The sequence below is a fragment of the Lissotriton vulgaris genome, chromosome 3_1, assembly GCF_964263255.1.
Source record: "Lissotriton vulgaris chromosome 3_1, aLisVul1.2, whole genome shotgun sequence".
Classification (NCBI taxonomy): domain Eukaryota; kingdom Metazoa; phylum Chordata; class Amphibia; order Caudata; family Salamandridae; genus Lissotriton; species Lissotriton vulgaris.
In genome coordinates, this window is record NC_141689.1 from 1,145,050,578 (window position 1) to 1,145,338,935 (window position 288,358).

Here is a 288,358-nt window from a genome sequence, read left to right on the forward strand (position 1 = left end):
TGGCCAGATGCCTGGCGTGGAGTGTCCATATTGCCAAACTGGCCATCTTGCTTGCCCTGGACACCAAAAAGGCATTCGACTCGGTGGAGTGGTCCAACTTAATTGCGATATAGGGTAAAATGGGGCTGGGCTTGGTGTTCACGGCCTGGGTGAAACTATTATATAAGGACCCCATAGCCAAGGTAAGAGTGAACGGGGCCTTTTCAAGGCAGTTTAGCTGAGGCAGGGGCACCCAGCAGGGTTTTAATCTGGACCCCCTTACCCTTCTTGATGGCAGTTGAGCTCCTGGCCTGCTGGCTGCAGATAGACACCCTGATACAAGGCGTATGTTGGGACCCTGATTGGATAGATGTTGTTTGTTTGTATGCAGACAACATAATTTTAAACCTAGGAGACCCTCAACACTCTGTCCCCCTGGATGCTAGAAATTCTGGAGGTATTTGGCTCCCACTCGGGGCTCAGAATTAATTTGCATAAGTTCATTGCCTTCCCACTGTCAGAGGGAGATAGTGAACAGACCTGGTGCTAACCCCAACATGACAACCTAGAGGTTCACATATTTCTGGATTTTCATTACGAAAGACCAAAACCTCTTCCTCAAGAAAAATCTTTCAAAAACCCTTGACTCCTACATAATGGATGTGGGCCACTGGAAACAAACTGCCTCTCTCTGATGGGCAAAGCTGCCTTATGTAAAATGATGTATTTGCCAAAATTCCTCTATGTCCTACAAAATATCTCATTTAAGGTCCCAGACGAGTTCTTCCACACAGTTGCAGAGGTAGCAATAGCCTGGACATTCCTCACCAAAAATACCCTAAAGGGTAGGATCGCCCTCCCTGACTTACTCCTATATTACTTGGAGACGCAGTTGCAGGTAATTAAAGAATGGGCTCTCTCCTCACAACAGGAACCCTCCGTGATGGTGGATTGACCTCAATGAATCCAGTGGGATGCATTTGAAGAATATAGAGCGAAAGGGGTTGACATCGCTACCGACTCCTACAGCTGTGGTAGTCAAGACATGGCATAGCTATAGAGCAAAATAGGCCCTGTGCTGGAAGGGTAAACTGATGCTGGAACCAATGCGATGGGACCTAGAGATCCTGAAGAGACTGCAAACCATGGAGGGCCAAGGAAAGTGTGACCTGCTGGTAATTTCCATGGTGGCAACATTTGACAGGGAAACGGGCTAATAACTTTCTCTGACCTGCAGGAGCAATACAATATGTCTGGCAGCCAATAACTTTGGTACTGGCAACTACATTATCTCTTGCAAAACCACATAAAGAATACTCCACAGAGGCAATATGATGAGGACCAGATTGTTGGAACATTGACACACACTTCTGCTTATGAGGTTGCAGACAGAAAGGCATGCTGGTGCACACCGTTTGGAGTTGCCCTATGTCATGCCTGCACGAACATCATATATGTGGTTGGCACTTCTAGCGGCAGGAATGGTTGGCAAAACATCGAGGACGCTCAACACGCATGCGCGGAGGTTAGCCCATGCGTGAATCAAGTATAAAGTCCCTCCTCGCTGTTCGGAGAACGCTTCGCGTTCCTTCCGGTTTCAAAGTTCTGATTTGCTTCCGGGTCACGGTGGTGGCATTTTCAGGTCTCGTCGGGTGCAACAATCGGCGTCTCCAGTCCATTGCGAGTCCCGTCTTCTAGCTATTTCAGGTATTCTTGTCCTGCATTCTGTGTGCAGGTTCAGGTTCTTTGAGGCTATAGCAGTTTGCCTTTGGTTCCGTTTCTCTTACTGGATATTAGTATTGGAACTTGTGTTTGGCCAGTTATTGTTTATTTAGTAGTGACGCTTTTGGCTTAGAGAGGTTAGCTCCCTTATTATTTATTGGGCTCAGTGTTTATTGAAGACCCAAGATTGTTTATCAGTTCCTGAAAACCCCCACACAGGTAATATAGGGCCGTGTATACATACATATAGAGAGACATGGCTAGTGTGGTTTAGCAACAGTAATTTGTTTTGCATATTGCTTTGTAGGGTGTACACAGTACTATTAACCTCTATTCTCTCTTGTGGAGACAACAGGAAAATATTGACAACCTTCCAACATTCCCTTACTCAGGTACCCACAGGTCCCTTCATTTATAATAACCCTTATATAGAATACACCAGGATTCATAATATATACTTACCTTACAGGGTGTTCCCAGCTTTCTTTTCCCTATTTACCTCTGTGCTGTGGAGTGAACAGGACATTGGTGATCTCTAAGAATATACACACATCCAGCATAACGAACAGGTAGTCGCATGCATCATTTTCCCTCACATAATCATAAGAGACCTATAAGGATTGATATTAATCTTCATTCTTTGTCTTTTAGGAAAAGGTTAACAGAAGCCTCCCTTTCCCTCGAGCAGACTACCTTACCTACTGTGTACGAAAACTCTGTGTTTCCCCTCCTTACCTTGTTTTGTTTCCCTGCTTTCCCCACACGGGCATCACTTCTTGCTACCAGTGTATATAAATTTTGGTGCAGAGTGACCGGTGAGGGGGAGTTGTGGACTGTGCTTCAATTCCATGGTGTTTCCGAGGCAACCTCACTTACCAGCTTGACACCCTAGGATCCTGAACTACTGGTGAAAGTAGGCGCACTGGAGCTTACCCCACAGTTGGCGATCGTGGGCATATGGGGGAATAAACTCTGAACCGTTATGCACTTCTATTTTGAAATGTTGCACTAATGGTGGCGAGACGGGACATGATCAGACTATTGGGGCAGGACTAAACCCTGATGCTTCAGGCCTGGGAGTCCAATATGGACTAGCGCATGAAGGCCTACAAATTGGTGTGCCAGGCACTAGGATGCCCCAAAAAATCGATACAATTTGGGGCCAGTGGTGAAGGCCGAAGAGACCGATCCTTAATGGAGGCAGGAGCGAGTGAGTGTCTTTGTTGGGGAAAGGAAAAGGGGCGATTTAATACCGAATGGAGAAATGTAATTGCATGGCTAGAAGTGTATGAAAGGTTTGATTTCAAGATCACTGGGACGCGTGATGAGGGTTTTGCTATTATTGTAACTGGCCAGTATGTCTCACAACTTAGTTAGCAATTGGTGGTTGCTCAGCCACCTGTTTAAATAAGAATAACATTATTAAAAAGTCCTGGTGCTAGGATCCAGCAATCTGCTGTCCACCCCCACTGTTTCAAATTCTCTAGCAGTAGCTGAGCTGATGAACCCCAGGGATGCGCCTAAACCTTGGAGTGGCATTGAACATGAGGAGATAAAAACTGCTTGCCGGGATCCGTAAACTTGAAGGACTGTTACCCACTGAAAAATTTCAAGCAACATGAAACACGAGTCCAGAGAGATCCATCCAGTGCACAAGTCGGGGGTACAGGCAGGTGGACGCCGTTCACCCACTATTATCACAGGGTGGACGCCATCCATTTTGCCAAGAAGTGTATCCCCACAGTAAAATATGTGGAACTCGTCCCGGTGACATTTTCAAACACCGGGACACATTCATCAGCGCCTGCCCGGTGTATGCTTTCCTTCTGAGCAGCACCGTGCAGGCGGGGAGGGGGCTTTGTCATTTGAGACCCCAGCTAGGCCATACCAAAGGCCAAACTTAAGAGGCCATCAGGCCTACGTTTGTTCGAGTATCCTGGCTGGTAGCTAGCTGCCTGTAGCTTCACACCTAGATGTAAATGCAGTGGAAAGGAAACAAAAGCACACAACTTGTTAGCACTTCATAGGTACTTAATAGAGGCACAATTTTGACTTTGTTGAGACCCCCATATATAATAGTGCACTGTAAGAATGTCAGATATGTTGCTCTGTTCCAGTGCAAAATAACAATCTAAATACCAGTATGTTGTATTTTTTTTAAAGCCCTATTCATCCTAATGTAGGGTGTCAGGGCACATTATATCACACATACACATATACTGACATTAAATCACACAAATTTGTAAATCATTGTTCAGGATGTGTTACATAAGACAGTGGGGGTAACTGGGTGTAGGAGTCACATCCTTCATAGCTCAATCTTCTATATTGGAAGGTTTGGCAAGTAACACAAGGATTTCTGTGTTCAAAGCAGTAACCTACTCACCTATCTACAGAAAATGAAATCTGTCATCTGCATTCTACATGATGTGCTTTGCAGGAGACGCATTAACCATGTATGCTGCTTTAAGTCAAAACGGGGACTAGACAAAACACCGATTTTTCCAGAAAATGTAATATCCGCCAGAGTTATCTTACCATTATCACTATTCCTTCAGATTTACAGAAAACACAAAGATCTCTGCAGCAGGTGCCTGAACCCCATAAGATATTTTAAAATTCAGTCTTTGCAACTAATTAAGCAAAACAGATGTACTGCTGTGCATCTCCTTGTTGCCACGTTATATGTGACAGAGTTAAAAAAAAATGTATAAGTTGAGGCCCAGATTTTGCGCTGGCGTTCCGTCACTTTTCTAGCACAACCCTGATGCAAAATCTATTTTCGGATCTACAGTGCTACACAAATCATGTTTGTGTGGCTTTGTTGAAAAAATAAATAAAACTAACACAAGGCAGCACTTTGCCCTGCTTTGCATTACCTTGTATCATGTAGGCATTACAAAAGTGGTGAGTGGGCGTTCCCGTGGTTTCACACATGAATTTTGATGCAAACCCATATTTACAAACATTTGTACACATAGGTTTGCACCAAACTGGTGAGTCTTCCTGAGGCTGGCGTAACGAGAAGAATAGCTTTATTTCTCCTCATTGTTTCCTCTTTGCATGTCTGCTGCAGCACACATGCACAGAGGAAATAGCCTCATAGGATACTTTTTGCCTGGCTTTGTAAAAAGAATAAAAACAACCAAAGCAAGGTAGCGCATTGTGCTGCCTTGTGTTACCGTGTGTCGGGTAAGGATTACATGGGTGGTACATGGGCATTTCCAAACATCCACCCATGTATTGTGTGTATAAATAATATACACGGTCTCAGTAAGGCAGCAACACTTGCTTTCTCTGGGTCAGCTCTTGAATCCCACTTCCCTTTTAAAAGATCATGGATATTCCCCATTTATGAGAAGAGACTTACCAGCTTGGCCACACTAGTAAGCTCAAGTCTTAGAAAGAAGTCTTAAAAAAGCCTGAAGCATATCATTCTGCAAAAGTTGCCCCGAAGGCCTCGCGGCCCAGTAGTCAGTGTTACCCGCTCTTGCTGAAGTGGAGGTTTGGAGCGCCCTGACATGTCTACAGCCCGGTGTTGAGCAGAAGCCTTGAGGCTACGGTAGAGGCGCTACTCCACCTACATGGAAAGCCTCCCTGAATCCGGTGGCAGGACTTGGGCCCTCCCGGTTTATTGGGTATTTGAAACGTTGCTCTTTCTCCGCGGGTAATGGCTTGCTTCTTTTTCATAGCTGCATGCGGCTCCAGGGCAATAGCCCTCTCACTTTACCATGGCCGCCTCCTGGCATATGGGATTCATTACAGCGCACCCAGGGAAACAGCACTTTCAGGTCACAGCATTGCACAAGGCAACAAACCTCTTCTTGATAGAGCAATGCTCCACGGCAACAGCCCTCAATCATCACTGCGGCCTCCGCCTGACATATGGAGGTTATGGGCAGCACACAAGTTTTCTGCACTTACTTTGTGAAATTCTCTTTATTTATTTTCTTTCACATCAAAGGTTAATGTTTTGTCTTAAATTCTTGGACCATAAGGTTAGAGTGTAGCTGGCCGGCAAAAGCCACATGAAAGTCAAGTGCATTCTATATGTGAGCCCTTACACATGGCGCAACATTACAGCCTATTAAATTAAACAGAAGACAGAGATTTGCCTAGGATCACACAATTTGGTCAAGCTGGGAATCCGGGATCAATAACAGATTTTCTGCTTTCACAATATTAATTCTAGCCGTTAGATGGACATCTCTTTCTTTCTCCTACTTTACCTCAAAGGTTAATGCTTTGTCTTTAATTCTTGGTACATGAGGTTGGAGTGTGGGTGGTAGGCAGATCCTGCAACTGCATTTTTCACTTCAAATAAGGACTGCCTTGCATAATCCTGCTTGCTCCTCCAGAAATATCTAAATCTGTCACTCCACAACAAAAAATGAATTCCAAACTATCAAAATTATGTGCTTTAGCTAATATTTCCAGTCACTAAATGTTGAAGAGCTGTGTTCCCTGAAAGGAAGACAAATTGTTTTTTTGTAGCACTGGAAATTCGATAGCGCTGGTTATGGCTGTGTTAAATTTTCTCAAGTTGTTACCCTGCTGGGGTATGGTGTTCTTGTTTTCTGCCCTTCTCACACCTACCTACTGCAGCGAATATGTAAAGTTTTGCGATGTTCTGCCTTATAAAGGGTATCTTTGCTGTGATGATGCTCTTATGTTTGGGAAACTGATATAATTCAGATTTATGCTATATATGACATGAAAGATAATGTGTGCATACTTAGGGCTTTCTCCTGCTGGATGAGTTTACAGTGAATAGGCAAGACCACAGGTTAGTGTTAATGTAAACAAGTAGGTCAAATAGGCCATCTCCAATGCAACATTTTGGCAGTGTAACATGTCAAAGATATGCCAAGTTCTTATTAATGAGCGTAGTCTAGTGCAGATTCTGATTTCTGGCCATAGTTGTGGTGTCTTTCACTGTTCCTATATCTCCACACTTGGGCAGTTTTTCTATACAAACTAGCAATGCATTCTTGTGAAAGCAAACATTTTCCTGAAAGTGCTAGTTGAAACTGGAACTGCACGTGCCTTTATCTTGTAAGTTACCTTCGTCACCATTTCCTTCTCATCTTTGGATATTGGATGGCCTACACTTATTTTGAGGTGGAACTGATACCTCTTACTGTGAAATATTATGGTCCATTCTTGGTATGGGCATTCTGGTGGTACTGATTCCAGGGTGAGCTGTCATGTTGGGCAGATGAATATGAGGGTGGTTTAAATATAGTAATGCCAACAATAAGAACATGAGAGATGTCTGCTGCTAAATGTGGAGGTGACATCTGGGGGGCAGTGTGTAATTTGTAAAAACATAAAAGGCGAGGCCAAACTTTTTCTTAGGGTCCTATTTCTGAATGGCAATGTTGCCATAACCTTTCGCGTTCACTAATATACACTTGCTTATTCTTGCTGGTTCTTTTTTCATCCTATTTTTTGCCTTCGGCATTGTTTTTATATCTCTCTTTCTTCTTTCTTCCCTTTCTGTCTTTCTATCTTGCTTTGGGTCATGGTCTGTTGTTGCAAAATGAGTCCCTTTCTCCTAAAATGAGTGCATATTAATTGGTGGGTAGGGTTGAGTAAGCATACTTTGCATAGGAGAGAGGGCTCACCTTCGGAGAGCACTGGCAGCTAAAGCAATCACATCCACCTGGAGTTGTGCTGCATATGGAATATTACGCCTGGTGAGGCAGGCTGGTGGCAGAGTTAATTTGTCAATCCTTGGGTAAAGGAAGCTTTACGCTGACAAAAGGCAACATTATTATACATGTAGCTTTCAGAATCTTGAGTCTTCTGCCTAAATCAGGAGTGTTTGTGTGTAATGCTCTCACATGTACTTATGGTATGCTGAACATGTGTGTGAGGCTTTAATATCTGATGTCACTTCTAGTGATGTCGCTTCTTATAAAGTCATGGCTGTGATGCCACTTCCTCTGGTGTCACTTCCTGTGATGCCACATGAGATACCATGTGCGGTCACGAGCAGTGATGTCATTGGCCATGATCTCATGTGCTGTGATGTTTCCTGCATACTGCCTAACTTAGTTAGTCCCCCCCGCACTTCTTTTTTTGGGACTTGTACCCTAGGTCCAGTACTGGCTGCAGTGACACTGGGTGACAAATACTTAATTGGCAGTGGTTAAAAACAACCTGGAGAACTGCTACTACCACAATGAGCTGGGAAAACTGGCGATAGACGGCAAGTAGTTTATTCCATACACACTGTGTTTAGACCTCACTTAAAAAATCCAGGTGTCCCCACCATCAGAGCATACTTTGTGTATTATGTGATTACTCTGAGCATCATCCCAACTCATCCTTTTAGAGTCTACTATGCTATTGTTATGAACCATGAAAATGATTATGGAAACCAACTATTTATTTAGTTTTTATTCGTTATAAAAATTACAACAATATACATTTTGATCTCGTTCTGTTGATTGACAGGATCGGAAGAGTTAACAACAACCCAAAAGTCTATAAAACTAGTTTTCATGTGATTCTTAGAACTTACATTCATCTGAACTCTATCAGAGCACATTCAACATTTGTCTTGTAGGTGTAGGTCATGATTGATGGAAGGCCAGGTTTTCTTTCTAATGTACAGATTAATATCGTACAATGAGTGGCAAGCACATTTGTAGCCATCAGAGAATGAAAATAGTAGTTTTCAGCATCAAATAAACACATTTGTAATATCTTTTAGAAAATATTTTGCTATAATTCTATCCTGGGTAAAACACCCTTAAAATAGAAAATATGATACTTCCTGTTGTGCTTCAAGTCTACAGACACATCTATTTGCATTTGTTTCAAGGGGATTTATGGTGCTATGTTGGTGTTCTCGTGACTTTCTGTGCTTTCGCTGCTGTCTGTGGTTGGGTCAGCAGTCGCTTGTTTCAGGCCCCGCAGCTGTACATGATGTTCAGGGCTCTCATTGCTGGTGTGGCTGTCCACTTCAATTGGGTCAGGGTGGGTTTCAGGGCTCTCATTGCTGGTGTAGCTGTCCACTTCAATTGGGTCAGGGTGGGTTTCAGGGCTCTCATTGCTGGTGTGGCTGCCCACTTCTTTAATTGGGTCAGGGCGGGTTTCAGGGCTCTCATTGCTGGTGTGACTGTCTACTTCTTCAATTGGGTCAGGGTGGATTTCAGGGCTCTCGTTGCTGGTGTGGGTGCCTACTTCCTCGCTGTGGTCAGGTTGGGGTTCAGGGCTCTCGTTGCTGGTGTGGGTGTCTGGGTGGCTGTCTTCTACGCTGTGGTCAGGCAAGGATGGCGTGCTATCCTCCTGGCTGGTGTGCTCATTGCTGCTTGCGGTGTGCTGGTGGATACTGGCATCATTTGTGTCAGTGGTTTTGTCTGCATCGTAGGGTTCATCCGCCTGCTGGACGGTGGTATCCAGAAGATCCTGCTTGACAACAACAGAGGAATCAGTTATGTCTCCAGAAATGCAAATACTAGACTTTTCAGAAATATATCTGCATTCATTAAGTAAACACTATATGGCTCAGAGTGACAAACATGTTGTGCTGGGTTTCCATTACTAAGGTGATGCCAACCAGTGCAAAATGTATTTTTTTCATTTACTTTCCATTACACAACTTGTTTTGCACTGGAAAGTTGCCTGAGTCGCTTTACATTACTCTGCATCAAGGGGGCATTCCACGGGTGGAACATGGTCGTTCCCATGCAACCACCTACGGTTTTTAACACAAAATCCATCTACTAACAATAGTAGATGGGGGTTTGTGCCAAAAAATAATACCACTTTGAAGTAGGTGTTAGATGGAGAAATACTTTTATCTCTCCTAAATTTTCTTACTTTACATGTGAGGTGCACTGTACAGCACACTTCCGAAGTGGGACATTTTTTAAAGTTTATCTGGGCATATTTTGTACTGGATGGCTACACTTCCAGTCCAAAACCTATGCTAGACATCATGCACTCACACTTGCATTAGAGCTCATGGCTCCGTAGGTGGACTAGGTAGTATGATTTTGCACCAGTGGAAGACGCGAGCAGGATAATGTAAATGTAAATGTGTTTGTATTTATATAGCGCCTTCTACCCTGAGGTCTCGTAGTGCTGTATTCATATCGCCGTGGAACCCTTCCTGGCTTTCCTGTGAAATGTCCACTCCTGGGCACCCCCAAGTTTGCATCCAGCTAGCAGCCACAAACCACGCCGGACCCGCCGAGATGTGGCATTAAAACCGAGAGGCTCTCGTCCATTACCAACACTGCGAAACGCCTAAGAAACGGACCCTAAATGATAGAACCGAGCCTCTTGGCCGGCCGAATAATAGATCGCCTAGAGTACCGTCGTTAAAGAAAGTTATTCCAACGAACAAACTATCTACAAAGACAAGCTATCAACAATAAAAGATACCCTAGGAAGCTTATACAACATAAAACAGAGCCCCATCCGGACACTAATTTTCGGGACGGCTATTTTCATATAATCCGGCGGATTCATGACATCATAGGTATTCAATCTAAGACAGAAACGTAGAAAACGCGACTATTAGCAAAGTGTGGCTATTTGAAGACCACTAAAATAGCCTCCAAAGCAATACACGGCTACCTGAGGAAGGCTATATTGGCCGAAACGCGCGTCGTGATCCACCTTGCCGTATTGCTAACACCTTTTGTTCTCTTTTCATCCACTGTCTGTTTATAACTGCTTCATGAATGAATGTATGTGATCTATCAAAGATATGATTAACTGTTATATAATAATAAGAAAAAAAGAATTTTATAAATAACAAGAACATTACAAAAAGAGATATATATTTTTGAAAATAACTTCAACATTAAATAAATGAAATAATCTGTTTCTAAATTGGTTTGCTGGGTGACTTTTTCACTTAAACACTGGAAATTTACCATAATAAATATCATATAGTTTTTATGAGATTCGAATACTTGGCTATAGACCGTTTCCAACCTGAGTTACTTCCCTATGTATAGCAAGTACATTTTTATTAATACATAGGGGTCCCCTACTTTCAAAAATCACCCCCAAGGTGAAGCCAGGCATCCAAGCACTGCTGGGGCCATTGTGGAGATTAAGCAAGCTATTGTCCAGAGTCACAGAGTCAGACCCATGATTAGACTAGGCACCGAGGCGAGAATTATCAGGTCCAGGGAATTTGTGTCCAAGAGCCACCAAGGCGGGAATTGAACCCTGGCCCCGGGCCAGACCTCTGCATTAGGGTCGGCTGCTCTAACCATTGAGCCACGCTTCTCCATATATCTGTAGCTAGGGAGCTTTACCATCCTCTTCTTGTCAAGCAGCCCAGCAGAGCAACTTTGGGTGCTGTGCTGCCGTCCTTTACATGTTTCTAAAGCTGGGCTAAAAGTCTTATTTGTTGAGGTCTTTTGGTGTTCATTTGAGTAGCTTCTATGATTTAGATTTTTGTGGCATTAGAAACAATCCTCTTGTGCACTTGAACAGCATTTTTTTACTTTCACTAAATAGTTTTATTTCTCCAGTGCCACAGTATGCTGGATCATTAGGTTAGGACTCTGAGGCCGATTAAGTATCAAACCGAAGAAATAGAGGCAAGACAGTATTGAACCTATGGAATGGAGCAAGTAAGGAGAAGAACAACTAGAAATGGCCTCTCATGGACAAGGGACGTGGCCTTTTTGGTATTTCCGCACACTGCCATGATCCACCCACTGTTCAAAAGAGCTCCTTACCTGAGCATCTCTCTTGTAGCTCCCCATAGCACTCTTCCAGTATTTTACTTTGATGGGGTGGTCTTTATCATCTGCTGCAATGATTTCAAAGGGGAAGATGTTGCTGTCTCCTCTGCCGGTGTTGTCTCCTCGAGTGAAGGCACCATCGGTGTAGGCCTCATCAGTTTGGGCTTCCGTGGAAGGAGCAGCAGTAGTGGCCACGGGGCGAGCTTCCTCTGAAGAGTCGGAGTCAGATTCATGGCTTTCATGGGACACACTTTTGGATGAGTCCTGAAAAGGGATCAGTGAGAAGCACATTGAAATATGACACTGTGGTAAATCTCATGCAATGCAACTATCTTTTTCAAAGCTGTTTTTTGCCTAATAGTTCTGTAAAGGCTGCCCTTTGAAGGGCTGCTTTGCCGTGGCCTGTGTGGGCAAACCTTTTACTGTAATTGCACTGAGATGCTGGGCAGGTGATCCCAGTGGTCCAGAAACACTGATCAAGCTGTTCCACAGATTTGTTTCTTCCCAGAAAATGAAATCAGATCATCTGGGTTCTCTCTTTCAGTTGGTCTAAAAGAATACATATGTAGTTGGGTGTCATGTGAGGCTGTCCCCTGGCACTGACATCAATAGAAAGGCAGAAAGAGGGCAGAAGCAATGGCCATCCATCCCTCTGCCATCCGCCTACCTTTCCACCAAGATGATCCTCTTCCACCCTTCGTTCAAATGTGATAATAATACTGATTCTGCTTCTCATGTGGCATTATGAAGCAGCAAGAGGAGGCAAGTGGATTCTCAATGGGGGTCTGTGTGCTGCTTGTACATGGCAGAGAAGAGTCCACCAGAGCCTATGATTGTTAGTTGAGCGCCCAGGAGGGCCCACACTCAAAAGGCGAGGATTTGTTGAGGCTCTTTCCAGCTAATGCTAACTTGGTGCACTGCAAATTCAATACAGTGACTCTTTCAGGTTTTCTGCTACACAAAGGTTCTCAAGTAAGTCACCCTCGACCTCAGATGGCGTCCATCTTGGGTGGCATTTGTAAACAACTGTGTACCTGTTGATAAATGCACACCCATTCTAGCAAGGATGGCTGAAAATTGCTATTTGTAGACATGTTTACGTACTAAAGCCTCATCCACCAATGGTGGGAAAGACGTAGGACGTGAGACAGTGTCGAAGCAATGGGGATCGGATAGAAACCAAGGCCTCTCTTTCTTGAACCTGGTCATTGTGGAAGCTTTCTCTGTGATTCGTATAGATTATATACAGCGGCCATGTCTCTTATTTTGAATTTCAATACAGTGGGAGAATTCCTTCAAGGCTTTCAGCTAATCTTAAACATAATTCATCACGTTTGACTAGTCTTACCGACCAATGCAATTGCACAGATCACTTTATGATTTGAGGGCAATAAGTCTACATGTGCCTGTGGAATTGTCAATTTCTGTACACATTTTGGTGGTTTTTAAGTTCCTCCAATCAGAGACTTTTTAAGACACGGGCAAAGTGGACTCTGGCCCAGGGCCCCAGCCTTTCAGGGGGCCCCTTGATAAAGCCACTTCTGTTCTGCAGAGTCTTTCCCTGATGACCTTGAATAATTCTTCTAAACAGATTGTTTTAAATACCCTTTCACTTTCATTTATTTTAACGTGGGTGATGTAAGAGAGTCTATTACAGACATTTTGCAGAGAAATGTGTTTGGGTTTGCAACATCTATAACAAAGTTTCTTTTTTTTGGATAAATACAGGACCTCACATACGAGAAATGGGAGGGTTCCACAAGAGATTATTGACATTAGTATTAGTGAGCTGTTGCTGAGTTACAATATTTCCTCTATTCTGAATATTAAATGTAAGCACATTTAGAATGTGAACAAGTGTGCCTGTGCACTGTCATTTACCTGGCTAAAGGGGGAATGAAAGAGCTGAAATTGGAATATAAATTGAAAGCTGTTTCGAACAGGAGGACCCCAAAGTACTTTGGACCAGGGCCCCCCAAAATCCTTAAAATGTCTATGCCTCTAATGTTCTAATGCCACTTAATGTCTCCATTTATCCTTGTAACCCCAACTTAGGCAGCATACCAATGCCGGCTTCCACGTTTGATACTATCTGCCCTAGAGTGGTGAGTACCTTCATGTAAAATGTGTTTCCATCACATTGTTCACACCCCACATACCTCAACAGCTTGTCCTAGGAACCTCATTGCAAGCATCCCTGGGAAAAAATGCTCAAACCAGCCCCGGTCCCTTGATCTCTTCTCGCTATTTCTCTCTTTCCATCCATCTACTCTCTGTCTCTTCCCTTTGGTTTCTCTGTATGTTCCTCCTCTCATCACTTTCTCTCTCCCTTCCTACACCCACCATCTCTTTCTCTCTCTCTTGACGCCTCGCTGTGCTTGCAGCAATTAACCTTTGGAGGCTGGGGATAGTGACAGAGGCACCAGGAGCGACCCTGTGCTTTCAAAGCCAGTCTCCAAGGGCCCCAGAGCATTGGGGAAATGCCCAGTGGAATAAATGACCTATCCAGCCATGCCTCCTATAAATAGCAGCACTTGACGACTTTGACGGGGTGGGGGGCATGGGCGTGAAGTGGTTTATAAATAATGGAATTGAACGACGCTCAAAAAGGGCTTTAGGCTTCACAACGTGTACGGAGAGCTCTATATAAATACCAATGCAGTGTCATATAATGTTACCATTTGAATAGGAGAAGGCGGTGCTTATTGTGTCTGGAATCTTTTTTCTTGCAAATGCCAAAGCTGGGGGCAGATCCCTATCATTGGTAAAAACTTTCCAACTAAGGAAGCTTGCAGTAGCAGTGTATGCTGATATTGCTATGTTTGGTAAATTGAATGCCAATCTGATATTTCATCAAATGAATATGCACTAAATCTACAAACACTGAATCATTTTCTGTAAGCGCTTCAAATCACTGGTACTGCTGGATGCAATCTAGCAACCCCAAATCACCCGTCAACTACATGCATCTTCAAGCTGCAAATGTTGAAATTCCGGCCACCTAATATCTATTGAAGCCTGCCCTAGAATGCCCTACCTCAAGATAACTGAAACATGGCTGCTAAGTGCTGCAATTTGCTTATAAGGTGTTTGTGGTTTAGCAAAGAGTCTGCATTTTGGTAGAAGTGCATTTAGTTTGTCAAGTGGTATGGGGCAGTGCATTCTGAAGAAACCGATTTTTAAAAAAAAATCAATCCTGATGACAATATTTTGAAGAATTTGAGGATAACAAAAACTAAAGTTGAAGAAGGCTAGACACAGCACCTTCAATACCTTTTATGAAGGGTACAGGGATTAATTTGCAACACAGACAGGCACACAAATAAAGAACTGGAGTAGCCTAAACAATTCCAAGAAAAAGATAAACAATATGTACTTGCCTTTTTTAAAACAACATGCAAAAAAAATCAAACAGTCCAGTGTAGCTTGGACAGGAGTTTCCCACTTGTTCTAGAGTAGACAGGTTGGGAAGGGGGCAGGGATGGGATGTTTAGAGACAGCAGGAGAAACATGCACTCTGTCGGCGAGGACAACAGAGAGTGATTATGAGAGATAAAAGGGGCATATGTGAAAGAGTAAAAGATCAAAAGTATTTTAAACAAATACTAATCAAACTCGGTGGAGGCAAGTCTGATTGAATTCGGGAAAGGGCTGTTTCCACACTTCTTATGTGTTTCCGTCAGATTTTAATTCCTGCAGATCTCTTAGAACCCAGAGCCACTGTCTGATTGGTCTGTTGTTAAAATAAAAGGATTTCTGTTATCCGTTATCCTAGGGCCTTACCTGGCTGTCTTCCACACTGGAGGAACGCCTCGACCGGAGCGCCTGCAAGGGGAATAAAGTCAAAGATGCTTTACAAGTTTTGTCCCTCTGCATCGTGTCCAAGTGACATCTGAATTAAATTCATATAAAGTGTAGGAGCACCTACCGGAAGAGCACAGGCCACGCCGAGGAGGCAAAGGCAAAGCACCACAATCTTCATGTTCACTGTCTGTCTAGAAACAGATGCAAAATGGATAGTCAGACACAGTGCAAAGGTATGCATTTATTTCATACTTCAGTTTTCACAAATGATGTAAATGATAAGTCTCTTAAAAGTCAGCCTTGTTTACCTCACTAGTGCTCTGACAAGTCTGTGTGTCTATGGACCAGGATGCCTGAAGTTATCACTTCCCTTAACGACTCAAGCTCCAGGCAAACCTAATACACACTTTTCCTTATCCTGTTGTCTACCAACTGTGGTCTGAAAGGATACGCCACAAACCTTCAATAATAGCATTTACTTTCTTGATATTCGAGAAAAGGAAGAAGGAACGAGATTTTAAATCAAGCATTGACAAAGCCAATACATCTGGCAAATTTTAACGGACCAATTGGTTGTTAACCAGATGGCCCTCGCGTTAAGCACAAGTGCTTTTTGCTGCAGACTGCAGTACTTCAAGCCGTTACAAGAGGTCCCAAATGATAGGTAGGTAGATGGGGTAGTTATGATTGGTAGTTCTAGTATGCTAGGTATGGCAGGTAAGTAAATATGGTAAGTAAGTAGGTACTGTACATATATTTGGTAGATATCAGAGATTGGGTATGGTAGGTTTGATAAGATCGGTTAGAAATGGTAGGTTAGATATAATAACTTAGATATGGTAGGTCAGTGTGGAAGTTATGGCAGGATGCCAGGTTATGTATGGTAATTTGGGTATTATAGGTCAGGTATGATATAGTTGGTGTGGTGTGACAGAACATAATAACATTTTTGTTAGATAAAAGAGCATTTTGTTTTAGACTTCCAGCTTAGAAATCACTCCATTGTTATTACGAAGCAAAGCCATGTAAGTGTGTCCATTTGACAAAGAAGCGTATTTTCGTTCCATCTTTAAGAAAGACTTTATACGCATACATTTTATTGTGTGAACAGAAAAAACAATGAACCCAACAAAATGTTATCATGACAGGACATTTTAAAAAACAAACGAAAGCTCAAGGCTGATTGGTGGATGGCACTGTGACCTTATATTACAATAGGCTTTGGCATCCAAAAAGAATACATTAAAGGCATACATCACTGATTAAAAGTTGCTGTACCAGCACAGTACACACACCAAAGAACACACGCTGGGTCTTAGCCCCAACCTACAGGTCAAGTTGTTTTTTACTTGATGTAACCATCCTCAAAATGGCAGTGTCTTGACAGAAAGCCCATCCAGGCAATGGCAAACCTTGAAAAACAAATGAAAACTAATGGCCAAAGAGGGCTGACCCAAGACTTACTCTCTGTCCACACTTCTTTACAATTCTATTTGATGTATTGATGACAAGAACGCTTGACACAGCTAAAGCTGTCAGAACAAGACCTAAAAGGTGGGAGGTGATGAGTTGCAATTGTTGTTTGTATACCCAACACACCAGACCTTTAACTTCAGCATACCTATTGGCCAAATCGTTGGATCTTGCGTACAAACATGGAAACCATGATGCAGAGCTACGTGAGAGCAACATGCATGCATATATATTATAAACGAACAATACACTAAATGCTGGACCTAAGTTCAAGAAAATCAAAGGCGACTGTTGAAACTGCGATAATGTTCACAACTGGCCAAGTCTAACCAATTGTTTATTAAAAGGAATTTGGCAAATTTTACAGATCTAGAGCATGGAAATATGTATGAGTGGCAGGCTTCCTGTAAGCATAATGAAAACAACGGGTCGTGGATTTCAGTTAAATTTGGCAAGAATAATTATATATGTTATATTTTGCAGTCTCTATTTAAAAGGACTCTACATTTTTTTCGTATAATTTCTCACAATTGAAAATACATGTGAGAAATAAAAGAGTTGTTTTAATTGTATGGCACTCAGTGCAAGTGCTGCCGCTTCTGGGCACCTATCTAATTTCTCACAATCATTTGACCACATGAGAGGGGTGCAGGAATGATAGTTCTCACGCCTAAACTTCTCTGTGGTGAAGCAAGCTTCCATTTGCTGTCTTGAGGCAATGGTACAAGCTGTTGCTTGGAAACTACATTATGGAGAATGAACTCCCCATGAAGTTTGATGACTCAAGGGTTCTGCGGTAGTGCTAACTTCCTCGTGCTGCCAAGGGAAGGCTTTAGTAGCATGATCCTTTACTTTAAAGCTACAAGCATAGGTCATTTTGGACCAAAAGATAGTAACAATGGAAAGGTTTGAATGTTAAAACCCGAGAATTCATAAAAGCATATGGGACTCTTGTAATAGACTTGGACTGGCAGGCCTTCTATAGGGCCACCCACCCTCCAGATGATTGAGACTTGAGATGCTTGTAATTTGGTGTTCATACTCAGTCAGTTCTTCAACTCTGTGCTGAGATTACCATTAACAGGGAATGGCCGATGCCTAACAGTAATTAGGAGGAGGCCAATCAATATTAAATCTCATGGGCCTAACCAAACCTCCATTTGTAGATTTACAATCCCCTATCGTCTTTCAGTGACATTGTGATGGCGATTGTGTCTTCGCCTTATTTACAAGGCAGTGTTAAGTCACTTAACGTGGCTTAATGCTGCATTGTAAATAAGGCACTCTTGAACGCTGTACTTAGCGTGAAAGGGGAGGGCAATGGGTGCTGCGTTGTGCGTTCCACTGTAACACCCATTGTTTTTGATGCTGGCCTCTATTTACAAGGGTGGCGTAAATAGGAGGCAGCGCCAAAATTAAGACCAGGGAAAACCATGTCTTAAACAGGTGAAATAAGGAGAAATGCTTTATTTTTCCTAGTTTTTGCTGTTTCCGTGTGTGCTGCGTTGTGCAGTACACATAAAAACAGCAACTGGCCATTGATTGTTTATGTGCAGGAAGGTGACCCTTCCTGCACATAAAAAATCAAAAAAAGAAATGACATTTGTAAATTCTATGTGTGTTGCATTAGGCAGCACAGATAAAAGTTACAAAACATCATCTAAGGATTGTTTATGTGTAGGAAGGGAGACCTTCCTGCACATAAACAATCTTCCACTCAACGCAGAGGCCTGTGTTGGTGCTAGGCAGCTAGGTATAGCGGCAACTCAGGGCTGCAACATATTCTTGTAAATATGGTGCAGCCCTGCGTTTCTGAAGTGGTCAAGTGCAGCGTTAAGACAGGAAGACTAGATTCACACTCACTCACTTCATTGTACATATACCCCTTAGTGTGATCATTAGTGATCTGGGCTTCAATTACCCAGTGATGTAGTTGAGGGCCTCTGCAAACCTCTACTACAATGCAGTCATGAGAAAATCTTCAGGCACTCAGGCATGTACGAACCTCTGAACCACCACATCTGGTTCATTGTTAAAGACTAAGCAGATCACCGACTGCTTCTGTAATCTTAAAATGAGGCGGAATTAAAACTATGATTCACTTTGTTTTCTTTTTTGTGTGCAAAACTGTGGCATGAACAGTGGTAGAATGAAGCTTCTGTTTAGGACCTGGTATGACAAGCCATAAACATACCTTGGCATTAGGCTACAGGACTTACTTAATATCTATTTACCTTTCAGAAGAAAATTTACTATTGGTCTTTATGGTTGTTTACATAGCATATTTTATAGAAATTGTAATAGCAAGAAGCCTTGTTTAACCACAGTTTTTAATTATATTAAGATTATATTTTAATCTTGTGTAAGTGTATAATGGTATGAACCTTACTCAATTGTTGGCGTGATTGTTTTTATGTTTGATTTGTAATGGATGGCCTTTAGCTAAAACAATAAAAAGTGTTGTGTTTGACTAAGTCACAAGCTTCAGTCACTGCCTCCTTGGTCTCCTCTGAAATGCGTTGCCTTTTTGTTAGTAGCCCATGTCTTAATCCTTGCATCTGCTCTTTACATTTGACTTGACATCAGAGATGTCAAGAGACTACTTATGTGATCAACAGAAACAGAGCTTTCAAACCACTGAGAGGGAGGCTTTGTCTATCAACGTGCTGATTATACTGAGTACAGCATATGTTCGAGCAGAAGCCATGTGCTTCCACTGAAAAAAAAGAGTTCTTGAATACATGCCTGATGGTTGCCTTGTTGGAAATCGTATGTGCAATACAGTAGGCCTAAGCTAGTTATGGCAACAAGCCAATGATAAAGGTTAGGGGCCTACTTCATTCAACAGGAAAAGTTACGTCACCTGCTATAGGGAGGATTTGTATTATGAAAGTTTAAACAAAGCCAGTAGGCATATCTCTGTAAAGAATATGTTAAGCCAATAGAGCTGTAAGGGTTAATTGATATTAAACTGTATTGAAGCCTGTAGACAGGTATTTTATTCACTGGAATCTCACAGATTAGCTTGGTAGGGAATATGTTTGGTGTCAATTACCCTATTTGAGATCCTTGAGAGTCGAAGATTTGCACTGTGATAACCCTGTTAGATATTCTTAGGAAGGGTATATTGTTTTGCCAAATGTACATTTATAGTGATTTTTAATTGTATGAATGTATGCCTGCTGGTTGTTTATGGGCAGGTTCACTGCTCAATACATTTCATTTGGTTATGGTGACAAAGGTTTGTCATCCTGGCACTTGTGATAAAAAACCATAACAAAATATATACATACATATGTATAGTTACATATGTACACATACATAGGAGGGCTTTAGGTCAGACCTCTTCTGCCAGTGGTTTGTTCAAGCGTCATTCTAACTCTACTTTTATCCAAGAAAGTATATAGCATAGGACAATGGGTCAGCCCGCTTCAGCCACTGACTCTGTTGACCTGTGATTAAGGGAACTTTGCCTGATCACATGTGCACATCAGCCTGAATATGAGCTTGATTTTTTGCTAGGGTTGGTGGTCCAATTCTTTAATTTTACAGTTTCTTCGATCAAAAGGCCCCTTTCATTTTTTTCCTTCTCTAATTTTTCAGTTTCTTCTATCAAAAGGCCCCTTTCATGTTTTTCCTTCTCAACTCTTTTTTAGAGCAAAGTGCATCTCCCCAGACAGTGGTACCTTGTCAATAATTTCATGTGCCATGCGCTGCGTCTTATTTCATTGGCAGTGCGGCCACTGCTTCTAAGTAGGGCAGCCACCTTGTAATGGTGTTTTTGTTAGTGTAACATTGTATTAGTATTCTAAGATGGCTAACATGTTTCATCTATTCATGGTGAACATGTTAGAACTTAAAAAGAACAATACACAGGGTACAACACCATTGCAAGATTGCCACTTCCTGCTAGGTGTAACATTTTTCAATTGCAAACATATGCCCGTCTCGTATAGGTGGCAGCAGACTTCTTTTTTCTACATTCATTATTTTATCTTGCATATACCTGTTAAATTTGTGTGTACAATTTATTGTGGATGGGTAAGTGAGTGAATGCACGAATGAGTCAGTGGCTGGATGAGAGAATGCATGAGTGTAAGTATTAGTGATAGAGTGCATATGCAATGACTTATATAGTGCCTAAACTCAGAAATGACTAATCAGGCACCTTCAGTTATAAGCCAAGCCTATTGACATTGTCAATGCTTACAAATAGAGTGGCCCTATATACTCACACAGAGCGAAACCAGTAGAACTCAGGAGCAGCACAGCGGTGATGAGGAGAGTGTTTAATTCCAGTGGAAAGTGCAAAACCCCGACATAGGCTTCATCTGCAAGGTATACCACCCAGATTGTCTGTATTGTAGCTCCTAGAGACATTCCTTAGTTTCTGGATGTACCCTAGCTGCACATAACTATTGATATCTTTTTGAGATTCTTTTACAAAACTGACACTACTGACCACTGCAACAAGTAGAGGCGTACTGGGTGCACTGGTTAGAGGCAGAGCGACCAAATGTGCCAAACTGCGAAATTTTCAACTCACATGTTTGAGATGCTAAACTTGGCTAAATATTTTACAGATAGCAGGTTTGGTTGCACAAGCAAAACTTGCATCAAGCCTAGGTAATTCAAATGCATGCATCAATCCTCTGCAATAAAGGCACATTACCTTTCTTTTCCGTACAGGTCGGGAGACTGGGCTCTCTGGCTGGTGAATCGGTAAGCTGAGCTGAAGGAGGCGCGGGTCAGGACTGTCGGAAAGGTTGCCGAGGTCTCTGTTTCTTCCCTGTCATCTCCCGCTATTTAAACCATGTCCCAGGACTCCTCGACCAATCCCCGCAGAACAGACAGCATGACGTAATATGGCTCCCTGCAATCCGCGCGCTGCCCATCTTCACCCACGCTTCCTCGTGTGGTTGTGGTTTTAGGGGGAAAAAGGCACCGTTCTATAGTGAACAATTTGTTTGTGTGCAATGTCGACTCATTAACCAGTCGCCTATCTTAACACATGCCAAATTAGTAATGCAGGGGAGGTTTAAACAGCTGGTGTTTGTGCAGCCTTTGGGTTCAGCTTTTCAAAAAGGTTTATTTCCAGAAATGTCCAATTCCAGTTGTGCCTGGACAGGACCCTCTCTCTCTCTTACAAGTTCTAATTACTGACAACAATACCTAACAAAGTAGTGGAGACGAAGGAGTAAGCTGTTTCTAATGCTTATGTATTAATGTATAAAATATTTTTAGACATTTATTTCTTGTTTATACTTTAACTTGTAGCACTGTTATCATTAGCATTTATATAGTAGATCAAAAAAACAGAAACATAGCAGCAGACTACGTAGTCACGGGAGGGGTCCCGGGGGGGGCTTCAAGGGAGTTGTGATGTCTAGTCACAACCGAAGTATATGGCTGTCTTTCCTTCTGTGTATACATTAGTGTGACCACAGCGTGTCTGGGGCAGCTTTTAACTCTGTTTTACTGCTTAGGAAGTAAAGAGAAGGCAAATGAATTGATAAGCTTTATTGTATTAATAAACAATTATTACCATAAACATGCATAGGAAATACATTTGGTCATGGTTAAAAAGAGAAAAGCTTTCACGAAAGGTTCTTTCTAAAATAACAATTGACAATTAGATCTTAAATCCATCCATCCATCATATATACCTTATATGTATCCATACATTAGGCACTCAACTGAACTGTAAGCTGCTAAGGTTTTTAAAGTATCTTGAATCAGCCTTACAAGGCGTACCAGTTTAACGGACCATATAAAAAAAACTATTTGCATTATACTGGTTGGCTATTTAAATCCTCATTTAAGGAAGTCAAATGTGTCTAAAGTGTAATGTGTTTTACTATGCTTATAAAAAAGTTTTTTTATGTAACATTGCTACGGATTTAATTAACCACACAATAAAGAGTTTCTTCTTTCTTCAAATCTTAAAAGACTGTAAGCCAGAGTCATTCCAGAATGATTGACGGGGCAGGCTGTGATCTGATCTGGTCACTTAGCAGGAGATAGTATATAAGTCAGAGTTAGATATTTCCTAATGGTTGAATTTGCTGTCAACAACAGATGTGCTCATGGGGCACTGCGGGGAGGTGGGGCAGTCCTCAGGGGCTTTTATCGTGCCATGTCTGCATGGGTGCTGGGGCACCGAGACCTAGTTCAGTAGAACAGTAGAGAGAGAGCGGCTTCCTCCTGAAAGTTGGTTTGGACCCTCCTCGACACATGGGATGGAGGGCTTGGTGCTAGCCCTGGCTTAGCCACCAGTGATGGAATTCACAGAGACTCGGTGTACCAGGAGCCCTCACTACGCAATAGATGGAGAGGTGTCATTGGAGCCTGACCCACTGATTCCTGTGTAGGGAGGAAGTAGGGGATGTGCTGCTACCAACACAGGCACTACATTTTAAGACCCTGGCGGAATTCTATTTCCTGTGCTAAGCAACTGGAATTGTACGTAACATTGGTTCATACTCAGTGACACACGTCTCATGCTTTTCATTCTGGAGTTGAATGCATATCCCAACAATAGGTGGACCCAAAGTGAAGTAGTAAGGCCTTACATCCCACTTGTTCATTTACTATTATTGCAGTGTCACCTTTTGCTGTTCTTTCAGCTCTAGAGTAAAGTTAGGACACTTATGGTTGGTCACTGCCACGGGGGATGACACGTTCTTGCTCAGAGTAGAAGGCCTCTTGTATGTACCTCATATGTACCCAGGGTCGGCTTTAGGGCAGTGCGACTGGTGCGGCCGCACTGGGTGCTGACCTGTGGAAGGGCACCAACCTCAGGGGGGATGGGCGCTGTGTTTAGCAATAGATTATGATTGGAGAGATGAGAGACACTTTTGCCCGGTGGTAGTGGGAGAGTCCGAGGAGGCGGTCATGGGATGTCGGGGCTCCAAAAAATGACTGTCGCACTGGGCACCAACAGCTCTAAAGCTGGCCCTGTTGTACCTCTAATGTGTGTATATGTCTTTGCCTGTGAGTCCCACAACCTTTTGGGTGTGATTTTCAAAGTGATTGTGTGACCCGAGTGAGGCTTTATAGTACTGCTTTCCAGAGAACCGAGGTCAGCACATAGTTATGTCTTAACCCGTTGACCGCGGCTGGAATTCCGCCGCGGTGCGGGTGATTTATGACTGGGCGTGGTCAGGACGGCCCCCGGCCGTCCTCCGCACACACACACTGTGACGTCCGACGCATGCAAAGGGTTAACCTTCTGAGACGATCCTCATGTAATAACATTTCCTGAGATCTAAACCCAACCATCTTTATTGATTATTCTACAAGAGGGGCATCACCTAGGAGAGATTCCTGCACCCCATTCATCACGCCCTTTGAATGTTTATGCATGATAATGATTACTCCTCTGTAAGTACATAATGCAGATCAGGATGTGAACCTGAGCCAGTGCAGGCCAGCACCAACACAGATGCAGACCTAGGAGAGCCTCTGAAACAGCAAAAAAGGGCTGCACATTGGAGGTCACTGCTGAGATGTGTGTATTTGGGGTACATCTCGAGCTGATGATGTGTGCAGAGAAGTGGTGTGTATTCTGATGTCCTGAGTTCAGTGTTTCGTTTGTGGAAAAATAAGTCCTGGCGGCTGGAGCTACTTAATACCAAGGCTGTTTAGTCTCAAACCACCACTAGACACTCCCTGCCCTCTTTATCTCACTCTTGCATGCTGCTTTCTCTCTTTGTCACAGTGATTGTCTTTCTCTTCCTCCTGATTTCCACTTGTATGTTTTTTACTCTTGGACTTTGGGTCAAAGTCTGAAGTGCTTCTCCTAAAAAAAAAAGTGCCAGTGGGCCGCACCAGCAACCAACGGGTCAAATTAAACACTGCAAATGATGTAAAGGAACAAGGCTTCTGCTGCAGTGATACAGATTTAGCTCAAAGTCATTGAGAATGAAGGAGTTGGACAGGATACTGTAGAAGTGTATGAGCGACCATGGCCCTTATTTATGAGGCCTTGCGTCAGTTTTGCGCCGCCGGTGCGTCACTTTTTGTGACGCACCAGCGGCGTAAAATATGCTCCTTGTTGCGCCATATTTAAAAAGTGACGCATCTAGGTAGATGCGTCACTTTTTAAACCCCGGCGCCACATTATACCTGCGCCAGGTATAATGTATGCAGAGGGGGCGTTCCCCCGCAAAAAGCCTCGTAATAGTGACGCAGTGAAATCTATGAGATTTCACTACGTCACTTTTAGGATGCTGTTGCGTCAAAAACTTGCGCCTGCCTCACAGCAGGCGTAAGACTCACGCAAGCCCTTTCACATGGGGCTTTCCCCATGTGAAAGAACGCATTGCTGGAGTTGCGTCACTTTTGTGACGCACTCTAGCAATGCGTCACTTTTGCGCTTACAGATACGTCAGAAATACTGACGTATCTGTAAGTCCTTGCGACATGATGCGTCATACATTAAATATGACGCATCATTGGTGTAGCAAGGAGTGCGCAGTGAAAAGTGACGCATCGCTGTTTTCACGCAGCGATGCGTCACTTTTCATAAATGAGGCCCCATGTGCATAGCTCAGGAGAACCTGAGAAAAGTTTCCCTAAATGTTTGGAAGGTTTTTAGTCATGGAATGTGCAGCTTGTATTTTGATCTGTTAGCCCACGGTTCTTTTTCAGTCGCTAGCGGGGCAGATGTGTATTTCTAGTTTAAAGCCCTGTTATCATGCTCTGCCTGAGACAGGCATTCACACACTGCAGCCAGTGAGACTATTGTTGCTACAGGCTGCATGCTCTCTCCATCCACTTGGCTTTTGCACTGAAGATAAGCAGGTCAGAGAGGGATGTAGAGAACTCCAGAGCCCATGAGCTGGCTAGTGACCTGTGTGTGAACATCTGGAGGTAGTTTGAGATGACTAAATAGGCAAAGTATGCACCCCGCCTATGGGCCCTACTCATGTTAGGGGCCCCGCGACAAAGGATCAAAATGATATTGATTTGCTCTTGAAAGAAATTTACAACCAAGCTTTGTTAAATATTGTTCCAAAAAGAAATAAATGTATCAACTCAAAGAAACTAAAAATGTACATTAAAGACTATAGATAAAATACTGTATTAATGTAATGTACCCATTAACAACTTAAAGTACATAAACCAGAGTCATCAGATTGGATTCACATATCAGTTTGTCTCTTAAAATCTCATCTTCTGGTAGCTGTCAGTTTGTAAACAAATCTGGTACACTGGGTATTAGGAGATAGTTTGCGAGGGCGGACCAAAATTTCGACTGCTTAGGGGCCTCCACTGGGTGTCATCCGGCACTGTCTGGAGGTGCAGAAATAGAGCCAAACAAGCTAAATGTCTCAAATAGACTCATGCCTGGTGACATTTTCCTAGTGAAACAAGAGAATCATGTGATTTCCCTACAAGTGTGTGTGCGTAGTATGTTGTTTTGGTGACCCAGAGCTTTCTCTAGAGAAGAAATGAAAAACATATGACTGAGAATGCCTGATTACATGTGGCCTGGATAGGGTCTCGATTCTACAAATAATATACTGGCGATAAGAAAGGGAGGAACTAGACTTTGACGAGGAGTCAGCTGCATGTCTATTGCTGGAGTCCATTGAGAGTGTTCCTGAGGCTGCGCTACCTGAAGAGGTGTTCGCAAGCGAGTGAAAGCCAACACAAACCCAGTTTCTGCCTGGTCGCGACCGAGATGTAGAAGGAGTGGAGGTACTCCCAGACTCTCACGCTGACAAGGGCGACAGGCACAGATAAGACCAGAAACAAAGGTGCCAGAGAGAAGGCAAACTAGTACCAATACTAGTAAAAACAGAGGTTTGTACTCCCTTCATTACATATACCCATAAGAATGGGTTTCTGGGCCATGAGCCAGTGAAGAGCAGATAAGGCTTTCATCCCAAGATACGGCTCCTAAAACACTTACAGCTAGCTTAGTAGGTGGTCATTTATTCCACAGGCCCTGCTATTATCTGAACATGCCAAGCAACTACTCTCTTTCTTGCTTCAGATTTGACTTCATCACCAGGTCTTTGTGTGTCTTTAAAATGAAGGCATCAGGATCCGAGCTAGAGAAGCTCGCAAGGCACTCTGTGAGGAAGCTGACATTACCAGACTGGGTCATCGTGCATTTTCTCAAAGCATGCAAGGGGTGACACAAACTAAACATGCTGCAATCATTGGCCTCTGCAAAAACAACAGATCTGTGACTGGGGGTGAATGTGTTGCCATTGTGCAACATTCCGTCCATCATCTTGTGTGTTTTACAATCATTGGCCTCGGCAACATTCGCTTTTCCAACATAACCACAAAATGTTTTTTTCCCACTTACAATCTGTAACCTAGAAAGAACAATAATGACTCCTTACATGCCTCCTGAACAAATTCAAGACGTGCTATGAATGTACACAGCGCAGTTTAGAGAAGTCATGTCAACTGGCATAATTTGCGATGCCTGGTAAGAACTAGGGGGCATATTAGCAAGAACCTCATTAAAAATATTGCTGTTTTAGCGACAGGAAACTGCAGTTAAAACGGCGATAATGGGCTTGCTAATATGCGTTATAGAATTCCAATAGAAGCCCAGGTTAGATGTGTCAAGACATCTAACCTGGGCTTCTATTGGAATTCCATAATGCATATTAGCAAGTCAATTATCGCCGTTTTACCTGCAGTTTCGTGCCGCTAAAACTGCGATAATTTTAACGAGGTTCTTGCTAATATGCCCCCTAGTTCTTACCAGGCATCGCAAATTATGCCAGTTGACATGACTTCTCTAAACTGCGCTGTGAGGAGGAGGAGGAGCATAACATGGAGTACAGTCAGATACATTTTCTATAGTGGTACCAGTGGTGTAAATGCTTCTTTTAATAAGTGGTGTCAAGATGAGCATAGATGATCTCAGCAACAATCCTTAGCTATTTAACCGCATCGCTGCGGCGGTTATTTTTCCGCTACGCGGCTTTTTTCTAAAAGCCGCGTTAGATGACGAGCTCAGCTCGTCATCCGCACACGCCCCCCCGTGGCTGATGACGAGCTGAGCTCGTCATCAGCATCGAAGGGGTTAAGGAGATGCTCACAGTCTTAGATTTATCCCAGACCTGTGTGTGCTTTTGAGGCTTTGAACTGTGTCTGTGTGGTTTGAACAGGAAACATAACTCCCCTTGGTATATCATTTTGCAGGCCATGCTCTTGTGAAACAGGCTTGCTTCTCACATCTCCTTCTGTTCTCAAAGTCAAACCAGGAATTGTATATATATTGCAGCCTTTCGTCACACTCTAACACGTTTTGAGTGGGTGGGCATATTTAGAGTTTGGTACATGCACTCCATAACCAGGAGAGGCGCTCAACCTAAACCCAGGATGTCTCCACGGTTCATGTAATTGATGTACACATATTTGTAGGCACAAAGTTCTATGGTCCATACTTCAGTCTCTCAACACCACCAACCAAGTCACCCACGAGAACCCTCAGGCTTCGAGGTGCACCCCTGGTATTATCAGGCACCTCAGGGCACATACATGCCCTCGGAGGTCTCACGTCACTGAGATACCATGAGTGCGGATCACCTGAGAAGACGTTGGCCATTAGCCCTGCCTTGGAAGGAAGCAAAGAAGTCTGACACCAAAGGCCAAGAACTCCATCAACCCGGTAAAAATAGATTTATTTTTATACAGTGAGCTGCAGATCCAAATTGTTTCTGGTTTAGGTAGTGCTGACGTATATCCGGCTAACAATGTAAGCTCTTTTCTAAGATCGATGATGTGGGATAGGTTGGAGGGATGGCAAAATATATTCTCGTGCAAGAAATGATGAGTTTCAGAAGTATTTAGAAACTTTTAAACCGTTAACTTTACAGATACAAATGGAGTTTAAAATCGGGATATCTGTAATTTGCAGAGGTAAATGACGCAAGAGGCTGTCAGTGGTGGGATATTGCAGAAGCCACTATGGATATATATCTTCAGTGTACTAATAAATTGTGCTTAAATTAGGATTGCTGAATGCTTATGAGTAGCTTGGTATCTTTGCTACTTTCACGCATTTGGGAACTGTTTAGTGGGAATGTGAATGATTAAAAAAATCCCAAAGCATATATTTCTATGCAGGCAGGAAATGTTGGGATTTTGACACGGGGTCGATGCAGGCTAATACCAGCAGGGGGCTCTGTGGAACCGGATGTGCTGGTCCAGTGGGCTTTAACATGTCTTCTTCAGAGGTTCTGGCATCCTGCCAAAATATGACAGGCAGGAAGCCAGCCATGACACTTCCTGCAGTGCTCTGTGATGCACCGACATTCCACTGCCTCCACAGTTCTATTTTTGTCCTTTCTGTGACCAGTATTAGCTCTCTTCACTACTGTTAAACATTATACCATGAGAATGAACTGCATTTACCAGCCCCTCTTTCATCATAGGAAACTTATGCAACATCAGGGTACAATTCCAGCTGTTGTATCATTTCGTGGTGAAGATAACAGGATATTCATACTGTGAAAAATGTCAAAACAAGCAACAACTATTTCTTTATGTGGAAAGATAGAAATACTTCGCCTACTCCTAAAAGTTTCCTGCTGTGGCAGACAAGGAAAGGCTTGGTTAGCTATGACATCCATGTACAATTTCTACAAAGAGGCTATTGCTTAATTTTTTTCTGATTTAGTATGTGACCAGCAGCAGCACCTGACTTGTCTGCTGTCCTCCTGCAGGAGGACAACAGGCAAGACAGGTGCTGGTCACATTGTAAATCGGAAACAAATGAAGCCACAATTGGGCCAAGACGACTGTAATTGAAGCAGGATAACTGATCAAGACAAATAAACCCCATCCCCACATCTAGTGAACCCCGGCTGGGGTCTGAGATGTCATGGTGCATAACTAACGGATACCGTTCGGGACACTTCATATGTGCCTTTATTTGAATACATTTATGGCTTCCCTCTGGTCTGTTTTATTCCTGAGGAAGACACGCCATATTGAACACAGGGTCAAAACGTCGAGGACATCACATTATGTTCTATGCCAGCTAAGTTTGGAAGCTGTTATGAAGCTATAAGGATACACTGAATGAAAAACTTTGGGACATTTTGATTATATATGGTTCCAAGGTCTCATGTTTGTGTATGTGATCATTGGTAGATTTTTGATTTTCACTATGTGAATATTAACTGTGATGTATTTTTCCTTATGTTTTCTGGGCACCCGTTGACAAGAGCAATATGAAAAGAGATATTAATACATGTTTCGATCCATGAAAAATAATATATTTAAAACATAATTTGATGTCTATGTTGTGTCGTGGTTTTAAGATATAATTTTCTTGAAAGATTTGTGGGGCATATTACCAACGATTAGCGATATTTATCGCTAACTAGGCTTAGCAACAATTTGTTTATCGCTAAGCATCGCCGGAAAATATCGCTGAGATAGCACGCTATTAGCTACGTTTATCTCCAAAGCGATAATTTTTCCGGCGATAGCGTGAATATCGCTGAGAATACAGCGATATTCACACATTAGCGACTAAATGCTCTTAGCCATGTTATCCACCTCCCATTGGATAGAATGGCTAAGAACTGGTCTGGGCAGGTGTTAGTTTTTGGCGATATTTGCGCTTAGCGCGAATATTGCCATCGCTAAGCCTGCCTTGCTAATAGGCGTTAGCGACGTTAGCGACTGCTTTCAGTCACTAACGGGTTGGGAACGCCCACTTTGTATGTCATTAGCGATAATTATCGCTAACATGCAAAGCGGGCCCCAAACCGCTCGCTATCGCCTCAAAGCTGTTGCTAACATCAGTTAGCGAAAAGCTTGCTAATTGGGCGATAGTATTATCGCCGCTTAGCGGCCGAAAACGGCCGCTAACGTGGCGAAAATAGCATATCACCAGCATTGATAATATGCCCCTGTGTTTTTGAGTTTGGAGATGTTTCCCACATGTTGGAGGGATAACTTATAGGCCCTTCAAGTATTTAATGTTTAATGAATAACATTATTTACAATTCCCCTTAAGGAGATTTCTTTCACCCAGCAGAACTGTTTGTAGCTCATAATCATCAAAACAGTCAACAATTACTGGCATGATATTCACAGCTGCATAAACATGCAACTCCCACAAAGAAAGCACATATGTTCTTTGAATTTTATTTGAATATACTGGCCTTCCATGTCATCATCATCATCCTTTTCTTCCTCTTCCTTAATATCCTTCTCCTGGCCCTGCTCTATTACTGGGTCATAGTATTGTCTCTTTATGTGCTTGTTCTCTCCAACCTGCCCCCTCACTGGTACTTCTCAGGGCCCTGGTCCTAAACTTTATATCTGATCCAGCACAACTTAAACCTTCTATTCCACCTCCCCCTGGTCTCCGTGACCCTGGCCCTACTCTTGAGCGGCTTCTTTCTGGTCCTTCTTCTCCTGTTCTAGTCTTTTTTTTCTTCTCCTGGTCCTCCTGCCCCCTTTCCTTCCTCTTTCTCATTCTAATCTTTTTCCTGCTCCTGATCCATCTGTGTCCGCTCCTCCTGCTCCTGACCCGGACCTCCTGGTTCTTATTCTCTTGTTCCTACTGGTCCCTAATCTACTAATACGACTTTCAATCATCTGGCAACAAGTGTCTGGCTGCAGCCATTAAGTATATCAATTGCCTAGCAAGGAACGCTTTAAAACACGAAGAATGTAAACTCCATGAATTTAGGATGACCGCCATCATTACATGTCTTGTGAGAGTCCTGTGGCATTCATGGACATGTAATGTCAATGTCTAATCGTGTGTGTCACATAATTCAGACATCACAGCCACAAAGTCTCACATCAAGCAGCAGCCTATCCCTGGCCTACTCTGATAGGGAAGACTCAAACACCAAAGAAGTTTGAAGGAGCGCCTCTTTATGCCTGTGACGCATATAAAAACTTTTGAAAACCTGGCTCTTATCATCATAGACTCCTTGATTTCTCAGCTGCTCTGCTCCTCTTGATCAGTCTGTCTCACTTCAGCGCTTTGGCAACTGCAGGTTTTAGTGTGCTTTATAAATCTCTATAATATACAGATGAGCGTGGACTGCGGATCATGACACATTAATAGCTCAGGTCCCTGATTTGAGTTTACAGAGACTCATATCAACAATGATCAAAAATGACTTTGGGGAGTGAGTTCTCGGATTTAATAGCTTTCACCTTTGAACCAGATGAGAAATCTTGACCATTAAACAGAATTTTATACCTAGTCATGCATTCTGATGGTAGGTTGCAAAATGTCGGTTATCTTTGCAAGGTGATCAGGAAACCTTATAAAACGGCAAAATAATCCCTGGGATTGGCTTCTGGAGTCTAGGAGCCAGAGGAAAGGGGAATAGATGCCAATGCATACAATTGATAGGTGAACAAATCTAAAACGTTTTTCAAATGCCCAAGCACTTTTCTAAATGTAGGTGGCAATAGATTGTCCCCTCTTAGATGGTAATTTTTGTGGGACTTAACTATAGAGATAGTTCAGATTTTGTAGATATTGGTTCAAAGGTGTCAGTTAGCCCTCTCCACAACATCGATTGTGGACTTCTCCAAGTAATAAAGGAAATTCCATGTTGCCATTTAGTGGATATTGTGCTTATCAAAACACCACACACAGTAAAGAGGTCCAGATAGATTTGATTACTCTCTGTCTCCAAAAACAACAATAAACGCAAACAGCATAAACGGGATATAAGTGATCGCTTGTCCCTATGCCAAGCAATAGGTTGTCATGGGCATCCATAGAGTACGGGGGAGGATTATAGAGCAAAATATTTTTAAATGCTGTAATCCAACCATTACATTGATTACTTTAGGGAACAACAACATGATGAGGAAACGTGCCACTGTACAGTGATTCTGGAAAGGAACCAGGTCCCTATATCCAGGGTGTAGATGTAGACCTATAGTCTCTGTACTGACTACATTGGCTTTGTGATGCAGTAGAATGACTAAGTGTGGGAAATTAGCATAAAAAAGTTTGCAGACTTCCGGATATTTTCCCCTTTTGGCTTTTTTTCCACTTCAGTTCTGGAGTAGAATGACAGTAATAAAACCTTCTAAAAGTCTCCCAATTTGCAGTTTTAGAGTTGCACACATAGACCAACCACAGGACCTTAGACGTGCCATTTTTAAATTATCACACTACTTCACTCCGTTTGAAGAATGTGTTTGGCTCTAATACTACTGAGATGGTGCACTCTACTTACCACTTCAGCTCCATAATACACCTCAGGATGGCCACGGTGTAAGCTGAAGACTATATAGGGACACTATCAATATTATATGTCAGCAATAACATAATATGTAATAATAATGATAATGATCGATATACCGGAGTAGTAATAAGACCTAGCATTGCCTGAATTCCCTATACTTTGCTGAGTGCTGGAACAGAGGATGACAGTGCATCCTTCACAAATATAATATTAGTAGACTTTGTGTTAACACCTAAGAGTGTATACCAACCCCGGTAGCGAATAATAATCAGGTATCAAGATTATGATATCAGTCCAAGGACAGCAAACGATGTTGGGGTAGATTTGTAATCCACTTCTGTTTTTCTTATAGGAAGCACTCCGTACTACTACAATAGAGTTTTTTAAAAACTAGAGCATGCATGATTTTCCTGTTAACTTTATATTTCGTGCCTACTCAAGTTCTTTCTCAGTTTCAGAGGAGATAGAATACTGCCCGTGACGCATGATGGGTGTTGCATAAAGTGGCTTCCTTCAATAGTACACACTTTGGAATTTTGACTTACTCAACCTCCTCTGATTTTTTATACTTGTGTGGTCACCTACTTAGTCCTCTTAGGAGTCCTAACTTTACTACTCCTAAACTGAGAAAAATCCTAACTTTAGGGCTTTCGGTGTTCACAGAAGGCATTTAGGAGTCCTAAAGTTAGGAGTCCTAAATTTACTACTCCTAAACTGAGAAAAATCCTAACTTTAAGACTTTCGGTATTCACTGAAGGCATTTAGGAGTCCTAAAGTTAGGAGTCCTAACTTTACTACTCCTAAACTGAAAAAAGTCCTAACTTTAAGACTTTCGGTATTCACAAAAGACATTTAGGTGTCCTAAAGTTAGGACTCCTAACTTCTGTGAATATCGAAATGAGTAAGTGCCTTCTGTGAATACCAAAATGAGTAAGTACCTTCTGTGAATACCAAAATGATAGTACGTTTAGGATTTTGTCTCAGACTCATAGTGGGCAAAAAGCTATAGAATAGAATGCAGCACAAGTAATTACAAGTAGCTAAGATTAATAATTTATTCAACCCATCATCTGTTTGTTTTCCGCAGTGCAGCAGCCTAAGTGTGGCAGGTATGCTCAATTATGGGTCCTGTGCTCACTGTGCCCTAAGAATAAAACTATACCCCGCTGATGAGGCCTCACTGATAATCCCTCACTGATGAGGCCTTTCTCAAACTGGCCAATAAATGTGAGTGTATGAAGAAATAGAGGAAAAAAGTTACCAAAGATAAATAGCTTGCAAGATAAATTTAGTCAAGACCATAGTCTTGCAGCATAGGGTGGGAGATATAACGCGACTATGTTCTACTAGAAATTGGGTATAGCTATCTCCCAACTTGAACTGTAGGGATTACAGAAGGTGTCTAGCAATTTACGTGGCACTGCTTCACACTGCCTTCAGCTTCTAAAAATGTATGTGCACTGAAGAAGAAAAACACAGTCCGATATTTCACCTGTGAGCTGTCACTTTGTCTCCTAGACCAGCTATTCACAGATGGCATGATATTTAATATTTTCAAGAAAATTATATTTAAATATGAATCTGAACTTGTAATGACGTATAATGCTGTAATGTCTTGGCATCTTCTGCCTCTTTCCATACCAGTTGCTGTCTGGTATGGAAAGAAGGTCACGGGGGCTGATTTTCAATGCTGAAGTTTGTAAAGAGAGTTTTGAGAAGTGCATTGGCTTAATACCTGCTCTGATGACTCTTCTTTCTGTCTGGTGAAAATAAACCTGCAAGAAAAAAAATGTCTCTGAAATCATTGCTGTCTTTGTTCAACAGAAAGCACGAATGATGTCAGTGCACTAAAGATGGGAACAGTGGCTCCAGACAGTGGCAGCGTCTGAAGCACAGTGCGTTTGGAACAACCTGAGCGAGTACGGCAGGTTTCTCTTTTCGATTTACTGTTTAATTTACCTGCGTTAGCACAGTGATGGGGCACACTTGCTTTATTGTTTTGTTTTCCTGCCCGTTTAGAAGAAAAAGCCTGGCTATAGGACAAGGTACTCCACAGGCACTTAGCTATTTGTTTGAATTTGAGTCAGCTAAAGCTGAGCATTCAAGACCAGAAACTTATTTTATTGACTTCTTTTACAGTGAAAACATTGATATTTAATACACCACTTTTAAAGGTAATCTTAAAAGTTAATGTAAAATAATTGGTAAATGCACAGGTATAGACAAGCATTGTAGTTAGCTTATGTACTGCCACTAGCCTGTGAGAAGTGTTTTCCTTAAAATGCTGTTGCCTCTTTTAGGTTTAGATTCAAAACAATTATAATACCTCCAAATGCAATCGACTGTGTGTACCAAAACGTTAATGGGTGCATGGTGGTGGTTGCTGAGTAATCTTGGCGGAAGATCTCGAAGTCTCAATGGTAGGCGATGGGGTAACAACTGGGGGTACGGAAGTTACTTGATATCCTTGAGTTAAAAAGTATTGTTCCATTTTTTGTAGGTATCTGTTCAACATGTCTATGAAGACCCTTGCTGTACCAAGAAGGAACATTTGTTTACTGTCATGAACATCTCGAAACGGGGAAGCATTGTTTGGCCTCAGATCATCGATCTGTCACTCGCCCCTACCAAATCGATCCGGACGCTGAACATCTCGATAGAGGTCTATCGTTAGCGACATCAATCTTTAAAGTCTCAAACTCTTGTTTCGTACAACTCAAGATGATATAATCCCTCAATACACTACTTATGGCACAGACGTCATTTTCCCTGGTGTCTAATCTCTTTGTGGGATTTTTGTGGAAAATTGAATGATTCAAAGGTCAGTCTTGTCAGGTCACAAGACACAGTATGGCAAAAGAGAAGGCAAACTTGAAAGAGATGACACCCAGAACAATGGAAATTACATTACACTGATTGCCACACAAAACGACACTTCCCAAAATCAGAGTTGCAGCTCTAGCAACTAGAGGCCCAGCAGGCAGCGACAGCTTCCAGATCAATAGTAGAAGTTAAGAGTTTTCAGGCTTGACTCACACTGTGCACACTTGTCTGGCAAACATTGGTTGTTGTGACTTCTCACTACTCGTAACAGTTTGACGTTGGCTTGACTCATTCCTTCACTTTCCCTCTGTTCAGTTTCCTCAGTTAACTTGTTTTCTCAACTGTTGTGCCTTATTATCCTCTTGCTTAACCTTTTATCAAGTTTGTATTTCCCATCCAGTTTATAACTTACTTGTGCTGCAGTGATCTTCATCTTCGGCTACTGTGGTGGTTTTCTGGTACCTCAGGGGCAAGTTACAGAATATTCCATATGAAGAACTTCTAGTAATTTGTGTTCTTTCACCCATAAGTGGGAGACCTAACCTTGATAAATCTGAATCATGACGATCTGCCTAGGAAACCAGTCATGATCTTCCAAATACCATTCTCTCTCTCACCCTCTTCCTCTCCCTCTCTCTTTCTCTCTCTCTCTCCTCACACCCTTTTCCTCTTTGACTAGGTCTACGTTACCATCAGTGACCTACAAGGAAGTGAGCGACCGCCAAGAGGAGAGGAAGGGATTGGCTTCTACACCATCTCACTCACAATATCGACTCAATGACAAGCTTACACTATGAGATGGTTCATTTGTTGATCACTTAGAAGGTGAAGGGACGGAGGTGAATCAGGCTTCTCACATCTTAATTTTCAATCGTATTTTCATAAACCTTATTTATAGCAAAATAATTGAGTCAATGAACACATGGGGGACCTTTTACGATCCCACTCCGGCTGCACAGCCATATCCATAGACTAATGAGTCCAATAAAACAATTTCAAGTTCCTTTTCAATTCATCCTCTTTTTAATTCGAATTATTTTACTCCATTTCTTCTTTTTTCATCGGTTTATTTTACACATTCTTGTCTTATCTTCAAAAATGTTCGTAAACAGGAGATGTTTCAACAAGTCACAGCTTTATTTAAAAGGTCACCCAATGCATTTCGGGATATGTGCCCTTCGTCAGGGGTATCTATAAAAAAATTCCATAAAACAACCATCAGCCTGGATGTAATGATACTAATCAGAATGTAACCAAAAGAGTTTAACAAACACCTTTTTACGAACAACAACTCTTTTTGCAGAAACCCTGCATGCTTGACAACATAGTGTTTTTTATCAACTTCCATCATCTCCCCTAATTATGTACCTCTCAGTAATGCACCCCTCCAGATCACCCTGTTTTCTAGCAAACATTATATGTCTCTTAATATAGCCCCATTAGTTTAATATTATTTTTACCTCCCTCCGCACATAACTTTTCTTTGCCTATCTCTTCTCTCACAGCGCTTCATAGCGTGCTTACCGTGACTTGGTATTAACAATACATAATGTGGATCTAAAACTCGCTCAATTCCCGCTTTCCAACACGTTCTTGTTTCATCCAGTGCCCCGATCCATCTTTACCCACAAACACTTTGTCAGCTGATTTTAATCTGTCGAAGCAGTGTTGCCTCTTCTCACTCCCTCCTAGTAAACCATCACGTGTCTGAAAATTCACACGAGTTCATACTACATTTCCCAGAATACCCTGAATATATTTATTGGGTGTGATAAACTTTCTGCATGTTCCCTCACCATAACAATCTCTCAACTTCACATACTAGACATCACTAGGTTGCAATAGCGTGATTTTTCAAACAATAGAAATGCAGATATAAACATCTCCATTAATCAGATCAAAGCGATTCTCAATTTTCGAAACTTTCAATAAGTTACATTCTTATATTATTTCCATACTGATTATAGCCGCTTATGTTCGGAAACAACACTCCTGTAATGATATTCATTGTTTAAACACAATAATTATACAGATTTCGTCTGGTTTAATATAAACATTCATTATGTCCACATTAATCCTGGGTGCAACTCAACAAAGACAACGAAAGTTGCACATCATATACATTGGTAGTGGTGAGATACACACATTTACTTCTACTTTTAGTCCTTAGTTTTATTTGCTACATTGCTTTAGACATATAAGGGCGTGCAAGACGGCATCGCGCTCCGTCCAAATGCGCTTCACATATAAAACGGACACATGGGGGACCTTTACGAACCCACTCCGGCTGCACAGCCATATCCATAGACTAATGAGTCCAATAAAACAATTTCAAGTTCCTTTCAATTCATCCTCTTTTTAATTCGAATTATTTTACTCCATTTCTTCTTTTTTCATCGGTTTATTTTACACATTCTTGTCTTATTTTCAAAAATGTTCGTAAACAGGAGATGTTTCAACAAGTCACAGCTTTATTTAAAAGGTCACCCAATGCATTTCGGGATATGTGCCCTTCGTCAGGGGTATCTATAAAAAAAATCCATAAACAACCATCAGCCTGGATGTAATGATACTAACGATAATGTTTTTTACAGAAACCCTGCATGCTTGACAACATAGTGCTTTTATCAACTTCCATCATCTCCCCTAATTATTTACCTCCCAGTAATGCTCCCCTCCAGATCACCCTGTTTCCTGGCAAACATTACATGTCTCTCAATATAGCCCCACTAGTTTGATATTATTTTTACCTCCCAGCGCACATAACTGTTCTTTGCCTATCTCTTCTCTCACAGTGCTTCATAGCGTGCTTACTGTGATTTGGTATTAACAATACATAATGTGGATCTAAAACTAGCTCAATTCCCGCTTTCCAATACGTTCTTGTTTTATCCAATGCCCCGATCAATCTTTACCACAAACATTATGGCAGCTGATTTTAAACTGTTGAAGCAGTGTTGTCTCCTCCCACTCCCTCCTAGTAAACCATCACATGTCTGAAAATTCACACAAGTTCATACTACATTTCCCAGAATACCCTGATTATATTTATTGGGTGTGATAAACTTTCTGCACGTTCCCTCACCATAATAATATCTCAACTCCACATACTAGACATCACTAGGTTGCAATAGCGTGATTTTTTAAACAATAGAAATGCAGGTATAAACATCTCCATTAATCAGGTCAAACCAATTCTCAATTTTTGAAACATTCAATAAGTTACATTCTTATATTATTTCCATACTGATTATAGCCGCTTATGTTCAGAAACAACACTCCTGTAATGATATTCATTGTTTAAACACAATAATTATACAGATTTCATCTGGTCTAATATAAACATTCATTATGTCCACATTAATCCTGGGTGCAACTCAACAAGGAGAACGGAATTTGCACATCATATACATTGGTAGTGGTGAGATGCACACCATTTACTTCTACTTTTAGTCCTTCGGTTTATTTGCTACATTGCTTCAGAAATATAGGGGTGTGCAAGACGGCATCGCCCTCCGTCCAAATGCGCTTCACATATTAAACAAACACATGGGGGACCTTTTACGATCCCACTCTGGCTGCACAGCCATATCCATAGACTAATGAGTCCAATAAACTAAAACGTTTGGACCTTTTACCAAAGCACACAATCTTCATTTTGTCCATATTTACTACTAAAAGTTTGGCCTTACAGTAGTCACTAAAACATTTAATTTTCTCTGTAGCCCTAGCTCCGTTTGATCAATTATCACTAGGTCGTCCGCATATAGCAGACTTGCTACCTTCCTACCGCTCATTCTGGGGCTAGCACTTCTTTCAACCTCCAGTACTGCTGGCAGGTCTGCTAAAAAAATTGAAAAGAGCAGAGGGGTCAGGAACCAGTCCTGTCTTAGCCCATTCCCTATGTCTATTTTCCTTGTCAGTGCCCCTTGAGTGTCTTTAATTACTTGGGCCCAGTTTCCTCTGAGCAGTTTTTAGGATTGCTTGTAGGCCTACTGGGATGTCATATTTAGTATGGCACTCCCATAGCCTTCCGCGGTCCACCAAATCAAACGCTGCCCAGAAGCAGCAGAACATTTTCCCCGTTTGTTCTATCAACTTCTGGGCAAGTGCCCAAAGGGCGTAGCAATGGTCCACTGTAGAGTGCCCTTCTTTAACCACATCGATGCTAATGACGAGCTCAGCTCGTCATAAGGCACAGTGGAGCTATGCTTATGACGAGCTGAGCTCGTCATGAACAATGGGAGTCAATGTTGTTCAGCACAGCAGGGGAATTGCTGTAGCAGCGATGTGGTTAAAACCCCCCTGTTCTACTGGTACAATTGAATTTGCTTCTACCCAAATTTGTTGTTTGCCTAACACTATTTTGCAAATATCTTCTCCCCAACATCTAACAGATTGATTAATCCGTAGTTTTTTGGGGTATGCATATCTCCTTTCTTATGTATGGGCCTTATTATTGCCCCTTTCCAGTTGTCGGGGAGCCTCCCCGTGTCTAAAATAACTCAAAACATTTTGGCAAAAAATTCAGCCCACCAATCTTTCTGGGTTTTAATTATCAGAGCCGGGAGGTTATCTGGGCCTGCTGCTCTTGTTAAATTCAGGCTCTTTATCGTGTTATTAACTTCGGAGACCTAAAAGTCAAGTTTTATATCTGCTACCAGACCGCTCCAGTCTGTGTGCTGCTTCTCTTCTCGGTTACTCCCAGGGCTATACAAGTCCTGTAAATATTCCTCCCAGGCTGCTTCTTCCACTACGTCCGGCGGACTGCTGCCGAATGAACTAGTTTCCAGAACTGGCGTAGGTTCCTTGCCTCGATTGCCTCTAGTAACTTTAGCCAACAGCCTTCTTTATATTCTCTTTTTGTCCTCCTAATTAACATATTGTATTCTATTTTTAGAGACACAAGGGCATTTCCACTACCCTGCCCCACCCTTTAGGGATTTACGGCGCGCCATTCTCCTCACTTCTCTTTTCTTTTCCCAACATTCCCTTGTGAACCATCCTCCTTGTTTCTCCGCCTTTAGGCTGTTCACTTTAGCATTTTTTTGACCGTTTCTCAGTCCCTCACTGAGGGTTTGGAACACCTCCTCAATTTTTCCCACGTACAAATCTAAACCCTGGCCACTTAGTCTAGATCTAAGTTCTGTTGTAACTTCACTAGCCTGGCCACATATTCTTCCGTTAACCTAGTTGTACGTCGCCTTGGGTATTCCATCCGTTGTTCCATGACTTGGGTGCAGGATTCTAGATATACATCAGGGATCTCCAAAACTAAAATGTTATGGTTGCTTCCTTCTCTGTTTAGGATCCTGAACCCTGTAATTAGTTGGAAGCTCCAGGGGGACGTGTAAACATAATCGACAGTTTTGGGTACCTAGCTTAAATGTTTTTTTTGCTGGGCAATCTAAGGAGGATCTTCCATTTAGGCAGAAAAGGTTTTTGGTTCCCAAAAAATGTCCCAACTGGGAGTCCTTAGCACTTGTTATACACTCTGGAAAGGTAGCTTGTGATATCTCATAGGCCTCTAATATTTCTTGAAACCAGCAGTCTACATTCTTGGGGTGTAATTTATGATTAAAATCGCCCATTATCATAATCAAATCCGTGCCATACTTTTCACAGATTGACTTCATGTCTTCTTTAAAATACCCCATTTCTTCAGCATATTCCTCTGTGGTGTCCCATTGCATGTATACATTTGTAAGCAATAGCATGTTCGTTTTTATGAATCCAGATAACATTATTCTACAAGCAAGCAACCATTTACATTTTACGATTATTTCTGTCACTTTCTTCACAATTTTTGTTGACACCAGAGTCCTAATTCCCCCAGCTGGACGGCCAAATCTATGTTTCTCTGCTAATCGATTTAGCTGGGAGAAGCCATCAAATGTAGGGGTCTTGCCACATAGCAAGTGTCCTGGATACCCATTATCTCTGTGTTTTCTCCTAATTTCCTTATGTTTTTTTGTTTAGCTTCATCTCCTAGGCCATTAACATTTCAGGAGACTAATCTTATGCTATGTGGCTTAGCTTTTACCTATTCAATGTCATCTAACCAGCCTTCCTCCCCCTGACCTTCGAAGACTCTAGATGAGGGACCTGCCTGGCCTATATCCTTGCTCCAGTTTCCCAACCAGTTTTCTGCGTTTGAATTATTTGCTACTATTTTAATATTTCCCAATGGGGCTCCTTAATCTTCTTCTGGATCTCTTATCCTTACCGGTCTCTTTCCCAGACCTGCATGACACCTTAGGAAGTTATTTCCTTGCCACCCCTTCCCTTCTACTTCTACTAGTACCTCGTCTTTGGCTAGTAGTCGAATTCCCTCTTTCTGTAGCTCATTTGCTGCTTTTTCTATTGTATTCTTTTACCAGATTTGAATACAACATAACTCTGGTGACCTCCTTCCCTTCTTTATTTTGCCTAAAGCCCACCTGTCTCAGGTCATTTGATCCTATAGCTTTCAGATTATGGCATTTGGCAAACCCTTGCAGAAGTTGTGACCAATTTAGAGGCAACCTCTTTCCTAACTTTTTACTTCTTTTCCTTAAAGAGATTGGTTCAAGGTATACCCTCTTATTCTCGCTCCCCTCTTTCATTGCCCCGTTTAGTATCGGGGGTTCTATTATATAGGCCTTATTTATCTGAATGTTAGGCTTGTTGTCTCGCACCGCCCGGATGATCCATGTCTGCAAACTTCCTCCTAACTGTCTACCAGACTTCTTGGACTGTGATGTGATTTTATTGATTACATGTTTCTTCTGAGGTGCTGGAATATTATGAGGGGACTCATTTATTTCCTGCTTTTTTGGGGTTTCCTTCTTATTGTACTCATATAGGGGTTGGGTACCTTTATTTCATTCCCCCTTTCACCAGCTACCTTCTCCACCCTTGACTCTTTCTCTATAATTGCACTCCCTTTCCTTAGTTATTTCCTTCCTACACCTCTCACTCTATTTATTTGTCCACGTCTAGTCAACTCTCCTCTTCCTATTATCCTGATTGGCCACTTTGAGATATACACCTCATGACTTTCTTTAGGTGGTTCGTCAGTTTCCACCTGTGCCTCAACCCAGGGCTGAGGGTCGGGGTCAGAGATTTGTTTTACCATATCTGGCATGTGGGATCTAATCCCCTGCAACTCCCCCTCTATTTTAGCTAAATACATTTTTTGTGATTTCAAGATAACATTATAAGACAAAGTCACTTCTAGAAGTCCTTGAAGGGTTTTTTGTAGCATTAACATTAGATCCAACATTGAGGATGCGGACATTGCCGAAAGATCCTGATTTATCACAGGAGTTAAGTTCAATTCCGCACATTGTTCTAAACTGACGTTTCGAATTTCAGGCGGACTTTTATTTTCACTTCTTCTCTGGTTTAGCTTACTACTTAGGGTATTTAATTTTTCTCTCCCTGTGTCTTCCTGTGAGATCGGGCTATCCTGGGGTCCTCTTTCCAGATCATAGGAAACAAGAGAAAGGGAAGTGCGCGCTGTGTGCTGGGGGAGGGGGGCGGGGGTTATTAGCCTGTGAGAACTCGCGGCCGGAGAAGGGAGAGAGTGAAAACTGAAAAGGGAAAATAACATGGTGAAAGATGGAGGGACAGAAAGATAAAGATAAAGACAGCTCACAGATGGACTTGGAGGGAGAACGAAAGAGAAAGAAGAGGGCAAATATGAAACAAGGAACTGGACGACAGCAAGGGACTGGGAGACAGAAGGAGGTGGGGACAGGGTGAAGGGTTAAGGGGTAGGGAGAGACGGCACAGGCTGGGCAGGCTTAAAAACATGTAATTAAAAAAATTTCGATCTAGCGCTGAGAAACCCTGGATACGTTGTAGCGCTTTAGAAATAAACATTTGTTTTCCTCAAAAGAAAAGGCCCTTTTCTGATTTGCTCACAAAGTTTACAGGTGAAATAAGATTAATCTATAGACACCCGGTTCGCAGTAAGAAAATAATGAAAAGCTATTTTTAAATGGTACATTGTTCAGCATAGTCAGTGTTTTGTATTTACAACATTAGCCTGCGGCCTTGAAAAAGCGTCTGGCCTAATGTTTAAAATTGAAGCAGAATGCCTTCACAGCAGCACACAGAAAGCATTACAACTGGCAAATCAGTGGTAAAGGAGTCACGGCCTGCGGCCTTGAAAAAGTGAAGGGGGAAGCTTGGAACTCGAGCGACCATATGGAGAGGGAGGGGGGTGGGCTGCCTGCTGGGAGAAGCTGGGCTGGGCTGCCTTGAAGGGACAGGGGCACGAAGTGTGAAGTCACTGGTGTGTTATTTTATCTGCAGCAGGGTGCTTTGCACAACTTCAGCGTGTTCTAAGAGGCAATCTGCTCTGCACACCCGTGTCGCACGGTGCACGCGCTGCACAATATCCGACTCGCTTTACCAACAAACATCAGTATTATCGACTCAGTGAGCTTAATAAAAGTGTTGGTATAATGCCACACGAGCAGCTTAGTCTCGAAAGCTTTACGCCGCTCCATATGCACAACACACACTCTTGCACTGTGTTTCACGTTCTTTCCAGCGTGAGGAACAATGAGAGTAAGAAGGAAGCGAGAGAGCGAGGAAGAAGGGAGAGAGTGAAAAGGGCGACAGGGGGAAAAGAACATGGTGAAAGATGGAGGGACAGAAAGATAAAGATAAAGACAGCTCACAGATGGACTTGGAGGGAGAACGAAAGAGAAAGAAGAGGGCAAACAAAGATGAAACAAGGAACTGGACGACAGCAAGGGACTGGGAGACAGAAGGAAGTGGGGGCAGGGTGAAGGGCTAAGGGGTCGGGAGAGACGGCACAGGCTGGGCAGGCTTAAAAACATGTAATTATAAAAATTTCGATCTAGCGCTGAGAAACCCTGGATACGTTGTAGCGCTTTAGAAATAAACATTTATTTTCCTCAAAAGAAAAGGCCCTTAACAAAAACAAGAGAAAGTGAAGTGCGCGCTGTGTGCTGGGGGAGGAGGGGGGGCTATTAGCCTGTGAGAACTCGCAGCCGGAGAAGGGAGAGAGTGAAAAGGGCGACAGGGGGAAAATAACATGGTGAAAGATGGAGGGACAGAAAGAAAAAAGATAAAGACAGCTCACAGATGGACTTGGAGGGAGAACGAAAGAGAAAGAAGAGGGCAAACAAATATGAAACAAGGAACTGGATGACGGCAAGGGACTGGGAGACAGAAGGAGGTAGGGGCAGGGTGAAGGGTTAAGGGGTAGGGAGAGATGGCATAGGCTGGGCAGGCTTAAAAACATGTCATTATAAAAATTTCGATCTAGCGCTGAGAAACCCTGGATACGTTGTAGCGCTTTAGAAATAAACATTTATTTTCCTCAAAAGAAAAGGCCCTCAACAAAAACAAGAGAAAGGGAAGTGCGCGCTGTGTGCTGGTGGAGGAGGGGGGGGCTATTAGCCTGTGAAAATGTGAACCCTTGAAAATCCACCAGATCAAACAAGGTAGCAAAAAGGCCCCCTGGTTCAACGATGACCTTAAGAAATCCAAGAAGTTATGTCGTACCCTCGAGAAAACCTGGAGAAAAAACCCAACCACTAACAACCTGACCACCTTCAAGGACGCCACCCGCAAACACCACCAATTGATACGATCCACCAAGAAATCAGCATTCAAGGATCGACTCGACAACAACGCACACAACAGCAAGGAATTATTCAACATCGTCAAAGAATTTACCAACCCCACCGCCGGCACCAACAACTTCACTCCCTCCCAAGACCTCTGCGACTCTCTATCCTCTTTCTTCCACAACAAAATCGCCGACATTCATAACAGCTTTGAAAACCTGTCCGAAGAACAATCCACTCCACCCACCTCCGAACTAAAACAGCACTCTCACAACCTTTGCGCCTGGAACCCAATCACTACTGAAGACACCATCCGTCTGATGAACTCCATCCACTCAGGTTCACCAACTGACCCATGCCCCCACCACATCTTCAACAAAGCAGACTCCATCATCGCACCCCATCTCCGCGATGTCATCAACTGCTCCTTCAACTCCGCTACCTTCCCAGAAATCTGAAAACATGCCGAACTCAGCGCCCTTCTGAAGAAACCCACAGCATACCCCTCTGAACTTAAGAACTACCGCCCCATCTCGCTCCTCACCTTCCCGGCCAAAGTCATCGAGAAAGCCGTCAATAGTCAGCTCGCCGCCTTCCTTGAATCCAACAATTCACTCGACCCCTCACAGTCCGGCTTCCGAGCCAAACACAGCACCAAAACCGCCCTCATCGCTGCTACAGACGACATCCGAACGCTACTGGACAACGGAGAAACAGTTGCCCTCATCCTACTTGACCTCTCCGCCGCCTTCAACACAGTCTGTCATGACACCCTCATACAACGCCTCAGCAACGTCGGAATACAAGGAAATGCTTTGGACTGGATCATCTCGTTCCTCGCCAGAAGAACCCAGAGAGTTCGCCTCCCCCCATTCAAATCAGAGGCCACCGAAGTCATCTGCAGCGTACCACAAGGATCATCACTCAGTCCCACCCTCTTCAACGTGTACATGAGTCCCCTCGCATCCATCACGCGACAACACAACCTCAACATCATCTCCTACGCAGATGACACCCAGCTGATCCTCTCCCTCACCAAAGACCGAAACACCGCCAAACCAATCTACACGAAGGAATGAAAGAAGTAGCCGAATGGATGAAGAACAGCCGTTTTAAACTAAACTCTGACAAAACGGAAGTCCTCATCTTAGGATCATCCCCCTCTGCATGGGATGATTCATGGTGGCCACCGGCTCTGGGTACAGCACCTATTCCTACAGATCACGCACGTAACCTGGGCTTCATCCTTGACAAGTCAACGCCGTCTCATCATCAAGCTTCAATATCCTATGCATGCTCAAAAAAACCTTCCACTGGATCCCCACCGAAACAAGAAAGACAGTCACCCACGCACTAGTCACTAGCCGACTAGATTATGGAAACACCCTTTACGCCGGAACCACAGCCGAACTACAGACAAAACTCCAACACATCCAAAACGCCTCAGCCAGACTCATACTGGACATCCCCCGTCAAGCTCACATTTCCGGTCACCTGAAAGATCTCCACTGGCTTCCCGTGAACAAGAGAATAACGTTCCGTCTCCTCACCCACGCACACAAGCCCCTCTACGACCTTGGACCCGATTGCCTCAACAAACGACTGTCCTTCTACACACCCACCCGCCAACTACGTTCATCCAACCAAGCCCTCGCCGCAATTCCGCGCATCAATAGATACACCATGGGAGGAAGATCTTTCTCCTACTTAGCGGCCAAAACCTGGAATTCTCTCCCCACTCACCTCCGCCTCACACAGAACCACCTCTCCTTCAGAAAGCAGCTAAAAACCTGGCTATTCGATAAGTAACGCACCCTCCCTCCCTCAAGCGCCTTGAGACCCTCTGGGTGAGTAGTGCGCTATACAAATTACTGAACTTGAACTTGTGAGAACTCGCGGCCGGAGAAGGGAGAGAGTGAAAAGGGCGACAGGGGGAAAATAACATGGTGAAAGATGGAGGGACAGAAAGATAAAGATAAAGACAGCTCACAGATGGACTTGGAGGGAGAACGAAAGAGAAAGAAGAGGGCAAACTAATATGAAACAAGGAACTGGATGACAGCAAGGGACTGGGAGACAGAAGGAGGTGGGGGCAGGGTGAAGGGTTAAGGGGTAGGGAGAGACGGCACATGCTGGGCAGGCTTAAAAACATGTAATTATAAAAATGTCGATCTAGCGCTGAGAAACCCTGGATACGTTGTAGCTCTTTAGAAATAAACATTTATTTTCCTCAAAAGAAAAGGCCCTTTTCTGATTTGCTCACAAAGTGTACAGGTGAAATAAGATTAATCTATAGACACCCGGTTCGCAGTAAGAAAATAATGAATAGCTATTTTTAAATGGTACATTGTTCAGCATAGTCAGTGTTTTGTATTTACAACATTATAAAGGAGTCACGGCCTGGGGCCGTGAAAAAGTGTCTGGCCTAATGTTTAAAATTGAAGCAGAATGCCTTCATAGCAGCACACAGACAGCATTACAACTGGCAAATCAGTGGTAAAGGAGTGAAGGGGGAAGCTTGGTACTCGAGCGACTATATGGAGAGGGAGGGGGGTGAGCTGCCTGTTGGGAGAAGCTGGGCTGGGCTGCCTTGAAGGGACAGGGGCACGAAGTGTTAAGTCACTGAAAGTCAAGAGAGGGAGGGGGGTGGGCTGCCTGCTGGGAGAAGCTGGGCTGGGCTGCCTTTGATGCGAGTCACGGCCTGCAGCGCTGGTTGGGAGGGGCACGAAGTGTGAAGTCACTGAAAGTCAAGAGAGGGAGGGGGGTGGGCTGCCTGCTGGGAGAAGCGGGGCTGGGCTGCCTTTGATGCGAGTCACGGCCTGCAGCGCTGGTTGGGAAGCAAATGGCTGAGGCTTTGAAGGCTCGTGCATGAGAGCCAGTCACGTGATTGGGATTCACATGAACTGTTGGAAATCCTCCTTGAGGAGAGCCAATCAGCTGCCTGAAGAGAGGCTTTGGGGAAAGAACTGGATCAGCGACATAAGGACTCACCCCTGTTTTCTATTTCTGCGAAATAGAAAAGGGGCAAGCCCTAAAAAGATCTTGTGGTGACGATCACAGCTGTGGTGACGCTAGACCCCTATGGTCCAGTAATAGCTGTAGAGGCTGATTAACCATATTTAGGGATTCTGTTTTGTGTACAGGTAGGGAGTTATACCCGTTCTCTTCCCTCTCGAGAGTCACATTTTGTGATGCTGACTCGATTGTCCCAATGTCTTGATCTTTTATGGGTGTAAAGACTTTTTAAAAATGTTTTCCCACAAATTCCTTTATTGAATTTGATGCAGAGCTACCCAGGTTTTTAATAGCTGCTATATTCCTTTTTGCTCCTTTCTTCTTTGCTTCCACAGGTGTCAGCTCTATGCTCCCTCTGCTTTCTTCCAAGGTGCCCGGGTTCCCTGCGTTTGTTGAATTTAATCTTGGCCTGAAGTTATGTTCCGCAGTGTTTTTCACTTTATTTGGGGCCATCTCTGGAGTTTCCCTCAGGGATTACAAGCTCCTCAGGTGCTCGGTTATTTTTACCCTATTAAGGGAGAGAGCAAACTGCAACAGATTGAACCGGTGCAGCAATGTGCCCAGACGCTGAATTCCCCAACCTCTTTGAGGCTCTGACTGGGGAGGTCCGGCTCCACGTTCACTATGATGACTTTGTGGAATTATGGGGGTTAAGTGAGTTTGGCCACGGTTTAGTTAACAGTCCCAAGTGGTCTGGCTCAAGAACACGAAGAGGCTTTCACTGCTCCTTCCCGCCTCTCTGCCCCCCCACTTACCTCTGTTGTGTGTGCAAGGGCTCTGCCTCTGCGCCCACGCCCCGTGCCCCTGTCCCTCCAGGTCGTGGTGTGCTATCACATTCGACAGTGCTCTTCAGCCGGTGCTCTTCAGCCGGCTCACCGATTTCGTCTCCCCCTTCTGCTTCCTCCTTTCGTCCGCATTGGCGTCGGTGCGGCACTCAGTTAGTGCTGCCGCTGCCTAGAGCTTGATGTATGGGCGTGGGGGCAGTGCTTCCACTGAGGCTGGTGCCCGGCAGTGCTTCCACTGAGGCTGGTAACGGGCGGGCGGGCGACGTTTCGCACAGCAACAACACAACACAACAGAGAGTTAGGACAGATTCAGGTTCTCAGAGATGACTCTTTGCAAACGCCCAAAGCTTCGGCCCTAGAGCAGGAAGTGCTTCGAGTGACTTTGACAGCTGATGCTTCTGTCTGAGAGGGCAAGGTACAGCTCCGCTCCTCTGATATCTGGAGATGGAAATATCTCACTGTACCCTTTGTCCAGCTCTAAGCAAACGAATGGGCAATGGCCTGGGTCTACAGAGAGTAGACATAGCTTTGATCCCTCAAGGTAGGAATGGATGGTGGGGCATTGGTTTATGTAGCTAAGCAGTGCACTGATCATTCTCCTTTGTTCCTTACCGACTTAATCCCTTTCATAGAGATCAACAATTAGTCATCAGGTGAGGGAGATCGGGTGAGCAGGAGCAATTAGGTTGCAACACTTCACCTATTGGATAATCTGCAAGATTGTATTGTGGAACCGTTCGAAATTGGGTTTATGCTTTGAAGAGGCTTGCACCATGTCCAGGCAGGAACCACAATCCTAGACAGGGAAAGACAGATACACACAAAAAGATAACTTGTGCTCACCCTGTCATAATTTGGCACAGAGCCGTTAGGCTTATCTAAAGAGGCAATGTGTAAAGTATTTGTACAACACACACAGTAACACAATGAATATACCACAGAGACTCCATACAGGTTTAAAAAAATAGACAATCATTTTATAAATAAAACAAGATCAAAACTACTAAAATCCAATAAGTAGAGGGAAAGATATGAATTTTTAAAGATAAAATACATACATAGAGTCAGCAGCCTAAAACTTCCAAGTGTTAGTGGTGTTTCGAGTATCCCCCCAGTGACGGAGAGGCATTGGTTCTGAAGAGGTGGTTTTGGATGAGATGAGGCCCTTTCAAGTACGACGCACCAATGCTAGCCCCGCAATAGGATCGATGCACTGGTTCTGCTCCAAGCAGACTGGAAATGCGTCAATTTCTCTGGTGCGAGTATCGGGGTCCACTTCCAGTGAACCAGGCTCAGGAGCCGGAGTACAGACATTTAGAGCTCTCGGTGTCAAGCAACAGTAGGCAAGCCAACAAGCCCTTGGAGATCACTTGAATTGCAAGGCAGAGTTCAGCTCTGCCTCAGCAGGGTAAGAGAGAAGCAGGACAGCACAGCAGAAAAGTAGTCCAGAAAAGTGTCAGTTCTTGATGCAGCACAGCAGTCCTTCTGACAGAGTTCAGTTACAGATCCACAAGTGTCTGATTTGGTGTAGTCAGAGACCCAATACTTATGCCCAGTTTTGCCTTTGAAGTGGGTGGTGACTTCAAAGAAGGGTCTTTGATGTGCAGAGAAGCCCTTTATTCCTAGCCCTGGCTCCAGACTAGCTATGGGGGTAATCAGCCCTTTGTATGAGGATAGAACCCTGCCTTTTGAGGTGTAAGTGTCGGTCCTCCCTTCCTTCCTTCCCATGAAAAGCCATCAGAATGCATATGAGTACTCAGGCACACACAACCATCCTGTATTTGTGGCTGTCTAGAACGAATGCAGAAGCTGTAGCTATCACCCACCCCAGACATGTATATTAGACAGGATGCAGGCATACAGAGCTGTAAGAGCAAAGAAATGTCCACTTTCTAAAAGTCGCATTTCTAAAATAGTAATGTTAAATCCAACTTTACCAGTAAAGAGGCTTTGTCATTACCATTCCAAAGATATAAAACTTGACACAGCTACTCCTTTCTAATCAGAAATTACAGCTTATAAGTGTATTGGGAATTACCAATTTTAACCTATGTGAGGATTAGGCACACAGTAGTGAAAACTGAATTCAGGTGTTTTTTATTACCAGGACATGCAAAACCTAAAAGAACATGTCCTACCTTTTAGTGACACAGCAGCCATCCTTTTGGGCTACCTAGGGCTTACATTAGTGATGAAGTATGTGTAGTACGAGGCGATTTTAAAGCTTGGCAAAGGGTTTTAAATGCCAAGTCGTGGTTGTAGTAAAACTACACACACAGGTTCTCTAGTGACAGGCCTGAGACATGTTTGCGGATTTGCGATTCGCGATCCGCAAAATTCGCGAATTTGTGCGAATTTGCGTATTTTTGTTTTTTGCGTGTTCGCGGGTTTTTTTGCGTGTTCGCGGGGCTTTTTGCGTCTTCGCGAGCCACTTGCATAGCGAAGTTACCCATGCAGTCGTTTATGGGGGAGAGAGATAGAGAGATAGATAGATAGATAGAAAGAGAGAAAAAGAGAGGGAAAGAGAGAGGGAGAGAGAGAACGAGAGAAAGAAAGAGAGGCCGGATCTCTGAAGGGCCAGATTCCTGAGTTGCCCCTACAGAACATAAAGCTTTTTATTTTTAGCAAAATGCATACGAAAATTGTGCTGTTAAGGTCTCTTTTAGTTTAACCCCTCCTGACAACTCAAAATGGGTGCATTTGCCATCCTCTCCCTTCTTCCTGTTCTTTATATCTGTAAATGCTTCCTGATGAGGTTTAATTCCTTGGACAGGTGCCTCGTTGCCTACTTGTAACTATTCTCTGACCCTGCTTCAAGGGTCAGAGCAGGGTCAGAGAATAGTTGCAAGTAGGCAACGAGGCGCCAGGAAGCAATTAGCAGCAGGTGTCCAAGTTGAAGTTAATTTGTTTGTAACCCTTTTGTAAAAGGTTACAAAGAAATTAGGTTCAACTTTTGCACCTGCTGCTGTAACCCTTGCTTGGCTGAAAATTCGTCCCCGCTGCTTCGCGGATTTTACCGCGATTTTGCGAGATTCGCGGATCGCGAAATCGCGGAAAATCCGCAAATTCGCCAGCGAAACGGATTTTACGCCCACCCTTACTAAGCACCCTTAGCGTTAATTTTCCCTGTACCTTGTTAATATGCCCCATACTGATTGAATTGTATGTTTTGGTTCACCTGCAGAATAGATGTGGGTAGGTGCATTATGCTAAAACTGTACTCTGGATTGAGGGATAGGGTACAAATTCTTTCAGTTTCCCACCGGCCTACAAACGAAAAATCGTTAATTACAGAGCCTCTTATCTCCAGGGACTACATTTATGATAAGCTGTCCTTAGGCCGAACTGAGCGCCCCTTCGAAAGCTACACCTTTGTCTGGTTTAATATGCTCACCCTAGAGGGCTCATACCAAGCATTTTCCTTTGACCCATGGATATATATATATATATATATATATATATATATACATATATATATATATATATATATATATATATATATATATATATATATATATATATATTAGATATATCACCAAGAGTTACCTCAATACAGAGCCCTCTATCAGGTATGTGTTGCTTAAGGAATTTAATAAAGGCTGCACCTTAAAAGGTCAAACACTCCACAGCATATTCGTTACAGCCTGATGCCATTCGTGACTCTTCAGTTCCTCAGAGGCTTAAGAAAACAGGATTTGCGCACCATAATTGCTCCTACATTTAATATGATCTCCTGCCGCCAGTGGGCGTTGCCGCTTGCCAACAGTGTAACTCATGTGAGTTGGTATGCAGTCCAGAAAATTGTTCATATGTTCATCCGCAGTGGGTTCCTAAGACGTGGTCCAATGACAGCGTTGTGATTGGCTGGGACGCCGACCGCACAGGCGTCTATGGGAGGCAATTTTCTCCATGTAGGCAGCATGCAGCCTACATGGAGAAAAGTGCAGAGTGCATATGACTAGTTTGATCGGTCCTGGGGCCAACCAAACAGTTAGCGCCCTTAGAGTGGGCAAGCCACTCCTCCCCTGCCCTAGAGCGGTACTGCCCACCTCCAAACAAACCCTTCTCCTTTCTCGAAGTGCAAGAAGCAGAAACATAAAATGGTATTTATAATACCATTTTATGTTTCTGCTTCTCGCACTGCAAGAAAGCAGTGGGGTGATGCTCCTCCGCCCACATGCTGGAGCCACCCCTGTCAGTTTACCTTTGTAAATCAGGCCCTTTCTGCTCAGGAATTATCATAAAATATTCTGTCAGCTCCTTCTTTGTGCCGAGTTTCCTTCGGTGAATTTCCATAGCTAAGTCATGTTATGTTAGCTGATCTGGCTTTGTGTAAAAACCTATCTATGTTTGTGCTATTCCCGTATTCTTATGAACCCTTGGCATACAGTACAGAGAAGCTGGTGCTCTGTTCCACGGCGCTCAAGTCAAACCGAGTCATTTTTAGGTCTCGCCTGGACCACTCATCCGCTACTCTTTCGAGACATTTAGTAAGCGGGTTTTAGAAGTGTTACTCATTGCGGCCACCAGCTTGCTGTTATGCGCACAAGCGCGCGCACCTCGCTCCGCCTCTCCAATGCTGCGTGTGCAGCCCTCACGTACTAAGCACAGAGCACGTCGTCATTGCGATCGCAATCACTTTCGCTTTCACCGTGATCGCGATGACCTTCGAGTTCACGGCCGCGTGGAGTTATTGGGTTATATTTCAAATAAAAGGAATTCCTATGTGCAATAAGGACAAAGGGATCGTTACGTGTCTGCACTGGATTTCTGAACATGAAGTAACATCCAGTACCCATATGGGAAGAATATATGTCATAAATAATTCCTTCTTACTTTTATAAATATGTAATTAGTTGTGCAACCATAACCAAACCATCATTCAGGCGTGCCATCTCACACGGTCCTCTGTCACACGATGTCTGCTTTCTTCACACCAACTCCAAGTGAAGAACCAACATTATTTGCAGGCACAAGGTTGGTTAGAAACCTCTGCCGACAGCAGCCTTCCAGCTTAAGTTTGCAAGCGCTGGGCAGCCACTGTTCCACAACCTAAATGGGATATTGCTACAGCCCCAAAAAGCCTTTGCAATTTGTTTTTTGTGCGAGAATAGGAGGGTTCATTTGAGCAGCGCTGAGCTCTAAATCACACACCCGTCATGGTAGGACATGTGGTGACGGTTTCAAACCAACTTCAGATCCTCCTTCTAGCCCCAGTCCCAAGACGATTCTGGTATCCAGGATTATGACATTTCGGATTCCAGACAGTATTCCATCCCCTAAAATGGGGAATTATGAGTTATTTACCATGGAAAGTGAAATAACAGTCAAATTGGTGAATAGTAAATACCAGGACTAAACAGATGAGCTTTCACAAGTCTATGGAAAATAGCAATGTGAAGTTTACATCCGTTTACCACCTGCCTCAAAATGGATGGAGGGGGATGGTGACTTTCTTTTGGCCTGTGGTGCAAATGGAAAGGGCAGATCGGAGGACAGAGCATGTAAGATGAGAATTCCCGGAAGCATTTGCTTCCCCACTACACCCCCCACCCCGTTGTGAAAGAAGAGAGCAAACAGCAGGGGCCGTACACAGCAGCTGCCCACAACCTCTGTGGCTCTCTATCTAGGATTACCAGGCGCGGTATTTCCAAAGCCATCCACACTGGGCAATTCAGAATGGCCCAGAGTGATATTACCCAGTGGATGCTTCTTAGGACCCCTCGAAATAAGGGCCTATATGTTTAAAGTCAAAATTGCCACTTCTTTCACAGGAGGAAGCTTTTACTGCTGTTTTGTCTGGCTCATGTGTTATAAATGCTTGCATTGCTTTTGTCAGTACAATAATTGCTGTGCATATGAAAAGGAAGCCCTGTTTGTTTGGTTCTATGTACCAAAGAGGTTTGGGTGGCCGCTGTCTGTTCAGTACCTTTTCTGCAAGTAAAGGAAGCTTGTACTGCTGGTATTTATGGCTCTCGTTTTCTGCTTGTAACTAGGGAAGCTGGCACTGCTGTTGCTCGTGCTGTGCCTTTGTGTAAGTGTAGTGGGCGGTGCTGCTTCCTGCGATTGTTCTGTGCATTGAAAGTATGTGTCGCTTGTGTAGCCCTTGATTTGCTTGTAAGACGAACCCACTGCTGCCATGTTGTACATGATCCATGTGTGGGCAGGTCATGAGCAAGAAAAATCCAAGCCAAACCTCGATCTTACGAAATAGGTACTCCACAGAAAGCAGCAGAGCAAGCCTGCCTTACAAAACATATATAGATAGAGCAGCAGCCCCCCAGAAATGTAGTGAAGGTATAGGTGTTCATCACTGTCAAAAGGCCCCGTGCAATTATTGAGAACTGTAAACAATAGTTGCTTCTTATCCAAAACGCTTTGTAAGATAGAATGTTTAATTCCATGCTCATTATGGTAAAAATAACACTACGAGTCCCAGAATGAAAAGTAATGTTGCCAAAAACGCTATGATTGGTTGCGTGATGAGGTGGCAAGGTAGGCAAAAAAAGGTTGGACTAGGATGCTTCCCAGAGTAACTACCAGTGGCTGACATTCATTTAAGCATTCCACCCATCACTTTTTGTATTCCTAAGTGCGATTCCCTTAGTACGCCGGGTATGCCCAGACATAGGTACCATACTCTGTGTGCCACTGGAATCAAGTTGAACCCTACATACAAGGCCCCAGTAGGCTTAAATCAGGCTTGGGTTGCTCGTGTTCCTGGTCAGAAAGGACCTGGGTTGGCTTTTCAGACTGAACTGTTCTCATTGGAACAGGTTTAAGGCTGAGTTGGAAGACCATACTTCAGGCTAGTTCCTGACTGCAGTGGCATAGTGGGCCAAAAATTAATGGACTGGAATGTAGCTCTGAGTAATTAACAGTGGCTGCAATTAATTCCTCTATATCACTATCACTGGAAATGAGATCAAATAACTTTAAGCCAAATGATGTCCATGACGTGCACACGTCATGGACATCATTTGGCACCCGACCCAGCTGCGTTTGGCTATAAAACGAGATGACATCAAGAAAACTAACAAGCATTGGCATAGCCAATAGGTCTCACCTTTGGGACCTTATAAGTGTTTAGCCATGCAACAGTTGATTATACTATACATAATAAAAAACAGGGGCAGAAGTCACATTATTTGCAATACACATTCATGTTTCCTTTTCCTTGGGTCATGGCTTCAGCTTCTTCACATTTTACTAAACTTCCGCATAGGCTCTGTTGCTGTGAGAATGTATTATTTTGGGTCTATGTGGAAGGCAAACAATTCTTATTCCAGCCATCAACGGGCGCCTCTTGTAGTCAACCAAACTATCCTTGCTATACATTCTCTATTCATCTTCATTTCTGTACAGCTGCAGACCTTGGCCTCTCTGATCTTTTACGCTCATTCATTGACCTTTACCCCCAGCCCTATGACACTAAAACTGAAGGATGCAGCGACTGCCGTCTCTGCTTCTCTCTGGTCTAATAGTGTATGTAGAGTCAGAACGGAATATCTCTCGCCTCATGGTCCTAAGAGATAGGGATTTCAGGTCACGTTCAGGTTAACCACCAATCAATAAAATTTTCGATCACCCCTGCAAAATATTTACATATGGTCCATAAACGCCTCTTTTAGTTGTATGGTCATTACAATATTCAACAGTCATGGAATGCGAGAAATAATGTATGTTGTGAATATGGGAGGGACAAACAATGAGTTTAACAGTACCCCTAATAATGTGCCACTTACGCTAGCTCAATTTGAGGACATCTACATTTGCAAAAACAGGAGCAGGCATAATATCCACTGAACCTTTCTTCCATGCTAGCGTGAAAAATGGGCTTGGGTGACATTTGCAAATGTTTACACACCCATCCCACCTCCTGTAGATTGAAATGATCATTTTCACTGGGCATCATAAGACTGTTTCAGAGGGGGCTGCAGTGCTAAATCCGCGCCAGTGGTTGTAAGTGGGTCCACACGCGCTCATTTTTGTGTACAAAAAAGTGATTGATGGAATGCTTGAATTAATCTCAGCCACTGGTAATTACTCGGAGCCGCATTCTAGTCCATTTTTTTTTTTGCACACCATACCACCACAGTTTGGACCCAGCCATATGCAAATGAGTCTTGATCCTGCTCCAATGTGAATGGTCCAGCCGAACTGCCAAGCCAACCTACTCCCTGATCCAGAACACATGTAACCTAGGACCTAGCCCTAATTAGGGCTCTTCAGCCAAATATAGTTTGGTCCCAGTGGACCAGTTGCTTGAATTGCCTTGTTTTGTGATTCTCAGTTTAGGAGTGCTCCAGTGTTTGAGATCATCTTGTGATCATGAACTGTATAGTTAAAGTATTTACACTTTGTGTCCATGGACTTCACACTGTAGTGGGCTGCATATTCTTTTTTTTTTTATTTTGCAATATGATTGGTATGCATTCTACTACTTGACGTTTGTTTATCCTATACATGAGTTTATACTTTGAGATACTATTGAAGTGCTGTGTCTCAATATCACTAGCATCTTTTGCTGGACATTCACACCTTTATTGCATTTGTGATAATTGTGTTGTACTGTGTTGTGCTGCTGCTTAGGTAACCATAACACCTTTCTTGAGATCAGTCTTTAATGTGCATATTCATGTACCCAGAAAGAGAAAAAGAATTGAGAGGCCAGCTGTCCTCTGCACACCAAGAACCTAAGGTCCAGGTTAGCAGGAACACCATCTGCCAAAGGGCCTGTGGACTCAACGGACATACACACTTGCCTTTCTATGCCCCTGGGGCTTTCTTGGTGCCAAAGTAGGGGCTGCAGGTGCTACGCAACCTCCTCTGTAATACAGATCATGTAGGTGCACATGTAGAACTGGCGCAGTCTAAATAGGGTATTCCCTCATGTGCAATGGGTGTGGCCCCTTGCAAGTTAGGGAACACTGTGTCTCTGTGCCGGTGCTGTATTATAAACAAAACAGGTGATGGACCGAATGTGGATCAATGTCACACATTCACCCCAGTCAAAAGATCTGGGCCCAAATCCATCGTTTTTTTGCACTCCGCACCACCCTGGGTTAGACAATGGCGATATGCAAATCAGCTCTGACCCTGTGCCCCATGGGAACAGTCCAGTCCGAACTACAAAAGCCATGTCCTTCCCAGAACGGAATCAAGCATCCGAGGACCGGACCAGTTTCGAGGTAACACCTCTCATCAGCCCGGCTAGCTTGACTCCAGTGGTGTGGAGTGCCTGAGACCCACGTCTGAGCATCCCCAGCGCACTTATGGCGGTATTGCAAACAAAACAGGTGATGGACCGAATGTGGATCAATGTCACACATTCACCCCAGTCAAAAGATCTGGGCCCAAATCCATCGTTTTTTTGCACTCCACACCACCCTGGGTTAGACAATGGCGATATGCAAATCAGCTCTGACCCTGTGCCCCATGGGAACAGTCCAGTCCGACCTACAAAAGCCATGTCCTTCCCAGAACGGAATCAAGCATCCGAGGACCGGACCAGTTTCGAGGTAACACCTCTCATCAGCCCGGCTAGCTTGACTCCAGTGGTGTGGAGTGCCTGGGACCCACGTCTGAGCATCCCCAGTGCACTTATGGCGGTATTGCAAACAAAACAGGTGATGGACCGAATGTGGATCAATGTCACACATTCACCCCAGTCAAAAGATCTGGGCCCAAATCCATCGTTTTTTTACACTCCACACCACCCTGGGTTAGACAATGGCGATATGCAAATCAGCCCTGACCCTGTGCCCCATGGGAACAGTCCAGTCCGAACTACAAAAGCCATGTCCTTCCCAGAACGGAATCAAGCATCCGAGGACCGGACCAGTTTCGAGGTAACACCTCTCCAGCCCGGCTAGCTTGACTCCAGTGGTGTGGAGTGCCTGGGACCCACGTCTGAGCATCCCCAGCGCACTTATGGCGGTATTGCAAACAAAACAGGTGATGGACCGAATGTGGATCAATGTCACACATTCACCCCAGTCAAAAGATCTGGGCCCAAATCCATCGTTTTTTTGCACTCCACACCACCCTGGGTTAGACAATGGCGATATGCGAATCAGCTCTGACCCTGTGCCCCATGGGAACAGTCCAGTCCGAACTACAAAAGCCATGTCCTTCCCAGAACGGAATCAAGCATCCAAGGACCGGACCAGTTTCGAGGTAACACCTCTCATCAGCCCGGCTAGCTTGACTCCAGTGGTGTGGAGTGCCTGGGACCCACGTCTGAGCATCCCCAGCGCACTTATGGCGGTATTGCAAACAAAACAGGTGATGGACCGAATGTGGATCAATGTCACACATTCACCCCAGTCAAAAGATCTGAGCCCAAATCCATCGTTTTTTTGCACTCCACACCACCCTGGGTTAGACAATGGCGATATGCAAATCAGCTCTGACCCTGTGCCCCATGGGAACAGTCCAGTCCGAACTACAAAAGCCATGTCCTTCCCAGAACGGAATCAAGCATCCGAGGACCGGACCAGTTTCGAGGTAACACCTCTCATCAGCCCGGCTAGCTTGACTCCAGTGATGTGGAGTGCCTTGGACCCACGTCTGAGCATCCCCAGCGCACTTATGGCGGTATTGCAAACAAAACAGGTGATGGACCGAATGTGGATCAATGTCACACATTCACCCCAGTCAAAAGATTGTATGTATTGCTGTATTATAGACATGGATGCAGAGGCTAAGGAGCAGTCAGGAGGCACACTGACTGTGCAGTACAAAGAGGTGGCACATAATGTGCAACACGAGGGTGCCCCTTTAAAGGTGGAAATGCATTCCATAGACCACCCAGGCATCCCTCCCCAGTCAGGGCGGGACTGGCTGTAGCAGACACCAGGGGGCAGATTTATGTCGGCCTTGCGCCACTGGTGCGTCACTTTTTCCCATGTTAAAAGTGACGCACCGGCGGCACAAGGCCTTCATAAATGAGGCCCCATGTGTTTTCCCACTGGGCCGGAAGGGTGGGGGTCAATTTTTGTCCCGTGGGTGGCGTTTTTGTTACTGAGGGCTGGTTTTGCAGCAGTGATGCAATATCGGCCCCCCCTGTAATAAAAGCGGCATTTCACTAATTCACTGCTGAAAGGGCAGGCCCACGTTTGCGGCTGCATGGGAGCAGTGCGTTAACTGCAATTAGACAATGCACCTCGAGCATAATAAGGATCCCCATACTTCTTGGTTGTCATTTCAAGTGCAAGGATTGGAGAAAAAGTCTGACAGGATAACAATTGGGGAGCCCGCACCCATTTTCACCTCCACCAGATTTGGGGTTCTTTGCTGATATTTCACTCAGAGTTTGTGCACACTGGTGGACATTGTTCAAGCAACTTTCTGAGGTGCCAAGATTCTTTCGCTAACGCACTTTCCAAGGCCTAAATATGAGGAAAAAGAAACCCATATGAATGCAGTAATTGTCAGATGTAAAATTGGATTTAAGCCAGCAAGGAGAATATGACTTGTGATAAAGTCTGGAGGAATCTTGTAAGAAAATACATTCTCCTGGAGACATCTACGATATGGAAATGGGAAGGCTAGACAGAACTAGAAGTCCTTGTATGAACTACATTTAATATATGTGTGCTTGTATGCAAGGATTTATGTACGAGTTTACATATATAGCTCTGCATGTGTATATGTATGCATCGAGTAGTGAAAACTAAATATCACAAGTTTTAGCTATAGCTAACGTGACATAGCCGTCTCTTTTTCTGTGGTTTGAAAACGTCTTTCTGTAGGGAAGAGCGGATAGCAGGTTGATTTGACATAAACCCGTTTTCCCAGCCTCCTCCTTCCAACCTCAAAATGAGAGAAGAAAAAAACAGACAAGAAAGTTAGACGAGTAAACCACAATTTGTTTCTTTAAGGGCAGCTTTTCCAGCGGTTTGTGGACATAGTGTTGAATCCTGCCGTGTCCTTCCATCTTGGTTGGGGATTTCAGGGCTCTTTCCAGTCAGTGCCCGCACAGCTACGCACTTGCCTTTTTAGTCTAGACTTCCTCTTACTCATGGTGGGTTTCATTTAGTGGTTCGGCTGTCTGAGCAAGGTTTACTGTCGCAACGCTGGTGTGGCTGACGTTTTGCAACCCGCCATGTGACAGACAGACCTCGCTTTGCTTGGACCCGTCCAATGGTTTACAGGAACATAATCAGTTCTGAAATCCTGAACCCGCACGATTATTTCTCTTTACAGACCGGAGATAGCTATTGTTATCTTTTTATTGTTGGCTTTATTCAACGTCAGGATGTTATTGTAAACGCAGCCGCACCTGGCCACAGAAGTATAAAGATGTTGCGCTGGAACTCACTGGAAATAAGATTAAACTTCACAGTTTGCACTTCGGGCATCACAGTTGTTAGGGTCTTAATCTTTGGCACATTTGAGAATACTAAACTTATTTATAAGCCCCTTGCGCCACCAGTGCGTCGCTTATTGTGACGCACCGCTGGCACAACCTCCTGGCCCATATTTACAAGGACATGTAAAGCCACCCTGCTTGGCTTTTCCTGTCCTTATAAATATGGCCACTTCTCATGCAACACTTAGCGTGAAAGGGGTGTGAAATGGGTGTTGCAGTGGGTGTTCCCACGCAGCACCCATGTATTCTGCCGCATTTCCAGATTTACGAGAATTCATAAACCTGGATATGTGTCAGAATGCTACGCCACTCCAGGGGTGGCATAGCGAGGCAGAACGAGGAGAAATGTGCATATTTCTCCTCATTTTTTTTCCTCTTTCTGGGGGTGCTGTATTCTGCAGCACAAATAGGAAGAGGAAAATACCTCTTTTTGTTTTTTTGTTACTGTTGTTGTGCAGAAAGGTACCCCTTCCTACACAGAAACAATCTCCCCACAATGCAGGCACCCTTGCAACATGGCGCAAGGGTGCGTGCATGGTGCATTGCAGTCGATTGTGCGCCACCCCAGCGGAGTGGACAGGGATATATATTGTTTTAAATATGATGCATCTCTGTGCTTTGAAAGTGCCGCAGCGTGGCGCAGGTAGAGGGCTTGCGGTGCCGCGCTGTGGCACTTTCTTGTAAATAAGGCTTGCTATGCCTTTGTGGATGTATTGAATACAATTGTGGAATTTCAGAGTTACCAATCCTGAAAGCTATGCCAGCTTTATCACCAGCATGTTGTGTGATTTTGAGTAAATCATTTAATCATTGGGATCTCATGTAGGGATGAGCTTAATGTTTATCACACAAGGACAGTTTGTGCAGATTCCTAATTTTTTTCTTATTTTTTGAGATAAGGTAGAAATACTCACAAAACTACGGAAGTCTGTACGTTTATTCATCAAATGAGCAAAAGTGTGATGTTGCTACACAAAGCAACAGCATGCATCACTCAATTTGCAAGACTTTTCGTATAGATTTTCTTCATACATCGCTTCAAACTAGAGCACACAACAGAAACCAAATCTGTAAATACCAGAGTCCCTTATGAAGTTTGCTACCAAGATTCAGATATCAGAGGAGGCCAATGTGTTCAAATAATTAAAACCATCATTATATGAAAAGGGACGAATATTCCTTAATAATGGAAGCAGAGATCTGGTTCTCACCAACGTATATAATGTGCAAAATAATAGAAAGTGCAACGTGCTTTGCCTCGAAGAGTTATCACACGATGAAGGCATAAGCTTCCTCGCCCATCCTCCTTGATGAGGAAATGACAACAAAAAGGGCCCAGTGCATAGTTGGAAACTAGTTAGGTAAAATCTAATCTGGAAATGAGGAAAAATAACTAAATAAAAGTGTGAGGGAGCAGAAGGCAAATGAAACAGTCCCAAATCACCTTGCTGTTGAAAACTACGCATATTTCCCCTGGTAAGAAACGCCTCTTTAATAATGGCCTTAGCATTTTGAAGGATTCTTTCAGGGTTTTCAAAGAAGTTCCCTAGACCTATCTCTTGAAACTTTTGCCTCACAAAGCAAAGCCAGGGGATCTTTAGAGCATTATGCATATTAAGAGCATCCCTAATCACTTGAAAACTCTAGGTCTTCAGTTATTATAGTGATTTTAAAGCAATTTGCATGCAAATCTACTTCGTTTGGTCCAGAAGTGCCTGGCTAAGCCCCTGATTCTGGATATGGCTATGTCTTTTCCTCTTGGTGCAATTCTATTTAGGTAACTTGCTAGAGTACAAACCCTGTGTACCTTTTATCTCTTGACCAGAACTGAGAGTCAAAAAGTTTCACATACCATGCATGAAATCCAAAGTTTCTGCTAGAATTACAGCTACAAAGCGAGAACAAATACATGTGACTTTGCTCGCACCTAGTTACATCAAGATAGTCGAGTCTCTAGTTTATTTTATGAAAACTGTATGAGTGAAACCATGATGATTGGATCCCTCCATAAAATGAAGAGCTGTCCTCTAGCACATAAAAATCAGTACACCAGAGTGAATTTGATAATCAATCAATCAATCAATCAATCAATCACAGCATTTGTATAGCGCGCTACTCACCCGGATGGGTCTCAAGGCGCTTGGGGGAAGGGGTCCGCTACTGCTCGAACAGCCATGTCTTGAGTTGTCTCCTGAAGGCGAGGTGGTCCTGGGTCAGCCGGAGGTGGATGGGGAGGGAGTTCCATGTCTTGGCCGCCAGGTAGGAGAAGGATCTGCCTCCGGTGGTGGCTCTTCGGATACGTGGTACGGTTGCGAGGGCGAGGCTGGTAGACCGTAGCTGGTGGGTGGGTGTGTAGAAGGTCAGGCGGTTGTTGAGGTACTTGGGGCCCAGGTCGTGGAGAGACTTGTGTGCGTGGGTGAGGAGCCTGAGCGTGATCCTCTTGTCAACGGGGAGCCAGTGCAGGTCCCTCAGGTAGCCGGAGATGTGGCTGCGTCGGGGGATGTCCAGAATGAGTCGGGCGGAGGCGTTCTGGATGCGTTAGAGTCTTTTCTGTAGCTTGGCTGTGGTTCCGGCGTAGAGGGTGTTTCCGTAGTGCAGTCAGCTGGTGAGGAGGGCCTGGGTGACCGTTTTCCTGGTTTCGGTCGGGATCCATCAGAAGATCTTGCGAAGCATGCGAAGGGTGTGAAAGCATGATGAGGATACGGCGTTGACTTGTCTGGTCATCGAGAGGGAGGAGTCCAGGATGAAGCCCAGGTTGCGTGCGTGGTCTGTTGGCTTGGGGGCGGCGCCCAGGGCTGGGGGCCACCAGGAGTCGTTCCAGGCAGAGGGTGATGGTCCCAGGATGAGGACTTCCGTCTTGTCTGAGTTCAGTTTCAGTCAACTGTTCTTTATCCACTCGGCGACGTCTTTCATCCCTTCGTGTAGGCTGGTTCTGGCGGTGTCGAGGTCTCTGGTGAGGGAGAGGATCAGCTGGGTGTCGTCGGCGTAGGAGATGATGTTGAGGTTGTGTTGGCGTGCGATGGCGGCTAGAGGTCTCATGTAGATGTTGAAGAAGGTGGGGCTGAGTGATGATCCTTGCGGGACTCCACAGATGACTTCGGTGGCCTTGGATCGAAACGGGGGGAGAGGCCTCTCTGTGTTCTTCCGGCGAGGAATGAGATTATCCACTTCAGTGCCTTCTCTTGCATGCCGGTGTTGTTGGGGCGTTGGACTAGGGTGCGGTGGCAGACAGTGTCGAATGCTGCGGAGAGGCCCAGGAAGATGAGTGCCGCTGTTTCCCCGTTGTCGAGCAGGGCTCGGATGTCGTCGGTGGCTGCGATGAGGGTGGTCTCGGTTCTGTGGTTGGCTCTGAAACCGGACTGCGAGGGGTCAAGGGATCCGTTCGTCTCGAGGAAGGTGGCAAGCTGTTTGTTGACGATCTTCTCGATGACTTTGGCGGGAAAAGGGAGGAGCGAGATGGGTCGGAAGTTTTTGAGGTCGGTGGGGTCCGCTGTTGGTTTCTTCAGTAGGGCGCTGAGCTCGGCATGCTTCCAGCTCTCCGGGAAGGTGGTGGTGTTGAAGGAGGTGTTGATGATGTCCCGGAGTTGAGGTGCGATGGTGGAGTCGGCCTTGTTGAAGACGTGGTGGGGGTAGGGGTCGGTAGGAGAGCCAGAGTGGATGGTGTTCATCGTGCGGGCTGTGTCTTCGGTGGTCACCGTGGTCCAGGTGCGGAGGGTGGCGGTGGGGTTCGTTGGTTCGGTGGCTGGGTGGGTGGATGGTGCCCCGAAACTGTTGTGGATGTCGGCAATCTTGTGGTGGAAGAACGAGGCGAGGGAGTCGCAGAGATCTTGTGAAGGGGTGATGTCGTTGTTGCCGGTGCTGGGGTTGGAGAACTCCTTGACGATGCTGAAGAGTTCCTTGCTGTCATGGGCCTTGTTGTCCAGTTGCTCCTTCAGTGATTTCTTCTTGGTGGTGTGGATGAGCTGGTGGTGCTTGCGGGTGGCATGTTTGAGGGCGGTCATGTTGTCAGTGGTCCGGTCGTGGAGCCAGGCTTTCTCGAGGGTGCGGTAGGTCTTCTTGGAGTCTTTAAGTTCATCGGTGAACCAGGGAGCTTTCTTGCTTCTGGGTCTGCTGGGAGGGTTCTTCAGTGGTGCGAGGTCATCGGCGCAGGCGGTCAGCCACTGCGTGAAGTTGCGGGCTGCTTCGTTGACGTCTGATGTGCTGGCTGGTGGGTTCTGGCTGAGGGAGGTGGTGAGCTGGTCGGCGGTGATCTTGCTCCGGTTTCTGTGAGGAACCTGTTGCGGGTGGTGGTGGGTTGTGGTTTTTCTGAATCTGAAGTGGACGCAGCTGTGGTCGGTCCAGTGGAGTTCGATGGAGTGGCTGAAGCTGATGTGCTTGCTGGATAAGAAGACGGGATCAAGCGTGTGGCCGGCGTAGTGGGTGGGGGTGTTGACCAGTTGCTTGAGGCCGAGGTTGGCGAGGTTGTCCAGCAGGGTGGCGGTGTTGCGGTCCTTGTTGTTCTCCAGGTGGAAGTTGAGGTCCCCTAGGAGGATGTAGTCGGCGGAGGGGAGGGCATGTGGGCTGATGAAGTCTGTGATGTCTTCGCTAAATTGCATGCGTGGTCCCGGGGGTCGGCAGATGAGGGTGCCTCTAAGGGTCGTCTTTGGGTCTGTGTGAATCTGGAAGTGGAGGTGTTTGGCGGTGGCGAGGGTGTCGTCGGCATCGGTCGTGATGCGGATGGTGTTCTTGTGGATGATGGCGATGCCTCCTCCGGTCTGGTTGATGCGGTCCCTCCTGATGATCTTGTATCCATCCGGGATGGCGATGGCGATGTCGGGGGCTGAGGAGGCGTTCATCCATGTTTCAGTGAGGAAGGCGATGTCTGGTGATGTTGTGTCAAGGAGGTTCCAGAGTTCTACGGCGTGTCTGTGGACGGAGCGGGTGTTGAGCAGGGTGCACTTGAGGTCGCTGCAGGCAGGAGAACTTGCAGGTTGCGCAAGTGAAGGGTCCGTGAGTGCGTCTTGGGGTGGCACGGCAGCAGGTGGGGTTTCGGCCGGCATTGAGTGCATTGAGGGCCACAGCGTCGTAGGTCTGTCAGGCCGTCTTGCATCGCTGAGGACGAGGGGTCCTGGCACTGGGCGCGGTCCAGGCGCGGACGGGCGCAGACGGGCTTGCCTTTGGCACGCCTTCGGTGTGTCAGGTCCATCAGCATTCCCTCACAGGTGAGCGACCAATTTGCGTGCACATCTACTTCTTTTTGTCAAGAAGTGCCTTACTAAGCCTCTGATTCTGAATATGGCTATGTCTAAGATACTCGAGTCTCTAGTTTATTTTATGAAAGCTGTATGAGTGAGAACATGATGATTGGATCCCTCCATAAAATTAAGAGCTGTCCTCTAGCACATAAAGATCAGTACACCAGAGTTAATTTGATCATCCCCAAGGTGTGTCAGGTCCATCAGCATTCACTCACAGGTGAGCAACCACTTTGGAATTCTTTAACTGAGTGTCTGAGACTATTACATCTCTCCTTGGCAAACTCCTACACTGTGGCCAATGGCTCCTAACAGCAGCTTTACTGACTATGGGTATCACTGCCCGCTCCACATTGTGGTTGTGACTGCCATATCACAACTGAAGAATCAAGGTCAACAACTCTCTGATCGACCGTAGGGGCATCAGAGTGCTTTATATGGGGTGTAGGAGCAAATGGTTATGCAAGTGTGAAACAACATGATAGATTATGAAACCCTTATGCACTGCATGCAGGGAGGAGAAATCTGTGTTGCATATTCAGTTTGACAGTTTTTCAATGTTAAGATTATGGAAAAGAGAAGAGTTCCGCAAGCAGTGGAGTGCGTTTGATCATGCCGTTCGCATCGATTTTCAACGCCAGGTGTTTGTCCCGTGCTGTAAAATCAGCGTGAACAGCACCATGCACAGTGCAAGATGGCACAGCTTCAGTTTCCTGCTGCTCGTGTAGCTTTCTCCACGCATAGGGAACGTTTCTTAAAGCAAGCAGTAGTGACCATCCTTGACAGCCTGCATTGAGAAATCTCGCTGGAAGGTGTATTTTACTCGCTCACACTCGTCAACTTGATTTTGGCAAACGTGGTCGAGGAAAAACTGAGGGGCATATTATAAACGGGGTTTATCTCTGCTTTTTTGGCTTCAAAAGCCAAGAAAGCGGAGATAAAATTATCTCCCTATTACCTAGCTGTCGCTAACACCAGTTAGCGACAGCTAGTAGGAGATAGCGACCATCTTGGGCCCCACTTTGCATGTCAGTGATATTTATCACTAATGACATGCAAAGTGGGCGTGCCAAGATGTTAGCGACTGAAAACAGTTGCTAACATCGCTATCTCCTATTACCAACTTTTGGAGATATTCACGCTAAGCTCGAATACCTCCAAAAGCTAACACCTGCCCTGAGCAGTTCTTAGCCATGTTATCCAATGGGAGGTGGATAACATGGCTAAGAGCATTAGCTCGATAATGCATGAATATCGCTGACTTTTCAGCGATATTCATGCTTTGCGGCGATTTTTATCGCATTTGCGTTAAACTTTGGTAATACCAAGGTTTATTTGCGGTAAAAATCGCCGCAGCTCAGCGGTAAATTTGTCTCTAACCAAGCAATAGCGATAATTATCGCTATTGCTTGGTAATATGCCCCTGAGTTTTTTTAGTACTCCATGTGCTCGACGGAGCACTGAGGTTGGAATACTCCACAAACACCCCAAAAAATGAGCTGAGTTCACCGCTCAGGCCTACTGTTTATGAGTTGATGGAAGGCAGGTGTAATTTATTGCACCGGATAAAATCCCAATATCTGGATTTAAAATTAATCTGGTGAAATACATTACACCTATTCCTTGCTCTTGGTGAATATCAAACACATTTGATGCTTAGCACAGCTACAATTTTTACGTAACAGTACATGTTGTAGACTTTTACCCTTTTAAATTCTGGTATGTTTGAAGTGCTAAAATGTAACAAAGGGTTAGCACTTATCACACGCAGTATTTACTGTGTGTGGTAAATTCCACACAACTTTTAATTCTGCCCCTTGAGCAAATTAGGGTTTGTGCAAGGCTTGAAAAACTCTGACCCACTCATAAACATGCCCTATGCAATGGAAAGTCACATATGGCCTATGGTACCTCTTGGAGAGCATTAGTCAAGACCAGTCCTGGGAGTCTGATAAGTGCCACAGACTGATAAAGGTGACTTCATGTCCTGTTGTTCCTATTGCAGCCCTAATGGTATGGCACAGTACCTGTAGAGGAAGGACTGTTCTGGGTATGTTACGCATCACTCTAATAGAGAATACAGGAGTCCAGAATTCACATGCTCTACCACCAAAAAGGTTTGGTTATACAGGATATCAATTGTCCTTGTCCCTGTTTCCTCGGGCCCTGCCTTTCCTACCCTTGGTAACAGGGACCATGAAGTTTGTAGCAGGAACAAAAATTAAGTAGGACTCTAAGAGTCATGTTTACTTTCTATAACATCTAGTAATTTCACTTTTCATAGCCTATCTGCAGCAAACAAGAGCTTTGAAAAAGGGTACAGTTTGGACAAGAGGTCAACCTGCAGACGTAATCAGGTGTGTGATGTTATCTTAGATACAACGTGGTCCCAGATATTAAGGAAAGATGACAATGGTGGCTGCAGGAGTTGTACAATTGGTTCTTGTATTTACTTGAGAGTTATGAAAGTTTGGCTGTGCATCTGCAGAATGTGCATTGTCAGGAACAGAACGCTCTGATTAGTTGAACTGTTTAAAATGTTAGGGCTGCTTTTAGGTGGGCTATTTGAAAAGGTATTAACTACTGGTTAATGTCAATGGAGGAATTAAAGGACCAGATGGCAGCAGCATTAGCTGGAGATGACTGGACCACATTTCCCTGAAGTTAACCATGGAAGTGATGTCCCAGGGGTAAACCTTAAAAGATAAAGTCATGCTGCTGGTGGAAATCAAAGAATACCTGCAAGAGGACCCACAGGCCAGATGCACTGGAGTCGGTAGAGGATCACGAGCAGCTCCCCAAAGATGAAAGCCCACGGTGCAATTGATGAGTACAGGCCTCAGCAAGGCCCGTGAGTGCAAAAGGGTTCGCCCTTCTGTACGCAAAGTCCTCAGACTACATAAGAAATTGGCACGGAAACTGGAAATACAAAAACATAGTTTATTAAACCTTTAAAGGTGGTACTACAGCCCACACAACACTCTACAGTATTGTACAAGGTAGCACCGGGAACTCGGACATGCGGTCCCCTTTTATACACAAAGAAGGGGCTCATAAGTGGACAGTTACAGCTCACAAACATGATTTACAGCCTTTTATGGACATTTCTCAAACATGATCGATACATGGGTGGAGTTAACGGTTCATGAAGCCCCTCGAATGCACATTCCAATCCCCTCTAAGCAGAAACAGATGTTACACGTACTGGGCATGCGCTAGGCAAGCTGGAACTATTTATAGCCTGTTGCTGGGCAAACTCCAGGGGTGACAGTCAGTGAGGTAGGACTTGCCTCGTGGCGAGCACATGGCGATGTGTAGCATACAAGATGGACGCCAGAAAACAAAATGGAGTCTGGACGTATTTTCGAGTATGAGCGGGAAAACTAGAACAAAGACACAATAGCATGTCTTCAGCGAATGCTTAACATTATCGCTGTTTTATTTACAACAGACGACCCTTTCAGAATTTGCTGAAGACATTCGCTTTTCTTGGATAATCTAAATACTCATCGTTTATATCGATGCTCATCATATCCGCTATCTCTCTAGTTATAGTTTTCTTGTGGGCATCATCCGCAACAGCTTGTTTATTTGGCCCACAAAGTGAGATACACAACGAGCATATCATAGGGCTACATTGAATACACACACAGCAGGTGAATAGTATGGCAACAATTATACATATTCCAGTGAGGACCTTCCAACCCCATGTAGAAATTAAGGTTCAGAACCACCCAGAGAAAGTCCAAGATCCATTTTCTTGATGTATATCAGCTGCAATTTTGTGTAATTTGTTAATGGCTTTGTACACAGAAGGAGTATGATCAGGTATAAAAACGCAGCAGCTACTTCCAATAATTCTACAAGCTCCACCTCTATCTGCTAACATGACGTCGAGAACCATCCGGTTCTGCAACGCAACAATCCTAGTAATTTGTAGCTCTTCAGTAAGATTCCCAAGAGCCGCAGCAGTTTGATTGGTGACAGCTTCCACTACTCTTGTTAATCGCCGTATCTTTCTGCTATTCAATGCAGCTCCCACAAAGAAAAACAATCCTAAATTAAAATCTATATATTGTTGCAAACTAGTGTCCGTCTGATCGACATCATCTATAGATTAAATCTGTTCACAGGTACATTATTCAACAATTTCAAATCTTTATGGTATGATGCAGGTGCCAAAAATACAGGTGGCAATAAGAACGATACATAACATACTCCAGACCATCCGGCTGATAATCGATAATAGCCCTTATTCCCACATACAAAATAGGTGTTATGTGAAGCAAGAAAAGTACTGTTATTCAGGCCATCAATGTTCAATACAACAATACAATCACTAACACCTACAGGAATGTGGCCTACACTCTGCACACATAAATCAGCTTGTGCTTGGGCCACCGAAATCACAAACTTCTCTTGCCCAACAGTGTCTCTAGTGTTCGTGAAGACATAAGGGGTCGATTCATTGTCCGGTCGATATTCTTCCCACTCCCATATAGTTCCATTGGCTTGTGGATAGCCGTCTTTATCTTGATGGCATTCCTTGTTTAATTTGAAAATCAGTCGTCCTACTGTAGGCTTTCTTGTAGCAAAAAGCAAAGTGTACCACGCTCTACAAGAGCCATTGTGAGAAAAGGGAAGTGATATGAACGGGGCCCCCCCTTTCTTTTGATGTGCTGGCATCATCCCACATATCCAGCAATCCGTGGCATTTGTAGCAACGTGGGTATGATGCAACATCTGAATGAAGGTGTTATTCAAATAGGACTGTCAATGTTTCAACTCTTGATATGGGAGTGTAAAGAAAAAGTGTTCATCCGGGACTGGAGTAGAAACAACATACAGTTCACGGGCAGGAGCCTTCTCCTCAACAAACCACATGACTGTAGCAATGACTGCTATAACGAAAATGAACCCTACAGAACCAAAAATATTTCTTTTATCCATCTCGAGCAAATGTACACAGTATCTTCCTGAAACTAGAGTGTTGTCAGAACTCTGACCCCATAGGTAGCCATTGTTTTCTTCACCGTTGGGCCAAGACGGGTGTCACTACTCTAATGCATGGCTGATCTCCCCCCTTGCCTCATTGGCTCTCCGTTTCACAAACCTAGGGACCGTTCTGACAACTTCTCATACAATTGCAGCTTCTTTCCTTGGTCGTAGATTGTATCTTCTCGATGCAGGCGTCGTCTGGTCCGGGAAGAACTCCTCAGAATCGTCAGGTACCACAGCACGGCCTCTCTCCGTAGTCAGGATATCTCGATGGTCAGTCAGTACAGCAGGTTCCACCAGATCAGGTTGCACTTTTCGGCAGTGGATGGAATGTATCCAATTCCTGCAATTTGTCACTCGTATTGCTGTTCTTGTGGCTAGGAGAACTTGTTCAGGGCCACACCATCTCGGCTCCAGACTACTCGACCTCTCCTAGGACTTCACGAGGACGAAATCACAAGGCCGAAGATTGTGGCCTTCTCCTGTGGACCGATCAGGGAGTGCTTCTCGAACCTGTTGATGAATGGAAACCAAGCTATCAGTTAATTGTGCCAAATAGTCATTCATTAAAACACAAGGTACATCATACACTGAACTTGGTTTGGGCAGCCCCCCATATATTCATGGGGCGCCCGAAAACTATTTCATAGGGCGTTAAGCCCGTCCGAGAATGTGGTACTGATCTGATAGACAACAACGCCAAAGGCAGAGCATCTGGCCAAGTCAGAGAAGTGGAAGCCTGTATTTTCGCAATCTTCAATTTTAACGTGCCATTGTATTTTTCCACCAACCCTGCTGACTGAGGGTGGAATACTGCGTGGAATTTTTGCACGATGCCTAATCCCTTCAGGACATACTTAATAATGTCCGCCACAAAATGGGGCCCGTTATCACTCCACAACAACAATCTACAAACACCGAAACGAGGAAAGAATTCCTTCAAAAGCACCTTAGCAGTAGTCATGGCAGTATTGTGTTTAGTAGGGTATGCTTCGATCCATTTACTGAACGCACAAACCACAACCAGGACATACTTCAGATTATTGCAGAGTTCCAGCTGAATATAATCCATATGCAGTACTTCAAAAGGTGCAGTGGGTGTTGCAAATCCTCCTGCCGGAGTTCATGTCCCTTTTCCTGGATTATATTTAAGGCAAATCATGCAGGTCTGTACCACTCTCTTAGCTGTGCTAGCAATTTCTGGATGCTCCCAAACTTGCGTAAGCAATTTCACAATTGCCGAAGCTCCAACATGTGCTAGCCCATGTGCCATCTGAACCATAGGTTGTACGAAGGCTGTAGGTAACTTCCACCTATCCATCTGCTTATTCTTCCAACAACCCTCATCGTCCAACTCTCCATCTTTGGACCATTGGTCTCGTTCTTTCTCAGTAGCAGTCTTTTGCATTTCTAATACCTTTTCCCTAGCATCATGCCACCGTTCAGCTTGTGACTTCACAACATACATCGAAGTGGAGCCAGGCTGCTTCGCAGTTTCACGTGCTACTCGATCTACAAAAGTGCTTCCTTGTCCCACTTTGTCTGTCACTTTCTTGTGTGCACTACATTTCACTATAGCTATCCTCTTAGAGAGCGTCAATGCAGTCAAAAGGTTTTGTACTAATTCTCCATACATTATCTGAGTTCCGTGTGATGTCAAACAGCCCCTTTCCTTCCAGAGCAGGCCGAAATCATGCGCTACTCCGAAAGCATAGCGGCTGTCTGTGTAGACATTTACACAATCCTGCACTAAGCTCACAAGCTCGTGTCAACGCTATCAGTTCTGCTGCCTGAGCTGATTTCTGTGGTATACGTGCTGTCTCCACTATCATGTGTAATGTAGTAATTGCATATGCTGCGGAAGTGGTTCCGTCTGGTAACTTTAAACAAGACCCATCCACCCACAGCTCTCCATCCACATCTGTAAAGGGCGTATCCTGCAAATCAATACAACCCTTTGTCTGTTCCTCAGTCACAAAGACACAGTAATGTGTCTCTTGCGCCTCAGGCTGAGTCGCTGGGAAGGGCAACAACATAGCTGGATTCAACGTTGCACATCTCTTCAAAGTTATATGAGGAGCCAACAATGTCATCTCGTATCCTGTCAGACAAGCGCTAGTTAAATGCTGCGTCTTAGTCTGATTCAAAAGGGCATCAACAGCATGGGGGACCAACACCAACAGCTTATGAGATAAAACTATCCCTTCACTCTGGCGTATTGACACAGCTGTCGCCGCAACTGAGCGAAAACACCCAGGCAACGCTCGAGCAACAGGATCAAGTACTGCTGAGAAGTATGCACAAGGGCGCTGTTTATCGCCGTGCATCTGCACTAACACTGATAACGCGCATCCGTCTCTCTCATGCACATACAATGTAAAGAGCTTTGTGTAATCAGGGGTGCCTAACACGGGTGCTGAACAAAGGGCCTGGCGTAATTGGTGAAAAGCATTCTCACATTCATCTGTCCATGGAAGGGGAACTGGGGTATCCTTTGTCAACAGGCCTAACAGTGGTTTAACTATGTGTGAAAACCCTAATATCCAGTGTCTACAAAAGGAGGTAAGACCCAGAAAAGCATGAACTTCTTTCTGCGTGGAGGGTACTGGTGTGTCTAAAATGGCTTGAATACGATCTGGTGTGAGTGCACGCCCCTCCTTAGGCAAAAGGTGACCTAAGTAGGTTACCTTTGGTCTACAATATTGCAGTTTCTTTTTCGATACTTTGTGGTTGTGAGATGCCAAAAAGGTAAGCAAGGACAAAGTGCACTCTTCACATTGCTCAGGGGTGTCGGCGGCCAACAAGATGTCATCGACATATTGTATAAGCGCCACACCGTCGGGTAAAACAAAAGAATCCAATTGTCGTTTCAATGCCTGACTGTAAATGCTGGGGCTCTCAGTATAGCCTTGAGGAACTCTACAGAATCTGTACGATCTATTATTCAACGTGAAACCGAAGAGATATCGGCAGTCAGGATGAATAGGGATCGAAAAGAAAGCATTTTTCAAGTCTATAACAGAGAACGTTGTTGCAGTTGGCGGGACCAAAGTAAGGAGTGTCGTAATATCAGAAACCACTGGGTATTGAGGTATCACTATCTTATTAACCTCCCTTAAATCGATAATAAATCGATAAATCCTGATGTCAGCGACCTTCTTCAAAATCGGTAGAATAGGACTGTTGCACACATTGTATGGAACTTCTTCAACCACCAAGTCCTGCACTATCTGTATAAGCGCCTCCTCCCCCACCTGTGATATCCGATACTGAGGCAGGCGCGGCAGTACAGCTCCCTCCTTTACACTGATGTGCACCGGAGGGATAATCATCTGACCCACGTCGGTATCGGACGTGGACCACAAAGATTCAGGCAAAGAGGCCAGTGCAGCCTCTACAGTAATCATGTACACCCTCTCCATTGGTGGATAATTATCATTCAGAATAACACGTACTCCCTCAGGGGAGCACTGTATCGTGGCCCGAAAATATTTGAGCATATCTAGGCCCACGATATTATCAGGAGTTTTTGGTGAGAGCAGGAATGGGCATGGTGCAGCAAACTGATCTACATAAAGTGCAAGAGGTTGTGACAGTGGGCTAACAGAAGGCGTTCCATCGAACCCTATTGACGTAATTGTTGAGCCAGACAGGGGAGCCCTCAGAACCAGTTTTTTGGACAAAGCGCTACGAGTAGCTCCTGTATCAACCAGGAACAGATCAGTAGAGCCCAAAACATGTGCTGTAACATAAGGACCCCTCTGATCTACTGGCACTTCAACTGGTTCCTTACCCCATCCTACGCAATCCTATGCATACTGGGAATCATGTTGTTCGGGAGGTGCATAATCAGACATTTGGTACTAGTTTCGTCAATCAAAAACATTGGATCCATCTCGGGGTAGCACATTAAAATCAAACCTAGCTCGATCATTCGTGTTGCCCCTAGGGCCTGAAAAATTTCCTCTACCCCTCATAGATCCCTGCCCACGCTCCTGGCGCTGTGCACGCAACAACGGACACTCATTCGCCCAATGGCCTTTCTGTCTACAATACGCACATTGATCCCTGGCCAAATCAGTACGGCCTGAAGGAGAGCTAAAAAAATTCCTGCCGCCCCGATCATTACCTCTACGAGGCGGCCCATATACTTGCGCTAACATAACCTTCGTTTTCAGATCTTTGGATTTCTTTTCCTCACTACCCTTCGCTTCTAGTTCCTGACACTCGTAATACTGAGCCATCGTCAGGAGGGATGCTGGTGCCGAAGTCGTCCAAGAATTTTCACTCGCTTTTAATCGAGCTGCTATACTTGGTAATAAATTTGAAACATATTTATCAACAAAAAGATGTCGACCCGTGTCGTTCGTGAGCGACTGACCGCTAAAATCGTGAAAAGTTTCCTCAAATCGTGTAAAGAAGTTCTTCGACTGATTCATCTACCTTCTGCTTACATGACGCTAGCATAGTCCAATCAATTTTTTTAGGGGGGATGAGCATTTTCAATTTAGCTACAATAGCAGCAGGAAGGTTTAAAATCGACTGGGGCGGCTTCTGTGCTGGTTTTCTCTCCCCGTCCTCATCCTCAAGATCCCTCCATCGAGCTTTGAATGCCTGAAGATCATCAACCTTACATATTGATCTCCACATATCTGGGGGTAATATAAGCCCGAAGAATAAGTCAATATCGGCCAGAGTCATGGTGCAAGAATTCAAAGCCCCCTCAACTTCCTCATAAAAGGCTGCAGGATTCTTACGAGGATCAGGTAATGATGCCTTCAATGCCATAACGTCTGCCCTATTCCAATGAGTATAAACCCAATTATAGATAAAATACCCCTGAGCATCCGCTGACCCTCTGTCTGAACTAGTACCCGCTCCTTTAGGAGGAACATACAAAGGCGCCGCCTCCCGCATTGGTTTAGCATGCACTGCATCTATCTTATCTGAATAAAAGATGGATGACTGCTTCCCGCCGCCAGTCGGATTCAATTGCTCCTTGGCAGCTTTCTGTTTCCGTGCTTCGTCCAGTAGCCGAAACGTCTCATCCCGCAACGCAAATAGCCGTCGAATCGCGGCGGGCACCTGAGAAGGAGAAAAGAGACCTTTACGTAATCCTTTTGCATCAGCTATTACATCGTCTGGTTCAAGAACATCGGAGTATTTTTGAAAAGCTGACACTACTTCATTAGAAACAAAGTCAGTAAAATAAAGTTTATCCCTATCTTCCCATCACTCTAGTTCTGTCAACAAGTCAGTAAGAGTAATAGAATCTTTGTTAACCCGGTGAGCAATCTTACGAAGATCAGTCATACGGCGAGTGATAACATAGACCGCGTATCCACTTTCTGTCCGGACGGTTTAGAATCTTGATCTCCTCCACTCGGTGCAGACGGACCCACGTACGGGGGCGGTGAGCGATCTAATAACGAAAAATCATCATCCGATTTATTAAGGACAGGGTAAAGAGGCTGTCGAACAGGGTACTGGCCAGATATTTGCAACCAATGTTCTTTCTCCCGTTTCTCTTCTAATTCCTTTGCTTCACGTTTTTTCGCTTCATTCGCCTTCTCACACTCACTCTTTCGCTGCTCTTTCTCAATCAGGGCTTGCTCATGCTTCTCACGCTCACGCACCTCTTTCACCCACATTCGTATACATTCAAACATATCTTGCCTCACTCGCCGCTTACACATACACTGCTCCAAATACTCAATTTTCTTCAAATCAAACGATCCATACATAGGCCTTCGCAACTCAGGATCCTTCTTTGTGTATTTCCTCCACAACGTGCTGTACATTATGGGGGAAAGACCAAATTTTACATACATGTCCCTATTCGGCGTCCCCTCTGGGGGAGCCGGCTGTGATTCTTCAAGTACCAACCGGTCATTTCCAAAACAGCAGCACCACTTACGGAGTGCGCTAAAAACAGTCATGTCTACAAATAATGCAGAATATGCAATATTATAATTAAATGGCACTTAAAACGTTGCGCCGCTCAAACTCACAGGTCAGGAGAAATATCCCCACATTGCCCGCCTATATGGGTTGCAACTCATATATACATTCATAGAACCAATAATATGACTAGTCACTTCCAAACAAACAAACAAACAATTCAGTCGGGGCAAGCGTATAAAATGCCTTGCCAAACAAGACTATCAAAGGCTCGGAGCAAGGATCGTACAATGATTCTTACCAATCAAGAGCATCCAGATTCCAACTGCCAAGTTCTGAATTCGCCCAAACGGCCACTATGCGGCAAACCGACAGAAGAGGTCTCAGTCGATGACTGGCGCCACCCAGATGGTCAGATCGGAAGGGAAGGAAGAATACCTCAGGATGCCAGGACTAAAGGCGCCGCTGGCAGTGATCACGTCCCCGGCAAGGTTCCAATCCTTCGTCACGACCAGTCCTTCGAGCATCCGAGTCGCCGATGAGCCCCACGTGATGGGCGCCAATTGATGAGTACAGGCCTCAGCAAGGCCCGTGAGTGCGAAAGGGTTCGCCCTTCTGTACGCAAAGTCCTCAGACTACATAAGAAATTGGCACGGAAACTGGAAATACAAAAACAGAGTTTATTAAACCTTTAAAGGTGGTACTACAGCCCACACAACACTCTACAGTATTGTACAAGGTAGCACCAAGAACTCGGACATGCGGTCCCCTTTTATACACAAAGAAGGGGCTCATAAGTGGGCGGTTACAGCTCAAAAACATGATTTACAGCCTTATATGGATATTTCTCAAACATGATCGATACATGGGTGGAGTTAACGGTTCATGGAGCCCCTCGAATGCACATTCCAATCCCCTCTAAGCAGAAACAGATGTTACACGTACTGGGCATGCGCTAGGCAAGCTAGAACTATTTATAGCCTGTTGCTGGGCAAACTCCAGGGGTGGCAGTCAGTGGGGTAGGACTTGCCTCGTGGCGAGCACATGGCGATGTGTAGCATACAAGATGGACGCCAGAAAACAAAATGGAGTCTGGACGTATTTTCGAGTATGAGCGGGAAAACTAGAACAAAGACACAATAGCATGTCTTCAGCGAATGCTTAACATTATCGCTGTTTTATTTACAACACAAGTGATGTGGTGAGGGCAAAGATCTTGGTGAAAGGAGATGCTTGACTTTGGGGCTACTTGGAGCCTGAAGATCTTGAAAGAAAAAAGCCAGAAAGCATTTGCAACAGCATGTTGACGCGGTGCACACAGGTTCAGTTCCTGCGGCTCCAACTAGGGATACTGGCCTCTAACTTGGTGAGAGGACAGGGCAGTCCTCAAGGGATGTGGAGAAGCACAACTGTGTTGCTAAGCCTTTTGGATTCCATGGGAGCTCAGGATCAGCAGACCAGTCAGCTTTTATGCGGTGCCTGCAGATGCAGGGAAGTGACTCCTCCACTTCAAGGGAGATTCCTTCAGGTTTCTTGGATGTTCACAGACCTTGGAAGGTTCCTGTATGGAGCACAGGCATGGACGTTGCATCAGACGAGCAGGGCAACAAGACCAGGAGCAGCAAGAGTCTTCCTAGTTGCAGTCTTGATGCCCAGAGCAAAGTCCAGTTAAGTCCAGAGTGCCCAGATAGTCAAAAAAGAAATGGTATCTTTAAATGAATCTAGGCACCCACCTACAGGTAAGCCCATAAGTACCCTAAGGAAAGGGTTGGGACGATTCAGGGTTCCCTCCCAAGGAGGGGTCAGCACAGTAGGGCGGATACTCCCATGTCCTTTGTCCAGTTTCACGCCAGAGCAGGAGCCAACAGCTCCCTGAGCTGGTTTGAACTGGACTATGCAAAGAGGGCACCAAATGTGCCCCTCAAGCAGACTGAGTGGGGCTGGCAAGTGCTTCCACCCGGCTCCAATACCCTAAATCCTGCTGGGAGGCAGTCACACTACCCTGTAATGTTTGATACCAAACATTACAGGGTTTGTGACAGCCAGTTTAGAGATGGTCATCACCCAATGAAGCATGGCCACTCTATTTATCGTAATGACTGATGCACTTACAACCTGAGAGAATGCACTTCGAAGGTTGTATGGGTGTCCTGCTCATGCTGGGGCACCCTCACACTTAGAACCAAGCACCCTGCCTTCAGGATTGAAAGGCCTGCTTTAGGGGTGACTTATACGTCTAAAGTGCAGTGACATCAGATATAGGGAAACCTATATCTGTTGTAAGTGGTGCTAGCACCAGCTTACACAGGTTGCAATGGCAGGCCTGTAGTTATAGTTTGAGTAACCCCCCCCAATGGGTGGCATAATACATGGTTCAGCCAATGGGGGACCCCTGATGTACATATGCTCTGGCTACGTGAGTACCAAATACTAGGGACTGATAAGGGTACACCAGTGTCCAATCTGGGATGTGCCTAAGTACTTTCCATACCAATTTAGGGGAGAAAGCACAGAGACTGGCATCTTGATTAGCAGGATCACAGTCAGACTAGTCAGAAACAGCATAGCACCAGGCAAATTGTGGGGGTACCATAAAAGCAGATCCTACTTTCCTACACATGCGTTGAGAAACATACCTTACTTGGGACGGAAATCTTCACAGTAGAGTACCTAAAATCTGTTCTCCTAATGTTAGTAGACCAGTCCACAAGATATATAAGGGGAGAGGGAACGTTTAATAACAAAGCAGTAGAAAGCTACTGGCGAGTACAGACAGGAGGAAGCCAGCTACAGAAAAATGAAAAATATAAAAAAATGATAATTTAGGGATAACAGAATTTAAATAGCATTAGATAGAAGAGAAGTTGCAAAAAAGGAGCCAGTATTAAAAAAAAATCAGGCAAAATTATTTTAATAGTGGGGAGAGGTAACAGTGAGGGAAATAATAATAATAAAAGGACTTACTGAAACCAGTAGAACCATCGGCGGCGGTGCTGGAGGTGATGGTAGTTCTTCCACCTACCGTGGCAGTCCCTTTACCTTCAACCATGCCCACCTTGATGATGCCCTCTACTTTTTACCCCTGGGTGCTCGGATAAAAAATAAAAAAAGATAAAAAATCAGGTTTGTGATATAGTTAATCTCTCAAAAACTATTTTAACGGGCCAAGGCAAATGCAGTAGCTTTATGCTTTTCTAAATCATATCACCTTTAGTACTAGCATTGAGTTGACCTATTCCTAATTTCCTAAACCTAAGCTCTATTCCTAATTTCCTACACCTAAATAATATTTGGAACTACTAATGCATTGCAATGAATGATCTTTGCTTCTCAATACCCTTTGATGTACCAACTCAATCTCACTTTTCAAAGCATAGATGCATACTACACTTCACTGGGAGATTGGAACTCTATGAGCTACATAACAAAATGTACAGTGAATGCTAACTCACTGATATTACTACTGCCATTATCTTTGTGACAGTGCAGGGGAGCCTGCTTGACTTCTTAAATCATCAGCCAAGTGAGCGCTGACAAGTACAATTAGGTAGTGCAGAACAACTGGCTGGCTTAAACTGGATCACATATTATTCATGAAGTAAACTTAACTTACCTCTGAGTGTGAGCAGCATGCTATTTGAAAAAAAGATAATAGCATTGTAGAACACAAAAATGAAATAATTAAACAATCCCGACACCCAGCAGGTTGTACAGGTCCAGTACCCAATTGAGTACACATGCCCAGCGGTCAGTCAGCTGCTGTATGGTGCTCTGGACTCCAGTGTTCCAGTGCAATCACCACAAAGTTGCTGATGCCCCCCCCGGGCCTGCCGCCTGCTGCCAGCCACCTCCACCTCAGAAACAAATGGGGCAGTGTGGGCGACTGCAGGGTGTGTGAGTAGCAGCTGCAATGGCAACCCCTGCTCTTCCGACATGGCACTGGATAGGAAAGGAATAGGAAAATTCGGAAGTTAGAAAAAAAAGAGAAGCAGAAAGGAAGAACTAAGAAAGTAGAAAGGGAAAACAAAAAAGTACAGAAAAAGAAATAAACACAAAATCATAAAATAAGCAAACACAAAGACACACACTGATAAAAAGGAGGATTACTAAAATGTCAGAGGGATGCAAAACATCATCCCCAGCACTAAGCAGAGAACAGAAAGCATGTAAAACATAATGGTGGCACCCAGGTGGACCGCATAGTTGAGTGTGCACTGATTTTTTAACATGGAACGTGCCACTGGCCTGACAAAGTAGCACAAACAGGAGGAAGAGCATTCTTCCTCCAGTTCACGTAGTTCCGCGGAGCAAAGCTCTTTGAGTTCCGCCCAGGCCTAGTAATTAATCACCAAGGAGATCATGTTCAGTCCCAATCCAAATAACAAGATTAATAGCCATTAAGTCAGCCATGATGAGTCTGATTGGAAGGTAGGAAGCACCATGCATATGCACAAGATTAGGAAGGCCAGTCGAACCAACAAACTCATTCCAGACAGGAAAATAGAGAAACTTCCAAATTCAGCAGGGTCTGGAGATCCACCATGGGTTATAGGGTTGTTCTTCAAAATTGGAAACTGAGTATCAGGATAATGGAGAGGAAAACTAGCATACTTGGTATTAGAAAACCTAGATTAGTTGAAAGACCAATATGTTTGAGTCAAAAAAGTTGTTAAAGTTTGTTACCTTGAATCTGATTCATTTGTCAAAGTTGAAATAGTTTTATATGCACCATTTATTGTTCATTATGTTTTTCATATTTTATTGATACTTGATTTATAAAAATATTGTTAGAAGAATGTTCTGACACTCTGGGCTGCCTGGGTTTTTCGCTTTTTGAGCACCTATTTGTTGAGCTTTTACTGTGGGAGAGCCTCAGAAGTTGGGACTCACCCACAGTGAACTCATGATGAAAGAGACTGCATGTGGATTTTACTGGTGTCCCCCTAGCTTGACTAGGCCTCTGTGCAGCAGCGGGAGTAAGGGGCCCGGACTGTTTACATGCAGAAACATGTGTTCCTGCGGGTGCACACGTGTATGGGCTGCGCAGGGGAGATTCCTAGAGTGTGCAGCCTAGGAACAGCTACAAAGTGAATGGTGTGGCAGGACTAATGCAGAATTGGGGTGTGACATGGAATAGGTTTTATACACTGGAAACAAACATACTAGGGAAAGTCAGTGTGTTTTACTGTTTTCACTTCATTATTCTCCTATGTGGAGCCCGTGGGCTAGTGACCCTTTCCTATGGCCTACAAATTCCAGACACGCACTAAAGTCCACTGTAACTTATGTGAGAAGAAGTATTCTGCAGAGTCCAAAGTCATATTTTTACTGCTTTTGGGTCATCCAGAAATGATATATTTCTCTGAGTCAGCTCATACCCAGTGCCTCGCTGGGGGCTAACTCTGACACGCTGACCTAATGACCTTCCTCTCCAAGTCATGGCCTCAGAGGCCCAGCCCAGCACAACAAGCATTACAAGGGCGAGGGCCTCCACTCCAAGAGGAGAAGATGGGTGGAGCTACAGGTTCATCCATCAGTAGCTGACACCTGGTGCCAGGCACCAAGCCGCTCTGGAGGGAAGACAGCGAGGGTGCAGGAGACCATGTGGCTGGAGACCCTAGACAACGCCATCTTGAACCAACCCAGAGACCTGGGCAGCAAGGAGGGAGCAGGGGCAGTGAAGTGATGTGTCGCTGTGTGATAGGGCAAACAGAGACTTCCTGCCAGCCCCATCCCCAAATCTTTAAAAAGAACTTGCACAGGAAGAGAAGTTCTCTCTGGGGTGTGGTCTGCTGAGGCAGAGGGTGCTGTAGCCGGGCGCAATGGGCAGTTAGAAGGAGGAACCCATTGACTGTCCCAGGATCCTGAACAGCGCCAGGAGAAGAGACCAGGACCAGTGCACAGAAGCAGGGGCCTCTGCGCAGGAAGAAGAGAGGCCCAGGATGAGAGCCAGGCAAAAGGCTGGCGAAGGGAGCCAGTGAAGACAGCTCCATGCTGAATCCACCCTCTGTGTGACCAGGAGGGTGAAGGAAAGTGCTCCCAGTGGCTGGGGTGCACCACAAGGAGCAAGAGGAGGCAAAATGGCGTAAATCAGCAGCCGGGGGACCGAGATATGCCCCCCAGAAGGTAGGCAACCTTTGACCTCCAAACTGACCAACAACGAAGCGCGTTGGGCTCCGCCGCTGTTCTTGAATGTGCCCCTGGGGTGGGTCAGGTCACGGGGGCTGCCCCCAAGTGAAGTAAATTTGTTGAGTTCCGGGGTTTTTCCCATGAAAGTGCCCTGGAAAAAGGGGCAAGGGGCCACCCTGGCCCCCGGTGTCGGCATTGAGGAGGAGGGGGGCGCAATGTCGCGCAACCCCCTCGCTCATGAAGAAATGCCAAGGAGTGCTGTCGCGCTCCCCATGAAGGCTCTTAAGGGGCCCGGGATCCAAACTCCGGGCCCTGATGTAGAAAACAAGTCAGGGAGATCTGTCGCACTCCCTGCGAAGGTGCGTGGTGCGGGCCGAGGATCCCAACTCCGGGCCCTGAAGAATGACGCCAAGCCTGGGGCGCCAATGCGCTCCCTGTGAAGACGGCCCAGGGGTCCGGGACCCCATCCCCGGGCCCCGAAGAGAAGGAGGAGTCTGTGTGAGTGCCACTACACTCCCATAAGGTCAGGCGGGTCCAGTGGGAGACTTCGAGTCTGCCCGCTGGAGCGGGCAGGCCAGAACTGCAGGTGCCGGGTCCGCAACAGCATGCACGAGTGCTGACCGGGCGGGGACAGCCAGGGGTGGGCTCCCCAGGCTTCCCTCCAATGGAAGGTCCTGCGGGGGGGTCTTGGGTGGGACCAGGACCACGCACATGAGAGGAGGGGCCCGGGTTGGCCAGGGCCCCCAAAAATTGACAGGCACAGCAGTGGGTGGACTCCCTGAGCCGTATCAATTACCTGGGGGTCTGAGTGGGACTGGACCCTCCAGCGGAAGTCATTGTGGCTCTTCCCGACACAGCTGGGAAGCCACTGCTATAATATAAGCAGGGAAGTGAGGAAGCACCCCATAATGCCTTGCAGGCCTGGACCGGCCTGCAAGAAAAAGTCAGCTTTTCTCTGCTTGTTGTCGCCGCTGAGGACGGGATCACCATCACATGTGTGCAGAGTGCAGGAGGAGCTGCTGGAAGCACGAATAGAAGTCCCTCCCTAAGTCTCATGGGGATTTGAAAAGAATAACCCCTCAAGGGCTCAGCCAGCATTTTAACTCCTCTTGGGCTGGAAATTTTGTTCTACAGCCTGAGGAGGATTGAGAAGTGTGCCAAGGGATGAAGGGCAGAGTTGGAGATGTCTGGAGAAGGGTATCCCCTGGAGGTGAAGAGGTGTAATTGCATCTGTAGTGCATTTACTAATGTTATTTCTTTTAGAGGGACTGAAGGTCACATGTGTAATGTGAAGTACCTGTGTAAGGTGATTTCATAAGTAAAATGGGGTTATGGTGTGAGACATTCCTGCTAGGGTTTCTGGCTGTATATGTGTAATCCTGTGATTTCATCTGTGATGCTTTTAGGTGCAGTAATTGCAACGCATTCTAATGTCCAACGAGTGTGATGAGTACTGTCATTCTAAAGTGATGCTTAAACGTATTTTTCTGCTTCCCTTAGGTGAAGAACCCAGACTGTTAGCCCTTATGATGTAGAGGTGTATACTTCACAATCAGTAGGAAATGATCAGTCAGGGTTGTGTGTCACCAGGGCAGGTGTACCTATTTTAAATGCTTGTTGAGGTAACGGGGTGGGTCGCAGCTGGGATGATGCCAGTGCACAGGGTCCTCGGTCCAGATTATGTTAAACTAACTGCATTTGGGGGCAAGATGATGTGCATACATGCTAGTGGTGGTACCAGACCCCACCCCCTGCGGGAGGGGTGGAGATGTTATGCAATGTCACAAAGTAATTCCAACAGCTTATGTATATTTGTAAATTGGTGCATAGTATTGAGTTGTGTGTGTGTTTAATAAATGTACTCTTACTTTTATAAAGCAAAGTACAGACTGGACAATCAATAATAGTGTGTTATTGCTGTGCACCTGTAATGGCGGTTACTAGCCCACACCACCTCCCTTGAGTAAGCCTCAGACTGCTCTGCAACGCTACCCTCTGAGAGTCAGGCGCTACAATTGGGGGCTTGGTTCCCAGTGAAGGACAAATGCAGTCATGTTATTTGTGCACGCCTCACAGATACTACCTCGTTTTCCAAAAGATTTATACCAGATGGGAAACTCCATTTGGAGGCAACAGGAGGAATGGTTTATCTTTTTGTTGTAATTCTTGTTCTGAAGTGCTAAAAGAAAATGTTATATATGAAGTGTTTGTTTTAATTTATATGTATTTCATGGTTGGTAAGCTCCACCTCCAACCTGATGTGTTTAAAGCGAAAGACAAGTAAATCAATGTTCAAATATGGTGAACCATAGTGTACAACAAGAGCCATATACCAAGTGAAAAGATGGGAGACTAAAGTCAGGAATTTTATAATGATTTGTGAAATGCTATTAATAAACTTGCTATACTTCAGATAACATTGTTAATCTAGTTTATTTAACAAAAACATATGGACACTATTTTGTTTCAGAAACAAGAAATGGCTATATCCTTCTTGGTATATACCTTCAAGTAGGTCCTCTGTTATGCAGGTCAGACCTAGATTTACTAAAGGCAATAATAGTTTTTACGCTTTCCTATTTTCATCCTTGTTGCTTTTTAGGTCAATAGTCTTCCTTGTCCTCATCCTGGAGTGGATGATGTAAAAATAGAAGTCAGACTACATTGACCATTTTGTTTTAATTATAAAACAACAAGTAATTGAACTTATCATTCCCACTGTTTTCAGACTTGTCACAACCTCTTTTTTTCTCCAAATCCAGGATCCAACACTTGGTCTGTGTGTGCATGGTAAAACCATTCTGTCATTCTACCCTTTGTTAACTTAAATTTGACTGAATCTCAACTGGACTGCTTGTTAAGATGACCATTAGTCAAAATTCACTCACCACTTATGTTTTTGTCACCTCTACATTAGTCAAGACAGTATACTACAGTTCAAGTGAAATGTGATGTTTAAATTGACGTACACTAGAAAGCCATTATGTAGTATTGAACTGCTAGATGGTTTGGAAAGTTCAGTGGCGGGGCCAAGGTCACACTAATCAAAATATTCCTGTACCAACTAATAGATGATGTTTTAAGATAGTACATGTTTGGGTAATATATATGATGTTGTATTTGTATATGCCTTAATAATTCTCAGATGTAAAAGAAAGTATGATAAATAATGTATTATGGTATTAAGCATCCAGGAGCATTATCAGGTGTTGGTGCAAATATTCCCTTGCAAGTTTACTGTCTATGATGAATCAGTGGCGTTCAGATGGGGAGTTATGAATCATATGATGTGTGTGCTTCAAATTTTGATGCACTACTTATATATTACCTCTAAGCCTTGGATGTGCTGTAATTTATATTCATCAGGCTTTATAAGTGATGAGTTGGACACTGTATGGAGGTACCTTGAAAGATTCTGAACAGGTCCTAGAAAACCAAAGTATAATAAAGTACTGTATGGCACATTGTTTATACCCTTAAGTTCAGAGCTCTAGTTAGGTTTCTCACTGGACCATGCAAGGGTCCTCTCTACAGTTCAGCCTAATGCTCTCTGGGAGAAAATTAGTTATTAATTGAGGAGGATGAAAATCCTTCCCAAGTAATAAGTCCAAATTGATGTCTGGTCAAACATATAGTCCCAATACATATGTATGAGCTCTCCTACTGGTAGCTATGACACTGAGTCGATGGATTTATTCATGGAAAATGTGTTAAGTATTTTGCAGTACCAAATTAATTAAAAAGTCAAAACATACCACAGTAAAAATCCATCCCACAAACAATTTTAAAAAGAAACAAACATATAATGAGAAAAGTGACACAAATATATTAAAATCGAAACAGGGGAACAGGAGATATGATTATTTTTAAGTTGAAAAGTTGAAAAGTGCAGAGAAGCAGCACAGCATCTATGATTGCACTAGACCAGGACATGGTCAAAGATTGTACCTTCAGATTAAGTCTTTTTATGAAAGTAGAAATCCTCCAGTGGTGCAAGGTTAAAGGCTGTATTCAACAAAGTCCTCTTGTAGTTGGATACCCACTTGACGAGGTCACACTGAAGTCATTGGTGTTGGTGAAAAAGCTTCCGGTGTGAAAAGTCAAATTTCACACCAGCTGAAGTTCTCTTGACAGCAGAATACCATTCACACCGTCACCCAGTCAAAGGTTTTTCAATGTGTCCTAGTCTGTTTTTTTGGAGCTCAAAAACTTCCAGTTTGTCAAGCCTGGAACCTTTACCTGGGAAGGCTGTCCCAAAGCCAGTCACTTTAGCCACAAAGGTATGCTGCCATTTTAATTTAGAAAGCATCAAAACCTCTGAGTGGATCAACCTATTTTCCCTGCATGCCAAAGTCACACCTTGGGTGTAAGCCTTGTGTGGCACTTGGAGTCCAGGACCTGCTCTAGCAGAAGCGACCACCAGAGACCAGTCAGGGTCAAACTGTAACTGGTAAATTAGGCACTTCCAGGAAAGCCTAATGCAGCTGTCAATATCCCTCTATCCACATAGGAGGCCATCCAACTGACCCTTGAAGATCTCTTCTTAGTCCTGGGTACAAGTGGGATCAGGTATAGGCTTGCAGGTCTCACATGAGGTTACAGGCAGCAGGTTTCTTCTTCTTCTGTTCTTCTCAGGTCCAGAAATGTGCTTATTAGCTGGGGGAGAGGTGCACTTTTCTGGAGTTCACTAGCCAGTGGTTGGGGACATCTCCTGACCATTCCCTAACCAATGGGAAAAGAAAAATCACAAGGGCACACTGTCCCCCTTTTGCAACACGTCCTGTTTGTCCTACTGCAAACTGCCCCACATTACATCATTCTCAGGGAAAATCAAAGTTGTAGAACCTTTCTCCCTCTGACAGCAGCTTTTGATCCACACAGGTGTGTGTCTATGGCAATGAGCAGTTCACTCCTAATTATCCTCCCCAAACTCGTTTTGGAACTAGCTTCCCTTCCTCTGTAAGGGATGGCAAGATAGCTGGAGTATACACTGTGATGAAAAAGTCCTTTTTCACTGGGCTGTGCATATCACTTTATTATGAATGGTCATGCATGATCCTGGTCCCTTCCAAATAAATGAACTTGCTCAACCCTCAATATTGGACATCCCTGACATAGGCTGAGTCGCATACCTCCCATCCAGGCCATCCTGTCTAAAGGCCTAAGCCATTGTTTCTGCCCTGGTGGAGGTTTTCACATCTACTCAAAGGTGAAGCACTTTCAGGGACTGCAATCCACGTAGACTAATGCTAGAAGTCCACTGGAACATTAGGCAAGAAAAGTATAATACCGTTTTTCTTTATATTTATCAAAAGACAACTAAAACAGTGTATCTGATTTTAAATCACTTCCAAAACAATGCTGAATTAACGCTACACTTTTTTCAAAGCCAAAGCACCAAACATAACATTTTATTTTAGCCCCAGCTTTTGTTTTTAAGCAAAAGGTACTATTTATATTCAGTCAAAGTATCTATTGAAGACTAGTCACTGTAGGAAGATGCCATCTTTAAATTGATATATGTTACCCGTTGATGAGTTGGAAGGGCTACTAAGGGGGTGACTTATTTAGAATTTATAAGTAGACTTTTATCTTGTCAAAAAGTGGTATTTTGACAGGTGTAAATGTATAGGCATTTATATAGCGCACTACTTACCCGTAGGGTCCCAAGGCGCTTCGACCGCTGCGAAACCCTTCCTGGCTTCCCTGAGAGATGGTCCCTTAATGGGTATCTCCAGGGTGAGACCAGGCATCCCCGGCGGTCTGGTGGGGCCGTTAGTGAAGATGAGGCAAGCTAATGCCCAGAGTTGCCGAGTGTGATCGCTGATCAGAGTGGGCACCGAGGCGAGAGAATTATCGAGTCCGCTGACCCTGGTCCAGAAACCTGCCGCGACGGGAATCAAACCCTGTTCCCGGGCCGTCCTCTGCTCTCGGGTCTGCCGCCTCTAACCAGTGAGCCACACTACTTCACACAGGCCTGCTAGTGGGATTTGAAACTGCAGCAGTCAAGCCACACATATAGACCTGAAGCTGTATTTATCTGGTCACCTTGGTCGATGGCACGATATATGCTGCAGTCCCCAAGTGGCATTTAACTTCCATGCCTTTGGCATACTTCTTGCCCTATATACTGTGGCCTCACTGGGAAGTTAAATATACCAATTAGAGTTTACCCAATTATGTTATTATTTAGAGGTCAGAGCACATATACTGTGCACTAGGCAGCAGTTATTGAGTGTGCAGAGCTGAAAACCAGCCTAAAGAATTATCTAGGGGCAACCACACAAAAAGACCAAGGTTTTTACACTACCCATACTAGAATAGTTAGATGGTAGGCTCATAGATTTTTAGTCTCTTTCCTCATTGATTGGATGGAGACTCACTCTTCAATAGGCTTAGGTAAAGAAGGTTTGTAAGTGTGTAAAATATGCGGAATTTACAATGTTTTTTGCCAAATCTTTCAAGATTTCTAAGGCTGAGCACAAACTGCCTCCTGGGAATAGTAGAACTGCATCAAAGAGACATATGAGACATATTCACCTTATGCTGGTCACCCCCAATATCTTGAGTGATTTTTGAACGCAACTGATGACGATGCGCCCGTATGCCGGTTTTCAACATTACTCAAAGAACTTCGGATGTTAAATCTTCACGTACTAACTGGTTATCAATTACAGCGCGTACTGCCTATACTTAAGTTAAGGCTCCGTGTTGGACTTCTTTGCCACACGCCTTTGCTGTGTTTTGCTGTGTTCAGCTGTCCCAGTGGCTCTGCTGTTTCCATGCACTCTTAAGACCCATTGGAAGATTCAAGGGAGTTTTTTCTGCATAGAAAAACACCGTCCTGATGATGGTCTATCTGACGACTGCTACCTAGACCGAAACGTCGACACTCCATCATCTCCTGTCACGCTACTCTGTTACCAATTCGCAACCCTTTTTTATTAATTAATTTTGGTTGTGTCTTTAAATATTTGGAGTTGATGTTTTTAGTTATGAACTGCAGTGAAAATTCAATTTATCTCTGTTCATGACTTTTCTGCCTTATTTCATTTGTATCTGTCTCCCTACTTTTGTTGCAGTATAAAGAATAGTTTTGAATACGCAATACGATCTTTGCTCTATTTGTCCAGTTTTCCTTCCACCAATATATTTGTTATAGTTGATGCAAACCGGTTATCCTGCGGATACACAAGAGTGCGTTACATAGCTACGACTCACCAATGAATGCAAATTTGTTTTAAATAAGTCCCTTGTAGCACCCTTTGACCTAAACTACTTTGTGCCCAAGCCTACAAGGGTTTATTGGGTTTCCCCTGCCTTTAACAGTTATGCGGACAGGCACATGCATGCCATTTCACCTAATTTAAAGTATTGCTTGACATTTTGTGAAAAAATATATAACCCTTCTGTTTATGTAATTCAATGTGGATACCTGTTGGTACTTGGGATTTACTTGAAAGCCTCTGATCAGTACTACAGTATGATGAGTGTAAGGAAATGGCTTTTTTTTGCATGATCACCCCCAAAGGTTTAGACTGATGCTGCTGGTTTTTCACTCTAAGAGTGTACTGAGTTCTGCTAATAAGACCTCAGTGCCAGGTTTTACCCCCTTACAAAGTATAAGTTGAATTGCCTACCCTCGATGGGCATACGCTGGCTTACCTATAAGTCCCTATTATATGGCACCAAGGATACCCAGGGCATATGAGACAGCAGGGCATATTTATAAGGAGATAACAGCACCAGAACATTACTTTTTTGCGACGTTCTAGTGATGTTAAGTCCTTTGCCTTTTTTACAAGACGGCGTTAAGCCACTTAACAAGGCTTAATGCCACCATGTAAATAATGCCCCTATTCACACAGCACTTAGCTTGAAAGGGGCATGCAATGGATGTTGCACTGGGCGTTCCTCCACAACACCAATTGCTTTTTGACGCTACCCCAAATTTGCAAGATATAGGGCTGCGCCAAAAATACTGCCATGAAATACCTGGTCTTAAGCAGACGATACAAGAAGAAATGTTTCATTTCTCCTCTTATTTTGCTCTTTCCATGTGTGCTGCAATCTGCAGCACACATAGAAACAGCAAATCGTCTGCAAAGATTGTTTATGTGCAGAAAGGTGTCCCTTCCTCCAAACAAACAATCACCCCCACAGTGCAGCTTTTTTAGCTCTAAGGGAAATTCAGGGGTGCACGTAATTTTTGTAAATAAAGCACATCCCTGCATTTTGAAACTGACGGAGTGCGGCGTTACCAATTTTGGCAAAACACTGCACTCCGGCAGTTTCTAGTAAATATGCCCCAGAGTGTCCTCCCCAGGGCTGCAGCACTGGTTGCCCTACACTGTTTGGGACAAGATCCAAATTGGCTCCCATCCTACCACTGCAGCCTAGAAGAGAAGTTTTAAACTGCTAATTTGAATTTGCCATATAAACCAATGGCAAGGCCCCCACGTCCCGTAACAATATATGTAAGTCTCCCCTAAGGAAGACCCATGGAGCCCTGAGGCAGGGAGTAATATATTATTAAGTAGGATATATGCGTTTTAATCTTTCCTGACAGCAACACTTCCAAGTTATTTTGCTGTGGAAAAATGAGTAGCCCTTTACCTAACACAGAGTTACCGGCTGACCCCTCAGCCCAGCTAACTTCTGAATGGGTCTACTAAAATAGAACCTGGAACATCTTGGTCTCAGAGCCCTAAATGGCCGCTTTCTTCCTGACAAGCCACCCGGCCTCTCAAACTTATCGAAAAATGGTGCATCTTTAATTGATTACACCTTTGTGAGCCTCTCCCTCCTGCATCAAATATTGGGTTTTGGATTTGGCAACAGAACAGAAAGCGACCACAGCCCTCAAGAAATATCGCTTAGCACCAGTCTAGTGCAACACGCAGAGACATGGGCTCAAGCTTTTGAAAGCTATACGATCAACTTGAAACGAATTAAGTGCTCAGTTAACAATCTACAGCAGGGAACAACGGAGGCAAAACTAATTTTTGGGAGTACTAATAGGACAATCAAAGATCTAATGGGTAATTGGACGACCTTTACAACAAAATTGACGGACAGATACGCTAAACCAATAACGCACGTAAAATCAAATGGGTCAAATCATTCGTCCGCTTGGAACCCAACGATAGGATCAGCAAAAAGAACCATGAACCGGCTATGGAGGGAATTAAAAATAAAGCCAATGGACCCACCAACAATAATACAATTGAGAGAAGCCCGCAAACACCTGAAGATAGCAAAAAGAGAACATCGTAGGGCTCACTGGAATTCTTTCTGGGCTAAATTACACCAAGACATTAAGTCAAATAATTTTGCAAGGTTCTTGCACACTAGAAATAGTCTTGGAGGGAATGTCCCAAAAGCCGCTTTATCAAACATACTGGAATCTGAGTGGTGTACTTTCCTGCACATCCACTTCAACGATCAACAAGATAACACAGTCGATCCGTACCCCGGAGAAGAGGGCAGGAAAACTCTAAAAGTAACAAACATGCCTCCAGAGCGAATAACTAAAACGATAACCACGGAAGAATCTCCCTACCAATGCCGACTTGTTCCGGAGGACCTAATTGTAAAACAGATTAAAAAGGGCCGAAAATAGGGAGCTCCAGGCCCCGGAGGCATCCCTCCAGCTTTGTTTAAGGAGGATTCGGCCTTTTGGGCTTCTAAGCTATCGCCACTCTTTACTTCCATCTTACAAAAGAATGTCATTCCGCCATCTTGGCAAGGTTCAATTCTCGCGCCACTATTAAAAGGAGGGGACAAGAAATCTCCAGGGAACTACAGATTGGTCACCCTGATCGACAATGAAGCAAAGTACTTGGCTGGGACACTGCTCAACTCACTCGGGCATGGGCTGACGAACATTCAGTGACTCATCCAAACCAAACCAGCTTCACAAGTGATAGAGGAACTTCAGTTAATCTCATGACTCTCTCTTGCTTGATAGACCAGGCGATAACTAGCTCTAGTTGGTTCTACATGGGATTCATAGACTATAAAGCTGCATTTGACAACGTCAACAAGGCCATGCTGTGGCAGAAGCTTTCCAGACTGAATATCCCAAATGACCTTTTGAGAGCCATACAGCTTCTGCACTGGGACACATGGGTCAGGATTAAGATCGGGGACGGCTCCAGACTTTCACACCCGATCGCAACAACTAAAAGACTAAAACAAGGATGTGTCCTGGCCCCCACACTTTTTTATCTATTCTTATCGAATTTCTCAGAAGCCCTAAACAAAGTAAACTCTCATGCTCCTAAACTAGCCAGCTTTCATCTGCCAAACCTCCCATATGCCGACGACGTAGTTCTCCTAAGCAACACAAAGACTGGCCTACAAAGACTTATGGACGCCACGGCCGAATACTCAATAAAGAACGAGCTCCAGATAAATAATAAGAAAATGAAAATTTTGGATGGTCCGTCCAAGAAGGCCCAAGAAGCTGGCATGGGTCCTAAATTCTGAAAGCATCATAGAATCCAAGTGCCACAAGTATCTAGGAGTTCTCTTCGATAACAACAATAGATTCAAAACCCACCTAGAAGTGCAAAAAAAGAAGGGAGATGCTCTATCATTCGCACTCAGTTCTATTCAAAAGAAGCTTTTTGGCCCAACATTCGCCCAAACACTGCAGACAGTACAAGGCAAGTGTTATTCCTACACTAACATACGGAAGCGAGGTCCTAAAAGGGCTTGATAGTGGCCAGTTGGATAAAATCATTGCTTAAATCTTCAGAACAGTTTTCCAACTAGCACCACACACGTCACCTGCCCAAATCAGGCTGGAACTGGGCATCTGCAACCAATCACTGGCCAGATGGATGAGCTTCTTATTGTGCTGCCACAAACTGAGGTTGTCTAAAGAAGGCAGCTTAGCGCAAGGCCAACGGTTAAATCTGCACACGAAACGATGGTGGGCAGGGTATGATTATTGGGCAAGAGGACTTAAAAGTTTAAGCCTGAATGAAGTTTGGGATTTACAAGTTAGTCATAATGAATTTAAAAAGCTAGGAAAAATAATTGTAAAAAAACTCTATTTACTAAAAGATAAGGCAAGTCTCGCAAGAAGAAGTCACGGCTGGATGACTCTTAGATCGTACGATCAGCTGAAGCCTCAGGGTTATCTAATTCTGCAATTCACCGCACACACTAAACTTTGCTTCTTAAAACTAAGAATGGGAGTGATTAACCTGTCCTGCCATCTTCCCAAATGGAACAGAGAACAAGTCCAGCACTTCTGTCGGCTTTGTGGAAACCAAAGGGAAGACATAACACATATCCTTTGCCTGGGTCCAAGTCTGTTGAAGGAAAGAAGGTCCCTTTTATGGAGAGGCTGGATCAGTAACAATGTCAGATCATGCAGGGCCGCAGCACTAGCCTGCTTTGATCCATGGAACACTAACCTAAACTGTGCTCTAGTAAGGTTTATGGTTCATGCTGCAAAAAAACTAGGGGAGGTGATTCATTAGCAGCAACCTCCATTAGAAAAACAACCGGCAGAACCTCCTTGAAGGACTAGAGGGGCGCAGTGCATAGGTCGGCACGCTCCGAGACTCGATTTCCAAATCTTGGTCATTACCATCAATGTACCAAAGGGTTAACACTAATGTGTCTGCGAAAGTGCAATTACGATTGCGTATTCTGTACAATGGGGGGCCTGGGGGCCTTTTATCAAGAACGGGGTTTTTTTTTCATTAATGTGGGACTCGATTTCCAAATCTTTGGACATTACCACCATTGCCCCAAAGGGTTACATTTAACGTGTCGGAGAAAGGGTAACTCCGTAAAACGGGGGACACAAAGGTCTTTTATAATGGACTGGGGTTTTATCTTCTTTTTAATGTGTAATAATTTTCTTATCTTTTGTAACTTGCAAAGGTTTTTTAAAATCATGCAAAAAAGTAAAAAATAAAATAGATATTGTAAGGTATCAAATTATTAATGAAATTAGATCCGACTTGATACTGAAGTCAAATCTAATGCAAGAAGAACAATTGATGGACGGAATGCTGAGCAATGTCAAAAATTCACCCCAGTACTGAGATCTAGTTCTAAATCATGCAAATCAGTCTTGACCCGCCTATTCATGGGAACGGTCCAGTCTGAACTGCCAGGCTAGTTCATCCCTGGACCAGAAACAAGCATCCACCGCCCAGCACATAGAGCATCTTTGAGCAACCTCCATCTTCTGTATTCCCAGCATCAGGGCCACTCATTTGAAGTCTATGGCGGTCATGCTGTAAAGTTCAGAACTGGACTGAAGAATTCTTTGGTAGTCAGGTAACTGGTCAAATACTTCTGAGTTGCCCACCTAACCTTTTCCCTGTTGGATTTGGTTGCCCCAGTTGGGCCGGAATAGTCGAGCATAACTCTTTCAAAATTTTCAATGGTTTACAAACTTTACCGTTACCAGTGCTTCTTTGCGGTTGACCTGAGATTGACTTACTCTTTAAAAATCTATATCTCTGGAACCCTCCGGTGGCTTTTGCACATTTTGATTTTAAAAAAAATATTTTTTTTTTAATTGGTGTTGGATATTTTTTGTGTTGTGTGAATTTCTTATTTCGTTGTTTGGTGCTCCAAAATGTTTTCTTCTAAATCCTTTGTTTAAGTCTTGCTACTTACTGTATGCCACAGCTACCCAGAGTTAAGTAAAATGTTTTTGCAAAGGAGCTTGACTGGAACCAATATGTTTTTTTGTGAGTTTCTTACAAGATACAGTAGCACAGCCATACCATGTAATACACCCAAACTCTCACAACGGCCAATTGTCAGTTCTAGCAGTCTATCACTAAGAGAACTTAGAGATGTAAAAAACATGCTGCAGTTGAGTGAAAATATGTGCCTCAACTTCATTTGTAGAAAAGATTGTTGTAGCACTGACTGAGAACATATCCATTTCCTAGGAATAAGCTTAGTTTCCTGTGTGCATGAGACTTTGTGACAATTGTCAACCATGTATAACTTGAGAGAGTGGTTGTGTGACTGTGAAGTATCAAGTTTGTGTGTGTGTATGTGTGGGTGTGTGTGCGTGCATGTGTTTGTGTGTGCATTTTCTTGGTCCTTGCTAGGTAGAGTTCGATTGGAGGTGATTTGTCAGGTTGCTATCCAGCTGCCCAGCATAACTTTTCGAAGCATGTTTGTCAGTTTTCCTGGTGGGTTGGCAAAGTGGACGATGATTCGACTGCTGGTGTGGGCGGTTTTGCTTCCTGGGGTAGGCCACGTTTCCTGCCTGCAATGCTTCAGTGCTTTAAGAGCAAACAATGCAAAACAGATGGTTTTGAAGCATCTTTCCAAACCATTTGTTTTTGGATTTGAGTTCCGGTCTCCTGCAGGGTTGCCTCGAATAGCACTGGGGCAGGGCTGTGAGGGGGACTGGTTGGGGGAGCAAGGCATTTGCTGTTGCCTGGCTCAGGGAGTCAAGTAAATAAATACTAAAGACCTTTCTATTTTCAAAACAGTGTATTTCTTTAAATATTATCTTATCACATTTTTCCGTTCAGTATATTAAATTGCACTTACAAGCATTTGTGCCCCCACCACCACTACCCTCACGGTGATGCTATTGGTGAACCAGGATGAACGCTGCCTTTTGTCCTCTATATGTGGCCTAGAGCGTTACTATAAACGAAGTAACATTATGGTGTTTTGGTTTTGTGCAGTGCACACCCCTAACTGATGTATTGTAAGGTGTTCTCAAGAAGGGAAAAAAGCACTGCGACAAAAGTAATTGGCAAGGATCACACAATGTGGTCAATTGGAAGCTGGGTTTGAGGCAGGTTTTTATGCAATTCAGCCACTACATAGCTATCTTACTGTATTTTCCGTTTTAGATCTATGCTTAAATTATTGTGCTTAATTCTTTGAAGCACTTAATTATAGCACTGTGTTAAATACATCCTGGCTGTGCATGTTTCTTTACGATTGGTGTAGTAGTCTTTGTGGAAAGTGATGTTTTAATGCAGAAGCTAAAATTGAAACCAGAGTACCCATCCTTGGTCAGTTCATTGGGACCAATTTCTTCACATAGCTAAAAGTCTTCATTATGTCATTCATTTTTGAAGCAATCCATCTACCCACTCCCCACCATCTAACTATTAGCTATGCGCCCGTCTCCAAACTCCATCCATCCACTCAATGATTAGACAAGGTTCAATAATGAAAAATCTGCTCCAAAAAGCACCATATTTGCTATATTTTTTTTGGGGGGGGGGAGAGGGGGGTCAACCTGTGCACGTATGGAAAGCTCATATACTAACACAGACTGCTGCTAAAGCCCCACTTTAATACAAAGGGAGTAAGAACATGCAGGCGGGTAGTGAAAGACAGAAATTAAATGCTTGGAACACCCTAATTATTTGCTAAATTGCACATTGAACTGGAACTTATAAACTGCTTGGTTTTGCACAGCGGTCTCTGACATCTGTAGTAAGAGTTTTAAATGCTGCTAACTTTGCACTTTGGATTTTACAGCCAACACAGAATCCTATAGCTTTACGTTCTCTTCAATTTTAACAAAACTTGAGCTACTAAAACTGTTTCTTTCTTCTGATCAATTGTTTATAGATGTCTTCACTCACAGAATGAGTTATATGCCGCTTACTTTGAACATCGGCTTATTGCCCATACTGATTTATAGTCATGTGATGCTTTGATTTTAACAATTTTAGTTACTAAACGCGATTTCAACTTTGGCAACCTATTTCTTATCGTTTTTAGCGGCATGAGTTTTTTTTGTACTGTCCTAGTTGTTCATTGGAACAACACCGACCTGTACATTTTGGAGTCCAATCATGGTTGACTACGCTGAACAAATTAATATTAACTGTTTTTACTATTGCAGTGGTTTTAATTAATCACACAAATAAAGATATTACTTACATATTATAAAAGCAATTTTCTGTGGTTGGTGGAGTTTATGAATTAGAGTACATTCACAAGAGTGTTCTAAGCTGATCGATGTGTGTGCAAATTGAACATGTGCGGTGTCAGAGAGCAGGGTGCTCTGATTAGGTGATGTAAGTAGAATAGTTTGAGAGCTATGTGGGTTAGATCATCAGAGGCCAATCTGAAACCAGGCAGCAATTGGAATGTGTAAGAAAATGCCTCTTTTTGCATGATCACCCCATTTCTTTGTACTTATGCTGTTGGTTTTGGGACTCTCTACACTGGGATCCTGCTAACCAGGCCCAGTGCATGTGCTCTGACCCCTAAAAACTAGCTGAAATGATTAACATCCCTGAGTGGTTCATTTAATGTACCTATATGTCCCTAGTATATGGTACCCTGTGTGCTCATGCCCCGTAGGTTAAATAGTACTAGTAGACTGCAACACCTATTCTGCCACCACTAAAGAAGCCATGTAAAGCATGACTATAGGCCTGCCCCTGCAGCCTAGCTGAGCAGTTTAAAAAAATAATTTACATTTGTCAATATCATCTTTTGCCTGAACTAACCTTTCCTTCTATAACAGAAGTAAGTAGCCCCTAAATAAGTCTTACCAGCGCTAAGGCAGAAAGAATAATATTTAAAAGTACGGCTATGTATTTTTCTGAAGTGTTTTTATTGGGGTTTTCATATAGAAACAAAGAGAGTGTCACATATTTGGCATGGCATTTGGAAAATGGTACAGGACCTCTGCTCACATGGTTCCTTAACGAGAACAATCATGCAGGCTACAATGGAAATAATAAAGCCATCAGAACAGTTCAATATTGGCGGAGATATGTGGGTGAATCCGGTTAACTATGGAAGTGCGACCCAACTAGGGAAGAGGAATGGCGATACAGATTATGGGGGCGGCAAGAATATTATGTACGAAGGAGGGTGGGGTAAAGTCAGGGCAAGGGGATAATTCTGCAATGGTTGGCTTAGAAGGTTTAATAAATGGCCAGGTAGGGTCATAGCCAGGCCCGGACTGGTCGTTGTGGGCACCGGGCAATCCCCCGGTGTGCCGCAAGGGTGGGGGCCGGTTTTGGTCCCCTGGGGGACCAAAACCGTAACTGTAACAAAATCGGCCGAAAACCACCCTGGCAAAGAGCGCGATCACACCCCCAACCCCCCTGGGGGGTTGGGGGGGGCGAGCACTTTGCCAGGGCCGGTTTTGTTTCCCAGTCCGGCCCTGGTCACAGCTGCCCATGGTTGAAATGAGAAGTGGCCATACAGCGGCTAGAGCCTACAGGGTGCGGCCTGGTTCAGGTGAACAACCATGGGGCTGTCAATGCAGGTTGGGCCAGGCTGACCAAGGGAAAGGGGGAGAAGACAATCAGGAGAATGGTAGCTGGAGTGTGCATAGTTTCTGCTTGTATACCGAGGTTCATGGAGGTATGTCATCATTGCAGGAAGGGGTCCAGGAGAGCACCTCAGTTTACTAAAATTGGTCTCTTATAGAGGTGACAAACCTCTTCATAGCGCAGGGCCTCCCCATGGGCCTTTCCCCATTTCGACAGTGCTCCATGCCATGCAGCCACCTTTAGGACCTGTTCCACCCTCCACTGCAGGGTGAGGACTCTTTAGCAAGTGGAGCTTCGTAGCTTGAAGATGCCTAGGGTGCAGTCCTTCCATGTGTTGATGTCAGTAAGTCAGTAAGCTCAGTGACCTCCTGTAATGTGTTACATACAGAATGTCAATAGGAGGTCAGGGCCGGACAAGACTATATCATGTGAGCAGATCGGTCGAAGCCCATCGGCAATGGGAGCAGCTAAGATGTGCACTAGAGAAGTAGTGGGTAAGTTGTTCTGGCATCAGGTAGGTATGGTGCAAAATGGAGAATAGTATACTTTTAAACAGGGCATTTTGTGAAACTATTTGGGGAAATTTCAGAACCAGTTACCACTCAGCATTGTGTATTGGTCATCCGTCATCATCTTCCCATTTGGCCCTCAGGGCCATCAGTGAGACCCCACTAGTTTCCTCTATGACTTTGTATATCCAGTAGTGGCCGGCATTGCTCGCGGGAGGGGGGCCGCGAGCAAGGTGTTGCAGGGGGATTCATGGGGGTGTCATGGGGGGGTTGAGGGGAAATAATAAAATATTTAAAAATCAATTGATTCACAAGGTCTAACAACCTCAGATACGTCAAGCTGCCACTAGAGACTACCTTCCAACAGAGAAATTTGTCCAGATGGGCACTATGGGCAAAGGATGTATTTCCTTTTTGTACACCATCATACTCGCCCTCTCACCACAACGTACTCAGCATCACAGAGTGTTTTGGGGAGACATGCTTCAGACACCACCCTCAGACAAGCAATAGGAATCCCTGTATAAAGATAAAGCTAAATGTAATAAATCCATGCATCTTAGGGAAGTCCACTCCAAGATGCCCTTTTACAGGTACCTCAACCCTCACAAATTACACTCTATCTTCCGGGGTACCTCCGACCGTTGCTGGCGAGGCTGTGGCCTACTGGGAGACTTCAAGCATATATGGTGGGACTGCCGGGTCATCCAAACCTTTTGGAAGGAGATTCTTTTCCAAATTAGGGGCATTCTAGGTTATCTAATTGGGGAGTCCATGGAACAGATACTGCTTGGTCTCTGCGACCCGCTACTCAAATACCAAACACATGCCGACTTTTATGGCTTTGCCTTGGAGCTGCGAAATTGGCTATAGCCAGGGCATGGAAGAAACCTGAGGCCCCCTCGCAATGACATCCTCGATTATGGAGGGCGCTGGCAATGGAACGACTAACTGACATTACAGAGGAGTCGAGGAGGGGATTTGACTATATCTGGGCCCCCCTAGTTAGCTACCTCTCAGAGGGTCTCCCCCTATTCACCTGCAGCCCTAGATTGAGGGCACTACACATCTTCCTGATTTGAAGTAAATCTGACCCCCTTGCGAGACACCATCATTGATATGGCGGCCATAACGAGGATAGCGTCCTGCGCTGGTCGTGGGAGGCTCCAGTTGTGGTTTGCCCCCTCCCCCCCCTCAGCCAACCGATCTGCCTCACTCATTCTCCTGGGTCTCACCGTAGTTGGATTTGGTTTTTCCTTTACTTTGTTTTCGGTTTAGCTGCCTTTTTTCTTTCTTTTTATCACCTGTGTCTCTCGGTGAAGTTGCATTTGTTATATGTTCTAACTCAATTTTAGACAATGCCTGCAGAAGGCATCCAATGGACCTGCATTGGAAGCGCATAGCTCATTTCTCAAGTGTTTGCCCATACTGGAGCTAGGTAGAAGATGGGGCCCAGTAGCTCCTAGGGAGACTGGGTTTACTTCCGCTTGTTGAGTTATGGCACTTCACTTAATGTGAGCATTGAGGCGGAGGCCTTCCAAGTTAATTAGAAACTGTCTTTTCCATTAGCTACCTACAGATTGGTACCTGAGCCTGTTACACTACTTGAAATGCATTGTGAGATGTATTCTTGATGCTCTGTCAAATGTTTCAATAAATACATTTTGACAAAAACATTTTTTAACTTACCTTTCCACCGGATCCGGTGTCTTCTTGGCTCCTGCTCTCCTGCCTCCAACAGAAACAGGGTGCAGGCAGCCAGGCTCCCTCCCCTAAGCCAATGACAACGCTGCAAGCAACGTTGTGATTGGTCAGTACGGAGAAGGGCAGAGTGCACATGACTGGTTTGGGTGGCCCGAGAGGGCTGACCAAACAGTTTTTGTGCACTCTGGAGTGGGCAAACCACTCCTCCCTTGCCCTGCTCAAAGAGCACAGCTGCCCTACCCGCAATGCGCAAAGTAAACATAGAATGCTAATTACTTTTATTTATTGCCATTTTATGTTTTGTCTTTCTCACAGTGCAAAAAAGCAGTGGGGCAACGCTCTTCTGCCCTAGTGGAGGAGCCGCCCCTGTGTATATCCATGTTATCAGGTGGTGCCCTGTCCCCATGTCTATTAGTGTCAGTCTTATGGAGTGTGTTTGGGGTTGCACATCGTGTGCGGACCAGAGGATGTAGCATGTACAATGGTATGTTCCTGGAAGAGTTGTGCGCTCCTCGCAAGCTAAACAAGTGATCGTTCCTCGCTTTAACATGGCCAGCTGGGGTGGTAGGAGCTTTCGTCACTGCGCTACAAAGGCATGGAACAGCCTGCCTTTCCATCTTAGAAGCTCAACTGAGCTCCTCCCTTTCAGGAAAGAATTGAAAACTTGCCTATTTACATGAGTATTTCCATATGATTTATTTCCAGGTAGGTAGCGCACAGCACCAGGACACCCCAGGGTAACAGAGCGCTTTAGAAGTCTCAGAAACATAACTTAACATGTATTTCACAGCTGCTGGTATGTGAGAGACTGCCCTCATGGAAGAGCATATTCAGAAAAAGTTTATTGAATGTGAGGAGCTGGCCAGCTGCAAAGATGTCACCCACAGAGATCAAGGATTGCGCATGCCAGCTCTGCAAATCAGCCACTGAATAGGGTCCAGGGAAGTGTGGCAAGCCCAGTAAGGAGAGTGCAGAATCATATAGGGGAAGGTGGGGAGTGAGGCGGGAGACCTTAACCAGATATTTGTGGGAAGTCGGGACTTGTATCGACCATGGGGCCAGAGGTGTTGCGGTGGGAAGGAGATATCGCAGGAGCACAGTCATTGTCAAGGGGCTGGACCTATTGCATGGCTCCCCATAAAGTGTCCCACTAACCACCGGAGATGCACTTAAGTTGTGCTGATAAGTTGTAAGCCTCGAACAATGAGGTCCCAAATATGCCTTTACCAACTGAAGTTGAAGTTTTTTCACCGCAATATCATGGTGCTTGCTTCTCCATATAAGCTCCCGTAACATGGATTCCAAGGTCCCTGATAAATCCTTGTGGGGGATGACAGGGACATTGACAAAATAATATAGCAGCCTGGCCAAGACTATCATTTTTGACAGGGTTATTTTCCCAGTGGCATTCAATGGCAAGTTTTTTCATAATTGCACCTGCAACTTTAGGGCCGAAAATACTCTTCTCAGTTTACCCTCATAGAAATTGGCTGGGGAGTTGAAGAGTTGAACTCCGAGGTATCCAAGGCCTGAAGTTAGCAGATGTAGAGGAGTAGATTATCCACATACTGAGACATTGTATTCAAATTACCATCCACAGGGATTTCCCAGGCCTCAACCTACAGGAGGAGCAGAGCAGCGAGGGGTTCCATAGACATCACAAGCAGAAGGGGGGAATAAGGGGTAGTCTTGTCTAGTGCCTCTACCCATGGAGAAGAGTGATGAGATAAGTCTGCCCAGGTGTACCCTGAAGTTGGGGTTGGTCTATAACAATTTCATTTATGCTTTGAGCCGTCCACCCACCCCCTCATGTGAGTGCGTCAAAAGCCTTTTCAAGATCTAGAATCAGGCACACTGAATATAGGTACTGCATGGGAAAATAAACCATCATGTGAAATGGGTGTCAACTGTTTTGCAATGCGCGATGTCCTGGGATGACACCTTTTTGATCTGGGTGAATTAGGGCACGTAATACCTGAGCATATCTCTCAGCCAAGATCTTCCCTAAAATCTTAGTCACCTCAAAGAATCGCTATCGGTCTGTATGTTGCCAAGAGGGTCATATCCCTATCAGGCTCCAATATGGATACCTAGAGGGATTCTCAGAGCAAATGGGGTAAAACTCCAGCACAAAAGGCTTTATAATTTGTAATTTGTAAAGGAATTTCATAGAGAGCCGGAATCACCCCCGAAGGGGTATCTTTGCGCTGCAGAGAAGACAAAGTACAGGTTCAGCTCAAATCAGTCCCGGAATAATTCAGTCATCAGGAGTTTCCTGAAACTGAGAAGACTGGGACATTTGCGCAGATCCTCAGGCAGAGTGTTCCAATATTTTGGCGCAAGGTGAGCGAAGGTTCTGCCTCCTGCTCAAAGTTTCCTGTAGAGGGGAACCACAAGCAACCCTTTCCTTTCCCTTTTGTCTGTCAAACAGCTGGGACACCTGCCATAAAGTGATTTATGTGCAAGGCAGAAGAGCTTGCATTTAGTTCTCTGACGAATAGACAGCCAGTGAAGCTGTCTCAGCAGATGCCTGGAAGGGGTACGCGGGGGCACTTGAGAGCCAAACGTGCTGCTACATTCTGAACTATCTGCAATCTCTTCAAAAGAGATTCGTTTGCAGGTGCTATAAGAGCATTGCAATAATCAAGTCGGCCAATGACCAAAGCCTGATTCAGAGTTCGGTGAATAGATAAGGGCAGCCACTGAAACACTCTGCGCAAGAGCCTCAGAGTGTGGTAGCAAGTCCCTGTTGTGGTCATGACTTGATCTTTCATGGCCAAAGAGTTATCCTAACGGACCTCTACAGTTTAAGCCACAAGAGATGGAATAGGAGAGGGCCTAATGCCTTGGGCCACCAGTTTGTAGACCAAATTCATTGAGCAGAGCCAAACAAAAGGATCTCAGTCTTAGATGCATTAAGTTGAAGGAAAATTTCTGTCATCCATGCCTTCCGTGAAGCGTTGATCAACTAATTCCATATCCTTATTGAAGGACAGAAGTAGTTGTGTGTCCTCCGCATATGAGTAGGGAGTGAAACCTTATTTCCATATCATCTTAGCAAGGGGGGCCACATAAACATTAAACAATGTAGGGCTCAGGCAAGAGCCCATGCGGCACCCCCTTCGTAAGCTTCAGAATATGGGAATTAAATGGACCCAAGTTAATCGTCTGGGTGCGCAGATCCAGAAAACTGGTGAGCCACTTGAGTGCCTGCCCCTGCAGACCAAATTCTCCCAGTTGGTGAATCTGTTTCTGTTGGGAAACAGTATCAAAGGCTGCTGTCATATCCAATAACACCAGCAGCACTGCCTTGCTGTTGTCCAGAGACATTCTAATATAATCTGTGACACCAATGTGAGTGGTTTCAGTAGAGTGGTGGGGTCTGAATCCAGATTGGGAGGGTGTAAAGATGAGTCCAAGGCAGTTTGTAGAAAGAAATTCACTTTACTTGGATAAGCATGCATAGGAAGACCTCCAGCTCCTTCAGCAACCTCTTCTTACTGAGCTCACTTTACAACATAACATTCTGAGCTCCTAGCAACTAGCTCAGTATTCCATTAAGCATTAATCCTAACACATCTCCCCCATTACAAATATAAACAAAAATACAAGGTAACTTATACAATATGATATAACGTGTTCAATACAGATTACATTACATGAAATGATAAACATTAGGGAGTAGGACATTTTGCAACATTACCACGGCTCCAAGCAGAACCATCACTCAAGATAAGAATGTTTCTTTTGACACACTTCACTTGTATAGTCTGTGAAAACTTACTCTCCCCTTTAATCACTATACCACCTTTCCTAGTCACAAACCAATCACCTACTTTAATGTCAATCTCACGCACCCTCATTCTCAAATTATATGACTGAGCAGAATCACTTTGCCGTTTATCAACACTACATTTCACACCCATACGATCAACCCAAACACACTTTGTTCCTCAGCCAACCCGGAACCTCCTTTATACCAGGTTCCCGCCCTTTAAGGGAAACAAAAGGCGAGACACCAGTAACTGAATGTGGCGTGACCCTATAAGACCACACCATCTTCTTGAGTTCATCTGACCATGCTAGACCGTTAGCAAGAGATAATAGAATATTTTCTATTAACAATCTGTTAATCCTTTCTACAAGACCATTAGCTTGCGGCCTGAATAATGCAACTCTCTCATGACAGATTCCCATGCCATCCAAAAACTCTTTCATCTCTCTGGAAACTAACTGCACCCTTTGTCTGATACTAGAGTTTTTGGAATCCCTTCATTCAGAAACACTCTTTACATAAAACCAATCACTCTCCTGGTATCAATATTCTCAGTAGACTCCACCACAAACCACTTCGAGTGATAATCCACCAGAATCAATAAAAACTTATTACGAGCACCCAATTTGGAAATTGGACCTAAAAAATCAATAGCCAATTTTTCCCAGGGACGTGCCGGAAAATCAACACACGAAAGAGGAGGCTGCCTAACAATTTTAGTTTTATCTCTATCAGCACAGGCATAGCAATTTTTCACTAAATCATCTATTTCTCCATCCATGCCAGGCCACCAGTATGACTGACGAATCCTCCTCTTTGTCATATTCCTTCCTAGATGACCTTCGTGCGCCAAAGTCATAATCTTAGACCTAAGATTGCATGGGGGCACCAACCTGTTTCTTCTCCACAACTTACCTTCTGAAACACTCAATTCACCCTCTACATGATGAAAACCCTTTAAGCAAATGTCAGCACAAGACTCCCTAGACCACCCTTCAGAAACATTTCTTATGACTAATGCTATCACTTGGTCTTCAGACATGGCAGATTTCCATTCTGCTCTATCAAACGTCAAGATTTCATTACAACTAGCTACAAAATCGTCGTTAACCAAATCCTCACCTAGTGACTCAACCGGCATTCTTGAAAAATAGTCTGCAACTACATTTTTCTCACCCCTGACATATTCCATCTCAAAGTTGTACTCCAACACAGACAGAATCCACTTAGATATTCTGGGAGTTACATTTCCTTCCAAACCTCTTCCCCCCTTAAACAAATGTACAAGGGGTTTATGATCCGTTCTCACCCTGAAAGGCAAACCCCAAAGGAAATATCTGAAATGCTTTATTCCCCAAGTGCAAGCAAGAGCTTCCCTCTCAATGACGGAATAAGAGACTTCAGCTCCCTGAAGTCTCCTTGATGCAAATCCTATGATTTTCTCCACACCATCAGAAATCTGAGACAGAACTGCACCAATCCCTACGGCACTAGCCTCTGTGGTAACCAAAGTCCTAGCTTTTACATCAAAATGGCCAAGAGTCGGTGCATGGACAATTCCTTCTTTAACACACTTGAATGCCTCATCACAAACCTCATTCCACTTAAATGTAACACCATTCTTCATCAGCACCCTCAAAGGTTCTACAACATCGAAAAATCCTTTTATAAACTTAGAACAATATTCAGCTAGACCCAAAAAGGATCTAAGCTGATCTTTGTTGGACGGTATAGGAGCAATGTTGATTGCAGAAATTATACTCTTCTTAGGTCTAATCCCAAGACCTGATACCTCATGCCCCAGATAAGTCACGCTGTCTCGTTTTAATTGACACTTTTCTTTCTTTATAGTCAAGCCATACGTTCCAACACTTCCGTCAATACCTCATCATGATGTTCATAACTCTTCCCAACAATCAACACATCATCTCGAAAGCATAAAACATTCTGTATTCCCACCAAAACTTGTTGCATCACTCTCTGAAATACCGCAGAGGCAGACGCCAATCCAAAGGGCATCCTACAATACCTAAACGCACCCAGCGGAGTCACAAAAGTGAGATGTAGGGATTGTTCATCCAAATCTATCTGGTGGTAGGCTGCAGACATGTCAATCACACTTAAAATTACGCCACCACCCATAGCACTTAACATCTCAGAAATGTTTGGTAATGGCTGCCTATCGACCCAAATATATTTTTTTTAAGTCTCGGAGGTCCACACAGAGCCGAATCTTAGCTCCCCCATCCTTAGGTGCGACGACAATGGGGGCGAGCCATTCAGAGGCTTCAATGGGTTCAATTATTTTCAAATCCAACAATTTATCTAATTCATCTTTGAGAGGGGCCCTCATTTAACATTCCTGACTTTATGAACCACTGGGACTGCATTCTTTTTGAGAATGATTTTGTGGGAAAACACCTTCAATTTCCCCAAATTGTCAGTGAAAACATTGGGAAATCTTCTCATAATGTCAATCTCAAAACTGTCCATATTAAGGACAGAAAGCGAAGAGACTGGGATATCAGCATTAGGATTCAACAAAATGCCCAAATCTTTCTGGTGGCGCCAACCAAGCAAATTGGAGCCCTGCTTTGTCAAGTAAACTCGTCGAGAAACTTATCACCATCCATTTGAGCCCAAGGATATCTATAGTCTTCCCACTATAACCTACTGCTTTAATATATGGTGCTCCCCAAGAAGCAACATCACAATCACTTCCCCAAACTTCAATGTACATATCTTTAGACAGCAATGTATAAAGGCTTCAAGAATCAATTAACATCTTAACATCTCTGGTCTGAGGATGTTTCTGATCCCTGCTATCAAAATTAATTAAACAGTGTGGCTTTTCTAATTTGTCAGTACTCTCGGAAGGTATATCAACAAGAGAGATATGGTCTTGGATACTTTCACTGTTAGGCAACCCATCAACACATAACATCAATTCTTGAACATTTTCGCAACAATCATCAACCTCATTAACATTTTGTGTTTTAGCATTACAAACTTTTGCTAAGTGCTCCCTTCGGCCACACGTTCTACAAATAGCATTTCTGGCCTTACACCTCGTAATTGAAGCAATATGCCCAGGAGCTCCACACCTGTACCATTTGATCTGACGAAAGTTTCCTTGTTGTCCAATACTATTTGGACGATAAGTTGGAAACTTACTAGTAGATTTAAAATCAAATTTTGCAGCAGGCTTGACAATTTTTGTCTCATCAACATTAGCCGAAACTTGAGAAGGTTTTTCACTATGATCAGACACTTTTACAATATCTTTAGATGCTATCAAATTGGTACACTTGTCCATTTCTTTAATCCATATTCGGTATTTTCAAGCCCCTTAGCAATTTGTATTGCTTCTTCCAAAGTACAGTCTTTTATAAGTCATTTTTCTCTAATTTTCTTGTTTATTGGTGAACCTAACGATTTGGTCCCTAATTAGAGAATCACCTAAATCTTTAAATTTACAATTCAAAGACAGTCCCCTCAATGCCGCAACATAACTAGAAATGTCTTCATCGCTCCTTTGCACACGACAAAAGAATTTCGTGTCTTTCTAGAACAGTGTTGATTTTAGCCACAAATCGTTTCTCTAACATCTGCATACTCATTTCATAGACATTAGTGGGTTGACCATTACCAATACCCAAGGATATTTCTGGTAAATCTTCATAAAGCCTCCTGCCTTCTACCCCCAAGTTATGGAGTAAAATTGCCTGTCTGCGAATTGGTCCAAATGTATCCGCACCAGTGGCAAGAATGTAAGTTAAAAAGAGCTTTTTCCACTCTTTCCATGGGACAGTAGGCTCACCAGGGGTAGGAAGAAAAGAAGGAGGAGCAGCAAATGATTGATCACCCATAGCTGTAGGGAAATATGATTGTAACTTCTACGCAATCTTTACTCTAGTAGTTGAAGACAATGCACCTACAATTTTTTCTAAACTAACAATGTACTTTTCTAAAATAAACAATATGCTTCAACAATTTTTCAGTAATATAGTATATATATCAAGAACAAAAATATGCCCAAAAACAACAAAGAGTCCCCACTACTTCTCTACTCTTACGCCTCATGTAAGGATTACAGCATTGTAGACAATGTTTAATGTTCTTGGTACTTGACACTTCTTGTCTTATTCTTCGTTGTTGTTGCGATCGTCGTTGTTATTGCGATCGTCGTTGTTGCTATACTGCTCGTTTTATGCCTTCCGTTTCATTTGTTATAAGCCTTTAGTTTTATCCCAACTTAAGATGGCCGCCACGTTTTTTGACGTTTTTGATGCAGCGTGATGACAATGGTACAGGTCACGAGGTCACGTGGGTGATTGCCGGAGCAGCAGGAGTGACGCGAGTAATTTCCAATGCCGCTGCTTGGCAACAGCACTTGACAACAGCGCTTGGCAACAACAGCGCGAGGAAACCTCGACGACGGCACCAGAGACAGTGCATTCAGGCAGCAATTTCAGCAGCGCGTTCAGTAACGCGTTCAGGGAACTTTTTAAAAGATGCAGATTGCAACATTGAAAGATCGCAAATGAAAGTTTGATGATTTTTGAGAACTCAGATTAAATCCACAATTACCCGAAATCATCCACAAACCTTCAATGATCCACAATGTTGATGACGCTTAGGCAGAGATAAATAGACAGTTTGAAGTGGCACAATCAACAGTTTTTTGAAAGTCCTCATAGAATTAATAAGAATCTTCTTCTTTTTCTTCTTTAAATCCTTCAAATCCACAAGTAAGCAGGAAAATAAAGGAAGAAAATCCGAATCCAGTAAATTTACAATTGAAGGAGTAAATGTATACTACCAGCTCCAGGTAGTATCCAGGGGTGGAGGTCAAAGGCAATCTGTCCCCTGCCAGAGTATTGTCCCTCGTCGCCAGTGTAAATATGAGTCCAAGGCAGTTTGTAGAAAGAAATTCACTTTACTTGGATAAGCATAGATAGGAAGACCTCCAGCTCCTTCAGCAACCTCTTCTTACTGAGCTCACTTTACAACATAACATTCTGAGCTCCTAGCAACTTGCTCAGTATTCCATTAAGCATAAATCCTAACAGAGGGGTCCAGGGTTCCTTTAGTTTCAGGGTAACGCATCAGCTGGATGTTGACATAACCTTCCACCATTGTGCTCATAATTGGCAAGAGCGAAATAGGGTGATAGTTAGAAATCACCTCAGTGGATACCTGGGCTTTTTTCTTAATGGGTAGCACCTGAGCAGCCTTTCACTCAACTGGGAGTACCCCCTCGCTCAAAGAAGTGTTAAGAATGTCACAAATAACGGAAGCCAGGAGCAGGGCAAGTAAGGCAAACACATATGCTGGCATAACATCAAGGGGAGAAACTGATTTAGCCATCCCCAAAATGGCTTCTGCCTGGGATATCTGCATTGTATTGAAATGTTGAAGGCCAGGCACAGACAGGCTTTGTTAAACATCTCCCCTAGTCTGGGTGCGAGGAGTGTGGTGAAAGTGCAGTAATTTTCTATCAGTACTGGAACAAGGCCTGGGATTTATTACAACTACGTCTTGAATTGCCTAAGTAATTCCAGGTACTGTTATATAGAGGCATCTATGCCCTCTCTGGTATCATCAGGGTTGTGGGAAAGAGTGAGTCCAATCAAGAAGTTGCTGACCACTGTAGCATCTGGTGGAGGAGAACTTTGTATATAGAGGACTAATACATGAAAAAAGCATTCAGGATGTTGCTTTGTGTGTATAGGTTGCCACCAGTGGGTGAGGATATCTCCAAGATCAGGCATGAGTTGGTGTCCTGGCGAGCCAGCCATGAATGGAGATGACCAGATATTCCCTCCCTCAATGTGTCCTGGCTATGTAGGCATTGAGATGCAGCTTAGCCACATCATAAGAATAGCATGGTGAGCTTTGGACTCAGTTAGTGCTGGCCCTTAGTGGTGTCTCAGGGAGCAGCTTTTTTTAGGACAGATATAAATTTATCAGACTCCTCTCTCTCTCTCGAATACCCTACGTACTGAAGGCACCCCCCCCCCCTTTTAACCACATTAAAGGCATCCCATTCGATTGCCCTGGTGGATGTCATGGCTCGGTTTTCCCTAAAGCATTGCCTGATAAGCGTCTCTTGGGAATCTCAGAATGTCAGGTCTTCTAAAACTTCTTAGGAGAAGCGCCATGTGTGCACTGGTGTGACCAGGATGTTCCACGCCTGGTCCATCATGTGGGCGTCATGTTCTGAAATAATATGGCCATGATAGTCCGGGTGCCGGCCCAACTCCAGAATGTAAATAGAACAAAGAATGCAGTCAAGGTGCAAATAAAGTCACTCCTGAATAGAATCAATAAACTCAGGAGTGTGGTGGGTACACCCAACCTCCTGGTGGCCGTATGGACCCACTAGTGGACCCATTCCATGAAACACTTCATTTAGGCATATAGGGGGAGCGGGGGAAGGGAGGGCGGGAATGATCCATCTTCAGGTCGAGCAAGCAGTTGTAGTTTCCACCTAGAATCCACAGCATCCCAGTTCTATCTGCCAATACCCTGGAGAGTGCGGCCCAGAAGGCCCCCTGGTCAGCCTTTGGGACATAAATACTTCGCAGGAGAATTTGTGAGCTGTCAATTCGGCCCTCCACAAGTGCACATCACCCTGCATTATCCACAGTGATGTCAGATGATGGAGCTGGGATTCGCATGTAAGGCGCCCTGCTCGTATGCAAAACCCTTGTCTAAACTGCATAATAATATTAACCTCATTATTCGTCATTTATAGAGTGTTTTTTTCCCACACGCGGGTGTCCCCAGGATGCTTGCTTGTTTGTCTTTTCTCGTACTAAACGAAGCTTGCACTAAAAATGGCTGCTTTGCCGAAATTCAGTCTGCGCATGCGTCGGTCATACCCATGTGATGTGACGCACTCGCATTCTGGAGGGATTCTGTGCTCATGCGCACTGTTGCAAACATGGCCGCTTGTCTCTCACCACGCTCTCCGCTTGCTACTGCTGCTTTAGCCTATCTATCTTTTCGCACTAAACCATAATGCTATAGTCATTATAAAGTAAGGGTTGGTTAGAATATTATCATGGTATACAGTGTGATCATTTTATATGTGATTTTAATTTGTTCTCGCTTACTCTTCATGTACCGCGTCTTTGTGGGCTGGGGCATACATGAGCGACGCCATGCTGAGGCTCCTCTGAACCCTGTCAGGTGACCAGGGAAAGTTCTAACTGCGCAGAAGCTAAATCTAGCCAGCTGGCTCCTGAAGCACAATGCGCCTGGGAACATCGCTGGGAATACGGAGTCTTACCTTGGAAAAAGCAATACTGTTGCTACCTATTGTGAACTGTCCTATACTGCTGTATTCCATGCATGGGAACGTGAACCCGGGGGGGGCGGGTGTGCAAAATTGAATATTAAGTATGAGAAAACTGAATTCTAGGAGGTGGTAATGACCGCACCACCTCTCCTGACCAATCACAATGTGGGAAACTGTCACTTGCAACATTAGTGGGTGGTCTGAGGGACCCCAAAACAGTATAACTGCCCTAGTTTAGCTTAGGAAAATTGTCCGACTTGTCCGAGTAGCAGACCTGTCACTGACCCTACGAACTCTATAGGTGCTCAATCTGAAGTGCTGCGGAGCACTCTGTCCATACTTTCCACAAACTCCTAAGGGGTGGAAATAATCCTAAGTGCTGGCGAAGCACTTTGCTGGGAAATTCGAAAACCCAAATCGGGGTTACTGGCGGATTACTTGCAGAGAGGGGTAACGCTGGCGTTGCTGCTGAAGCTGTGGGTGTTGGTCGTACCTTGGTGAGCCCAGTCCTGATCCCAAATCCTGAGGGGTATCCTGTCCTTACTGTCCGTGAACTGTACCTGCTCGCATTCTGGCATTCCTTCCTGAGGGTCCTTGTCCCCGTCCTTCCAACTGACCCGTGGCCAGGGTTAGTCTTCTCTCAGACCTAGGTAAATATCAACCTGGGGGTTTGCGTCTCTCTCTCTCTCTCCCTCTTTCTCGTCTCCACTCTCTACTTTCTAAATAAAGCTCTCTTGCCGAGATATTGCTCTATCCCATTGAGAACAAGTTATATGCTATTGTTTATTAGAATTGTTCCACTTCTCTCCCTACCTTTAGAGAATCGCCAATGGTTATATTGTGTTAATATGTGTCCAATTTTTCCCTTCCCTTTAGCCGATTGCAGTGATCTTAGCAGGAATAGCCTAGTACACATAGGTTAAGTACATGTTCTAGGTCCCATCCATGTCCTATTGTTTCTAGTATAAAGTTGCAGTGACTAGTTTTGTTCTAAAAATCCTACCTCTAGTCTTCCCATATACCCTAATGGTCTTAGCACTTATCTATAGCTACTTTATGGTTTTGATTTTGATATTAGATGCTTTATACTGCCTATCACTTATTGCCTTGTCATATTCTCTTTGAACTTTATATAAAACTTTAAACATCCTCAGGTGTCTGTGGTCATTTTACGAAATTGTGGAAAGTATTTTACTAATTATAAAGAGTATCTGATGTTAGGCCTGTCTACTATTTTCCCTGTTAGCTCCAGATCTGTCATATGAATTGTGCCTGTGGTAAGTCAGGTGCATGGTAAGCAGAGGTGAAACCAAACCTTAATTACTCATAGCAGCGTGCAGGAGGAGAAATCCTCACCCAGTTCACCCAAACTAATTAGTGTGGTAGTAAAGGTTTGCACGCCAAGGGCCCAGTGCGTGTAAAGAATTGGTAACTCAGGTGACCCGGGAGAACTGCGCGCTCTATCAGTAATTTTCTGGTAACCAGAGGATGGTTTGGACTAGTTAGATTAGGTAGACAGGATAGTTCATAAACAAACCGTGAATATAAAACGTGCTGCTGATTTTCTACTGTATTTTGTCAAATTTTTGAAATGTTTTAAAGACTTATATGTAAAATATATGATTTTTGCATTGCTGCTATAAATGTGATATTAACGCAAAGTTGTTTGTGAATGTTCAGTGTAGTCCGAATCCCCGGGGAAGTATTTTAGCTAACGGTGAGCAGAATCCGGTTAGCTGTTGAAAGTCACTAGGTTTGAGGCATTAGTGCAGGGTTAAGAATAACTGGAAGCACTAATTAGGACCTTTGTTTTCTGGAGTGAATGATAGCTACGAGTCCTTTATAAAACTTTCATTGCGATATCACCTAGTAAGGGTCGCATACGGAAGAAGTAGTAGGGTCTCCGAGGCTTGTTTGGTAAGTAAGATAGTCCGCTGGTGAAATCCTGGCTCAGTACATATCCCCGACTAAGGCGGATGAGTCAGAAGAATAACGGGTTCTATGTTACTAGTGTGAAGGGACAGGCAGAGAAGTCTATCCAGAGTGAATGAAAAGTAGACAGAAGTGGTTTACTAGTAGCGAAAGAAAAGTCTTTTCTCTCTTTAGAACACTCAGACATAGTGGCAAACGTTGTGTGTTGTTGACTAAAACGTGCACTCGCACTTTAGAGAGAGTAAAAAGTTTCCGTTACCTTGTGAAGGAGGGAGTCAGTCGGAGAGCTGCTCTGACGTCACTCCGTGCCGCGCTGGTATTGGTCAAAACAGCGGGTGGGTAGTGGAGCTGAATTTGTAAAGGAGGGGTGAGTGCTGAAGCGTGAGACTCTGTCTTGCGAAAAGGCCGCGCACCCATTGGTTAACAGTATTTGTATTTTCTGACCTGATTGGGCGGTGCGAAAAATAAGTCGCGCTAGCATTGGAAGCACAAAGGTAAACAAAATTAATCCAGCCGAGTTAGAAGCGAGTCTGGAGAGTTGTATGTGGTATCCTGATTTCATACCAAATCCAAAGTACTTAGGATTTCATACGGATCAGCTTAGACGAGGTAGACCGCACATGATGTATGGAGTAAAGAGGAAACTGTCATTCTCTGATAAAATAAAGAATTTTTTCAAAACTGACAAGCCCATTAGAACGAGGGAGGGCGTACTCATTCCCCCGCCAAATACCCCTGCTTCTTTCATGTTGTTTGATAAAGGGTATCACACTTGTGTCTGGTTAGAAAATTGGGCAAAGTATACTGCCGAGGACGGAGTCCTAGCATTCCCTGTTGAAGGTACATTTAATGGTCGGATCCTGTTTAACTTAAGGACCCGCATGAATGAATTACACCCTAGACCTAGGTTGACCCAGTACGAAGCTCTGGAGGAATGGGAGATTGAGGCTGCAGAGCGAGATAAACCCCGGATGGATAAGGGAGTGAGTAAATGGTATCCGAGGCTTCAAACGCAGACCAAAGAGCAGAAAATGAAACAGTGGAGGCAATCTATGTTGACTGAAGGATTGTTTCCCATGATGGGGGTAACAGAAGAAAAGAGAGGAAAATGTAAAGAAAAAACCCATCACCTAGTACCTATGGGGGACTTAGAAGATGAGCACCTGGAAGATTTGTTAATGAAAAATCCACCTCCCTATGTTGCAGAGTCAGAGCCTGTGCATTCTCGAAATCCCTTTTCAGATTATCCCCGATGTAGGAGGGACAGTGATACGGATGGAACAGGTACAGACAGTAATACCAGTGAAAGGGACGGGTTTTGCAGACCTAAATCCACGGTCCCGAATTATCAGCCATTCGGAGAAGATCCACCTCGATTGGTCACTCCGACGGCTCCGAATATTTATCCGTCCTTAGTACCTCAGGTATTGCATGACAATTCTGCCGGAAAGGTATTAGGGGAAAAAGAGAGAGAGGCCCTGACTAAACAGCGAGAGGATTTAGTTCGAACCATTGCCCAGATGCATCCCCATCCTGATTCCCTGACTATTCCAGTAACTATTGGTCCAGCTATTCCACTGTATAGAAATGACATGACTAGTCCCCATCCTCCTGTTATCACCCCAATACTGCCTACTCCTAGCATCCCGACCCCGAGGAAGGAAGTATTCATAGATGAGGATCAAGAGAGTGAGTGTGAATCTGTGGTTCTGATGGACCTGCCCATTAGAGAATCTAGGGTTAGTATAGCAGGGGCAAGAAGTCAGCCTAGAACAAAAGAGGTGTTGATTGAAAGTGCAACTGGGGCTAGGAGTGCCACCTTAGTTTCCCCAGAAGAATTGGACAAATGGACAAAAGAGCTGGAGAAAGAGACCACTCCCCAACCCAGAGCATTGGAAATATATAAATTGAGAATAGAAATAGAAGAAATGATGGCTGGGAACGTAGGGGTTGAGCGCCTAAGCTCGTATAATGAAGAGGAGTTACTGTTTATCAGTAAAAGTCTTACCCGAAGTGCTAGGTTGCTCCATGAAAAGATAATGGATACAGCAACAGAAATGGGAATTGATGTTAGTCGCTCCAAAATTCTTCGGAAACCCTACAGAGTGGATTTTTCAGACAAAGATTTAGAAAGCCTGAATGTGATGGGAAAACAGATCCAAGTAAAAGAATTGTTGAAACTCCTGCAGAAGTGGGGCGAGGTGGGGAAATGGAGAACCCGGTGGGCAAAGAAAAAGGAAAGCAGCAGGGCTGGGTCACTGACTTCAGAATTCGTATTAAAGGAAGTAACACCAACAGAAAAATTGTGCCCCATGAGAGAGGTCCCGGGAGGAAAATATGTCCATGTCCCTTGGACCAGACAGGACATTGTGTCATTTACAAACGACTTCCCGAAATTACGTGAGAAGCCAGTTGATTGGTACAGGCAGGTAGAACGCTTCATAAAAGTTCAGAAGTGTCTGCTGAAAGACCTGGATGGGTTTTTCGACATTGTTGTCCCTGTAGACCTATGGACTGAATGTAAAATAGAAATTGATTGGCCTAATGATGAATATCCCAGAGATGAGAAAACGGGAGCCCCTTCACCTGATGTAATGAGGAAATATGACCAGGTCATACAGTACCTTAAGAAAAAAGTGCCAGCAAAGGAGACAGATTGGACCCGAATAGATAGAACCACCCAGGAACGTGATGAAACGGTGCATTCATTTTATGAAAGGTTACTGCAGGTATTTAAAACTTACAGTGGGATCGATAATGTAGACATGAAGGACATGACCCATTTCAGTTATAGGTTTGTGCTAGGATTAAGGCCTGAAATCTCACAATGGATTCGAGACAACAAAATCAGTTGGCAGGGAAAGCCCATAGATGATGTCCTGAAATATGCTAAATACTGCGAAGATGAAATCGAAAATAAAAAGAAAGCCCTCAAGGAGAAAGTCATGTGGGCACAGGTGAAATTAGCTGAACAGCAAGAAAAACAGTTAAGTAAATTGACTTCTGATAATGATATTCAGAAAGCCACTACTGGGGGGGGAGGAAAACCCAGACCTAAAATGAGTCGGGAAGAAGCCATGAAAAAGTTTCCGTGCCATGGGTGCGGCCAGATGGGGCATTGGCGAGACGAGTGTCCACACCTACAGGCCGGTAATGCCCCTGTAAATGGTTTAAATCCACAGGTGCCGAAAGAGGGGACAAGAAAAACCCAGCAACAGGTAAAATTACCTCCAGTACCTCGCGCTCCTAGACAGAATTTTAAGAGTCAGGGTCAGCAGAATGAGAGGGCGGAAGTATGGGAGGTTGAGAGTGAAAGAAACGCAATCATTCCACAGTACTTGCTAAATGATACCTTCCTCTGTGAAGATCAAGATTGACGGGGCCTGAGAGGGGAGGATGAGGAGTGCGTGCTTGGCGCCTCCTTACCGGTAGACCAGACTGGACCATACATTGAAGGAAAGGTTGAGGGAAAAGACGTCACCTTTCTGTTGGACACTGGAGCTACCAGATCCACTGTAAGAACAGTGGATGTTCCTAACCTACCCCTCTCGGGAGAAGCGATCCAAGTAGTGGGTGTCTCCAATCAGATAATAAGTACTCCAGTAACTGAACCAATGGAAATTTCTATAGGAAAATTTAAAGAAATGCACAGATTGGTGGTCTGTGATTCCAGTCCTGTGAACCTGCTAGGACATGATTTGTTGTGCAAGATGAATTGTACCATTTATTGCACACCAAAGGGCGTCGAAGTTCAGACCCCAGATGAAGATAGTTTGTACAAGCTGATGTTAGTCAGACAAGATTCTGATATTAAGCCTTTGACGATTGAGGATTTACCTGAAGAGCTCCAAGAAAGAGTAGTTCCAGAAGTATGGGATTTCACAGGAAAAGATGTAGGCTTGATGGCAAATGTGGACCCAGTTAAAATAGCAATAAAAACTAATGCAATGTACCCAAAAACCAGGCAGTACAAAATGAGTGCAGAAGTAAAAGCAGGAGTAGCAACTGAGATTACCAGGCTGCTCGAAGCCGAAATAATAGAGGAAGTGCTGAGCAGTCCCTGTAATTTGCCAATCATTGGGATCAAAAAGCCTAGTGGAAAGTACCGGGTGGTGCAAGATTTGCGCAAGGTAAACCAAATTGTTGTGCCTTGCTGTCCTATTGTGCCCAACCCTGCAGTGATTCTATATCAGATTCCCTGGAATGCAGAATGGTTCACTGTCATTGACCTGTGCCACGCATTCTTTTCCATCCCATTACATCCAGAAAGCAAATTCCTTTTCAGTTTTGAATTTGACAGCCATATCTATGTCTGGAATCGTGTCCCCCAGGGGTACACCGAAAGTCCATCGATTTTCAACCAGATACTGAAAAAGTGCCTTGAATCCCTAGTGCTGCCAAGAGAGTCTGTTTTGGTACAGTACATAGATGACCTGTTAGTGGCATCTAAAACCCAGACTGACTGTGTCACTGACACCATTGCCTTGCTGAATCACTTAGGAAAAGGAGGACATAAAGTGTCACCTGACAAGTTGCAATTTTGTAAAAACTCCGTGAAGTATCTGGGGCACCAGATAGAAAAAGGAATCAGGAAAGTTACTACCGAAAGAATCAAAATAATTAAAGCAATGGAACTGCCCAGAACTCAGAAAGAGGTGAGAATGTTCTTGGGGGTTGTGGGTTACTGCAGACAATGGATTGTAGGATTTGCGGCTCTAGCCAGACCCCTGATAAATATGACGAAGAAAGGAGTAGAAGACCCCGTCCATTGGGACAGTGAAAGCATGAATGCTTGGGTAACTTTGAGAAACTGTCTATGTACCGCTCCTGCATTGGGTATGCCTGAGTACACTAAGCCCTTTGAGCTGTTCTGTGACACGAGAGAGAATTGTGCTCTTTCAGTCCTGACCCAGGAGCACGGATTAGTTAGAAGACCAGTAGCCTATTTTTCGGCCACCCTAGATCCGGTGGCTGCTGGATTACCTGGATGCTTGAAAGCCGTTGCTGCTACTTGCGTCAGTCTGGAACAGAGTGAGAACATTGTCATGGGACATCCCGTCACTGTATATGTTCCTCACTCTGTTGTCATCCTACTGACTAGAACTAAGACCCAGTACCTCACACCTAGTCGGCTGACTAAGTATGAGAGAATTTTGATTGGTGCTGAAAATGTAACTATTTCCCGGTGCAATGTCCTAAACCCTGCGACACTGTTACCTATCCCTCTGGATGTAGAAGCTGAAGAGGAAGGGGAACATAATTGCATCGATCTAACTGAATTTAGCACAAAACCCCGTCCAGACATCCGTGAAATAGCGCTACTTGACGGGGATAAAACAATGTTCGTGGATGGCTCGTGTTTGAGACATGAGAGTGGGAGTCTGAGTGCTGCCTATGCTGTGGTTACACTGACAGGAACTATCGAAGCATCTTACATGCGCGAGGTGAAATCTGCACAAGTGGCGGAGCTCATCGCGTTAACCAGAGCTTGTAAGAGGGGTAAGAACAAGTGAATAACTGTTTACACAGACAGCCAGTATTGTTTCGGGGTCGTTCATGACTTCGGCCAGTTGTGGCTACAAAGAGAATTCATGACTTCCTCAGGCACACCTATCAGAAATGGGAAGGTGGTGCATGACTTACTGGAAGCTATCCAATTACCCAAAGAATTGGCTGTGGTCAAGTGTGCGGCTCACAAATCTGGAAATGATGATGTGACTGCCGGTAATAGGTACGCTGACCAAATTGCACAGTTTTGTGCCCGACACCATATGTCCCTACAAATTGCACTGTGGGATGGAACCAGCTGCCAACTTATGTTGTTTGAGAATGTGTCAACGTGGGAAGAATTAAAAGAGTTGCAACAGGCCACAGACAGGAAAGAAAAAGGAAGGTGGGCAGAAAATGGATGCAAACTGAGAGATGATGGTGTGGTGATAAACTCGACTGGGGTGCCTGTACTGCCTGATAGCTTGGTCGACCCCATGATCAGAATGATACATGAGCCAACACATATGGGAAGAGACGCGATGTGTCGGGTGTTTGACAAAGTGTTCTGTAATTCAAAGTTCAGGAACCAGGCGGAAAGACTTTGCCAGAGGTGCCTAGTGTGTCAGCAATTCAATGCAGGAAAGAGGACTGTAGTGGAGCAGAGTACTATTGGAAAGGCAGTAGGTCCCTTCGTTAGAATGCAGGCAGACTTCATAACCATGCCCAAATGCAAAGGATATAGATATATCTTAGTCATAGTTTGTCTATTCTCCAGGTGGGTGGAAGCATATCCAGCTAAGAAAAATGATGCTCTCACCACAGCCAAGTTATTGCTCAGGGAGTTGATACCTAGGTACGGAATCCCAGAGACAATCGAAACGGACCAAGGTGGGCATTTTGCCAACGATGTCTTAGAAGAACTCTGTAAAGCATTCAAAATGAAGCAAAGATTGCACTGTGCCTACCATCCAGAGGCTTCTGGGGTAGTGGAACAAATAAATGGCACCCTGAAGTCCAGATTGGGAAAAATGTGTGATTCCACAAAAATGAACTGGATAGAGGCTTTACCCCTTGTGCTGATGAGTTTGAGAAGTATCCCGAACAGAAAAACTGGCCTGAGTCCCCATGAAGTGTTGATGGGAAGAGTGATGCGACAGGCATGGGTACCCGGACACAAACTGCTAAGCATTTCTGATGATATGGTATTAGAGTACTGCAAGCAGTTGGGTGACCAAGTGCGTTCTCTCTCTCAGCAGATTGGAGAGACAGAAGACGAATGGCCAAAGACTCCAACGCATAAACTGCAACCAGGAGATTGGGTGGCGTTAAAGAAACACACCCGGAGCAGTTGCCTGAAGCCAAGGTGGGGAAAGCCACGACAAGTGATCCTCGTCACTACTACTGCTGTAAAGTGTGCTGGTGTACCGAAGTGGATCCACGCCAGCCACACAAAGCGGGTATCTGGAGAAAACGCGACTGGAGCTGAAGGCAGCGCAGCTGAAGAGGCTTCCGAGGAAGAGAGTCCGGAGCTAGCTGACATCGAACTGCCGAGCACAAGTCGAGACGTTGGATGGTACCCCGCCGACGACCAGGTTCATGATCCAATACGAACCAGGAAATATTCTTACTTAGACAGTGAGTGGGATAGTCCAGGTGAGTTAGAAATAGAGGAAGAAGGTCAGGTCAACGAAAGTCACAACACACCTGATCAGGACGTAGGCCAAGTAGGGTCAGATCAGGACATCGAAACTCCTCCTGAAACTCCTGAAATTGGAAAGGGACAGTTAGAAATTAGAGCTGACGTTCATGCAGAAGAAAGCGAAGAGATCGAAGAGCATGAACAGGAACAGATAGAACTAGATCAAAGTGCTCAGACAATGGAAACAACAGTAACCAGAAACAAAAAGCCAGTGCGATTTGAATCTGAGCAGGGACAGATTAGGGACCAGGCAGAAGAAATAGATGAAAGACCTGGAACAAGTCAGACAGGCAGGGAAACAGAGGTGCCACATCAAAACGTAAAAAGAGTGCACGAAGAAGGCCAAGTTTCCTCAACAACTGGGAGGCACGGAGGCAGAAGTGCACCCCGATACGTCAAGAGACTGAGGCTCAGACTAAAGACAGTCGAAGAAAACCTGAAAGACAGAAAAAGGGCTCAAAGTGAAAGAAATGCAGCCCAAGGCAAATCGCTAAGAAAGAGCGACAGAATAAAGAAACAGAACCGACTGTATCGGAGCCCTGAGTGGACATACTTTGTGTTGGAGGAAATTGACGAGCCACACCCCAGTGGCAACAGTGACGACGAGTCCATTGCTGATCGGAGTTCGGACGAAGACCCTCCTTGAGAGAGCCCCGAAGTGAGCCTTTGGTGCAAAGAAACAAAGAGGGGTAGCAAAAGCCACCTGTAAGCTAAATATGTCTGATCCGAATGTCTCTGGGAGATCCCGGTGTGGGTGTCTTAAAACCTGTTGTAAGATATGCTTGTGTAGTGTAGCCATGTTAATAGTAATGTGGATAGGACTAACAGTTTTTTTTACCTTTTATGATAAGTAGAAATCCTAACTTGTCCCCTACTGAACCAGAAGCAGTAGATGTAGGGGCTGTACAGACTGCAGAAACACCACGAAGTTTAGAAAGACGCGACAAAAGAGTAGGACTGACACACACACGACCTAATTTAGAAACACCAGATGAGAATGGACTACATTTTCACAAAATGAGAAACAGGACGCATCTAAATGTTTTTCCTAACTTGTTAGTGCATTATGTAGAAGCTATGGAAATAGAGGACTGTTATGTTTGCATGAAGCTGCCAACTTCAGTGGCTGAAGGTGTGACATACCACCATCTACCTTTGACCTATGGAATCTCCTGTAGTATATTAGCTAGCTTGTTCTATAGAAGCACCTTGCAGTACTATTATTCAAATGATGACGTAGTATTTTCTGAACTTCCTATTAGAGGACACTTGAACCGTGTACATACTACAAGTGACGTGACCCGCTATATGGGAGAATATTTCCTGACTATAGGTAACATAGATTTAGATCAAGCAAGAGAAGATAATCTGACCTGTTCTCTGCAAGAGCAGGAAAAGATGTTTATAAAGTTGGCAGACAGAAGGAGAGAAAAATTTCAGAAAAAGGCCAATGACGAAAAGGATAGAATCCCTAGGTGGGCTGAGCACTTGGAAAACACCTCACAAAGCGAAGCTAGTCCTGCCTTGTTGCTGGATTTTGAACGAAAGGGGAAACTTTGTATCCATAGGGAGAAGACAGAGTACTATAACAATGTATTCATCGGTTCCAGCGAGTGCGAACATAATTACAAGGTAATTGGAGGTTGGGGTTTCAAAAATGGATCAGAACCTGTGTTTCCCGGAATATATTATATATGTGGGAACAAGGCTTATTTCAAATTGCCGGATCACTGGTATGGAAGCTGCTACTTTGGCATTGTTTTCCCGAAAATATACCATGTGAATAACGCAGCTGGAAGCGATGAAGAAACTAATGGCTTAGTGCGTAGTAGACGTGAAAGTGTAGGTGAAATTATAGGTGATATTTTTAGTGCACTGATACCTGGAATGGGGGTAGTTCTGAACACTCATAGAATCTGCAAATTATCTACAGTAGTGGACCGGCTATCAACGGACACTGCTGCTGGATTTCTGCTGGTCAATACTGAAATGGTTGCGATCAGATCAATGGTTTTACAAAACCGTCTTGCCCTTGACACCCTATTAGCAAAAGAGGGCGGAGTCTGTAGAATGCTGAAAGCGCAACATTGTTGCACTTACATTCCTGATAAAAGTATCGAATTAAAACAATATGTGAAGAACATAACTAATTTGGAAAGGGAACTCAAACCATTGGAGGTTGACAGTGCCTGGACGAGACTGACTGGAGGTCTCTCCTCTATAGGTAATTGGTTTACTAACCTAGGTAGAAATCTTCTGTGGAAAATACTGATGCCAATAGTTGTAATAGGTGTAATTGTATTGATCATTTTTATCTGCTGCAAATGCCAAAGGTGCAAAAAGAAATATACAGTAAATCAGAGGGGGGTGAAAAGAAACATTGATGAATTAGAACTAGAAGAGCTAAAGAGTGCAATTTACAAAAAGGCGAAAAATCACCACTCACATAGGGAAGCTGAAAGAAAACTAAACAATAAGTTTATTGAAATTGAAATGAACGATGTGGATGAATGAGAAAAGTTGGCATCTGTTTCCTTCTATGTGGTGATGATAGTAAATATCATCAAAGAGGGGATTGATGGAGCTGGGATTCGCATGTAAGGCGCCCTGCTCGTATGCAAAACCCTTGTCTAAACTGCATAATAATATTAACCTCATTATTCGTCATTTATAGAGTGTTTTTTCCCACACGCGGGTGTCCCCAGGATGCTTGCTTGTTTGTCTTTTCTCGTACTAAACAAAGCTTGCACTAAAAATGGCTGCTTTGCCGAAATTCAGTCTGCGCATGCGTCGGTCATACCCATGTGATGTGACGCACTCGCATTCTGGAGGGATTCTGTGCTCATGCGCACTGTTGCAAACATGGCCGCTTGTCTCTCACCACGCTCTCCGCTTGCTACTGCTGCTTTAGCCTATCTATCTTTTCGCACTAAACCATGATGCTATAGTCATTATAAAGTAAGGGTTGGTTAGAATATTATCATGGTATACAGTGTGATCATTTTATATGTGATTTTAATTTGTTCTCGCTTACTTTTCATGTACCGCGTCTTTGTGGGCTGGGGCATACATGAGCGACGCCATGCTGAGGCTCCTCTGAACCCTGTCAGGTGACCAGGGAAAGTTCTAACTGCGCAGAAGCTAAATCTAGCGAGCTGGCTCCTGAAGCACAATGCGCCTGGGAACATCGCTGGGAATACGGAGTCTTACCTTGGAAAAAGCAATACTGTTGCTACCTATTGTGAACTGTCCTATACTGCTGTATTCCATGCATGGGAACGTGAACCCGGGGGGGGCGGGTGTGCAAAATTGAATATTAAGTATGAGAAAACTGAATTCTAGGAGGTGGTAATGACCGCACCACCTCTCCTGACCAATCACAATGTGGGAAACTGTCACTTGCAACATTAGTGGGTGGTCTGAGGGACCCCAAAACAGTATAACTGCCCTAGTTTAGCTTAGGAAAATTGTCCGACTTGTCCGAGTAGCAGACCTGTCACTGACCCTACGAACTCTATAGGTGCTCAATCTGAAGTGCTGCGGAGCACTCTGTCCATACTTTCCACAAACTCCTAAGGGGTGGAAATAATCCTAAGTGCTGGCGAAGCACTTTGCTGGGAAATTCGAAAACCCAAATCGGGGTTACTGGCGGATTACTTGCAGAGAGGGGTAACGCTGGCGTTGCTGCTGAAGCTGTGGGTGTTGGTCGTACCTTGGTGAGCCCAGTCCTGATCCCAAATCCTGAGGGGTATCCTGTCCTTACTGTCCGTGAGCTGTACCTGCTCGCATTCTGGCATTCCTTCCTGAGGGTCCTTGTCCCCGTCCTTCCAACTGACCCGTGGCCAGGGTTAGTCTTCTCTCAGACCTAGGTAAATATCAACCTGGGGGTTTGCGTCTCTCTCTCTCTCTCCCTCTTTCTCGTCTCCACTCTCTACTTTCTAAATAAAGCTCTCTTGCCGAGATATTGCTCTATCTCATTGAGAACAAGTTATATGCTATTGTTTATTAGAATTGTTCCACTTCTCTCCCTACCTTTAGAGAATCGCCAATGGTTATATTGTGTTAATATGTGTCCAATTTTTCCCTTCCCTTTAGCCGATTGCAGTGATCTTAGCAGGAATAGCCTAGTACACATAGGTTAAGTACATGTTCTAGGTCCCATCCATGTCCTATTGTTTCTAGTATAAAGTTGCAGTGACTAGTTTTGTTCTAAAAATCCTACCTCTAGTCTTCCCATATACCCTAATGGTCTTAGCACTTATCTATAGCTACTTTATGGTTTTGATTTTGATATTAGATGCTTTATACTGCCTATCACTTATTGCCTTGTCATATTCTCTTTGAACTTTATATAAAACTTTAAACATCCTCAGGTGTCTGTGGTCATTTTACGAAATTGTGGAAAGTATTTTACTAATTATAAAGAGTATCTGATGTTAGGCCTGTCTACTATTTTCCCTGTTAGCTCCAGATCTGTCATATGAATTGTGCCTGTGGTAAGTCAGGTGCATGGTAAGCAGAGGTGAAACCAAACCTTAATTGCTCATAGCAGCGTGCAGGAGGAGAAATCCTCACCCAGTTCACCCAAACTAATTAGTGTGGTAGTAAAGGTTTGCACGCCAAGGGCCCAGTGCGTGTAAAGAATTGGTAACTCAGGTGACCCGGGAGAACTGCGCGCTCTATCAGAAATACCCGACTGAATCCAGATTAGTACTCTATAGGTGTATGCCGAGTAGGTGGCGGCAATATTAGATCCTCTCCAGTGCTGAAGAATGCGCTGTGTACTGTTGTGGTTTGAGTTCCCTGAAGGAATATGGTGTGTGCTTTCTGATGCTTAACGTAGGAATAAACTGAATAGTGCTTTCTCGCCATGTGCACTTCTCGTACATTGAAGGTAAGGAACCTGGTCTTCGTGAGTGGAGCAATAGTGCAGATGGTCAAACACACCCAAACAGGATGCTGGGCCGATCTGGAGGAACCACCCTCGAAGCGCTAATGAGTTACCCGCCTTCTATGAGCTGGGTGGTGTATGCCTCCCTGGCCAGGTCGCTTGGTATTGAACTGTGCTAACAGGCAAATTAAAGAGAACACCATGCAGAGCCTAATGCAAATGATTGGACACCCAAACTGATGAGAGTGCTGAAGTTAAGAGGAGGCAGCGATTCAATAGCAAAAAACAATGTGTGAGTGGCCATCAGCCCTGGATTACAATATTTAATCTCCATGGGGCTCAACAATTATAGCTTGTAGAAAGGCAAGAAGGAGAAAGGCATATAAAGGGGTACCCAATCCCCCTCCCGGGCAGCAGTGTTCTTAAGAGTGAACATTACCACAGTTCCTGGATTTCAGAAGGCCACAGTGGTGTCGAATGGCACTCAGAGTTTCGAGTCCACTGCGTTCTAAGGGCAGACATTAATGGCATTGTCAAAATGTTGCTGTCTGCCATTCATGGGGTCGCCAATGGTGGAGTTCGGTTGGGAGCCAGGTATCATGTGTCACTGTGGCGTCATTGTCTGACATGAAGATGTAGGACCTTTCTCCCACTCCCAGAGTTTCCACCACCTGGATGGCCCTATGCTGGTCCTCTATAATTTGTTGCAATGCAGGGAGTCTGGGCATCGTAGACAATGGGGAGGGGCCCTGTCAAGCCAGGTTCCGCATCTGCCACTCCTTTGCTGAACCTGCAGCTGTCTCATTGTGGTGCCTGTCAGCCCAGTCCCACTCTTCCTTGGGGTCTGCGAAGATGAGAGATTTTCCCTCCACTAGTACCTTTAGGTGGGCCAGGAACAACAAGAAGCATTGAAAGCCTAGTTCATGCAGCCACTTCTTAATGCCCTGGAAGGAAGCCAGTTGATGTTGAACTGCTGGAGTGTAGTCTGGAAATAGCATGATTTTCTTGTTCTCAAGTTTCAGAGGTCCAGCTGCTCTGGCAGTCCTCAGGATGGATTGTGGTCTTTGAAGTGGAGGAGCTTAAGGAGCATGGAGCGCAGGAGCACTCTAGGGACCGGCAAAGCGTGAGCACCATGTGAACTTTTTACAGCAAGAAAAATGGCGTTAGGTCGGATGCGGTGACAAAAGACTTAAACAAGTTCTCCAGAAAGATCAGCGGGTCTCTACATTTCATCCCCTCCGGCAGGCCCAGAGTGCAGATGTTGCTCCAGCGGGATCACTGCTCAGCATCCTCCACCCTCTACTCAGCACCCTCACTTGCTCCTGGAGGTCATGGATGGTGTGCTGATTGGCGACAGTCAGAGGCTGCATAATAAACAGTGCCCTTTCCCCCTTCGTAACTCTGTCTGTGAGTTTGCAGTGATTATTTTAAAGAAAACCCAGCTGAGCCACCAGGGAGCCTATCTTGCTCTCCATGGAGATTAAGGAGTTTTCACCGTTAGGAAGTACTTTAGCCAGTTTCTCACTGTGGCGTGTAGAATCCAAGAGCATAGGATTTTCTGACTTTATGGTTGGCTAGTCAGCCATTGAGGGTGCCTTCATAGGTGCGTTGTTCTCAGACGGCCAACTGTAGAGGAGGAGAGACTTTGTCTGTGCAAAGCGGGGTGGGCTATGGAGACCAAGTGAAGTAGAATATGTCACTGATAAGCCTGTTCATGAGGGAGAAGTAGCTCCCACCAGCTGCTTTGGTAATCACAGGTCTTCCAAAAAGGGTGGGGGGTGGCAGGTGGGATGTGAGCACCACTGGGTGGAGTACAGGTTTATTGTAGAATGGGATCACTCCAGAGCACCAGGCCTTTCAAAGGTGGTGGCGAACTAAGTGGATCCGGTAATGAGAGAGTTCAGGTGTAGGCCTTTTGTCTGCCCAACAAGTTTCCACAGGTGAGCGACAGAGGGGGCTGATCAGTTTGCAAGCGCTACCTCCTGCGCCCCAGTCAGAGCTCTGTATTTTGCCACTGCCATTTCATCTACTATTCCCCAGTGGGTGGGTTCATTTACTGCGCCATCCACAAAGTGGTTGATGGGGGATGGTGGGGTGGCCCCCACAAGGGTTGCTAAATGATCTGGGCATTGCAGGGGATGTTCCAGTGTGGAGACCTGGCAGGCTTTGGGTGTGAGGCTTGCTCTGTGCCTGATCGTGTGTGCAGACAGAGTGGATCAAGCCCAGCATAAAGACGACCGCATGGGCAGAAGAGTGCTTCGTGTTCTACTTGACGAGCACTTGTCTTCCGCTCTGCCCTTTCACTTACCTTTTGCTTCCTGGTCCCCACACGTCGTGGTCGGCATTTTTTGTTGGCCCGCAGTGAGGCAGCTCATCTTCTCTCAGCGATACGTTTTGTTCCTTGCAGTGACGCCTGATTAAGCCTCTGAATTCCCTGTAACAAAGAAGAAAAATAATGAAACCTCTAAAGAATCAACATTCTCTATCAGGTTGGGTAACGCATGATATGCAATGTGAATTACTTATCTGATGTAATTCTCCATGATGCTTGGAGATTCCATTTCCCTTCCTGTAATTTTAGAAAGCTAAATAAAAAAGAAACAAGCAAATGATTAGTGTTTTTTCTGAAGTTAAGGAAATAATTCATATTTTGTAGCTCTACACCTTTTTGGATATATTCCTGGTTTTTCATCTAGGAATTTATCCATTTGGGAATATGTGTTTTTGTTTTTCCCTTTGGTGTGGATATGTGTTTTGAGCTTTTACTAATTCCATACTATCTCACGATTATAGTTTAGTTCATATGATAGTTTCACTTCATATATACTTTGCTCTGCTTACATAACCCCCTAAATTCCCTTTCTTACTTACATAGATGGCAATCTAGTCCTGCATCTACCACCACTATATGTTACGTGAAAGAGGGGAATTTAACATGTAGGTACTCACTGATTGTGAATTTGTTTATAACAGGAGTGCATGGGATTATATCACAACTATATATATATATATATATATATACATTCACACATACTGTTTTCCTTACATGCAGGAATCACATAGAAAGATTTTGAAGCTTACCATTCATCCCTGAGTGCACCAGGGACGGGTGTCTTTTCTCTTCCCTTGTTTTTCCTCCCTTTCCCCGATCTCTCCATTTCTGGCTTTGACATTGTTGGGCATTTTTGTTGAGTGAGGGAAGTTAGGACCTTTGTTTCAGAACTTGCATCTCGCCCCTGCATATGCCCCATTAGGTATTGAAAGTCTGAAGTGGTACCTGTTTGGGGAGGGGGGAGCACAGGATCCCCCTGTAAAAGAAAGTTAGCAGCAGGTCTCCTCTGGATAAAATGTCGGAACCATGTGCTGAGTCTAAGCACCGAGGCTCAGGCCAGGCCGCAGAGCATCAGATCAGCAGGGGCATAGGCAGAGGCAAGATCTAGTTTGCTCATGCCCTCCCATGGCTAATTTGGCAACCACAACCTAGGCAGAACTGCTACAGCGGGACTCCAGAAATAAATTCTAAATCACCAATGGCCATTTCTCCAGAACCTCAGAAACACACATAACATTCAACAGTGGGGCCCATTGCACTGCATACTTACTCTGTCCATTTAATTTAGCTCAGAGATTTGACCATCAACTCAGGAGTCTCACTATAACATTTGGCGGAGTGTCTAAACCTATTTAACTATTTTATTTTACACCTGCAATATAACACAGTTTACCATGGTTTCAATTTAAACACCAGTTTATTCTGACACACCACCATAATGGCAATGGATCTGCTAGAACGAAAATTAGGCTTAGGAAGAATCAAAGGCCCACTTATATATTCTTCATTTATCTAATCTTTATTCAAAGCAAACTTTAGTATGTCCGACATTTAGGCATTTATTTATTTCTTTATTCAATAAGAATCTTTAACTTTATTTTTAAAAATGATCATTTATTTTAAAAGCTCGCAAATAGACATTTATTTAGAAGTTTAGCAAAAGTTTAGCAAAGAACAGATAGTTCCAAGTTCATTCTCTCCTAACATCCCTAGCTAACACCCTCATCTTATCCTAACAGTCCTGCAAAGAAAAATAATCAGTCAAAAATTAAAGTCCTTACACTCTAAGTAATCGATCTTCATTCGGCAGCATCTCCAGAGGATCTCGAAAAAGCAACCCCTTCTAAGCAAAATCAGGGGGTTTTATACACTAAATCCCTAACTTAATGTATCTAAAAAGTAACTAACATCACCAATTCGAAACCTGATTGGACAAATTTGGGGTAGATGAGCACTTCCTCATCATTACAGCATTGTTTTTCCCAATGAATCATCAGAAAAAGAAAGGTTCTTTGTTTAAGACAGTTCGTGGCCTAGGCGCATTCTGCACTCGTAACATACATCAGCTTTCCCAGGCTTTGGTCATTACATCGTTCATGCTTGGCACCCATCCTAGGTTCCGGGGCAAGGAGGCCTTGAACTCCCCATCAAGCACAGTCAGCTCACTCGCGTTGGCAGGCATCTTTGAGGCGCATGCGTAGACCAGTACTCGCTCGCAGTGGCTCAGAACGGCCATTTTCTTACTAGGCCTCACTGGCCACATTTGGAACTATCATAGAAACAAACACAAATTTGTGTTAATTATATTAATGAAACCCTTCTGTTTATCGCCCACCATTCTAATATTTCCCTATTAGTTGTTACCTAGCAAAAAAGCCACATAAATGCGGTTTATACTTACATAACCATCGACCTTTTAACACAAAACGTTTACAATAAGCACATTTAAATTGCATTTTGTTTATAATTAGGCTGCGCATTAATTCACATCACAATGACAACATATATTAATTAATTATTTCACTCCATGCAAGCAAGAGTAGTACTTCCCACTTGTTTATGAATGCATATTACTCTAAGGTTGGTTATTTAAACACGTCACACCATTAGTAAATGTTAACATTATGGAACATTAACTTCACAAGAGGTACACAAAATTTTGCATTTACCACCTCGCTCCATCAGAACCTGATACCTCTGATGGGGATCGGAGAGGGGGGCCCTCAGGCACGGTGGTGTGGTCATGGGTTGAAGGCTGCATTAGAGCGGACTGTGGTGAGTGCAGCACTATGACCAGATGCACAACTTCTCCCCTCAATAGCCTCCAATTGTTTGCAGCACCCAATGGCGTCCCAAAGCAGAAAGCCCTCCTCGCATTTTGGGCCCTCTTGCCTTCAGTTGATTTTGCGACGAAAGTCGGTGTCGATCCACTCCCTTGGCCAGAAGTGAAGAAAGTAAGACATCAGGCATGCAATGTTGCGAGGGCTAAACCACAAAGGTAGCATTAACAGTACCATTTGCAGGCGGTTTGGGTGCGTAGGAGCAAGCAGCTCAGCAATGGAAAGAAAGCACTAGGGTGCAGCCACCACGTGAAGCAAAGCAGTGGCTGGATGTTAGGTTGGCGCAGCCTGTGCACACCTCAGGTCCTGCCTTGGCCTTTCCTCTCCAACTGTAACTGCCTGCGCCATAGCAAGTTTCGACAGTGGATAACCACCTACGGACCTCCACCTGAAATATACTCCACACCTTTGGAGCCTAGGGGGTTAAGGGCCAAACCTAGATCTCATATCTATGACATAAAAACCTTTTCAACACCCTTTAATGGCTGATGATCCAGGAATGCCCTCGAAGAAAAGCCTAAATAGTCATGTGGAGGTCAGTTTGTGGTCTGGCCGACAAAGGGTGTCACAACCCCCGACATGGAAAAAGAAAGAACTGAAAATTCTGTCAATGTTGAAAACTACCAAAGCAAAAGCCATTTGGGAAAACCAATCTGCAATCCCCCCAGTTTTCCTCATGTTTGAAAAATCGACAATGATCCTACATAAATTTGATTTTGTGAAGGACTCAGTAGGTGTTATTTTCTCTACCTCAGGCAATATAAATACCCTCCCAACACTGATCTCCCCAACCATAAGCATTAATAGTTTCTCCCAAGAGTAAAGTCAAAATACTGAGCCACACAAGAGGGCTGTTGTCTCTGCAGCAAAGCCCAAGAATGGGGAGAAAAAAGAGATGGCATTGGGTCTGATAACTGACCTGGAGCTACTCTCATTGAGGTCATCATCTCATAGGCATCCGCAGGGAGGGGAAGGGGGGGGGGGGCGGTATGGATCGCCGGTACAGGTCGTAGTGCCGTGTTGCAAGCACCATTCTTTTTTATAATGCTGGCACTCCAGCATCCCAGTGTCTTACTGGGATGCTGGAGTGCGAGCAATGTAATAAAAAAGAATGGCGCCCTTCCGCAACATTGGCCGTAACTAGAGTGTCTAGTACGGGCTACTGACAGGCGGTGCGGGTGCCATTTTGCAGAGGCGTTGCCAGGTTAATCATGCAGCACACTCCGGATCATGGTACAATGGCAGGAAGTGCAATCAGATAGAAATGAATAGGTTTTAATTAAGTCATTTTTCAGCCCCCCTCTAATCAGTGAAGGACTTGGAAAAACAATCAGAGACCCAGTCATATCGAACTGAGCAGCCAATCAGCTGTACGTAATTACATAAATAACGCTACGAATCCCTCAAGAACCAGCAATGACATCGGACTCCTTCTGGCCATGGGTGGGTCTCAACAGCCACTCTGAGCGGCCGTCAATCATTCATAGCGTGAACGCACTACCTATGATGGCCCTGTTTCTTGTTTCTGACCTGCCACCAGAGAGAATGGACCAATGATCTCAGGAGGGACAGCCCTGTGATCATTGTTTTACTTCACTTTTGAATCCCTGCATTTGCCTCTTTTGGCAAGGGCACGCACTAGACTCCAAGTGCTGTGGTCTGGAGCTCGAGAGGCGGAGTCAAGAACACCAAGGTAAGGGCTGTTTGATCGACCCTGCAGCCTACGTCTGTGTTCTGTTGCACGTGGGAGTCCTTAGGTGCCAGCAGGTGTATTAAGGTAAGATTTGTGGTCGAAGTGTTCACTTTTCCTGCTCTGCCCCTGTCAGCTGCCCATTCTCTCTTTCTTCATCTTATTCCCTCCCTTTCTTCTCTCTCTCGCAGCTCCTCACTTGCTGAAAACCATGCTTCAATAAAAGTCCCTTACCCTCTGTTTCCTCTACTTTCCTTCATTCATTCCCCCTATTGCATTTTTCTGTTACAAAGTGGCGCCTCAGGACCAAGAGAAAAATAGGTGCAAAATACGGAAAATAAATAACTAAATCAATTATTGCACAGTCACTCTGTAATGATTTATTTAGTTGTTTTATTTGTACTTCACGTAAGAAAAACACCCCATAAAAAAGCCCTGTCAGTCAAGTAAATTCAGCTCGAGGAATGGTCAAGGAATAGTTTAGACCCGGGTTTTCGGGCTGAAAAAAGGGTCAATGAATTTGGGGGCGGATTTACAAGCCCCTTGCGCCTCTTTTACGCCGCCATTGCGTCACTTTTGTGACGCAGCGGTGGCGCAAATCCTGCTCCATGGTGCGGGGTACTTACAACGTGACGCATCTGGCCCTGCGCCACATGTAGGCGTTCCTCTGCAGGGGGAGGGGGGTGTTCTGGCGCAGGAACGCCTCCTAAAAGTGGCTGGGTGAAATCTACAAGATTTCACTCAGTCACTTTTAGGCCCATGCTGCGGCAAAACCCTGCGCCTGCCTGAAGCAGGCGTAAGGATTGACGCAGCATTAACTAGATAGGGCCCCCAGAGCACTGCTGGAGCTGCGTCGCGCTTGCGACGCAACTCCAGCAATGCGTCACTTTTACAGCACAGATGCATCATGCATCTGTGCCGTTTTTGCACCATGGTGCGCCGCATTGTAAATGCGGCGCATCCATGATAGCGGAGCTGTGGCGCACAATAACTGGCGCATCCCTGCTGATTTGCAGGAATGCGCCAGTTATTGTAAATATGCCCCTAAGTCCTTTGAGGTGCAACAGATAGAACGATTCTACATGAACATCTACACCCCACAAACCTACTAACTGTAAAACCCTGCTGATTTTGAAAATCGACATCATAAGGGCGAGTCGAGTCGTAAACACAATTTGTGTCTGTTAAACATTTTTAAAGAGGTTTGCATATTGCTAAAGAAACAAAATTTTAATCGTGCCCTTTGAGATTATTTCTTTGTTCTCAGTTTTGTACTTGGGATAAGCGAATCCCAAAAGTAACGCTTTATTTCTCGGATGAAACATCCTCAATAAAGGGCAGAATAAGTCAATGGATGTGATGCTTAGACAGAAGTTCGTGTTTCCTACTGCACAATACAATGTGTGTTTTGCTCCCAATTTGTGATCTGGCTGAAGATAAATGACTTCCTAAGAGGTTCGGCTTTTACAGGAGTTTAGTAGTCAGCGCCCCTCCTGGAAACATTTCTGCAGACGCCCATGCATCATCTCCTTGTTTGTTTTCATGTCATACGCCCCCTAGACCATTATTAGTAAACAGCACTCCTCCACTGATTGAAGTCATTGAAAAATCGCCAAGGGGCATAATAGCATGAAAAATCTATTGCACCTGAATGCTCAAAACTCAACAAATCACAAAGTAAATGGGCCACCTGAACAGCAACTGCCGTGCCCAGGCCTCTCACTGGGCACATCTCAATCTATTTTCACTTCCAAAAGTGACCGACCCTCAGGTGACATTTGCCTCTGTAGCCTAACTCCAACAAGGGAGGAACTGTGGTTTGACGTCAAATGCTCCCAAGAGCAGGGGGGAAATGTTCGACGGAACACTCTACATCCCACTAATAATGCAATCAACGGGCTCCAATGTACGTGGTCTAAAACAGACACAGGGTCTCCAATAGGAAGATCCACAGGGTGCAAGCTGGGGAAAAACACTGAGGAGCTTATTACCAAGGGGGGGCGATAGGCAATTATCGCCGATTTAGTGGTAATAATTCTATCGCTCTATTAGAAAGCTGTCCCTAACCGATGTTAGTGACAGCATTCAGGCGATAGCGAGCGGTTTGGGGCCTGCTTTGCATGTCAGGGATGTTTATCGCTAATGACATGCAAAGTGGGAGTACCCAAACAGTTAGCGACTGAAAGCAGTCGCTAACGTCGCTATCGCCTATTAGCAAGGCAGGCGTAGCGTTGGAAATATTTGCTCTAAGCGCGAATATCTCCAAATACTAACACCTGCCCAGACCAGTTCTTAGCCACGTTATCCAATGGGAGGTGGATAACATGGCTAAGAGCATTTTGTCGCTAATGCATGAATATAGCTGTATTCTCAGCGATATTCATGCATTTCGCCGCTATCGCTGGATATTTTAGCACAATGGAGAAAAACGTTGCTAATAGCATGTTTTCTCCACTAAAATATCCAGCGATAGGCAGCGATAAAAAATCATCGCTAAGCCTATTTAGCGATACATATCGCTACTTGTTGGTAATATGCCCCTGAGTCTTTTAAAAACAAGGCTCTCCAGCATTAACAGAACCAGGAGCCATATGGGACTATCTATTCAGAACATCTCAACTTTCATTAAAATCCTTGACATACCAGTCAAATAAAATGGATGGGCAAGTGGAACTGCTACACTACGCACTAGTGGTTAACAAACTAGTAACCCTCCCGGATGCCATGACTACCCTAATAGAAAACCTCAGATCGAATTTTGACCTCTTCCATTGCAGAAAAGTCCTAGCCCTACCAGCACAACAAATCCAGCAATCTACAGGCAGTGTGAGCTCAATAAAGCAAAGATGAGTACAACAGGGGAAGAGGTAGACTGCCGACCCCCTATGCTAAAGGAGGAGGCAGGCAAGTTCAGCAAAGACCAGGTCAATTCAAGGCAAGGCTCCCTCCTCAAGTCTCCTCACTCCCTCTAAGTTTATCCATAAAAAATGATGACCCAAAAAAGATTGAAAAGCAATGTGAGTCTAGGAACAAAATGAAAGGCAGCTTAGAAATCGTACCCCATACTAGAGAACTCAAACCAGGAAATATAAAACCATGCCTGACGAAGATCCTATGCTAGGGCGAAGTCAGGATAGTGAGGACTCACGGAAAAACAAAAGCACTACTTTTTAAATTTGATAAGAAGATGGGAAACTCAACTCCAAATACCATCATGCCTGAAGTTTTCGATGCTCTAGTTCTAGCACAACCTCCTGCTTCCTCCTCCACTAGTATATTTACAGAGCCAAAGATAGGTGGTTTAACTTCATCTAAAACTTACAGCTCAACTTGAAGTTGCTGGTAATTTGCGATTCCTTAAGGCAATTTCGCAATTTGCGACGCTTTCTAGCATAGCATTTAGGGAATCGCAAATTGCGATTGTCTGAATACTTGCGCAAAATAAGGAATCGCAATTTTTGCGATTCCATATTTTGCGAGTAGGTATTTGCCTACCTACATATTGCAAATTTCAGAGTTTGCAAACGCAATTTAGCTAGATACATCTGGCCCTTGGTTCTGGCTATTGACCAGATTAGGCCTTAGTCTCCATAGCTCATGCTGATTCATATTTATAAGCATTTCATATACTGTGAATTTGGATTAACTAATTATCCTTTTTTACTTTCAGGAATTATTTCAAAATTTTAAATAAACCTTCTTAGTTTGTACTTGAACCATGTGCCAGTGTGGAATTTACATTGTGGCTTCTCTGGATTTTACTGTAATATTATGCACACTCTTTCTTTGGGATTCACAAGTAGCTCAGACCAATTGGCCCTTTCAATGAGAAAAAACACCAAGCTCTGAAATAGTTGAAAGGCAGCCATTACATAGCAATACATCAGGTGAACTACAGAATTAATGGAGTCTTGAAGGTATCTGCATTGAGAACAGATGAAATGGCAGCCGTGGCCCTTCCATTAGGGCTGAGGAGCGCCATCCCCCTGCCACCACCCTCAAATAAAACATTGATAAAATGGGTTTTAAACCTTTTTTATTATCTTTTTAATTTAAGTTTCTAGACCCTCCCCCAGGATTTTTGACTAGTGTCTGGGATGGGTACACTCCTGGTGGGCGAGTGGTAGTGTACTCCCTTCGCTCCGCATTAGGGTTTTGCCGGCGGTCTCAGACCGGCCAAAACCTCATGCGCAGTGAAGCTCTCTTCTGGAGAGGGCTGGAGAGAGCAGGCACCGGCTCCCAGTCTGCCTGGGAGCATAAGTTGCCAGCGCTCAGGACAACCCCAATGCTGCTTTCATGCAGTGTCAGGATTGGCCACAGTTCAGTCTAGGAGCCTGTGCCCAGAAGCAGGACGAGCATGACTCGGCAGGAGTTGGCGGCGGCATTAAGGTACGTTCTTTTATTATATTAAGTTTTTTTATCCAGAAAACCACCGGCCTCTCCTCCTCACCTCCTTCCCTCCTCTAGCCCACCCCACCACTTTGGCACGGGATGGGCTGCTACTGTGGAATTGGACAGGTCATGTGTTAAAGGATGAAAGATGTGATCCCTAGACAATAAATAAGATGTGGTTCTAACTGCCGATACCAGACAATGGAGATTTAACCAGCAACTGAAGTCAAGGTACATATTTTTATGTTCCACTATTATTTAGGATCATATTTTTTACTTCAAAGTTAGTCCTGAAATCAAGAAGAAGGGGGTTGACTGACATGAAATGCAATGTGAAATGACATATTCTCTGATAGAAAAAAATAGAGGCAGCAATGTGAAGATGTGTAATCACTGCAGCCTTACCAGGTTAGGAGGAAATACAAGTAATCTCTCCTTGTTTATGAAGTTAGTTTGTAGCAAGTAATTGCGTAAAATACCAAACTACCTAAGTGCTAACTTGCCGAATACACCCTGTATATAAGAGGCCTCAACTCCAGTATACAGAGAGGAAACCAACTCTCAGAAGAAATGGACAGTAAAACGGTAGTGTTCCCCCTCCCACAGGAAATACGAATGGGGATGGCTTCCACAAGGAGTGAATCTTATTTCTAGTACTTGAAAATAATAGTTATTTAAGTGGGTGAATTGTGGCATACTACATTCCCTGAGTTGCAAAAACAACAATTGATGGACAGAATGCAGAACAATGTCATACATTCACCCCAGTACAGAGATCTGGGGGCTAAATCCATTATTTTTTTGCTCTCCATGCCGTTCCAGTTTGAACCCAGGCATATGCAAATCAGTCTTGACCCTGCACCCAATGGGAACAGTCCAGCCCGAACTGCCACACCATGTCCTCCCTGGACTGGAAACAAGCATCCTAGGACCAGTTTCGGGGTATCACTCCTCATCAGCCAGGATAGCTTGACTCCAGTGGCATGGAGAGCACGGGACCCATGTCTGGGCATATGCTTGTTTCCTGTCCAGGGAAGACATGGCTTGGCAGTTCGGGCTCGACTGTTCCCATGAGGCACAAGGTAAAGCTGATTTGCATACAGCTATGTCTGAATTGGGGTTGTGAAGTAAGCTAAAGAACGATGATGGATTCAACCCAAATCTGTGACTGGGGTGAGTGTCTGAAAAGTTTCAGCACTCCGTCCATCATCTCCTTGTGTTTGCTACGTTCCCTGAGTTAACAATTCTGGCAGATTTCCAGGCACCTAAATCTGGCTATTTTGATATTTTGATTTTCTGTTCAAGAATGGGGAATAACGTGGGCCCAGAATTAAACATACTACTGTTGAAGTAAACTCAGAGCTTGTTGCACCATCATGTGCTCTTTGGAAAAGGTGAGTTACAAGAGGAAGCAGTGATGTCCCTTCCAGACAGAACTGTGTTTCTATATCTTTAGAGTGAATGCAAGGTGTAGTGAAAGAGCTGTTCAGCCCTGGCTTCAAGCAGCCAAGAGTCTTACAGATGTTGAGTGGTACAAGAGAGGAATTAGGGTGATACAACCTGCGTAATCTGCTCAAGCCAACTAGGATACTCCAGTTCCTGGTTGGATTTGCTCTAAGGTCTGTGCTGGAAAATGAATGACCCAAGAAGGATAGTGTACTGTAGGGCTCTTGCTGCAGAAGCACAGATCTCCTGCACAGCAAACATTTACAAACTACTAATCTGGCCCACGCTGAGTCTAAATTCTTTATTCATCACCTCAGGGGAGATAAGGGTCAAGCAGTATTCACATTGTGAATATGGCTATCATAAACCGTGAAAACAGAAACCTGCAAGTTATTGTGTCGATCAGCTTATCTACAAAGTGGAATGTCAAGAGGGATATTCACATGTGCACCTTCTATTTATTAAAAACAAATCAGGTAGGGGGCGCAGCGAGCGCCGAGGGAAATGGAGGGTTGTGTCTGACTCTCCGGGGATGACGGTGTCTGCGGCGGACCTGACGCACTGCATACCACCTGCAGGGAACTCAGAACGGATGCCTGAATTTTTTTCATGGAGTTGCACAAGATGAAACAATTCTAAATCACTGAGTCAACATGTAAGCAGCGTATTTCTATTTTTGCACGTCAGAGTGGTTTCGTCCTTTGAGCGGTCACCATATTACATCGTGCATTGTGAAGGATTTCAAGCGTGCATTCAACTGTGTAAAATTCTGGCGTGCACTTTGTATATATAAGTTTAAACTCCTCAATATCCCCATTAACTCTGCCAGAAGATAATTGCATTGCCCATTAACAGGCATAAAACTACAACTTCTGGACTATTTGGGAAATATAAACTACTCATCGAAGTTACCTGTGGCAATCCTTACCGATATGTGAAGCCTCAGCATTTCACAGCAAGATGAATTTTTCGAGAGAAGCCGGTTACCAACGCTGGTCCTTCTCGAGTCAGTAAACCAGAAAGTATTATTTTTGAAAACTGAAGATAAGGTTACTATCCCCTAACAACTCCTATCATAACATATTTTACCATAGATTTGGTTTAATGTGTGGTAATGTTTTTGAATGGGGTTTGTTAGACCTGGTATCATTGGCATGAGTCTCCCTTCCATTTTTTCTGATTGCCTCCTCTGTTTTTGATCTGTTTGCTGGTTTTAGATGCAAGTGCTCCCTATGTTAAATGAATTTACTAATTAGTGACTCCATGATTGGGTTATTTGATTTGCCTGTCAGACCCTAGTACAGTGCACCATGTGTACCCAGGGCTTGTATATCAAATGCTGCTGGTGGGCCTGCAGTACAGGGTGTGCCACCCACAGAAGCAGTTTGTAAATTGTGTCTCAGGCCTGGCATTGAAGAGACTGTGTGCAGTCTGTGACAGCCATGTCCCTAAACCTTCCCTTTTTTTCATATCAGGCACCCCTAAGGTAGGCCCAAGGGCAGGGTGCATCGTAAGTATAATGTAGGACATGCCCTGGTGCGTGTGGCTTTTCCTAATAGTGAATTACAGCCATTTTCGTTTTTCACTATTGCAAGGCGACCTGTTCCCCATAGGCCAGAATGGGCAGTTTGATTATAACATCTTACAATCCTAACTGACTCAGGGAACTGGGTAGAAATTCAAGTTTAGTATGCCTGAACTCAGAATGATAAAATACATATTTTAGTGAAGTTGGTTTTAACATTCTGTGTTTGAAAATATCACTTTTAGAAAGAAGGTATTTTCTTGTCTAACTATCCAAGCCTACCTCTGCTAGGTTGTGTATTCCTTGTCTGGAGTTTGAGTGACAGGAGCTGGGGGATTCCAGGAGACAGGGTGAGTTAGTCTAGGGCTGAATATAGAGAGCTGCATGTAGATGGGTGGGAGGAGGTACACCTGGGACCTGAATAGGGCTGTGCGTTCCCTCCACAATGCTGGCTCCACCTCCTGTGGTGTGTCTGATGTCCCTGGCCTACACTGTGAAAGGAAAGAAGCAGTCTTGTCAACAAAGGGCTCCAGGACTGACCAGAACTGGTTTGTACTAGGCAAAGGCCTCTCTGCCTTCAGAGAACAAAGGGTAAATGAGTATAAATATGGGGACCCAGACCACAAGACTTTATATCACTTCTGGGAACAAGACAAACCTTTTGCCAAGGAGAAGAACCAAGGAAGTTGCAGGAGTTTGGACTGCCCCTCTGCCAGTGTGCAGTTTGCTAGGTTGGCCTGCAGTGGTCTCTTCATTGCCAAGAAAAGGAGAAGGAACTTGTAAAGAACTTTCATCATCTTGCAGAATATTATTCCAAGGGCTTGATTTGAGCTTGCCTCCTGACCGAAGTCTCAGGGATACCAGACTTCACCCCCTTCTGTTTGCCTGCATCAGGAACTTGGTGTTCTAGTGCTACAGAAGGACTCTGCAACACCGACGCTGGCGAGCTACACCATAATCTGCAACAAAGACGTGAGCACTGCTCCGACTTGCAACATAGACCCGACGATGCCGCATCTCCCCGACGCAGTGAGCTGTCTTTGTTTTCACTTTTCCAAGGTACTTCTGTTTGTGGGTCTGTCTGGACTCCGGGCCCGACGCCACGCACCTTGCGGTCGGCGCCGTACTTTGGGATTTCTTTGACCCTGACCTTGTGTTAACTCCAGTTGGGGTTATTTATTGCTAAAGACTATTTTTAAGTGAATAACCTATTTTTGAACCATTTCACCATCTTAAAGAATTCTTATTGAGTACAGTATTGTGGATCTTTGTCGTTTATGGTCTTGTGATAAGTCTATATAAAGAATACTTATTTTTATAAAACCTGTGTGGTCTCCATCTGTACTGTTTTCACTGTATTGCTTTATGTGTTCACAAATGCTTAACACACTGCCTCTGAGATAAGCCTGTCTGCTTGTGCCAAGTTACCAAGGGGTTGAGCAGGGTTTATCCAGTAGTGTAATCCCCTTTCCCTGACTTAGAAGCAAGGGTACCTATTTGGTCTAAGGTGTATACCATTGCCAATTAGAGAACCCCAGTTCTAACAGGGTTTTACAGGTCTCTTTCCTCTCTGTACCTTATTAGCTTTTAGTTACGCATGGGTGGACCGTGCACTCTGCGCTCTGCTACTACATACAAGCAAGGGGCGTGTATATGAAGTTGTTTTGCGCACTGCAGCGTTACTCTCATGCTGCATCAGTGAGGGAATGTAAAGGCACACTCCTACCTAAGAGGTGTCTACATCAGGAATAGTCCTTTTCTTTTTTCTTTTTTTTAAGATACCTGCACCTTTCCTGCTCAAGTGCATGGGTAAGCTAAGTAAAGTCTTATCTCATTCATCACCTAGAACGCGCAAACTGTCAATTCGTTCTAAGTCTCGCCCATATTGTATCTCAATGGAGGATTCAACGAATACATCACCTAAAGGTGCCATGGGCTCTACCATCACTGCTTCCTCTAGCAGTAATAAAGCACCAAGCAAATGTCTCAAAAAAGATCCTCCTTCTCCTCCCAAACAACCCTCCTCAGTATCTTTAGACCTATTACTGGAGAAAATCAGAGTTCTTCGTCCATTTGTTGAGGAAACTAACTATAAACTACAAGTTCTAATTGACAGATGGTCAAGCTTAGAGGACAGAGTCACCACAGGGGAACAGAACGTTGAATCTTTATCCTCTTCTAGCATCAAAATGGAGGCTCTTCACTCTCAAGTATCGATGCTTCAAAAACAAGTTGAAAATCTCAAAAATAGGAACAGACGGAACAACCTACTTATTTATGGTCTGCCAGAAAATTCGGAAGGCTCTGATCCCATCACTTTCTTCAAATATTTTCTCCCAAAGGTTCGGAATTTACCTCAGGATACGCTTCTCAACATCCAACAGGCTCATAGACTGGGTCCTCCTCCTATAATGACTTCCTCCACCATGAGGGAACCAAGAGGATGTATCTAGTATTTTTTAGAGTATACTGATTTGTTCAAGGTTTTATCAGCTGCTAGAGCTATCAACCGCATTACCTGGCCGGGTAATCCTCAGTTTTTCTCTCATGACTACTCAAAGCCCACAGCTGATAGACTCAGAGAATTTATGGCAATGAGACCACATCTTCGTTCGATTGTTACACGATATGGCCTCTTCCACCAATGCCTTTTCAAGGTGATTATTAACAATAGGACTACGACATATGAAGATCCCATAAAACTGAAGAGCTTACTCAACTCGTGCAACATGGAGTCTATAGACACGTCCATGACCCATAATAAGTAGTTGCTCATGTTTTAGTTTTGCCTGTGTTCTCTTGTGACTCTTGTTTTATATTGTTGACAATTGTTTTCTGTTGAGACAGTCGAAGATGCTGTTTTCTTTCTTTGTTTAATCGTTCTGATGGATCATTAATCTACTTTTCTCCCTTGCAGGATTTGTCTCCTTGTTGTACCTCCCTTGTGTTGTACTGCCCGTCGGTTTTGCTATCCTTCCCGCTTCCCCATTGGGAGTCTGGCCGCATCATTGTCCCATGTGACCTCATCTCCCACCACCTTAAATATGTCTTGGATTATTTGTAAGTACGTCATTTTTGTTTTCTTCATTTCTTCTCACAATAACCTTTTTTCATTACTTATTTGTGCTTTTCTCTTTTCCTTTCTTTTCTTACTGTCTTCTTTGCTTCCTTCTATGTTGTACTCCCTGTTTTTTCTTCTACAATGCTCTTTGTAGCTTAGGATCTAATGGTTTATTCTACTCTTTCAACACTCATATGCTTATTCCCTTTTGCCAATCCCTCGTCTCTCTGGTATCATATTTATACCTATTTTTTTTCTCTCTTTCTCTCCATTCTTAATGAACATTGTATGTGGTTGGTCTACTTGTTATGCTTTTCATTATCTATGGGTCTGCTATGATTGGTGCCCTTTCTTTTCTCTTATGTTAGTCTTATCTTCTTATAGCTTATTTCTTGGAATATCAAGAGTTTACATTCACCTATTCAAAGGCAAAGGGTGTTAACACACCTCGCTAAACTGGGAGCAGATATAGCTTGTTTACAAGAATATCATATAACAGCAGAAGAGTCAATGAAATTAAAGAGTGGCTGGGTAGGAGGGTTTTTTTATATACCAGGAGATGGTAAAAATAATGGAGTCTTAACTCTTTGTCGTAAAATGCTTCCTGTTAAATTACTTTCACAATGTTTTGATGATAATGGTAGATGGCTGTTCACTAAATTGTTGATGGGAAATGCTCCAATCGCTTTACTTAATATTTACGCACCCACAGCTGGGGATTCCTCCGTTTGGACATCCTTGGCTCAACTAATTACACACTGTATCGATGATAACTTTATCCTTACAGGTGATTGCAACTAAGTTTTTAATCCTTTTTAAGATCGTAATTCAAAGGTCTCCTTTGTACCTCAGAAAGCTCACAAACTTTTTCTTCAAACTGTTAAACAGCATAAACTAATAGATGTGTGGAGACTCTGTAATCCTACTGTAAGAGAATATACATTTTATTACCCGGCCCATCATACCCAAACACATATAGATTCTTTTTTTATCTAACATAATGTTTACCAATCTTTAATGGCGACGGATATTAGATTCATTCTAATATCCAACCATGCTTGCATTGTTATTCAACTTGACGTTTTGCAAAAACCTAACATACCTCGGAAATGGCATTTCAATAATGCCTAACTTTTAGATCCTGCATTTACATCCTCTTTTGTCTCCTTTCAAATTAATATTTTTTATTTAATCAGTATGATACTTTTCATGTGGTGTGGGATGCCTTCAAGGCAACAATCAGAGATTTCATCATTGGCTATGTCTCTAAAAAGCGTAAAAAATCCAAAGAATACACAAAAACCCTTCTTGATAAGATAAAGAGATTGGAACATTCTTGTTACTCTTCTAAGTCCCAAACATGCTTATCAGAACTCATACAAATCAAATTTCAGTTTCATAAGGAATCAACAGACAATCCTTTAACTTATCTATTAAAATTCAGTGCAAAATTTTAAGGAGGTCCAAATAAAGCTGGGAAAGTACTAGCCAATTATTTGAAAGTAAAACATAACAAACTTAATATAGAGTCAATTATGGATGAACATCAAACATTGACATTTAAGGACACTGATATTTAAAAATTAATTTCTTCAATTCATTTAAACTCTTTACACATCCGAAATCCCTCCCTCAGAACATCATATTTCTCAATTTTTTTTCGATATTCAACAACCTTCTATTACTCAACCAGATTTTACGTCCTTAGAGTTTGATCTGTCACAAAAGAACTCCTCACTGCATTACAGACACTTAAGAAAGACAAAGCCCCAGGACCAGACAGTTTTACTGTTGAGTTCTTCACACATTTTCCTAATTTGTTAATCCCCAAATTACATAATCTCTTAGACTCTTTTTTACATTTAGGTGAATCCCTTGGCTCCTTTTCGGATGCCCTAATTTGTCTTATCCCAAAGGAAGGCAAGGACCAAAAATATTGCACAAATTACCGGCCAATCTCTCTAGTCAATATTGATTATAAAACTTTTTCAAAAGCCTTGGTCGTACGTCTAGAACCTTTTTTGCCTGATTTGATTGGAAGAGAACAATCTGGTTTCATTAAAGGCTGTCTTCTTACAGACAATACTCTATTATTATTTGATGTTTTATCCAAATCCTCTCATTCTTCACATTCCCTGGCAGCAATAGCCCTAGACGCCGAAAAAGCATTTGACAGAGTGGAATGGCCCTACCTTTTTTTATACACTTAGGTGGTTTGATTTTGACCCTACAATTATTTCTTTAATATCAATTCTATATTCCAATCCAAGAGCACCAGTATGTGCAAATGGTGGTACATCTTCTTATTTTAACTTTGGTAGAGGTGTTTGACAGGGATGTCCACGATCCCCATTCCTTTTCAACTTAGCTTGTGTACCTTTTCTTTAAAGAATTCGTCAAAATAAAGACATCCATGGATTTGATTTTAAAAACACTCAAATCAAACTAGCAGCTTATGCTGATGATGTTTTGTAATTTATTTCACAACCTCACACCTCTCTTCCCACATTCCTACAAGAGGATGACTCCTTTACCGCTATATATGGATATAAATTAAATAAAGATAAATGTGAAATTTTGCCTTTAACAAAATATACCATTAAAGGCGATTTGCATGTCTCAGGTTTCGCTTGGACCCCCAAGCAAATTAAATATTTAGGTTTGCAGTTCACCTCATCTACCTCAGGTACAATTTCCCGTGCATGGACAATTGTATAAAGAGATTATCTTCTTTGTCCGCTAGATGGCACCCTCTATATTTATATTGGTGGGGCAGTCTAGATACCATAAAGATGATAATATCTCCTATATATCTTTACACAATCTCTAATATTCCAGTATTTATCCCCCTAAAATTCTTCACAAAAATTAATTCTGTATTATTTTCCTTTTTATGGAGCCACAAAAAACCACACATGTCCATATCAAAATTGGTTTGTCCAAAGTCAGAAGGTGGTGTCAATTTTCCTGATTTTTCTACGTATCATAAATCCTTTTTACTTCGCCAAGCATCAAGGTGGCTAGGTGAATCCAGCGTGGATTGTCCCCTATGAGCTGGACTTGAACAATCTTTTATTTCCCCTTTTTCAATTCAGGAATATTTATCCTTCTCTCTATCTACTCCCATACTTAAACACACATCAAAAATAATGAATTGCAGCTCTCTTTTAGATACTACGGATTGGACTTCCTTCTCCGGGTCTACAATATGGCATAATAATATCATTTTGATACGTGACAAGCCTTTGTATTGGAAATCCTGGAGGCAAAAAGGTTTGATATAGATACATCAACTTTACGAAATAGATGTGATTATGTATTTTTCGCAAGCTAGTCGACTTTTTGACTTACCTACATCTTATCTTCCTAAATATCTTCTTCTGAAACAGGCCATCTTAAATGATTATGTGAAGCACACACTCTCAAACTCTTCCAATGATCATACTTCCTCTGCAAACAACAATCTACATACTCTTCTACGTGGTAATCCCAAAGCCTCTGTTAGTTATAACTATTTGCATACGTCAGGTACAACACATGAAAAAACTAAGGTGGAGCTATCATGGGATCATGATTTAGAAGTTTGTTGGCCCACGGATTTGTGGATCAAAATATGGACTAAAATTAGGAAGTCCTATAGGGTAGCCAACACTGCACAGACACTTTTCTATATGAACAATATACTTCTCTTATCCCCGACTACTCTAAATGCACGACACGCTGATCTCTCTGACACTTGCTGGACTTGCCTCCATCCACACGCAGATTTATACCATTTACTTTTTATATGTCCGCTTATCCATAATTTTTGGAAAAAGGTCTGGACTGAAATCAATTCCATTTTTAGCTCTAGTTATCCTTTATCTACTTGTCATATATTTTCGGGGAGCTTATCCCCTATTTGGACGGAGTCTGATTCCAACATAAAGATAATAGACTTATTGCTAGCAGTTGCTCTACAACAAATAACCAAACATTGGAAAGATTTTACCAAATGATCATACCAAGCATGGTGGTACGCTGTTTGCTACAATCATAGACTAGATACAACTTTTGTTTACCCTATTCATATGGCAACGAAACACATGAATCTATGGTTACCAGTCACATTGTTCATTGATACTAGTGCTCTATGCTCCCTCTCCCTCTCGAATCGAATACAACAGGAAGTCTCTAAACCTCCTTGAGTTTCCTCAAGTTGATATTATAATAATTGGTTACTTTACATTTTGCATTAAGATTTACATATGATTTGTAACCTTCTTTCATCTGCACTGATTATTTTGCATACCCTTGTCTTTCTATTTCTCAAGATATGTTAAACTGACTCATACATCAAATAATTTTGATTCTGAATTTTAGTGTAATTTATGTAATTATTTACTGTATATATGCTTTTTTTGTATTGTTACTTTGAGTTTTTTCAATAAACTTAATTTGAACTGAAAAAACATATCAGGTACATGATTTATATTTCTGAATATATTAGGTATACAGACATCACGAGCACCCAAACGCATACCGTTGACTGTGGCGTTCTGCAGAGGGTGAGTGGGTGAAAGTGGAATCAACAAGCGGTGAAGATAGTTGATCAGACTTGGGAGAGAAAGACTGAGAGAAAGCAGAAGGACAAGAAGGACCGCTCAAAAAGAGCTTCGGACAAGGGAGCGGGACAGGAGTAGATTAATTTTATTTAAAGTTTGTGTAAAGTCATACATGCCTTTAAGTGCAAATTAAAAAAATTAAGGGATGACCAAGGGCTAAAATTACTGGTTAAATTAAATTTAGTCCACTTTTTAGAGACGTCACATAGAACAATTGCTATTCAAATTTTAAAAGCTTTGAAAAGGAAGCAGGATATATCCCTGTGGTTATTATTACAGGGTTATGTCCCAATGGAAAGGCAAACTGCTTGTATGCCTCTGACTGATCAATGAAAATGACTAGTTTTTTTCAATGAGAGGTAATAAGACAGTGGTGGATTCGAACTTAGGCATTATGTGGTGTAAAAAGCATGGAAGAGGTGTATCTTCAAGCTCTTGCAGAACCTAATACTGTTTCATTTTGGTCTTTAGTGTTGTGGCAGGGAGATGCAGAGCAATGTGTCCTGCAATATGCAGATATCTATCAATAAAACTCCTGCATTTGCTCTTGCAGGTGTATTCAAGCTTGGACAAAGCAGATTAGAGCTTTAGAATAGGTATGTAAGGATCAAAGACTTTTTAGAGGTAGAGTAGTCTGACCATACAGCGATATTCGTACCAGAGAAAGTCTTAAACTGTCATCTATCTTTGATCGGCAGCCAATGTAGGGCTTTTGGTAAGCGCATGATCAGATCAGGTTGATGGACAGCAAAAATGAACAATGCTGCATGGTATTCTGCTCTCTGGAGCTTAGAAAGTTCCTTTGTTGATTGACCTGTCTATAAGGCATTACCATAGTACAAGCTGGATATTACTATTAAGCTGAGTAGAGTAATATTTTGAGATAGTTTAAGTATGAGAAGAAACACGTATAGTAGTGGTAAGTAGTGGATAACCAATTTGGTGATTTCATTCACTTGAGGTTAAAAAGAGAAGGTACAGTTGATCTCAGTTGAACTAGACCTGCAAATTCACAAATTGCAAAGCTTCTGAGCCAGCATAGGAGGAGAGGTCATTGTGTCGGGCATGGCAAAAGAGGGAGGTGTTGCAATAATTTGGCCAATAAGAACTATGGAGCAGATTTACATGTCCCTTGTGAAACTTTTGCGACGCAGTTGCGTCACTTTTTGTGACGCATAGGCGGCGTAAACAAAATGCCACATTGCAGCTCATTTACAATGTGACACATCTCCCTAGATGTGTCACGTTATACAGTCCTGCGTCACGTTATACCTGCATTAGGTATAATGTATGGAGGGTGGACGTTCCCATGCAGGGAACGTGCTTCCCATGCTTCCTCATAGAAGTGACATAATTAAATTTACAAGATTTCACTACACCACTTCTAGGACAACACTGCATCAAAACCCTACACCTGCTTGAAGCATGCGTAAGGAGTGATGAAGTGCATTAGGTATATGCCTCCTCCAAGCATTGCTGACGTTGCATAGTGCTTTTGACATGACTCCAGCAATTTGTGACTTTTGGCCTGACGCAACTGTCAATCCTTGTGCCATGGGGCAAGGTATTTCAAATAGGGTGCATCCATGGTTTGTTAGCCCGGCACTTGGAAACTGTTGTATCTTTACTCTAACGCAGCGATGCATCAGTTTCTTGTAAATCTGCCCCTATCTCTCTAGGTATGACTAGTTGTGATGCATCTAGTAAACTTTGTGTTCTGGAAAAACAATGTCCTAAGTTTCAGTGGCTTTGGCCCTTGTGTAGGCTGACTTGGTGCAGGTGTTTCCTACATATATATGTGAGGTGATTTTAAGCTTCGAATTGTATGAGCCAACAGTTGCATGAATACGTTAAAAGGGATTCATGAGAGGGCATTTGACTAAGGTACACCCCAAGTGGTGCGGGCTAAGTTGAAGAGTATAGGATTTATTTTAACATCAAGATTTTATTTTATTTCCAATTGTCCCTTATAAATTTCGAGCTACCTCGAGCAGGGTTACAGAGCAAACACATCAGACAAGAAATGTATTCAGTGTTAATTCAGTCATAATAGGTCTTAACCTGTAGCTCGATGTATGGAGCACTTTCAAAAAGAGGAATATGTAAATTGTATCCCCTTTTCCTTCTACTTCCGCTCAAACAAAAAGGGACCTGCATACAGCCCTAATCCTGTGTACCCATAGCTTATCTGAGGTCCTAGGTGTCCCCAAGAACTCTCAGCTGAGCATTCCTGTATTAAGTCTTCAGATCCAGTATGGCCAGGCACCCTCATCTGTAGGTTGGCACATTGTGTTATAGGATACCCTCGATTGAGCACCTTTCCAAATGAAACTCAACAAAACCCCTTTAAAGTCTGCAAAAAAGGTTTCCAGGATTAAGATTGGTTGAGCATGAAAGAGGTACAAAACCATAGGAAGTATTGTCATTTTCCTAGCATTTACCTTTCCATGAAATAGGAATCGTCTACCATCTGTTTAGTTTCCTCCTTAATGTGGTTAAGCCAGGAAGCTTGCAGAAATCTCTAAGATCTTCTGCCTCCACCTGCAGGAGAGTAAGGTTTAATATTTCAGATCTGGACAAGTTGATTTAAAAACCAGAGACCGCCTCATACTTAGTAGTGGTGTGCAAAATTCACATCATTTGCGGAATTACATAAAATGTTGGCAAAATTGTGTGAAAAACAAGTCAGTCATTTTGCACTATATTTTAGCATGAAATGCATCCTTGCGTCAAATCTTAGAGTGAGAATGCATTTAAACAAAACACTGCAAACAACAGTTACATGAATTCTGCTATTCATGGTAAATTTTTACTGCGAACAGTGCGTAATCATGTGAAGTGACGTTATGATATAATTTGGAGAATTTCACATACCAGGTGTAAATTACCAAAGTTATGTCAATTATGGCAACATAATTTAAATTTCACCTAGGTCTAATGTTCAGTCGAGAGCTCCTGCAAGCAAGGGAGGGAAGCCTTTGGATTATTTAACATTATTAAAATATGATTTGAGAATAGCATCAGTTTATGAACATCTTGTCCAAACTACATTTGCTAGAATACCAATACATTTGCCCAATAGAAGAGCCTTAAGGGTGTCTCACAAATTTGACTGGGAAACATCCCCTGTATCATAATCGTTTTAATAGTTTTGTGGGTGACATTTCACTTTTAGGTAGGATCCTACAGCAGTGAGGGGTGAAAGACTCCATCTTTTGCTGCATCTGGGTTTGTATTGCTTATCTATGTTTAGCAGCACAGGGGCATAATCGAATAGATGAATTCAACTCAGTACAGTGTGACAGAGACCGAAGCATTGTTAACGAGTATTTAATTGATTTTGGAATAAGTTCTAAGAACTGGTTTGAGCTTCCCTGTGCAGTTTCTGCCAAATATATTATAATCCTAAGTCTTTAATTATTCACTATAACTTCTTACAAAAGGCTTTCATTTAGGAGGTTGACATTCTTGTCCTATTATAGGTTGCATACTATATTGAAGTTGTCCATAAAGACAGTGGCATAGCTAGACCTTTGGCCGCCCAGTGCGGCCCGGTGGCATGTAAGAGCTGGGGGTTGCTGGTGGATTCCTGTGATGGTCGCATGGGGTTTGCCAATTCCTGTGCAGCTGCCGTGACGGCTGCAGGTACAATTGGGTAGGGATGGAGGGAGGCCGCCGCCACCAAAACTTGTGTAACCCAGGGCAGTCCACCCCCCACCTCCCCTTGCTACACTGCTGCATAAAGATTAGGGGCCTAATTTCCAAACTTTTGACGCACAGCAGCGCTGCAGGCTTTATTACAGTGATGCTGTGCATTAAAAGAAAAGGGCAGGAATGTGCTGTTTCTACAAGATATAGCGCATTCCTGTCCTCCTCCCCTGGTGGCCAAAAAAGCAGCCGTATGCCAGTGCAGACACCTTTGTATCATGTGGCACAGGGCCTGCATTGCGGGATTATTGTTTTTGTGCAGGAAGGGACACCTTCCTGCACAAAAAACAATAATTTATGGCATTTTCCTCTTTGTATGTGTCTTACAGAATGCAACATACATAGGAAGAGGAGAAAACAAGGAGAAATAAAAGTATTTCTCCTCGTTGCTCCACTCCTACTTGGGAGGTGTAGGAATCTGATGCATTCCCAGGTTTATGATTCCTCGTAAATCTGGGAATGCTTCAGATTCCATGGAGGTTGCATGGGAACACCCACAGCAACCTCCATGGAATGCCCCTTTCACACAGCGTTATGAGTGAAAGGGGCACATATTTACAAGGCCATGAAAGGACACATGAAGTGTCTTTGTGTGGACTTGTAAATATGCTATGGTACATTGCACCACCGGAGAATCAGAAAAATAATGCTCCTGTGGAGCAAAGTGCCACTAGGGGCCTTGCAAATGAGGCTCTAAGTCTCCTTCAGCAGGTTCAGATATAGAAGACAAAAGACTACATAGGAGCCTGCCCTGTCCAGAGATAGAGGCAGAAGCCATCACAATAGTCAGTTTTTTACCCTCCAGAAGCCTGTTGATAATCAGTGTCCTCCCATCCCTATCTTTTTTAGTATCTCTTTCCATGAAGGGTAAGGATGTGTAGAAAAATAATATTACCCCATTATTTGTCTGACAGAATATCGAGGAAACAAATATCGTGTGGACAGAATATTGTGTCAAAAATATCGAGAACCAAATATCGAGAAGTTGAGTGCAATAGGGTTAGTATAGATTTATCATTCTTAACTCCACAGCTACGTACCTTGAATATATATATATATATATATATATGAAATCTGAGTACACTTTCTATGTCAATGAGCAGGAATTGACGTAATTGTATGGATTGAGTGAAACTTTATTTAAAATAGTCAAGAAACATGCTTTGCTATTGACAGTTGAACAAGGCGCAATGCCGAAACGCTCCCTGTTATTGTCTTAATACGGTAACAAAACCCGTAATGTCTACGCCACAGAGTGTGGTTGATTCTTTTACCAAGAGTGAAGGAAGTGGAGCGATAAATATATATATATATATATATATATATATATATATATATATATATATATATATATATATATATATATATATATAGTCAAAGTACATATATGTGGAGTTAAGTATAGCTAAAGTTGGCTTACCCACAGAAACCTACCTTCATGATATTTTTGTCCTTAATATTCTTGACACAATATTTTTTCCCCACCATATGTCAAGGCTAAGTACTTGCGACTGTCCGAACTGCACAGGAGCAGAATGACGCTAAGTCCCAATGCCCTTCTCAGAAACTACCCTGCTAGGTCTTAGTGATCCATCACAGGTAAATTCTAAGGGGGGAAAGGGGTTGGGGACAGAGAAGAGACTGCTCCAAAATCTGCCTGTTCTGCTACGTCTTCCTCTTCTTCTTACAGGACTGCCAACATTAACATTATCACTTTTAATTAACTGTAACCTTAAACTTACTGTTTCTTCAGATTACATATAGATTACATATAGATTACTTATCTTACCAGAGTATCTTTTGAAGATTACTTCAATTCTTACTTCTCATGTTAAATCTGCAATGTAGTTACGAGAAGTCTTCACTAGTTCTCTTCTTTTACTCGTAGGTACAATCTGCACTTGATTCTGCTATGCCTTGTCGCAAGAAAGATATGGAAAGTATATGTTTATTTTTTATTCTCTATAAATTGTATTGTCTGGGATTCTTTTACTCTCTAAAATAACTCACTGTGAAGAGACTGGAGTGAGGTTTTATGCTGGGGTTCTGTTGCTGCCTTAGAGACAAGCCTTCTGTCTTTATATTTAATTAACAATGTCTTTGCAATTAGCTGAGGCATTTACTGGAATGCATTTTAGATTATTTCCCTCTATTTATTTGTTACTAATTAGTACGTGGAAAATTAAGGTTTTATATCCGCGTTCAACTCTGGCCTCATTTCTCCTTTTTAATCTTGAAAAGAGTTGGAATGCTTTTCATGGAAGACGCGGAATGTTGCAAGATCAAGCTCGCGTCAAACTGAAGTGAAAAGCAGTTGGCGTCAATTTATTCTGTTCACAATTAACACTCGGCATATGAAAGCATAATGCCCGCGTTTACTCCTCTTCTTAACTCTGGAAAGCTCTTGTGGAAGTTTTAAGTAAATTCAAGGCAGACCCAATTAAACGAACATGCCCGCGGCTGACAGAATCGAAAGCAGCTGACTATGACAGCTGAACCGAAGGTCTATGTTTTAACGTTCACTGAGAAGGAATGATTGAACTTTGAAATTAATTTTTAGTCAGATGGCTTTTCAAATTAATCTGTCTAAGAAAGTCTTTGCTTCTAGAAATTCTAAATGTTACTCTCAGAATGATCACACATTTAGCTATGTATTAAAAAACTAAGCTGAGTCTGAGGGGAGTTGTAGTGTCCTATGAAGCTAACCCTGATTTTACTGCAAACTACCCTAACTAACTTTCACGACACTGGGAAAACAGATGCTCTTCTCTTAATCTCTTCAGTGAAGTGCACAGTAGAATGTTGAAGCACAGTTCACCAGATATCATGAAACCTGAAAGACTAGACTGCTAACAGCAGTGTGCTGTTGCAGTGTCAGAATGTTGGCAGCCATGGAGGTCCTGTAGTGCCAACTAGCGCTCCAATTTAAGGGATTAACTGCCTTTTGGTGAGTTTGTGGGAGAAGAATAGTAGCTAGCCTAGAGTTAGAAGGAGAAAACCTCCTGTGAGTCCTGACACCATATTTGTGCAAACACCAACCCCATTATGTCTCGAGTTGCACAAGGATCAAAAGGAAAGCGGGCATCTCTTATTTCTGATTCGCATCTCCTCTGTTCTCTTATGGTGTGTTTCCGAGGTTACCGCAATATCAATTCCCTCAATAATATGATCCCAAATCTTGTCCTCTTATTTGGGGAATTTAAGTCCTTGCATTGAATGTGAGAACCTTGACCATAGAGGGCAATTGGGGAGAAATGATATGTCACATTGAGGTTGTTCAAGTTGGATCATGAGACATTGTATCCTTAGGGCTACCGAGGTATGAGGTACATATGATGCAGAAGTGGTTTGTCACTGGGAACTGTTGAGCTCTATCTATTCTTTAAAACCTACCCCTAGTGTGATCATAAAATGAAACAAACATAAAAGAAGATGAAAACTTAGAAAGTCAGTCTAGTGTTTTAATGGGTTCCCTCAATAGGACACTGCCCTGGACTATATGCTGGTTAACTAGTACAACACTGGGGTGTGATACTTCTGTGTAGTCCAAATTAATTTGTGGAAAAGTGGCAAGACAGTCGGCAGCAGTCATCAAGTCACTCAGTGCATGGGATAAATGTTTGTCGTGGAAGGGGATATTTGTATAATGTAGACCTCTGGATTCCAATTACGGCCCCCGTAGGATGCAACATTTATATCAATCAGAGGTTGCATTAAATCGCATGGTGGAGTTGGATCTAAGTGTTCATTTCAGTCCCTGTTCATGTTGTGGTCCTTTGTGCGTTGTGGTTGGGCTGATCTCTATTCTTCCTTGTCTGAAGCCAGGGGATTACTCTTATCCCTGACCCTTCAGCATTTTCAATTCCCAGGGAACCTTCTAATTGTAGGCCCAAAATTTTTGGAGTTGGAATATTCTAAAGCCATTCCAAATGAGTATAGCTGACAGTAGAGAAATCTGTCTTGTTGGAGTTTCTCTGAAACAGGTTAGAATTGTTGTTGGTGGCCTAGGTTCACGGGCCACATCATGGAAAGAATAAACAATCAAAATATGTAACCGTAACACTATCCTAGCACCAGTCTGCCATAACAACTCTCTCTTCAGTTTGACAAGTATAGAGCTCCGTTGTTCGTGCTGGACCAACTTCAGTTCCACATGACCATTGTGAACATACTGTAGAAGTGGTTCTTCACAAATTGCTTAAGTCTAAGCCCTCCTTCCTTCCCGTAGTGCCAGAATTCTCATGTTTTCTCTTGTCTGACTTTCCAAATCTTCGTGTTTCTGTGTTTTCAGATTTGCCTGTGCCTGATGGGGGAGCAGCTGCTCTTTAAGGCTATGATTGCTGGCTTCCAGGTGTTGGATCGGATGTATGTCGTTACAACGCATACTTTTGCAACGCATACTTTTACAACCCATTTTTTACACGGCAACATCCATTACAACGCATTCCATTACAACGCATGCCATTACAACGAATTCTTTGAAACTACATTTACAACACATTCCACTACAACGCATACTACATTTACAACGCATACCATTACATTGATTACCATTACATTGCATGTATGGTAAGTATTGGATAGTGTAGGGGTAAAAATTACTATTCTAACTCCAGGGGGAGCAACAGTAGGGTAAGTGTTGGATAGTGTAGGGGTAAAAATTACTATTCTAACTCCAGGGGGTGCAACAGTAGGGTAAGTATTGGATAGTGTAGGGGTAAAAATTACTATTCTAACTCCAGGGGGGTGCAACAGTAAGGTAAGTGTTGAATAGTGTAGGTATGCGTTGTAATGGTATGCATTGTAATGACTGCGTTGTAATGACATGCGTTGTAGTGGTATGCGTTGTAGTGACATTCGTTGTAATGATTGCGTTGTACAGCCATGCGTTGTAATGGATGTTGCGTTGTAAAAGTTTAGTTGTAAAGGTAGTGCGTTGTAAAAGTTGTGTTGTAAGTGTTGTTTCCCGTTGGATCTTGTTTTCTGCCTCCATATGAGAAAGTGGCTTATTAGTTGAGGTGGATTGAGTTTCACCACAAGTAATAAAGGCACTTTTGTGTTAGAGCCAGTTATAGGCTTCAGAAATGCAAACCTGAGCTCAACCCCTGGTAACTATGGCACAGAGCGGACAGGCTTACATTTTAGAACATGTGTAAATCATTTACAAGTACCAAAACAGTTAAAAAGTCAAAAACACAGCGCAATAAAAATCTCACTCCAGTTTATCAAATTAGATTACAATTTACCAAAGAAAATGAAGCCAAAACAACAAAGATCCAATAAGCAGAAGCACAGATAGGATTTTATGAGATTTATGGAGCACAAAGCTCCAATTATAGTAAATGGTATTGTGAGACTGGGATGTAGAGCACTTTCAAGCTCACTGTGGTGGAGTGCCAGTAGGATATATCAACCATGTTGAACCCGGTTTTACCTTGAGACTAGGTTGCTTTTTTCTTGAAACCAAAGTCCTTCAGAAGTTCAAGGCAACAGGCTGAATTTGAGGAAGTCTTCTCTTCACGAAGATGTATAGGTGATGGGTGAGGTACCTCTTAAGCTGTTTGGTTTTCAGTGCGAAAACTACAAGCAGTAGAATTCAAATTTCTCAACCAGGGAAGTCCTCATGCTAGTTGGATACTTTTGGCACATTTGCACTGTCAAGATTTCTACCTTTGTTCTTGAGGCCTAATTTATATCTTGGAGGTATAGGTACTATGTTGCAATCTTGACTGAGTACTTTTACCACCCAGATAATAGTCCATCTGCCAGATATTTATCCAGGTGGAACATATGTTAGTCTATGGTGGTGATTACTTCGTCATTGCCATAGTCAAATCTCTACGATAGACCAACAGAGAAAGAGAAATCAGAGAAATGTGTATATGTCCTCCCAGACAATTAGGATGGGTGGACATATAGCCATTATTTCACTATCCGTCACCTCTGGCTAACATGGGCGGTGAGGGACAGTAAAATAGAAATAATGCCCTCCTCTCAAAGGGAGATCACTCCCATGGCGAGGGGGGCATTTTCGTTTTTATTTTGAAAAAGAAAATCCAGTTGCAGGATTTCCTTGTTGAGAATAAAAAGAAAACTGCTTGGTGCAGGGCTGTGTTCCAGGAACAGAGCACTACACCGAACAGCAAAATGCAGTGACAGTAATGCCCTCATGGTGGTCTTATTAATGTGGTGGGCGGCCCTTCCTCCAGGGTCGGAGTGATTTACTCCATCCCCCTGTCGAAACAATGGCCTGTCCATTCATAAATCAGGGTGTTTGTCTCTTTTTTAGAGCTCGGATTCCATCAGAAGGGCAAGGCTGTGGTTGTATCCAATGTTAAGTTTCACAAAGTTGGATACCTTCTTGCCAAGGGTTTGCTGAATTGGATCTGCTGCTGCTGAGATGTACAGAGCAGGAGAAACCTGATTTCTTAGCCCAGCAAAACACGCCCTAGTTGGGTAGGCTGGCGTGGTTTGTCCTGGTCCTACGGAGGTCAGTAAACCCAGAATTCTTCTGTAACAGGTTTACAGCAGTGGTAGGAGAAGTCTAGTTAGACACATATAAGTGCCCCACGACCTCAGGGACAGCTTATGCAGGTTAAGACAGACTTCAGCAGAGGCCACCAGCAGAGTTCAGGTCAAGTCCAGTTGGTATTGGTCAGCTGGCAACTTTAGGCAAAGGCCTTCTGCAGCTTTTGGTAGCCCAATAGCCACGCAGAAGTTCAGCCAACTGACCTTTGGAGACCATTTATTTATCGTGTCTAGAAGAGTTAGCAGGCTCAGTGTTACAGTGCTCCTCTCAGGCAAAACAGACAGCAGATTCAGTTGTCTCCTGCTCTTCCACAGGGCCAGATAGTGGTCTGAAGAGGATGACTGGGGCTGCCTTATTTATGCCTGGCACTAGCTAATAGGTGGGGGGGGGGCTCCTGTCAGTTCCTTAATCAATAGGATAAAAGTTACCAGGAAAAGCCCTATCCACTTTTGTAGAAAACAGATCCACAGTGCCCCTCACTCTCAAACTGAAAGAGAAACCCTTATCTCCTTGTGATTGATTGATTGATTTTAGATCTTGTATAGTGCATGCTGTCACCCTACAGGTATCCTTGCACTTCAGACTAAAGAACTAAGACCAGTGTGAAAGCAGGTCGCAACAGAGAAAGGGGAGGTGCAAGACCTTAGGTCTTGGGATAGAGCCAGGTTTTTAGGTTCCTACGAAAATCTAACAGAGAGTTACCTAGTCTGAGGTTCTGAGGGAGCTCATTCCATAGACAGGCACCGACCATGCTAAAAGCCCTTCCTCCTGACCTGGCCCGTTTAAACCGGGAAACCGTCAACAGGCCAGCGCTAGAAGAGCGGAGCTGCCTTGTGGGGTGATACCACATGAACCTTTCCTGTAGGGGAACGGGACCTAGCTCATGCACAGCTGGAAAACCATGCACAGGGCTTTAAAATGGACCCTTTCCCTAATGGGTAGCCAATGTAGTTCTCTCAGAGCCAAGGTGGTAGAGGAGCTCCGTGGCCTACCAAGGGCCAATTTGGCTGCTGCAGACTGGATTCTTTGCAGTCCCTGGAAGATGTATACAGGGGCCCCCAGATATAGGGAGTTGCAATATTCCAGCCTGCTTCCCACAGTGCTAGTTACCACCAGAGGGCGTGCCTCTTTAGGTAGTAAAGTGAGTATTTTCCGTAGCATGCGAATAAGGGCGAAGCATACGCTAGCGGTCTTATTTGCCTGTGATTCCATTTGGAGGTCGTCATCAAACATCACCCCCAGATTACGAACTTTCCTAACCGGGGTTAGAGGTTTCTCCTCTGGTAAGAGTCTGAAGTCAGAAGGCAGTTGTCTGGACATCCTACCTACTGAGCAGTACATTACCTCCGTCTTTCCGCTATTACATTGCATTGAGTTCCTTCTAAGCCAGTCAGTAGTCTGCCGCATGCATTGCTGGAACATGTCCATAGATAATGCATGGTCCCCTTCCAAGGAAAAGGCTATTTGCGGGTCATCGATGTACTTAACTAAACAGACTCCAGAGGACTTTATGATGGAAAACAGGGGCTGCAAATAGGCATTAAATAAGATAGGGCTAATTGCAGATCTCTGCGGCACCCCATGGGCGACTAAGGATTTACCGGAGGAGAAAGGTGCCAAAGTAACCACCTGCTGTCGGCCTTCCAGATAGGACTGAAGCCATTGCAGTGCCCAGCCTTTCACTCCTATCTTTTTCAGTCTTTCCATTAGTAAAAGATGCATCACCGTATTGAATGCGGCCGACATATCGAGAAGCACTAAGACAGTGACATTCCCATTGTCAGCACGCATACGTAGATTATCCATCACCGTGACCAAAGCCGTCTCGGTCCCGTGCCCAGGGCGAAAACCAAACTGGTCTTTATCCAGTAAGTGGTTCTCCTCCAGCAAGCACGACAGAGACCTACTGACTGCTTTCTCTAAAATCTTCTCCGGATAGGGAAGAAGGCAAATGGGCATAAAATTTGCCGGAACTGACCGGTCCAAGGAGGGCTTTTTAATCAATGGGGTCACACCGCCAATTTCCAACATTCCGGGACCATTCCTTCCTCCAGAGACTGGTTGCATATCTGCCTCAGCCATGGAAAGGTATTTCGCCCAAAGGATTTCCATATTTTATGGGGAAAAGGATCAAGGGGAGAGCCAGAGGAAACATTATCTCCAATCTGCACAAAGCTGCTTCTGTTAATGCCTGGAAATTTTCCAGGGATACAGGCTGTTGTGAATCTGCCTCAATCCATTGTTCAGGGTTAAGTTGTTCGCCACTATCATTAGTGTGCAGAGTATTCACAATATTCACAATATTTGCAATCTTATCCTGAAAATGTAGATCAATTTCATCACATCATTTTTGTGATGCTGCCACTTTATTCTCCATACAGCATGCAAAGCGTGTGTGCCCCCTAGAGATGCGGCCAGGGTAATGAACAGTGCTTTCTTCCTTGATCACTTCAAACCAGTTCTGAGCCTAGCTCTTTGGCCACTAATTGTGGTGGGGCTACCTGACATCAAGGACAAAGGTTGCAGCCTACCCACGTGTCACCTAACATGTTATAACAGAGAATGCTCCCAATGAGGTAAATCTAAGTTCCTGAATACACCTCAACTGGTCCACCTGTTAGAGGAAGAGAAAACACTGCCCCACACCCTAGTCTTTAATTCACCTTTCAGGGGCTCTTCACTGGCTCGGCTACAGCCGGAGAGTTAAAGGTAATTAGCATCCAGGAGCTTCTGGCAGGGAAAAGGTAACTTTCTGAAAGTTACTTTTCCTCAATCTATTTTAAAATCCGATTTCAGCCTAACGTTGAGCATTCAATACATACTAAAAGAGTGGTTCAATCATATTTCAAGCTGGTCCTAGTCCAGAGAGAGAAGACTTAATATTTTATTTTGTTTGCCATTGATACTCTTTGAACCTTCCAGCCTTGCTACAGTGAATAGCTTTTTTGTGTGCTAATTGCGGTAAGGACTTGTTAACTATACATTTCAACATGTCTTAATTTTAAATACCATCCACTCTGCCCTTGTGAGTTTACACAGCCTGCATTGGGCACTTATTACTATTTAAAAGGGAGGTTTTATCTCTAAAAAAGGTTGATTTTGAAAATGTGGCCGGCAGATTTAAAATTGCAGCAGGAAGTTCCAGTGGTAGGCCTGGGGTCATGTTTGCCTGGCCACACTAGTGGGTGGGACACTAGAGCTGTATTCTCTAGGTGACATTTAGGTTTCCCTGTCATGGGTGTATTTTGGGAACCAAATACTATGGCCTTATAGGAAAGTTAAATAGGCCAATAAGGTGAGAGGAAATGTTTTAAGGGGTCAGATCATATACACTGGGGCCTGGTTAGCAGTGTCCTCATGCACAGAGTCAAAGTCAAAGTCAAAGATAGCTTTATTCGATTTCAACTTTAAAATCATAAAAGCACATATAATACATAATGAAAACATTTAACAAATAAAATAAATATATTTTCTTTAAAAGAAGAAGCAGAACCTCAGTTCATAGTTAGTCTACATCTAATGACATTTTTTTTTTAAAAAACATAGACACGAGGTAAATGGACATTTCATCTTCTAACAGCTGAAGTTTCAATAGGGCTGGTCTACAAATAAAATAGATACATTTTCTTTAAAAAAAAGAGAAGCAGAACCTCAATTCATAGTTAGTCTACATCTAATTACATTTTTTAAACATAGACACAAGGTAGGTGGACATTTCATCTTCTATCAGCTGAAGTTTCAGTAGGGCTGGTCTACATTGCCTGAGACCCCATCTCTTCAGTAACACTCCTAGATATTTTTTCCTGGCTAACGAGTAGAATTTACAAAACAAGATGGAATGTAATGTCGACTGATGGGATATATCATCACAGGGGCATAGAATTAAGTCTTTTGACCAGCTATTAGTTTCAGGGAAAGTAATTAATCTAAAGAAACTACCAGCCCTAAAACGTGTAAGGAGCATCCGTGCATAACTGCTCGTTGTAAGGAGCAAATACTGCTGTATGCCTTGACCCTGTAGCATCAGATGGTTTTCCTGGACAGAGACCGTTTTACTTTCAACGATCCAATGTTTATTTTCCAGGAAAATAAGACAGCTTTCCTTGAAATTGTGGCCAGGGTGTTTGGGGAATCGAAACATTCTGGGTGTCCTATCTCGGTTAAAAATCCCTTGGCATATGTAAACCAGTCAATTTTACTTGCCCCCTGTAAATTCAAACAATCCGTCACTACATCTTTACTAAAAGAAGTTTCTGTCGAAGTCCATATCTTGTGCCACAACAAGATAGGGCTTAGTTTTATGAGATCAGTAACGTAGGCCATGCCTATCTCCTTATGGCATACAAACGTCGATGTTGATCTCGATACAGCTAGTAAATATCGGAGCAAGGAATTTTCATATAGTTGGATATCCCGGATATCTGCAATCCCCCATACTCCAGCACCGTATGTTACTGTGGATATACATTTGGAACTATAAATATCCTTCAGAATATAAACTGGTCGTCCCCCCAACTTGGTTGCAAAATTGCGTACAGCACCAATGGCTCGGGAAAAGGCCAGTTTCCTTGTATTAGCAGCAGAAGACCATGACCCATTTCTATTAAAGTTAATACCCAAATATGAGAAAGTGTTTGTTAGTTCTATCTTTGACTGATCTAGAAAATGTTTACATTGTACATTTCTCTTTTGAGAGCAGCACATACTAAAGGTTTTATCTATATTTATTTTGAAACCTCAGTTACCCATATAACTTGCAAAAAGTGTAAGTGCTCTCTGAAGACCAAGTTGTGTTGCCATAATAACCGCGTCGTCCGCGTACAATAGTATCAGGACAGCGCGACCATTAACATGAGGGTAATCCAAATTAAAACTCCTAAGGTAATTAGCAATACTATTAATATAAAGATTGAACAAAAAAGGCGCAAGTATACAACCTTGCCTAACCCCATTTTTTCATGGGAAAGTTGCTGTACATTCTCCCTCATTCCCATATCTTACTTTAGCCCCGGCCCCCCGGTATAACTCTTTTATAAAGTTCAACATATTGGTATCAATGCCCAGTTTTTGCAGGGTGTCCCATAGGATTTCGTGGCTCAAACAGTCAAATGCCGAACTTAAGTCGACAAAAGTTAGGAATAAGTTTCCCTTTTTTGCTACCACGAATTTCCCTATCATTAATGCCAAGTTTAACCCCTGCTCATCTGTGCCTAACCCCGCTTTAAACCCATATTGAAACTTCGAAAGGGCAGGAGTATCTTCCGCCTATGACTGTAATCTGTTTAAAATTATTCTACCAGCCACTTTCATCAAGGAGTCTAGTAGAGAAATTGGCCTATAGCATATCGGGTCATTTCTATCCCCTCTTTTAAATATAGGAACCAAAATTGCCTCTTGCCAAGTACGTATGAAAGCTGTATCATTGCTACTGTTTAAAACATTAGTCAGGAGGGGAGCCCATAGTTCTAACTTAGTTTTATAGATATCCACAGGTACCCTATCAGGTCCTGGTGCTTTACCTGCGGCACTTTCCCTTATAGCTGCCTCCACCTCGGAGACAGAAAAGGTGATATTTAAAGGAAAAAGTGCCTGCAAGTTATTTTCTTCTAGCCCACAAACATCAGTATTGCCAGTACCTAATGTTTCATCTTTTTTATACAACTCTGAATAAATTTTTACCCAGATGTCTTCATCTATGGCCACCTCATTAGTATCCGTTTTCTTTACCTGAAAAAAAGGGGCTTTCACCGCTTTCCAAAATCCGATGTTGTCAAAAGAACAATATCAGTTCACACAAAATGGGGTAGCCTCACAAAAAAGATACTTTCTCACAATACACGACTCTGGAGCCCACTGAGTTCACATGCCAATGAAGTGTGGTGATTCTCTTGCTGTGGCCAGACCATAAATCTGCCAACTCCTTTGTCAGGGCTGATTTTATCTCTTCTCTCAATTGTGCTTTACAACTCTATAGTGTGTCAGTTAAATCTGGTTTGGGGAGTGCCATATTGTCTCGTAATGTATCACATGTAGTATCTTCCACCAATCTGGATGGTCCATCACCCCTCTTGCAAGCTTCAAAGAGGCTTCTTACAGTCTTTTGTGTTGATGTCTTCGGTGGAATTTACTGTCTTATGTCCTGGAAGGCATATGGATAGTGCCTGCAATTGTTCCATCCTGCTGGAGGCCAAGCTGAGGATTAACTTTCATCTGGGTCCACACATGGGTTTGGGATTCTTTGAGAGCTATAATAATTGAGGTGCAGGTGTCGTTTCCAGCAGGTCAGATACCTTTTCATATGACAGCTGCTTGTTGGGCTCCCAGGGCTTATGCTCTCATCTGACCACTCTCTTTCTTACTTTAGGGCATAAGCAGGGCATGGCCAATCATTGGGGGCAGCAGGGAATCATCTAATGCCTTCACATAAGCTGGTGGTATTATGGTTTGCTGCTCAGGCAGGACTCCACACATCTGTGAGTTGCACCTACCATGCTATTAGCATATATGCAACAGGGAGCTGTCCTATGATTAAACTCCATATTCCATTCCATAGTTAATCATCTCTCAAATGGATCCTGTTAGAAATGGGGGTCCCTAGTTGGCAAGGGTTTTTGTCCAAGTAGGGGCCCTTCTTCCTAGTCGGGGTAAGGGGGATGCACTTATAAAATAACCCTTGCTCACCCCCTGGGAAACTTGGCACGAGCAGACAGGCTTATCTCAGAGGCAGTTTGTAAAGCATGTGTGCACACATACAATAATACAGAGAAAACACTACAAATGGACACTACTCCTGTTTAGAGAAATATGTAATCTTTATCTAAACCAAACAGGACCAAAACAACAAACATCCACAATACAGTAATCAAAATATGACTGTTAAAAGGTAGAACAGTTCTGTCCAGAGCAAACTATAGATGCAACTGTTTTAACACAAAGTACTTTGGATGTGAAAAAACCATGAACAAAAACAGCAGCAGGGAAAGTGATACGTCGGTTCCTTACTTCAGAGGAGGTGATGTGTCGGTTCCTTACTGCCACGCAGGGCAGGTGATGCGTCAGTTCCTTACTGAAGGGGAGGTGATGCGTCCGTTTCTTTTCTGCGTGGAGGTGATGCATTGGTTTCTCACTGTGGCCCCAGTGTTCCTGCAGACTTGGCGCTCCGGTGAGATGCATCACCTCTCTATGTGGTGGCAGCAACAGTTTTTACAGCTGCTGTCCCACAATGCATTGGCTCTTGCAGCCACACAGCAGGGCCTGCGTCAGAATCGGTCCAGTGATCTCAGACTCTGGAGAGCAGTGCACTCGATGTAGTGTTTTGCGATTTCTCGAGTCGCGGGCGGGTGTTGCATCAGTTTCTTTGGCGATGCATCAGAAATAGGTGTGGATGCGTTATGCTTCTTGTCTTTGCGTTACTTTTCCAGCTCCAAACAGCAGGAACAACCTCCAGAGCCCAAATTCAGCAACCAGCACCTCCTGGCAGGTCAGATCTCCCAGCAAGGAAGTTCAGGGGAGATGGTGGTGAAGTCTTTGTATCCCTGAGACTTCAAAACAGGAGGCAAGCTCTACTTCCAGCCCTTTGACATCTTCCTCACGCAGGGGATACAGCACACAACAAAATCCTTGCCCTTTACTTGGCAGAAACAGCCACTGCAGGCCAACCCCAGACAGCACACAGCAAAGGAGAAGTATTTCTCTTCCGTTTCTCTAGCTCGTCTCTTTGGCAAAGGTTCCTCTTCATCCCCGAAGTAATCTCCGGTCCAGGGAAGACATGGCTTGGCAGTTCGGGCTGAACTGTTCCGATGAGGCACAGGGTCAGACTGATTTGCATATGGCCATGTCTGAACTGGGGTGGTGGAGTGAGCTAAAGAATGATGATGGATTAAACCCAGATCAGTTGACTGGGGGCGAGTGTTTGATTTGCTGAAACACTTTGTCCATCATCTCCTTAGGTATCGCTTTGTCCTCTCTGGTGCAGCATTCCCACAAGAGCTGGAGACAGAATTGTCCAAAGCATAGCAGGCCCATTCAGATGTGAAATAAATCTCCTCCCCCTACTGTACATGCAGCCCAGGTCTATTCAGCCCAGCCCTGACTCACCACGGCAAGGCAGGACACACCACACCTGAGTGGCTGTCTGAACAAAATGTACATCCCCAGCCCCTGTCTCTCCAAAGCCAGACAGTCAATACATGAACCAGCAGAGGAATATAGGATGGCTAACAAGAAAATACCTACTTTCTAAATGTGGTATGTTCAAACACAGAAATTAAAAATCATCCTCACTAAAAGATGCATCTATATATTCTGAGTTTAGGCATACTAAACGTTATCTTCCTGTCTTGTCCAAATGGAAAGTTAGATTTATAAGATGCTATAAATAAACTCCCATTCTTTCCAGATAGCCTTTCAATAGTGAAAAATGAAATTGGCAGTATTTCACTATGAGGACATGCCACCCACATCAGTGCATGCCCCACCTTTCACATACACTGCACCCTGCCCACAGGAGTACCTTGATCCTACCTCAGGGGTGACTCACATGAAAGAAAAGGGAAGGTTAGGGTCTGCAAGTAGGTGTCCTTGCTAGGTCAACATGAGAGTACCAAACTGCGCACAGACACCGCAGTGGCAGGTCTGAGTTACATTTACAGGCTGCTAATGTAGGTGACACAATCAGTGCTACAGGCCCACTAGCAGCATTTGATGCACAGGCCCTGGGCACACACAGTGCACTGTACTAGGGACTGACTAGTAAATCAAATCAGCCAATCATGGAAACACCAATCCATAACAACAATTTACAGAGGGAGCACTTTGGTACTGATCAGCAGTGGCATAGTGCCCAAAGCATCTAGACCAGCAAAAAGGAAGTCCAACACACAGCAAAATAACAGGAGGCAAAGGCAAAAATACAGGGGAAACCCGCACCAATGATGCAATAGGTCTGTTGTGTGTAGATGTGCCATAACAGAGTTCCTGATCTCCACTCACAGGCAGAACACTTTTAGATAGCCTGTCTTCCCAGCCGGGAAGCACATTTAACAACACACGCCTGCAGCCTCAGTATGTTCAGGCCATCACCCAGAGGGCCCATGCCTGCTTCTCTGCTAAGGGCGGTAATGCAGGTAAATCAATCAAGCAGGGCTGGGAACACCTACCTTCTTCCCTGTACCACTGTGAGCCCATAGTGCGCTGAGGTACTCAACTTACGTTGCGCCCTCTCTGGGGGTTTCGGATGGCACCTTGATTTGTCACATGACCGTGGTCTGCAATACCCTGACCTCTTGTCTCAGGGCTGCAAATAAGATGTCCAATATCTTCCTCAGACCAGCCTGTTATTCTCATACTAAGTACATGGAATGAGGGCTGTCTCCATGCCACTTCATATGCATGTGGTGGGCACACAGGCTAGGTCCCTCCAGTAGTCTAATTGCATGCTGACATCTTGGATAATACTCCATCCATGTCCCCCAAAGGGAACATTTTAGCGTGGATTGTTCTTAGTTTTTAGAAAGAGATGATCCAAGAAAGGATGACACTTCCAAGACTTGTGGATTGTCGGAGAATGCTAATAAGTATACAATTTTTAAAGGACACTCATATGTTTGATAGTATGAGTTCTTGTGCATGGAATGGGAGTAACACAGGCCCCGCGCTCCAGGGTCCCCCTCACTTAGCAAGCCTCGTCTTCATCATGAATTAAGTTGCGCGCACGCCCGGTCTTATTAAGAGGCCGGGCGTGAGCACCATTTAATTAATGAAGAGCCTCTGAGGCCCGGCCGTGGCCCAGGCTTGCCGCGTGCGTGCACACCATTTAATGTATTAATAAATTAAATGGTGTTAAATGGTGTGCACACCATTAATTAAATTGTGGCTGGGTGCGTGCGGCGCGCAGTTGTCACTCTCCGTGTCTGCGCAGTCTTCAGGGTGGGGCTGTGAATGCCATTCAATTGGTCATGCGCATTGCGGAGTGTGCACAACTCAAAGTGCACATGAGACTGGTGTGAGGCATCCTAGGACCCAGCCACGCCAGAAAATGAGAAAGACTGTCCATCACCAGCCATAATTTCTTTATTACTAGCCCCTGCCTAGCCTTGCCCTGCCTTCTGCTGCCCGCTTGCCTAGGGCCTGCCTTTGAAGCTGCAGGCCCGGCCCCATCTGACTCCTAACGTTTTAAAGCTTGTCTTTACTTTAACAAATTGTAGTGGCTGTTTATTTGTAGCTGTTTATGATATATATCACTGCAGCGAGGGGAAAAGTTTGGCATTTAGAAAAATCTGAGTTTAGCCCAGGACCTGAGGATTCAGTTTCGAGAAGGATGCGGGTTAAGGGATTGAAGAGAGCAACCCTTCTGCCACAGAAAGGGACACTGCAGAGTGACTTTATTAGACTGTGGACACGAGTTTGAGTGTGTGAGGACACTGAACTCAATGGTTTATACCAGCTGCTAGGTGGCTTGGGGTTAGAAAGATGACCACACAAGCCGTCCAGCTTCCTGTTCTGAGCTGGGGTAATTTATGAAAACAGATGGCATAGCTGTTACTCGATGGCTGCATTTAGGGGAGATAGGTATAAGCTTCTGTAGATGAGACAGAAAAGTCCCATGTGGTCAGAAATTGTAAATAGGACCAGCAATCACTTACCTTCCACAGAATTCAGGGTCGTTAACAATATGAGAATATACAACCTCATGAAAACTCTGACCTCTATGACAAACCAAATACTTTTTTTAAAGTTTCACCATTCCAAGCTGCACACAAATCTCACCTCTTTTGAATATTTGTTTGCAAAAGGAGGGCTATGCTGAGGGCACCACAATACCCCCTGCATGCCACTAGCTGAAGAAGACATAATGGTAACACCCAGTACCAGATCATGACCCACAGAGATGGCAGAAAATCTCCTCTCTGTCAGCTCAGATTTACTTTTTTTTTTTTAAAGGTGGTAATAGTTAGGTGAATTGTTCTATTTATTTTATCAATAGAAAGAACCAGACCCATTGGGCAGCAAAGTGTTTACAGGAGGTTTCGGGGTTTCATTTAATTTCATAAGTCTTTATTGCGATTCTACATCATAAAAGACATTATTGTTAAAAAGTGAATCAATATTACAAATTTCAACCATTAATCGTGATCCAGAATAATAAAATGTTTTAAAAGTACATTATACACCATCACAATAATAAATACATAGAAACTAAAAAAACACAATATTTATAACAGTGTTAAGAACGATTAAAAAAGGATTAAATTGATCCAGCAAAAAGACTTACGAAAACCTTAGTATCATAACTATAAAATCAATTAACCCTTTCGATGCTGATGACGAGCTCAGCTCGTCATCACCCACGGGTGTCGTGTGCTGATGACGAGCTGAGCTCGTCATGAATAAATGGCATCCTGAATTTTTCAGCACAGGACGGGAAAACTGCCAGCAGCCATGTGGTTAAAAGTCGCTTTATATAATACAAAATGGTTGTAAAAACTAGGACCCTACATGGCTGTTGTGTTACCCACCCTTTTTGCGTGCAAGACCCAATCCCAGCTCAAGAGCTTTTCTATGCCTATGACTACATAGTGTGTGGTGTCAGTCTTCAGCAATCCCTTTGCCACCATGGCTGATCCAGTGCCCATAAGTTTGCACACGGGTTTCAGCCATATACTACTTGGCTTGTGGTAGGCCGGACAAACAAATAGGAGGTGGTCTATATCTTCTGTCTGGTCTTTGCAGAACTGTCACATTTTACTAGTTGCAGTGTCCCACTTACTCGTAAGCCACCGCAAAGGCAGGGTGCCAACCCTAAACTGGTGGTATAATTTACGGTCTAGTCGTTTTGTCACTAGATCCAAATAGGTCTCCAAATGTGGTTCATCCCTGATGTCAAAGTACTCTTGTGTAAATGAGGTGGTAACATGGGTGGAACATCTTCTCGCTTTGATCAACTCCCAATATGCTGCTTTAAGAAGTTTTTTAGATGGGAAGTCTGCGGTCTCGGGGTGATCCCAGAGATTCCTCATCCCCATATCATTTAGGAGCAATTTAACACCGGAAAACCATGGGATCCTATGTGAACGGCTTAACCCCCTCTACTTCCAGCATAGCCCTGGCATACATATGGAGTTCTGGAGTTGTCCAGAGGCGTCTCCAGAATACCAGAGGTCTCATGGTGGTTTCATAATGGGGACGTGTGTTCATTAAAGCTTTTCCTAAATATAGCAGACCATGGAAAGATCAGAAACAGCATTGGTGGTCTTGGCAAGATGAACAACTGTAATTCAGGGATGTACCACAGTGGAGCTTCAGAGTGCAAATTCTAGTCAGCTGTGCAATGAACTTGAATATTAGCAAGGCCACTAGCATTATGGCTTCTGCAGTTGCAACGTTTTCTGCATAATTATGCCACATTTGCCACAGAATCCGTCATCAGCTGCATAAATTGCAAATTTTAACGAAAAATGTTTCTAGCTCAGATCAGATCAAGGGGCATATTATCAAGAACAGCGTTTAAATTATCGCCGGTTTAGCGACAGAAAACTGCGGCTAAAGCGGAGATAATGGGCTTGATAATATGCCCTGGAGAATTCCAATAGAAGCACATGTTCACACTAGAACTTGGACATCTATTGGAATTCTCAAGGGCATATTATCAAGCCCATTATAGCCATTTTAGCTGCATTTTTCTGCCGCTAAACCATCGATAATTTTTAACGAAGTTCTTGATAATATGCCCCCAAGTCTATAAACACTCAAAACATGTGTTGCTGTACAGTAGAAGGCCCTTCACAAAAGATGGAAGCTCAAGTTTCAGTTGCTTATTCATGTGTTGGGTGTAAAACTTGTATTATTGGGATGAAACATTTGCCCAAACATTTATAACGTGAGTAAAAATAAAAAAATAATGAGGCAATGCTATCCCAACATTGTGCCACATTATACAGCATATGTTTCCTTTTCTTGCAGCCTAATATAGTCAACCCTGCCACATAATTTGATGTATCCCTGCTACATAATTCCAGTGGCCTTGAATATTAGCAACTGAAAGTAATGAGCGAACAGAGCATAAAAGGGATTGCGATCAATGAACCTCTCCACCATAACATAGACCCCTGGTTTCTTCTCATTAGCTTTGGAAGTGGGTGGTCTACATAAGCAATCGTTGTTTCATTTAGCTTAAAATGTACAGGTAGTATTTCCAAAGTTTCATGATATCATTAATTGTGGCTGTGAAGGGAAGCAGTAGCGTAACAAAGGCCCCAGCAGCCTCCATCGTGTGGGGGGCCTCTGAGCTCCAGGGGTTCTCCTAAGCACATTGTCTTGGCCTGAGAGCTCCTGAGTGTGGTTGGAAGAGGCCCCCTCCATGTACTTTGCAGGGGGGGGCTCACGTTTCCTTACACCACTGGTGCATGGCCTTGGTGAGAGATGGTCAAGATCCTTTCTCTGTTATTTAGAAAGGTGTTATCGTCCCCTCAATGAGACTGAAACCTCATTTAGTGGGCTATGTTTGTATAGAGGTGAGGAGATTTGTGATATGAGACCTGGATTCCATTTTGCCATCAATGGATAAGCCGATAAAGATGTATAATTATACTGAATCTCAGGGAGGGCAGTCATGGTTACTAAAAAGAAGTGTACTATTAGCATGTTATCAGTTCTTAGGGAAGACAGCTGCTGATAAGGAGACATTGGTGAGCTTGGGGATGAGTGGGGGGCAATAAATGGGGGCCTATATTGATGACCTTACTATTGCAGATTATGTTGCGGGCGACAACTTCTTGAATGTAGCATGATTTTTCCGATGTTTTCTTAAAAGGCTTTGCCCCATGGATGGCCGGAGGGGGGTGGGGGGTGGGGGGGGGGGTGTCACTGGTTCGATGTCATATAAAAGAAAAGAAAACAGTGGGACTTAGAAGTACCCTGTGTGCTAACACTGATGATCAAAAATATTTTCAGACAGTTTGGCTTCGTTGGATGCTTGATTGGTAGTGGCACTTCTTTGATTATAGAGGTGCCTATTTTTACCCCGGGGCATGAACATGGCCAGTCATGAGGTCTACAAGCAATTACAATTTCTTCCATGTACATTTGAGGAATCTGCTTTGACATTTTGCTAGACGAATGCCACCAGTGAACCATTTTTCTTATTACGTGTTTAGGTTTGAGAGAGTTGAGTAAGCGTACCTGAATGCAAGGGGTGGGGAAGACAGTAGGGTCTGTGCCATTGTATTAAAGGAGATTTTGTTTAGGTGTCTTTCACAAGAATGAATTGACACAAGTGTATACTTTGTTATACTCAAATTCAATAACAAAGTTAATATTTACTTAAGCTGGCAGTTTTAAGCAGCTCTGCAGGTTCCTTTTTGGTATTTCACATGTTCATAGTCCAGCTAGCTGTTTACGGTACTGGGTTGTCCATTCTCAGGTATTTTTTTGACGTTTATCGTCCTGAGTGGTCATAGGTTCATGGGAGAAGCAGTGGAGAGATCTGTTGTGATGGACTTTGTTATTATAATCTCAAATCTGACTGTCATTGTGAGATGCCAAGAAGTGGCCATAGTATGTTGATAGTCAGGACCTGCAGTGTTGGACTGTATTACTGTCCTCCGTTGGCCAGCGGTATGTGACAGATCTCTTCATGTATTTTGTGCTTGCTCACTTGGTGATGGGTGGCTTAGTGGTTGGGACTGGTATAGTCCTAGGTGATGGATATGACCCTTAGCAGTTTTGTCTTATGTGAGTGTAAGAGTGTCAAGCAGTTAAAGGAAATTATTGTTAAGCCTGTATGAACTACATGTGACTATCTGACGGCTGAGTGTTATGAAGTTATTTTTACTGTTGGTTATGTATTGTATTGTAATTGTATTGTATAGCACCGCATGAAAGAATGAATGGACTGAGAAGGACAGGAAAAAAGGCAGTATCTTAGCAAGGTACATCAAACATGAGTAGTCAGTGGGGTGATGGAGGGAGATCTGGAACATTTGAGCTACAACAATTGATGCAATCATGGGAGCCTCTCCCAAGATGAGGTGTGTGGTAGGGCAACCACAAATAGACATATGTTGTACAGACACAGGGAAGAAACCATTGACTGAGAGAAACGAAAATCAAGGGGCCGAAATCTTCTGAAGGTGGAGAATGCGTAGACATGAAAAGAACGTATGCCCGGTGGTACTTAGGTCAGTCAGAATCTATGGGCTCAAGTTACAGTTTTGAGCACCTACATTCATCTTAGATGCACATAAAACGCCATCTGTGGGTACATGACAGACCCCGATCAATAGAACCAATATCTGTGATCATTTATTTCGACATATGGAACGTGAACATAGAAAATCCATAAATAGGGTGGATCTTATACAATGTTTGTTTAAGTTGAGGGATGTGAACATGGGCATTCCCCAGAGAGGGAGCAAGCAGGAGAACTTTGGGAATGTTGGCAAACTGCATAAAGTCACATCTCTGAGGCTACTTATCACCATTCCCAATTTTGGTCATGACCAATTTGTGTACTTAAATGTAGTGCTTTAAAACAATTGTGTAAGTGTTCAACTTAGATGTGAACTTTGATGTGAAATAGAGCCAAACGCCTTCCTTTTTCCCAGTGTGAAGGTGGGGAAATGTCTCCAAATGGAAGCATATTTGCTCCATCTCTTTAACAGGAAATCTATGGCTTTACTACTCTCTGTAATTCCGTTAACTCAGGATTAGATGTGAGCACAGACATCTAGAATTGTCATAGATGTAGGTGTTTGTGCACTGCTCTGTCTGTGATTCCCCCCCAAAAAGCCACTTAATAAAAGGGTAATACCTTTTTCTGAATGTGCACCTGTGTAGCTTTTTTGCCTCTGATTATAAACATGAGGGGCCGGGAGCCTAGGGCCCCATTCACAGAACTAAATTAAGACAAAATCCTACACCTATTACTATTTTGGTATTCACAGAAGGCACTTACTCATTTTGGTATTCACAGAAGGCACTTACTCATTTTGGTATTCACAGAAGGCACTTACTCATCAATGCGTAGATGCCTTCTGTGAATATCAAAATGAGTAAGTTACTAATTTTGGTATTCACAGAAGGCACTTACTCATCAGTGAGTAAGTTAGTGCCTTCTGTGAATACCAAAATGAGTAAGTGACTTCTGTGAATACCAAAATGGTAGTAAGTTTAGGGTTTTGTCTTAAGTTAGTTCTGTGAATCGTGCCCAACGCGTGGTGTAGAAGATGGGGAGCAACCATGAGCTGCATGTTACAATTTTCTAAGCAAAAGAGAGATAATGAGAGAATTACAATTAAACAAGCCACTGTAAAAGGAAGATGGAGAATTTGCACATTGTAAATGAGCCCCAGACCCTGGGGCATATTTACAAGCCCCTATCGTCACCGGAGAGTCACTGTATTTAAAGTTTCTGTGGCGTAGCACCATTTTCCATATTAACAAGGTGGCACTAAGCCACTTACCATGACTTAACGCCACCTTCTAAATATGCCCCTTTCTGCTGCAGCCCTCGGTGGTAAAGAGGCGTGCAATGTGTGTTGCTGTGGGTGGTCCACCGCAACTCCCTTTGCTTTTTGATGATGCCCTAGATTTACAAGGCTGAGGCAGCACCAAAAACGAATGCCATGAAATACCAGGTGATACAAGGGTCAAATATTAATTTCTCCTTGTTTTTGGTTCTTTCCATGTGTGCTGCATTCTGCAGCACACATAGAGAGCAAATTGCCATTATTGATTGTTTATGTGCAGGAAGGTGTCCCTTCCTGCACATGAACAATCGCCCCAGCAGCTCAGGTACCTTTGCAACATGGCGGCAGGGTGCCTGAGCTGGTGCTAGGCAGCCTTTTTTGCACCAGTGCTAGGGGAAACACAGAAAAAAGGCTTTAAGCAACAGGTCAGAGTTTACCACTCTCCTGATTGTTGAACCAGTTCTTTGCAACTGACCTTACAAGAATGATAACCCTACACCAAATGGGGAAGACCAGATTGTTTTGATTCCCATGTATAGAGGGATTACACAAACATTCAGGAATTTACCAAGAGGGCCAACACAACAAACTCAAGAGCCCTCTTCACAGGTCAGTCTTTAGAAACCGCAGACCCATTTCAGATATGCAGATGTCCACACTTTCAGGGCAATCACATTACCCCATCACTATACTTTATATATCAGTTTCACCTTAACTGACACAGAGTGTACTCTGATACCAACGTGATCTATGCAAATAATCCTGCAATCCAGGGTTTTTTAAGGTTTTATTCAAATTATAAAAATTACAAAAAAATATACAGTGTGCATTATAAGAGGTAACAACAGCTCAAAACGTATAAAACTATTTTTCATGTCATTCTTACATCATATATTCATATCAAAACAATCAAAAGTTTAGGTAATATTAGCAGTAGCTTGTCTTGCAGTTATTGCACATGACAGAAGGAAGGTCAGGTTTTGCCTACTAGTGTGCTGGTGAATGCTGTACATAAAGTGTTAAATACAATCAGAACTACCTTAGAATGGCAATACAATCTTTTTAAAAAAACTTTAACAAACAGAACACCATTTTGGCATATTATTTGTCTCACATACAAAGATAAACAGGACTTGGGCATCTAAGTTGCATCCTTGGTGTTGGGGTATTTTTTAGGGGGACACGTCGTGGCTCTCAACACTGTCATGAGGCGTTGAGTCCTCCTGACTTTCTGAGCTTTCGCTGCTCTCCGTGTCGGGTTCAGCGGTCGCCTGCTTCAGACCCCGGAGCTGCACGTGTTGCTCAGGGCTCTCGTTGCTGGCGGGGGTGTCAGGGTGGCTGTCCGCTTCCACACTGTGGTCAGGCTGGGCTTCTGGACTCTCGTTGCTGGTGCTGTTGTCCACTTCAACGCTGTGGTCAGGATCGATTTCAGGGCTCTCGTTGCTTTGGTGGCTGTCTGGGTGGCTGTCCTCTTCCACGCTGTGGTCAGGCTGGGTTTCAGGGCTCTCGTTGCTGGTGTGGCTGTCAGCATCATCTGTGGCAGTATCGTCAGCATCTGCTGTGGCTGCATCACCCTGCTCAGCGGTGGTATCCAGAATAGCCTGTTTGACATAAATAGAAATTAGACACATCGCTTGAACTACTAAACATGACTTTTCATAAAAAATATCTACATTTCCCGAGTGCAGCTGAAAAAATATTTTTTCTGGAGGAGTTTGTTGTCTTCATGTTAGTAGCATTTACGCTTAACTTTACTTGTGGCATAGCACCCAACACACTTGTGCAGTTGATGGCTATTTTTTTGTTTCATTAGTAAATTAGCTCCTTTGTCATAGTATGTTGGATCAGTGTGGCAAAGTGTGACCACGTTGTCGGGCGGTTGAAAAGCCAGTCTGAGTAAATTGGGGCAGTATAGGCACTCTGTATTAAGGCAAGTGAGAAGGAGCGTCAACTAAAAATGGCCTCCTTGGAGAACAGACAGAGCTGTTTTAGTCATTTCAGGATCTTCCGTGACCCACCTTGTCCCATAAGGGTCCTTACCTGGGCACCAGCGCTCTTCCAGTCTTTTGTTTCGACGGAGTGGTCTTCATCGTCCGCTGCCCTGATTTCCAGTGGTACGCTGTCACTGTCTCCTCTGCCGGCAGTGTCTCCTTGAGTAGAGTCATCGATGTAGGCTTCAGTGGAAGGAGAAGCAGTAGTGGCCGCAGGCTGTTCCTCTGAAGAGTCAGAGTCTGAATGGCTTTCAGTGGAGACATCTTTTGAGGAGTTCTGAAAAGTGAGCAGCGAGAATAATGAATTACTACAGTACTGAGCACAGGTGATTTATTGCATGTTGTTGATAGGATACTCTGGTGGATCGCCAGCAACCCTGTTTCTTTCAAAGCTGTTTTTATGGCCTTGCAGCACCGGATATGCTGTTCTTCGAAAACTGGGTTGGCACTGATCTGCTTGGTGAGGGGGGGGGGGCATTTCTGTAATGGCAAAAAAGCCCAATACAGATGGAGCTGCTGTTACTAGATATAGTGGTGCAGAAACTCTGCTATCGCATTCCTATCCAACTGTTCTCAGTAGTTTTCACCAGAGCATCTCAGTTTCCTCCCATCAGGTAGTCTACAATACACAACTGCTGGTGGCTGTCCTCTCCTACATGCTTTAGATGGACAGAAACACTTTGAAATCACATGGGAAACCCTTTGTCTATCACCTTCCTATACCACCGACTTGTTGTTTCAACATACATTATTCATCATGATAGTGAAGCTTACGTCATAAAATTGTCCTTAATGGGACATTCGCATCAGAAGTACTGATTCTGCTTTACAAGTAGGGACAAAAGGAAGCAAGAAGTGATTGTTGCAACCTCTTTGGAGGTGTGTAGACTAGAATAAACCAAGTATTATCATTTCAGGCAGCTACAATGTGACAGTATGTATACACTTTATAAAAGCAACTTTAACCAGAATTGGCAAAGCCAATAGGTCTGGCGTTGTATCCCAGTCTTTTGGCTTTGTCAGTGCATGGTTTGCGTTGTCATGGATTTTGGGAAACGTTGTTGTTGGGGAATCTGTGGGCCCTTGTCAATATAAAAAATATATTGCCGACAGTCAAAATACTATAGTAGTCCCCGCCATTGAAAGGAACAACATGTATGCGCCTTGTGAAAGGGCAACGTGAATTTACACGCAGTAAAATCAGCCAATAGTGGAAGCTGACTAACCCACTGCCTCACACTGGATGCTGCTGTCAGTGCTGTGGGCAGAATTAAAATGTGAATGACACAAAAACAGACCAAGGGATGAGGAGGACTGGATGAAAAAACTATATAGTAATTATATTGTAGAAATCATTTTCGTAAAATTAAAATATATTCTCTTGCACCAGACCTAAAAAGTGTGAGACTCTAACAGCCTGATTCATCATACTCCCGTTTTGCGAGGCCCTAATAGCGATTCATAGCGAATCGCTATTAAGGACTCGCGAAACGGGATTCATGTAGAAATTGCATGAAGAAATGCGATTCCTACATATTCCTTATTTGCGATTAGCAAATTGCTAATCGCAAATAAGGAATAACTCGCCATTCATTCCTATGGGCCAAAAGGCCCATAGGAATGAATGGGGAGTATTCCTTATTTGTGATTAGCAATTTGCTAATCGCAAATAAGATAGCGATTTGAAGGGTGCCAGGGGTGTCCAAAGGATACCCAGTAGCACCCCTCAAATGAAATTTTACACAGATGTTGCACACACACATGTCCAAAGGACATGTGTGTGTGTAACATGCAACTCAGAAAAATGCATTTAAATGCATTTTTCTGAGTTTTCGCAATTTACCACGAGGTCTGACCTTGCGGTAAATTGCGGCACGAAATTGCGAATTCGCAAAATTAAATTGGATGTTGAATTGCATTTAAGGAATCTCAAATAGAGATTCCTTAAATGTCAATCCTCGCAAAATTGCGAGATCGCAATTAGGAATTTTTACATTTGGGATGCTGAATCCCAAATGCAAAAATCGCTCTCGCAAAGGGCCAGATTCTCAGATTCTGGCCCTTTGCGAGCGCTATTTTCTTTGATGAATAGGGCGGTTAGTTCGGCGGCTTAGGTGCTGCCTGCTCTGCGAGTCTTTTGTTTTCTGGCAAAAACAGAATGGAAGGACAAAATGGAGTGTTTGAAGGCGGTGGTTGGGGGGCGGGGGTATTCCCGGTTCCAGTAAGGAATACTGGGAACTGTGAGAGAGGACGCTATTAAGAAGAGGAAGGTTCTAAGGGATGACGCACCTACTTAGCAAATTTACGAGAGAAAAGTACATTTCCAGATTTAATTTCGTGAGAAATGAAACCTTCATCTCAAAAGCATGTTTATCACCACTGCAACCATCACACTTAATTTTATTTGTTGGAACTATTTGTAGTCAGATCAATTCACGAGGCTCACTTAGATCTCAGTGTCAAACAGGAATTGGACTTTTGCTAAAATTAAACATTCCAGATGCACTGGATCCTCACCTGGCTATCTTCCATGCTGGCCGAACGTCTGGATCGGTGGCGTGCCTGTCAAGGACAACACAGTCAAATTATATTTTTCTCTTCAATCATGTCAAAAACAACATTTGGTGTGAAATTACACAAAGCATCAGCGGTACCTACCGGCAGAGCACAGGCCACGCTGAGGAGACAAAGGCACAGCACTGCAAACTTCATGTTCATTGTCAACCTATAAACACATAATATAGGTTTAATTATATACAGTGCAAATGTTGGAACAAAAGACCTCTTGTGAAACGTGCATCTACTGGCATTTTACTGTGAGACCTACAGACGTGTCTCTATTAGATAGCGTGTAGGACTGGGCAAAATGATTCTTACCCCATAGTAATTGTAGTAATTTCAGTAATCAAGCATTACTCCTATGAATTACCAAAATTACACTATTACGCCAACTTGAGTAATTAAGAGTAATTTGATGCAAAAATCCTCCTCCTGGAGCACGGAAACACCATACTAACAGTGAGGGGTTGCGGACTTCTGCTGTGCAGGTCCTGTAGTATTTTTTGATATATATTTGAGCGCGAAATGCATCCTCAGGCCTGTTTTGGACGCAAAGGTGCATTTGCACTAAGACAATAGAGCTAAATGCTGGATTACTGTTTTCATACAGTTACCCATAATTAGGAATCATTTTGTGGCAATTACGAGTAATTACCATAGAGAGAATTATGCAGTTATTCACACTCCTAATAATATGTCATGTTATTCCTCATTTGAACTAATAGAAGCTCCTATTCTTGTCGCGTTTCACATAGTATAATATCACAAATGCTATTTCCGAGCTAATACACTATACACAATTCCAAATGTATTTTTATCAAAACGAACCAACCGACCCTGGTAGCATTGAGGCCCTTTTCTCCCAAACATATGATTGGTCAATTTGGCACCAGTGCATTCCTCATCTCTAAACCTACCTTTCCCATTTTGAAAGCTCAAATTCTCCTGTCAGTCCACCTTAATTTAAAAGCAACCTTTCTAACCTTCCATACTTCATCCTACCAGTGCTCTGGGAAACCATCCAGCTCGTTACGACAGGGATGTGGGAAATGCTCACACTTGCTAGCAATTCTTCAAAGTCCTGACAAACTTAATACATCATTTATGTAAAGTTTTCTTGTTGTGCGATCTGAAGTGCTTACAAGTGACATTTCTAACACCTTTGATCAATTCGACCTTCCCCATGCATTGTTAGGACTGAGGGCTTCTTCGGTGATGCAAGCATCCCCATGCATAGTTGCGATGGACGGCCCCTGCAATGGTGCATGCGTCCCATGAAGTGTTGAATCTGAGGACCTCTGCAGGCATGTAAGCTCTCTCATGCAGTGTTGAGAGTGAAGGCCTCTAAAGTGGTGCAAGCTTCTCCATGCATTTCTGAGACTCCAGGCCGGTGCATTTATGCTCTCATTTCCATAAAGCATGGAGTATGAGGGCCTCTGCAGTGGTGCAAGCTTCCCATGAAGTGTTGAGCCTGATGGCGTCTGCAGTGTGAATGTTTGCCCATTCAGTGTAGCATTAGAGGGTCTCTGCAGTGGTGCAAGCTTCCCATGAAGTGTTGAGCCTAATGGCGTCTGCAGTGTGAATGTTTGCCCATTCAGTGTAGCATTTGAGGGTCTCTGCAGTGGTGCAAGCTTCCCATGAAGTGTTGAGCCTGATGGCGTCTGCAGTGTGCATGTTTGCCCATTCAGTGTAGCATTAGAGGGTCTCTGCAGTGGTGCAAGCTTCCCATGAAGTGTTGAGCCTGATGGCGTCTGCAGTGTGCATGTTTGCCCATTCCGTGTAGCATTTGAGGGTCTCTGCAGTGGTGCAAGCTTCCCATGAAGTGTTGAGCCTGATGGCGTCTGCAGTGTGAATGTTTGCCCATTCAGTGTAGCATTAGAGGGTCTCTGCAGTGGTGCAAGCTTCCCATGAAGTGTTGAGCCTGATGGCGTCTGCAGTGTGAATGTTTGCCCATTCAGTGTAGCATTAGAGGGTCTCTGCAGTGGTGCAAGCTTCCCATGAAGTGTTGAGTGAGGGCCTCTGCAGTGGTGCAAGCTTCCTCGTGCACTGTTGAGACTCAGGGCCTCTGCAGTGGTGCAAGCTTTCCATGCAGTGTTGAGAGTGAGGGCCTCTGCAGTGGTGCAAGCTTCCTCATGCACTGTTGAGACTCATGGCCTTTGCAGTGGTGCAAGCTTTCCATGCAGTGTTGAGTGAGGGCCTCTGCAGTGGTGCAATCTTCCTCATGCACTGTTGAGACTCAGGGCCTCTGCAGTGGTGCAAGCTTTCCATGCAGTGTTGAGAGTGAGGGCCTCTGCAGTGGTGCAATCTTCCTCATGCACTGTTGAGACTCAGGGCCTCTGCAGTGGTGTACGCTTTCCATGCAGTGTTGAGAGTGAGGGCCTCTGCAGTGGTGCAAGCTTCTCATTCATTGTTATGACGAAGGACTTCTAAATTGGTCCGGCCTCCCGAATCTGCCTGCCAATTACCCGAGACCCTGATCAGACACACTGTAGTCGAAGGAACCTCAAAGCCCGGGGGTACAACATGGTTTTCAAACCTACGATTTTAGTTGTCAAGACACCTTTGGTGTCAGGCATTCAAGTTTCAGTACAAATGAGTAAGATTTAGGATTCCTGTAGTTTCAGCGTAATTCATTCAATTCTTGGCCTCTCAGCTGGGATGCTGTTCCACAGAAGTGGGCCACTGCCTATTGGGAACTGATGGAGCCCTGTCAGTAATGTCACTCTGGCATGGAGTTGTACAGGAGAGGCCTGTCACAGAATAGCCGCAAGATTAAGAAAAGGACATCTGCGACCTCCTCTCAGAATGCAGCTATGGGTAATGTGCCTGAACCCCCACGGATACCGGGGCCACAGAAAAAGAAAAGTAAGTAATATATTTGCTTACATTCATTGTTAATGACTGACTCACAAACATTAAGTATGTGTCTTTTTGCTTTCGCTTGAAGTGCATTGCCTTCATTCGACTCCTATCCTCGTGTAAATCCCTCCATTTTTTTCATTGACCCTCTGGCCACACATTGTCCAGCTGAACCCACGAGCTCAGAGGCAAAATGTGCAGATTTGATGCAGTGGGAGGCGTGGGGCCTACACAGGGCTTCATCTGCACTGTGCATTCAACCCTTCTACTCTATTCTGGTCACTTCCTCACTCGTGTAGTCCCCGTAGAGCATCCATAGTGTCTGCTGTCACCCTGGCTGCCCCCTTCCATCTCACTTCTTTTCTAACCATAGGTTTTGAGGTTCTATCTCATAACTGCCCCCCCCCCCCCCCCCCCCCCCCCCCCGATTACACTGCCACACGCAGGGGCTTACAAACAGGAGTGGGAGACTCACCAAATGTTTGACAGGGCGAATTAAAATATTTTCAATTCATAACATAGTTTTGAGCTGCCACGGGTAAAACGTGTTCTTCGTTAGGGGCTCCTACGTTTTACCCTGAGGCTAACACTTGATAAAGTACACAAAGCTAATTTTCAACAAATGCCAAAGTTGCATAAACCCTGTCATTTTTCTTACACTCAGCCTCGGAGAATAGGTAGATGTCTTTCCATCTACAAGAAAGACACCCTCTTATTCTCAGAGGAATGGGGATGAGCGAATAAATATAACGACAACAAACATAACGAATGATGAAACACACACAAATTCCATATTTTCTTTGGCACACATGCCGATCAATTTTGTAATGCATGCTTGTAGTCAATAAAGTGGTCACTTGAGGTCACAGCCTTTTCAGCGAGTACGCTGCAGCTAAATAATTTTGAGGAAATGTTGTTTTGCATTTCAGGCAAAAAAAATTCTCTATGTGACCTAGAGGGACGCACCTAACGATATTTGTCATATTGCCTAAAAAATAATCAATTTGGAACCAAGAGTCCAGAATTCTAATTCCAGCTTTCCCACGTGACCAAATTGTGTGATCCTGGGCGAATTCCCAAAGTTCCCCATTCATCTATTTTCTTGTTTGCTAAATCCGCAGGAATTAGTTTGCTCCCAGAATTATCCGGTGTATAATAACTAAACATGGCTTCAAAAAAATACCAGGAAACATGTAATTGGCAGGAGATATAGGCCTGGATACCAATTGTCAACAGAACAACCAAAAACGCATGGGGTTTGTTCCTGAATTCTTTACATTAAACATGTGATCAAATGCAAATAATCTCACGGAACATTCAATGTTTTGCATATGAGGAGACCCAGGTACAGCAAACCCCAGTACCACTGGTAGTTGATAGCTGAACATTAAACATGGTGATAAGCACTCCCAATTTGACAGAATCTTAACGCCATGTTTAAGGTTGAGCTATAAACGAACCAACATGAAAGTAAAACTGGGGTTGCAATTCACTGCTTGCAGCTGTGTAAGCATCCTCATGCATAAGAAACACTACATTTTGCAGTTAGCACGTTTTGTTATATATCCATAACCTAAAATACATTCTGCATAAAACCCCATTCGGAAAAATGCATATAGCAATCTCCTATTTTAAAGCCATATTACCTTGTCTTTGTTGTGATTCAGGAGAATGTTGGTCTCTGGCTGGTGAAGCTTGTCAGCCTGGTCAGCAGCAGCAGGAAGTGTGGTTCGGTTCTTTCCGAAAGGATGCTGAGATTCTCTGCTCAAGCCTCGTTACCTCCTGCTATTTAAACGCTGCCCCCGAGTCCCCTGTCCAATCCCCGCGCAGCAGGCATCATGACGTCATGAGGTTTCTTGCAACGCTGGCTCTGCCCACGTGCACCCAAGCTTCCGCCTGCGGTTGGGGTTTTAGGGGAAAAGCACCGTTCTATAGTTAAACATTTGTTTATGAGCGGTGTCGGCTGGTTAACCAGTCGCCGACCTGGACGCATGCCAGATCAGTAAGGCAGAGTGGGTTTAAACTGCCACTGTCTGTGTTGTTTTTGGGCACTGGTTTGAAGCAGTGTTTATTTCTAGAAATTTCGATTTCCTCTCTGTCTCTCAGACGAGTTACCGTCTTCCTCAAGTGTAATGCGTGATTACCGATGACAACGCTTCATTTCATAATGCAGAGATGGTAGAAAAGTTGGCTGCTTCTTTTACATGCATGTTTAGACATATTCGTATTTCACATCATTTGTAATGATACTTTTATTTTTGGTAACATTATCATGAATATTTCTCCAGTATTTACCGTTTTGTTCTCTTTTTTCAAGGAAGCAGAAACAAGGGGCACTGAAGTCCATTGAAAGGCCTTGCAATATCTAGCTGATAGTGGAAACATTAGGAGAGAGCTTTGCTTTTCTGGTTCACACTCCTATTCCAATGTTGTGTAACTTTCCAGTATTGTACTCAACAAATTCGAGCTATCTCAATTGTAGCATCAGTCACCTTGGATCATAGGTGCTGGAAGTAGAGGTGTGGGGTGCTGCAGTACCCCCAAAATAACCACGTGAGAGTTCAGAAGGTGCAGAGCAATAACAACGCCTATATAATTTGTTTTTATGTTGTCACAGTTGGTGTGTGTTCCAAGACCGAGGTCAAATGGCAGGCTGTGCCTTCTGACAAATTGCTGCTTATTATTTTATCATGGGGAATGGTGTTAACTTTTCTTTCTCTCTCTGCAAAGTGAGAGGATTGCTGCAAAGCGAACTATGTAGCGATCTCCCTATGGTACAGGGAGTGTGAAAGGAAGGCTGCAGGGTATCCATTGTATTCTAACAACTACAATTAAATGCCTGTAAACTGTACAAATATTTCAAATGATAGACTGAGGCACACTTTTTTGTAAATCGGAAGTGTGATGGAAACCAGGATTTGAATAGAATCAAAACAAATCAAGAGACTACTTGGTAATGCCCAAATGATAAATGTTCGCTGAAACCCAATTTCCATACATGATCTTTTTTGCACTGTACAGTTTTATAAGTAAAACTGCATGTTGAAGCAAATTTAGTGGCTATTTCAATGGGAAATGTGCTGTCTGTAAATGACTCTTCATCAAGCTTCAGTACTATATTTGTGACAAGGTGCTCAAAATGCACCACCAAAACACACAAGATGATGGACGGAATGTTGCACAATGGCAAAACATTCTCCCCCAGTCACAGATCTGAGTTAAATCCATTTTTATTTTGCTCACCGAGCCACCCCAGTTCAGACATGGCCATCTGCAAATCAGTCTTGGCCCTGTGCCTCATGGGAACAGTCCAGCCCGAACTGCCAAGCCATGTCTTCCCTGGACCAGAAACAAGCATCCTGGGACCGGTTTCGGATTCACAATCCTCATCAGCCAGGCTATCTTGAATACAGTGGCCAAGTGAGCAAGGGACTCACGTCTGAGCATACCCTGCCAACTTAGGGCGAACAAAGCGATACAAAAGGGGATGATGGACGGAGCGTTTGAGCAAATCAAACACTTGAAGGACCAGGTTTTTAGAACCCAGCGGCGTCAGGGAGAACGCCTGAAACCTTCGAGTTCCCCTGTCTTGGCAAACAGAGACACGGGATACTTCTTGATGACGTCAAAGACCAAAGTTTATTGGCTGCAACCAGGAACAGAGATCTACGAAGCACACACGGGTGGTTCATCAGAGACTGCACAAATTCAATAAGCGGAGCATGGTCTTTTATGCCAAAAATCAAGCCTCAGGCAACATTTCAAATTTACATTCGGTGCATACAAACTGACCAATGGCAATGTAACATTTCAAAAGTAGCGTATGACGATGATCCAAGACAATCCCATTTTCCGTTGTCCAGCCCACCAGAAATGACCACGCACATTCCCAAGTTTCCTGTTCGATCAGGCCGGACAAACCCATCATAAAGCCTTCAACCCAAATCAATGATTATGTTGTAAAGGAAAGGCAGAAACAGATTGGAAAGGAGATAGAAAGGTGGGAGCAGTGTACCATAAACTCGGGCATGTCCTGCTCTTTGATCTTTATCAGGCCAGCTGCTGAACAAGGAACTGGCTCAGCGAGGTCAGCCTCGGGCAAGGAGTCAGTTCGGCCAGGTCACCCAGAAGTCAGCTAAGGCATACGTGTCTCAAGGACTTGTTCGGCCACAGTCATCGGGCCTATGTTAGGGCAACCATACAAAATGGCTGCCGTATACAAAATGGAACCCGAAGGTTCAAACTAAATTCTTGAATAAAGAGTGTTCTCCTATATCGATTCATACGAAAACACTCAGACACGCTACACTCGCCATTTGCGGTCTGCTGACACCAAAATCGTCCATTTCCGACAATCTTTAGTGAACGGGTTCGGAACCATTGAACCCAGTTCGCGAACCACGGAACCACAGACCCTCCTTTTGCCCTAATATAGGCAACAGACCCAAACCCATGTTAATCTGAATCCGGATCTATATTCATCAGATCATCGATATGGTGCTGTAGCATCATCCGATGACTTAGTACCTCTCTCTGGACAGGTCTCCTTACGCACGAAGTAGCACAAAGGCCACAAATAGCGGGAGCACACTGTACACAGAGACAGGACATGCAAAGGATTGCTAAGACCATCCCAATGACCATCAAAATCTTCCAACCCCAAGTGGATATCAATCCCCATAACCATCCCATCAAAGACCAATCTCCTTTGTCCAAATGGACAGAGTCGGAGATTTTATGCAATTTGGAAATGGCCTGGAAGACTGAAGGAGCGTTGTCTGGAATGAAAACACAGCAGCTTGATTGAATCAGCTTGCAAACTCCACCTCGATCTGCTAGAATAACATCAAGGGCAACTCTTTTTTGAAGTGTCATAAGTCTATCCGACTGGAGCTCAGCAGTCAGGTTACCAAGGGCACCAGCAGTTTCGACTATGGTGGACTCAACCACTCTCGTCAACTGGCGAATATTCCTACTGTTAGCCATAATGGCAGAAAACCCTTGAAGAAATCTCCCAGTTCTTGTCCTGCAGTGTCTTCTTTGCTAAAGACACCTCTAGCAACTCTCGTCTTGTGGTAATCTGCCGCAGCTGTAAAAGTGGGAGGTGACAAAAAGGAAACAAAACATGAGCCCGAGAAGTCGAGGGGCAACCATGTATAAGCTTTGTCATAGCAAACAAAGTAGGTACCCTTAGCAGCTAGGAACGCCGGGGAAGACTGAGACGCAAATACATAAGTCTCAGTGCAAGCACTTCTCCCTAACTGAGCCTTCTGATTCTTGCCGTTGCCCTGCAGACAATAGTGACCCTGATGGGGCACTATCCAAATCGGTGGAGAACTTTTCGCTCGCTGGTTAACACTCAAACTAACTCCATATCCAGTAACGTTCCAACCAATGTAGGCTAGCGTCTCATCTCTCGGAATAGTCTTACGAGCTAATCCCTCTAATCATGTCGACAATGCCTTTGACTATAGCGCTATTCTTTGGATTGTCTTTCAACGAACGTTAGGGGTAGACACTGTGGGCATAGATAAACATCGTTCGGTAAGCCCAAATCGAACCATTAAAACTAAAGGGCAAAACTAAATAGGGAATACCCTTATCAGTTGTGTGGGGCATCAAACCACAAATCCAGCAGTTTGTCGTATTCATCACTGACTGGTGTTGGTGCAGAAGTTGGATGAAAGAATTGTTAGCAAATTCCAATCGTCTGACTACCTCATGCTCAGGCAAAGGATGGAAAGAATGAGAAGAAATAGTAGGTGAAGGTGTGGGTTGCACAGTGGGATTAAACGTCATTTTAAAAGCAAATGTTACATAGCCAGCTATAAATATCATAAGGCTCAATAGTTAAAATAAACATAGTATCAAAAAACTTTTGTTCGATGTTATTTTACATATCCGTTTTCTAAAAGTGAGTGTCTGTACAGGTCTCTCCAACTCAAAGAAATCCATCCGAAACTAAATGTGCTGCCCGCGGTGGTTGGTTGATTCTGCTCAGGAGTGCCTCTGCTAACCCAGGAAGACTGCCTTGAGCCAACAGAACCCTCGACCTAGTGTCTCAGGCTTGTACTCCCAAGACTGGTAGCAACCGCGACCCTAGCAGCGAGAACCGGATGGCGGTTCAAGAAAAACAAAAACGAGTAGATCCTTGGTGGAGAGTTAACCTGCAAACAAAAAAATCATCAAACTTTATTAGTCTTTATTTATTTGTCCGTAACTCTCAGTCTCAGATTATAGCGGTTCTTTCCAGCTAATTCTTGATCAGCGAACAAAAGGTGAGGCTCTGTAGTGTCCAATCGATCTGCAGGAGGGACTGACGCTTGCAAAATTCTGTCACTCTCTTTCTCTGAGTTTGTTCCAATCAGTCGAGCATCGCTGAACGGTATAAACCGTGGGACAACTTCTGTTTCAGAGTCTGCAAGTCCCTCCTGGACCCACTTATCGTATGGCAAGGGCAGAGGTGCTCTTTTGGTGTGGGATCCGTGGATCCAGTTGCATTTGCCTTGCACTCGGACCGCAGATCTTGTCGACAGGAGCACCAGGTAGGGCCCTGTCCAACGGGGCTGCTCGTTCTTGGTCCGCTGGAAGTTTTGTACAAACACCCAAGACCCAGGTTCAAGAGAGTGCCCCGGATCCTCTGAAGCTTGCGGAGGACTGTCATGCACCTGTTGGCGTAAAACACACATTTTAGTTGTCAGTTCACGCAAATAGTCAAGCAACACAGGATACTCGAGGTCTCTGAACCTCGTTGGTCTTGGTACGCCCCAAATATTTGCCGGGCGACCAAACACAACCTCATACGGACTCAAACCCATTTGTGAATGCACAGTCATCCTTGTAGACAGAAGTGCTAATGGCAAGGCTTCTGGCCATTGCAAACCAGTGCTCGTTTGAATTTTGGCCAATTTTAACTTAAGAGTGCCATTATAGCATTCGACTAAACCAGCTGATTGGGGGTGATTTGCAGCGTGGAATTTCTGCCTAATCCCGAGACCCTCACACACTCTCTTCATGACTTGACCCACAAATTCACTCCCGTTATCACTCCAGATAATTCTCGGCAGTCCGGACCTCAAGAAAAATTCTTTTATCAAAGCCTTCGCTGTGGACAGAGCAGTATTGTCCTTAAGGGGGTAAGCTTCTACCCATCTAGAAAAGGAGCAAACAACCACTAACACATATTTCACGTTGTTGCATCTCTCCATATGGATAAAATCTAGCTGCAAAGCCTTGAACGGATACGTAGGAGGAGCAAAATGACCAGCTGGTGTTGGAGTTCCCTTACCAGGATTATGCATCAAACATACCATACAATTCTTAACCAAATTCTCTGCGCATTTGGGAATTTCCACATTCTGCCAAACCGGAGCCAACAACTTACAAATCCCTTTCACGCTAATATGTGTCATTCCATGAGCCATTGTAACAACTGGAAGCACCTACGCATTAGGCAACAACCATCTCTGATGCTCTGACAAATCAATCCAACAACCAATCGAAACCAATCTACCCTTGCTTTCTCTCCAGTCATTCAACTCTTTCTCTGTGGCCTCACCCTGAATCAATTTCACGCTCTCAATGGTATCTTTGCACATACTCTTCTCTGGAACCCATCTTGCTGGACCCGTGACATACATTCGACTCATCATGTTTCTAGCAGTTTCTTTTGCAACTTCATCCGCAAACGCATTACCACGACCAACATCATCCGTAACCTTTTTATGGGCACTGCATTTCACCTTCGCTATTTGCAATGGTAACGTAAGAGACTCAAGAAGTTCATTCACCAGTTGCCCATGCTGGATCTTGGTCCCATGCGATGTCAAAAATCCACGTTCACGCCACAAACGTCCAAAGCTATGAGCCACACCAAACGCATACTGACTATCCGTATACAAATTCACTCGTTTTCCTTTCGCCAACACACACGCTCTTGTAAGTGCAATCAATTCCGATGCCTGTTATGTGGGATACGTGCAGCTTCAACAACCATATACAAAGTTGTCACAGCATATGCTGCAGTGGTATCACCATTCGGCAATTTAAAACACGAACCATCAACCCACAAAGCATCATCACAGTCAGGAAGAGGAGTATCCCGAAGATCCACTCTCCCTTTCGTCTCTTCTTCTGTTCTTAGGAAACAATCGTGCTGTTCTTCACTATCCTCATCTGTCTCAAACGAAATTGTCAACAATGTAGCTGGGTTTAAGGTATTACACCTTTTGATGTGCACATGACTCGCTAACAGTGTAAGCTCATACCCTGACAACCGAGCACTAGTTAATGCTGTGTTTTGGTACGATTCAACAAGGTATCCACTGCATATGGGACCATAACCACTAACGTGTTATTCATAACCAAACCAGCAGATTGTCGAATTGACACGGCCGCTGCCGCTGTGGCTCTCAAGCAGCTCGGCAATGCTCTAGCTACAGGATCCAAAGTCGACGAAAAGTACGCACATGGGCGTTGCTTATCGCCAAACTGCTGAGTCATAACCGACAATGCACATCCCTCTCTCTTGTGGACATACAATGTGAAAGGCTTACTGTAATCAGGAGTACCCAACACAGAAGCCGAACACAACGCATTACGTAATTCAGAAAAGCTCTTCTGACTTTCATCAGTCCAAGGAAAAGGATCTGGGGTATCCTTAACAGTAAGGGCTATCAAAGGCTTTGCAATTAGAGAAAAATTGGGGATCCACTGCCTACAGTACGACGTGATACTCAAAAATGCACGTACTTCTCTCTGTGTCGTAGGAACACTCATTTTCACGATAGCCTGAATTCTTTATGGGGTCAGTTTCCTTCCCTCCTTCGATAAGAGGTGACCTAGGTAGGTAACTTCTTGTCGACAGAATTGCAACTTCGAGAGAGAGACTTTATGATGACAATCAGATAAATGTTGCAATAAAGACAAAGTGGCATTCTTACAAATCTCCTCAGTATCGGCGGCAACTAACAAATCATCAACATACTGAATAAGGGCTGCACCTTCCGGTAAAACCAACAGATCAAGTTGTGTCTTTTAAGCTTGACTGTAAATCGATGGACTTTCACAATAGCCTTGAGGAGCGCGCTTAAAGCGGAAACTGCGTCCTCCTAAAGAGAATCCAAAGATATCTCTGCTCTCCATGACAATCGGGATGCTGAAGAAAGCATTCTTCAAGTCGATCACCGAAAACCAGGTGGCAGAAGCCGGAATCAAAGTCAATAATGCAGTAATGTCAGGCACAACAGGAAATTGTGGAACAACAATCTTGTTCACTTCACGAAGATCGATGACAAATCTATATACAGGAGGCTGTGAAGGATCAGTTCTCTTAAGGACAGGCAAAACAGGACTATTGCACACATTACCTCGTGTTTCTTCAATAACACCCTTGTCGATCAGATCATAAATGATCGCTAAAAGTGCACGCTCACCATCACTTGATATACGTTATTGCGGAATGCGTGGTAACTTAGCATTCGCCTTCAGTGTCACAACATACGGGGGAATGTCCAACAGGCCCACATCATTCGGACCCGTAGTCCATAACGAATCTGGTAACAAAGACAATTCAGATGGAAGACAATCTTTCGACACATACATCGGAGAGATCACACTCTCACCCAAAGTAAGATGTACTCCTGCCGGAGAACAATACAAAGTCGCATACAATCTCTTCAACAAGTCCAATCCCAACAAATTCTCATTACAACCTGTAGTCAAAAGAAGGGGTGCTTCAAACCTACAAGGACCAACAGAAAGGGGCAATGGAGCAGAAATCGGATTTGTAACAGGGGCGCCAGAAAAACCTACTGAAACATTATTAAAGCCAGACAAAGGTGCGCCAGGGAGTTTAGAATGCATAATAGAACTCTTCGTAGCACCAGTGTCTAGCAGAAATGGTTCTGACACACCTGATGCAATCACCTCAACATAAGGTCCACTCTGATCTACTGGAACTGAAACAACTCCCTCTCTTTGTCCATGGCTGTCCTAACAATCATTACCATGTGCCTCGTCACCTTCAACGTAGTAATCATCCACATAGTACTGTGCTGTTCTACCAGATGAATTCTGCTGCTGATCAAAACTATTCATTGAATTCTGCGGAGGCAAAGGACGCACATTCTGACCGCGACCCCTACCTCTAGGCGCTTGCTGAGCACCTCTACCTCGTATACCAGGAGCACTATTCCCTCATTGTAGCAAGACCGGGCAACTATTCTTATAATGACCCTCTTCTTTACAATATGCACACTGATTGGGGCCATACGGAAAATGCTGTTGAGAATGGCTCGTCTCTTTGCGAGTTTCTCGAATACTGTTGAGGCTGCTGATAATCACGCTGATTATTAACACGGGGTGGATAAGCTTGTTGTAGAAGAACTTTAGTCTTCAATTCCTTAGACTTCTTATCCGCTTTCTCTAACTCATCCTTGCGTCTATTCTCATAATACTGAGCCGTAGCTAAAATCTGCGCTGCACACTAACACAGGACTCCTGAGGCGGAAAGCCGGGAGAGCGTATTTTAAGCATTTGTAAATATTTGTGTGATTCTGTGCTTTTTAAAACCTACCTGAGACTTCCTAGAACAGCGGGCTCACGCTGCAACGACCACCACTACCCTTGATCGCCATTTCCCGAGAGCGAGGTGCGTCACCAGACACGCCCCCTCGGTTGGCCACGCCCCCTCGCCATACGCCTATATAGTGCGCGCTGACTCTGAGGCTTGACACTAACACAGGACTCCTGAGGCGGAAAGCCGGGAGAGCGTATTTTAAGCATTTGTAAATATTTGTGTGATTCTGTGCTTTTTAAAACCTACCTGAGACTTCCTAGAACAGCGGGCTCACGCTGCAACGACCACCACTACCCTTGATCGCCATTTCCCGAGAGCGAGGTGCGTCACCAGACACGCCCCCTCGGTTGGCCACGCCCCCTCGCCATACGCCTATATAGTGCGCGCTGACTCTGAGGCTTGACACTAACACAGGACTCCTGAGGCGGAAAGCCGGGAGAGCGTATTTTAAGCATTTGTAAATATTTGTGTGATTCTGTGCTTTTTAAAACCTACCTGAGACTTCCTAGAACAGCGGGCTCACGCTGCAACGACCACCACTACCCTTGATCGCCATTTCCCGAGAGCGAGGTGCGTCACCAGACACGCCCCCTCAGTTGGCCACGCCCCCTCGCCATACGCCTATATAGTGCGCGCTGACTCTGAGGCTTGACACTAACACAGGACTCCTGAGGCGGAAAGCCGGGAGAGCGTATTTTAAGCATTTGTAAATATTTGTGTGATTCTGTGCTTTTTAAAACCTACCTGAGACTTCCTAGAACAGCGGGCTCACGCTGCAACGACCACCACTACCCTTGATCGCCATTTCCCGAGAGCGAGGTGCGTCACCAGACACGCCCCCTCGGTTGGCCACGCCCCCTCGCCATACGCCTATATAGTGCGCGCTGACTCTGAGGCTTGACACTAACACAGGACTCCTGAGGCGGAAAGCCGGGAGAGCGTATTTTAAGCATTTGTAAATATTTGTGTGATTCTGTGCTTTTTAAAACCTACCTGAGACTTCCTAGAACAGCGGGCTCACGCTGCAACGACCACCACTACCCTTGATCGCCATTTCCCGAGAGCGAGGTGCGTCACCAGACACGCCCCCTCGGTTGGCCACGCCCCCTCGCCATACGCCTATATAGTGCGCGCTGACTCTGAGGCTTGACACTAACACAGGACTCCTGAGGCGGAAAGCCGGGAGAGCGTATTTTAAGCATTTGTAAATATTTGTGTGATTCTGTGCTTTTTAAAACCTACCTGAGACTTCCTAGAACAGCGGGCTCACGCTGCAACGACCACCACTACCCTTGATCGCCATTTCCCGAGAGCGAGGTGCGTCACCAGACACGCCCCCTCGGTTGGACACGCCCCTTCCAACGCCTTGATCACTCTGCATAAATTATGTGCCTTGGCAGGAAGCGCAGCGGACGAGTGCAGCGGGCGCGACGATTGCGCGCCGAAGGCGCGCTTAAGGCAAGCTCGTCTGCGCTCGTCCGCGAGCGTCCGGGACCAGGGGCCAAGGACCCTGCGGGCTACTACACTTATACTTCTGCTGAATTACTAGAGCTGCGCCCAACCGCCACAACGTGTCCACCTGTCCCCCATAACGCGGCGAAACGTATATCTCACTTAGGCATAGGCTACCCCGCCACCCTCACAAATGCCCCTGCTCCTGAATACTCTATGCGCACGACCACACCCTGCTCTACCTACACGTTCAGTTGTATATATCTCAATACCCGCTCCATGATTAAACACCAATCAGATATTTTTCTGCTACTAATGGACAAACAGCCTGACATGCTGCTACTGACAGAGACCTGGCTCACTCCGGACTCACTACCGGACATTCTAGCTGCCCTACCTGCAGATTACTACATTCTATCAGCACTCCGCCCAGGCGGAAAAACTGGGGGAGGATCAGCTATAATCGTCAATAAAAAATTCCAACTTAGACAGCTCCCCTCTCTGCCTCTACCTAATACTGAAAACATAGTCGCCAAAATAGATACTCCCAATGGCTCACTTGTATTGGTCCTACTATATCGCCCCCCCCAAACCATGGCCACATTCCCTTCCACTCTAGCTCAGCTACTGGCACCATTGGTCACCAACCATCCTAAACTACTTCTGGTTGGGGATTTAAACTTCTGGTTTGACAACTTATCATTGGACCCCCAGGCTGCAGAGATGAGTGAACTTTTCTGTGATCTCAACTTGACACAACACATCCACACTGAGACTCACCAGAAGGGCCATAGCCTTGACCAAATCTGGTCTCTGAACTTGTCTCTATCCGCATTAGACATAAAACCTTGCTGCTGGTCTGATCACCACAGCATAAGTTTCTCCTTCCAGTTAGATAAGACAACCCACTTCAAGCTACAATCCAGCAAAACCATTAGGAAATGGTCCTCTATGGATATGCCAGCTTTTCTCAACTTTTTGGGTAACTCCCTTCCCCTTGGCAGCACTAATGTGGAGGAGGCCGATGGCCGGCTCAATGAATGGCTTACTACAGCGATTAACATCTATGCTCCTCCTACACATTTCAGCAGCACTAGGAGTCTGGACGCACACAAATGGTTCACACCTGAACTAAAAAAACTGAAACTGGAAGTAAGGCAAAAGGAAAGAACCTGGCGCTCCCAGTACTGCCCACTGGCCAAGGCCACATACTGCTCAGCCAGGAAAACATATCAAAAAACTCTACAAAACCATAAAACAACCTATTACTCATCCAAAATCCTAAACTCCACCAACAAGTCAAAAGAAATCTTCAGGATAGTGAACGATCTTTGCAATGACGATAGAACTTCCCCCCCGGTAGTTCCCACACAAGCGCTATGCAACTCCCTGAATGACTTTTTCTGCGATAAGATCTTAACAATTAAGCAGAACATCTCCACACTTCCAGCTTGCGCCCCAGTGGACGACATCTATCTCAACCCCTCAACTTTACATTCTTTTCCCCTTATCGACTTGAAAACTTTCTTGGCACTATTGTCCAGAGTCAAATCAGGCTCACCTATGGATGTCTGCCCCCCCCAAATCATGAAAGAAATTGGTAGAGCTATGCCCAACAGCATGATACCCTTGCTCAACGATTCTCTTACTTCAGGGACAGTGCCTAGCAGCTTCAAACAGGCCTTATTGATTCCCCTCACCAAGAAGCCTGGTATCGACCCGCTGGACCTCACGAACTATCGGCCCATATCCTTGCTGCCCTTCCTATCGAAAATGCTGGAGGCGCATGTCACCAACTGCCTCTCTAATTTCGTGGAGGAAACGGAATATCTCCAACCCAACCAAGCAGGTTTCCGGCCTGGTCACTCCACTGAGGCAGTAATATTGGCCGTCCAGAACACCTTGAGGTCCAACGCTGACAACAACCTTCATCAAGCCCTAGTACTTCTCGACCTGTCCGCTGCATTCGACACGGTTGACTATTCCATTCTGGTCAACCGTGTCGAACAGGCGGGTCTCAGAGACTCTGCCCTAGCCTGGTTGAAATCATTCATCTCCGAACGTACCCAGTCTGTCTGCTTAGGCTCCTTTTCTGCCGCCAAAGTCAAGTCTTTCTGTGGGGTGCCCCAAGGCTCTTCACTATCCCCCTTGTTATTCAATTTGTACATGCGGCCCCTTCTTTTTGCCCTGAGAAAGCATAAAGTAACTGTATATAACTATGCAGATGACTTACAGCTCGTTTTTGTTCTCAACTCCCCAAATGCGGTGGAGGACTTCCAAGCCACTATGACTCTAATCCAGAGGTGGATGTCCTCAAATCACCTTAAATTGAACCCAGGGAAAACTGAGCTGATCCTGCCCGGCAAGAGCGAAATCAGTTGGAGCCCTAACTTCTGGCCGTCTGATATGGGCCTCCCCCCTAAAAAATCTCTGACTGTAAAAAGTCTGGGGATAACCATCAATGAGGACCTCTCGCTAAAATCCCAAATTGGAACCGTGGTTTCCTCTGGATTTTTCCAACTGAGGAAAATCAGGAAAATTGCCCATTTCCTCACTCCCTCCGCCTTAATTCAGGTGGTCATGGCCTTAGTCCTCTCCCACATCGACTTCTCAAACAGCCTATACCTAGGCCTACCCGTAGGACAACTCAAAAGACTGCAGTACTTGCAGAATCAGGCCGCCAGGCTGATCTGCAAAGTACCCAAGTGGGAATCAATTAAACCAGGCCTAGAGAGCCTGCACTGGCTACCCGCGGCTCAAAGAGCCGAATTCAAAGCCGGGTGCATTATCTTTAAGGCTCTGCAAGGCAAGGGACCTCTATTCATCAGACAGCTGATCGGAAGATATGTTCCCTCACGGAACCTAAGATCTGCCCACAAAGACCTTCTTGAAGTTCCTCGCTTTAAGAAAAAACGACAAGGCGGCAGCAGCTTCCATTTCCTAGCAGCTACCTTATGGAATTCTCTACCACTAGCCCTCAGACAGAGTAAAGATCTCCTTGCCTTCAGAAAGGCATTCAAGACTCACCTCTTCACAAAAGCTTACTTGAAATAACGCTTCCGGCAGACTCACCCTTTGTTATGTTTTTTATCTTTCCAGCGCCAAGAAGCCCTCGGGCGTACGCGCGCTTTATAAATTTTTAATAACATAACATAACATAACATGATGTAGAAACAGGCCAAGCACTCTCAGAATCCTTCAACTTAGTGCATAACTCAGGAAGAAGATTGTGTACAAACTTGTCGACGAACAACCTCTGGCCACCTTCGGTAGCCATATCCTGCCCACTATGATCAACAAAAGTTTCTTCGAAACTTGTGAAAAAATCTGACACAGTCTCATCTTTCTTCTGCTTACATGCAGACAACTTGTCCCAATTAACACGCACTTCGGGCATCAGAGTTTTCATAAAAGTAATAATCCTACCAGGAAGTTCTGTGATAATATTTTCAGGCTTAGCACCTCCAACTTGTCTATCATTTGCAGCAACAAGATTCACCCATGAATCACCCAATTCATTATCATGATCCGTATGTCGAATGACATTCCAGATGGGCTGTGGAACAACATTCCCAAACAACATATCTATGTCCGCCAAATTCATAACACACAAACTCACAGTTTGCGTAAGCTCTTTATAATATCCCGCAGGATTTTTCAGCGGATCAGGCAAACTCTGCTTAAGCGCTAGAACTTCAGCACGCTTCCAGGGAACATGTACCCACACTCTCTGAAAGTGCGCAACAATAGGTGGTTGAGCAGTTGCATCAGCAGGTCTCCAAACAGGAGGAACCTCTCGCATCGGATACTGGCGCGCTTTTGTCCCAACTGATGAATCGGGCTCAAACAGCCGTTCAGAAGAAGCATTATTTCGAAATGATAATAACGACGACACCGCTCTCTCGATGTCGAGGAGACTCACAATTGTTCCTTTCGCAAACTCAGAACTCAATCGAAACAACTCTTCAGGGGGTTTACCCACCTCGCCCATCCATTGATCATGGAGGAACGCACACATGATCTCAAAAACATATCGTTGCTTAGGTGCTTCCCATTGCCGGAAAACATCCATGATACCCTCAAGATCGTATTGGGACGTGTACGTAACCCATCTACGTGCCATGTGATCCAAAACCATTTGTTCATCCGAATTAGGCAACTGACTACGCAGCTGTCTACGCTCACTCACAGGAGACATACCCAATTGTCCCAACCAAGGAGTCAGAAAACCGGAAAAGGCAGCAGTCATCCGCTGTCTAGGAGAAGGAACAGACATAGAAGCAGTAGTAGGGACAGGCATAGAAGTAGCAGTCGTAGGAAAGGGCAAAGTTGGCGGCCCCAGAGGAGGCTGCGCAAAAGGAACAGTAGCCAACGGAGAAGCTGGCTGTAGAGGAATCACAGGAGGCAAAACAACCGGCAGTTGCACAGCCACCACTGGTGGCGGTGGTGCCGTAGCATTCTGCGCATAAGGCGGCGGTGAATTTAACAGATGCAACATTAAAGGATCTTTCGCAAGATCTTTCTCGTCTTTCTGCTCTTTAAGCGGCAAGACTGGGTAGCATCTATCTACCGCTAACTTCCTCACTCTAAGCATCTGTTCACTTTCTTGTTCTTCCTCATTATCTCTGTACGCAATGGCAGCTTGCACCATTGACATACCTTGTTCTCGCTTATTCTTTTTCGCTAATTTTATTTCTTTCTGTTTGGCTTCTTTGCGCCATATGCGGAAAGAGTCAAACATCGTCGGCCGGGCTTTCTTCTTGAACAATTTCACCTTGAGGTTATCTAAAATTTTAGTTTCGAAACTACCGTAACGGGGCCATTGTAGGACACCGTCACTCTTCGTACAAAGAGGAGATGATGGTGATGGATTAAACCCAGATCAGTTGACTGGGGGTGAGTGTTTGATTGGCTCAAAAGCTCCGTCCAACATCCCCTTTTGTATCGCTTTGTTCGCCCTAAATTGGCAGGGTATGCTCAGATGTGAGTCCCTTGCTCCCTTGGCCACTGGATTCAAGATAGTCTGGCTGATGAGGATTATGAAATCGAAACCGGTCCCAGGATGCTTGTTTCCGGTCCAGGGAAGACATGGCTTGGCAGTTCGGACTGGACTGTTCCCATGAGGCACAGGGTCAGACTGATTTGCAGTGGGCTAAAGAATGGTGATGGATTTAACCCAGATCAGTTGACTGGGGGTGAGTGTTTGATTGGCTCAAATGCTCCGTCCATCATCCCCTTTTGTCCTGCTTGCCTAGGGCCTGCCTCTGAAGCTGCAGGCCAGGCTAACCCTCAGGTCAGGTCAGGTGAGTTTGTCCGAGGTAAAGTGGTCAATGGTGGGTGGTGGCGAGGACAGAATTGTGTAATCCAGGGAGGGGGGACGTACCCGAGAAATGTGCAGTGTGGGAGGCGGGAGCCATGCAGTAATAGAAAAATGAAATTGCCAAAGGAGGAGTGAACATCGGGGAGCGAAAGCGGGCTCCAACAATAGTCATACAGTACCGGGGGATTTTCAAAAATTGAATACATGTTAAAATAAAAAAGTGGAGTTTAAGCAATGCAACGAGGAAACGAAAGCAACTCTAGAAAGGAGCTCTATGCCTAGAAGGCTCAGCATCCTGTGATTCTGGGCAAATCATGTAATCTCCCCCTGCATACCAAAATTGAATGTGTCCTCATGTAACGTAATTGGCGCTCATGTAAAGCGCCCTTATACCTTCAGGTCGAGTTCGCGCTATAAAAATCTGACAAGGAAAAAAGAGGGTGCCATGCTAGAGGACTCTGAGAGCTGCCCCTTCCTGATTCCAAAATATCTCTCCCGATTACCACCCTGCCACCCACTGAAATTCCGTCCTCGCCACCACCCACCATGGACCACTCTGCCTCGGACATACTCACCTGACCTGACCTGAGGGTAGGCCTGGGCTGCAGCTTCAGAGGGCAGGGCAAGGCTTACCAGGGGCTAGTAATAATGAAATTATGTCCGATGACGGACAGTCTTTCTCAGTCTCTGGCATGGCTGGGTCCTGGGATGCCTCACACAAGTCTCACTCACACTTTTAATTAAGCGCGCTCCGCAATGCGCATGACCAATAGAATGGCATTCACCAGCCCCACCCTGAAGACTGTGCAGACGCGGAGAGTGACAACTGCACACCGGGTGCACCCACCCACCATTTAATGAATGGCGTGTGCACCATTTAACACCATTTAATGTATTCATAAATTAAATGGTGTGCACGCACGCGGCACGCCTGGGCCCCGGCCGGGCCTCAGAGGCTCTTCATGAATTAAATGGTGTGCACGCCCGGCCTCTTAATAAGACCGGGCGTGCGCACAACTTAAATACACGAGCATGCGAGCAAATTCCAGGAGAGCTGCAGCGCAGAGGAAGGACGTGGAAGTAGGAAGAAAGGGGGAGAGGAGGTAGATTGGAATAGGAGGTACAACATGGGGAGGGGGGGAGATTACAGGCACAGCTGGAGACGAGAATCGGCCCCTGAGGGCAAGATGGGGCACAAAACAAGACTAGACTGCCGTAGTCCTGGGATTTGTTTTGACAGCCTGGTGGGTTCTGGGAGCTGTAGTGATTGTTTCTTTAATGGAACCAAATGGACTACAGCGCATCATGATGATCATTATAAACAGGATAAGGTTGTGACTTAAAAGAGTGATGACCTGGCGACGTAGATGAAGGTAGCACCTGCAAGGTGGGAGGGCTGCACAATGAGGTGAGGGTGCTGCAGTTCGCTCTAGGGTTTTGTTAGGGGTAGTAAGCGCTGTGCTTGCATACAACCATGGGGAAAGCGGGTAGAAGGTTATGGTGAGAGAAGAAATAAGTGTGGGTTTGACAGTGGTGCTATCGGCGAGCTGACAGTGGGGGGACTGGAAGGTTGATGGGTGGGAGAGAGACGGTCAGACTTCAGAAGTGGAAAGTGAGGGGTCGAACTAGTTGGTCGGACGAGAGGATGATTAAAAAGAAAGAAGGGGTCGGGGTGCAGACGGAGATGGTGAGACCAAATGAGACCGGGAAGCGAAGATTGTGATTCAGACAGATGGAAATAGGGAGAGGGGCAAGAAAATGGTAGGTGCACAGACACGCTTGATGGGGTGGGTGGCAGATCAGACCCAGAGGTAGAAAGTGATGTAGTGTAGAACGTGCAGAGCAGGCAAAGTGGGAGGACAGAAGCGTGGGCTGGAGGGGAGGCGGGAAGGGGGGTGGGAAACGGTGCGACGAGGCAGGGACAGGTAAAAAGTGACTCAGGATCAGGTCGAGTAAAGCGGATGGAGACGGAACAATGGGGGCAGAGAGCCAGGGAGAGGGCGGTGAAGGAAAAAAGAAAATACCTGCTTGGATATCAGTAAAAAGGTGGGCATTATGGTGGGGCCCGGCCGGGAATAAAAGTAAAACATAGTGTAGGCCCAGGGAGAAACACAGGCCCCCGCGTTGCTCTCAGTGAGCCCGCATGCAGCAGCCCACCTCTTCATTAATTAACTGGTGCGCTCACCCAGGCCCTGGCCGCGCCTGAGAGAGGCTCTTCATTATGAATTAGATAACATCTCCTCACGGTCTTCCTTTTCTTTCCTCATTAGGTCTTCCTATTATACCCATCCTTACTGTCGCTCACCACCATCTTCTTTCTCCCCACTACCTGCACTGCTCACTTGTGTCATTGCTGTTACCTTCCCACCCCTTTCCTCCTTTTTATCTTCTAGGCTCTCCATGATCTCAGTCCATTCACAGCCCCTCTTCAAGATCCCTTTGTCTGGTTCTTCTTTTCTCCTCCAAGTTCTCATTCTTTCTCTCCCTAGTGATTCCCCTTCATCTCTTAAAAATCGTTTTGTGTATGTAGTGTTGATGACCGCAGATGTGTCTTTTCATATCACTACAGATCTATCCCCATGACCTTGCACTCTGTCGAAAAGAATATGCCTGTGGGACACCTTTGAAGTTGCTAGAAACCCAAGGAGGGAATCCAAGTTATCTGACCGGGGTGACAAGTCTTAACAGCTGAGGTGTTTATCCCTCGCTACTGCCCCTCTCCTCCGATCTAGCCAACTCTTAGTCAATTAACTTCTTTCTCACAAGAAATGTCAAAATAAAACTGCAAAAGAGGAGAGGATGTTTTACAGAGAAGGCTGCTGATTAACTTGGCCAGCAGATCATATTCTGCGGCCTGTTTTGAGAGGGGCTACATGTCCCAGTCTGGCTTCAGTGCTTGCTGAGTCTGAATTACCAACTGGCCTCATGTCATCAGAAGTACGGCAATACAGTCCTGGATTTTTCGATAACAGTGCTTTGCATGTTGGGACTGAAAAGCCAGTCTATATAATGTCTCTTTGTCTACATCCACACTCTACAGTAGGCAATGCTTATTTTAAACTTGCGTAGAAAGGGATAAACACATAAAATACCCTGTCCACACCAAATACTAAAACTATGTATTTTATTGTATAATAATACCTTAAAGGAGAACACCAAGCTAGGAATTAGAAAATAACTAATATATCTCTATGCCCACTTCCTGGAATCATATTTAAACTTCTTTCAAGACTTGAGGAGATAAGTGTTGGTTGTGAAAGAAAAGAAGGCTGTGAGAGCAATTGCTACCACTCTTGTTGCTTGCAATCCCAGTGGACTGCTTTGCAGCCCCATAGGTTGACCCCATCTGACTCCTAACGTTTTAAAGCTTGTCTTTACTTTAACAAATTGTAGTGGCTGTTTATTTGTAGCTGTTTATGATATATATCACTGCAGCGAGGGGAAAAGTTTGGCATTTAGAAAAATCTGAGTTTAGCCCAGGACCTGAGGATTCAGTTTCAAGAAGGATGCGGGTTAAGGGATTGAAGATAGCAACCCTTCTATTGTTAGGACAGTTCCTGCCACAGAAAGGGACACTGCAGAGTGACTTTATTAGACTGTGGACATGAGTTTGAGTGTGTGAGGACACTGAACTCAATGGTTTATACCAGCTGCTAGGTGGCTTGGGGTTAGAATGATGACCACACAAGCCTTCCAGCTTCCTGTTCTGAGCTCGGGTAATTTATGAAAACAGATGGCATAGCTGCTACTCGATGGCTGCATTTAGGGGAGATAGGTATAAGCTTCTGTAGATGAGACAGAAAAGTCCCATGTGGTCAGAAATTGTAAATAGGACAAGCAATCACTTACCTTCCACAGAAGTCAGGGTTGTTAACAAAATGAGAATATACAACCTCATGAAAACTCTGACCTCTATGACAAACCAACTACTTTTTTTAAAGATTCACCATTCCAAGCTGCACACAAATCTCACCTCTTTTGAATATTTGTTTGCAAAAGGAGGGCTATGCTGATGGCACCCCAATACCCCCTGCATGCCACTAGCTGAAGAAGACTTTAGTATAACATAATGGTAACACCCAGTACCAGATCATGACCCACAGAGATGGCAGAAAATCTCCTCTCTGTGAGCTCAGATTTACTTCTTTTTTAAAGGTGGTGATAGTGAGGTGAATTGTTTTATTTATTTATTTTATCAATACAAAGAACCGGACCTATTGGGCAGCAAAGTGTTTACAGGAGGTGTTGGGGTTTCATTTCATTTCATAAGTCTTTATTGCGATTCTTCATCATAAAAGACATTATTATTAAAAAGTGAATCAATATTGCAAATTTCAACCATTAATCGTGATCCAGAATAATAAAAAAAAATCAAAATTACATTATACACCATCACATTAATAAATATATAGATAACAAAATACACAATAATTATAACAGTGTTAAGAACGATTAAAAAAGTATTAAATTGATCCAGCAAAAAGACTTACGAGAACCTTAGTATCATAACTATAAAATCAATTAAAAGTCGCTTTATATAATACAAGATGGTTGTAAAAACAAGGGGGCATATTACCAAGCAATAGCGATAATTATCGCTATTGCTTGGTTAGAGACAAAAATTTACCGCTGAGCTGCGGCGATTTTTATCGCAAATAAACCTTGGTATTACTAAGGTTTATCGCAAATGCGATAAAAATCGGCCCCAATGCATGAATATCGCTGAAAAGTCAGCGATATTCATGTATTACCGAACTAATGCTCTTAGCCATGTTATCCACCTCCCATTGGATAACATGTCTAAGAACTGCTCAGGGCAGGTGTTAGCTTTTGGAGATATTCGCGCTTAGCGCGAATATCTCCAAAAGTTGGTAATAGGAGATAGCGATGTTAGCGACTGTTTCCAGTCGCTAACATCTTGGCACGCCCACTTTGCATGTCATTAGTGATAAATATCACTGACATGCAAAGTGGGGCCCAAGATAGTCGATATCTCCTACTAGCTGTCGCTAACTGGTGTTAGTGACAGCTAGGTAATGGGGAGATAATTTTATCTCTGCTTTCTTGGCTTTTAAAGCCAAAAAAGCAGAGATAACCCCCCTTAATAATATGCCCCAAGGACCCTACATGGCTGTTGTGTCACCCACCCTTTCTGCGTGCAAGACCCAAGCCCAGCTCAAGAACTTTGCTACGCCTATGACTACATAGTGTGTGGTGTCAGTCTTCAGCAATCTCTTTGCCACCATGGCTGATCCAGTGCCCATAAGTTTGCACACGGGTTTCAGCCATATACTTCTTGGCTTGTGGTAGGCCGGACAAACAAATAGGAGGTGGTCTATATCTTTTGTCTGGTCTTTGCAGAACTGGCACATTTTACTAGTTGCAGTGTCCCACTTACTCGTAAGCCACCGCAAAGGCAGGGTGCCAACCCTAAACTGGTGATATAATTTATGGTCTAGTCGTTTTGTCACTAGATCCCAATAGGTCTCCAAATGTGGTTCATCCCTGATGTCAAAGTACTCTTGTGTAAATGAGGTGGTAACATGGGTGGAAAATCTCCTCACTTTGATCAACTCCCAATATGCTGCTTTAAGAAATTTTTTCGAAATTTTTGGCTGCGGCGTGTTTTACCCTTGGCCCAGATAAATCTATTTGTCACCTTTTCTAGCTCCCTGAACCAGCTATTGTTAAAGATCAGCGGTATGGTCCTAAATAAGTAAAGCACCTTTGGCATAAACACCATTTTAATAACTTTGCAACGTCCAATTGTTGTTAGGTGTAGGTTATTCAGTTTGTCAAAATCAATTTTGGCCTTATCTATAATGGGGCTTAAGTTCTTAGATACCACTTTAGAAAGGTCTGAGGTTATGCGAACCCCCAGATATACTGCTGTCTCTATCACTCTTGGATCGACTAAAGATATTTCCTGGTTTATTACTACTTGGGTTTTGTTTACATTTAATTTGTACTCAGACAGTCTTCCAAATGCAGCCGCTTCCTGTTCTATTTCACTTAGGGCTGACATTGGTTCGCTTGATGTTATAGCCAAGTCATCCACATATCTTAGTATTTTAGTTTCATACCTATTCAGTACTATGGGCAGAATGTTTCTATTCTGCTCTATCCTCCTAATGAATGTATCTATATATAGAGGGAAGAGTAGCGGGGAACAGGGACACCCTTGCCTGGTTCCTCGTTCAATATCTATTATACCACTCAGCTCCCCCATGGTTCTAACTCTTATTCTTGGATTGTTGTATAATGCTTTCAGAGCTCCCACAAAGCACTCCCCCAGGTTCAGCTTCTCCAACACAGCCCAGAGAAATCCCCACGAGACCCTATCAAATGCCTTCTCAGCATCTAAAAGGATCAGCGCCATAGGGTCTCATGAGGATGCCGTGCCATCAAATAACGTAAGCACTCTTCTGACATGTTCCGCTGTTGCTCTCCCAAGTATAAACCCGTGCTGCCATGGGGAGACAATCTCACCAATTACTGCTCCTAGCCTATTTGCCAGCATCTTTGAGTAGATTTTCACGTCGCTATTCATTAGGCTTATAAGATCCAGGATTGGTTGCGGGCTTGTCTTTTTTTAAAAAGACTATCATGGTTGCCTCTCCCCATGACTCCGGTGGTATCGCACCCTCTTGTACATTTACAGCCAACTCATATAGTTCTTCTTCTATCTCGGCTAAAGATGTTTTGTAGAACTCCAAGGGTATAGAGTCTGGGCCTACTGCTTTGCCAGATGGTAAGTCATAGACTGCCCTCTGTATTTCTGTTTTATTAAATTCCATCTCCAATGCCCCCCTGTCCTCTATCGTTAGTTTCTCTAGTCTGACACTCTCAAGATACACTCTATATCCTCGATAGATGCCGTATTGTCATCTTCATATAGTTTCTGATAATAGTCCCGAAAGCTAGGACATATACTCTCGGGTGTTGTTGCGACACTTCCGTTCTCAGACCTAATCTCAGAAATATCTCCTTTAGTAGCAGCCTGCCTTGTTCGGACAGCTAGCATGCGGCCTATCTGCTCACTATACTCATATTGGTCCTTTCTCCATGCCAAATACTTCCCTGCTGCTTTAGAAGCAAATAGCTCCCCAACCGCTGCCTTAGCCATAGCAAGCTCATATGTTATACTAACAATATCCTGATTCGCCCTGATTGCTCTACTAAGTTCATGTTCTAGTCTAGCAACTGCCCTTATTCTCGTTTCTACTTCCTCCCTCTCTGCCTTATTCCGCCTAATTGTATACCTGATTGTCTCCCCCCTTATACCTGCTTTCAGGGTATCCCATACTACTGCAGGTGGAGCAGAGCTTTTGTTTAGTACAAAAAAAAAACGTATCCATTCTTCCATTAGAGCGGTGTACTCTGAGTCCTGTAACAAGGCTCTCTCAAATGTCCAATTTGTCACCTTCTTCTGCTGGGCAGCGGTTGTAAAATCTAAAATGAGAGGGTTATGGTCAGACATTACCCTGGGTAGTATGCTAATCTTTGCGGTGGATGCTACAGCAGGTGATACCAAAAAATAGTCTAGCCTTGCTAAGACCTTATGAGGGGCAGAATAATATGTACTACCGCTCCCTACGTTATTTTGCAGCTCCCATATATCTACTAGACCATTATCACACATCAGTTGAATCAGTGCTCTGTGGCTTCTCTTCTTCCGACCAGAGAATTTCCCCGGGTCGTTTTTCCACAAGCCATTCAGTCCATTAACATTTAAGTGTCCACAAACTATTAATGGCAGGGGCCAGTTGGCTATTTCTAAGTTAACAGAGACCATAGCTTCTCGGTCGTCTACAGTGGGAACATACAATGAGCATAATGTGAAATTGTAGCTCTGTATCTGGCATTACACCAATACCCATCTACCTTATCGGTCTGATTTTTGTCTATTAACAACCACGCATCCATGCTTTGCTAAGATCGCCACCCCTCTTGTTCTTGTACCTTGCGTCGTATATGATACTAATTGGTAACCCAGCTGTTCTAAGAGTCCCTTTTGAGAGGCCTCTATATGTGTTTCTTGTAGGCAAATCAGCTCAGCATGAAGTGTTCTTAAATATTCCCTCATAGCTCTTCGTTTCCTGTCATCATTTAGTCCGCAAACATTCAGCGAAGCTATCTATCCGCATAGTCATTTCTGGTTTTTTTTCACACTCCCCCGGTTAGTTTTTGTTAACCTGGCGTCTTTAGTTTCTTCTATATACTGATGTGATGAAATTTTTTCCCCCCATTCTTCCCTCCCCGGCCCTCTCTTATCCCTCCCTGACTCGTCCCACTTCTCGCTCCTCTCCCCCCCTACCTGTTCCCCTCCCTCTGTCCCCCTCCCTTTCCCCCTTACCTATGAGGCTTGCTGGGTCCCCGAGTACCCAGGTATGGGCGTCAGTGTGGACAGAATGCGCCTCAGTGGGTCCCGCGGGTAGGTCCTTTATACTTTGGTCGTATCGGGTGGGTGGGGTCAAATAATGCCATCAAATATTTGCCCCAGACCATTATGTGAATACACCAAATTTTCGATACATTTATTCATTACCCCCGCCCCCCCTCCACAACCCCATTTGATTGGTCCCCATGTTTTTGTGTTCATAGACAAGTTGCTGATTTGCGTTTATATTCCTGAATTCCCTTTCTCAGTTGCTGAGATTTCTCTTAGGTAAGCTTCGGCTTGAATTTCGCATGAGAAACTGCTTGTTGATCCCTTATACATTATTTTTAGCCGTGCTGGGTTTTGCAGTTAGACTGTTGCTCCGATTTTTTCAAAAGGTGCGATTAATTGTCTCATTCTCCACCTTCTCTCAACAGTTGCGTGGGCAAAGTCTGGTCTGGTGAAAAACCTAAAATCTTTATGTTTCCTCTGCTTTGTTGGCCTTGCCAGATCATAGAGGGCTTCTCTTAGAAGGAAATTCCCAAAATAGACCAACATTGCCCGGGGATATTGACGTGATTTTTGTGAGTGTTTTGGTGGCGTCAGATGGAATCGATGGGCACGCTGAATTTCTCTGTCCATATCCCAGGTACTAAGTTCCGGGAAGGCTGATTTCAGCAGATTAATCATAGAGCCCCTTGGGTCGTTCTCTTCAAAACCTTCAGGTATTCCAAGGAACCTCAGATTGTTTCTTCTTGACCTGTTTTCGTGATCTTCCACTTTCATCATGAAGTCTTTTATGATTCCATCATGCTCATTCTCCTGTTTTTGCAGCTTGATCACGTCCATTTCCAAATTTTCTGCACGTGCTTCCACTGAGGCCATTCTATCGGAGATCTCGGTACAGAAGCCAAAGATTTCTGTCACTCCCAAGAGAAAGAGGTGGGCTGGCGCTACTAGACTTTAAAGCATATTATTGGGCAACGGTCCTACAATACATCAGAGGTATGCTGGGGGGGGAGCGTTTTAGACAGATGGAGAGGTAGAGATGGTGTCCCAGACGTATATGAATTAGTAGTGAAAAACTCTAATCAATGGCTACTCACATATGAGGAGAGGAGCTATCACAAAAAAGTAAGGTTTAAGACCTTGGTGGCCGCAAGATCAGTCTGGTCTGGGATAAGGAGAAAATTAAAACTAGGGAGAATGAATTATTATACCCCTCTGTATGGGAACCCATCACTGCCGGGGTATTTCACGACCCAGTTATGAAGGGCTGGGATGTATTAGGGGTTAAAACTATCGGGGACCTTATAGGGGCAACCGGTCTGATCTCTTTTGAGCAGGCACAACGCTTATATAACCTAGGGCATAGAGACTTCTTTAAGTACCTACAAGTGAGGTCAGTTCTGATAAAGAAACAGGGAGGAGACATGAATTTTCAAAGAATCGAATTGCTGGAATGTGTAAGGGATGAAGGGGGAACCTCCATCTCGCAATTATACAAAGAAATTTGTAAACATAAAAAGGATGATTGTGAAAGAATGTATGAGAAGTGGAGAGACAAATTAGGTCTAACAGTAAATGAGGCAGAGAAGTCATTAAAACTATCAAATTCGGTCTTAAGTGTGGCAAATTTACAATCCCAACACTACAAGACTATGTTCGAACTCTACTATACTCCTCATAAAATAGCGCAATGGGGGGGAAATAGCGGGGGAATCTGTCCGAGATGCCAATCCACGCAAGCAGATACAATACACATGTTTGCATCATGCTCCTCTTTGGATACATATAAAAAATCTTTGGAACAATTTTTTGCCGACTCTCTGGGGATACATTTAACTTTGACAGATGAAGTTATGACTTTGGGTGTAGCGAGGGCGAGTGTAGATGTTCTTCACCACAAGTTTCTGTATTTAGCTATGACCCTTAGCAGATTATGTATAGCCACACTTCGGAAGGATCCTAACCCCCCAACATTACAGCAATAGATCTCACGCGTACTGGCAATATATATCCTAGAAATGGCCTTATATGAAAAAAGAGGGAGGTAAAAAAAAGAGGCCGGTCAGAGGATATGGGCCCCAATAATTGAATGGAAAAGGAGACTGGGAGAGATTTAAGATGAATTAAGGGGAAAGCCAGAAGCAATTAAGACTATAAGATATTTCTTAATGATGGCCTTCTATTATTTCTGAGACAATTTGTTTCCCATCTGTTAGCCTATCTTACCCAGTCTAAAGCTCTTTGTGTGTTTTTGGAAAAAAATACTATATTTGTTTTAAACCTGATGATAATGCTTTCTGAATTGTAAGATAAAATTATTTTTATATTTTTTTTTGTTTGTTTCTGTTTCTCTGGCAATGTATGATGAATCTGTAAATCTGATGTTGATGGAAAAATAAAAAATATAAACAAAAAAAAAAAAAAATTTTTAGATGGGAAGTCTGCACTCTCGGGGTGATCCCAGAGATTCCTCATCCCCATATCAATTAGGAGCAATTTAACACCGGAAAACCATGGGATCCTAATTATTGGACTTGACAGATTAGTTGATTAAAAACTATCACGGGTCCCTGCCCCCTCGAACCGACTCCCAGAGCGCATTTCCATCCGGGGCGCCTGGAGAGAAGGGTTCGGCCATCTTGGGTGAGGGAGGGGTGGCGCTGTAGATGCAGGACGCTTCCCGCCCTCCCTGGTACTTAAATCGGTAAGCAGCGCTGCCTCGCTGACTCAAATGATGTCTTTACCCTGAGGCGGAAGCCGGGGGCGCTGTGCTCTGCTTTTAATTATTGCACCTCGCACTTTCTAAATCTGTATTTTACTGTGTCTGTGATTTGATTTTACTAAAATTGCTGCACACGTTAGAAACTTCTTTTAAAATTATTGGACTTGACAGATTAGTTGATTAAAAACTATCACGGGTCCCTGCCCCCTCGAACCGACTCCCAGAGCGCATTTCCATCCGGGGCGCCTGGAGAGAAGGGTTCGGCCATTTTGGGTGAGGGAGGGGTGGTGCTGTAGATGCAGGACGCTTCCCACCCTCCTCACACCGGATATAAGAAGATGGCTTCCCGCCCGCGCAGCGGGCGCGCCGACGGCGCGCCGGAGGCGCGCCAGAGGCAAGCCCGTCTGCGCCCGTCCGCGCCGGGACCGGGCCCAGGGCCATGACCCCTGCTCGGCCCTCCCCATACAAACGGAGTACTCTGCTGAGGCTTCGCCCAATGCCCGCCTCCCGCTGTACCATAATTGACCTGGCACAAACGCCCACAGGTACCAACGCAAAATGCTCTCACTGTAATACCATCATCCCCTTTACCAAATGCACCACCCCCACTCAGGCCACTAAGCATATCAAGGAGAAGCATATCAATATGGCCCTCATCAACGCGCGATCCTTGGGCAAACACTGCCAAGAGATAGCGGACCTCATCATCGACCATAATCTAGATGCACTGTATATCACAGAAACGTGGACTGACGAGGCATCCGCCCCCGACCTGGTCACGGCAGTTCCACCTGGCTACAATGTCTATAGGCAGGATAGGGTGAAAAACAGAGGCGGAGGTCTGGCCATCATAATAAAAGACCAATTTGAGGTCCGCACAACCCCCATTCCTGCCACGTCATGCGAAGCCATACATTTTAATATAAAATGTACTCCTTCCTTCAGCTTCAAGGGAGTGCTCCTCTATCGACCTCCTGGGTCCAGAGCAGCGTTCCTAACTAACTTGAGTACTATAACAGAATCAATAGCCACAGATGAGTCCACCACTGTTATGGGCGATTTTAATTTCTATCTTGAACAAAATAACGATAAAGACACTATCTCCCTCACATCAGACCTAGAATTAATAGGTCTCAGGCAATTGGTTGCCGCCCCAACCCATCAAGCAGGACACACGCTAGATGGCATGTTTACTAACGTTGAAGACCTACATGTGACTGAAATTCTCCCGATGACCTGGACGGATCACTCGGCCATATTCAGTAGTCTGACCATTAAAGAACCGCTGAGTAAGAAGACATCCCATCCTAAGCCAGGTCCTTTCAAAGCCTGGAAGGACATAAACTATAACAATTTAAACATACTTTTAAATAACACCAGACCTGATCTATCTAACGATCTCTGTATTGCTACTCATCAATTTCATGAATGGCTGAGTGATGCCACATCGCAATTAGCACCCACCAAGTCCCATTCAAGAAACAGGAGTACGCCGACTGCTCAGTGGTACACAGAAGAGCTAAAAATACAAAAACAATTAATGAGAAACAGGGAAAGGCACTGGCGACGAGCTTATGACAGCGAAAGTAAGAACAAATATAAAGAAGCTCTAGCCACCTACAAATCTATGATAACGGCAGCAAAGAAGCACTTTTTCTCTCGGCATATAGAACAAGCCAAAAATTCCAGCAAACAGCTGTACAATATAGCTAAAACCCTATCGGGTAACACACCAGATTTAACCCCCCCCCCATCGCAATCGCTATGCGATGCCTTATCCGAGTTCTTCTTTGCGAAGGTAAATAACATATACCAAGCTTTTACCTCAGAACCAAATATCAGTTCTGCCCCCCCCCTCTCAGACTGTCCTGAGCAATACCATGACGAGTTTTAAACCCTTAACCACTGATCAAACAAAGATCATACTGAGTTCCATTAAATCAGGATCTGCCTTGGACCCCTGCCCCACGTCGGTGTTAACCATGGTCTCAGACACTATTATTCCTATTATCACCCACGTCTGCAACACCATATTGAGTTCTGGGACTTATCCGGAGTCCTTTAAAAACACGCTGATTAAACCTTTACTAAAAAAAGCTAACCTTGACAGACAAGATCTGAAAAACTACCGGCCAATAGCAAGTCTTCCTTTTTTAGCCAAAATTACGGAGAAAGCAATGAACCAGCAGCTATCTGATCACATAGAGAGAAATAACCTGCTCGATGATACCCAGTTCGGGTTCCGTAAATATCATGGGACGGAAACCGCTCTCATCAAAGCAGCGGATGACATCAGAGTCATCCGGGACCAAGGAGGGACAGCATTGCTGGTACTCTTAGACCTTTCAGCAGCATTCGACACGGTTGACCACAAGACCTTGGTCAACCGTGTCGAAAAAATGGGTATCCAGTCCACTGCGAGAAACCTGCTGGCCTCCTTCCTGGCTAACAGAACTCAGGCGGTCACACTAGGACCATTTCAATCTGCCAATCTGTCGTTACCGTGTGGGGTTCCTCAAGGCTCATCCCTAAGTCCGACACTATTCAACATCTATGTGTCGGACCTTGCTAGTGTCATCAAAGCACATGGGATGAGCCTAACCTCATACGCAGATGACACGCAGTTGGTGTTGGCCATTAAGGGTGACGGTTAGGAGGTGGCCGAACGGTTCCAAAGAGGCATGACAGCCATAGGTGAGTGGATGGCAGGAAACTGCCTGAAGCTAAATTCTGAGAAAACGGAGGTGGTCATCTTTGGCAATCTCTCGCCATCCTGGCCCACATCTTGGTGGCCATTAACATTTGGCACCCCACCTTGTCCTACCTCCAAGGTTAGAAATCTGGGAGTTATCTTTGACGACCAGCTCAACTTTATGGCCCATGCCAATAAGGTAGCGTCCACGGCCCATTTTAAACTCAGAATGATTAGGAAAATCCTGCCTTTTCTGCCTGACACGGCCGCTAGGACCCTGGTCACATCATTGGTTCTAACCTCACTAGATTACTGCAATGGACTCTTTCTGAATGCACAAAATAGAGTCACAAAAAAGCTTCAGACGGTACAGAACGCGGCCGCACGCCTGCTATCCAAAAAACCCAAATTCGCTCCCATCTCGGATACTCTGAGGACCTACTACTGGCTATCTATCCAAAACAGGATAAAGTTTAAAGCCATGTGCATAGTCTACAAAGTAATGCAGGATCAGGGGCCTCGATTCCTAAAAGATCAATTAAAACCTTACAATCCAGTCAGAAGGCTCCGATCCTCTTCACTTAACCAACTAGAGACTCCACGTAGCAGAACAGTCACATGGGGCGACCGTCGCTTCCTTGTTGCGGCTCCCAAGATCTGGAATACTCTACCTCACCACGTCAAATCCAGCCCCTCACTCCTACAGTTTAGGAAAAGACTGAAGACGTGGTTATTCAACCAGTAACACAGAAAACCAGCCCGCATGAACCCACCTCTAAGGAGAGACATTACTGCAGTCTAGCGCCGAGACACCCAAGGGTATTCGTTCGCGCTCTATAAATGCCAGTAAATAAATAAATAACCCCCTTACTTCCAGCAAAGCCCTGGCATACATATGGAGTTCTGGAGTTGTCCAGAGGCGTCTCCAGAATGCCATAGTTCTCATGGGGGTTTCATAACGGAGACGTGTGTTCATTAAAGCTTTTCCTAAATATAGCAGACCATGGAAAGATCAGAAACAGCGTTGGTGGTCTTGGAAAGATGAACAACTGTAATTCAGGGATGTACCACAGTGGGGCTTCGGAGTGCAAATGCTAGTCAGCTGTGCAATGAACTTGAATATTAGCAAGGTCACTGGCATTATGGCTTCTGCAGTTGCAACGTTTTCTGCATAATTATGCCACATTTGCCACAGAATCGGTCACCGGCTGCCTAAATTGCAAATTTGAACGAAAAATGTTTCTAGCTCAAACAGATCAAGGAGCATATTATCAAGAACGGCGATAAAATTATCGCCGGTTTAGCGGCAGAAAACTGCCGCTAAAGTGGAGATAATGGGCTTGATAATATGCCCTGGAGAATTCCAATAGAAGCCCAAACACTAGAACTTGGACATCTATTGGAATTCTCAAGGGCATATTATCAAGCCCATTATCGGCATTTTAGCTGCTTTTTTCTGCCGCTAAACCAGCGATAATTTTTAACGCAGTTCTTGATAATATGCCCCCAAGTCTCTAAACACTGAAAACATGTGTTGCTGTGCAGTAGAAGGCCCTTCACAAAAGTTGCCAGCTCACGTTTCAGTTGCTCATTCATGTGTTGGGTGCAAAACTTGTATTATTGGGATGAAACATTTGCCTAAATATTTATAACGTGAGTAAAAATAAAAAATAATGAGGCAATGCTATCCCAACATTGTGCCACATTATACAGCATACTTTTCATTTTCTTGCAGCCTAATATAGTCAACCCTGCCACATAATTTGATGTATCCCTGCTACATAATTCCAGTGGCCTTGAATATTAGCAACTGAAAGTAATGAGCGAACAGAGCATAAAAGGGATTGCGATCAATGAACCTCTCCACCATAACATAGACCCCTGGTTTCTTCTCATTAGCTTTGGAAGTGGGTGGTTTATATAAGCAAACGTTGTTTCATTTAGCTTAAAATGTACAGGTAGTATTTCCAAAGTTTCATGATATCATTAATTGTGGCTGTGAAGGGAAGCAGTAGCGTAACAAAGGCCCCAGCAGCCCCCATCGTGTGGGGGGCCTCTGAGCTCCAGGGGTTCTCCTAAGCACATTGTCATGGCCTGAGAGCTCTTGAGTGTGGTTGGAAGAGGCCCTCTCCATGTACTTTGCAGGGGGGGGGGGGGGGGGAAGTTTCCTTACACCACTGGTGCATGGCCTTGGTGAGAGATGGTCAAGATCCTTTCTCTGTTATTTAGAAAGGTGTTCTCGTCCTCCCAATGAGACTGAAACCTCATTTAGTGGGCTATGTTTGTATAGAGGTGAGGAGATTTGTGATGTGAGACCTGGATTCCATTTTGCCATCAATGGATAAGCCTGATAAAGATGTATAATTATACTGAATCTCAGGGAGGGCAGTCATGGTTATTAAAAAGAAGTGTACTATTAGCATGTTATCAGTTCTTAGGGAAGACAGCTGATGATAACGAGGCAGTGGTGAGCTTGTGGATGAGTGGGGGGCAATAAATGGGGGCCTATATTGATGACCCTACTATTTCAGATTATGTTGCGGGCGACAACTTCTTGAATGTAGCATGATTTTTTCGATGTTTTCTTAAAAGGCTTTGCCTCATGGATGGCCCGGAGGGGGGTGTGGGGGTGGGGGGGGGGGGGGGGGGTCACTGATTCCATGTCATTTAAAAGAAAAGAAAACAGTGGGATTTAGAAGTACCCTGTATGCTAACACTGATGATCAAAAATATTTTCAAACAGTTTGGCTTCGTTGGATGCTTGATTGGTAGTGGAACTTCTTTGATTATAGAGGTGCCGATTTTTACCCCTGGGCATGAACATGGCCAGTCATGAGGTCTACAAGCAATTACAATTTCTTCCATGTACATTTGAGGAATCTGCTTTGACATTTTGCTAGATGAATGCCACCAGTGAACCATTTTTCTTATTACGTGTTTAGGTTTGAGAGAGTTGAGTAAGCGTACCTGAATGCAAGGGGTGGGGGAGCCCTCAGAAGACAGTAGGGTCTGTGCCATTGTCTTAAAGGAGATTTTGTTTAGGTGTCTTTCACGAGAATGAATTGACACAAGTGTATACTTTTTTTATACTCAAATTCGATTACAAAGTTAATATTTCCTTAAACTGGCAGTTTTAAGCAGTTCTGAGGGTTCCTTTTTGGTATTTCACATGTTCTTAGTCCAGCTAGCTGTTTACGGTACTGGGTTTTCCATTCTCAGGTATTTTTTTTACGTTTATCGTCCTGAGTGGTCATAGGTTCATGGTAGAAGCAGTGGAGAGATCTGTTGTGATGGACTTTGTTATTATATTCTCAATCTGACTGTCATTGTGAGATGCCAAGAAGTGGCCATAGCATGTTGCTAGTCAGGACCTGCAGTGTTGGACTGTATTACTGTCCTCCGTTGGCCAGCGGTATGTGACAGATCTCTTCATGTATTTTGTGCTTGTTCAGTTGGTGATGGGTGGCTTAGTGGTTGGGACTGGTATAGACCTAGGGGATAGATATGACCCTTAGCAGTTTTGTCTTATGTGAGTGTAAGAGTGTCAAGCAGTTAAAGGAAATTATTGTTAAGCCTTTATGAACTACATGTGACAATCTGACGGCTGAGTGTTATGAAGTTATTTTTACTGTAGGTTATATATTGTATTGTAATTGTATTATATAGCACAGCCTGAAAGAATGAATGGACTTAGAAGGACAGGAAAAAAGGCAGTATCTTAGGAAGGTACATCAAACATGAGTAGTCAGTGGGGTGATGGAGGGAGATCTGGAACATTTGGGCTACAACAACTGATGCAATCATGGGAGCCTCTTCCAAGATGAGGTGTGTGGTAGGGCAACCACAAATAGACATATGTTGTACAGACACAGGGAAGAATCCATTGACTGAGAGAAACGAAAATCGAGGGGCCAAAATCTTCTGAAGGTGGAGAATGCGTAGACATGAAAAGAACGTATGCCCGGTGGTACTTAGGTCAGTCAGAATCTATGGGCTCAAGTTACAGTTTTGAGCACCTACATTCATCTTAGATGCACATAAAAAGCCATATGTGGGTACATGACGATCCAGAGAACCAATATCTGCAATCATTTATTTCGACAAATGGAACGTGAACATAGAAAATCCATAAATAGGGTGGATCTTATACATTTGTTTGTTTAAGTTGAGGGATGTGAACATGGGCATTCCCCAGAGATGGGGCAAGCAGGAGAACATTGGGAATGTTGGCAAACTGCATAACGTCACATCTCTGAGGCTAATTATCACCATTCCCAATGTTGGTCATGACCAATTCGTGTACTTAAATTTAGTGCCTAAAAACAACTGTGGAAGTGTTCAACTTAGATGTGAACTTTGATGTGAAATAGAGCCAAACGCCTTCCTTTTTCTAGTGTGAAGGCGGGGAAATGTCTCCAAATGGAAGCATATTTTCTTCATCTCTTTAACAGGAAATCTATGGCTTTACTACTCTCTGTAATTCCGTTAGCTCAGGATTAGATGTGAGCAGAGAAATCTAGAATTGTCGTAGGTGTTTGTGCACTGCTCTGTCTGTGATTCCCCCCAAAAAGATACTTAATAAAAGGGTAATACCATTTTTCTGAATGTGCACCTGTGTAGCTTTTTTACCTCTGATTATAAACATGAGGGGCTGGGAGCCTAGGGCCCCATTCACAGAACTAACTTAACACAAAATCCTAAACTTATTACTATTTTGGTATTCACAGAAGGCACTTACTCATTTTGGTATTCACAGAAGGCACTTTCTCATCAATGCGTAGATGCCTTCTGTGAATACCAAAAGGAGTAAGGTATTCAAAATGAGTAAGTTACTCATTTTGGTATTCACAGAAGGAACTTACTCATCAATGAGCAAGTGCCTTCTGTGAATACCAAAATGAGTAAGTTACTCATTTTGGTATTCACAGAAGGCACTTACTCATCAATGAGTAAGTTAGTGCCTTCTGTGAATACCAAAATGAGTAGGTGCCTTCCGTGAATACCAAAATGAGTAAGTGTCTTCTGTGAATACCAAAATGGTAGTAAGTTTAGGATTTTGTCTTAAGTTAGTTCTGTGAATCGTGCCCAGCATGTGGTGTAGAAGATGGGGAGCAGCCATGAGCTACATGTTACAATTTTCTCAGCAAAGAGAGATAATGAGAGAATTAAAATTAAACAAGCCACTGTAAAAGGAAGATAGAGAATTTGCACATTGTAAATGAGCCTCAGACCCTGGGGCATATTTACAAGCCCCTATCGTCACCGGAGAGTCACTGTATTTAAAGTTTCTGTGGCGTAGCACCATTTTCCATATTAACAAGGTGGCACTAAGCCACTTACCATGACTTAACGCCACCTTCTAAATATGCCCCTTTCTGCTGCAGCCCTCGGTGGTAAAGAGGCGTGCAATGTGTGTTGCTGTGGGTGGTCCACCGCAACTCCCTTTGCTTTTTGATGATGCCCCAGATTTACAAGGCTGAGGCAGCACCAAAAACGAATGCCATGAAATACCAGGTGATACAAGGGTCAAATATTAATTTCTCCTTGTTTTTGGTTCTTTCCATGTGTGCTGCATTCTGCAGCACACATAGAGAGCAAATTGTCATTATTGATTGTTTATGTGCAGGAAGGTGTCCCTTCCTGCACATGAACAATCGCCCCAGCAGCGCAGGTACCCTTGCAACATGGCGGCAGGGTGCTAGGCAGCCTTTTTTGCACCAGTGCTAGGGGAAACACAGAAAAAAGGCTTTAACCCTTGCCATGCTCGTGACGGAACCGTTCCGTCACAAGCCTCAGGTGGGCTGTGCTGGTGACGGAACGGTTCCATCACGGCCCGCTCGCCGCGCCTGCGCGGCGCGAATTCCGTGCCTGCGCTGACGTTCTAAAGAGCGAGCGGGCCGTGACGGAACCGTTCCGTCACAAGCACAGCTCACCCGCTGGCCGTGATGGAGCGGTTCCGTCACGAGCACAGGAGTGCCGCGCAGCCCCGCCTCCCCCTTAGCGCTGCGGCAGAATAGCCGCCGCAGCGAAGGGGTTAAGCAACAGGTCAGAGTTTACCACTCTCCTGATTGTTGAACCAATTCTTTGCAACTGACCTTACAAGAATGATAACCCTACACCAAATGGGGAAGACCAGATTGTTTTGATTCCCATGTATAGAGGGATTACACAAACATTCAGGAATTTACCAAGAGGGCCAACACAACAAACTCAAGAGCCCTCTTCACAGGTCAGTCTTTAGAAACCGCAGACCCATTTCAGATATGCAGATGTCCACACTTTCAGTGCAATCACATTACCCCATCACTATACTTTATATATCAGTTTGTTAAAGTGAGCTTCACCTTAACTGACAGATTGTACTCTGATACCAACGTGATCTATGCAAATAATCCTGCAATCCAGGGTTTTTTAAGGTTTTATTCAAATTATAAAAATTACAAAAAAATATACAGTGTGCATTATAAGAGGTAACAACAGCTCAAAACGGATAAAACTATTTTTCATGTCATTCTTACATCATATATTCATATCAAAACAATCAAAAGTTTAGGTAATATTAGCAGTAGCTTGTCTGCAGTTATTGCACATGACAGAAGGAAGGTCAGGTTTTGCCTACTAGTGTGCTGGTGAATGCTGTACATAAAGTGTTAAATACAATCAGAACTACCTTAGAATGGCAATACAATCTTTTTAAAAAAACGTTAACAAACAGAACGCCATTTTGGCATATTATTTGTCTCACATACAAAGATAAACAGGACTTGGGCATCTAAGTTGCATCCTTGGTGTTGGGGTATTTTTTAAGGGGACACGTCGTGGCTCTCAACACTGTCATGAGGCGTTGAGTCCTCCTGACTTTCTGAGCTTTCGCTGCTCTCCGTGTCGGGCTCAGCGGTCGCCTGCTTCAGACCCCGGAGCTGCACGTGCTGCTCAGGGCTCTCGTTGCTGGCGGGGGTGTCAGGGTGGCTGTCCGCTTCCACACTGTGGTCAGGCTGGGCTTCTGGACTCTCGTTGCTGGTGCTGTTGTCCACTTCAACGCTGTGGTCAGGATCGATTTCAGGGCTCTCGTTGCTTTGGTGGCTGTCTGGGTGACTGTCCTCTTCCACGCTGTGGTCAGGCTGGGTTTCAGGGCTCTCGTTGCTGGTGTGGCTGTCAGCATCATCTGTGGCAGTATCGTCAGCATCTGCTGTGGCTGCATCACCCTGCTCAGCGGTGGTATCCAGAATAGCCTGTTTGACATAAACAGAAATTAGACACATCCCTTGAACTACTAAACATGACTTTTCATAAAAAATATCTACATGTCCCGAGTGCAGCTGAAAAAATATTTTTTCTGGAGGAGTTTTTGTTGTCTTCATGTTAGGAGCATCTAAGCTTAACTTTACTTGTGGCATAGCACCCAACACACTTGTGCAGTTGATGGCTATTTTTTTTGTTTCATTAGTAAATTAGCTCCTTTGTCATAGTATGTTGGATCAGTGTGGCAAAGTGTGACCACGTTGTCGGGCCGTTGAAAAGCCAGTCTGAGTAAATTGGGGCAGTATAGGCACTCTGGATTAAGGCAAGTGAGAAGGGGCGTCAACTAAAAATGGCCTCTTTGGAGAACAGACCGAGCTGTTTTAGTCATTTCAGGATCTTCCGTGACCCACCTTGTCCCATAAGGGTCCTTACCTGGGCACCGGCGCTCTTCCAGTCTTTTGTTTCGACGGAGTGGTCTTCATCGTCCGCTGCCCTGATTTCCAGTGGTACGCTGTCACTGTCTCCTCTGCCGGCAGTGTCTCCTTGAGTAGAGTCATCGATGTAGGCTTCAGTGGAAGGAGAAGCAGTAGTGGCCGCAGGCTGTTCCTCTGAAGAGTCAGAGTCTGAATGGCTTTCAGTGGAGACATCTTTTGAGGAGTTCTGAAAAGTGAGCAGTGAGAATAATGAATTACTACAGTACTGAGCACATGTGATTTATTGCATGTTGTTGATAGGATACTGTGGTGGACCTCAAGCTACCCTGTTTCTTTCAAAGCTATTTTTATGGCCTTGCAGCACCGGATATTCTGTTCTACAAAAACTGGGTTGGTACTGATCTGCTTGGTGGGGGGGGGGGGACATTTCTGTAATGGCAAAAAAGCCCAATACAGTTGGAGCTGCTGTTACTAGATATAGTGGTGCAGACACTCTGCTATCGCATTCCTAGCCAACTGTTCTCAGTAGTTTTCACCAGAGCATCTCAGTTTCCTCCCATCAGGTAGTCTACAATACACAACTGTTGGTGGCTGTCCTCTCCTACATGCTTTAGATGGACAGAAACACTTTGAAATCACATAGGAAACCCTTTGTCTATCACCTTCCTATACCACCGACTTGTTGTTTCAACATATATTATTCATCATGATAGTGAAGCTTACGTCATAAAATTGTCCTTAAAGGGACATTCGCATCAGAAGTACTGATTCTGCTTTACAAGTAGGCACAAAAGGAAGCAAGAAGTGATTGTTGCAACCTCTTTGGAGGTGTGCAGACTAGAATAAACCAAGTATTATAATTTCAGGCAGCTACAATGTGACAATATTTATATACTTTATAAAAGCAACTTTAACCAGAATTGGCAAAGCCAATAGGTCTGGCGTTGTATCCCAGTTGTTTGGCTTTGTCAGTGCATGTTTTGCGTTGTCATGGATTTTGGGAAACTTTGTTGTTGGGGAAACTGTGGGCCCTTGTCAATATAAAAAATATATTGCCTACAGTCAAAAGAAAAAGCACACTTTACTATAGGATTCTCCGCCATTGAAAGGAACAACATGTATGCGCCTTGTGAAAGGGCGACGTGAATTTACACGCTGTAAAATCAGCCAATAGTTGAAGCTGACTAACCCACTGCCTCACACTGGATGCTGCTGTCAGTGCTGTGGTCAGAATTGAAATGTGAATGACACAAAAGCAGACCAAGGGATGAGGAGGACTGGCTGAAAGCCCCTATAAAGTAATTATATTGTAGAAATAATTTTCGTAAAATGAAAATATATTGTCTTGCACCAGACCTAAAAAGTGTGAGACTCCAAATTCGGTGGCTTAGGTGCTGCCTGCTCTGCGAGTCCTTTGTTTTGTGGCAAAAACAGAATGTAAAGACAAAATGGAGTGTTTGAAGGTGGTGGTTGGGTTCGGGGGTATTCCTGGTTCCAGTAAGGAATACTGGGTACTGTGAGAGGGGACGCTATTAAGAAGAGGAAGGTTCTAATCGATGACGCACCTACTTAGCAAATTTACGAGAGAAAAATACATTTCCAGATTAAATTCGTGAGAAATGAAACCTTCATCTCAAAAGCATGTTCATCACTACTGCAACCATCATACTTAATTTTATTTGTTGGAACTATTTGTAGTCAGATCAATTCACGAGGATCACTTAGATCTCAGTGTCAAACAGGAATTGGACTTTTGCTAAAATTAAAACATTCCAGATGCACTGGATCCTCACCTGGCTGTCTTCCATGCTGGCCGAACGTCTGGATCGGTGGCGTGCCTGTCAAGGACAACAGAGTCAAATTATATTTTTCTCTTCAATCATGTCAAAAACAACATTTGGTGTGAAATTACACAAAGCATCAGCGGTACCTACCGGCAGAGCACAGGCCACGCTGAGGAGACAAAGGCACAGCACTGCAAACTTCATGTTCATTGTCAACCTATAAACAGATAATATAGGTTTAATTATATACAGTGCAACTGTTGGAACAAAAGACCTCTTGTGAAACGTGCATCTGCTGGCTTTTTACTGTGAGACCTACAGTTGTGTCTCTGGTGCATAGCATGTAGGACTGGGCAAAATGTTTCTTACCCCAGAGTAATTGCAGTAATTTCAGTAATCAAGCATTACTCCTATGAATTACCAAAATTACACTATTACGCCAACTTTAGTAATTAAGAGTAATTTGATGCACAAATCCTACTCCTGGAGCACAGAAACACCATACTAACAGTGAGGGGTTACCGACTTCTGCTGTTCGGGTCCTGTAGTATTTTTTGATATATATTTTAGCGCGAAATGCATCCTCAGGCCTGTTTTGGACGCAAAGATGCATTTGCACTAAGACAATTGAGCTAAATGCTGGATCACTGTTTTCATACAGTTACCCATAATTAGGAGTCATTTTGTGGTAATTACGAGTAATTACCGTAGAGAGAATTATGCAGTTATTCACCCTCCTAATAATATGCCATGTTATTCCTGATTTGAACTGACTAATAGAAACACCTATTCTTGTCGCGTTTCACATAGTATAATATCACAAATGCTATTTACAAGCTAATACACTATACACAATTCCAAATGTATTTTTATCAAAACGAACTAACGACCCTGGTAGCATTGAGGCCCTTTTCTCCCAAACATATGATTGGTCAATTTAGCACCAGTGCATTCCTCATCTCTAAACCTTCCTTTCCCATTTTGAAAGCTCAAATTCTCCTGTCAGTCCACCTTAATTTAAAAGCAACCTTTTTAACCTTCCATACTTCATCCTACCAGTGCTCTGGGACACCAGCTTGCTCGTTCGACAGGGATGTGGGAAATTCTCACACTTGCTAGCAATTCTTCAAACTCCTGACAAACTTAATACATAATTTATGTAAAGTTTTCTTGTTGTGCGATCTATCAGAAGTGCTTACAAGTGACATTTCTAAAAACCTTTGATCAATTTGACCTTCCCCATGCATTGTTAGGACTGAGGGCTTCTTCGGTGATGCAAGCATCCCCATGCATAGTTGCGATGGAGGGCCCTTGCAATGGCGCATGCGTCCCATGAAGTGTTGAATCTGAGGACCTCTGCAGGCATGTAAGCTCTCTCATGCAGTGTTGTGAGTGAAGGCCTCTAAAGTGGTGCAAGCTTCCCCATGCATTTCTGAGTCTCCAGGCCGGTGCATTTATGCTCTCATTTCCATGAAGAATGGAGTATGAGGGCCTCTGCAATGGCGCATGCGTCCCATGAAGTGTTGAATCTGAGGACCTCTGCAGGCATGTAAGCTCTCTCATGCAGTGTTGTGAGTGAAGGCCTCTAAAGTGGTGCAAGCTTCCCCGTGCATTTCTGAGACTCCTGGCCTGTGCAGTTATGCGCTCATTTCCATGAAGAATGGAGTATGAGGGCCTCTGCAGTGGTGCAAGCTTCCCATGAAGTGTTGAGTGAGGGCCTCTGCAGTGGTGCAAGCTTCCTCGTGCACTGTTGAGACTCAGGGCCTCTGCAGTGGTGTAAGCTTTCCATGCAGTGTTAAGAGTGAGGGCCTCTGCAGTGGTGCAAGCTTCCTCGTGCACTGTTGAGACTCAAGGCCTCTGCAGTGGTGCAAGCTTCCCATGAAGTGTTGAGTGAGGGCCTCTGCAGTGGTGCAAGCTTCCTCATGCACTGTTGAGACTCAGGGCCTCTGCAGTGGTGTAAGCTTTCCATGCAGTGTTGAGAGTGAGGGCCTCTGCAGTGGTGCAATCTTCCTCGTGCACTTTTGAGACTCAGGACCTCTGCAGTGGTGTAAGCTTTCCATGCAGTGTTGAGTGAGGGCCTCTGCAGTGGTGCAAGCTTCCTCGTGCATTGTTGAGACTCAGGGCCTCTGCAGTGGTGCAATCTTCCTTGTGCACTGTTGAGACTCAGGGCCTCTGCAGTGGTGCAAGCTTTCCATGCAGTGTTGAGAGTGAGACCTATGCAGTGGTGCACGCTTCTCATTCATTGTTATGACGAAGGACTTCTAAATTGGTCTGGCCTCCCGAATCTGCCCGCCAATTACCCGAGACCCTGATCAGACACACTTTGCAGTGGAGACTCGGCGCCGCAAAACTACGAAAATTAGACTTATCAAGGTCTTCGATATTCTTTCACTCAGCAAGACAGAATTTATCTCCACGCAGCGAGTCGCACTCCCAGAACAAGACAAATCTGCATCTAAATCACTTTTGTTCTTCAATGCTCCACGAGGGACTAAACAAGATTAAAGTTACCTAGAGGGAACCCACTTTCCGAAATAAGCTCGCTGTGACCAAGTCATCCAATAGGTTTCGCACATACGCCTCATACCAGTATCTTTTCGAACTCTAGACCTCTCCGATGCCAGAGCAACATAAGACCAGTACAAGATAGCCTTGAAAAAGCCCTGGAGAGGGCGAAACACGTGTCGGCAGTGTAGAGCTGGGAAACTTTTAACTTATTTGAACAATAAAGAACTTGAAGCACAAGATTTGGTTTTGGACCCGTACTTTGAATTGCCATTGAACCACTCAATAATGTTGATACAATAACCTTGAAAATAACTGCATTTATGTTCATATATTAATGGACTTTTAAGAGGGTGCTTGTGGAATTTGGTTTTCTCTTTTGATTCGTGGTATTTGCATTCAGTTGCATTGCTTAAACACTCCTGGTGGTGGGTGTCTTATCAAGTTCCCAGTGCACCTCTATTTGATACCTCACGCATTACGTACCCGGGGAGAATAACTATAACAGTAGGTGCGGACGTTTTCTCTGATGAGAAACACTACCGCCATTTTCTGTGTATAACCCTGATCAGACACACTGTAGTCGAAGGAATCTCAAAGCCCGGGGGTACAACATTTGAAGGTTTTCAAACCTACGATTTTAGTTGTCAAGGCACCTTTGGTGTCAGGCATGCAAGTCTCAGTACAAATGAGTGAGATTTATTCTCTCAGAATGCAGCTATGGGTAATGTGCCTGAAACCCCACGGATACCGGGGCCACAGAAAAAGAAAATTTAGTAATATATTTGCTTACATTCATTGTTAATGACTGACTCACACACATTAAGTATGTGTATTTTTGCTTTCGCTTGAAGTGCATTGCCTTCAATCGACTCCTATCCTCGTGTAAATCCCTCCATTTTCTTTTCAGTGACCCTCTGGCCACACATTGTCCAGCTGAACCCACGAGCTCAGAGGCAAAATGTGCAGATTTGATGCAGTGGGAGGCGTGGGGCCTACACAGGGCTTCATCTGCACTGTGCATTCAGTCCTTCTACTCTATTCTGGTCACTTCCTCACTCGTGTAGACCCCGTAGAGCATCCATAGTGTCTGTTGTCACCCTGGCTGCCTCCTTCCATCTCACTTCTGTTCTAACCATAGGTTTTGAGGTTCTATCTGATAACTGCCTCCCCCCCCCCCCCCCCCCTCCCCCTGCCACTGCCACACGCAGGGGCTTACAAACAGAAGTGGGAGACTCACCAAATGTTTGACAGGGCGAATTAAAATATTTCAATTCATAAAATAGTTTTGAGCTGCCACGGGTAAAACTTGTTCTTCATTGGGGGCTCCTACGTTTTACCCTGAGGCTAAAACTTGATAAAGTACACAAAGCTAATTTTCCACAAAATGCCAAAGTTGCATAAACCCTGTCATTTTTCTTACACTCAGCCTCGGAGAATAGGTAGATGTCTTTCTATCTACAAGAAAGACATCCTCTTATTCTCAAAGGAATGGGGATGAGTGAATAAATATAACGACAACAAACATAACGAATGATGAAACACACACAAATTCCATATTTTTTTGGCACACATGCCGATCAAGTTTTTTAATGAATGCTTGTAGTCAAGAAAGTGGTCACTTGAGGTCACAGCCTTTTCTGTGTGGCCTTGAAAACACGGCCAAGTACGCTGCAGCTAAATAATTTTGAGGAAATGTTGTTTTGCATTTCAGGCAAAAAATGTTCTCTATGTGACCTAGAGTGACGCACCTAACGATATTTGTCCTATTTCCTAAAAAAAAATCAGTTTGGAACCAAGAGTCCAGAATTCTAATTCCAGCTTTCCCACGTGACCAAATTGTGTGATCCTGGTCGAATTCCTAAAGTTCCCCATTCATCTATTTTCTTGTTTGCTAAATCCGCAGGAATTAGTTTGCTCCCAGAATTATCCATTGTATAATAACTAAACATGGCTTAAAAAAATACCAGGAAACATGTAATTGGCAGGAGATAAAGGCCTGGATACCAATTGTCAACTGAACAACCTAAAATGCATGGGGTTTGTTCCTGAATTCTTTACATTAAACATGTGATCAAATGCAAATAATCTCACTGAACATTCAATGTTTTGCATGTGAGGAGACCCAGGTACAGCAAACCCCAGTACCACTGGTAGTTGATATCTGAACATTAAACATGGTGATAAGCACTCCCAATTTGACAGAATCTTAACGCCATGTTTAAGGTTCAGCTATAAACGAACCAATCTGAAAGTAAAACTGGGGTTGCATCTCACTGCTTGCAGCTGTGTAAGCATCCTCATCCATAAGAAACACTACATTTTGCAGTTAGCACGTTTTGTTATATATCCATAGCCTAAAATACATTCTGCATAAAACCCCAATTGGAAAAATGCATATAGCAATCTCCTATTTTAAAGCCATATTACCTTGTCTTTGTTGTGAATCAGGAGAATTAGTTCTCTGGCTGGTGAAGCTTGTCAGCCTGGTCAGCAGCAGCAGGAAGTTTCGTTCGGTCCTTTCCGAAAGGATGCTGAGATTCTCTGCTCAAGCCTCGTTACCTCCTGCTATTTAAACGCTGCCCCCGAGCCCCCTGTCCAATCCCCGCGCAGCAGGCATCATGACGTCATGAGGTTTCGTGCAACGCTGGCTCTGCCCACGTGCACCCACGCTTCCGCCTGCGGTTGGAGTTTTAGGGAAAAAGCACCGTTCTATAGTTAAACATTTAAAAATTTGCAAACATTCGTGACAAGAATTTTCAATTCTATTAAGGACTAGGAGGCGAGGATTATGCTTAGTCTCATTTCTTTACTGACACATAGCAGCCAATCACATTACAGTAAAGAAAAACAGAAATAGGGCAACCATAGAGTACACCCATAGTATATAAACAGTCTCAGAGGTAACCACTTCCTCTTTCTTTGTCCAAAATCCAGTAGGAAGAACTAATTAAACATCAGAAACCAAGGAAAACATCATTCGAAAGGACCAAAATCCGAACGTGGAGGCGGAGGAACTTCCAAAAGCCACAGGAACAGAAGCAGGCCAACGAGGAGAAGAAACTCGCAGCAGAACGTCCACAAGGGCGGAGCCGGAGGAACCTCACTTGGGATCAGAGCCTGAAAAGAGACACAAAGCCGTAATACACATCCTGTGTAATCATGAGCAAATAAAGGGTGGGTAAAGAAAAAACCAAAGCATTCATCACATTTCATTAGGAAAGATCCATGAAGTATTGCATAGCAACAATATAATAGATACATGCATATACAACGGGTGGGATAATCCTCGCCTCCTAGTCCTTAATAGAATTGAAAATTCTTGTCACGAATGTTTGCAAATTTTTAATTCTATGTCAGGACAGGAGGCTCCGATTATGCTTTTTTAAAGCTGATCTACCACCACAGAAGCAACACTATCGATAGGCTTAAAGTAAAAAGTTTTAAACACAGAAGCAGATGACCAATCTGCAGCCTTCATGATATCAAACAGAGTAACACCCATGGAATAAGCTTTGGACGCCATCGCTCCACGTGCAGAGTGTGCGCCAAACACAGAAACATCAATTCCAGCTTCAGACATAAGCCCCCGCACCCAGCGCGCCAAGGTAGCTGGAGAAACAGGGCAAAAAGGCTTTTGTAATGCAATCAGCAGTTGACCCTGCATGTCTGAGCGCAAAGAAGCAGTACTCACCTCATAATCCTTCAGGCATTGAACCACACAAAGGTTGGGGTGAGAAGGGAAAGAAGGATAAGAAATAGAAGGCGTATTAGATTTGGTACGTCTGGAGAGACGAAAGGAAACTCCTTCAGGAGTGAAGCTGCGACCCGCCAGATCCAAAGCGTGCACATCCGACACGCGCTTACAAGAGACCAAACATAGCAACATAGTCAGTTTTGCAGAAAGCTGCTTGCGAGATAAGGAAGCATTGGAAGGCCAGGCCTCCAAAAATCTGAGGACAACAGAAACATCCCACAAGGTAACATATTTAGGGGTGGGAGGTTTTGCAAAACGAACTCCTTTAAGCAACCTGGAAACAAAAGGATGTTCACCCGCGGGTTTCCCATCTATGTGGGCATGACCCGCCGAGATAGCAGACCGGAAACCGTTGATAGTCGAATAAGCCAGACCAGAGGTGGCTAAGGAGGCCAAGAAATTAACAATCATGCTGATATCTGCTGAAACGGGATCAACTTGTTGTTGTGAACACCAATCACACCAACGCTTCCAAGACCCCTTATACCGTTTGTGAGTATTGGGAGCCCAAGCTTCACTAAGGAGCTTGGAAGCGTCGCTTGAAAGGCCCGGGAGCGACCAGCGATCCCCGAGATCCTCCACGCGAGAAGAGGGAGGGAGCCTGAGAGGATCAGGGGATGAGGACCTCCGAGAGGGTCCAACAGGAGATTCCACAATGGGGGAAGGAGAAACGGTGGGGCCGAACACATTTCTAGAAGGACCGGAAACCACGCTTGAGCCCTCCAGAGAGGGGCAATCAGAATCAGATCCGTCTGAAATCGTTTGGAGTAGGCCAATACCCTGGGAATCATTAAAAATGGAGGGAAGGCATAACAGAGGGTCGATGGCCACTGCTGGAGAAAGGCATCCGTGGCCAGAGCCTGAGGGTCCGGCCTCCAACTGTAAAAATGCGGAAGTTGCGCATTGAGGCGTGAGGCAAAGAGATCTAGTTGGCAAGGACCCCAACGCCGATGGAGAGCACGGAAGACCCGGGGATGCAGCCTCCAATCGCTGTAATCCCGAAGGTGCCTGGAGTGCCAGTCCGCTATCTGATTGCGGCATCCCGGAAGGTACTCCGCAATAACAGTGATCTTTTTCTGCAGACAGAAGTGCCAAAAATCTTTGGCGATCTCCGCCAGGATTCTGGACCTGGTCCCGCCCAGTTTGTTCACATAGCGGACTGCCGAGATATTGTCCATCCGGAGAAGGACACAACAACTGGTCTGTAGGGGAGAAAAACATTTGATCGCAAAGGAACCCGCTAGGAGCTCCAGACAGTTGATATGAAGTTTCAATTCCTGAGGGGACCAACGACCCCCGGTCGAGACCGAGCCGCAACGGGCTCCCCAGCCCCACCGACTGGCATCGGATTCGATCACCAGATCCGGAGACACACCGAAGAGGGCTCGGCCGTTCCAGGCCTCCATGTGGTCCAACCACCACTGCATCTCCCACCAGACCTCCTCCGTAAGAGGAATCTGATCGGAATATCCGAGGCCTTTCCGGAGATGAAGAATTTTCAGGCGCTGCATTGCCCTGTAATGTAGGGGACCCGGAAAAATCGCCTGAATGGATGACGCCAGCAGACCGACTACACGCGCCAACGACCTCAACGACACAGTCGGTCTGGAAATAACAGACGTCAACTCTCTCTTGATATAACGCATCTTTTGGTTGGGCAAGAGAAGTTGACAAGTAACCGAGTCGATCTGAAAGCCCAGGAAATCGATACGCTGGGCTGGAACCAAAACCGATTTCTGGACATTGATTAGAAACCCCAGAGACTGTAAAAGAGTGATGGATAATTCCAGATATTGAAGAAGTTTGAGAGGACAATCCGCCATAAGGAGAATATCGTCCAGATAAATAATCAACCTGACACCCAGTGACCGAAGATGTTCCACAACTGGTCTCAACAGCTTCGTGAAGCACCATGGTGCTGACGAAAGACCGAACGGGAGAACCTGATACTCGTACCAGACTCCCTGCCAGAGAAACTGGAGAAAACGGCGATGAGGTTTGTAAATCGGAACCGAAAGATAAGCATCCTTGAGGTCCAGTCTGACCATCCAATCCCCTTCTCGAAGGAGATCCCTCAACAGATGGATGCCCTCCATCTTGAAATGACGATAGACGACTCCGCCGTTGAAGTCTTTCAGGTTGAGAACAAGACGAGCACCGCCCCCTTTTTTCTCGACCAGAAAGACAGAACTGGCAAACCCCTTCGGATGACGGGTGGTTGGAATCACCGCCCCTTTTTTCAGAAGAGAGTCTATCTCCTCGGAGAGACAAACCTGATCCTGAAGAGAAAAACGCAGACAAGGAGGGGGACAAGTCTGATGCATCGGGTGATAGAATTCTATTCTGAACCCCTGAACAGTTTGTAGCACCCAAGCATCGCCGGAGAGCATGCGCCAATTCTGCAGGAAAAATTGAATGCGACCCCCCAACATCACATCGCATGCATGAATCAGGCTCACCTGTAGGGTGGGAATCTTGGTATTGTCCCTGATGACCACCGGAACGTCCTTTGCCATACTGGCCTTTTCCTTTTCTGGAAGGATAAAAGTTTGCGCGGGTGGAGTAGCCAGAGTCGTATTGGCCACCACGATGTTGCGATCCACCCCTCTGGGACTGTTGCTGAGATCCACGGCCGAACGACCGTCCCCTTTGTCGTCCGGCCTTGGTGAAAACCGGACGCATGGCCCGGCGCAAGGAAGCTTGTGCCTTATCAATGCCGCTAAAGGCAGAGACAAACTTAGTCAACTCCTTTAGAAAAGGCTGGCCAAAAAGAAGACCCTGCGCCTCTGGACCTGCCCCAGAGGTGGCCAGCTCCGCCAACTTTGGATCCAGTTTCAGGAGAATGGATCGACGACGTTCTGCTGAAATGGCACAATTAACGTTCCCAAACATGCATACGGCCCTCTGTGCCCATTCGATTAGCTCGTCAGGGTTAACTGTCGCCGAGGCTTCCTTGGCCTTGAAACCTAGGTCCAGGATCTTGGATAGGGGACCCAACATGTCCATTAGCTTGTCTTGACAAGACCGCCAGGAGCGGTCCAGGCCTTTCTTGGGGTCTTTAGAATATTTTTTAAGGTAGGTGACCATCATAGGGTCCACCTCTGGGGTTTCAGCAATATGGTCTGCCAGGTCAGGCCTCGGGCACTCAGAGCGAAGCCGAGCCCGGACAGGCGCCTCAAAGGGTTGGCGAACATGCGCCTCCAGGTAAGCTGCCACCGCTGGAGCGGGCAGCCATGACGTGGAATTTGGATGGACAATGTCCTCAGGTTCGAAATTGAGAAGGGGGGGACGCTCAAAGGCGTCAACAAAATGCTCCTTGCGGAGACGCTTTTTAGGAGGAGAGTCATGACCTGAAGAGGCTTGACCATGGTCTGACTCCTCCGCATAAAGAGACGCAGAAGACTTGGGTTTGTCTGAAGATAAAACCTTCGCCAGTCTCTGAAAATCTAATTTGTGAGGGTTACCAGGAGACTTTGCGGATTTTTGTGAATGAGGCAACCAGCCCTGTTGAATGGCATATTCATTAAGATGGCGTTTAAGGGGATTAATGGCCCTTACCAGTGCCTTGTTAACTGAAAGTTGAACACCTTTATCCAACTCCTCCACTAAGTCATATTCAAGAGAAGTATCTTCCTCCTCATCATAATAACAGTCTTCATCTTCTTCATAATACTCAGCCATTGCAACAATATGCAAAAGTCAATGCCCACAAGACTGTAGTAATATATGGAGTATCTTAGATACCAGTAATGGGGGAGTGTGAACCCCAAAGCAGGCTTAAACTGAGGTAAAACTCGATGCAAAAAACAATTTGAATGTGGAGGGAGAAAGCCTGCCGTCAAAAAACACTCTAGGCAGAGCCTATGCACAATGAAATACAACCGAAGCTCTTTCCTGAGCTCCGGCGTCAAGCGGGGTCAAAAGTTCAGGGCTGTGGGCTTGAGCGCAGATTAACAGCGGTCCTTCACTCAACCGGCAGGAGGGCGTGTGAAGAAAAAATGCCTCGAGCCGGAAATAAAGCAGCGCGCATGCGCGACGCTGAAATGCCACTGAACAACACCGGCTCGAGAGCGCTCGCGCTCCCAATGCGAACCGCGGACCCCTGCTCCCGCTCCACCGAAAGCGACCGGCACAAACGGCCAGGCACTGGGAGGCGAGCAACGCGCTCCCAACAAACGCGCCGAAAACGGACGCGAAAACAGTACCAGCACACCGAAAGGCGGACCACAAAGCATACACAAGCCGCGCGCAGGTATCAGAAAGCAGCGCAAGATAAGGCAAGTGCACAAACAATCATAACAATAAGATTAACAACAGCAATATAAGCATTAGAAGGTAAATAGACTTAACTGGCTGCGGAGCAGCAAAGCAAGAGGAAGTGGTTACCTCTGAGACTGTTTATATACTATGGGTGTACTCTATGGTTGCCCTATTTCTGTTTTTCTTTACTGTAATGTGATTGGCTGCTATGTGTCAGTAAAGAAATGAGACTAAGCATAATCCTCGCCTCCTGTCCTGACATAGAATTGTTTATGAGCGGTGTCGGCTGGTTAACCAGTCGCCGACCTGGACGCATGCCAGATCAGTAAGACAGGGTGGGTTTAAACTGCCACTGTCTGTGTTGTTTTTGGGCACTGGTTGAAGCAGTGTTTATTTCTAGAAATTTCGATTTCCTCTCTGTCTCTCAGACGAGTTACCGTCTTTCTCAAAGTTAATGCGTGATTACTGATGACCACGCTTCATTTTATAAAGCAGAGATGGTAGAAGTTGGCAGCTTCTTTTACATGCATGTTTAGACATATTCGTATTTCACATAATTTGTAATGATACTTTTATTTCTGGTAAAATTATCATGAATATTTCTCCAGTATTTACCGTTTTGTTCTCTTGTTTTCAAGGAAGCAGAAACAAGGGGCACTGAAGTCCATTGAAATGCCTTGCAATATCCAGCTGATAGTGGAAACATTAGGACAGAGCTTTGCTTTTCTAGTTCACACTCCTATTCCAATGTTGTGTAACTCTCCAGTATTGTACTCAACAAATAAGAGCTATCTCAATTGTAGCATCAGTCACCTTGGATCATAGGTGCTGGAAGTAGAGGTGTGGGGTGCTGCAGTACCCCCAAAATAACCACGTGAGAGTTCAGAAAGTGCAGAGCAATAAAAACGCCTTTATAATTTGTTTTTATAATGTCACAGTTGGTGTGTGTTCCAAGACAGAGGTCAAATGGCAGGCTGTGCCTTCTGACAAATTGCTGCTTATTATTTTAACATGGGGAATGGTGTTAACTTTTCTTTCTCTTTCTGCAAAGTGAGGGGATTGCTGTTAAGCGAACTATGTAACGATCTCCCTATGGTACAGGGAGTGTGAAAGGAAGGCTGCAGGATATCCATTTTATTCTAACAACTACAAATAAATGCCTGTAAACTGTACAAATATTTCAAATGATAGCCTGAGGCACACTATTTTGTAAATCGGAAGTCTGATGGAAACCAGGATTTGAATAGAATCAAAACAAATCAAGAGACTACCTGGTAATGCCCAAATGATAAATGTTCGCTGAAACCCAATTTCCATACATGATCTTTTTTGCACTGTATAGTTTTATAAGTAAAACTGCATGTTGAAGCAAATTTAGTGGCTATTTCAATGGGAAATGTGCTGTCTGTAAATGACTCCTCATCATGCTTCAGTACTATATTTGTGACGGTGTGCTAAAAATGCACCACCAAAACACACAAGATGATGGACGGAATGTTGCACAATGGCAAAACATTCTCCCCCAGTCACAGATCTGAGTTAAATCCATTTTTATTTTGCTCACCAAGCCACCCCAGTTCAGACATGGCCATCTGCAAATCAGTCTTGGCCCTGTGCCTCATGGGAACAGTCCAGCCCGAACTGCCAAGCCATGTCTTCCTTGGACCAGAAACAAGCATCCTGAACCGGTTTCGTATTCATAATCCTCATCAGCCAGGCTATCTTGAATCCAGTGGCCAAGTGAGCAAGGGACTCACGTCCGAGCATACCCTGCCAACTTAGGGCGAACAAAGCGATACAAAAGGGGATGATAGACGGAGCGTTTGAGCAAATCAAACACTCACCCCCAGTCAACTGATCTGGGTTTAATCCATCACCATTCTTTAGCTCACTCAGCCACCCCAGTTCAGACATGGCCATATGCAAATCAGTCTGACCCTGTGCCTCATCGGAACAGTCCAGGCCCGAACTGCCATGCCATGTCTTCCCTGGACCGGAAACAAGCATCCTGGGACCGGTTTCGGATTCATAATCCTCATCAGCCAGGCTATCTTGAATCCAGTGGCCAAGTGAGCAAGGGACTCACGTCTGAGAATACCCTGCTAATTTAGGGCGAACAAAGCGATACAAAAGGGGATGATGGTGATGGATTAAACCCAGATCAGTTGACTGGGGGTGAGTGTTTGATTGGCTCAAACGCTCGGTCCAACATCCCGCTATAAAAATCTGACAAGGAAAAAAGAGGGTGCCATGCTAGAGGACTCTGAGAGCTGCCCCTTCCTGATTCCAAAGTATCTCTCCCGATTACCACCCTGCCACCCACTGAAATTCCGTCCTCGCCACCACCCACCATGGACCACTCTGCCTCGGACATACTCACCTGACCTGACCTGACCTGACCTGAGGGTTGGCCTGGGCTGCAGCTTCAGTGGCAGGCCCTAGGGGAGCGGGCAGCAGAAGGCAGGGCAAGGCTTACCAGGGGCTAGTAATAATGAAATTATGTCCGGTGACGGACGGTGTTTCTCAGTCTCTGGCATGGCTGGGTCCTGGGATGCCTCACACAAGTCTCACTCGCACTTTTAATTAAGCGCGCTCCGCAATGCGCATGACCAATAAAATGGCATTCAACAGCCCAGCCCCACCCTGAAGACTGCACAGACGCGGAGAGTGACAACTGCAAGCCGTGTGCACCCACCCACCATTTAATGAATGACGTGTGCACCATTTAACACCATTTAATGTATTAATAAATTAAATGGTGTGCACGCACGCGGAACGCTTGGGCCCTGGCCGGGCCTCAGAGGCTCTTCATGAATTAAATGGTGTGCAGACCCGGCTTCTTAATAAGACCGGGCGTGTGCACAACTTAAATACACGAGCATGCGAGCAAATTCCAGGAGAGCTGCAGCACAGCGGAAGGACATGGAAGTAGGAAGAAAGGGGGAGAGGAGGTAGATTGGAATAGGAGGTACAACATGGGGGGAGGGGGGCGGGGGGGGGGGGAGAGTACAGGCACAGCTGGAGACGAGAATCGGCCCCTGAGGGCAAGATGGGGCACAAAACAAGACAAGACTGCAGTAGTCCTGGGGTTTGTTTTGACAGCCTGGTGGGTTCTGGGAGCTGTAGTGATTGTTTCTTTAATGGAACCAAATGGACTACAGTGCATATTGATGATCATTATAAACAGGATAAGGTTGTGACTTAAAAGATTGATGACCTGGCGACGTAGATAAAAGTAGCACCCGCAAGGTGGGAGGTCTGCACAATGAGGCGAGGGGGCTGCAGTTCGCTTTAGGGTCTTGTTAGGGGTAGTAAGCGCTGTGCTTGCATACAACCATGAGGAAAGCGGGTAGAAGGTTATGGTGAGAGAAGAAATAAGTGTGGGTTTGACAGTGGTGCTATCGGCGAGCTGACAGTGGGGGGACTGGAAGGTTGATGGGTGGGAGAGAGATGGTCAGACTTCAGAAGTGGAAAGTGAGGGGTCGAACTAGTTGGTCGGACGAGAGGATGATTAAAAAGAAGGGGTGGGGGTGCAGACGGAGATGGTGAGACCAAATGAGACCGGGAAGCGAAGATTGTGATTCGGACAGATGGAAATAGGGAGAGGGGCAAGAAAATGGTAGGTGCACAGACAGGCTTGATGTGGTGGGTGGCAGATCAGACCCAGAGGTAGAAAGTGATGTAGTGTAGAACGTGCAGAGCAGGAAAAATAGGAGGACAGAAGCGTGGGCTGGAGGGGAGGCGGGAAGGGGGGTGGGAAACGGTGTGACGAGGCAGGGACAGGTAAAAAGTGAATCAGGAAGAGGTCGAGTAAAGCTGATGGGGCAGAGAGCCAGGGAGAGGGCGGTGAAGGAATCAAGCATTAGGAATGCATTAGGGCTCGGGTCTGTTTGAGTTTGAGATAATGGCATTGTAAATGGCAATGTGTTTTAGGCATGTGTTTTGGAGTGGAAACATGTGGTGTTAGTTGGAGATATGTGTGTTGGATTGGAATGTTATCAATGGTGGCATGCTGCACTTTAAGGTAAAGTGCAGCATAGTGCGATAGGTACAATATTAATTGGTGGATGCGTTATCAATTGGTGTGTGCATTGATGTGTGGTGGATGTGTGTGCCTGTAGGAATTGTGCAGTGATGGCTGTTGGTGTGTGTGTGTTTGGTGGAAGCGTGTAGTGGTGGCTTGAGGTGTGTATGACTGGTGGTAGCATGCAGTAAGAGCTGTTAGTGAGTGTGGTTGTCAAGCGTACAGAGCTGGATGGTAATGCCTGTGGTTGGTGAAAGGGTGCACTGACAGCTGTTGATGATTGTGCCAATTGAAAGAGTGGCTGGTGCACTGTCAGCTGTTGGTGTGTGTGTGTGTTTAGTGAAAGTTGCACTGATATTGTTTGTTGTGTGCGTGAGTGTTTAGCGGCACTGATGCATGGTCGTGTTTGTTTTTGGTGAAAGCGTGCATTGATGGTTGTTGGTGTTTGTGCCTGGTGAAAGCATTCATTGACGGCTGGGGGTGTGTTGTTGTGTGTGTTGTTTTCTGTGTAGTGGTGAGTGTGTGGTGGTGAGTCTGTGGTCGTGAGCCTGGGGGGGTGAGTGTGTGGTGGTGAGTGTGTTGTGGTGAGTGGTGACGAGTGTGTGGTGTTGAGAGAGTGAGGTGTGTGGTTTGTGTGTGTGTTATTTGTGTGTGGTGTATGTGTGTGGTGTGTGTATGGTGTGTGTGTGTGGTATGTGTGTGTGGTGTATGTGGTGTTTTCTGCACACTCACACACTGCCCCTAAATATTCACACACTGCTCACCCGCACACTCCCAATGTCACCCTGCATAATAACACACTGTTTATCCTGCACACTCATTCTGCACACTAACACAATGTGCACCCTGCACCCTTACACACTGTCTCTGCAGTCACTCTGCACTCACTGTCACTTTACACTCACTCTGCACTCAGTCACTCTGAATCTGCACTCTGAATCTGCACCCTGCACTCTGTACTCTGCACTCACAATCTGCACTCTGAATCCGAACTCTGCACTCACAAATGCACTCTTCACTCACACTCTGCACTCTGAATCTGCACTCTGCACTCACAAATGCACTCTTCACTCACACTCTGCACTCTGAATCTGCACTCTGCACTCACACTCTGCACTCACACTCTGCACTCTGAATCTGCACTCTGAATCTGCACTCTGAACTCACAAACAGCACTCACAATCTGCACTCTGCACTCACAATCTGCACTCTGCACTCACAATCTGCACTCTGCACTCTCAATCTGCACTCTGCACTCACAATATGCACTCTGCATTCACAATCTGCACTCTGCACTCACAATCTGCACTCTGCACTACCAATCTGCACTCTGCACTACCAATCTGTACTCTGCACTCACAATCTGCACTCTGCACTCTGAATCTGCACTCTGCACTCTGAATCTGCACTCTGAATTTGCACTCTGAATTTGCACTCTGAATCTGCACTCTGAATCTGCACTCTGCACTCTGAATCTGCACTCTGAATATGCACTCTGAATTTGCACTCTGAATCTGCACTCTGCACTCTGAATCTGCACTCTGCGCTCTGAATCTGCACTCTTCACTCTCAATCTGCACTCTGCACTCTGAATCTGCACTCTGCACTCTCAATCTGCACTCTGCACTCTCAATCTGCACTCTCAATCTGCACTCTGCACTCTCAATCTGTACTCCGCACTCACAATCTGCACTCGGCACTCTGAACTCTGCACTCTGCACTCTGAACTCTGCACTCACATTCTCCGGATGATGCCATCATTGATATCATCAAGGATGTCACTTGATATGTTATTAGTGATGTCATTAAGGATGTCATTGACGGAGGGGGGGGAGGGGGGTTGGGGGCATCTTGTCACTAGGTGCAAGATGGCCACCACCTAGTGAGGCTCTGCTGGCTGGACGGATCATCCACCATAAATCAAACCAATTCCTATACACCGTTATGATGCATTTGGTATCTACTGTGCAGTATTGCTCGTGATTATATAAGGACCATGGGCACTAGTGGCCCAGATATACGGTCTTTATTTATTTATTTATTTATGTATTTGTGCATTTTTATATAGCGCAGACTTTACCAGAAGGTGTCAGAGCGCTTCACAATAGGAACAGAACTGATACATGAGAACATTACAAGTGAACCAAATAAAAAGGCAAACGTTACATTAAATTAAGCAAAAATGACAATCGTGAGCCAACAAAATACAAGAGGTAGCAAACGGTGCATTGCAAAAGTGACAATCGTGAACCAACAAAATAAAAGAGGTAGCAAACAGTGCATTACAGGAGGAAAAAGTGACTTGTGCAAGTTACAAAAGCATACAAGGTAAACATAAAGGTATAATACTGCAATATATGGAGGGCACTCAAGCACAAGAACAAACGTTACGTAGGGAATGGTGGCACTTGTGCAGGTATCGAAAATAAACAAATGTAGGAGGTAGAAAACAGTGTGTTACAAGAGAAAGTGACGGGTGCAAGTTACACATGAGTACCAAACACTGGTAGAAAGATAATACTGCACTAAGGGCCATATGTATCATAGTTCCGTTTTGCGAATTCCAAATAGCGAATTTTAAGGAATCGCTATTTGGAATTCGCAAAACGGTATGTATGTACAAAATCGCTGTTTCATAGCGATTCCTTACCATTCCTAATTTGCGATTAGCAAATAGCTAATCGCAAATTACCCATTCATTTCTATGGGCCAGGAGGCCCATAGGAATGAAGGGGGAATTTGCGATTAGCAATTTGCTAATCGCAAATTAGGAATATTTTCAAGGGTGCAGGGGTGTCTCAAGAACACCCTGCTGCACCCCTGAAAATGACATTTGGGAGCATATGGCTCACATACATGCCATAAGGGCATGTATGAGCGTCATATGGCACCTTTGTTTTTTTTGAAAAAGGCTTTTTTAAAAGAATTCGCAACTTACCACCAACTAGAAGTTGGTGGTAATTTGCAAATCCTTAATGGCATTTTTGGAATATTTTTTCTTTGATACATTGCATTTAAGGAATCGCAAAATTTGCGATTCCTTAAGTGCAATCGCAAAATAAGGAATAGCAAATTTTGCGATTCCTTATTTTGCATCAAACGTGTTACATACATACCATTTAGCTAATTTGCATTCGCAAAGGCCGAAATTCGCAGAATTTCGGCCTTTGCGAATGCTAATTAGCTTGATACATATGGCCCTAAATGGCAGACTCTCAGACCACAAGAACACACTGGGAAGACACTTCCATAGTCATGTAAAGTAGATTTTTCTATAATGGAAGGGCTTCCTTCGGATAATAGAGAGGGCATGAATTACATTTGGAAGTGTCTTTGAAGGAGACGAGCTTTGAGGTCAGTTTTGAAGGCCTGGGGGGAGGTGGTGGTCCGGAGCTGCGGCGGAAGGGAGTTCCAGATTCTCACCGCGTTGCCTGAAAAGGATTGTGCCATCGTTCTTTCCTTCTTGAAAGTGGGAGGTTCAAGCAGAAGATTTTCCGCATTACGTGATGGTCTAGAGCCTCCAGAGAGTTTCAGTTTGTTCACCAGGTAGCGAGGAGAGGAGGAGTGCAAGGCTTTGTGGGTGATACAAGCAGTCTTGTAGATGGCTCTAGCCTTGATTGGAAGCCAGCGGAGGGTGGATAACATTGGTGTGATGTGGTCACTTCTTTTGGCCCCATAAATGAAACGAGCTGCTGAATGGAGAACAGATTTAAGGGGCGACAGGTGGGATTTGGGGAGGCCAGTAAGAAGAGAATTGCAGTAATCAAGTCTGGAGAGGACAAGCGATTGCACCAGGGTTATAAGGTCCTGCTCCGGGAAGAAGCGACGGATTCCCCAAAGAAGGCGCAGATGGTAACGGGCAGACTTTGCAATGGAATTGATGTGGGGGGTTAGATTGAGTTTTTTGTCGAGGATGACACCCAGGGATTTTGCGCTGTCGGCAATGATTGGTTTAGTGTTCAGTAGATTCAGCTGATCCATCCAAGATTGCACCGGGGGAGGAGAGATTGAAGAGGAGAAGAGGAGGAATTCGGTTTTGGAGGGGTTCAGAATCAGTTGATGAGTAAACATCCAGTTATGAATGGAGTCGAGAGTAGAGCTTAGGATCGAGAGATCGTGAGTAGAGGCAACCTTGAGGTAGATTTGAGTATCGTCAGCATAGAGATGATAGTGGATCCCGGATTTACTTAGGAGATTTCCTAGTGGTTCTAAATAGAGGTTGAACAATGTGGGTGCAAGTATAGAGCCTTGAGGAACACCTTGACCTACCGCCACAGGAGATGAAAGACTGTTCGCTATTTTGATCATTTGTGATCTATCAGAGAGGAAGGAGGCAAACCATTTAAGTACAGTGCCCTCCATGCCCATTCTCTGTTTAAGAATGTTGAGGAGGGTGTTGTGATTGACAGTGTCAAAGGCTGCAGAAAGGTCAAGGAGAATTAAAAGACAGGACCCCCCCGAGTCGAGGATCCTCAGAGCGTCATCAACCACTTGCAGTAGGGCTGTTTCAGTGCTGCAGTTTTGAATGAAGCCAGACTGGAAACTGTCAAGAAGATCATTGTCCTTGATATGACAAGAGAGTTGTTTTGCTACACATCTTTCTGTAACCTTCGCAAGAAAGGGTAGGTTAGTGATGGGGCGGAAGTTGTTGAGGTCAGACGCATCAGCAGTTGTTTTTTTAAGAAGCGGGGTGACCTGCCCAGTTTTGAAGGAGACAGGAAGGGAGCCTTGATAGAGGGAGAGGTTGACCAGAGTGGTCCAGGAGGAGAGGGAAAGGGTATAAAAGTAAATGGCAATGCCACTGGGGATGGGGTCCAGATGATGGTTGGAGGGCTTTGTTTCGCAGATGCACTTGAGAAGGGCATCTTCAGATATGGGGTCAAAGTTATGCCAAACGGCTAAGGACTTGCACTCCTCTGGAGGGGTAGGATGAGCGACCTGATCCACAAGAGATTTCACTTTTTCGTCGAAGAATAAAGCAAAATCCGCTGCTCTCTTTGCAGAGTCCTCCAACTTGGAGGAAGGGGGAGAGCGGTCAGGACACTTGATGAGATCGAATAGTTTTTTGGGTCTATTTTTGGCTGAGTCAAGGAGGGTTTTGAAGTGTGCCGCTTTCCCAAGGAAGATGTGTTTGTGGTACTTGGATCTTGCGGAGCGAAGTGTGGACAAGTTATCGGTGGAGGGCACTTGCCTCCATTGTTTCTCCAGGAATCTTAGCTGCTTCCTTTCTTCATAGAGGGATTTGTTGAACCAAGGTGCTGAGGGGGTGGGCCTTAACCTTTTGCTTTTGAGTGGAGCGACGTTGTTGATTTCATCTGCAAGAACTGTGAGACATTGGGAGGTGTGATCGTCAATATCTAGGTTCTGGTCTAGCCTTGGAAGTGATAACAAAGCTGATTTACAGAGGGGACCGACATCAATATTTTTAACATCACGGAACCAGGAGATAGCCCTCTTGGGTTGGCCAAGTGTAATAGCGTGTGATAGTTGAATAGAGAATGGGATGAGGAGGTGGTCAGACCAGTCTACGTGAATAGGGGTAGAGATGGAATGCATGCCTGCTTTAGAAATAACAAGGTCCAGGATTGAGCCCTTGGAGTGTGTTGATTCTGTGCAGTGTTGGATGAGATCGTTAACAGAGAGGAAGGTGGCCAGGGAGCTTGCGGAAGAGTCTTGCGGTGAGCCCCAGTGGAGATTGAAATCACCTACGAAAGTCTGATTGTCACTTTGCGAGTATTGGTCACTGATGATGTCAGTGAGTTCCTCCAAAAACGCAGGGCCACTACGAGGCGGACGGTAAATGACATGGAAACTAAGGGGTGAAAGGTGATGCACTTGTAACTCAAAAGAAAGGCATTCAAAGGTGAGGAAGGAGCTGATAGGAGAGGCCTTAAGTTGAAGGGAGTTTCTAAAGATGACTGCAACACCTCCCCCCGTGTTTTCAGTTCTGTCATTACTAAGTATAGAATAGCCTGTAGGTAATAGGAGATCAAACATAGAATGCGAGGTATCTTTGAACCAGGTCTCTGTGAGGAAGAGCATGTCAATATTGGGGTGGGTGATGGTATCTGAGATTTCAAGTTTGTGTTTTACTGCAGATCTGCAGTTGCGGAGCAGACAACGCAGTTCTGTCAGGACTGTTTTGGTGACGGGGGCACTTGGGCTCTGAAGGGTGATCGGAATGTTGTGTTTATGTGGGGGTGCTCGTGAGAGTTTAGGTGGTTGCTTGGTTCTGACAGAGGAGATGGTTGGAATAGTGTAGATAGTAGGGTTGCTATGGTATGCAGGTTGAGGAAGGGCAGCGTTCAAAGGCTTGTGCAAATTAACAGAGTTTGCTGACGACTGATTGAGCTTGGCTAAATTGAGGTGAGGGGGCGAGGTGCATCTTGTAGGAAGTTGGGACGGAGAGGGGGTGCACGTAAAGGTGGAAATCTTAGAGCTTAGCAGTGAAATTGCATCTTTAAGTTGTGAGATGTAGGTGATAAGGGAACCTAGCTTATTTTCCAGAGAGAGTAATGCAGAGCACGGAAGGTTGGGTGGATCGTGGACACAGGTGGGGGTGGAATTGGTGGTGGAAGGCAGGGAGAGGTGGGGGGATAGGAGGTGAGTAGGGGTGTAAGGTTCAAATGTGGGGAAAGGTGGAGGTTGGGAGCAGGAGTTAACAAATCGGAGGTTAAGGGAGAGTTGCCTTTGTTGGTGTTGCAAGAAGGAAAGGAATTAGGGATAACTTTAGGGGGAGAAGTGTGCGGAGCACAGCGGAAGGGAAGAAGGAGAGGGGAGGGCTGTGTGGAGTCATGGCAATGAAGGAGGTTTGGGAGGAAAAGAGGTGAGGTTATTATGGAGGGCATGTCAGGTAGGAGAGGAGGCTGTGAGGGAATGGGCATCTGGCAGAGTGGGGGGGGTTGAGAGAAAGGGAAGTTGGGGAAAGGAAGTGGTACAGTTGGACCCGAGGGAGTAAAATGGACAGGGTTACCAGGGGGGGAAAGGGAGTAGCATAGCATTGCTGGAGGAGTGGGAGGGAGGAGAGAGATGCAGTGGGATTGAGGCGAAATCTGGGTGAATAACGAGGGGAGGGGGAGGTGGACAGGAAGTATGGAAGAAGGGATAAGGGGAGCATAGGGATAGTTCACTGGGGGAGAAGGTTGGAGGAGAGGTGGAATAAAAAGGGGGGTGACTGGATGGAAAATGGGGGGGGGAGAAAAGATTGGTGTACCGGGATGATGCCGATTGGACGAGGAGCGCATTAGCTAGCGGTGAGGCTGGAGTGAAGTGGGAGGGGGCATATTGTGAGGGGGGAGGGATAGGAGAGGAGGTCACAGGGGAGGGGGCGGGAGGAGGGCTGACCTGTGATTCTTGAGAGTGCAGCCAATTGGAGTGTAGGGGGGTCAAGGGAGGAGAGAGGGAGTAATGGGTAGGGCTAGAAGAAGAGTCGGGTGAGAACCCGGTCGCAGCGGAGGGGAGTAGAGAGGGGAAGAGGTGGTCAAAGAGCGAGAGACAGGTGTCATTGCCTTGGATCATGACAGCACCGTTGTTATAGAGTGAGATAGTGAGGTAACCGTTGAAACGTGTGGAGGGGGAGATTTTTAGCTGTTTCCCATGAGGGATAGAGGAGGAGGAGGTGACGTTAAGGGAACGGTATAAGCTGGTGGACCAAGAGGAGATGTCGTGAGTGAAGAAAATGAAATCATTTTTGAGCCTCCCAAAACGACTATTGTGATATTGATCAACAAAAAGGGAATCCGGGAAACGTTCAATAGTGTTATGCTTCAATCGTTTTGTTGCAGCTTTAGTCAGGCTGGGAGGATAAATGATTTTGAAGCAATTAGTTCCAACCTTAACTCGAGTGGTGGCCATGATGGGCATCGTCTCCAATCGAGAAGTGAAATGGGTCTATTAAGTACGCCTCTTCACAATAATGGTCATTGATGTGTGAGCATATCTATGTATATCAAAGCATGCTTTTAATATGAATTCCAGCGGTGGGGGCTGAAAGAACGAGCAGGCTGGGAGAGGCGATGTCAGAGGCTTCTGTGAGCTCCCAGCTTGTCGTTTCCAGTGGTGGGGGCTGCAGTGAGATGCAGGCGTGGAGAGGCGATGTCAGAGGTCTCTGCGAGCCGGCATCTGGCTTCAATTACCACAGGCCCACAAGCTTTGGCAGGGAGCCAGCATGCGCGCACACACGGCTGAAAAAACAAGGAATGGATTCTTGCATCAGGCCAAACTCACTACAGAATGGTGAACGCGCCCCGACCATCTGGATTCCATTACCGCGGCACCCTGACAGCTCCTAATTGAAATTTATTGACTCCCTTGCACATAACCGCACAGAAAATGCAGGAAGTGCCGAACAAAAATATATATGGCCTATTGCGTCAAGGCTACTACAAACACGGCACTGCGAGGACCAATTACCATGCAGATGCCAAAAATAACTACTGAAAATCTCGCGCACTGAGGAATTTTTGCTACACTATTCTGAGCCCCTTAACAATACGGCTCGGAGCTCCGCCCCACTGCTGACACAGTGGTGACGTAGGCCGAGCCCTAAAAAGAAAACACCTGCTTGGATATCAGTAAAAAGGAGGGCATTATGGTGGGGCCCGGCGGGAATAAAAGTAAAACATAGTGTAGGCCCAGGGAGTAACACAGGCCCCCGCATTGCAGGGTGTGTGCGTGTGTTTGTGTGTGCGGGGACCTCTCTCTCAGTGAGCCAGCAGGCAGCAGCCCACCTCTTCATTAAATAAATGGTGCGCTCACCTAGGCCCTGGCCGCGCCTGAGAGAGGCTCTTCATTATGAATGAGATAACATCTCCTCACTGTTTTCCTTTTCTTTCCTCATTAGGTCTTCCTATTATACCCCATCCTTACTGCCGCTCACCACCATCTTCTTTCTCCCCACTACCTGCACTGCTCACTTGTGTCATTGTTGTTATCTTCCCAGCCCTTTCCTCCTATTCATCTTCTAGGCTCTCCATGATCTCAGTCCATTCACAGCCCCTCTTCAAGATCCCTGTGTCTGGTTCTTCTTTTCTCCTCTAAGTTCTAATTCTTTCTCTCCCTAGTGATTCCCCTTCATCTCTTAAAAATCGTTTTGTGTATGTAATGTTTATGACCGCAGATGTGTCTTTTCATATCACTACAGGTCTATCCCCTTGACCTTGCACTCTGTCGAAAAGAATATGCCTGTGGGACACCTTTGAAGTTGCTAGAAACCCAAGGAGGGAATCCAAGTTATCTGACCGGGGTGACAAGTCTTAACAGAAGAGGTGCTTATCCCTCGCTACTGCCCCTCTCCTCCGATCTAGCCAACTCTTAGTCAATTAACTTCTTTCTCACAAGAAATGTCAACATAAAACTGCAAAAGAGGAGAAGATGTTTTAAAGAGAAGGGTGCTGAGTAACTTGGCCAGCAGATCATATTCTGCGGCCTGTTTTGAGAGAGGCTACATGTCCCAGTCGGGCTTCAGTGCTTGCTAACCCTGAATTACCAACTGGCCTCATGTCATCAGACGTACGGCAATACAGTCCTGGATTTTTCGATAACAGTGCTTTGCATGTTGGGACTGAAAAGCCAGTCTATGTAATGTCTCTTTGTCTACATCCACACTCTAAAGTAGGCAATGCTTATTTTAAGCTTGCGTAGAAAGGGATAAACACATAAAATACCCAGTCCACACCAAATACCAAAACTATGTATTTTATTGATTAATAATACCTTAAAGGAGAACACCTAGCTAGGAATTAGAACAAAACTAATATATCTCCATGCCCACTTCCTGGAATCTTATTTAAATTTCTTTCAAGACTTGAGGAGATAAGTGTTGGTAGTGCAAGAAAAGAAGGCGGTGAGAGCAATTGCTACCACTCTTGTTGCTTGCAATCCCAGTGGACTGCTTTGCAGCCCCATAGGTTGACCCCATCTGACTCCTAACGTTTTAAAGCTTGTCTTTACTTTAACAAATTGTAGTGGCTGTTTATTTGTAGCTGTTTATGATATATATCACTGCAAGCGAGGGGAAAAGTTTGGCATTTAGAAAAATCTGAGTTTAGCCCAGGACCTGAGGATTCAGTTTCAAGAAGGATGCGGGTTAAGGGATTGACGAGAGCAACCCTTCTATTGTTAGGACAGTTCCTGCCACAGAAAGGGACACTGCAGAGTGACTTTATTAGACTGTGGACATGAGTTTGAGTGTGTGAGGACACTGAACTCAATGGTTTATACCAGCTGCTAGGTGGCTTGGGGTTAGAATGATGACCACACAAGCCTTCCAGCTTCCTGTTCTGAGCTGGGGTAATTTATGAAAACGGATGGCATAGCTGCTACTCGATGGCTGCATTTTGGGGAGATAAGTATAAGCTTCTGTAGATGAGACAGAAAAGTCCCATGTGGTCAAAAATTGTAAATAGGACCAGCAATCACTTACCTTCCACAGAATTCAGGGTCGTTAACAAAATGAGAATATACAACCTCATGAAAACTCTGACCTCTATGACAAACCAACTACTTTTTTTAAAGTTTCACCATTCCAAGCTGCACACAAATCTCACCTCTTTTGAATATTTGTTTGCAAAAGGAGGGCTATGCTGATGGCACCACAATACCCCCTGCATGCCACTAGCTGAAGAAGACTTTAGTATAACATAATGGTAACACCCAGTACCAGATCATGACCCACAGAGATGGCAGAAAATCTCCTCTCTGTGAGCTTAGATTTACTTTTTTTTTAAAGGTGGTGATAGTGAGGTGAATTGTTTTATTTATTTATTTTATCCATAGAAAGAACCCGACCCATTGGGCAGCAAAGTGTTTACAGGAGGTGTTGGGGTTTCATTTCATTTCATAAGTCTTTATACGATCCTTCATCATAAAAGAGATTATTTTTAAAAAGTGAATATATATTACAAATTTCAATCATTAATCGTGATCCAGAATAATAATTTTTTTTTCAAAAGTACATTATACACCATCACATTAATAAGTACATAGATACCAAAATACACAATAATTATAACAGTGTTAAGAACAATTAAAAAAGTATTAAATTGATCCAGCAAAAAGACTTACGAGAACCTTAGTATCACTACAAAAATCAATTAAAAGTTGCTTTATATAATACAAAATGGTTGTAAAAACAAGGACCCTACATGGCTGTTGTGTAACCCACCCTTTTTGCGTGCAAGACCCAAGCCCAGCTCAAGAACTTTGCTACGCCTATGACTACATAGTGTGTGGTGTCAGTCTTCAGCAATCTCTTTGCCACCATGGCTGATCCAGTGCCCATAAGTTTGCAGCCATATTCTCTCTCGGCTTGTGGTAGGGGTGAAAGTTCATCCCTTGTGAAGTGTTTTTTTGGTCTCTGAATCAGAGACTCAGAGGTTGTGTGCTTCCCGCCTTTTGGCTGGTGAAGCCCCCTCGCTTTTTTGCACTTCACAGACACTTTTTACTTTCAAGTCCCTTGGTAGGGTGGGCCTTAGCGTGCCCATACCGCCGGGGTTTATTCACTTTAGGTCCTGACGAATGCCAGGTTAATTACACCACTCCGGCTGAAACATGTTGACCGACCACCCTTTCACCTAATGTTATTGGAAGCAGACCATCTAATTAGTTGGCCGTGCTTACCAACACATTTTTTAACCTTGCCCTTGATGATCATGGATTAAAATAATTTTTTTGATACATACAAGGCAATTTTAACTCACCACCTCACTCTGTTCACTTAAATTCACCACATAGCCCTCATCCCTTCACATTACCAGCTCCGCAGCAAATCTGGCGTTGTAGCACACTGGGGTGACATTCGGTCACACCCAGTGGGGCCCGATGATGAAGCAGGTCACCGACCAGGTCGGTGAGTGAGGGCTTTAAGAACAAACCTAATGGGCTTTGTTGATTTCTTGTGCTCCGTGTATACCTATCTAATACAAGAACACTCTTTTGTTGTTGTTTTCTGATAACCTTGGGGACTAAGAGTGTCATCTACTCTCCCTACCTCTCGTTTTGTTGATCTGTCAATGGTTAGAGCGGCAGACCCTGATGCAGAGGTTTAGCCCGGGACCAGGGTTCAATTCCCTGCCTCGGCGGGCCTCGGGCTCAAAATTCCACGGACCTGATAATTCTTACCTCAGTGCTTATTCCAATCATGGAGTCCCAATCTGCAACTCTGGGCAATAGCTTGCTTAATCTCCACAACGGCCTCCACAACGCTAAGGATGCCTGGCCTCAACCTTGGGGGTGCCCAGGAGTGGACGCCTCACAGGGAAAGCCAGGATGGGTTCTACAGCAGTATTCGTACAAGCGCCTTGAGACCCTTGCGGGTGAGTAGTGCGCTATACAAGTATCAATTTACATTTACATTTAACCCTGCCACATAATTTGATGTCTCCCTGCTACATAATTCCAGTGGCCTTGAATATTAGCAACTGAAAGTAATGAGCGAACAGAGCATAAAAGGGATTGTGATGAATGAACCTCTCCACCATAACATAGACCCCTGGTTTCTTCTCATTATCTTTGGAAGTGGGTGGTTTATATAAGCAAACGTTGTTTCATTTAGCTTAAAATGTACAGGTAGTATTTCCAAAGTTTCATGATATCATTAATTGTGGCTGTGAAGGGAAGCAGTAGTGTAACAAAGGCCCCAGCAGCCCCCATCGTGTGGGGGGCCTCTGAGCTCCAGGGGTTCTCCTAAGCACATTGTCATGGCCTGAGAGCTCCTGAGTGTGGTTGGAAGAGGCCCCCTCCATGTACTTTGCAGGGGGGGCTCAAGTTTCCTTACACCACTGGTGCATGGCCTTGGTGAGAGATGGTCAAGACCCTTTCTGTGTTATTTAGAAAGGTGTTCTCGTCCCCCCTTTTGAGACTGAAACCTCATTTAGTTGGCTATGTCTGTATAGAGGTGAGGAGATTTGTGATGTGAGACCTGGATTCCATTTTGCCATCAATGGATAAGCCTGATAAAGATGTATAATTATACTGAATCTCAGGGAGGGCAGTCGTGGTTATTAAAAAGAAGTGTACTATTAGCATGTTATCAGTTCTTAGGGAAGACAGCTGCTGATAAGGAGGCATTGGTGAGCTTGGGGACGAGTGGGGGGCAATAAATGGGGGCCTATATTGATGACCTTACTATTGCAGATTATGTTGCGGGCGACAACTTCTTGAATGCAGGATGATTTTTCCGATGTTTTCTTAAAAGGCTTTGCCTCATGGATGGCCCGGATGGGGTGGGGGGGGGGTGAAGGGTGTCACTGGTTCCATGTCATTTAAAAGAAAAGAAAACAGTGGGATTTAGAAGTACCCTGTGTGCTAACACTGATGATCAAAAATATTTTCAGACAGGTTGGCTTCGTTGGATGCTTGATTGGTAGTGGAACTTCTTTGATTATAGAGGTGCCTATTTTTACCCCTGGGCATGAACATGGCCAGTCATGAGGTCTACAAGCAATTACAATTTCTTCCATGTACATTTGAGGAATCTGCTTTGACATTTTGCTAGATGAATGCCACCAGTGAACCATTTTTCTTATCACGTGTTTAGGTTTGAGAGAGTTGAGTAAGCGTACCTGAATGCAAGGGGTGGGGAGCCCTCAGAAGGCAGTAGGGTCTGTGCCATTGTATTAAAGGAGATTTTGTTTAGGTGTATTTCACGAAAATGAATTGACACAAGTGTATACTTCTTATACTCAAAGTCAATAACAAAGTTAACATCTCCTTAAGCTGGCAGTTTTAAGCAGCTCTGCAGGTTCCTTTTTGGTATTTCACATGTTCATAGTCCAGCTAGCTGTTTACGGTACTGGGTTGTCCATCCTCAGGTATTTTTTTACGTTTATCGTCCTGAGTGGTCATAGGTTCATGGGAGAAGCAGTGGAGAGATCTGTTGTGATGGACTTTGTTATTATAATCTCAAATCTGACTGTCATTGTGAGATGCCAAGAAGTGGCCATAGCATGTTGCTAGTCAGGACCTGCAGTGTTGGACTGTATTACTGTCCTCCGTTGGCCAGTGGTATGTGACAGATCTCTTCATGTATTTTGTGCTTGTTCAGTTGGTGATGGGTGGCTTAGTGGTTGGGACTGGTATAGTCCTAGGTGATGGATATGATCCTTAGCAGTTTTGTCTTATGTGAGTGTAAGAGTGTCAAGCAGTTAAAGGAAATTATTGTTAAGCCTGTATGAACTACATGTGACTATCTGACGGCTGAGTGTTATGAAGTTATTTTTACTGTTGGTTATGTATTTTATTGTAATTGTATTATATAGCACCGCCTGAAAGAATGAATGGACTGAGAAGGACAGGAAAAAAGGCAGTATCTTAGGAAGGTACATCAAACATGAGTAGTCAGTGGGGTGATGGAGGGAGATCTGGAACATTTGGGCTACAACAATTGATGCAATCATGGGAGCCTCTTCCAAGATGAGGTGTGTGGTAGGGCAACCACAAATAGACATATGTTGTACAGACAGAGGGAAGAAGCCATTGACTAAGAGAAACGAAAATCGGGGGACCGAAATCTTCTGAAGGTTGAGAATGCGTAGACATGAAAAGAACGTATGCCCGGTGGTACTTAGGCCAGTCAGAATCTATGGGCTCAAGTTACAGTTTTGAGCACTACATTCATCTTAGATGCACATAAAACGCCATCTGTGGGTACATGACAGACCCCGATCCATAGAACCAATATCTGCAATCATTTATTTCAACATATGGAACGTGAACATAGAAAATCCATAATTAGGGTGGATCTTATACAATTGTTTGTTTAAGTTGAGGGATGTGAACATGGGCATTCCCCAGAGAGGGAGCAAGCAGGAGAACTTTGGGAATGTTGGCAAACTGCATAAAGTCACATCTCTGAGGCTAATTATCACCATTCCCAATTTTGGTCATGACCAATTCGTGTACTTAAATTTAGTGCTTAAAAACAATTGTGTAAGTGTTCAACTTAGATGTGAACTTTGAAATGAAATAGAGCCAAACGCCTTCCTTTTTCCTAGTGTGAAAGTGGGGAAATGTCTACAAATGGAAGCATATTTGCTCCATCTCTTTAACAGAAAATCTATGGCTTTACTACTCTCTGTAATTCCGTTAGCTCAGGATTAGATGTGAGCACAGAAATCTAGAATTGTCATAGATGTAGGTGTTTGTGCACTGCTCTGTCTGTGATTCCCCTCAAAAAGCCACTTAATAAAAGGTTAATACCTTTTTCTGAATGTGCACCCGTGTAGCTTTTTTGCCTCTGATTATAAACATGAGGGGCCGGGAGCCTAGGGCCCCATTCACAGAACTAACTTAAGACAAAATCCTAAACTTATTACTATTTTGGTATTCACAGAAGGCACTTACTCATTTTGGTATTCACAGAAGGCACTTACTCATTTTGGTATTCACAGAGGGCACTTACTCATCAATGCGTAGATGTCTTCTGTGAATACCAAAATTAGTAAGGTACTCAAAATGAGTAAGTTACTCATTTTGGTATTCACAGAAGGAACTTACTCATCAATGAGTAAGTGCCTTCTGTGAATACCAAAATGAGTAACTTACTAATTTTGGTATTCACAGAAGGCACTTACTCATCAATGAGTAAGTTAGTGCCTTCTGTGAATGCCAAAATGAGTAAGTGACTTCTGTGAATACCAAAATGGTAGTAAGTTTTGGGTTTTGTCTTAAGTTAGTTCTGTGAATCGTGCCCAACGTGTGGTGTAGAAGATGGGGAGCAGCCATGAGCTACATGTTACAATTTTCTAAGCAAAGAGAGCTAATTAGAGAATTAAAATTAAACAAGCCACTGTAAAAGGAAGATAGAGAATTTGCACATTGTAAATGAGCCTCAGACCCTGGGGCATATTTACAAGCCCCTATCGTCACCGGAGCGTCACTGTATTTGAAGTTTCTGTGGCGTAGCACCATTTTCCATATTAACAAAGTGGCACTAAGCCACTTAGCATGACTTAACGCCACCTTCTAAATATGCCCCTTTCTGCTGCAGTCCTCGGTGGCAAAGAGACGTGCAATGTGTGTCTGCAGCACACATAGAAAGAGCAAATTGTCATTATTGCTTATTTATGTGCAGGAATGTGTCCCTTCCTGCACATGAACAATCGCCCCAGCAGCGCAGGTACCCTTGCAACATGGCGGCAGGGTGCCTGGGCTGGTGCTAGGCAGCCTGTTTTGCACCAGCGCTAGGGGAAACACAGAAAAAAGGCTTTAAGCAACAGGTCAGAGTTTACCACTCTCCTGATTGTTGAACCAGTTCTTTGCAACTGACCTTACAAGAATGATAACCCTACATCAAATGGGGAAGGCCTGATTGTTGTGATTCCCATGTATAGAAGGATTACACAAACATTCAGGAATTTACCAAGAGGGCCAACACAACAAACTCAAGAGCCCTCTTCACAGGTCAGTCTTTAGAAACCGCAGACCCATTTCAGATATACAGATGTCCACACTTTCAGTGCAATCACATTACCCCATCACTATTCTTTATATATTAGTTTGTTAAACTGAGCTTCACCTTAACTGACACAGAGTGTACTCTGATACCAACGTGATCTATGCAAATAATTCTGCACTCCAGTGTTTTTTAAGGTTTTATTCAAATTATAAACATTACAACAAAATATACAGTGTGCATTATAAGAGGTAACAACAGCTCAAAACGTAAAAAACTATTTTTCATGTGAATCTTACATCATATATTCATATCAAAACAATCAAAAGTTTAGGTAATATTAGCAGTAGCTTGTCTTGCAGTTATTGCACATGACAGAAGGAAGGTCAGGATTTGCCTACTAGTGTGCTGGTGAATGCTGTACATAAAGTGTTAAATACAATCAGAACTGCCTTAGAATGGCAATACAATCTTTTTAAAAAAACTTTAACAAACAGAACACCATTTTGGCATATTATTTGTCTCACATACAAAGATAAACAGGACTTGGGCATCTAAGTTGCATCCTTGCTGTGGGGGTATATTTTAGGGGGACACGTCGTGGCTCTCAACACTGTCATGAGGCGTTGAGTCCTCCTGACTTTCTGAGCTTTCGCTGCTCTCCGTATCGGGCTCAGCGGTTGCCTGCTTCAGACCTCGGAGCTGCACGCGCTGCTCAGGGCTCTCGTTGCTGGCGGGGGTGTCAGGGTGGCTGTCCGCTTCCACACTGTGGTCAGGCTGGGCTTCTGGACTCTCGTTGCTGGTGCTGTTGTCCACTTCAACGCTGTGGTCAGGATCGATTTCAGGGCTCTCGTTGCTTTGGTGGCTGTCTGGGTGGCTGTCCTCTTCCACGCTGTGGTCAGGCTGGGTTTCAGGGCTCTCGTTGCTGGTGTGGCTGTCAGCATCATCTGTGGCAGTATCGTCAGCATCTGCTGTGGCTGCATCACCCTGCTCAGCGGTGGTATCCAGAATAGCCTGTTTGACATAAACAGAAATTAGACACATCCCTTGAACTACTAAACATGACTTTTCATAAAAAATATCTACAGGTCCCGAGTGCAGCTGAAAAAATATTTTTTCTGGAGGAGTTTTTGTTGTCTTCATGTTAGTAGCATCTACGCTTAACTTTACTTGTGGCATAGCACCCAACACACTTGTGCAGTTGATGGCTATTTTTTTTTTCATTAGTAAATTAGCTCCTTTGTCATAGTATGTTGGATCAGTGTGGCAAAGTGTGACCACGTTGACGGCTGTTGAAAAGCCAGTCTGACTAAATTGGGGCAGTATAGGCACTCTGTATTAAGGCAAGTGAGAAGGAGCGTCAACTAAAAATGGCCTCCTTGGAGAACAGACAGAGCTGTTTTAGTCATTTCAGAATCTTCCATGACCCACCTTGTCCCATAAGGGTCCTTACCTGGGCACCAGCGCTCTTCCAGTCTTTTGTTTCGACGGAGTGGTCTTCATCGTCCGCTGCCCTGATTTCCAGTGGTACGCTGTCACTGTCTCCTCTGCCGGCACTGTCTCCTTGAGTAGAGTCATCGATGTAGGCTTCAGTGGAAGGAGAAGCAGTAGTGGCCGCAGGCTGTTCCTCTGAAGAGTCAGAGTCTGAATGGCTTTCAGTGGAGACATCTTTTGAGGAGTTCTGAAAAGTGAGCAGCGAGAATAATGAATTACTACAGTGCTGAGCACAGGTGATTTATTGCATGTTGTTAATAGGATACTGTGGTGGACCTCAAGCTACCCTGTTTCTTTCAAAGCTATTTTTATGGCCTTGCAGAACCGGATATGCTGTTCTTCGAAAACTAGGTTGGCACTGATCTGCTAGGGGGGGGCATTTCTGTAATGGCAAAAAAGCCCAATACAGATGGAGCTGCTGTTAATAGATATAGTGGTGCAGAAACTCTGCTATCGCATTCCTATCCAACTCTTCTCAGTAGTTTTCACCAGAGCATCTCAGTTTCCTCCCATCAGGTAGTCTACAATACACAACTGTTGGTGGCTGTCCTCTCCTACATGCTTTAGATGGACAGAAACACTTTGAAATCACATAGGAAACCCTTTGTCTATCACCTTCCTATACCACCGACTTGTTGTTTCAACATATATTATTCATCATGATAGTGAAGCTTACGTCATAAAATTGTCCTTAAAGGGACAGTCGCATCAGAAGTACTGATTCTGCTTTACAAGTAGGGACAAAAGGAAGCAAGAAGTGATTATTGCAACCTCTTTGGAGGTGTGCAGACTAGAATAAACCAAGTATTATAATTTCAGGCAGCTACAATGTGACAATATTTATTCACTTTATAAAAGCAACTTTAACCAGAATTGGCAAAGCCAATAGGTCTGGCGTTGTATCCCAGTTGTTTGGCTTTGTCAGTGCATGTTTTGCGTTGTCATGGATTTTGGAAAACTTTGTTGTTGGGGAAACTGTAGGCCCTTGTCAATATAAAACATATATTGCCTACAGTCAAAATACTATAGTATTCCCCGCCATTGAAAGGAACAACATTTATGCGCCTTGTGAAAGGGCAACGTGAATTTACACGCAGTAAAATCAGCCAATAGTGGAAGCTGACTAACCCACTGCCTCACACTGGGTGCTGCTGTCAGTGCTGTGGGCGGAATTAAAATGTGAATGACACAAAAACAGACCAAGGGATGAGGAGGACTGGCTGAAAGCCCCTATAAAGTAATTATATTGTAGAAATAATGTTCGTAAAATTAAAATATATTGTCTTGCACCAGACCTAAAAAGTGTGAGACTCTAAATTCGGTGGCTTAGGTGCTGCCTGCTCTGCGAGTCTTTTGTTTTGTGGCAAAAACAGAATGGAAGGACAAAATGGAGTGTTTGAAGGCGGTGGTTGGGGGGCGGGGGTATTCCCGGTTCCAGTAAGGAATACTGGGTACTGTGAGAGGGGACGCTATTAAGAAGAGGAAGGTTCTAATGGATGACGCACCTACTTAGCAAATTTACGAGAGAAAAGTACATTTCCAGATTAAATTTCGTGTGAAACGAAACCTTCATCTCAAAAGCATGTTTATCACTACTGCAACCATCACACTTAATTTTATTTGTTGGAACTATTTGTAGTCAGATCAATTCACGAGGATCACTTAGATCTCAGTGTCAAACAGGAATTGGACTTTTGCTAAAATTAAAACATTCCAGATGCACTGGATCCTCACCTGGCTGTCTTCCATGCTGGCCGAACGTCTGGATCGGTGGCGTGCCTGTCAAGGACAACACAGTCAAATTATATTTTTCTCTTCAATCATGTCAAAAACAACATTTGGTGTGAAATTACACAAAGCATCAGCGGTACCTACCGGCAGAGCACAGGCCACGCTGAGGAGACAAAGGCACAGCACTGCAAACTTCATGTTCATTGTCAACCTATAAACAGATAATATAGGTTTAATTATATACAGTGCAAATGCTGGAACAAAAGACCTCTTGTGAAACGTGCATCTACTGGCTTTTTACTGTGAGACCTACAGACGTGTCTCTAGTGCATAGGACTGGGCAAAATGTTTCTTACCCCAGAGTAAATGTAGTAATTTCAGTAATCAAGCATTACTCCTATGAATTACCAAAATTACAGTATTACGCCAATTTGAGTAATTAAGAGTAATTTGATGCAAAAATCCTCCTCCTGGAGCACGGAAACACCATACTAACAGTGAGGGGTTGCGGACTTCTGCTGTTCGGGTCCTGTAGTATTTTTTTATATATATTTTAGCGCGAAATGCATCCTCAGGCCTGTTTTGGACGCAAAGATGCATTTGCACTAAGAAAATAGAGCTAAATGCTGGATTACTGTTTTCATACAGTTACCCATAATTAGGAGTCATTTTGGGGTAATTACGAGTAATTACCATAGAGAGAATTATGCAGTTATTCACACTCCTAATAATATGCCATGTTATTCCTCATTTGAACTGACTAATAGAAGCACCTATTCGTGTCGCATTTCACATAGTATAATATCACAAATGCTATTTCCAAGCTAATACACTATACACAATTCCAAATGTATTTTTATCAAAACGAAGCAACCGACCCTGGTAGCATTGAGGCCCTTTTTTCCCAAACATTTGATTGGTCAATTTGGCACCACTGCATTCCTCATCTCTAAACCTACCTTTCCCATTTTGAAAGCTCAAATTCTCCTGTCAGTCCACCTTAATTTAAAAGCAACCTTTCTCGCCTTCCATACTTCATCCTACCAGTGCTCTGGGAAACCATCTTGCTCGTACACATGGATGTGGGAAATGCTCACACTTGCTAGCAATTCTTCAAACTCCTGACAAACTTAAAACATGATTTATGTAAAGTTTTCTTGTTGTGGGATCTACCAGAAGTGCTTACAAGTGACATTTCTAAAACCTTTGATCAATTCGACCTTCCCCATGCATTGTTAGGACTGAGGGCTTCTTCGGTGATGCAAGCATCCCCATGCATAGTTGCGATGGAGGGCCTCTGCAATGGCGCATGAGTCCCATGAAGTGTTGAATCTGAGGACCTCTGCAGGCATGTAAGCTCTCTCATGCAGTGTTGCGAGTGAAGGCCTCTAAAGTGGTGCAAGCTTCCCCATGCATTTCTGAGACTCCAGGCATGTGCAGTTATGCTCTCATTTCCATGAAGCGTGGAGTATGAGGGCCTCTGCAGTGGTGCAAGCTTCCCATGAAGTGTTGAGCCTGATTGCCTCTGCAGTGTGCATGTTTGCCCATTCAGTGTAGCATTTGAGGGTCTCTGCAGTGGTGCAAGCTTCCTCATGCACTGTTGAGACCCAGGGCCTCTGCAGTGGTGTAAGCTTTCCATGCAGTGTTGAGTGAGGGCCTCTGCAGTGGTGCAAGCTTCCTTATGCACTGTTGAGACTCAGGGCCTCTGCAGTGGTGTAAGTTTTCCATGCAGTGTTGAGAGTGAGGGCCTCTGCAGTGGTGCAATCTTCCTCATGCACTGTTGAGACTCAGGGCCTCTGCAGTGGTGCAATCTTCCTCATGCACTGTTGAGACTCAGGGCCTCTACAGTGGTGCAAGCTTTCCATGCAGTGTTAACAGTGAGGGCCTCTGCAGTGGTGCAAGCTTCCTCGTGCACTGCTGAGACTCAGGGCCTCTGCAGTGGTGTAAGCTTTCCATGCAGTGTTGAGAGTGAGGGCCTCTGCAGTGGTGCAAACTTCCTCATGCACTGTTGAGACTCAGGGCCTCTACAGTGGTGCAAGCTTTCCATGCAGTGTTAAGAGTTAGGGCCTCTGCAGTGGTGCAAGCTTCCTCGTGCACTGTTGAGACTCAGGGCCTCTGCAGTGGTGCAACCTTTCCATGCAGTGTTAACAGTGAGGCCTCTGCAGTGGTGCAAGCTTCCTCATGCACTGTTGAGACTCAGGGCCTCTGCAGTGGTGCAATCTTCCTCATGCACTGTTGAGACTCAGGGCCTCTACAGTGGTGCAAGCTTTCCATGCAGTGTTAACAGTGAGGGCCTCTGCAGTGGTGCAAGCTTCCTCGTGCACTGCTGAGACTCAGGGCCTCTGCAGTGGTGTAAGCTTTCCATGCAGTGTTGAGAGTGAGGGCCTCTGCAGTGGTGCAAACTTCCTCATGCACTGTTGAGACTCAGGGCCTCTACAGTGGTGCAAGCTTTCCATGCAGTGTTAAGAGTTAGGGCCTCTGCAGTGGTGCAAGCTTCCTCGTGCACTGTTGAGACTCAGGGCCTCTGCAGTGGTGCAACCTTTCCATGCAGTGTTAACAGTGAGGCCTCTGCAGTGGTGCAAGCTTCCTCATGCACTGTTGAGACTCAGGGCCTCTGCAGTGGTGCAAGCTTTCCATGCAGTGTTGAGAGTGAGGGCCTCTGCAGTGGTGCATGCTTCCTCGTGCACTGTTGAGACTCCGGGCGTCTGCAGTGGTGCAAGCTTTCCATGCAGTGTTGAGAGTGAGGGCCTCTGCAGTGGTGCAAGCTTCCTCGTGCACTGTTGAGACTCAGGGCCTCTGCAGTGGTGTAAGCTTTCCATGCAGTGTTGAGAGTGAGGGCCTCTGCAGTGGTGCAAGCTTCCTCATGCACTGTTGAGACTCATGGCCTTTGCAGTGGTGTAAGCTTTCCATGCAGTGTTGAGAGTGAGGGCCTCTGCAGTGGTGCAATCTTCCTCATGCACTGTTGAGACTCAGGGCCTCTGCAGTGGTGCAAGCTTTCCATGCAGTGTTGAGAGTGAGGGCCTCTGCAGTGGTGCATGCTTCCTCGTGCACTGTTGAGACTCCGGGCGTCTGCAGTGGTGCAAGCTTTCCATGCAGTGTTAAGAGTGAGGGCCTCTGCAGTGGTGCAAGCTTCCTTGTGCACTGTTGAGACTCTGGGCCTCTGCAGTGGTGTAAGCTTTCCATGCAGTGTTGAGAGTGAGGGCCTCTGCAGTGGTGTAAGCTTTCCATGCAGTGTTGAGAGTGAGGGCCTCTGCAGTGGTGCAAGCTTCTAATTCATTGTTATGATGAAGGACTTCTAAATTGGTCTGGCCTCCCGAATCTGCCTGCCAATTACCCGAGACCCTGATCAGACACACTGTAGTCGAAGGAACCTCAAAGCCCGGGGGTACAACATTTGAAGGTTTTCAAACCTACGATTTTAATTGTCAAGACACCTTTGGTGTCAGGCATGCAAGTTTCAGTACAAATTAGTGAGATTTAGGATTCCTGTAGTTTCAGCTTACGTTCATTCAATTCTTGGCCTCTCAGCTGGGATGCAGTTCCACAGAAGTGGGCAACTGCCTATTGGGAACTGATGGAGCCCTGTCAGTAATGTCACTCTGGCATGGAGTTGTACAGGAGAGGCCTGTCACAGAATAGCCGCAAGATTAAGAAAAGGACATCTGCGGCCTCCTCTCAGAATGCAGCTATGGGTAATGTGCCTGAACCCCCACGGATACCGGGGCCAGAGAAAAAGAAAAGGAAGTAATATATTTGCTTACATTCATTGTTAATGACTGACTCACAAACATTAAGTATGTGTCTTCTTGCTTTCGCTTGAAGTGCATTGCCTTCAATCGACTCCTATCCTCGTGTAAATCCCTCCATTTTTTTTTCATTGACCCTCTGGCCACACATTGTCCAGCTGAACCCACGAGCTCAGGGGCAAAATGTGCAGATTTGATGCAGTGGGAGGCGTGGGCCTACACAGGGCTTCATCTGCACTGTGCATTCAGTCCTTCTACTCTATTCTGGTCACTTCCTCACTCGTGTAGTCCCTGTAGAGCATCCATAGTGTCTGCTGTCACCATGGCTGCCCCTTCCATCTCACTTCTTTTATAACCATAGGTTTTGAGGTTCTATCTCATCACTGCCCCCCCACCTCCAGATACACTGCCACACGCAGGGGCTTACACACGGGAGTGGGAGTTTCACCAAATGTTTGACAGGGCGGATTAAAATATTTTCAATTCAAAAAATAGTTTTGAGTTGCCACGGGTAAAACGTGTTCTTCATTAGGGGCTCCTACGTTTTACCCCGAGGCTAAAACTTGATAAAGTACACAAAGCTAATTTTCAACAAATGCCAAAGTTGCATAAACCCTGCCATTTTTCTTACACTCAGCCTCGGAGAATAGGTAGATGTCTTTCTATCTACAAGAAAGACTTCCTCTTATTCTCAGAGGAATACATATAACGACAACAAACATAACGAATGATGAAACACATACAAATTCCATATTTTCTTTGGCACACATGCCGATCAATTTTGTAATGAATGCTTGTAGTCAAGAAAGTGGTCACTTGAGGTCACAGCCTTTTCAGCGTGGCCGTGAAAACACGGTCAAGTACGCTGCAGCTAAATAATTTTGAGGAAATGTTGTTTTGCATTTCAGGCAAAAAATGTTCTCTATGTGACCTAGAGTGACGCACCTAACGATATTTGAGCTATTTCCTAAATAAAAATCAGTTTGGAACCAAGAGTCCAGAATTCTAATTCCCGCTTTCCCACGTGACCAAATTGCGTGATCCTGGTCGAATTCCTAAAGTTCCCCATTCATCTATTTTCTTGATTGCTAAATCCGCAGGAATTAGTTTGCTCCCAGAATTATCCATTGTATAATAACTAAACATGGCTTTAAAAAAAAATACCAGGAAACATGTAATTGGCAGGAGATGTAGGCCTGGATACCAATTGTCAACTGAACAACCTAAACGCATTGGTTTTGTTCCTGAATTCTTTACATTAAACATATGATCAAATGCAAATAAGCTCACTGAACATTCAATGTTTTGCATGTGAGGAGACCCAGGTACAGCAAACCCCAGTACCACTGATAGTTGATAGCTGAACATTAAACATGGTGATAAGCACTCCCAATTTGACAGAATCTTAACGCCATGTTTAAGGTTCAGCTATAAACGAACTAATCTGATAGTAAAACTGGGGTTGCAACTCACTGCTTGCAGCAGTGTAAGCATACTCATCCATAAGAAACACTACATTTTGCAGTTAGCACGTTTTGTTATATATTCATAGCCTAAAATACATTCTGCATAAAACCCCAATTGGAAAAATGCATATAGCAATCTCCTATTTTAAAGCCATATTACCTTGTCTTTGTTGTGAATCAGGAGAATTAGTTCTCTGGCTGGTGAAGCTTGTCAGCCTGGTCAGCAGCAGCAGGAAGTTTGGTTCGTCCTTTCCGAAAGGATGCTGAGATTCTCTGCTCAAGCCTCGTTACCTCCTGCTATTTAAACGCTGCCCTCGAGCCCCCTCTCCAATCCCCGCGCAGCAGGCATCATGACGTCATGAGGTTTCGTGCAACGCTGGCTCTGCCCACGTGCACCCACGCTTCCGCCTGCGGTTGGGGTTTTAGGGAAAAAGCACCGTTCTATAGTTAAACATTTGTTTATGAGCGGTGTCGGCTGGTTAACCAGTCGCCGACCTGGACGCATGCCAGATCAGTAAGGCAGAGTGGGTTTAAACTGCCACTGTCTGTGTTGTTTTTGGGCACTGGTTTGAAGCAGTGTTTATTTCTAGAAATTTCGATTTCCTCTGTCTCTCAGACGAGTTACCGTCTTTCTCAAGTTTAATGCGTGATTACTGATGACAACGCTTCATTTTATAAAGCAGAGATGGTAGAAAAGTTGGCTGCTTCTTTTACATGCATGTTTAGACATATTCGTATTTCACATAATTTGTAATGATACTTTTATTTCTGGTAAAATTATCATGAATATTTCTCCAGTATTTACCGTTTTGTTCTCTTGTTTTCAAGGAAGCAGAAACAAGGGGCACTGAAGTCCATTGAAAGGCCTTGCAATATCCAGCTGATAGTGGAAACATTAGGAGAGAGCTTTGCTTTTCTGGTTCACACTCCTATTCCCATGTTGTGTAACTTTCCAGTATTGTTGTACTCAACAAATTCGAGCTATCTCAATTGTAGCATCAGTCACCTTGGATCATAGGTGCTGGAAGCAGAGGTGTGGGGTGCTGCAGCACCCCCAAAATAACCACGTGAGAGTTCAGAAAGTGCTGAGCAATAAAAACGCCTTTATAATTTGTTTTTATGTTGTCACAGTTAGTGTGTGTTCCAAGACAGAGGTCAAATGACAGTCTGTGCCTTCTGACAAATTGCTGCTTATTATTTTACCTTGGGGAATGGTGTTAACCTTTCTTTCTCTTTCTGCAAAGTGAGAGGATTGCTGCAAAGCGAACTATGTAACGATCTCCCTATGGTACAGGGAGTGTGAAAGGAAGGCTGCAGGGTATCCATTTTATTCTAACAACTACAATTAAATGCCTGTAAACTGTACAAATATTTCAAATGATATCAGCCTGAGGCACACTTTTTTGTAAATCGGAAGTGTGATGGAAACCAGGATTTTGAAAACAAATCAAGAGACTACTTGGTAATGCCCAAATGATAAATGTTCGCTGAAACCCAATTTGCATACATGATCTTTTGTGCACTGTATAGTTTTATAAGTAAAACTGCATGTCTAAGCAAATTTAGTGGCTGTTTCAATGGGAAATGTGCTGTCTGTGAATGACTCCTCATCATGCTTCAGTACTATATTTGTGACGGTGTGCTCAAAATGCACCACCAAAACACACAAGATGATGGACGGAATGTTGCACAATGGCAAAACATTCACCCCCTGTCACAGATCTGGGTTAAATTCATCGTTATTTTGCTTACCAAGCCACCCTGGTTCAGACATGGCCAACTGAAAATCACTCTTGGCCCTGTGCCTCATGGGAACAGTCTAGCCCGAACTGCCAAGCCATGTCTTCCCTGGACCGGAATCAAGCTTCCTAGGACCGGTTTCTGGCTATCAGCCGTCTTCAGCCAGGATAGCTTGACTCCAGTTGCGTAGTGAGCACGGGACCCACGTCTGGACATACCCTTCCCACATAGGGTGAACATCAAAACACACAAGATGATGGACGGAATGTTGCACAATGGCAAAACATTCACCCCTAGTCACAGATCTGGGTTAAATCCATTTTTATTTTGCTCACCAAGCCTCCCCAGTTCAGACATGGCCATCTGCAAATCAATCCTGGCCCTGTGCCTCATGGGAACAGTCCAGCCCGAACTGCCAAGCCATGTCTTCCCTGGACCGGTATCAAGCATCCTAGGACCGGTTTCGGGCTATCAGCCGTCTTCAGCCAGGATAGCTTGACTCCAGTGGCGTAGTGAGCACGGGACCCACGTCTGGGCATACCCTTGTCACATAGGGTGAACAGCAAAACACACAAGATGATGAACGGAATGTTGCACAATGGCAAAGCATTCACCCCCAGTCACAGATCTGGGTTAAATCCATTGTTATTTTGTTTTCTCACCAAGCCACCCCAGTTCAGACATGGCCATCTGCAAATCAGTCTTGGCCCTGTGCCTCATGGGAACAGTCCAGCCCGAACTACCAAGCCATGTCTTCCCTGGACTGGAATCAAGCATCCTAGGACCAGTTTCTGGCTATCAGCCTTTTTCAGCCAGGATAGCTTGACTCCAGTGGCGTAGTGAGCACGGGACCCACGTCTGGGCATACCCTTCCCACATAGGGTGAACAGCAAAACACACAAGATGATGGACGGAATGTTGCACAATGGCAACACATTCACCCCCAGTCACAGATCTGGGTAAATCCATTGTTATTTTGCTCACCAAGCCACCCCAGTTCAGACATGGCCATCTGCAAATCAGTCTTGGCCCTGTGCCTCATGGGAACAGTCCAGCTCGAACTGCCAAGCCATGTCTTCTCTGGACCGGAATCAAGCATCCTAGGACCGGTTTCTGGCTATCAGAGGTCTTCAGCCAGGATAGCTTGACTCCAGTGGCGTAGTGAGCACGGGACCCACATCTGGGCATACCCTTCCCACATAGGGTGAACAGCAAAATACACAAGTTGATGGACGGAATGTTGCACAATGGCAAAAGATTCACCCCCAGTCACAGATCTGAGTTAAATCCATTGTTATTTTGCTCACCAAGCCACCCCAGTTCAGACATGGCCATCTGCAAATCAGTCTGACCCTGTGCCTCATGGGAACAGTCCAGCCCGAACTGCCAAGCCATGTCTTCCCTGGACTGGAATCAAGCATCCTAGGACCGGTTTCTGGCTATCAGCCGTCTTCAGCCAGGATCGCTTGACTCCAGTGGCGTATTGAGCATGGGACCCACGTCTGGGCATACCCTTCCCACATAGGGTGAACAGCAAAACACACAAGATGATTGACGGAATATTGCACTGTGGCAAATCATTCACCCCAGTTACAGATCTGGGTTAAATCACCACCAGCATCATAGCACACCTGCCCCTTTTTCCTGCTAACTGGAGGAAGCATATTTGCCACACTGTAACGAAAAATGCAGATCCCCCACATCAAAAATTACTCTGGCACCGTGGTTTTCTCGTTACCTTTATTATTAATAGTAATATGAATGTGAAAAATAATAGCAATACCTATGAATTTGCTGTTCCAAAGATGCTATAGAGGAACAGATCCCGGTCAGCATGGTTTGCATAAGTCTTCGAAGCAACTTGTACAGGGAGCAAAACTTGCCCGTGATTGCTGAGTGTCTTTCAGGCATGCTTATCTTTGTTCTGTCACACTTAAAGCATGGATGTCATTTTGGGGTCATCAGGGGACGCAGATTGGACCCCCAGACTTGCCCCTTGCTATCCCTAGCACTGCTTTTGCTACCCCTGGCCTCAGAGGTGGCAAAATCAGTGCCTGGAACACAGGAGCAGCTCTACCTAATGGAAGCGGGTTGGAGTTCCACTTGCCTAGTTTAAGTCCATTTTTTCATTATATATATATATATATTTTTTATTAGTGTAATAAAAAAACAGAATACATTAGCTGGAATATGACCCTATTTGGAAGTTAAGGTAAGTAAAAAATGCTGTTAAATATATGCTGTTTGCATGCTTGCGGGTGAGAGTGTGTTTATGTACGCAAGAGTGTGTGAATGTGTTAGTATGTGTAAGCATGGGAGTGTGTGTCAAAGTAAAGGTCAAATGGCATGGATGTCACTTCCGCTACCCCTTGCATTTTGGTGAATTAACGTCCATGACTTCAAGTGGTACTTCTTTTAAATGACAGCATTATTTTGAGCTTCTTTGTTGCTAATTTGAATAATATAAGTTTTGCCTTTGCATTTATTCTTGGTTAAATACAGTCCGAAAAACAAACTGCTTGCCAGTGTAGGTATTTAGATTTTTGCCTGTAGTTTTCTACTTTATAAGGAAATGTGAAATGATAATTTTAGATGCTAATACATGTGAAAATAGATCCGGATTCCACTCGCTCTTAGCACATAAGCGCTGTGTAGTGTTGTCAAATGTGAATTTTGCCTCTATAGAGATGAGTCAGAATTCACACGCAGGATTGAGCTTGTGCGTTGCTAGGCCTCGGAGGCAATAGTAGCTTTGTTTCCAAGAGTTCTTGCAGAGACAGCATTCTTCTTCCTGTAAGTGTACTCTGAGTTTACACCTACAATGCTTTCCTTCAAAAGAATTACTAAAAAAAATAAAAAAAATTCAACACAAAAGAATTACTGAAATGTGTACTGAAGTGAAAAGGCATGAATCTGCCTACCTTTCAGCAGCAACCAGAAAATACTGCAAATGCAAAGCATCGGGCCTATTGTTTATGCCAGCACTAGCTCTTGGCTGTTGTCTTTTTTATACGTTTGCATGCATCCCTGGGGTTTACTGTGCACAGCCATCAACTTCACTGACCACTGGAACAGTTTTTCTATCTGTCTAATTATGGCATAACAATAGCCCCCGCAGCTCTTGCAGTGCGGGGGCAGGGCCTGAGCTCGAGGAGGCCCCTCCGTCACTGTGTACAGGCAGTGCACCCCTGGCCTGTGAGCTCCTGACTGAGTCCGAAGCGTGTGGGGCACCCTCCATGCACTTTGCAGGGGGGCCTCCTCAGGTTTTGTTACGCTGCTGGCACATACCCAAATACATTCTGTTAGACCTTCCATATCTTGGCGTGATTACCTCTGACTTTTTGCCTCTGCCTCCTTTTAGATGCTTTGGGTACTTTGCCACTGCTGATCAGTGTCAAAGTACAAGTGTTTCCTATGTAAAATGTAATGGTGATTGGTTGGCCATGATTGGTATGTCTGTCTTCCTAGTAAAGTCCCTAGTGATGTGCAGTGTGTGTGCCGGGTCTAGTAATGCTAGGGCTCACAGAGACGGGAACTCAGGCCTGCAGTGTTGGTCCTGCGCGCAGAGGGCTAAGTTAGCATGTTGTCCTGACAAGTGCAACCACTTGTCAGGCCTGACCTTCCCTTTTGCATACACATTGGGCACCCCTGTGGTAGGTCCGGGGTAATCCCTGGACAGGGTGCAGTGTAGGTAAAAGGCAGGATATATACTAAGGTGTGTGTTATGTCCTGACATTGATTTTTACTGCTGAAAGGCCATCCTGCCCAAAGGACAGAATTGGGAAGGCTGGGTGTTGTGTTTGTTAGCCTAGTTTCCTGTAAGTTTATAATGGAGAGGTGAAGTTTAGTATGTATGAACTCACAGTGTCATAACACATCTTTCTGTGAAGGTGGTTTTGTCATTGTGTGTTCAGAAACCACTCTTTTAGAAAGTGGCTGAGTTTTGTGCTCTAAGCCTTTATGTGTGTCTCTGCTGAATGTGGATTGTCTGTCTGAATTTGAAAGATGAAAGGAGCTGGGAGAGGTTTTGACCCAGGGAGGTGTAGAGATGGCACCAGGCTGACCTGCATCTGGAGAGTAGGGGGAGGAGAAGCCCGGGAGGTGAAATGGCCTGGGCTGGTGCTATAAACCAGTTGCCCATCTCCTGCTGACTGATTAAGGATCCAGACCCCCAGTATCCAAGGAAGAGAGATGACACTGGGAGGGAGACACCTTGAACTGATTTAGGCAGGGGTCAGGGACCCCTGAGCACAACGAATTTCAAAGACATTAAGAGGTATAACTATGAGAGCTGAAACCCCTGAACATTGTAATGATATAGAAATGGATTGAGACTAAAAAGGCTTGGACCTATTCTGTGGTCAAGAGGAACCTCTTCTAAAGAAGGAGCAACTGAAGATACTGCTGTGGAAAGACCAATCCTTGCTTCGTGATCTGGGGCTGGTCGTCAGTTTGCTGTTCTAACCAGGGGAGAGGCTGTTGGGACCGTGCTTGGAGGTGCTGGGTCCCGCTGCTTGAAGAAGATTGTGCTCTGTGCAGTGTGTTGTAACCCCAAGGGCCAGAGGTGAGATGGCTCCCTGTTTGGAAATACAGGATCATAAAAGTTTACGGAGAAGTCCCAAGCAATGCGGTGTGCGGGTGCTTTTGCAGCTTGAGACCCTCAGAAGTTGTGCGTTGTGATCGTGGGCACGCAGGAGTAAGCTGAGTCTCGGACGCGCAGGGTGTGTGTCGTGGTGCTGGCCAAGGCGTTGGTGAGGAGCGCCTGGTTGTGTGCACCAAAAGAAGAAGTTAGTATCAGATGCACAGCGTGCATGACGTGGTCTAAGCCAGGGCTTTAGTGAGGAGCACCTGGTCATTGTGTGCGACGGGAGAAGAATGAGACTTGGACGCGCCCGTGTCGTGTCGTATTGCAGCAAAGGCATTGGTGAGGAGCACCTGGACATCGTGTGCACCAGGAGAAGAGGAGAGATTCCAATGCACAGGGTGCGTGTCAAGGTGCATGCAGAGGCACTAGTGAATAGTGCCGGGTCATCGAGAGCACCAGAGGAGAGGCGAGTCTCAGATGTGCAGTGTGTGTGTCGAGGTGCAACCTGAGGCGCTGGTGAGGAGTGCCTGGGTAGGGTGTGTACCGAATTGGAAGTAAGGTCTCCACAGTGCTGAGGGTGGGTCTCGGTGTTCACCAAAGGAGGGCCAAGTCATTGGTCCCTCAGAGTAGAACAGCAGCAGCCCGGACCGGCAGCCCGGAAGAGCTGAGCTGCCGGCCCGAGCTCACCGAACCCCGTGATGGAGTTCTGGATTAAGGCCCAAGTCGCTGAGGTCAGAGAGGAGAGTGGGGTTAGCCCTCCTCCAGATAACATGGATCACCACCTGGGGTTGGATGCGGACCCGGAGGGACACACTCTCAGCCTCTCGCTTCTGTCAGCTGCGCAAACCTGTTGCTTCGGCTCAGATCCTGGCCCATGCTGACCCAAGGAGGGGCAGTATTGGGGCCGGAGTGGGAAGCATTACTTTTGTGTCATCATTGATCCATATTGGGGGCACTGTTAACGGAGCACCTAAACTGTCATATTACACTTTGCATTATTGCTGCTAACGAACTATTGAACTGTCGTATGATGCCTGACCTCATTTGTGCCTGAAGAACTACATGCTTGGTGTGCTATGCACTTCGTTATTTTCCCTTGCAGATTACCTGATTGTAACGTGGCGCATTGCATTATTTCTTCATCGCACAGTAGCTGATTAGAACGTTGCCAGTGCATTATGTATTCATTGCACAGTACATGATTGTGGCATGAGGCATTGCTTTGTTTCTTCCTGGTACAGGGCATGCTGGTAGTGATACGCATTGCATTATTCTTTTTATTGCAAAGTATATAACTGTGGCGCTATGTATGGCATTGTTTCTCTGTTGCACAGTACAAGAGAATATTGTTACGCATTGCAATATTTGTTTCCTTTTGCAACGTGTGTGATTCTAGCAACACGACTCGCCTAACCTTTTGGAAACGGTTAGAAGTGAGATTAACTCTTGGTTAGAAGCAGTGGTTGGGATTAGAACCTAGCAACCTACGGGAAAGAATACTACCCATTCTTGTATGTTGATTTTGTATCATGTGGTCATATTGTATAACCTCTTATATAAAGTTTATACCCATTTCATAAAAACTTGTGTGGAGTCTATTTGTGGTGACATAATTGGGTTACTGTGAGCGTGGTTCCACATACTGTACACTCGTGTCTGGGAGATAAGCCTGCCTGCTCATGCCAAGCTACTAAGTGGTTGAGCAGGGCTATCCCAGACGGTGTCCTTACTCAGCCTAACATTGAAGCGAGGGCTCAGCACTTCCGCCTCCAGCATTTGGTGGCGGCGGTGAGTGATAAGGACCACCACTTCCAACACATACATAACTTGTAGGAACGGGAAATTTCTATTTTTTTCAATGTTTGCCATTTAATGCAAGAGCTATTTAGTGCAATACTGACTTCGGGTGGTATTTGAGGGGCAAGGCAGCACACAAAGGAAAGAGGAAGAACAATGCATGTACTCTCATGGAGTGCTGAAAGAAAAAGAAAAAGTAGTTCCCAGCATGTGCACAATGGAAGGAAACACATCATTCAATAAAAAGGATAGTAAAGAAGCTATGCTTCAAGGGCAGAGAAACACTAGAAGAGGATGGAAATCCAGTGAACAGGAAGCAAGCAAATAAGAGTGACAAGAAAGCAAACTAATGGTTAGTAGTGGGTGGACTTAAAGCCCTCTGTAAATATTGGTATGATCTTTAGCAAACAGATAGCTAAACGTTATCTGGTACTTGAGACTTAAGCATTAGCCTTGCATGTTGAACATAAACATTGTTTCAATGACCAGGCAGCAACAATAATGCATTGACCATTCTTACTGTCCTATATTCTGAATGTTCATCTGATCATGATGAGAAGCTCAAATACATATATATAGTACTTTCAATTCCTACGAACAGAATCTTCTACAGTTCTAAAAACAGAATAAAACGTGCATGTCGATTTGGCCACATATACTAACAATTTTCATTGCAAAATATTGGTATGTTCAACATGCAACCCAATGTTTTTCATGCACAAGTTAATTACAAGGGGTGATTGGGACTTGAGGAGGAAATGCTCTAAGATGTGGTTGCATCATCTCTGCATTCGCAATCAGCCAACACCATATAGGTCCACATTGGGGACACATATTTGCTCTATTAAACATTTTGACAAAAACAACCTGGAGGTGTGTGTTCCTCCAGGTCTCATAAAAATTGAAGGGCATGTCCCCTGAAACGTCATCACCCACAATGACAGCACTGTTGGTTACTCTGGTTTGGTTTAATGACAGGAGAAACAGACCCACACCAGTCTTTTGGGGTTGATTTCACACTATATGTGCTCTACCAGATCTGGGATGAGTTTCTGCCTTTTGAAAAGCAAGGTGTGAGGAAGAATAGGGAAAGGAGACAGTGGACACGGAAAAGTTGCACAAGTCATGTGTGCTAGCTTAAGCCAGTCCTGAACTTTTAACCAAGTACATTTGCATGCTGAGACATGTAGCCCGAATCACCTATTAGGAACAGAGATAATTGCCCAGATGCATCAACGTTTACATTTGCGATTCCTTATTTGCGAAAAATAAGGAATCGCAAATATGGAATCGCAAATGGCTATGCATCATTTTTTTCGCATATTTTTTGCGATTCGGTAAAAATCGCAATTTTTACCGAATCGCATGAAATATGCGATTCTTTAATTGCGAAATCGCAATTTGCGATATCGCAAATTGCGATTTTACACACATGATGCATCTCATTGACTCAACTGCCTGAAAGCCAGTACAGCAATCAGGCGCAGCTGCTACCTAGCTTGAAGGTGTGGTCTGGCAGTTTGCTGAGTGAGCCTTGCCTGGAGGTTGCTGCTGGAGTCTGTGCCTTTCTTTTCTCCTTCAAAATGGAAAATGAGAATGCAGTTGAAGAGGGGCCATCTAGAAAAAGAAAAATTAAGTTTTCAGATAAAGAATTGGAAATACTCATTGAGGAGGTGACTGCAAGACAGGAGCAGCTTTTTGGTAAGCTGTCTCTTAAGGTCCCTGAAGCTGTAAAAAGGAACCTATGGATTGCCATACAATCAAAAGTTAATGCAGTTGGAGTTGCACATCGTGATATTACTAATCTCCAGAAAAGGTGGTATGACCTGCGCAGCAGAGCAAAAGAGAAGCTTGCAAAGAGGATGAAATCTGCGAAGCTTACTGGAGGTGGAACACCCAGGGATACACCCAACACTCCCCTGGAAGAAATGGTGGAAGCCACACTTTTGCCTGAGGCTGTGGTTGGAATTACAAACATTGATACTTCAGAGATACCAACTCCTACTGAAGGTAAGTTAATTGTATGTGGTACAAGAAGTGTGAATGAAGACCATTATTTTTAAAGTGCTGATGTGTGTTCAACATGTTTGAATAACTATTAGGACAAATGTGAGAGAGTCCCAATCCTCCTCCTAGTAATGTCAATGAACTCAAAGCAGTGCATTGTGGTAGTTGTAGTTCTTTAGACATAGTACACAATGGATAACATTTGCAGAATTCCAAAACATTGATACATGCAAATAGTAAAATTGAGACTACATTATTTCAAGTGAATTTATTTTCAAACTTTATTATTCATTGCAAGGGTAGTGCAAACGAAAAGTAACAAATGTTTTATTTTTTTCTATTCATAGAGCAACTCCAAGATTTAATAGAGCAGGACTTAAGGGATTTGCACACCCAAGATGTAACTCAAAATGAAATGGAAAATGCTCCCAGTACTTCTACTGCCAATTCACAGCCAAGTGAAAGACAGAGGGTGCGACAACTGCTCCAGACAGATTCTGAAACAGAGCAGAATGTCAATCTAACTCCAAGCCAGCCTCAAAGTACTCCTACAGGCACTAATTCAACGAGGAGTAGGCGAAGGAGACTGCAGCAGTTCACAATGCGTGGAACATCAGTGCGTGAAAGTGGTCAGGATGGAGAGGGTACCTTCACTGGCAATGAAGTAGAGGACAAAATTTTAAAGGTGCAGCGTCTGCAAGGGAAAGACATTAGGATTATAAAAGGCAAAATGGGGCACATCAGCAAACAAATGGGTACTTTGGCAAGCAGTATGAATACAATGATCAATGTGATGAAATCTGGCCATGATTCAACTGCTATGAAGCTTGACCGTATAGCAAACTCATTGGAGACAATGTGCACATTGATGCAAACACATCAAAAGATCAGTGCTAAAAGGCAGGTTAAAGTCCTGAACAACATGCAGGCCCATAACAGGGAGTTGAGTTCCCTTACAAATTGTACCCGTGCCCTCTGCAAACAAACACTGTCAACACAGGTACTCCTGATGAAAACTTTTAAACACATTCAAAAAGGCATGGGGGGTACCTTAGAGCCATCTGAAAAATCAAGGCCCAAGGCATCCCCTGAAAAGCTATTGCCAATGGAGGAGCAGTTGAACAACAGTGCTGAAAGTGGCACATCTGACCATTGCTTGACTGGCACACGGAGAAGTGTTAGGAAGCAGAATGATGGCACAAATGCCAACATGCACCCTGGAAAAAGTCCTGGGAAGGCATTAGGAGTGCGTGGCCACAAAAAATGACATTTCAATACATCTTGCTGGGTTTTTCTGTTTATAATTTGTTATTGATGCACTGCTTTTCCATTGTACATGCCTGATTTGAAAGGCCTCAATTAAGTTTTTAATACTGTGTAAGTAGTTTCATTAAACTAGCTATTTTTTTCCATGTACAATTAAACTTCACATTGCTTGCAATCAAATTACTTTTTCAGACTATTTCTTACCTCATTTAGAAATAATGCTGTGTGATGTCTGCTCTTCTCCTTCTGCCCTCTGCTGCCTCTGGTCCTTGTGCTCTTGGTTGTGGTTGAGGAGGCTGAATTATATTTGGAGGTAACACATCGTCCGCTTCAAGTTCTATTCCTCTTTCAGTTGCTAGATTATGTAGCATTGCACATGCTGCTACAATTTTACATCAAATTTCTGGTTGGTACTGCAATGCTCCTCCAGTTTTATGCAGAATCCTGAAGCGTGATTTCATCACTCCAAAGGTCCGCTCTATGACATTCCTTGTTGATATGTGCGCCTGGTTGTAGTGCTGCTCTTTCCTTGTACTTGGATTTAGGTATGGAGTTAAGATGTAAGACCTCACTGCATAGGCACTATCTCCTGCAATGGAAAGCAATGTAAATGTAATGTAAGCATACATGTGTGCAGTTCAAGTATAAGTTTGTTGAGTGGAATGAATCATTTACCTAGTAGGTATCCATCTCCAAATTCACCAGCTAGCAGTCTAGCATGAATGGCACTATGTCTAAATATGAATGAGTCATGGGCACTTCCTGGGTAACTAGCAACTAGGTCTGTAATTATGGTTTTGGCATTACAGACAGCTTGAATATTAAGAGAATGGAAGCATTTCCTATTGCGATAAATATATTCATTTTCTGAGGGTGGACAAATGGGGACATGTGTACCATCTACACAGCCAATTACATGAGGAAATTGTGCCATGTTGTAGAAATCCAGTTTTGTCTTCATTAAATCCTGCTGTGTGCTTGGAAATTTGATATGAAACCTTATTCTATGTAACATGGCATTTAAAAAGGCATTAAAAAATCTGGAAAGGGAACTCTGGGACACACCACCAGCAATGGCCACTACACCCTGAAATGACCCAGATGCAAGGAGGTGCAATGAACACAATACCTGCACATGGGTAGGTATGGCTTGTGTCCTGCTTGTTTGCCTCTGCAGGATTGGGTCCAATTCCTGGATTAAATCTAAAATTAAATTGGCATTCAGCCTATATTTCTTATATATCTCAGCCTCAGTCTGCCCCAATAAGGTAATGCGCACTCTGAAGATTCTCTCCTCTATGAGCCTTCTCCTCCAACCTGCAGCTGCTCTCAGCCTCTGCCTGCGTGCCAAAAAGTAAAGTGCAGCCATCTTGAAAGACTGGGTCAAGGTCTGAGAGATCCTTAAATGCTGTACAAGTGATTGACAGATCCAGTTATACCACTTACTGAAATTAGCACCAGGTTCAACTTCTTCTTATTTTAGGAATTCCAAATAGCGAATTTCAACAAAATCGCTAATTGCTAATTTTGATGCATTGCTTTTTTTCACAATTTTTCAAGGAATCGCAATTTTTGCGACTTTTTTAGAGAATCGCAAAATATATAGCGATTCCTACATTTGCGAAAAACGGGAAAAAAATGATGCATTCCAAAAACATGAATTGCATTCGCAAACGGCCGAATTTTGCGATTCGCACCGTTTGCGAATGCAATTTTCGTTGATGCATCTGGGCAAATGTTCCTATAAAGCGAAGCAAGGATCAAGGGGAATGGTGCCATGGACATTACTTCTAGATGGCACCAAATAGTAGTGAATGAGTCTGCCAGACATCTTCACACTGTGAAAAGAATTCCAGATCTATAAGCCCTAGAATGCATAGTGCATTTGACTAAAAGCCCCCCGTATCCTGGCTGGTGGGGTCAGGATTCTTCCTCTGGTTCAGAAAAGAAGCAAGACATTTTGCATGTTGGCGGGATGGAGAAGTCTTACTATTTCCCCCTGGGGTAAAGGTATTTCCTCTGCTAATTAGGGTTCTTTGATCATCACAAATTGTGGGTTTTTTCTAGCAATTCTAGAACCAAAGGTGTTTCTGAACCTTGCTGTGCTTCATTGTGGATGGCATGATGTGACGAGGATGTGCTCTGATATGGGTGTGTATGCTGGTAATAGATGATCTACAGTTCGGATTAGCACATGTTGTTTCTTCAGTAAGATTTGTATGGCTATTTAGAAGCCAGCTACTGTAACTGATGTTTTGGCTATAGGTAGGAAACAACAAGTTAACCATTAAGTATTTCAGAGTTGAGAGTAATAAAAAAAAAAGCAGGAGCAACTGTGCCAGGAGTAGCTGTTTAGCTAAGAAATTTGGAAATGGATCATGGAGGTAACCGGTTGCTTTTGTGGTGTAGGACTAAGAGACGTCTGTTGGGTGAAGCCTTTGCCTAGGAGGCAGATGTTCTTGTCCTTTCAATACCCCTCTCTAACAGCACACAGATCAGTGGTGTAAGAGTTCCCATTCATTGCTAATCCTCTTGATCATATCAAGGGGAATGGTGTGGGGGACCGATAGTGCTATGTAGAGCTCATCAAAGCCTCAACGTAACTGTATAGATTGAGAAACATTTATGCACTTTGCGACAATGGTATAGTTCGAATGACCGAGATGCTGCAACCTTCCACGTAAACTTGAATGCAAGAGTAAGGCGGTGTTTATATAGAGTAGTCATATAGAAGCGCTCCACCGAGAATGGGTGCCATGGTGGGCCGTCATGGTGTTGTCAGGCCAAAAGCTCCTTTGCTGAGTAGTGCTTGTGACTGTACAATACTTCTAGACTTGCTATCTTAACTAAATGGTTGTATGTAAATAAACAGGAAGAACTCCACACATCATGACTGACAGTAACAATCAACAATTGGTTGAATGGCTGATGAATGCAGGGTGATCAATGTGTAAAGAAGGCTTGCATCTACCAATGGTGATGGGGAAGGGGGGCTGGGTTTTGTCTTCTTTCGGTGAAAATAGTATACACGTCTGCCAGGCAGCTTAAACCGTACCTAGCCAAACTCAAGGCATGTTCCTTTACTTGACTTAGTGATGGGCCTTGAATGCAGGCTCATAGGAGCAGGGGAGTCTGAGGAGGGGGTGGTGCTGGTCCAGTGGGCCTCTAGCATGTTGCTTCATCAGACACACTGAAATTTTCCATGGTATGCCAGACAGGAAGCCCCTGATTTAATCTGCTGCAGTGTCTCCTGCTGCACCGACAGCCCACTGCCTCCACATGTCTATTTTCGTCTATAATCACACTCTTCCATCAGCAAAAGGTCTGTCTTGATCTGTTAAAAATTACACTGCAAAAGAAAAATGTGGGTTAATTGCTCACATTTCGTCTCGGAATCTTATGCCACATGAGCATGCAGGCTCGGGAAATAGCTTCTGCTGAAGACAGCATGGTGTGGAAAGGAGTTTAAGACCGACAAAAAGTTCCCTTTCCAGGAAAGAATCACATGGTGTGCCTAGTCTGAGATATTTTAAGGTTTTTGGCGCCTTGGGCCTCACTTATTTTGGGGCACCGTGTTCGAAACAGCTTTTAATTTATGAACCAATTTGAGCTCTTTCATGCCCTCTCTGTCCAGGTCACTGACAGTGCATGGGCACACTCGTCCAAATTCTGTATGAATTTAAATCTTGTGATGTGAGTTTTTGATATTGCCTGTCACACAGCAGCAGCTCCCTAATATTAACGCAAATAATCTCTGTGACACCCTCCCATTTCTCATATGTGAAGTCCTGTTTTTATCTAAAAGAAACTTTTTTTTCCTTTTTTTGTTTTATAAATTGTATACATACACAAATGCTGCTGCATGGTTAACCGCCGCTGGTAAAGAAACATAGTACAAGGATGGTGCATAACACATAAATACAACATTAGTCTGCAAAATGTCCATAATAGACACACACATCACCCACATGAAAAATAAATGAAAGGAAACCGGTATCTAAAACTATCAGTTTTAGAACTGTTCAAGGTCATCAGGGCAAGCCTCTCTCTGCAGAATGGAGCTGGCTGTGCCCCCCCTGAAAGGCGGGGGCTCATGACCAGAGCCCACTTTACCCATCCATTGAACCGTGTCTGTTACTAGTCATAGCATATCTTCACACTAACACAGAAACGGTGGTTTAGTCACATTAAGAGGCTAAGCACCTTTCCATAATGGCTGCCATGCTTAAAGAGAGGAAATGTGATCTAGTCATTTCCACTGCACCCCCCCATTTTAGGATTCTGAGTAATCACTTTTTCAATGCCTTTCTTGCCAAAATGGTGAGTGCTTCACTGCGGGCTTAGCCCCCCACGTTTTGTATTGTATGAGAGTTAACATTTCCGTGTTATAAAGGAACTAACTATTTTAAAGTTCTATCCAATGCCTTGAATATTGTGCATCTCTCTTTAGTTATTGACAATCAACAGCAAAAAAGAGAGCAAGCACTGGCACCGCAATAGGGTAGGGGGGCTTTTTGTTAGGGGAAGTAATTGATAGTAGTAGGATGGCTTTGTGTTTTCTTCAACTGTCCTAAAGAGTAAACCTCAACAAGAAGCAACTTCTTGGGATGCAGCATGGACCCTGGAAGAGGACCCATTTTTGAGCAGACAGCATTAGCAGAAGTAAGTTGTGCCCTTAAAGACGAGAGTTATGAAAGAAAGTCAGAAGATTATGTTTATGTTTTAAATTATGAACTTCAACGCAAAACTTTATTCGGTTTTTATTTATCAGAAAAACAATAAAATAATATAAAAATGCATATTTCTTCTGCATACAACACATATTAAAACTATTCAGTGTCATAAAAAGCCTAAAACTATAAAAAGCAATATTGCAACGTCAACTCACTGAGGGACTACCCAAATGATCAAAGTATTTTCCTAATACACCGGACATTGTGAAAATAAGTATAAACATCAGAACATACTTTGGCTGTTTCCCATTGCTGAAGGAAAGTTAAAGTGGGTAGACAATTTCTATACAAGTATCTCCTCAGCAAAGGTTTTGATGAATCTAGTTCCAGGACAATCTTAGAAGTGACAGAAACACATTAAGTGGAGTACAGCCAGAGTTGACAAGTTATTGCATGGACATGTGCCAACATTTTGTGGCCAATAATTACAGTGAGGAAATGGAACCATATAATATACCATGTTGAGTCTGATTCTGGTCACTAAAACTCTCTTTAGGGAGTCGTGTATATTTATCAAATGAGATTGTAAACCCAATGAAAGAGATAATTTAAGATATGAACATTTGAGTTCGACCTGATGTACTCTAACTTCCTCAAGCATCTGCAAAAAAGTGTGCTTAAATTCTGCTTTAGTCATCCAACTAAAGCCCAATGTTCCTGCGAGAACAGCTCACTACCTACTGTCCATCTAGACAATTGAGATCTATGTCACAGCATCTACTGGCAGTACCCCGCACCAGGACAGCTACTTTGGGAGACAAGCGCTTCACAGTGACAGCAGCCAGACTCTGGAACTCGCTTCCGTTAACAATTAGATCGTGTCATTCCCTTCTCCAGTTCCGGAAACTGCTGAAGACGTGGTTGTTTAACCAGTAATGATTCCTTTTTGCCACTGTGCGGCCACCTCCAGAGATCCTAACAGTAATCTTAGCGCCAAGAAGCCCACGGGCATACGTATGCGCTTTATAAATCTCAATAATAAATAAGTAAATAAATAAAGCTAATGGATCGTTAAACAAAGCAGGTCTCATGATAGTTAGGTTTTTGATTTTCCTCAATCGTAGCATTTCAAGGTCCAGATCGAGGGCTATACAGTCGCTAATGATCTTCCTGTTAAATTTAGCCTCCTTGTTGGTCTGGATCCTACCCCAACCCACAATAAAAACAGGAAAGTTTTATGAGATCATCAAACCTAATTCTCAATAGCACAATAATGACAACGTGATCTTAGGGAGTGAAAACATTGCCCTTATGCAGGCATTTTCAGCGATCTGTAGAACAGGGGCCTTAACATGCTCCTAAATATGTGCCCCATATGTAGCCACTGAAACACAATAGCCTGGTATACGGCAATCATTTTGTAACGATTTAAGGCCCAATTTGGAGCCCAATCCCAAAAAATATGTTGTTGTTCTTACAAATTGATCATGCTTTCTCTTAATTTGTTTTTCCACCTGCCTTTCTCATCAAAGCCAGCCCCCAGATAGGAAAGGTTAATAGTATGCTTGAGAATCAGAATCAGAACAAAGCTTTATTTCGATTGTGGTATAACAAACATAAAAAGCACAGATAAAATACATAGTTAATACAAAGAATTTCATCAAAAAAAGTATAAATACAGTGTTTAGATAAGAAAAAGAAGTTTCATCTAGAATATATCTCATATTTAAAAAGTTATAAGAATTAATAAGAAGTGCATCTGAAGGGGGCTCCTCCTCAGTCCTAAATGACAATACTCTTTCTCTGGTGGAGGATTAAAAAAAAAAACATGGATGCCCTCCAGGTAACATGTTCCTTTTCTAAAAGCTGGAGCCTGATAAAAGCAGGGCGGCATTGTCTCAGACCCCATTTGGGTAAAATCGGGACTATCCAGATCTTTCTGACTTCTGTATAAAATTTACAGAATAACACAGTGTGTAAAGACGATTGGGACGATAAGTTATCACATGAACATAGTTGTAGCACCCTTGCCCAGTCATTCGAGTTGGGAAAGGAAACAAGTCTATGTAGTGTCCCCAATCTAAGTCTTAATAATAGGAACCTGTTAAAGCCACTTGAAAAAAATACTAAATATGTCTGCATACTAAAAGATGTAAGAATCATCTGGTGCTGCAAAACACTAGGCTTGGTGATTTCACCAGTCCTAGGCTTTCCGGGAAGGAGAGGACCTCTTTTCTAAGATTTTTCCTGGGGACCAGGGTGATGGTGCTATGGTTAATAAAGTACTCCGGTTTGCCCATATCTTTTGTGAAGTCTTGAATGAACTTTACCCATGGTATCCTTAGCGCACCATCCAGCCTGAGACTATCCTGCAGTAAGTCCCTGTTAAATGTGGTTTCGTCCCTTGACCAAATTCTGTGCCACAAAAGAATTGGCTCTAATTTTATGAGGTCGGATATGTAGGGAAGGCCCAATTCGGCATAACTAACATAGGTGGAGGTACTGGGGGATGCTGACAAGATATATTTTAAGAAAAAATTCTCAACTAATTGAATTGAGTTAGTGTCCGCACAGCTCCAGATCCCAGCACCATAAGTAACAGTTGTAATGCAATTTGCTTTATACATTTTCAGGAGTTCCAAAGGTGGTTTACGTCCCAACTTTTTTGCAAAGCTGGCTAAAGCGGCTGTAGTTCTAATTAATGCCAGCTTTTTGGATACAACTGCTTGGGCCCAAGTATCAATATGGCTGAACAAAATGCCTAAATAAGAAAAGCTGTTAGTAGCGTCTATTGGCTTTCCCTCCGCAAGAATATCCCTACATTTCCAGATCCCTCAACCTCATCTCATTGTAAAGGTTTTGGAAATATTAATTCTGAGATCCAGCTCCTTCATAAAATTAGAAAAGCTGTTTAGGGTCCTTTGTAGGCCATTCTCGGTGCAGGACATAATCACAGCATCATCCGCATTTAACAATACTAGAAAAGGACGCTTACCTATTTGCGGGAAATCTTGGGAATCTGCGAGCAGAGCCTGTCCTAACCCATTATAATAGAGGTTAAAGAGGAAGGGGGCTAGGACACAACCTTGCCTATGCCCCCTTCTGATAGGGAAAGAAGCAGTACGCTCACCTCCCAAACCAAATCCCACACAGGATTTTGCTCCATTATAAAGGCGGCTAATAAAATTTATGATATTTCCTTTTCCATCCACCCCCAGCGATGCTAACATTTCCCAAAGCTTTGAGTGCCTCACACAGTCGAAAGCAGCCGTGAGGTCAACAAAGACTAGGTACAAATTTCCCTTTTTGGTCGTGGTGTACTTTCCCTTGAGGATCGCTAAGTTTAAATTCTGCTCCACGGTACCCAATCCTTCTCGAAACCATATTGGATATCGGATAACATTTGATTGTCCTCTGCCCAAAGCTGTAGACGTTCCAAGATAATACGTCCCACAACCTTGGCCATGGAGTCTAGTAAAGAAATGGGCCTGTAGCATGTGGGATACTGGCGATCCCCCTTTTTAAATATGGAGACGATGGTAGATTTCCCCCAGGTGGGTGAAACACCAACCTCACACCCTGCATTTATTGTTTGTGTGATCATAGGTACCCATAAGTTGACATTGGACTTATACAAGTCCACGGGAATCCCATTGGGACCTGAGGCTTTCCCACCTGCACTTAGGGAGGGTGCCCTGCTTACTTCATTGATATTGAAGTGTAAATCCAGTGACTGGTTGGTAACTCCTAAATTGTCACTATCTTGGCCAATAATGGTACGTTGACCACTGTAAATCGAAGAAAACTGTTTGACTCATTGACCGTCTGTGATAGCTATTTCTACAGATGGGCCCCCAGCTGGTGTCAGGAATGGTTTTTAACCGCTTTCCAAAAGGCGGCATTGTCTTTTGATTGTGCCGCCAAAGCAAGTATCTCCCAGGCTTCTTTTCTAAGATCGTTCTTCCTCTCTAGAAGTGCTGATTTATAGTACTTTCTAGCCTGTCCAATTTTTGATGTTATTCCTTGTGATGTTATGCAACTCCTGTTTCAGCTTTGAGTGTGTGCGAGTGCAGTTTACATCAAACCACCGCTTAGGGGCAGTTTTTTTGGCACCATGTTTGAATAGGCCATCACATACCACGGCTGCTACATCTTGGAATGAGGATAGAATACTCTCGGGGATGCTAATTCATTCAAGCAAGTGTCAAAAGCCGATCTACACCTTGTAGTTAGGGATTTATTTACTACTTTAGTATCCATCATGTTCCAGCGGAGAGTGTATCCATTGACTTTGGCAAGTTTTAAATTAGCCAAGGCCTCATCTACCACCTGTTTGTCTCTTCCATGGCTACTCTCAGGGAGAGTCATCGTAATACATAAAGAAAAATGAAAAATTATCACTTATTGAGTTTGTATCAACTGAAAAGTTGAGTAAACTAGAAGCGAACATATTTAATGACAGAATATAATCTATAGTGGAACAAAGGCCTCTGCCATTAAAAGTCTGCGGCATTGGAACAGGTCTGGTACAGAGGTCATTGGCAAAACCTAGGGCTAAGTTAAACAACAATTCATTAAACAGTTCCCCTGTGCTTGAGTGACAGAAATGAGTGTTGTGTATGCCTTCCTCCACATTAATACCACATATCCTGTCATCCTCGAAGAGACACAAAGCACAATTTAAATCTTCGCACATAATGAGCATGTTCTCAGAGCCCTTTTCATAACACATACTTCTTAGCTTTTTATAAAGTGAATTCACCACCTTAGGGACACTATCAGTTGGAATATTATTATAAAAGTTAACCAGTCTGAGGGAGGTTAGGGGGAGCATGACGGCCGGAAGCTAACGGCCGGGACGGAGCTCCTCCCATTCTGTGTGTGGCGTCTCACTCTGCCAGCTCGCTTACGGGTTAGCGGGTTCTGGTGTTTCTCTTTGTGGAGATTTCTTACTGGTTGCATGGTCGCCTGGAATCTGGAGCTGGCCATATGGAGACACTAATTAGGAGCGGGTAATTTCTCCTCTCCGATGTTGACCGGCGCCTTGAGGTAGGAAGCGCAGTTGCGGTTGCAGCGGCGGTCCATCAACCCTCCATTCGAGGGGGCTCAGCTTTGGGCGTGTGCTTGCCCGAGACATTTGGACATCTCCCGAAGTTATGCTCGGCACCCGAGGAGGGAGGGGGGCGTGAGTGGGGTCTTTTTTCTTTTCTTTCTCTTCCTGGACCCTGATTGCCTTATAGTTTGCTGACAGCCTCCAGCTGATAGCTGGGTGGTCCGTATTGATTGGCAGCGTCTAGCTCTACAGTCAGGGGCCCGGGGGAGTGTGGAGTCTCCAGCAACATTTTTTGACACAGTATTTACGGACAGAGGGCCCGTGAAAGGTGGAACAGATCGACACTGGGTAGTGGAAATAGCAGAGGCGGATGGTGACCAGAGGGGGCAGTACACCCTCAGAACCTGCCTGGTTTCGGGAGTTGGGCGCTGTTAAACCCTGGAGGAGTAACCCTGGGAGACTGATTCAAAACATAGGCCGGAAGATAACTTATTCATTGGGCACAGTAAGCCCGATCCCTGGTGAAGTACATGTGACTGGGTGCCTCCTAAGAAGCAGGGGCTGCTATTACGACCTTGTTACCTTTATTTTGGAGACTTCTGCGCTGCTCAGTAGGGCAAGTCTTGGCCAGAGGGGTGGAGTAGGAGGCGTTTGCAGTGACGCATTGGATACCGCGTCCGACACCCCTACAGTGTTGACTTATCACTCAGTGATCTCCAACAGCGGTGGGGTGTGGGAGCATTGTATGGAGACAAATAGCCAGTGTACCGCTAGCCCATATCCTGGCTTCCCCAAAGATAACCTAGACAAGCCAGGGCCCTTGGTGTCTGAGTCTTTCCCCGCGGTCAGCAGGTATACTCTCCGTAATCGGGCCTCCAATATAGTGCCAGGTCCCTCAAAACCTTCAATTTTCCCTCCGGTGCCCCCTATTAAAGCTATATCACAGAAAAGGAAAGCGAAGGGGAAGGGAGACCATAGTGGATCAGACACCCCGCCGGGAAAAGGAAGGGGCAAGAAAAAGGCAAAGGGTGGGCCACCAGTCTCACTAAGAGTCACTCCATCGCTGAAATCTTACTATAAGGTTCTCTCAGCCAGTGCCTTAAGTAGGACAAAAGAGACAAAAGAGATGGCTGTGGCGAGGGCCACAACAAGTCCAGTAATTGAAGCTACAGAAGCTACAGAAGCTGTTTGGGGTGGGGCTCCTATAGAGAAGTCAGCGAATATCAATTCTTCATCTACTCCAACTCAGTCTTGCCCATCTCCACAGTTGTCTCCATCCCCTACAATCAATATGCTCAAAATGGTGCATCCGGCAGTGGAACTTTCTAATAGTTTCTCGGCTCTGGATATTCAAGATACAGAGCAGGTGGGCCAGATTAATCTGGGGAGTCCAAAGGAGACAATATCTAGATATAAAGAGGCAGTTCCTATTGGTGCCTCCCTGGACACTACAATATCCACAATATCCACACCGTCTACCCCGGCAACCCTGACAGATATTCTGTTGGGACTAAGGGATGACATAGGGAGACCGTTCACCACATCAGAGGCTAATCAGACGGCCATTCAGGCCTCCTGCGAGGCACTGGCCCGAAAAGTGGAAGAAGTCTCATTAAGGACGGATGCCCTAGAAGTGGAAATGCCTAAGATCAAAGAAGCCCTTTCTACATCCGCAGTTAACATCGATAAGATGGTCCAGCAGAACCGGGAGATGAGAGACGACCTTGAAAGACTCGAAAATCACTCGAGGAAAAATAACTTAAAATTCTTTAATGTCCCTGAGGACCTTGAAGGGAATGACATCAAGGCATTTATTGTCGCAGTGCTTAAAACGACAATCTTAAAGGACTCTCCCGATACAGACCAAGATCTACTAGCCGATATTCAGAGAGTCCATCGTGACCCTACAGGCGGAACCCAGGGAAAGAACGTCCAAGGAAAATCTTGGTCAACTTTCTCACCTATGCCATCAAGGAAAGGATCCTGTCGCTTGCACTAAAAGCAGGCTCTATAAAAACAGTGTCCTTTTCCACACCATTTCCTTTACAATCTGCTCCGATGTTTCACATATCACAGCATTAAAGCAATGGGAAATGGGCAAGAGATTGGCAACTTTTAATACCCTGGGGCACGTGCTCAGCTGAAATTTCCTGCTTCACTCCGGGTAATGTGGAACAACCACATTTATAACATCCGGCACGTGGAGGAAGCAGACAGTTTGATTGAAAAAATAAGAGCAGGCAATAAAGGGGCGAGTGGAGAAGGGATGCAAGTAGTTGGGACCGCAGGGAAGGGGTGAGTGATATGGCGATATAGCTATTTGGAGAACTTAGTAGGGTAACTAACAGTTAGATACTGAGTGTGCTATATACTGGCTCTAGGTAACAACCGCTACAGACAATTGATATATATTATTTTTTCTTTCACACACTATCTTATAACCATACACAGGATGGGGGGGATCCGTCTAAGAGCGTAATGCTCAGGAAGGAAAGGAGGGTTCCCCAGGGAGGTGGAGAGGGTTTGGGGTTGTAAAGTGGGGGGGTGTAGCGGGAATGGTGCAGGGAGGAAAAAGAAAAAAAATGTGTTCTCATCTTATAGGTACTCACAAGAACCCCAAATTAAACAGTATAGTGTTGAAGTTCGTATTGACATAGTGGCAAGAAGGAGGGGTTGGAAAATACTGTATGACCCATAATAGTTTGGATTTTATATCCTGGAATGTCAATGGCCTCCGATGTATTAGGAGACGTAGGTTGATCTTTAAATATTTAGAGCAATCTGCTGCTAAAGTAATTTTACTTCAGGAAACTCACTTGAGCTCCTGCGAGAGTAAAGAGGTCTTCGGGAAACTTAAATGGATCAAGGCCTTCTGCTGTTCTCAGCAGTCGGCGGCAAATAAGGGAGTAGCAATCTTAATCAAGGCTGGCATTTGAGGCTCTATAAGGTCATTTACAACAGACCAGTCAGGAAGATGGGTTCAAGCACAGGCCAATTTTAGTGGAAAGGTCATGACTGTCGTGTCTTACTATGGGCCAAATATAGACGATCCAGCCTGCCTGCAGAAGGTACAGTTTAACCTGGCCGAAGTTAGCTCCCCGATGATTATTGGTGGAGATTTCAATATCCTTCTCGATCCCCGGCAAGACCGCTCTAACTATCGCCAGGTAGTTACCACTCCGAGATCACGCCGTGCCATGGTGAATATGATCCATGAACTTGGTTTAATTGACACCTGGAGAGTTAAGAGCGGCTCGGCGCCAGGTTTTACGTACTTTAGTAAAAAACACGGGCATGCCTCAAAATTGGAATACATCTTGATGGATAGAGTCTGTCTAGAGGCTTTGCTGGATATTAAAATCTTACCTAGTATCCTGTCCGATCATGCCCCCATTTTTTTCTCAATCAACACAGGTAGGGCTAGGACCACAATAACCCGCAGGTGGACCTTAAAAAGGGCAGTTTTAAATGATCAGGCCATTGTCAAAACGGTTGGCGTCTCCTCCACTAATTATTTTTCTGATAATATAGGTTCAGCCCGCTTGAATTTGTTTGGGACGTCTTTAAGGCTCATATCCGAGGTCAGTTCCTTAGTTTAACTAGTTCCAGCAATAGGAAGGAGGCGGACAAATTTAAGACGATAGAAGATAACATCTCATCCTTGGAACCCTTGAGATTAAGTGCTCAAATGGATGATATGTCACAGGTCTTGGCTGAAATAGATCGCCTACGCCTAGAATATCGAAGTCCACTTGACCAGAAAGTTAAGGCTCAGTGGGCTGCATACTCCATGGAAAACTATGAGTATGGCGAGAGGGCTGGGGCAGTATTGCCAGGTAAGATTAGAGCAGATCGGGTCAGGAACAATGTTAACAGACTAATCATTGATGAGCAGGGAACCATATCTTGCCA

General features: G+C 44.3%; 2 protein-coding genes across 2 annotated transcripts; both read right to left on the reverse strand.

The window, feature by feature from the left end:
• Nucleotides 1-8,093: 8,093 nt before the first annotated feature.
• Nucleotides 8,094-185,092, reverse strand: LOC147727580 (uncharacterized). Its single transcript, XM_086963647.1, has 13 exons — nucleotides 184,982-185,092; nucleotides 180,576-180,642; nucleotides 180,435-180,479; nucleotides 177,967-178,194; nucleotides 177,100-177,527; nucleotides 129,856-129,918; nucleotides 129,642-129,767; nucleotides 81,253-81,272; nucleotides 21,373-21,502; nucleotides 15,352-15,418; nucleotides 15,207-15,248; nucleotides 11,418-11,687; nucleotides 8,094-9,120 (listed from the first exon to the last, which is right to left on the reverse strand). The coding sequence occupies exons 2-13, from the start codon at nucleotides 180,633-180,635 to the stop codon at nucleotides 8,539-8,541; spliced, it is 2,061 nt and encodes a 686-aa protein (XP_086819773.1). The 5' UTR covers nucleotides 180,636-180,642; nucleotides 184,982-185,092; the 3' UTR covers nucleotides 8,094-8,538.
• Nucleotides 185,093-221,155: 36,063 nt separating this feature from the next.
• LOC147727581 (uncharacterized) lies at nucleotides 221,156-263,602 on the reverse strand. The gene is made up of 10 exons (XM_086963648.1): nucleotides 263,486-263,602; nucleotides 258,258-258,324; nucleotides 258,117-258,161; nucleotides 256,342-256,569; nucleotides 255,477-255,902; nucleotides 232,949-233,883; nucleotides 224,100-224,166; nucleotides 223,959-224,003; nucleotides 222,164-222,391; nucleotides 221,156-221,721 (listed from the first exon to the last, which is right to left on the reverse strand). The coding sequence occupies exons 2-10, from the start codon at nucleotides 258,315-258,317 to the stop codon at nucleotides 221,293-221,295; spliced, it is 2,463 nt and encodes an 820-aa protein (XP_086819774.1). The 5' UTR covers nucleotides 258,318-258,324; nucleotides 263,486-263,602; the 3' UTR covers nucleotides 221,156-221,292.
• Nucleotides 263,603-288,358: the final 24,756 nt, after the last annotated feature.

What these genes read in the sequence shown, in the direction of transcription:
- LOC147727581 (XM_086963648.1), bottom strand. Translation starts at nt 258,317, where the DNA reads ATGAACATGAAGTTTGCAGTGCTGTGCCTTTGTCTCCTCAGCGTGGCC. An exon ending in GGAAGAGCGCTGGTGCCCAG is followed by an intron (nt 255,903 to 256,341) that starts GTAAGGACCCTT and finishes TATGTCAAACAG; the next exon opens with GCTATTCTGGATACCACCGC. An exon ending in GCGTGGCCTGTGCTCTGCCG is followed by an intron (nt 224,004 to 224,099) that starts GTAGGTACCGCT and finishes TGTCCTTGACAG; the next exon opens with GCACGCCACCGATCCAGACG.
- LOC147727580 (XM_086963647.1), bottom strand. Translation starts at nt 180,635, where the DNA reads ATGAACATGAAGTTTGCAGTGCTGTGCCTTTGTCTCCTCAGCGTGGCC. An exon ending in AGCCACGACGTGTCCCCCTA is followed by an intron (nt 129,919 to 177,099) that starts AAAAATACCCCA and finishes TTTTTTATTTAG; the next exon opens with CTTTCTAAAATTACAGGAAG. An exon ending in CATGCTGCTCACACTCAGAG is followed by an intron (nt 21,503 to 81,252) that starts GTAAGTTAAGTT and finishes TGGTTTAAATAG; the next exon opens with CGGGAGATGACAGGGAAGAA.